At 44.0% G+C, this 222772-nt stretch overlaps 2 protein-coding genes across 2 annotated transcripts in view; both read left to right on the forward strand.

Annotated features, from left to right (window-relative positions):
• The first annotated feature begins 44975 nt into the window (after positions 1-44975).
• Positions 44976-181942, forward strand: SVEP1 (sushi, von Willebrand factor type A, EGF and pentraxin domain containing 1). The gene is made up of 50 exons (XM_068422904.1): positions 44976-45509; positions 64656-64911; positions 66108-66284; positions 92817-92975; positions 93217-93396; positions 98296-98475; positions 102775-102972; positions 105386-105504; positions 106883-107012; positions 107680-107787; positions 108024-108155; positions 109551-109745; positions 110827-110948; positions 112389-112497; positions 114446-114634; positions 114968-115201; positions 115717-115878; positions 116619-116780; positions 117615-117776; positions 118385-118479; positions 119669-119765; positions 120718-120831; positions 121693-121806; positions 122690-122891; positions 123910-124067; positions 125274-125475; positions 126111-126286; positions 127621-127745; positions 133304-133427; positions 133952-134122; positions 136247-136420; positions 139402-139521; positions 140373-140549; positions 141335-141419; positions 141723-141914; positions 143919-144086; positions 146010-146682; positions 148030-150809; positions 152091-152316; positions 153427-153582; positions 155538-155601; positions 156297-156470; positions 157946-158119; positions 160413-160586; positions 162065-162241; positions 163131-163301; positions 168401-168496; positions 171303-171398; positions 177204-177297; positions 179365-181942. The coding sequence occupies exons 1-50, from the start codon at positions 44976-44978 to the stop codon at positions 179393-179395; spliced, it is 11088 nt and encodes a 3695-aa protein (XP_068279005.1). The 3' UTR covers positions 179396-181942.
• Positions 181943-218808: 36866 nt separating this feature from the next.
• LOC137676475 (thioredoxin) overlaps positions 218809-222772 on the forward strand; it is a 7300-nt gene continuing 3336 nt past the window's right edge. The window contains exons 1-2 of the mRNA XM_068423319.1: positions 218809-218944; positions 222639-222743. Coding sequence (XP_068279420.1) covers positions 218921-218944; positions 222639-222743 — 129 coding nt within the window. The 5' untranslated portion in view covers positions 218809-218920. The remainder of the gene's footprint in view (positions 218945-222638; positions 222744-222772) is intronic.

The raw sequence follows: 222772 nt of genomic DNA on the forward strand, positions 1-222772 counted from the left end.
CATTTCTGCAATGAATGCACATAGCTCAGCAGTGCTTCCTCTGAGGAGCGAATGGAGTAAAGCTGGCCAGAGCTATGCATGTGTGAATCCCAATGGTTTGGCATGGCGTGATAATGGCAGTGTTACTTTGGGGATGTGCAACGGCTGATTAGAAGCAAAGATCCCTAGACAAGTGCTCCTCTGAAGATTAATAAAGGCAGAAGCACTCGCTGAACACGTGTTAAAGATCTTCCAGGAATTCTGAAGCTAGCAACAACAACAAAACAATGAGACAACAATGAAACAAGGATAATCATACCAGGGAACCAAGAAATCCTGATGGCTGAACATACAAATATTTATTTTGTTTTGTTTAAGTCCAATCACATCCATTGATCTGCTCCATAGAAGTGCAACTTGGTCTTTTAGGGTAAAATTCCCTCCATGAAGGGACTTGACCAAAGACCTCTACCTCACTGGATTCCTGGCTGGGCTTTGTTACAAGGACCTTGAAACTGCACCATCCCGTACAAGTCAAAAAATTAATCCTTTCCCTTTACTTACCAATCACAGCATTTAGAAACGACACTGACAACGATGGCTGTTAAATGTTAATAATGCCTTTGCATTTTTAGGATTACCAAATTACTCCTAACCTCTCATTCCCTCTGCTTTATAAATTTTTATTAAGGAGTGAGCTACGCTGCTCTAAACTGAAAGGATATAAATTTACATTATAAATGGGAGTAGAGAGGATACATGTGCACAAGGTGGAGTTATTTTGTTCTCCAGCTGCACAGGCCATACATCTAACAAAAAATATATACGGGAAGCTGGTGATCATCTGTGTCCATCATGGAAAGATGTTTCTGTATAGAGTGAAATCAGTGGAAATGAAATACTGGTGACATTAAATTTTGTCTGATTCCAAGTATTTTCCAGGCTTACCTTATAAAAGTAAAATACTCTTTTAATTCTTACTTCTAGTAGTTATGAGTTTGGTGTTTGTTGGTTGTTGGGGTTTTTTTTCTAACAAAGCTGAGATGCATACAGTTTACAGCTAATTATTATTTACAGCTGTTGTTATTTGTAGTCATGCCCCAAGGCCTCTGCCGAGATGAGGTCCCAGCAGCCCACACAACTAATAACAAGAAGCAGTTCCTGGCTTTCATGCATTGCAGGCAAAGCTTTGTTCCCACAAAGATTTGTGCAGCAGCTTAGCTCTCTGCACTGCAAACACCTCCACAGAAGTTGGTTCATGAAGTTCAGTGCAGAAAGACAAGGTGTGCTGGAGCATTCAATCATCTAGCTACCATTTTTTCCCTTTGCAAATTGTTTGCAGAGTGACTTTTAATAAATACAATATTTTTTTAATAAATGCATAAATACAAAGATAATCAGCATTTTTGAGAGTTTGCTGAATAGTTCAGATAACTGTCTTCCAGTTAATGAATTTCCTGGCATCTCCCCACCACGATGAGGGGAAATTTGCTCCTCACTGTTTGCAGGACAGGACCATGCTGCAGCTTTTCTCTGTACACCTCTTCTCTCCCTCCTTCTTTCAAGTGCTCTGCTGGAGGCTGACAGTTTTATACGCTAATGCAACATGATTTGATCACTGGATACTTTGAGAACTGTCTTTCGCCTCACATCACCATCTGGATTGTCTTTTCCCTAGATAGTTCCAGATGTTCATCCAAGTAGACAGGCTAGAGCAGGTATCTCCAGCAGAAAGTGCCCAGCTGGGGAACAAGCTCCTTCTGCAGATGGACCTGATGAAGTTGCTTTGGCAATGGCCCCAGTCACCCAGCATCTGGAGTTTCACAGAGAAATATCCAAGACAGCACTAACCCAGACTGACTAGTGTCCATTTTAATGCAGCGCCGTGAATGTCAGTGCTGGCAACCTACCTGATAAATACAGGGACCACCAGTCTCCAGCTTTAGTGCTGCCGGTCTTGCAGTCACCGTTTTGAATGCAACACAGATGTAGTCTTTGAAGCATGAGACCAGATCTGAGGGCTTATACAACAGGCCAGGCTATTTTTACTTGCTTCTCAGCAGCAACAAGAACCCCTAAAAATTACTAGGTTGCTAATATTCAGCTCAAGTCATGTATGTAACAATCAAGTCAGAAAAAGAGCAAGCCCTAACCTGCCAAGGTAACAAACGAGTACAGACACAAAAAACAAGTGGTCTTCAAACTCCAAGCTCACATGTCACGGCTCCAAGCCTCTTCCAGTCCACACAGAGCCCACAAGGATGTATACTGTGTGGTGGAGGGTAGGAAGGCCTTACAGACGGTTCTGGACAGGTTAGATAGACGGGCCGAGACCAACGGCATGAGGTTCAACAAGAACAAGTGCTGGGTCTTACACTTCGGCCACAACAACCCCATGCAGTGCTACAGGCTGAGGGAAGAGTGGTTAGAAAGCGGCCCAGTGGAAGGAGACCTGGGGGTGCTGATCGACAGCCGGCTAAACATGAGCCAGCAGTGTGCCCAGGTGGCCAAGAAGGCCAATGGCATCCTGGCCTCTATTAGGAATAGTGTTGCCAGCCACTCTAGGGAAGTGATCGTACCTCTGTACTCGGCACTGGTGAGGCCGCACCTTGAATACCGTGCCCAGTTCTGGGCCCCGCACTTCAAGAAAGATGTTGAGGTGTTGGAGCGAGTCCAGAGGAGGGAGACCAAGCTGGTGAAGGGTCTGGAGGGTCTGACCTACGAGGAATGGCTGAGGGAGCTGGGGTTGTTTAGCCTGGAGAAGAGGAGGCTCAGAGGTGACCTTATTGCAGTCTACAACTACCTGAAGGGAGGTTGTAGTGGAGTGGGAGTCGGCCTCTTCTCCCGGGCAACTAGTGATAGGACAAGAGGACACAGCCTCAAGCTTCGCCAGGGGAGGTTCAGGTTGGACATTAGGAAGAATTTCTTCTCAGAAAGGGTTATTAGACATTGGAATGGGCTGTCCAGGGAGGTGGTGGAGTCACCATCTCTGGATGTGTTTAAGAAAAGACTGGACATGGCACTTAGTGCCATGGTTTAGTTGACGTGGGGGTGTCAGGGCAATGGTTGGACTCAATGATCCCTGAGGTCTCTTCCAACCTGGTTGATTCTGTGATTCTATGATTCTGTCTTTCCCTGAGATGCATTCATGCACGTGTCCCTGTGTGCACTAACCCTGTGCCCTTGCTGCTTCCCTCCTCAGAGCTCCTGCCCTCTCAGATACAGGCGTCCTCAAAAAACATTTGATAGTGAAACCTATCTGGCCATGTGGGCCTGCACATGTGCCTTCCTACACAGAAATGAATCAAGGTCGCATTGCCAGAGGGTTATGGGCACACCCAGTCCTCCTGGTCCACCCTGCCCACGCTGCCAGCAGTACCTAAATGTGGCGCACGCTCCTGGGTGTATGGCATGGAAAGGGCATCTCTGACAATGCACGCCAGCATTTGGGGAGGAGGTAAACATCATTTTAGCTCTTTTATTACACACTGCAACTCACTTCTTTACAGTGATCCTGACTGGAAGCAGCTGTTACTGCCACTGGCTCCAAGGGATTTAACCCAACCTGCAACACACATATGTCCGGCACAGTACCATTGCTTGTGTCAGCAACAGCAAATGCTGTATTCAGTGTAGCATGTGAGGGAATAAGCTACGCTGACGCTGTTCTTTACCCTGCACTTGTGGTTTTTTTGTTTGAGGTTTCCTTCATGTCAAAATGAAGGACTTTCCTCTAAAGTCCTTTAGAAACACAGACCCAGCCCAAAGCCCCACTTACTGTGTTTAAGTTGCAGGGCTTCAGGCACGCTTGGCTGGCCTCTGCCCTCAGCCATCTGGACCAATCTCTAATCTCCTACTAATATTTCAACACCTACTGAGCTCTGATGCCTGAATCTAAAATGGTCCCCTTCTCTTCTCTTGAGATTTTGTGGGTATTGGAAAACCTAAGATTTGCATTAATTTCTTGCTATCATCTTATAGAGTCATAGAATCATAAAATCGTCTTGGTTGGAAAGAACCTTTAAAATCATCAAGTCCAACCGTTAACCCAGCACTGCCAAGTCCACCACTCAACCATGTCCCTAAGTACCACATCTACACATCTATAAACTTTCCTGTAATTTTTCAGCTCACAGTATCTGCCAGTACTGACTAAGGCTAATCTAATCTGCTGTCCTACATTTTGTGGTGGGGCAAAATTATGTGGTGTTATAAGGTGCAATTACTGTAGTGGAATAGTGTAAATACTGTAATGAAAGAGGAAGATTCCTTGTCGTGTAGCTAGCTAACTGTGCACTGGTGTATATAGCACAGAGGGTGAACTGAATGAAGGTTTTTCATAATATATGAAATTAATTTCCCTGCTGGGACACCTGCCCACTATTTCATCTCACTGCCCACATCGTAACACAGGGAAAGGTCCCACCCTTGATAACTCTCTCCTCTCTGTGAGGATAATGCTGTTGCTGTGCTGAGCTGAGGGGAGCTGGAGATGTCCATGTTTCCCCAAACACGGATGCCCCAGGCAGTCACACTCCTTGACCCCCAGCCTCTGCTTTCAGTCCTTCATCTTCTGGCTGCTATCATCAGAAGAGTGCAGTTGCAGGGCCATGTCTGCCAGTGCACAAAACCTGCTCTCCATCACGTGGTACTGCAACCCCGCAAGCAAGAAACAAGACCTGCATTTAGAAACAGTTATAGCAGAGCCCTGAGTGAAACCCCCAGGGAAGCAGTGGAAGGAGGGACGCGAGGTGGATTTCCAGGCCACGGGGACTGTGCAAAGAACATCTCTCTACAGAATCGCTTCTTCCAGAAATGAGTCAGTGCTTCAGGGCAGGAATGTGTCAGGGATATAACATATCACATTGCCTTTGATCCCAGAGTACTGCACCTTGTAAAATCTCACTCTCACCAAGAAGTAAATTCAACCTCAACTTCATCCGATGGTAATATTAGAAGTTACTGCATGAATACAGGCACTATGAAATAGAATGTGGCTATTTCATACCAGAAATCCTGTAAGTAATATTTTAATTATTGTCAACACCTCTTTAAAACAATCAAAACTAAAATGAAGGAAAAGAACCATGAAATAAATCTATGTACTGTGATGCCTTGTGTCAGATTGAAAAATGTTCAATTTTCAATTTTTGGCTGTCATTATTTGTTATTCTTGATTGCTGTTTTAGAGTGTAGAGGAGCAAGAGCCAAGAAGCAGGAGTTTATAGGTGTGCCACAAGGAAACAACCAGTTCAGTTTCAAATATACAGCCTCTGGTACAACTGGCTTCGAGTGGAAGATTGTGGCCCTGTACACGGTGTAGAAATTAGCTTTCCTATGTGATTTGTATTCCTAGGCCTGTAAATACCTCTCCACCCATCACGATGGCATCTCTGAAACACTGCAGCATCTCTCTGGAGCCAACGGGATCTGGGAGGTGTTACGACATTTGGGCGTGATATGAGGAAACTCTCAAGTTTCAAAAGTACCTGCACACATGCAATAGTGTGTCTGCCAGTGGAACAGGACACCTGAAACAGAGCTGCCACGTCCTGCCAGCCGATGGCAGGCTGCCATGACCGGTTGCAGGAGGTGTACAATATGCAAGTCCCAGGGGCATCCTATCCCCTTTCATTTCACTGAACTGTGCGCAGCATGCTGCAGCATGCGAACCAGCTCCACGAGCTTGTTCTGGATGAGATAGCTTTTTTCTGTTGCTCTGACAGGCAGAAGAACTTTGCAGCATCTGTAGCCCAGGAGTAACTGGTGACATTTTTAGACACTGTACCATATGCTGAAAAACTTTTTTGGGGGTTTCAGCTGTATGCATTAAAAACAGGGAACTAAATTCTGCTCTGAGTTAACCCCAGGCAACCCCACTGACGTCAATGGAGTGTAACTGAGAGCAGAAGGTTGCCTGTGATCTTTATTTCTTAGGAGTTCACCTGCTGCTCATTTGAAGCCATAATCCTTGGTGACATCCCAGTCATTTCTATGGGAGAGTGGCTTGCACTACAGAGAACAGGTCCCAGTGTGAACTCCACTCAATGCGGCATTCTTGGCTATAGTGTTTTGGACCATCCCAATATCTACCTGCTACAGCAGTCTCACTGGCTGCTATTTAAACACTGCTGCCTATTATTTGGAAGCACTACAGTTAGCATGGCAATATGCGTGGATATATCTCCCTAGTCAAATGGCGGGTCTTTAGCTGAAAGATGCATCCAATGCATTCAGCAATTTTAACAGCAAACACTGCGATAGCGAGGTGCACCCAGATGACTGACATGAGGCAAGAAATGAGAGCAGAACCAAAGACCCAAGCCGCAGGAAAATGTCCATAGCAATGCACATCTCCCCATGGATGATGGACCCCTGGCACCAGCTGTGCTGCCTGTCCCAGACATCGCACTTGGCAAGTGGCACCAGGCTCCAGTCCCCAAAGCAGCTTGCAATCAATCGGTTGTGAGTCAGCACATCTGAAGCAGGTGGGGTGTTTCCCATGGTGGGCTCCTTGTCTCTGTGCAGACCGGGTCCGCCGAACTGCAAACACATGCAGATGCACTCAGACAGGCCACGCAGATCCACAGGGTGCCCTCAGCTGCGCCCCAGGGCCTTCCCAAGGGATGGATCATCACATCCCAAATCCATGGCTCTTCCCTAGCCATTTGGGGAGGCAAGAGATGGCCCACGAGGGATGCGCAAAGACCTGCTCCTCTCCCGGCAGGGGTTGGAAATCCCACTTTCACTGACACCAGGGGCCCGATTCCAACCAGAGTCTATAAGACAGTTGAAGATGCAAGACAGAAAAAGCAGGATGGACTTGAATTTCCACAAAACGTCTGCAGACTTCCAGCTGGTGTAAATTGTTATCATTCCCTTGGCAATAGTAGACCTATGCCAGTTTGCCCTTGCTGGAGAACTGGGTCTGTACTTCATAGTTGATTAGCATCACTGAGACTTCAGCTATTTGTCTTATCTGCACATCAGAGGTTCCCTGTGCAGCTGCTGTGATCTGTAAACCATTCTGCCTTCCCGTGCCTTATGTCCAGCTGAAAAAGAAGTATTTTAGCCCATGGAGACATTTTAAATTAAGCACCTGTGAAGACTTGTGCCACAGAGGCTGCGTAACATCTAAATTACAACTTCAATGGATGTATCTTCCTACTTTAACCAAATCATACCAGGAGCCAGATTCTGCATTTTGAATGTGAAGTTTCTGTTAAAGGTCTGAATCTTTTACAACATGATAATCCCATGTGTGAGGTAAAATGCAGTTTCCCTTCACGAGGCCTAGAAGAAGAGAGAAGGCTCTGTCTAGAACAGCAGCCACCACACATCAGCCTACATCCATGCTGTTGAACCACATGAGGTGGACAACCTCCCAGCCACCTGCTGGCAAGGGCCCATCCTAAAATTCAAACCACCCCTGAGAATTGTTTTAACATGGCCCACAACTGTGGCAGAGAGTTCATAAACCACTGAATAGTATGGACTTTGAGCTTCCAGCACTGGGCGCGTTTCCCACTGCTGTGCAGTCTACAGGTATACCCAGGACTACATTTGGTCACAATGTGACGTATGGTAACAAACCAAGGTTGGGTGGATCCGAGGGGATGAATGAAAGGTCTGGCAGAGGATTATAGTTATATGTATAGATATATGTCCAGCTGAAGTCAGGGACTCCCTTTTAGGGCAGCAAGGAAAGCCTAGCATTCTAGTCCAGGCAAGAAAAAATGTCTTTGGAGTATCTGGGTGTTTGGCTCTTCCCTGGCATATGTGGACCCCAGAGCTGCTCTCCCCACTCATGCCAGTCTGCTGTTCACATCAGCAGAAGCAGTCTGGACAGGCTTTCACAAACAACAGTCACTTTCCTTTCTATGCCCAGCTGAGTTGGGCAGCTCTTAGGCAACTGTCTACAGCTCTCTGTAGAGAGCCTAGCCCTAGCTCTGGGGGCTGCTGCCATCAGTGCCAGCTGGCAATGCTTGTCCCATGCCATGCGCTTGTCCCAGTAAAACCCTCCCAAACACTGCTGCCTACCCACTTTAGCCCAGAGCTGTAGCACAGTAATTCATGGTGTCACACTTCAATGGAGGCATTGTCTTCTTCCCACCCAGTTCTCTTCTTTGGCTCCTAACAAGCAGGGGAAAAGCATTGGACAGTCCATCAGTGATTGCAAGTGGCAACACCACCCACCAGCGTTGCTATGGTTCAGACCACAGGGGATGCTTTTTCTTCCAGGAGCCACCTCAGGGTGAGGAGGACATGCTCCTGGGGCAATAGACAACTTCATCCCCCAGATTTTGGGCCGGCAAAAGGAGGAATCAATTACACCTGTAAAGTCACAAAAGCACATGGGATAGCTGCATGTAGATTCAAGGCGCACACACGGGTACTTCACAGCAGCTGTGTTTGTGCTTTCAGACACTGGAAAAAGAAAGATCGCTGCTACCCTTGATGGAATTTGCATCCTGAAGGAAGTTTCATCATGGAAATGGTGACAGAAGTGATATATCTAGCAATCCCTCTTTTTGCGGACAAGCATAATTTTGAAACTGTAAATGTGCTGTAGGACATTCGTTAAAGGCACCTCCAAGGACAGATGCATGACAGAGGCTCCTGGGGGCTTGTTTCTGGAATGTCAAAAATGCATACAGAGCTACAGCGCTCAAAACATTCAGAGAAAAAAAATCCCTGAATTAGGCAATGCTGTCAGACTGAGGAAACAAGAAATCAAGTTGAAAAGCTGAACAATAGTTGTATTTTTGAAAATACACTAGTGTCCCTCAGGCATTCAAAAATCATGAGTCAGGTCTTTAAAAAATCATAGTTGGCTTAAACATAATAGTTGGGGGGGTTAGTAACCGTGTGTTGTCTGCACTACTAAGGGTCACATTTCTAAGTTCTTCTGGAAAAACTAGAAAATTAACTTTATTTTGTAATAAAAGCAGAGATTCTTACATAATCTTATAGCCCTAGGGGCTGAGGCATTAAGCAGAACATCAGATAATGTGATAAAATCCCAATGGCTGGAAAAGCTGGAGCAAAACTAACTTGTGTAGCCCTGGCAATAGGTTTGGGACCTGGCTCAAGAACCCACATCCGCAGGAGTAGTGTGCTCTGGTGGAGTGATTCACAGCCATAATTTTTCCAGGCTGCGGTTTTCGGATGGTGGCTGTCAGAAATTACATGATAGCCCTGTTCCGGTCAATGGAAGAAGTCTCTCAGAATAGGAAAAAAGAAAAGCCCCTAAGGGACAGACTTCTGTAGAGACAAATTAACTAGCACAACAAAGTGTAGAGTTTCAAAGGACCTTCTGAGGTTTCAGGGGCTTTACTCGGGTAGAATGAGCCCCATTGTATTTCAATAGATGCACTGGTTCCCTCTGAAACTTGTCCCTTGTGTATCATTTTGTGGTGACATTCATGTGTAGCGTGAGGTTTGGCTAAAATACATTTATTTATTTGCTAACAACTTAGCTTTTAAGGGGACCTAAAGTTTGGTTCAAAAGCAAGAAAAAGTCTCAGCTTCTGACACTTCCACAAGCCCTTGCAGGTGCCCAGCCTCTGCTAGCACAGACCAGAGCTGTTCCCATCAACTAGCCCCTCATGCTGGAGATGGCCTGGGAGCTGGCCTGGGAGCCCTGGGTCTCCACTGTCACACTGAGGATGGACCTGGGATGAGTTCCCAGTCTTTAATGACGTCACCATGCACTTTGCACAGGGAGAAACAATTCCCATATTTGACTGGGGGCAGTTCCATATTTAGAAACAATTCCAGAAGCACAGATTTACCCCGAACAACACATCCTCCACAAGTTTTCTTTTTCTGGAACATAGGTAACTATAATCCTCTGCCAGACCTTTCATTCACCCCCTCAGATCCACCCTCGGTTTGTTACCATACGTCACCCAGTGACCAAATGTACAGCATGTTTTTCAGAAAGTGTGTATCAACATTTCCAGCAAGTGCATTTTGTTTCAATTTCTTTGCCAAGTGATGCTGCATCTTGCCATGGCTCTGTTACAAAAGACAGAGTACCATATTAATTTGCTAAGAAAAGGGATGCAGCTCTTCCTCATCAAATTTTGCCCTTAAAAGCAAAAGTGATGCCAGTATAGCAATCTGTGCTGAAGCCATCCCCATCTGCAGCTCCCTGCCTGTCAGAAGCACAAACTTACATAATCCTTTCTGTGCAGCGGGTATTTGAGCAACTGTGGTAATGTCTAGACTCTCTTCTTTCTTCTGAGAGCTCAGAGGCATCATGGACACAGGCTTTGTCCCAGTCCAAGCTCCTACAAAGCTTGATAAAAGATCTGCAGCCTTTCTTGTGTGCCAGCCAAGAATTCACATCCATCAATCCTGTCCCTCCAGCATAGCAGTATTTAGGCTGTCACATACAGTACCTCAAGTCCAGTTAGGTAAGAGAAGTTGGTGCGAGGGCTAATGAAGACCTGCTGTATTCTGGCAATGACCCTGCTGTTCTCTCTGAGGCTCTAGTACCTGTCTGTGACAATACACAGCCTTCACTGATGGCCAGGCGGGATATGAAACACTCATTTGCCTCCATCCTGCAACTACTTGACACCAGCATCAGTGTTGGGGGAAAGGAACAGGGACATGTAACCAGACATGAAGTTGGATATGACAGTAGTTACTGCTACTGCCTGTGGCATAGCACAAGTTACACGTGGCAAGGAAGGAGTTAGCACAGGCAGCAGTGAGGAAACCAAGTGAGAAACAAGCCCAGCCACAGCAGAGAGAGAAGGGGAAGTGATGGATCCGTTAGATACAGAGTTGGCCAGGGGTGTGGGGAGAAGCAGAGATTGGCCTTGAAAGATGAAGATACTTGGTGGGCTAGAAGTAGGTCTCACAGACCAAGGAAGATGTGCTAGTGGAAAGGATATGCACTTGGTGATGTCTGGTTGAATGAGGCTTGGTGTGGTTACCCTGACCTCACCAGTGCACGCAACCTGCCTGCTCTCTTCTGAAATGGCATCCCTGCAATACAAGCAGGCTCACCTAGACCTTCCCACCATGTGGCTGCATATGGCATGTTTCCAATGCTGCCTACACTAGGAGAGGTCAGAAACCCATGCTGATTACTTCTGCAAAAAGAGCATATTAATTTTTTCTTAGTAAAAGTTCAGAGGGAGATGGAGAGACTTCCCTTGTTTGCTGCACATGATCTAAAAAGCATATACCCTGGGGATCTCAAACTGAGAATCTAAGGATCAATCAAGGGCCCCTGAAGTCAGTAGAAAGTCTGTTAGGGCACAAACTACAGTACACCTTGTGCCTTTCTCACCATCCTTGTGCTGGCAGTGTGAGTCTGCTGCCATCCTGCTGGCTTAGTAATGCTCATTAAACCCTTGCTCCAGTATGGAGGCATTCATTTATAAGTATCCACATCAACCACTGGGCACCAGCAGCAGCCAAGTGACTGTGCAACCAGTCAAAGAGGCAGTGATTAAATCTTGCTAGAATAATAGCTTCTCCATTTATTGGCTGCTGTCCTGTAAGTTACCTTGTGAGCAGCCATTTTAGTACTAGACAGAGAGCGAGGAATAAGAAATCTAGCCAGAAAATCCGACTGCTGTGGCCGAAGGCGTGAGAGTGTTTCCCTAGTGGTGCCCAGCACTGTGAGAGCAGAATGAGACAGCACAGACAGTACCCGTCACAGAGGCTCAAGCAATGCTGGGTGGGAGGATAGAGCAGCAATGAACAGGTCCAGTAGATTTTAAGCCAACGGGTGACCTGGGAGCCAGCATGAGGGTCTTGTGCCTCTTGCAGGATGTTCCAGGGGACAACCTTCCCCCAGCAGTGTGACCATAAGGGTATGAAGCCCTGCAGTGCTACCCAGCATGGGAGGAGCTATATCACATACAAAGCACTCACAGTGAGCAAATCTTGACACCTGGACAAAAGGATAGTCCTAAAATGGCTACCAAGGTGCCAAAAATTTTATTCTAGTGATGCACCTTATTTTTGACGTCTTCATTTAATACAAGTGTATTAAAAAAGCTAAATCATAACTGTAATTAAAAAAAAGATAATTTATTGTTCAGAAGTGGATTACAAAGATCTGTTCCACTTCTTTTGCAGACATATGCATTACTTTCAAAAGGCTTTGAATTACAACTGGGAGTCATCTAGAGAAGATTTTCCTACACAAGTTTTTCTATGCATTGAATATTGGTCGTATAGATCCTCATATAAAGAACCGGCAATGAATGAAAATGTAAGGAAACTCTTCTGATTTTTAGTTGGATTCTCATCCAATCTTCAGACAATCGTTCTTTAATATGATGTGAATTGTCTGCTTTTATCTAAAAGCTATTACTTTTTTCAAGTCAGTTAATAGGGATCATTGAACATTGCCAAGTTAAACTCGCCCAAACACTAGGAAAAATAAGTGAGGCCTTAAAAAGAAAAATGCAGTCTGGGACTAATTCCCAGGAGATTTTTGACATACAAAGCCTCTATTAGATTCAAAGTACAGATAATTCATAGGAATAGGCCATGGGTAATATTTCTTTGATTTCATTACGGTCTGATTCATGGTGGTTCAAATCTAACTGAGTTTGGACTACTAAAACATCTGCAGGGGGCTTTCAGGTTTGAGGAAAGGCAACACAAATGGGATTCTTTGGTGCACTGTTCATTTGCTCATATGAATAATACCCTCACTTGGTACAAAATGCAACATCCCTTGTGGAAACTTAGTCTCTAGCAATGGCAAGTGCAAAGACCGAAGTGACTCACTCTGTGCCTCACAATGAGGCAGCACTTCAGGCACAAATCTGCAATTATGCACCTTATTTACCTCCAGTGAGTTTGGTCTTTCAGCAAGAAACTTCTGGGGTTCATGGTATCTGAATTTCCAGGGACAGAGGCTCATAAGAGCAGTATATTGGGCATGTGCAAGCTACTGAACCAAAGACCATTTTAAGAAACTTTGAGGACGAGCTTGGGACATTATCACCAAGTCAAAAGCAGGTGAGAAGTTCAATTGTGCAATAAGGTCATTTTGTAAGGAAAATTCTGTCTATATCCAAAAAGAGCCATTGCTGTGTGAGTTCCCTCCTGTGCCCCTGTGGTACTAAAGACACAGATGCAGAATAATCTGCTTCCTTTGCATACAACCTCCACCAAAAGGACAGGAATAGGCCTTGGATGTTATTTAATATTAATTAAACTCCCATAAAGCAAGACATCCATTTCCAAAAGAGTCAAGCTTCAGCTGATTGAAGACATTTCATGGGGAACACTCAGACTTTGTCATGTTTTTGTTCTGTATTGATGATCACAGCCCTTAAGAAATATTGTTCTGTGAGATGACATTATATACAGTCTACTGGGTGTTATAAGTCTCTGTTTTGAACATGCAGTCTGAAGACCCTCCAGTAGTCCTAGAAACCAGCATTTGGCAGCTGGATAATGTTGGGCGTCCACGATACAAGGATTAAATTGAAACCATTAAGATAACTGGTCTGGGGCCCTTTTGTCTCAGAATTGGTCATTATTATGAAATTTCATGAAGAAAGTCTGTATTCCTATGACAATTTCTTTGTTAGGGGATGCTCTGTTTAATTTCTGTATGATCCTGAATACTCTGGTATGAAACCATAAGGAAATCCATCTGCAGGCTGAGGCAGACAGTGCTGTTCCTCACGGCTGAAGAGCCAGGGCACCTATAGCACATAAAACTGTGAGAAATTAACACAACTTGACATGTCTAACAAGGGAAAGAAAATCTTGACTGCTGGGGCACCAGTTCCTCCCAGTCTGCCATTATAACAACACACAGGAAAAACTGCAGAGTTGACTTGGACTTTATTTGGGTCCTACTCCTGCAGTTTCCATCTGCAGTGTGGCTGACAAAAAAAAGACCATGGCTTTTCTGACACAATATAATGCTGCTGAAAACCTTGTGCAAGTCCTCACCACGATTTTTTCATGAGCTGCTTTCATGCCTCCATCTCTGATTTCCTTCACAAGGCATGATTCTGTCTTGGGCACAGATGGGGAAAAATCCATTCTTTCAAAAGCAGAGAATCTGGTTTGTTTCTATATTACTGTTTATTTTATGACAGTGTAACAAAGCCTGTAAATGTTGTTAAGCCAGAGTCAGTATTAGCAATGGAAATAATTACTACCGCTTTAACTGACGTTTTGTTAATGTTTCTGTAGCGCTGTCTCATGAGTCATGACAGGATGGAAATTAATTTGTCACTGCTGTAGGTCTCTCTCTTTACTATAAAGCCAGTTTCTCCTCTTACATTCATCTGCTTGAGTGTCTGTAATAGAACTAATAAACCAAAAACATGCTTGAACATCCTTGTACGTGCTGCCTTCTCCGTGGCCAAGGCATTTTAAATGTCATCTTGCTTAGGTAATGGAACAGTCATGTGAAAACTGAGGCCCTGGAGAAGGAACCTCTGAAATTCACGGAAAGGCTCTGCAATCCTTTAGCCTTTGAAAAGGTATATATTTACAGTCTTCCCAAAGAAATTTGCTTCTGAGGACTTTGTGGCATAAAAGCTGTACCTCCACAAAAGTGGAACTCATTTTCTAGCAATTCACAGCAAAGCCAGCTGTCCTCTGCCAAAACTCACCTGCCAGCATGGTGGTGCACAGAGCCCGTGTGGTCCCCTTGGCAGCCGGCAGCTGTTCTTCCTTCCTTCACATCCTTTCCAGGATGCTGCCTTCTTGTGATTCAAAGGCTTCTTGACAATAAGTTAGTTAAAATACAGTGAGACTATATAAAGAATAAGCAAGAAGCAAGAAGATGCTTATTCTGCCTGGTGACCACAGGAGGTCCTTGCAACGGTTGGGGCTGGAGCATAGTGTGTATGAGGGAATTCAGGGGGTGCTGCGCTGGTTCAGCCTGGAGAAGAGGAGGGAAAGGGCAGACCTTATGTCTGGCCATTCCGTGGTGCACAAGAGGCAAGAGGACACGATTTGCAAAAAAGGTTCATTCTGGTTTGCCTGTTAAGGAAAGTTCTTCATCATGAGGGTGGTCAGTCACTGGAAGAGGGGCTTGGAGATGTTGCAGGATCTCCAGCCTTGGAAATACTCAAATTTTGACTGCAAAAGGCACACAGCAACCTACTCTAACAGGGCCTGCTTCATGCAGGGGGTTGAACAGCCAGAGGCCCTTCCCACTTCAGTTATTCCATGAGTTAATGAAGTCTTTGGAAGGTTTGTTGATTTGTTTCTGAAGAACTGTCTTCTAATCCTGTTCAGCTTCTCTGCCTTGGATTTAGCAAATGCACAATGTTTCAAACAAAGTCTTTGACCAGCTTTCCACATAAGGGTTTTTTACTCTAAAAAATCCAACTGGAGAAAATAGATAGACTCGTGGACAAAAATATCTAAAGAGGCAATTCCTCTTCACTTTTCCTTTGCCTGTTGAAAGAGGAATTTGTTCTATTTGTGCATCCCTTTGATCATTATATGTGGATATGTTCAGCCCTTTCTGCAATACACTCAGACTTCAGCAGCCTGTTCAGTCTTTACCCAGTGGTATAACCTGCATTATGACTGAGCCAGCTGCAAACTTAGCTGCCTTCATCTGGCACTCTCCAGATCTGCTTCCAAACTCTTGCTGAAGAGTAAATAAGTAGGAGTAATAATGCTAAACTGTTTCTATTGAGGAGCGTTTTCTCATTTTCAGAGCTCAAAGAAGCCTTTCTGTGTTGTTAAGTGATTTGATTTTATATATTAAATTTAGCCTTTACTGAAACTTTAATTTTTTGTAAGTTAGAGGAGCGTACTTTAGGGGGGTTTGTGATGTTTTAATGTCTGAAAGTGACGCAGTCAGAAAAGCTGGAAGAAATTAGACTTATGATGGAAAACATTTTTGAAAACACACTCCAGCAGCGAGGTCTGAGGAAGCCTGAGGCTCTCATCCACATGTGCAGGAATCCAGCTTTGTGCCTGGGAAAGTATGTAGACTTTCTGTGACCGACAATGAATCACAGCCAATAGCTTTCCTGCCTTGTACTTCAAGGGTAAGACCTGAATCCACAGCACACTGCCATCTGCTCCCTTCACCCGGGCTGGTACACTGCTCCATGTCCCGAGCATCTTTGGGAAGATGATAGTTTACTTTCAGCACTATGCTATCCTCTCCCAGCAGCTTACACGTAGGGCATATGCATCCACCCATGAAAGGACCTGTGAAGATAGGAAATGTCAGACTTCTTTTCATTGCTTCAGACACGTAGTTTAACACTTAAATGTTTCATTATCCCAGGATGTGCTTTGACAATACACAGAGGAAATAACAGTGGGCTTTCCATCTGCAAACTCAATTTTTCAGGTGAAATTTCAGCTCTTGAAACCAGATCCTATTGTGAAACTCCTTCCAAAGGGCTTTCTGTGAGCCTGATGCATATTCCATAAGTTCTGAAACAATACAATACCCCCCTCATGACGTGAGTAAACTATACCATTTTCCTCATTTCACCATGGATGTCTGGTTTTTAGCTCTGCAGCAATAGAGATGCGTATTTAAGACTTGAGAAAAAGCAGAACATTGATAGTCAGCATGGTATATTGGTCAACAACACAAGGCTCTCTCTCGCATCAGTCTTATCAGAGAAGGACTTGAGGAGGGGAACACAGACTAGAACATGCCAAACATGTCTGCTTACCTTGGGGGTTAGGAGAGGTTGGCGTAACTTCTTTCTATCCCAGTAGCAGTTTCATTTAATTCAGTTCTACTGGAACATGTTTAGACCTGGGAGTTTGTTCACAAAACTGCACAAAGTTTCTCTAACCACTGCCTGAGAAAAGCATGACCACAATGTCAGTATGCTATCCACAGCTTTCACAGTGCCCACAAATTAAGACCTGAAGGGCATTTTCTCAGATTGACTGAACAAGATGCCAAACAGTTGGTAGCAAACTTGAAAAGGCGTCACATCCTAACTGTTTCCTATCTTTTTCTCCATCTCTCAGACCTTCATTCTCTTGACCCATGACTTTCACAGCATACACCCGCATATCTTTTCCTAAATAAATGGATCTCATCATTTGGCAAAACAACACATGGCAGAAAAAAAAAAAGTAAAGCTACACATTTATTTCAGTAGATGCTGCATTTTAGCATCTGGAGTCATCACAAGTCAAACACTATGCTGCAGTGCCGATGGAAGCCAACAGTGTGCCTCCATGAACACATAAATATTTTCTTAACTAAGTAAAATGAGAAAACCTGGATTCTTCTTGTAGATCACAGATGATTTCTGTTGACTTGGCATGGACTGCAACAAAGACCTTTAAAACATACAGGATTTGGCTCCTAATAGATTATTCAGGAATGCATCATCTTGCCTCCTTCAAATATAGAAATGTCTTATAGACATAAGCAGTAGAGCTGAGCACATTCAGCCTGAGATAGTTCCGAAACCTCTTGAGGTATCTGTTTTTCAGACGTGCTTTACTTTTTCATGGGTGTATAGATGCTATCACTGAATGACATATGGAAAACTGTCCAGTGCGTGATTCAAGTCAAGGAGAGCTCTCTTGCAAGTTTGGCTAGGCAAAGTCCTATTTGTTACCTTCAATCTTATCAACTTAGAAAATGTTCTCCTGGGTGAGAGAGAACAGGAGGACTGCCTAAGGCATAAATAAGGTCTGTAGTTGTCCCTGTTACTTCCTCAAGCTTCCTGTAAGCGAGCAGCTTGTTCTTTGTGACCATCACTCCTTGGTTTCTCTGACGCACTTGCTTTGGGTGTTGTTAGCAGTGCTGATTTATGAGATGGAGGATGGCTGTTCACGAGCAATTGCATGGAGGTCATTAAATCAAAGGCACAAATGTCAAATGTTAACAGTTTCCAACCAATAAAATCTGAGACAGGTATGAGCCAGCAACCTAGAGGTCATGAGCATTTTCAGTAAAGACCAGCTCTGATCTTCAGCTCTTCTGGTTTCTCTTTATTTGCAGCCCTTTCAGGGAGTATGAGCTATGGAGGGGGAGCAAGATGTTACATTTTAGAAATAGGGTGGCCGCTGCCTGACCTCATCCGTGAGTAAAACACAGGTGCAGGCATGCTAGTAGCTTTCCCGTGTGAATATTGAACAATTTTAATTCTCCAGGAAGAATCCTTATCCTAAGCCATGTCATATACAAAAGATAACATCCAAATATTAACGTCTCAAGGGAAACTAAGTATTTATTCCCTAGAGTGCCTTCTGCACCGCTCAAAACCACCTCCATCAGTTTGTTCTTTGTGAACATGCTGACATCTCCTGGTTGCATCTGAAACTGTGACCAGCTCTGTACAAAAGATTCGTATCTGCAAGGGAATCTCTGATTTTTTTTTAAATAAATTGCATTGTTTTGGCTGATTCCAGGAAGGTAGATCACTGAGAGGGATAAAAATTAGATATGAAACTTGAAAAGCAAAGGGTTTTTTTAAGCCAACTGTTTCCAAAGTGCCCAAACAGACTCTGAAGCCCGGAGCACTGCAGTCCAGGGATTCACAGTTCCTGGCAGAGCTACCAATGGCAAGACTCAGATCTGTTTCCACCATTCACTGCACTGTCTTCAGATGAATACAGGTCAAGTGGTTGTCTAGGGGCTGCTGACTTAGTGTGACCCAGCCTCGTCCTTCTCTCCAGACCCCTGCAGCTGCACTTACATGCCTCACTTGGTTGAATTCTCTGCGATTCTAGTCAATGAAATTCTGTTATGCAACAACTATACTGGAAGTGAGAAGAAAGTGAGAAATGTCATTTAAAAAAAAAAAAAAAAAACAAAACTCCCTGCATATAGGAGTAAGTCGCGTTCATGTAGCCAGTTCCCAGCCACTCTGTGAAAGATATAAAAAGCCCAGAGCGGAGGCTGAGTCTGAGCTCATCAAGGCATATTCACCACCTGCCTGGTGAAGGGCACCGTGGAATATCTTCTTGCATCTAACTTCAGTTAATTAATCTGTTTCAAGCAAATTTAATGCTGGGAGCTGGTCCTTGATCATCTCCTGTATGTCTGAGGGAGGAGCGTTTTCTCTCTTAGGGTCCCAGCGGTGCTGGAGGCTTGTGGAGAATGAGGGAAGACCGAGATGGCCATATCTGCTCCCTCCACAAAGCCAGAAATAAGCAGAGCTGGGACGCTGCAGAGGGCTGAGGAGGGTGGTGGAAGTGATTTTGAGGCTGTACTGTGGGCAGTTCAGTGGGGGATTTTACAGCAAAGACCTGAAAAGAAAGGTCTGGCCAAAAGGCTCTGCAAGAAGCAAGCCTGGAAGCCAACACACTCTGCGTTATTGCTGACCCTCTTCTAGACCTAGTGCTGACAGGGGCATTCCCACCGAGCAGTGACTCTGAGGGGGAGTCCATGGGGACGGCCAGGCTTCCCTTTCCTTATCCTTTGGGAGAAGATGGTCTCCCATGCCCATCAGAAGAGCCAACACAGCACTGACATCAGTGGAAACTGTCATAAAAGGGAATAGGCAGGGATGTGAAGAGGAAAGCCAGCAGATATGATGCTTGGTTGTGCAGACTGTTCACACGCTATTGATTTGTCATTGAGCTACTCCAACTCAGACATGCAAGTTGTCTTTTGCGGGCTTCATGGAAAAAGACCTTTTTGCCGCTGAGAGTGGTACCCACGGGGAGTGGGGGAAACAAGAAACAGGGATGTCCTCAACACAAGCAAAGATTATGTGACCAATTTCTAGCTCTGTCAAGCAGTGAAAAGTGGATCAGGTGCTCACAAAGCAGTCATATATTATGCATGCAAACATCATACAAAAACAGCTGCTGTGTCCACACACGGAGCTTGTGGCTGAACAGCAGCACTTGGCAAAGGCCAAGCCCGGGGACCCTACAGCCACTCATCGTGGGGCACAGTGCCGCCCTCGTGGGTCGGGGAGCCCCATGCACACCGCAGACTGCTGCTCAGGCAGCTGCCCTGCCCTTTCCCTGGCTGGCCTCCATCGCTGGCCCCAGTGAAGAAGCATCCAAAACACATAAGGTCAAAAAGTGCTCATCTAGGCACAGGCTGATGTTTCAAAACCCTCTCTCTGCTTGAGACAGGAGGAAGGTAGCCTAGAGGCACTGGGACTAGCTAGTATGCTGGGGAGCAGACCCAATATTCACCCTCTTTCATCAAAACATGGAGGAATTGCTTGCCTAAAGCCAAGCTAGCCTTTGTGGATAGCTAGGGGTGAAATTAAGTCTGAAGATCAGGCTGTAATTGTCATCCAGGTCCCTATAGTGATGCCTGTTACACTGCAACTTAAACTCCCTCACAGATGCCCTTGTTACTGCAGGACACATGGTGCAGGAGGCAAACTGCATGAGCCAGAGTGGTTGTACAGTGTGGTACAACAGGGGAAAAACTGTTGCCTCGTCACTTCAGTGCCTCCTGAAAATGAAAAAAAAAAAAAAAAGTAGAGATCTTGTGAGGGAGACTATTCCAGTTTTCACGTGAGCTCACAGATGATAGTGCATTGAATGGTTAGTTACATCTTCCATTAGCCAGAGGACATTGCTTGCCTCCCCAGAAAAGTGTATTCCAGCTGGGCAGAGTTAAAATTAATTATTCATGGCTGGAAAGCCCAAAGTATTTATCACAGAGGAAAAGGCTGGCAATTGCACCTCTGGTCATTCCTATTAATGCTTAGGGTGTATCGCTCTCAATTCCAGCCTTTCAGAAGTTGTGAACAGTGTTTTACTCCAAGGAAGGCCCATTGCTGCAGTCCTCAGGAAGATCCACGCAGTGCCTCGACTCACACTGGGTCTGCTGCATTTTAGTTATTTTGTGATGGGTTTTCCTAAGAGCACAAGAACTTGCAGGCTTGGAGAGATGTGAGCAGCCTTTAGAGGACGGGGAGGTTTCCCTCAAAAACATGTCAGACTTCACTGTTTACAATCTGCTTTTATAACGTGTCATAAAATCCACGCCAGCCCCTCCTCCTGGCTTTCCTTCCCAGCTTGGCTGAACCTTAGTGGTGCCCACACAGGAGAGCCTCTGTCAGGGTGCACGGCCACCCACAGCAAATGTTGCCATGTGTGGGCTCCTTTGATCTGGATGGTGGGCAGACTTTGTGACAGAGGGAGCAACAAGCAAATGTCGAGCTGTCAGTTCTGTCCAGAAATAAGCCTCGTGGGCAGTGGACTGCGTAGCTGGGTGGAGAGACTACCCTGCAGGTCTGGCCTCTCTCGGATCTCTGAGGTGCTCTCCCCAGCTCTGTAATGTAGTTTCTCATCCTTCCCCAGGTGATCTCAAAGGCCTGGGTGGGGGGAGGGAAGGGATCAAAGTAAAATTACTATAAAATATTGTTTCAACTCATAAAGTCCCTGACAAGGGGAAAAATAAGAGCAGCAAATACAAGTCACACAAAATCAGGACTGGGAAAAGATCTTATCTGCTTCAATGGATTTTGGATCAGCCCTTCAAAGCCCTTCATAACTAGATTTTGTCCTCATTGCTTTCCACACCATTCTCTGTTCCTTCACCTAAAATGTTGTAACACCAGCATTTCTGATGGATATCTCTGCCTATGCATCTACCAGGGCTTCAGCTGCAGGGCCACCTCCTGTGGCTCAGTTGTGATGCAAGTGATCACAGATGCTGCAACCAGGCAGACGGAAGAAGGGATGAGAAAAGAGAGGGACAAAATATTACTTTCCTGCTTCTTCAGCTGACAAGACTATTTATTCTTCTACCATCCTGAAATGGAGAGGAAAAGATCTCAAACTTCTGAAAAACAGCAATATTGGGCTGAAACGGAAAAAAAAAAAAATCTTATTGCTCTTGAAATTAAACTGAGTATTTATGGAGTCAGAGTCCCTTTGGATAAACGTAATTATTAAAGTGTTGAAATGGCACAGTTTGACATTTTAAACAACATGCATTTCTGGGGAAGTTTCTTTAAACTGTCTATTTTCTTGCAGTCTCAAAACAGACTAATCTTTGTGGAAGAGACTTCATCAGGAAACTGCAACTTAGTGTTGCCTACTCTGCAGTGCAGGGCTTTTCCCTGCCTCCCAAACCATAAGGAGACATGAAATTATGCCTGCAGTCAGAACTGACGGGCTGCTTGGTTTATTGACTTCCTTTTCTGCATTTGTGCTGCTTATTTCAAACCACTTTTTGGTGGAATAAAAATGCTTTAAAACCTCAGTAACTGGTGGGTGCTCAGATTCTGCTCAGAGCCCTTGGGTACTACAGCAGTTTCAAATGTCACTGTGTCTATAGTATGTAAATATTTGTAGCCTGCATAATTTTAAGCCTTTCTTGTATCCGTCTCCACACCTTGAGTCCTGGATATGCAAAAAGATCATACAGTATGCAGCAATATCTTAAAAACACCTTCCCCCTGCCCAGGTATACTGCAAAGCACAGCTCTGACTTACTCCTCAGTTTTAATCAATCTTCACCAGTAGTTTCAAGCATGCTCTGTTCAACAGAATCAGGTCGGCAGTCACAGAAATTGGTCTTTTTCAGGTTTGGATCACGTTTTAAGAGAGTAATTGTGTTTGTGACAGTCCAAGAAACTGCTGTTTCTTGTGAGCTGTCTGCAGTTTCACCAGAGCATCACCAGAGGGTAGCAGGACGCCTTGTTGCGGCCGGTTTTCCTGGGGTTTGATACAGCTTTCGAAGTGCTGAGCTTATACTGACCTCCCTTGCCTTGCATTTGTTCTCTTGATACACAAGAGACGCTAATTTCCTGAAACTGTCTTTATTCTTTTGAAAGACAGCACGGAAAATTGGGACTGAAGTCCCCAGCAGAAAAGCCTTAGTTGTCACTCCTGCATCGCAGTTGTGCAACACTGCTCAGATTTAGTGGGAAGCCTAGACTCACTCTTCCCACGAGATAGCAATAGCTGTTACTGTTCTCTGACCTTCTAGCTTTAAGAGTGAAATCACTGAAATAGGACCTGGACCACCAGAGGACTGGAGCACCTCTCCTATGAAGAGAGGCTGAGAGAGTTGGGGCTGTTCAGCCTGGAGAAGAGAAGGCTCTGGGGACACCTTCTAGCAGCCTTCCAGTACATGAAGGGGGCCTACAGGAAAGCGGGAGAGGGACTTTTTACAAGGGCAAGTAGTGATAGGATGAGGGGCAATGGTTTTAAACGGAAAGAGGAGAGATTTAGATTAGATATTAGGAAGAAACTCTTTACTGTGAGGGTGGTGAGACACTGGCAAAGGTTGCCCAGAGAAGTTGTGGATGCCCCCTCCCTGGCAGTCTTTAAGGTCAGATTGGATGAGGCTTTGAGCAACCTGTCTAGTGAAAGGTGTCACTGTCCACGGCAGGGGGCCTGGAAGTAGATGATCTTTAAGGTCCCTTCCAACACAAACCAGTCTGTGATTCTATGACCCTGTCTTCTACACATTTCAGTGTCACCTCTATGGAAAGGCAGTTGCTGAGATGCTAGTTTCCAGGATGCAGCTTGCCACAGCTTTGTATAGTTGCTGCTTAGTTGTGAGTTCTTGCAGGACCCAAGGTGCAAGCTTCTACACGACAGTGCAGACTTGTTTTCTTCTTGGCAGTGATGGTCTTTGGGGGCTTCCCAGCTAGGACTGAAGTGGTTCTTTTCAAGAGAGTAAGAAAGTGAGCAAAAAAGAAAGTCAGGTATGCACTTAAATGCACTCAAAACACTTTCCACTTATTGGCATGGAGGTAGAGAACTGCAGTGTTCATAGGTGCACTAGCATGGTTTTCTTTACTGCTGCCTTTGCAGGCTTAATTTGGGAGTGTCTAGGAACAGCTCTGCAGATGCAGAGGACCACCCTGTGTGGAGATACTCAGCTGACCTAGCAGCTGCTACACTAGGCTGTGTCTGGCATGGCTGGACCAAGTTGTTGGTCCTGCTGTTCTTCCTAGGTAGCCTTGTCTCCCTGTAGGAAAGGGGATAATATTTTCTGCCCCGTGTAAAAAATGGGGCATGAATTGATGTCTGACAGCTGGATCATACAAGCATGACGTGAATAGTTTTGTTCAGTTTCCACTAGATGATGCTGTAGCCACTCCAGGAAACAGAGGCTGTTGCTGTTAGAAGGGAAAAAAATACGTTCTTAATTTTAACTACAAATTTAGTCAAAGCACTGCTTCTGCTCATCAGTTCACACCCAAACCCTACTCTTTGATCTTATCTTCTGGGTACTCTAAGCGAGGTATTTGGCATACATGACAACAGAGGTTTCAGTCCAGATGACCACCCAGCTACTTAACACTGAGGATAATCAAACAGGGTGGCAGCAGATTTCCAGTGCTAGCCTGCAGTTCCAGCTCTCTTCTCCCTCTCTCCTCCTTTCTTCTGCATGGAACATTATCTAGGGTATCTTAACATCAGAGGTTGGTGGTCTGTTTCCAGCATAAGTCTGCAGCAGCCAAGCAGGACAGATGTCCAAAAGTCCTGCCTCATTTAGCTGGAAGCTGAAATTACTCTTCTGGTAAATCTGTGCTGTTGTAGCAATGGGGATCATAATTTTAGGAAAACAAACCCAAATTCTCATCTTTCATGTTGTAGTGGTTGGGAGAAAAATGAGAGGGAGGGAAGTTGTGTGCACGTCCTCTGTGGAGTGACTTTCTTAATGACACTCTCATTAAGAGTGACTTCTGCCAAATGCTGTTTACTTTTTGCTGTCAGATCTGTCTGAATTAATCACAAGCAACTCAACTTAAAAGTGAGACTTGTTCTCCTCTGCTTGCTGAGTGACACACAGACCAAGTGCGAGAAACGGCCTGCCAATGGCTCCATCAGGCAGCTTGCTTCAGTACAACATCTGAAAAATAAAAGATACCTAGCCAAGTCTGCATCTTAGCCCATGGCCTCTCTTAACTGCCCTCCCATGGATGCAGTTACATGGCCATGGCGTGGAGAAGGCTTTGCTCTACAGAATTCTCATCTGTGGAGCTGATCTTGCACTGCCAGCAGGTTCAAAAGAGAAATAAAGCAAGAGTCTTATTTCAGCCCAGACTGGCGATACACAGATTAGGACTGAGAGAAATCAAGCCTGGATGGCAATAGATATGAATTTCGGAAGGCACATGAAGCCAGACTGGTGGACTATAAAAATATGAGGGGGAGGTACAGCAGATTAAATTAATTGTGCTCATTTCCAGCATCACAAAAACTGTTACGGGCTTTAATGCAGTGTTTTCATTGGGTAGCTGGACTCTTGAAGAAGCAGTCCTCAGTCTCTCATCCTGTGATCCCCTCCTTTTTCTACAGTGATCTGTTCAGTAGATATTGGTGGTATTTATTCTGCCTTTGCAGATTAAGGAATTCTTACCACACTTACTTACATGTACATCACAAAATACAACTGTCCTCTAAAACACAGGCTATGGCTTTTGTTTCCTCTTCTTTTCTCAAGAAATCTGAGACTAAGTCAAATGTGTTTACGCTGAAGTTAAGGTGTCTGATTTGTCCTTTGCCTTCCAGGTACTTTGCAGGGAGTAATTAGATCGGTACTTGGTCAAGTCATGAAGTAGTACCGTAACTTTCAGGGTCTGGTTATAGTTGTGAAGATCTTGGCTGAAGATGCTTGACAGTGTACAAACTCTTCCTGATCTTGACCAAAATACATGACTTCTTGGTGGTTCAGTTCACGCAGCTGCAAAAAGTGAAGGACTCAAGTGAAAGTGAACCACCTTCTTTGAGCTACCCGCTCCTGGATAAACTGTTGATAAACAGGAAGGAGAAATAGTATTGTAGAACTGTAAGCATAACAGGAGAAGATTAGCATGTTCAAGTGATCTCACATCCTTCCACATGAACAGTCAAAGCAGTGCTCAGGAAGCCCCTGGTCTCCCCATGGGCTACATTTGTCCTAGTCAACCACCATCACTTTTTTATCCCTCCATGTGCTTTCTACAGCACAGGGATCTGTGGCTGAATGAAAGATAGGAGACAAAAGCTCTGTGCCAGCATCTCTCCACTTGATCCCCATGTCTCTGTGCTGCCCCTTCCCTATCTTCCTGACTCCTTTCTTTAAGAGAAAGGAAGAAGGAAACTTCATAAACCGACATACTAAGCCAGAAATATTGCCTCTCCATCAGGTTTGTCCTCACAGTCAGCAAGATCATGCACATCTATAAAAAAGGCTCCTGAGTATCTGGTCAAAAAGGAATTTGTACGAGACAGAAGGGAAATACCAGCATGTGTCTGCCTGCAACAAATTAAATCACACCCTTTATGCTACTGCTTTTACATATCAGTGATTTGGTGGTAGCAATACTGCAACAGTGCATGTAAGAAGTTGCTCCGTGAGCTGAAGACCAACTGTCCTCATGCACTGTGTCCTCTGCAAACACCGTGTGCTTTGTGTTGCTGGGGGGTCCCTCTGTGCAATTTGGCTTCCCTAATGTCTAGTAAAGGTTAAATTTGTATAGGTGTCTTTCCTTCTTAAGGTGTCTCTCTTCCTAATGTCTGTTTCCATGAAGCTTACAGGAACTCAGTATCTGTTAGTGTCTTTGAGACTCTCTAATACTCTGTCATGAAGGGTCATCCTCAGGTTCAAAGACTATGTGGGATGCATGCATTACATATTCACCTGCACATAGTTTACTGCACTACGTATTCACGCGCACTACATCTGAAGTTTCACTGTCTGAAGTTGATAAAAATGGGTGTGATGCAAGGAGAGGTTTGCAATAGATACTGGACCGTTTTTACAGCCAAAGAAAGCAACTGGCCCAAGAACTCCCCCACTTGGGTTGCAAATGAAGGGGGCTGAACAGATTGCAGTACGGTAACCCTTGGTTCTCATCACGAGGATTAACTATATCACAGTCTTAGAAATCTAGAGGATTTTGCACAGACATCCTCTGCCTTAGTGCTGCTAATACTTTGTCTAAAAAATCCTTGTCAGTTTGACAGAAAGAGCTAATTCTATGCAAAGATACTTCATGATTGAACTGACACTAGTATGGTGAAAATCTGTTTGTTCTCTGGCACCTCAAAATCTCTAAGCCAAGTATCATGGCTGTGATCCAGTCAAGCCTTTAGTACGAAAGTGCACTCTAAGCACGTGCATTGTCTCATCAGAGGCAAGCACTAGCATAACTAAGAGCCACCATAACAGAAATGTTCTCTGGATGGCATATACAAGAATTCCTCTCTTCAAAATGGATGTTGAATATCCTCTTTGCCTGTACTTGTCATTGTTCCTCATCTTGAACAGAATGCTTCTTTAAGAAATTCTTTGCAATCAAGGAAGTAGTAGCAAAGGGAAATAGATTAAGAAATGTCCCTGCAAACATGAACAATGGCAGTTTCAAGTTACCGTGAACTTGTATACAGTCCGTACAAACTTTTCATAAATTTGCATAGTGAGGCTCGTTCTGCATTATTTTCGGAAGCTGGGTGTGGTTCCTCCTCTGTCAGACATTTCCAAATCTCTTCTGCTCTCTGTACACCGCTCTCAGGCTATCCCATCTCTTGGGTGGTATCTCTAGGCCTGTCTGCTGTTCCAAGGCTCTGACCTAACAATTGTTATGTTTAAACAACGCCTCTGGGAGTGAGCTTTCTGTCTGTCTTTAAGATGGGTGGGAAACAGACTTTCAGCTCTCAGATATGCACTGGGCTCTGTTCTCGCTGACTCTGTCCAGGTTAGCAGGATGCACAAACACACTCAAGAACACAACTCCTGCGGTGACAAGCCAGATATGGCTTACAACAGAACATGTCCTGCTGCATTACTAAGTGGCTTGTTCTCTGATAAACTGTAAAGCTGCTCTATCACATGTTTGTTGCACTTTGAGGTACCTGAAGGAAACAAGATTTTCCATCTTGGCACTGTTGAACAGACATGATAAAAGTATTGACCTGCTTACAAGTGGGGAAACATTCCAGTTATGTAAACAGCAGAGAAATATTTTTTTTCTCTGCATTCCTAGAGAAAGCTGGCTTTAGTCTAGTCCATAACTTAACTTCTATGTGTGCTGTTTCCTTTGCCAACTCCACACACATAAACTGATTTCTTAAGAACCATGGGATGTTGGCCACTGAAACAAGAGGTTTCAGTGTGTTGTTGTAAAAGCCAGCAAAAGATTTTGAAAAGATGTTGAGTGACCAGCTCTAAAATGCATTTCCAAAACATGTAAAAACTGCCATGCTGGGTGAAGCCAAATGCTTTTTTCAGCAGCATTCATTTCGAACAGTGGCTGCTAATGACAGATTAAGAGAACCATACAACAGGACAAGTTTAAACCTCTTCTTTTTCTTCTTCTTGTCATAAGTCTCAGCTTCCAGTGTCTAACAGTGTAAGAAGTTTCTGGCATGGCAGCTACTGAGTTTAGACTTAAAGTACTGAGTTCAAGAGAGTTTAATAGCTATACATAGTTCTCTTCTGGAGTCTAACTTGTGTAGTGTGTATAGTGGAGAAGAGGTCAAAAAAGAGGGAAATAACTTATTTTTGTTGATTTAAATTGGCCGCCTCATATTTCAAGCCTGTTGCCTTTATCCCTTGAATTAGTAACAGCAGTAATTCTTAATCCTCTGTGCCTATGCTTTGTATAGTTACATTCTCAATCATCACGTTCCCAGGAGCAACAGTTATTTCACACATTTGGCAATGTTTCTCTTCTTTTGTTTAGTTTGACTTTGAGATGAGGCAAGAGAACAAGCATATAATAATATTGATGTGGCTACATGACAGGTTTACACAGGGATGCAACATTTTTTATTCTATTCTCTCTCTGTATCTCTAAGCGGAAGCTGAAAGGATTCCTTTTTTTTTTTTTTGCAACATATACGGGGTCTTGAAATTGATGAAGTGCAAAAATGCTCTCACAACATAATGCATAGCGGACTCTGTTTTTCCTTCATTTGTATTGGACCTCCATCTGGACCACAACAGCAGAAGGCAGACAGAAATCATGCTTGATGTCAAAATACAAATTTGGTAGTCATCTGGATTTTCATTTCTTCTGCAGCTCAGGCTCATTTCTTCACTCACCCATTCAGGAATGCTGTCTGTCATGTACGTTGCAGCCAGTCCGATTCTATATCCATCCTACTAAACTGACTGCACCTGTTAACAAAGATGTCATAAATTTACTGGTTCATTAGCTTTTGAAACTCAGCTTTAATGAATAACTGCTGGAATTCTAACCTGGAATGCAACTGCTTCACCTTGTCTTGATTATTTCAGATGTATTTCAGGCAGAGAGAGAGCAGAACAGATAGCTTAATTCACCTATTTGCTAACTAGCATCAGCACAGTCCTCAAAGTAAGGCTGCTCTGGAATGCCAGAGATAGATAGTCAAAGCCCCACATAACTAAACAAACGGCTCAGAATAATAAACTGATCCACGCAATTTCCTGCATTTTCTCTTTGGAGTCAGTGGGCTCATGAGGCTCCTAAGCGAGCAGGAAAAAGACAACCAGCTCAGGGAAAAAAAAGAGGTACTGCCATAAAACAAACACTCCACAAGAGCTGTGTCAGCTGCAGTGGGTGTTATTTCACCTTTTCAACCTGCGATCAAAATTGAGATTACCGAGAAAAAGCAGCAGTCCAGGAAGTTTGATGGATGTGGGTGTCAGATCATGCTCAGAAGCAGCAGATCTACTTTGGCCCCAGCATTAGCATTTCTTCTGTAAATAAATTGTGGACAATACATTATGAAAACCTACTCTTCAGGTACACACCAGAGTTTCATTTGACATAAACATACGGAAGTGGGGGCCACGCTCTCAAATGTTAATACTGCCCTCTTTCTACTGAAGACAGGGGGAGCTGCAGCGGTAGGTGCATTACTTTGTGTGATGGGGCTTATCTGAGTAGCATGTAGCCTTATATGTGCACCTGTTTGCACTAATTATTGCAAACTTTGCGGATTTGTGGAATGGCAATGAGATCCTTCCTCTTATGTCTCTTCTATTCCTGTTGGATTTTCTTTTCAAAACAATCACATGACAAAAAAAAGCTTTTTTAAATTACTAAATGCTTACTTACTACAGTGTGTTTGGCATTTGGGTACAAAGACAGTAAACCTGACATTCACCTTAAGCTGACTTTAAAGGACTCTGGACATCCACATAAGGCTGAATCTTCACTAAGAGTAAGTTATAAACAAAGTCAGAAGATCAGTATGATGTCAATAGACCTGCAAGCCCCTTGATCCTGTTTCTATCAATAGATACGCTTGTTAAGTGTTTGGTAAGCTGCTAAGAACAGCTGTTGGTCCATTTAAAGAACCCAGTAATATTTGCATGGACTAGCTGGCCACGTGAGAGGCACAGCCTTCATTCAGACTCATCTGGGTGTATGCACATATGGAGCAAGACTAATTTCATCAGCACTCTTTATTCATTACACTGCTGCCTTGATCAGTGCAAGCAGTTGTGTCCAAAGGGTCGAAAAGACAACCTAGCTGTGTTATTTCCCAGCCTCAGGGTAACTGCCTTTGCAACCTGAATGTATCCCTCAAATGTTTCAAATGGTCTTACATACCGGATTAAGGTAGCAGACGCAGACTGCATGTTTCCCGTGGCTCTCTGGAAAAATGGTGTGCTAGACACAATATAAATTCTAAAATATTTGGAAGGCAAAAGCAGCAGAGCTTGCCAAAGGATGACTGTTTCACAACAGTTCTCAAGGTTTCAAAACTTGTTTTCAATGTGTGCTACAGGAAAAACAAAGCTCTTCCAATGGTTTCAGGAAGAGGAATCATGACAAAATGGCTCTCCCCAGACACACACTTTCCACGGCACACACTTTCCACCTCTCAGCAGCAAATCTGTCAAGTTCGGTTCAAGAATCCTCCTGAATTGTATGTAAGACTTTATAAAAAAATGTCTTTTCAGTACTTTTCTTATTTTGAAAGCCTTTGGGTAAACTTTGTGGGTCTATCAATCAGCTCTAAAAGAAGTGTCACCTTGTGGATCTGACAGAAACTGAATGCTCCATCACACAAGACCTGACCCAAAGGCCAAGGTGACTGTGCAAACATGCTTAATAACATTTCTAGGCTATGAACTCTTTTTGTTATATTACTTTCTTAGTTCTACATTTATTGCCCAAATACCATTCTTGTTTCTCTTGCCAAAAAAAAAACCCAAATCCTGTGATGAGGAGAGCATGTAGAAAAACCATGTCAGAAGAGCAGCGCCGTAAAGCTTTCCAGAAAGACACATGCTTTCCATGCTGCTTTTATTTGGTCTCGAAGTGTAGGAGCACAGTGAATAACACATGATGTTTGTATGCTTTGTATGTTCAGCCAAGCTATGCCAGAACCTTTACTGGTGAACTAAGCATCTTGCCATTTAACCTTTTGCCACAACTATGCAGACTATTTAAAAACCCAGGCCCAGGAAGTTAAAGTTTCTAGGCAGTGATCTTAGAATTTTAATGTGTAAGTGGTCAAATCCTTCTATATTCAAAGCCCAGAAAAATAAATGAGCTTTCCCATTTTGCTTCATGTGACTGTTTAAGATTGTTTTATGAAACAATAACCAATGTGGCTTTCCAAGGTCATGTGCCTGTTAGTGACAGAATTCAAATATAAAATGTCAATGCACTCTTAATTAGGTCAAGATGTCTGAGCAAAATTCCTTCTGTCCAAAGCATCCTCCTTTTCCATGTGTAGGATAATTAAAATAAATGATGCCCATGAGAAAAGCCATGCTCTATCATCAAAATCCCATTTATCTAGATAAGCTTCAAATCCCTCCTTGTTTTGTTCAGATAAAGTTCATCTGTCTTTATTTGCAATTGATCTGGCTTTGCTTAAGCTTAGTGTAGTGGGTTGGGGGTTTTTGCCTCTATAGCTTCCATGATTAGGTTTACATCAATGAAAAAAAGGAATCCTTAGCCTCTTGTCTTTTCCAGCTGCCCTCACACTCTTTATCTCAACCTTTGTTAGTGACCTTATAGGCCTCCATATTTGGCCATCCTTAAGAAGCAACAATCCAAAGAGCCATCAACAGGTCCTTCTCCACCCTGAGGTTATAAGGTGAGGCAATGGTTAGATGGCAGAGAAACACCACACATTTCTTATAGGTATAGCAGTGGACAGTTCACTCCAGCTGTGCAGTGGGGAGATGGCTTGAGACAGGCAGTCATGCCAAAGACATAGGAAGAGGATGAAATGCTTCAGTGTTTATTTTTGTAATAGATACTTCAGTTCATGCTCTTCCTTTCCAGTATTTACATTAGAAAGTACCTCGAGCCCCACTGCTTTCTGTGGGATTGTTCATGAGTAGTAATCATATCCACACATAATGGTATAGTAAACATATCCACACATAATGGTATATCCAACACCGAAAAGGATGGTTGGCCCTAGCCTTTAAAACTAGAAAAGCACTCTCCCTTCTTCCCTATCATCCATAGTAAGAAGATCTAGCCTCCACACCTAAGGACAATTGTTTCCTTTACTGCTCACACCTTTCCAAGAGTTCATCATCCTCTACTCTGGATTATTCTGAGCTGTTCTCTCTGGGTTTTTTTTTCCCCCAAAGTTTCAACACTCCAGAAAGATGTTCCCTCACTGTAAACTTTTAAATGTGCTTGCAGGAGAAAGAAGCAGAAGTAAATAATGAAGGGGCAGGCACGAAACAAAGAAAAAAGGAGACACTGTTTTTCCTATTTAACGGAGCGGAAAAAAACCTAATGCTCAGCTAGGTCCTAGATACATTTCTTATTTTAAAAGGTTCTTGCTTGCTGGTCTGTAATGTATGCAGCTGGTAATAAATTAATAAAATTTAGTACTTGAAATTAGCAAGTTTTAAACTGCACACTACTATTTTGTGGAAAGGAACATTTTTGTATTCCTTTACCCTTTCATTAAGGACAAAAAGCAATTTCCATTATTACTTCCCTTTCACTTCTGCAAACTTTACTCTGGGAGTTGAAACTTTCCACTCTTTTTCTAAATCCAACTGTTTAATGACTTCAGCGTGCACTTGAGCTGCCACTGAACTTGGCTTTGATTTTGAGCTTTTTATCATGCATGTCTTGCCCGACCAGGGTTATACACCTGAACTGGAGCATTAAATGCGCATATGCCTATCAACTTCTTCATGACTTTCTGTAGGCATGCTGGCAACTCCTGCAGCTGCGAACTCAAGATTGCATAGGACAGAACAAAGGAAAGAAAATAAATTTATAATTTTGGTGTTCATAAATCTACGGGAGTTTAAGAAACACGTGCAGTACCATAACTACTTTTTTTTAAGGACACTACAGTAGTAAAACTCACTTTTAAAGTTCATGCAGCATTAGGCTTCCTCTTCCCTCTTGTCTATATTGCCTTTTTTTCAGTGTTTGACAAATTTAGGAAACTTTAAGAAAAGCACACGAATGTATACACTTCACTTTTTAAAATTAAAACGTTCTCATGCTGTAATAAACAATGCAGATTTGTGATATACTGCATTCCTTTTTTTTTATTTATTTAAATACAGTAATGGTACTCTGATTAGTTTATTTCTGCAAGTGGAATATGAAAACCTGCAAAAGTTCCTGGTCATGGAAACTGGAAAATTCTTAGAGGGAACAAGATACTTTGACTTTTTATAGTTCTTGAAGGGCTTATCACCTAATGAGAAGAAACCTCCATGGAAAGAAAGACTGGGGGGGGTGGGGATTGTGGTAAAAGGTCTGGAAATATGTTTGGCACCCAACTGCCATTTCTTTGTTCCTCTAATTTTAAGTAAGTGGGATTTGTTCTTAATTTTTTTATCCAAATCACCACGTGTCCTTGGAGGTTAAAATTCTTATCAAAATTTTCCTCAAGAGAGGAAAAGAGAAAGCAAACTTCTGCTAGTGTGGCTCTAGCACATAGAAGCTGAGGAAAAAGGCAATCTTATCCTCAGCAAAAAAGCACTATTTTATGGTTGGGTCCTAGTGAAGCCGGTGTGCTTTATGGTGATTAGTTTACATACATGGCTAGCTGCTATGGATACCAAGTCTGCCAATTATCTTTAAAGAGTTTACATATACTGTGTTAATCTGGAAGGGCAGGGACGGTCACTGCTGGGAGTCTGTCCATTCTTGAAGATAACGATACTGCAGATTGTGTGTGCCCTTATTAGTTTTATTAAGTAATAAAATAATTGTTTCTAAAAATCTCTTCCCTTTTGAAATGTTGTGATGTGTTAAAACCTGTAAACACCTTAGCCAGCTGCATCAAACAAGAGTGACCCATGGGCTGGCACTTGCACATGCACAAGCAAAACAACATAGCAACGAAAAGGGAAGCAAATCTTGTACCTCTGGAGAAAACAATGTGTTCCTGGTGGAATAATTTTGCAAGAACAAGCAATTAGTTGTAAACAAATAGGCAAACTTAGAGTTTATAAAAAAGCAGCTTCGAGTGTAAAAGATAGTTTAAGTTGGAGTCAAATAAGCTATTGCTTTCATTCACACGAGAGGTTTCAAACTAATTATGTTCTTTTACGATGGTTCTGCTGATGTGAAGAAAGACATTTCAGGGATCATATCTAACAAGGAATTCTGTCATTTTGTTGGCTCCTTCTGTGAACAATGGTGTCTTAAAGATATGAACAGAAATTGTCCCCATTTGTTTGGTGTATATACAAAAATAATCTGGGTCTACTCTGAGTAGAAGCCTGTATATGTGTCATCTGGTATCCGGAGACCTGAAGGAGCTTATGGAAGATCAGAATGCAATCTGGTTATTGAGTACTGGTATCAGGGTGTTGCAGTGATATGTTTAAAAGAAGGGACAAAATCAAGAACATATGTTTTGTGAAGAAACAAATGATGAGGGGGGGAAATGTAAACATTAAGTTTGGAAGGAGAACTGAAACCACCAATGAGCAGGAAAGGAAATAAAAAAAGAGAGCCAAAGTACTGCTTTAGACACAGTGCATGATCCAGGACCTTCAATTTCTACCTAATGGCTACTAACAAGCCCTGGCGTTTCCCTCCCAACATGTGAATAGGTATTTATAGAGGCTATTTATATCCTGTTGGATATAAACAACTTCTCCACACTGCCCTAGGTGATTCCATCCCACGTTTCTAGTAAAAACATGTGCTTGAAGCTTCACTCCTATGACTTTAAGAGACTTGATCTAAGCCAATTTGAAGTTGATATTGATTCTCTTAGAAGTGCATGAGCCATGAGATTTTTATCAGGATCCACCACGCTACTATAACTCATCTAGAAAACGGGGCTGTAACATCCCTGATGATGAAGACTGAAAAGCTGCAAACAGCAGTAGATTCCAGTTGAAGCCGAGCTTGGTCATGCAGTGGTATTTAGCGCATGGCCCTGATAACAGGGACTCTGTAACCTGGGAAGTCTGACAACAAGACACTGCTGAAGCAGAATGAAGGTTCAGTCTGCCGGCTACCCTCAGCCAAAGCTCTTCCCTCCCTAAGCCTCTCTTTCCTTCCCCACATCACTTGGTACAGAGAAGGCCCTTGTCTTCACCAATGACAAAGACTACATCACAGCAAGAGAATGGAGATCCTTAGATGAAACCTATCCGAAAACCTGCGTCTAATGCAAGGTAAATCAGTGGTTGAAGTCACATAAACTTCAGTGAACAGAGGAATGAAGGCCAAATGAAATAATAATTTCTTTAAAATATAGTTTCAGTAAAGCGTGCCAAGAACAAGAACAGAGCATCAAGGTACAGGTAAGTAGAACAGCTTTATAAAATGGAAGAGTACTAGTGAATTGACAAGACATGACTCTCCAACATGACTTAATTCTTGCACATCTCTAGTAATTTTAGTGGGAAAAAAATCATTTATTCCTGTTTATGACAAAAATGTGCTTTGTACAAGATACAGTAAAATATACCCACCAAATTTATTCTATTCTTTTTCCCAAGATTTGCCTATGAGTAGTGATAGCGCTGAAGTATACAGCAATTTATTCAAAGTAGTACCTGAGCTTTTAGTACAAGTTGTCCATTGACAAAAACTGCACAACTCGTCCTCTACCATACACTCCGCAAAGAAGTAGTAATTAATTTCATTGTTTGCTTTTCTGGTCATAATTATTCTTGCTTTATTCACCATAATGAGAAATGATGAAGTCTAGTCCTTGGATTAGGAAAAGTCGGGATCATGAAGAAAAATAAAGACTGGAATGTCCTTTAATTGAAATTATGAGAAGCAGAGGTACACAGGTTTATTAATCACAATATTCATTAACATACTTCTCTGAAGACTGGGAATATAGACAATGTGTGAGAAACGCACTGTGCAACCCTTTAGAAGACATTTTCCCCTTATATTTTTATTAAACTGTAAAAATAATAAAATCTTACAAATTAATTTCCAAGTTATACAAGAGTTCATGAAAAAGGAGTAGGTAATAAAATCTAAAAAAAACCAGGTATTTGTAATAGAATATAAAAACATGGAAACCAAATTTAAAAATGGTCAGTTTCTTCTTTTATTTCAGTTGAGGATCATGCTTTACTTCTTGAGAATGTTCATCTAATGGCAAACATCAAAAGCAACAGAAGTGAGAGCACCCATCGACTGAACTAGGTTCATCTAACTCCCTCTTCCTTTGTGGCCATGCAATACTGATCTGCTGGCATGTGCGCAAGCAAATCTTTGTGACAAGCAGACAAAATACAAGACCACAGAAAAGGTAAAAAGCAAGATATAGGGCCAGACGTGATTACTGTACAGAGCCCAGATGATGAGAGATGGGAGTACGCAAAGCATACAGTTTGTCATGGTGCTGATGTATCTTCATGCACCTGGTGAACAACCTTAGGGCCATCACTTTCATGGACATGCGTATGTGAAGATAGAAAGACATTTATTTCCTCTATACAAGAGAATAGAGGTATAACATTTAGATTATTTGCTTCAGACTCAAATCTGGGATTCTGAAATGGTGTCACCTGCCATGCCTCCATTGGTTTCACCGATTTCCAGAGTTAGTCCAAATTTTGGGGTGTTGTTTAGACCTTACTCTGGCAAAATTTCCATCAGTAATAAATGGTAATTATGCCTGAATATGCATGGAAAGATCAGGCCCAGAACATTCAGTCCCAGTTTGAATCCCCTGATGTTTATTTCTGTTTTGCTGAAATTTTAGTATTATCCAGCTTTTGTTAACCAGACAGGAAAGGAGATACTTTGGACCGTTAACAACAAGAGGATATAACCTGAATGTCACTTCAACCAGAAACAAAGTCACATCAACGAAACAGGTCAGACTGCTAAAAGAAGTACTAAGTTTACTCCATACACTTTTTGGGTTTAACTGCTGCAAACACATATACCTTTAGTGTGATTTCAAGTGGGTGAGGGAGCCAAACCCAAAAAACAGCACGTCCTCCTTTCTGTTTGCCTTAACTTCTGATAGGCTGCCAAAGGGGACATGGCAGGGTTGTGTGTATGACTTCAAACAAGGGTTTGTAAGCTCTTGAGGTGCTGAGTGTACCTGCTGTCAGGACAGGAACGATGCAGCAGATGTCTGGAAAAGGAGAGGATGGAGGTTCACACTCTTCCAGCTGTCCCAGTATGGTGACATGACTGTTGGCTGGGATGTCCCTATGCTGTCCTCATTAATGTGTAAAGGAAGAGGTAACTGGACCTTCCTACCACTCTAGCTCTCATTTCAGTTTCTTCCTGCTCTCATTTTAACATACTGAGCTCAGTGTTAATTATTCCTCCTGTCTCTGAAGTTACTGACAGAACTCATGCATTTTCTGTAGGAGAAAAAAAGAGCACATTCTCTCTCCAGCCTTGTATATTTTCCTTCTCTTGGCACTGTGTTTTTAAGAGCTCTTTGTCCTAGATGTGTATCACAGCAATTCTGAAAGCATTTCTATTTCTCATGTCTTCAGTCCTGAGTTGGCTTACTTTCAAAATAATATTTTGAGTAACGTGCATATGAACTCTCATACAGAGGGAGAGTGAGGTTATATGAATATATTATGAGCCACACCAGCCTAGACTAAGGATCTGTCTATGTTTGAGTCTTCTTCTTAACTCCCACATTTTAGGGAACAGTTTAAAGCTAGGCAAGCGTAGTTAATATTCTCTTAAAATCTGGGATATGCAACTCCAAGTGTTCAGAGATGGAACAGAAACCTTTGCACTGTGTTAAAAGCATTGGATGGATTTTTTATTCCACAGTTTTTCAGCACACACACTTTTAGTAGCCACTGAATTATTGTATGGCTTGGAGTTCAGTTGCTTAGGTACACACTGTTGTGTGAAGCATCTCCTTTTGAAAGAGGTCCCTGCCATTTTCAGTTAATGCCATGTAATCTTTGCATTAGAAACAACAGTGAAGTCACTCCCTATTCATCATCTCTGTTTTTCCTCATCTACTATCTATCATATTCTTCTGCCTATCACATCTTTTTTCAGTTATCTCTTTTCTAGGCTGAAGACAATTTCTTGTCTGAGAGCAGTATTTTCATCATAGCATCCGAAATACATCTCTAGCATATTTAATAATCATGGGCAACACTAAAAGTTGTGTGAATTTTGAGGAAGATATATCCCTGGAGACTGGAGTCCTTTCTTATCCAGAGAGAAAAGTCACACTTCTGCTTTTGAGTTTCAAGCAGGGAAGAACTGCTCCACATGCCCCAAACCTTCTCTCCTTGACTCCTTAAACTTTGGTACGTGTGAAAATGACAGAACTAAAGTCATTCTGTGGAAAAGCACTTTCCAAACCTGCTTTTCAAAACCATAGGTTCTTTGGGGGCTTTTTGATATAGGGAGAGAGGTTATAAATTAACTCTCATTCTTCCATAGCACCGTCCTACTTTGCTGGGTTAGTGCAGAACACCCTGTAAAGCAGATACTCACAACAGGCAGTACCTGTCCACTGTAAGCAACCAGAGTCAAAGACTGACAGTGCTTTTGTGTTTCAAGGCTACAATGCACAGCAAGTTTTGAAAAAGCAACCTGGAACAGCCTGTCTACCAAACCTGTTTTTCAATTGTGTCAGCCTACTCAGGAGCAAAAAATGCCCTGAACAGACTTCACCCTACAGACCTTGCCTGTATCTTCTGTCCCGCTACACCAGACCTTTCAGTCTCCAACTTTCCTGTATTTGAACCTGTTTTTTATGATCAAAGAAGCCTTTTACAGTTTTCTCACACTTAATATCTGACTAGACCTTTACAAAAATCGTAGAGCACATACTTTGGAGTGTAGAATATGGCAAAATATACTCACTTTAGCATGAATGTACTAGGCCAACAACAGACTGAGTTTGTGCTTATGGATGAAGTATGTTTCATGAACTCTCACGAGCTTAACTTAAAAGTATATTCAACATCTGCTGTGCAGACGGAGACAAGCAGATGTTTTGATTTTGCCTACCTTTTTTTTTATCTTGGAAGGTAGCCATATGATATTCTTAGTGTGTACTGGGCTTGTCCACAAGAGAAGATGAAATTCCTATGACTAAACTTTGTCATTGTCTGAATACTGCAGAGCAATATTAATCTTGTTTTTCTTTTTTATAGCTTGAACTAATAACCCATAGCTTGGATCATTCAAATGCTTGTTTGCTCTGCTGAAGACTAAAACACCCAGACCTCTGCCTGAAAGGAGAAACTTTTGGCAGGCTGACTCTTCTCCTCCTACATAATAATCTTTTTCCAAAGTCATGTGGACAGACATTTTGCCCTCATTTAAGGGCCATGTACTCTCTTCAGCCTGTGTCAGAACTCCCAGAGGTGTCAATGGGATTTGTATGTATAAATCAAAACTGACTGCCCTCAGTTTGTGTGTGTTTGAACAATTTATGTGGGAAGTCTGAGCTTCAAGTTTCTAGCCCTGAACAATTTATCTTAAAGCTGGTGAATTATTGCTATTTGAACGGATTGCACAGTATCTATCATAGCTTTTTAATGATAAAACAAGTTATAGATGGAGAGATGAATCTCTTCTTTTTCTCCTTTTTGAGAGTACTCTTATTTTTACAAAAAATTCTTCATTTCCTCCATGCATGTTGCTTCATGTTATGCTTTAGCCAAGGGCTGAGGCCTAAAATGTCCAAAAAATCCTACTCAGTTTTTGACTAAGATCTTGATTGCCTGGCTTTGGTACCTCAGTACTGAATGTAAAATACATCCTGATCTCTCCTCCATGCTCCTTTCACTACTGCCACTAATAAAATATTCAGTAGTCAGAAACAGCTGAGGCAGCATGCTCCAGCAACACATCCTACTGTGGGGCAGCCTCTGTTGTGCAGCAAGACTGCTGTCCTGCCTGGTCTTTGTCATGGTTGGGGGCAGTGACTGAAACACGTAGCTAGAGCTGTAGGCAGGTAAGGCACTGCCAACACTGGGAGATGAAGGTTCTCAGGGGTGAGGAGAGAACTCGCATCCCAGGACTGGAGAGCTGGACCTGTTCTCTCTGCCCTTCCTCCCAAAAGGTACAGGAGGAAAGAGGAAGAAGCAACTTCCCAAAGCCCCGTCTTCCTCTTCCTCTCCCTCTCCTATAATAGTTCTGCTGCTTTCATTTAAACCATGAAGACTCTGGATGTCACCTACCAAGGACTGGCACTTCTCCCCCAATACTGTATTAATGGCTTCCTGTGGCAGATTTCAGAGATAATTTTCTGAGAATGCAAGTATTTCTCCTCTTGCTCTATAAATACTATTCCTGCAAGCTTTGCTCCTCATATAGAGTCTTAAAACACCCCCGGCTGAAATACTGCCTGACATCTGCCAAGGGAAGTGGACAGCACAGAGCAATCCTGTACCCTGCCAATGGCTGAAATGGAAGAAAGAAGTCTGGCTCTGCTAGCTCCGTATTGCGTGAGGTTTCCCCAGATGGACACTGTGTGCTTGAGCACAACCAGAGGCTTAGAACAAGCTCAAGTAACATCAGGTTCTGATTTCTGTTTTTTAGTTGTCATTTTATCTCTAGTTTAGATAATATTTAGAATGCTGCAAGATTCCTGCAGAAGACTTAATGTTTCAGTTGCGGCTGTGTTTCCACTATGGCACAAAGTCGCTAACAGAACATCATCTTTACTGTAAAAACAAAAATGACCTGCATTCCTCCAAAAATTGTAGGGTATGTGATACTGCGGCGCTGTCTCTGCAGGCACAAATACTGTGTGGGTTGAGTACGAGGATGTATTCTGTCCAGCTGTATTTGGGGGAACACGAAGGGGGAGGAATATAATGCGTTTCTTCTCCATATTTGGAAAGATGCTTGGCCATGTTTCATTGAGTAATTCAACCAAAAAGCTATTTGGCTGAAGGACAGCAATCCTTAGACTGTTTGTTTGCAGAAGGGTTTTTAACCCAGTGTAAAGATTTCCCTTTTGTTTAGTAAGCAGGGTGCTATTAAATGACTATATGATCTTGTGGGGAGACAGTAAAGAATTACTGGAATTCATGAAGTCTGTGGATTTTAATAAGACAATTAAAGAGATACGGGAATGCGACTGTAAAAGCAGTTGTAGGGCTGCTCTTAAGCTTTCCTTTTCAGGACCAGTCAGCCCTCTTCTGTCACATGACAAAGGCAGTTTATTCACAAGATCTAGTGTTTTTTGTTACCTGCGTTTTTGTAATAGAATAGAGTCACAGTCCAGCACCACCTTCTTGTGCACGTTGTCATCAGAAGCCACATGAAACCCGCATTTTCTCTTCAAATATTGAAGCCCGGGGCAGATATTTTGACCTCCAGGGATGCTTAAAGTGGGAAAAACTCCTTCTGCTCTCCACTTCCCCATCTGCTACAGATCAGTATGAACCAAAGCACAAATAATATGCATGAATACAACAGGGAAAAGACCATCAAAAGCATAGGGCTTAAGCGCATCAACACGAAAAGGATTTGTAAAGAGCTGGCAGGCAGGCTTGGAGAAGGCAATTTCATTACAACAGAGATTTCTCCTGGAAATGGTGCTTTCAGAAAAGCTTAGTGAGCATATAGTGAACAGAATGCTTGCTGCTTACACACACGACCTCCTCCACCATCTGCAAGATGACTTTCTCTTGCAAGTACAACTCCATGGATAAAATACCTTCCTGAGGATTTCACAGGCTGAACCCAAGCTTTTTAAGTTTCAGTTTATTCCAGAAATTATTTTATAGTTTTCTCAAATCACATCGGGAACACACTGGAATACTTCAGACGCCCTCCCTCTTTCCCTTACACCATTAGATTGTGTTTATTACAGATGCTGATGCTAACTTCTCGCAGTATTTTGTAACACTTTACTTAGTGTCTCCTCTCTGCACAACTAGGTTGAATGTCAATTATTTTAAAGAGAGTTACCTGGGTTATACACAAGGGAGAATATATGAGGAGAGTTATTCACTACTTACAGGTCACCAATTCTTTCTTAAGTCTTTTGCATCCATGGCTTGAAAGGCAATTTCCCCTTACCACTTCAATTTGCCCGGATTTTGCTTCACAGCAGTACCATGCTATGGTGTCAGTCTTGCATCCACAGTCAGAGCTTAGCTATTTACTCCTTTTCTACCGTGAACTCCTTGTGTGACAAATATGTTTACATCTTGAATTCACGACTTCACTCTGCTGCCCTTACACATACAAATACAATGTTGAACCAGTGAGAGCTTCCGTGCAGCATGACTGCAGGGTCTGTGTGACCTAGGAGAGTATGTATTTTCACAAACTGTGCGTGTATCAAGGACTAATTTATAATTGCCCTATTATTTTTTGCATTCACAATTCTGATGAGATCACTAAGACTGAAACTAATTGCTGTGTTCTCACAGTTAGTCATAACCCGACTGCGGTCTCTCATGCTGGCAGTACTGGAGGTGTACATGAGAACTGGCCATTGACATTAATTGTTCTTCCTTTGCTAAAAATGTTTCCAATTCATCCTCCTTTCCTTTCCGAGTCCCAAAATGTGTAGCATTTATAAAGCTAAATCTGGTGTTACAAAAACATGGGGAAAACAAGGGAACTGACAGTTAGTTTTGCAACAAACTAAACCAGCCTAGAAGAAATCACTTGTTATGACCTGAACACTCAAGAGTAACAGTAGCACGTCGTACCTGCAATGATGCACTTCAGTTAGAGGCACCTTGCAGAAACCTGGCATTTCCTCCATTTCTGCCTCCTCTTCTTGGTTATACTTTCCCGTTCTTTCATTCTGGTCTGTGCAAAGACTGACATGATCTCTAGCCCAGCACAAAGTAGACGAAGAGCATTGTAAGGTGGTGTGACTCAGACTACAGTGAATGCAATTGCGGCATCATTTCTTTAATCCTCCAAAGATCAATGGTGCAAATCAACTTGCTGAGGATTTCGGGGGTTGTAGCAACTTTCAGCTCCGCCTTTCAAGACAAAAAGGCTGCCTGTTACTACAACAGAAAAGCAGAGTAGCCCAAGCGTGATGTTGCAGCCTTTATTTCGCTTTCACATGAGCAGAAACAGTTTAACCGATCCAGCCCATCAGCTGCACATCCTTCAGTACGAAAACTACTCCTCACTTATGCCTCTGTAAGAGTGTCTGATTGCTATCTTCTCTTCAAGTGCTAAGTGGCGAAAGTATACCTAAGAAACAATTTTTGTGAAGCACTTAGACTAGTACATAAATGTAAAAACATGATGGAACTGTGTATCAAATGCGTCATTTCCCTAAATAAATAATATCTTCTGTCAGTCTCTTTGTAATTTGCAGTGGAATTTGAGTATTGCTGGGAAGTCAAAGGGACAGTATTGGATCAATTTACCATCAGCTGACACCCCTGTGAAGAAAGAGTAAATAATTCAAATAAATGTAAATACAGGGTATGACTGGCAAATGCACCAATGTACCTGCATATTCCATGGCACTGTGAAATGTCAGCAAAAGTAGACTAAAGCAGAGAGGAGGACTAGAAAAGGAATAAAGGAAGTAAAAATATCAATGAAAGGCAAAGAGTTGCAATCAACAGGTTTACAAGGCTGGTCTGTCCCAAGGGAATTTTTCTGAGACACAGTTACTCCTAGAAACGGAGTTGATAAGCTAGAGAACTATTTAATACTAAACTAGGGGCTAAAATGACCCCAAGTTATTGCCTCATAATGGTCTAGAGAATTAAATCTGTACAGAGGTTGATAGAAAGGGGAGTGGGTTCTGAATTCCGGAAGGAGGTCTCTTGGGAGGGTTTCTCTCTCCCAAAGTGATTCACAGACAGCAAGACAGCATGGGAACCCTTCCAAGCAATGGCTTGTAATCTCACACTTGGCTACCGGGAATTTTTCGTCCCAAGAACAGAACATTATTATCACTGCACATCCATGCATATATATATATATTTACATACACACGTCGATGTACGTGTGCAGGTGCTGTCCCTGCCTTTCATACACGTGTCTCTGTGCACACTCACCCCATATATCCGGACACCTCGCCATCGCTTCGGTGGGACGCCCGTCAGTAAGGTACTGCTACACCTTCGAAGTTGGAAAACTGAGCCCGCGGGCGGAGGAAGCGTCCCCTGGAACAAGAGAGGGAGACTGTGACGGAGCGGGACCAGAGCATACCCCCGCCAACCCGCCCAGCCGCAAGCGCATCCTCCCCGCAAAACAAAGGGCTAAATTAACCACGATTAATTCAGCACGTGTCAGCCCAAGCCCTCGCTCCGTCCCTGCGAACAGCAGCTCCAGCTCCCGCGGCGGGGGAGCGGAAAAGGCGCTTCTCGCTTTCGGGGGGTGCGGGGGGGGGGGGGGGCATTCCGCCTTTCCTCCCCCCTCCGGAGCCCGGCACGGCGCCAGTGACCGCCGCCCCCTCGCCGCTGCCGGGCTGGACCCCGCCAGCCGTGTGGGACCCATCGGGGCGGGACGGGGCGGCGGGGGGCGGGGAGGGATCGGGGGAGGGGGGGGGCTCGTTACCGCAAGGCGAGAGGCCGCGGAGGGTGGGGGAGCAGCCGAGAGGGGGGCGTGCGAGGGGCAGCGCCTCAGCCGCGGGGGAGGCCCGCGGGGGGATTAAAGGGCGCGGATACCTGCGGGGGCCGGCGGGGAGGCAGGCGGGCAGGCCGGCCGCCCGTCCGAGGAGGGAGGAGGTGGGGCGTCAGGGGGCGACCAGCCGCTCTGCTCCCGCGGCTGCCGGCGTCTCCCCGCGCCCGCCGCCCCGCGATGTGGCCCCTGGTGGCTCTCTGCTGCTGGGGGGGGCTGTCGCTGTCCTTGTCGCTGTCGCCGTCGGCGCCGCAGGGCCGGGCGGGCGGCCCGCCGGTCGCCCTCTCCCGCTCCCCGACTTTCGCCTCGCCCGCCCTGGCGGCGCCGCCGCCGCCGCCGCTGCCCGACACGACGGAGAGCAAAGTGGAGAAGCTGGGCCGCGCCTTCAAGCGCCAGGTGCGGCGGCTGCGGGCGCGCAGCGGGCGGCTGGAGCTGGTGTTCCTGGTGGACGAGTCGTCGAGCGTGGGGCCGGCCAACTTCCTCAGCGAGCTGCGCTTCGTCAAGAAGCTGCTCTCCGACTTCCCCGTGGTGCCCGCGGCCACGCGTGTCGCCATCGTCACCTTCTCCTCGCGCAGCAACGTGGTGCCACGCGTGGACTACATCTCGCGGCGGCGGCCGCAGCAGCACAAGTGCGCGCTGCTGGGGCGCGAGATCCCCGCCATCGCCTACCGCGGCGGCGGCACCTACACCAAGGGCGCCTTCCAGCAGGCGGCGGTGAGCGGGGGTGGCGCCGGGCTGGGCGGCGGGCCGGGAGGTGAGGGGTGCGGGGGGGGTGTGGTGAGGGGCGTAGGGGCTCCGTGAGGTGTGTGGTGGGGGTGTGTGGTGAGAGGTGTAGGGGCTCCGTGAGGTACGTGGTTTGGGGTGTGTGGTGAGGGGCGTAGGGGCTCCGTGAGGTGTGTGAGGGGCTGTGTGATCAGGGGTGTAGGGGCTCCGTGAGGTGTGTGAGGGGCTGTGTGATCAGGGGTGTAGGGGCTCCGTGAGGTGTGTGAGGGGCTGTGTGATCAGGGGTGTAGGGGCTCCGTGAGGTGTGTGAGGGGGTGTGTGTTGAGGGGTGTAGGGGCTCCGTGAGGTGTGTGGTGGGGTGTGTGGTGAGGGGTGTAGGGGCTCCGTGAGGTACGTGGTTTGGGGTGTGTGGTGAGGGGCGTAGGGGCTCCGTGAGGTGTGTGAGGGGGTGTGTGGTGAGGGGTGTAGGGGTTCCATGAGGTACGTGGTTTGGGGTGTGTGGTGAGGGGTGTAGGGGCTCCGTGAGATGTGTGATGAGGGATGGAGTGGTTCCGTGAGGTATGATGGGGGCTGTGGTGAGGAATACCGTGTGCGTGTGGCTGTGAGGTCTGTGTGGTGCCATGAGGTATGTGTTGAGGGGCGCGGTGGTGCCGTGAGGTGCGTGTGGTGGTGAGGTGGGGTGCGGTGCGGCGAGGCACGGGGTGCACTGTGGCAGGCTCTCGACAGTGAGGAGAGGTGTGGCGAGGTGTGTGGCGCAGTAGTGCCTGGGGTGGTGAGGCGTGATGGCTTGGTGTGTGGTGTGCTGTGCAGCCTGTGGCGTGAGAGCGTGGTTCTGTGTGCCCTGCGAGGGTGTTTGGTGTCAAGGGATATAGGGCTGTATAGTGGGATGTGGAACAGTGTGGCGTGGGACACGGAATAGTCTGGTCAGGGCAACTAGTCACCGTCTTCCCGTGCTGTCTGCGCCTGCAGCTCCCATGTTTTCTGCTGCCCTTGCAAACAAATGTGTGAAATTCACTCTTTGAAGGAGCATGGAGCCCATGTCCCTATTTCAGAAGTGATATGTATGAGTCAAGTCTGGCATCTGAAACGTCTGCCTTGTTTCTTGGCAGCGCGACTTGGGTGCCCGATAGCTGTCAGCAGTCAGCGATATCTACATGCTGTCGCCAGGTGACTATTTTAATTGCTGATGACTGACAAAGGCGCCCTTAAGCTGTGTGTAGTATACCAATAAACAGAAATACGTCTAGGAACGTTTCCAGACACTGGAACACAATCATCTGTGGTGTTAAGTTGTTATACAGTCCCATGGCACAAATTTCGTCTAGGCGGCTCCTGGGCATGTGTTGGCACTTGAGCATGCTGGGGAGGTTTCCCAGTAGATGGCTCATGGACAGCCAGTCTAGTCTGTAAACTTTTTTACAAGGCTAGACTGGGCTGCTCCTTGCCATTTGGCTTCTGTGTGCTGGCACATTCCCAAAGCAAGTCCAGTTTTCTGCTGTTTTTTTTTTGTCTAATTTCTGGTAGTGTCCCATAGCTGAGCATTGGGTGTACTTCTCTTGAAACATCTTATGTGCTCTCATTTGGAGTCGATGAATGAGACTGCAAGAGGTGCATCAGTGCTGGGCATATGAAATTGGCAAAGGTTCTTCTCTTCTTCACATTTGGCAGGAGAAAGCAAGACCATGTGCTCAGAGTTGCACATGGAAAACCTGCTTTAGGAGAACACATCCGCATGTTAGGTCTTCCACTGTGAAGTCGTGTTTCAATATAGACCCGTCCCAGGGGTGCTGTATGAAAAAGTTAATGACGAGGAGTTAAAAATAACCATTACAAACAGAACATAAGCTTAAGAAATACCCTCTGTTTTCTTGATAGGGAGTCTTGATTAATCATAACTTTGAAATGGAATAAACAAAAAATCACTTCAGAAACCTGCAGTTTAGTTTTATGAGCCCAGCTAAACCTTGTGGCTACAACAGCATCACTGTCATTTTACACTGTGGTCTCATAAGGATGTGGGAAGAAAAAGATTCGCATGGTGGCAGGGAGAATTGCGATAGAACAAGGTTAAATTTCGGACTGCTTGCTGGCTCTTGGTTAAAGATACTGTACTGTGGTTTGGTTCAGTACGTCTTCTTCATGTGAGACAAATTATAGCTTCAGGGAAGACTCTCCTTTCTAGGGACTCTTCAGAAAATGTTCTAAGTTTAAAATACTACTACTGGAATAAATCTAGAGAAGTATAACAAAATTGTTGTTCCCTCTGGACTCTTACACTGCTGTCCTTTTGTTTTTAACTGTCTTTTGGTACAACCATAATTATTTCTTCTTTCACTTTCCTAAAATGTCTCTTTTTTTCTTCATACACTTTACTGTGGGGTTTCTTCTGTGTCTAACCAAAATTTTCTGCTGCTTTTCCAAAACCAAAAGTGTCCGCAAAGCATGACAAACCCCCAAAACAGTATCAGTTACGTGTCATAGTAACAGAAAATGAAAGAAAGTGCATTGTTAGAATAATCCTGGCACTTAAGTCGTTGTGCAGCACTCTTCATTCGCAGGTCTCAAAGTGATTAATTCAAGTCTGTGACAGTTCTACAGGAACTACGGAGGCAGAGAGATAAGTGAATTCTGCAAGGTCATCAGGCCAGTCAGTGGCTGACCTGGGAATGTCAGTGAACAGGAGCAAAATTTACTTAGCAGTTACTGTCTCAGAACCTGTGGCAGCAAAACCATTCATTTAACATCATCCTATAAGCAGAGCTACTCAGTTTGACAAGCTGTTGCCCATCCATGTATCGTCCATCTTCTTTGAAAAAATAAGGTTCTCCTTGGCACTGCAGTTTTGCATCCTCTCTAAAGGTGCTGTGCAGAGAGGTTTACTGTGGAGTTTCTGGGGTTTGTCAAAGCTGCCCATGCTTACCTTTGCCACATGGACCACACTTTGACATTCCTGCCCAGCAGATTAAAGATAAATTCTATGAGGTACACAGAAATATGGAGGATGCACATAGACATGTACATATGGAGGATATACAAAGACAGTGGCAAGAGCTAGCACCCTGATGAGGAAGGCTGAACTAAGCTCACTCATTCAAAACTCTCTGGCTTCAGTTTTTTACATAGTGAGGTGGTGGGACAGCACAAACTACGTGCACTTTGTTACTCTTGGTGCGTTATAGAAAGCTGCAGAGCTGTTGCGACAGCGAGGAAGAACTGAAGCAGAACTGAAGAAAGTACAAACACATCTGAGCAATCATTACTGCTGCTGATTAAGGAATGCATCTAAAGCCCAAAGAGCTCAGTAGTGTGAAGTCCTGAATTTCCCAGCCGTAGGCAACCTGGATTGGAGCTTCTAAGATCCTGGGAAAAAACCGCTGCTAACAGCACCCACTGCACCTCGTGGGAAGGATGTGCATTTGTTGCCAGATCCATCGTGAAATAGAAACGAGGGATCGTTGTACAGCGGTGGAAGTTCTGTGGTGTGTTCTTGTCATAGAGCCCAGGAGTCAGTTAGATGTGTGCCAGCACTGATGTGCCGTCTTTATTGATGGACAGTTTAAACATCCTGAAGCTGCATGGATTGTTGTGGCCTAAAAAAGATGAAAATACAAATTATTTAAACTACTCCATGTGGCAGCCTCTTGACAAAATAATAATAGCTGCTTCTAAGAAGACAGGCTTGTTTATGTCTTCCAATGGAAGTTAAATGGGAACTATTTCTCTTCAAAACTGGACTTGGAGGGTGTAGGTGTGCACTGCTTTTGAGCTGAAGTCAGAGGTAGTGCACAGCCAGCCTTAAACAAGGCAATTGTTCTAAACGACTTGGCAAAGCAGTAGTTGAGGGGGGCTTTGGGAGCCGCTCTGTGTTACTGTAATAATTGTTGCATTAAAAGGCCGGGCTTTTTGCTTTTGTAAATTCATCTTCACTCCATTGAAGTCAGTGGTGTATGTAAGTGGAAGGTCTGTCACAGCACCTACAAAAGCAGGTGACACATTATCTGAATATCTTGTCTTTAAAATCTGGCTTTTGTATCTAACCTGATCTTGAGGGAGCATGACAAATGGCCAACCAGCATGTCAAATTCAGTGTTCTGTTGTTGTCCAATTAACAAACATGAAAAAACTGGCCCTCAAAAGAATGTAAGCACATATCAATTTAGGATAAACAGTTCTAATGCTTATTTAATGCTTGTTTAAATAAGTAATGGTGGCTTTGTTTCTTCTGTATGTAAAAAGCATGAAAATACAAGATGCAGCATTGTTACCCTCTAGGATAATTGGCTTTTAATTTCAGTGCATTTTCAGATTCAGAATCTCATTTTGAAATTAAAACAAAAATACAGTTGAAGCAAAGGAAATTGAATATCTTTTCTTGCCATGTAAGTGGTTCAAATTTTTTTATTTGAAAAAAGTAGTACCCTCTCACTGAGAAGATGAGTGTTTAGAGTCATGTGTGTTGCCTTTCAAGAATGTGTTTATGGATTTTTATTCCTATAAGCTCTGCAAAGTACTGACAGAGCAGCAGATTCTAGCCTTTCTCTGGCATTGTGCTGTAAATACCTGATGATGTCTTAGGTCAGTTAGAGCTAACTGACTAGTTGACAGCAGTGGGCCTCTGTAAGTTCTCATATGACCTTGGAGTCTGTATTAAAGATAATGGTGAAAAAACTGAAGTCAGCCTTGTTTACCTCTGTGGTCACCTTTGAAATTGCGGAGTTGGTAGTTAGTGATGGCTGAGCAAATTGAGAGTGGAGTTCCTGTCATCCATCATTAGTGTCAGCTCTAAATCACCACTTTTAATCAGTGTAGCGTTTGTGAAAAGTACTTGTCCTGCATACTGCAGTCTTGCATGGGATTTGCTCACAAGATTAATACAGCAGGGTCAGAGGCAAGATACACATCTGCACATTGTTCATAGTCTTTAAACCTAGCCTCAAATGGGGCTACCTTAAGAAGTTATTAAGTAGTTCATTTTTTCTCTGGCTTTTTGGCCAGGACAGGCTAAAAGTGCTCTGTTTAGCATCATATATGGGGCTAAGCAGGGTTAAGATTTTCTTTGTTTGAAAACCTATTCTTTGGAAATTGGTCTGTTTGTGCTCCCAAAATTGTGTCCTGCATTTAGGTCTAAGCAGGAGTGTGTGATTTGGAAGTCCGGTATTTAGCAGATTAGCCATTTATTATCTTCCCTTTAAATCAAGTGTAATTTTTTTAAAAAATGCTAAAATAGGTGCATTACAAGAAGCACTGCAGGGTGCTGCTACGTGCCCTTTTGCCTCATCAGTTCAACAAGGAAAACTGAGTTCATCAGTGAGGTACAGAAGAGAGACAGCCTGGCTTCAGGCACAGACTGAACTGCCTCATTCTGCAAGTCGGTATCGCAGTAGAGGCCACTGGTAGGGGGGTCCCCGTGTGCAGCACCTCTGTATGGCAGTTCTGCGTTAGGTGTGCTGAAGCCCTTTGTTCCACTGTCTCCCTCTCCGTTGAGTATATGGGAAGCTGCAGATGCAGATACACCACCTGACTCTAGACCCTAAATTAAACACCTGCTGCTTCTCTCATATTCTTCATGTTCTTCCTTCTCCAGTATCCCTAGAAGCAATACACTTGATAGTTCATATCAAAAAAAGGCAAAAAATGCTAGTAAGTATTCTGTTCTTTGTTGCTTTTTAAAGAATTGTTTTTCATGGCTTGAAAAAGTCACGTCAGTTCTTTGTAACACTTTGGACTGTGGGTCCTCCCAAACCACAGTTTTTATGCCTGTGAATATATTCCAACAATTTATTCATACTAGTACTAGGGATAGGTAGCAGCAATGCAAAATGGTGTATATATCGGATGGAACGGTTTGCAATATTTTCGTGCAAAGTTTACAGCTTACTAAAACCTGCCTTGAAGGCATCCAAGTTACCATCTATGCTTATACTTTTGCACAACTCCTGGCCAAGTAGTTTGCTCATGCTGCTTGACGGCTCTGAGAATGGCAAATCAGCCCACAAAAGAACTTGAAGTTACAGTTCTCTTTTTGTTCTTCAGGTTTTGAGATGGTCTTTATGGCATACTGTTTATTGCTTGTTGCCCTGCTGTGAGTTTGATCAGCGGTACTCAGAGATGTTTGTGGTTTTATACAGCAGCAGGGAGAACTTTGAAGACATGCTAGATTTAATCTAAATCATTGTCTCCATGAAAATCCTGAAGTTCCGTGGAAAGTGTATCAGGTTTTATTAGTTTCCAGTTGACTGTCTCTGTTCTCTGAACATCCTTCATGAAGTTTTAAGGCTGAAATGATCATTGTGGGTATATTGTTTGCTGCCTTGCATAACTGCATAGAGTGCTTTATGACTTCCACCCATAAAGAATACCTGTTGGTGACGCCATGTGGGATATAGTTGATTGATAGTGTGATGAGCTGACATTTTCTGACTTTCCCATCTGCTTTGAATCGGAGATGCCACGTGTGCATTGGGGACCTTTCAGAAGCAGAGAAACTATTACAGTGTTTAAGAGAGATCCCAAGGAGCTGTACAAATGGCCAGTATATTTTAGTAATGGCATGGATTTTACTGAAGTTTTGGAAATTATTCTTCTGAAGTCTTCTTTCCATGTGTATGAAAGACACTTTCATTTGATCCATTCCACCACATTAATGTATTCTAGCTTTGCTGATGTTCTTGAGTTGTTGTTATGTGCTAAACATAAAAAGACAAAGGCAAAGAATTAGACTTTCTGGAAAAAGGGGGGCAACCATAGGAGAACATGCTCCTTTCGGCACAAAGACGGGTTTTCTATGTCTCTCATTGCCAAGTTGGGCACTACCAGCAAGGAAACTCATATTACTGGGTAGTTGTTCCTTGCCTTCCCATCATGTACCTATCTCAGCCTGTTTCCCTGGGCTACAGGAAGCTGGTCTAATCCTAAGCCTTACAAGGTCATATGATCAGAGCACATCGGACATTTTCATAACTTCTAACTCCAGGGGCTGAGATGGATGTTCCTTCCTGGAAGGATCCGCACTGCACAGTGTACAGCAGCCGTCCTGACTGTGTTCTGTCAACCAGCCATATATGAAGTAAGGAGTAGAGGAGGTTTGGGGATGCAAAGAGAGAGAGGTGTGCCAGCATCCGCTGTGTTGCATATCTGCCAAGACAGGCTTCCCTTAGAAGGCACACTCTTTATTTACAGCATAGCACCACAAAGCCTTTAGCCATTTCCCAGTGTAACACACGGAGGCAGAGAAAGGTGAGAAACACGAGACATTGATGCAGGAATTAACAGAAATCTCACTGATACAGTAGCAGAACTAACAGCACAGGGAATGAAACCTCTCATCACTATGGTATCTGGATGATGTTTTCATAAATGTGCCGGGAATAGAGATTACTTTTCCTGAGAAAACCATTTTTTGTCCTCCTGTCTGAGAGCCTTTGCTGGAGGGGTCTGACAGTAAGTACGCTCTGATCCCCAGTTCTTTAGAGTTAGCACCTTCACAGAGAAATCAGTCTTACCATGTGCTTTGCTCCAGAGATACAAAGACAAACCAGAAAAGCTACTGAGGGATTTGTTCCTAGAGTAGGAAATAAATTTCAGGCATTAAAATTTTGAAGAAGTCAGGAGAAAAGAAATTGTTCCTAGACTTACGAGTGGCCTTTCCAGCAAAATACATCATATTTAGCAGTATTTCCTGACATGAACCTCAGCATTAATGTTCTGCATGTAATATATTTTCCATGTTCTGTGACACATTTTTAGCCTTTGTCCTCCAGTTCCACTTGTTACTGGAATTTGAAAGTTAGATTTTGCAGGTGAGACAGAATGTTTGTGGTGCTCAGAATTTCTTGACTGTCCCAGGTGCAGAAATTACAAGCTCTATTGCCTTTAGCAACAGGTAGGCTCTTCGGGTGACCAGGACCTTGTTCAAATCTTTGAGCTACTTACTTCTTTATGATGTTAACACGATTCAAAAAAAAAGCTCCTGTTAAAATTACGATGTCCCCTCTGATTCAGGATCTCTCTGGTAACCTCAACCAGGAAGATGAAGAACCTCCTTGAATCTGACAGGCAGCCTGTAAAAAGCTTTAGCATTCAGAGCTGTGGTGCTCTGCTGAGCATGGCAGTATAAACAGTGAGGCAGGGACTCCAGTTGTCTGTCCTATTCTCTCCCAGACTCTCCCCCACACCCAGTTGGGCTGGGACAGCTCTTATCAGTGCGTTCATGTTGCTCAGTTCTAGCAGTCCTGGAGCAAAAGAAGATATTCAGAAGATAATTGAGCAGTGACAGCTGGCAGTAGATGGGCTAGGTCATAAATTGTGTTTGTCCTTTAGGTATTAATTATTCTGTTCAGCTTTTTTCCCTGCTTTTTTAAAGTAATGAATGTTTAAAACAAACACAAAAGAAACAAATATTTGGCAGATGCACTAGTCAATAGTGGTGTGAATGCTTGGTCTGAAAATACATGAAGATTAATTACGTATTCAGTAAAATATTTTTGAGTCTTTTTTTATTACTAGCAAAAGACTAGAGTAGTACTAGAGAAATCAAGTAACATCTTGGATATATTAATGATGGAAATTGCTCACACCCAAAGAAAACCAAGATTTTTTTATTTTTCAAGTTGAACTGAGATCTATCAGAGGGACAGAGATCTACTTGAGAGAGTCCAATGGAGGACTACGAGGATGATTAAGGGACTGGAACACCTGCCTTATGAGGAAAGGTTGAGAGACCTGGGGCTTTTTACTCAGGAGAAGAGAAGACTGAGAGGGGATCTGATTAATGTGTATAAATATATGAGGGCTGCATGTCAAGAGGAAAGGCGCAACCTCTTTTCACTTGTGCCCTGCGATAGGACAAGGGGCAGTGGATGCAAGCTAGAGCACAGGAAGTTCAACCTCAACATCAGGAAGAACTTCTTTACTGTAAGGGTTACAGAGCACTGGAACAGGCTCCCCAGAGAGGCTGTGGAGTCTCCTTCTCTGGAGACTTTCAAGACCCGTCTGGATGCGTTTCTGTGTAACCTGCCTTAGATTGGTCCTGCTCTGGCAGGAGGGTTGGACTCAATGATCTCCAGAGGTCCCTTCCAACCCCTAACGTTCTATGATTCTATGATTAGCAAGATGATACTTTGAATATAGCCCACAGCATAGCAGCATATAAGGCCTCCAGCAACTTTTCAAAGTCCTGATAAACTTGTTGTTTTAAACTTGTACAGCACCAAGAGCTAAGGAAATGGCTATGTACATAACGTGCCTTGTCTTTTAACAGCCACTTAGAAGACCTCAGAAAGATAGAAGATGAAGGATGTGTATATTAGTTGTTTCCTGGAAACGGAATGCATTCTGTTCGTTCTAATTCAGAGCTCAAAACTGCAAGCCACCTAATTTCAAGTCATTAGATCCAACAGTCCTAGCACTTGTTTGAAACAAGTGTGTAGGTCAAAATTCTATGTAGTAGCTCCTGTCGTTGCAAAGGCAGTGGTGGTTTTGGGGGGGCTGGTGAGGGGAAGAAGCAGTCTTTTTGCAATGTGGAGGTGATTGTCTTAGACTTGGAGTGCATAGCTTTGCTCTCTGAGGTAAGAATTGTTTACTCTTTTTTCAAACTGTACAAAATGCATGAAATAGCACTTTTTAACTGTGCAATGGTACTTAAAGAATTGAAAGTGTAACACAGGCATTACAGGCAGAATCCATGCTGTAGAAAGAGGAAAAACAGTCAAGCTAATAATAAAAGCTAAGAACTGGAAGTCAGGTATGTTCCTCCCTATACCACAAAACCACAGAATCACTGAATTGTTGTGGTTGGAAGGAACCTCTGGAGCCCATCTAGTCCAACCTCCCTGCTGAAAGTTTAATACCTCGAAGGATGGAGATCCCACAACCTCTCTGTGAAACCTGTTTCAATGGTTGATCACCCATTTAGTAAAAATGTTGTTTCTTCTGTTTGAGTGGGATTTCCTGTGTTTCAGTTTGTGCCTCTTGCCTTGTGCTACCAATTAGAAGAGTCTGGATCCATCTTCTTTGCTCCCCCGCTCATTAACTATTTATATACATGGATAACAGGACCTCAAGCCTTCTTTTCTCTAGGCTGAACAGTACTAGTTCTGTCAGTCTTTTCTCAGATGACATGTCCCTACATTTCCTGGCTGTGAGCATGCCTGGCTTTTTTACCTGTGTGCTTTGATCTGTAGAGTGAGGATGTCTGACTCAGTTGTGAGACTTAGTCAGGTCATACCTGCCAGTTACTTAGAGGTGCTTGGAAAGTAAGTGTTGTGGCTAAGCAAAAAAATAGTTTTGTTAGGATTCTTGCACTTAGTTATTGTCAAGAGATTGGAAAGTTTGTTCTCAATTATGCAAAAACCACATATGAGCTGGAAAATGATAAAAGAAGTGGAAGATGACTACATGTGGAGATGGTGACACTGTGGAAAGAAAAGATAAAAGTTTGAAGATAAAGGGGATGAGAAGGATAGGAAAGATGAAAAGACACATGCATAGATTAAGGACATGATTTTGATGACCTACCCATCGTTCCATAAATTAATCATGAGAAAATAATTGGTACAGCTAGTACATTATTTAACTGAAGTGAAAATCATTGTAATACAAGACTAGTCCAGTGAAATCAAAATCACAGTATTTTAAATAACCTTTTTTTTTACTTTTTTTGAACTGCTTTTCTGTTATCTTCCACAGCCTGTTACTTGAGGTACTGTTTAAATATCCAGTTTAATCCTATAGATACATCTTTTCCCTGAATTATGAGTGCAGTTCGCACTAGCGGAATATTCAAGGAAAGCTTTTATATTAGTTAATTTCTTCTATACAGGTAACTCATTCTCTAGAGCTTGTGTAGCAGTGGACAAGAAGGTCGTGAAAGGTAACGTCTGGAAACCAAAACCTCTAACTGTGGAATATCTTTTAGTTCCCCTCCTGAAAGGGTCAACAAAACCTAAAGAGGGGATAAGATTTATTTGAGTGGAGCAGTGAAGGTAGCAGTGTTCAGTGACCAAAAGAAAAGGTGGTAAAATCAGGCCTTTGCTGTTTTAGAGATGGGGCAGAGGAGGTACAGCCAGCTCTTTTATGTAGAGAAATAACATTTGTATTGTGGTTAAGGGGAATAATACTTGTCACCCCCTATCTTTGCATTACTCTTGTGAGATGACTGTCTTCCTTAGGATTGCTCAGGATTCACTGATAAGATGCCTCATCTCCACCAAAAGCTGTGGTTGATCCCAGCACTGATTTTTTTTTTCTTTCTAGAATATTTATTTACATAAAATTTCCTGCCAGATTTGGCCTTTTTTACCTGCAGGAAGGATGAAAGCAAAGGAGCCTTGAAACAAAGGGTGAGCTTCACAGAAGGATTTAGTATTGTCGTTTCCCTTTGTTAATGACATGCAGATCCCCTTCTGAAGCTATCCAAGAGAAATGAAGACATACTGTTTTAATATTCTGCTGAATATATAGGTCAAATCTATGCAATGTTTTCTGTAATAAAGTATAATTTATTCATTTTAATATAAATTTAATAGTGATTCTGTATTATATATAGTTATATTAATTCTGTAATATTATAAAATGGGAATTATTTATTTTATAGTGAATAAGTCATCCTCTGGGAAAAAGAATCGCCTCTTTCTATTCAGAACTCATGCCATGGTTTGTAGGTTTTATGTAATCCCAAGTGTGAAAACAAATCCAGGGTAGGTGGTCTACTGGTATACCAGAGCTGAATGGCTGTTCCGTGGAGGGCTTTCTGTTTTGCTGCTGAGGTGCAGTGATGGTTCTTGCCGACCTATAACAAATAGCATTCCCTTTGTAGCCTGTAGGTAGTGTATTCCCTACAAGGTATACAAGTAGCAGTGTAATTTTTGTGATGAATGCTTGGATAATGTTATTTTGAAAGCTAGGTTCCGGCTTAAACCTTTTAAGGCAAGCTTCTCCTGGCAAGGATCCTGGGGCTGTCTGATGTTATTTAAGGCTTAGTTTGTAAAGTGAGACAGATTAACCCATTTCAGTTTGTTTTGCTTTAGACAGATGTATTAATAGCCAATTCTGTATAGTCAAAATCTTCTTTAAAAGCAAAACACTGAGTAAGGACAGAGATTAGGCCCAAGATCAAATGTTCACGGATTGGATGCAGAACAGGTAATCGAGGCAATAGCAAAGAACCTTTGACGATGTCATTGCTGTTGCTGTCAAAGGGCTGAAGAAGTCTTTGGTCCTAGATGCTACTTATCCCCTGTTTTTGTGTTACACAGTCTATATTAATATTAAAAACATAAATTAGAGGTTTAGCTGTTTTTGTGACTGCTAATAGGATTTCATTTTGCTTTGCAGTAGTGAATTTCTAGAGGAGGATTTTGTACGACCAGTTTTTTGTTGCACAAGAGTTCATTTTTTAATTCTAAGGACTGTTATTGGCACAAAGGAAATAGCGAGTCTGCCAGATATTTGTACACACTAAACAGAGAATGAATACAATACAGATGGTAATAACTTCTTGCTAATGTGAAAAGAATGTTTTATTTAAGACCTGGGAGAATTACTGAAACGGACTGATCTATCACTCCTGCGAAAGAAGTGTAGACAAGAAAATAGGTACTAAAATGGTACTAAAATGGTCAAAAATGAGGTGTTTCTAGTGGCCCCATGCATTTCTTTGCAATCATCAAGAGTATTAGTTGTTTTGGTTTGTACTTATCCCTTATCCTTAATTTATAGTAGTGACCAAATGGGCTGTGTTCTTGATTAAACAGGTCATTCAGCACCTTATTTTGAGTTATGGCTGGTACTCAGTTTCATTTGATGGTAAAATCAGAAGCAGATGTGAATATTCATACCAAAGAAGCAGGTTCTCAGGATTCTTTTAACTTCTGAGTACTGTTTAGTGGGCTTTTAAGCTTTATTTATTGAAGAACTTGACAGTTTATGAAAGGACTGCAGAGTTTTGTCATGAAAAAAAGTCATCTTTATGTAGATACAGTCCATGAAGTTGATGGTTAAATACATGAAACCACCTCTGCGTGTGCTTGCCGGTTTAGGGGTTAAGTGAACAGACATTTTAAAATATATGAAATTTCTGTTGGGAAAAAAAAAAAACACACCTGCTTTCCAAAGACCTTTCTGGAGAGGGAAGGAGAGAGGTGCCTCAGAATAGAGGAATGTGCGTCAGGGTTAAAGGAAACAAAAATGATGTGAAATGCCACACAAATATTGGAGAGACGAGGCAGAGCAATGCAGACTGTTACTTGGATTGTCAGCAGCTCTGGATGGTGGCCTGTCCCTTATGTCACTGTGCTTTCACAGGAAGAAACAAAACACTAACTGGTCCACCAGACATATACAGATGATTCAAAAATAGACTTATGTCTCTTTTTTTTTTCCTTCCCCTCACATGTTGAATGTTTCTTTCTTTCCCTTGTTCTTTGCTGTTGTAAAGCAGGGATTCTGTGTCTAGAGTTACAGCTGCAAGACACGAGGGCCAAGCTGTTCACTGGCTTTGTTTTGTTTTGATTTCTAGGGGCAATATGTAGCAATCCTGTCTGTTCATCTGTCTGTTTCTCTGCTCAGATCCACTGGTGCCTGAATATTTGAGTCCGTCAGGTAGCAGGAAGATGGCTTTGTGCTCTCTTACCTGTTACCACACTTTGTGTCTGTGTGTGACAGAAGTCCTGCCCCAAAGGGGAGGTTGCCCTTTCAGAGGCAGAGGACACAAAAGCTGTTGGCTGCTTGCCTTATCTCAGGCTCATGTCGCTAAGGGATATTTGCCCCTCAAAAGTCGTCATTTCCTGACGCTTCCCACTTACTCTAACCGATGACCCATGTTTTTTAAGAGGGCTTGGTAAGTTATTGTTCATGGGACCTGCCGCCAGGGAACCTTTCTTGCTTGCACAAAAAGACATGGAGGGTTTGTGTAATCTGCACAGCACTTTCAGAGGGCATTGGTAGCAGTCCAATTTTGTAAAGCAGAGATCCCTGCTGATTTACTAATCAGAATTAAATAGTACTTTCTGAGATCCATGTGATCCATCCTGGCTAGAGTACTGGGGCTCAAGTTAGTTTGTTCATTGACCATGCAGACATATCCGTGTATTTAGGGAAAATATAGAAATTTTATTGCTACCTGTTGTGAGTTTCACTTGCTGAAAAACTAGGGCAATGTGTAATGCCATCCGCTACCTTCATCTGCAAAGTTTGTGCAGCTTTGTACTACACACAGAGGGAAACAGTGCTGCAAGGATATTACTGAAATTGCAAAGCCGTGTCCTGCCAAAATGAAGCTGTGTTCCCCCCTCTGTACATGTTATGACATAATCGTGAGTTGAAATTATATTCTGCTAGAGCAACCTGCACGCAGCTGGGATCTTCAGAGAGTTGCACTGGCAATCTCCATTATGTCTCTTAACCTTGTGCAAGTTGTGATTTCTTCCTCAGTTACACAAGTTCCACAACTTGATTATATTTGGGGCCTATTTTTCTACCTTTAATATAAAAGCGATTTGCAGATTGAAAGTTCCTTCTGCAAAGCTCAGAGATGCTACGGTTGCAAAAAAACAAGTATGGATAGAACATATGTTTTTCCTCATCTTGTTTTTCGAAATAAAAGACATTTTCACCTAAACAGCTTGAGACAAACATGCTGAGTGGAAAATTTCAGCCTCAATACTTCAGAAGTTGGATAGAAGTTTAAGTTGCTTACATTCTATTTTAAAATAGCATAGTTAGTGCTAAGTATGTTAATTAGATGTGTTAATCATAAATAGCACTGCCCCTCCTGCCTGCAATGCCATTTGTCTTAGAGCATCCTTTTCAGAATGCATTTTGAAATGGGGCATTTGTGGGTTTTTCCTAATATTTGTCTTCATATTGTCTTTTGCCTTGTCTTTATCTTCCTGATTCTTTTCATTCTAGTGTTCCACTTCATTCTGGTTTTTCACTTTATTCTGGTTTTCCATTTATGACTTAAGCAACATGAGGAACAATAGGTTTGGTTTGCGAAGGGTATTTAGGTCTGCAAGAGAATTTGGTTTTACTCCCTTTGGATTTTGCATACAAGTAGTAATAAAATCAAGCCCAACAGCAACACATTGCTTGGCAGACTTTCAGACCACGGTGCCAGTGGTCTGTGCTTTGATTTATGGTGTGCATGCATGGTTTTGTTTCATATCTACCTGAAATCAATGAATTGCCAGAAAAAAATCAAATTGCCATGAAATGTGGCCCAGCTTACTGAGGAAGGTTATAAACTCTCTGCAGGTTCTGTGGATTGGCCTAACTTGTAAGCTTTTGATTGAGCTGAAAGCCAGACAATTTTACCTTGTAAGTCTTACTTCAAGATTTTGTAATAAAACTACTCAACTCAGTTCATCTCTGTTTTTGGAATTTGTGTTTGTTAAGGGATACAGTGACATGATTTTTGGAGTATTGTTCAAAGGTCTGTCAAATGTGGTCTGTTGTATTGATTGTAGCATGGTACAATCTATTATAGAAATAAACATGATAGTAATTTGCATGCTACCAAGTTGAAAAACTGCATCTAAGTCCTTCTACGTAAGTGCGCAGAGGGAGAAGAAACTGCACCTTCGCAATCCCCTTTAGGGCTTTAGGGCTGCAGACAGTACCTGGCCACCAGAAGGTTGGTGGTGGTCCCATACTTACTTAACACTCTGATAGATTGTGGGTAATTACGAGAGTGGTGACTCCATAGCGTGGTTTCTAGTCCATAGCACATTAATATATCATTTTTTCAGGTGCTTTGCCTGTCGTCCAAGAACAAACTAATTACTTGGAGAGTAATTAGCACTAGTGCACTGCAGACTGGAAGGATGAAATGGGCAGGAATCTGTGGGGCATGTTGTCGCTCAGGCACTCCTGAGTATTGTCACAAATGTTTTGTGTGAAGTATTAGAAGGCATGATCCTTAAATTTGTAGATGGCAGCAGGGTGGAAGGGACTATGGACAGTGTTTGAGGCCATGACAGACAAGCTAAAATTATCTTGGTGAACTGTTTTAAGGGAGGAAAGCACGATTCAACAGGGACAAATGGGTAATGCTGTGCTGGGGTTAAAATACCCGACAATCTAAATGCTTGTTGGGAGAAGACTAACAATAAATCAGAAGTAGGCCTTATAATTTAGTGGATCAAAACATAAGATGACATTAAAATATGTTAGATCATGTTTGTTACCTCAGACTTGCAAGAAAAAAAGAGATGTGTCACCAACAGAAAAGCAGTCACCATGGTGAGAGATACAGATAGAAGGATTTTGGTCTCTTAGGAGCACGCAGTTTGCACACAACAAAGAAAACTGAGTGTTCGTTTAGTCACTTGTTTCTCTTTCCTCAGCTGGTTACCTGGTTAAACTTCATAACTATTGTCTCTGACTTGACATTCAATTCTTGAATGCATGATGCCATAGGAAACTCTAACGATTGTTGTCATGCCTTAGGTTTTGTTTTCTGTGCATAAAATTACAGTTTTGAGGACTGTTTATTTTTCCAGGTTCCAGTTTCCTAGTGCAGTTGTGCTGGTGGTGAAGATTCAGTAGCTGACTGTAGGAGGCATGCTGAGGGTGCCTTTAGGGAAGAAAGTCACCTCGTGCATGGTCACTCTTTCGAAGCTTGTTTAGCAGGAGATATACCCAAATTATTTGCTTTTTATTTATAATTTACTAGCCTGGCAATGAGCAGGAACTTGTTCCTAACTAATCCTACGTTCTCATCTGTTTCTAAAACCTTTTCAACTTTGCTTCATAGAGAGAGGCTTATGAAGCCTCGTCAGGCACAGCTGTATTTTTACATTGCACATCAGGTATCTGAGATGCCTTTTTTTTTTAAGTCTGACAAAATCCTGACAGAATCTCTTCTGCCTCACTACCTTTTCCTTCATACCCATGCACATGTACGTACATGCTCTGTGGCATGTTCTCCGTCTATGCTACTTAATTTCTTATGGGCTTGCTGGGTAAATAGCTCTTTTCCATCTGCCTTATATGAGAAGAGAATGACACAGCCACTGTTTTGTTTTCCAGAGGTTCAGTATATTTCACCTTTCAGACAAGGAAATGGTAGAGGGAAGATGGGAAGAAACATGTGAAAATAAAAAAATTCCCGTGCCTCTGGCCAGATAATCACAGTGGAAGCTTTAATCATTCATATATCACAGAATCACAGAATCACAGAATGTTAGGGTTTGGAAGGGACCTCGAAAGATCATCTAGTCCAATCCCCCTGCCGGAGCAGGATTGCCTAGACCATATCACACAGGAACGCGTCCAGGCGGGTTTTGAATGTCTCCAGAGAAGGAGACTCCACAACCTCTCTGGGCAGCCTGTTCCAGTGTTCCGTCACCCTCACCGTAAAGAAGTTCTTCCTCATATTTATGCGGAACCTCCTGTGTTCCAGCTTGCACCCATTGCCCCTTGTCCTGTCAAGGGATGTCACTGAGAAGAGCCTGGCTCCATCATCATGACACTTGCCCTTTACATATTTATAAACATTAATGAGGTCACCCCTCAGTCTCCTCTTCTCTAAGCTAAAGAGACCCAGCTCCCTCAGCCTCTCCTCATAAGGGAGATGTTCCACTCCCTTAATCATCTTTGTGGCTCTGCGCTGGACTCTCTCTAGCAGTTCCCTGTCCTTCTTGAAGTGAGGGGCCCAGAACTGGACACAATATTCCAGATGCGGCCTCACCAGGGCAGAGTAGAGGGGGAGGAGAACCTCTCTCGACCTGCTAACCACACCCCTTCTAATACACCCCAGGATGCCATTGGCCTTCTTGGCCACAAGGGCACACTGCTGGCTCATGGTCATCCTGCTGTCCACTAGGACCCCCAGGTCCCTTTCCCCTACACTGCTCTCCAACAGGTCTGTCCCCAACTTGTACTGGTACATGGGGTTGTTCTTGCCCAGATGTAGGACTCTACACTTGCCCTTATTATATTTCATTAAATTTCTCCCCACCCAACTCTCCAGCCTGTCTAGGTCTCTCTGAATGGCTGCGCAGCCTTCCGGTGTGTCAGCCACTCCTCCCAGTTTTGTGTCATCAGCGAACTTGCTGACAGTGCACTCTAATCCCTCATCCAAGTCATTAATGAATATATTGAATAGAACTGGTCCCAGTACCGACCCTTGAGGGACTCCGCTAGACACAGGCCTCCAAGTGGACTCAGTCCCATTGACCACCACTCTCTGGCTTCTTTCCTTCAGCCAGTTCACAATCCACCTCACTACCTGATCATCCAGACCACACTTCCTCAGTTTAGCTGCGAGGATGCTGTGGGAGACCGTGTGAAACGCTTTACTGAAATCGAGATATTCCTCATATAAAGTTGATACTGTGTGAGAGCTGTTTTCAACATTTGTATCGGTGGTTTTGACTGATTCTTCACCTTTTGTTGATCTGTCAGTCCCTACAATTTTTCCCATAGATCTGTGGATTTTTTTGAGCAAGATAATCCCTAATAAAATGCTTTTTGTTCTCTAGTTACGCTTACAAACTGTAGAGGATTTGTCCATAAATTACATACTGAAAGCCATGATAGAGTGGGTGCGCCAGCATTTGCAGCACATTTGCACGACATTTTCATGGTGAGGTTTGGTGAGTTTTCACCTACCTGAATGGTCAAGTAAGTTTGGAACTGAATGGCATTCATGTGCTGAATGGAAAAGCAACACAGACCAAACTGGCAGCCTGATATGCATCCACATCGCTCCCATGGCACTGAGACAGCTGGCAGCATCTGAACTTTGGTCCCATGGGTCTTGCACTAGATTTTCAATTGTTGTATTACCTATTCAAACTGCAGTTAGAATGAAGTTGCTAAACACCGGTCAGGATTGTTGCTGTCTGATGCATGGGTGACTTTATCAGTCAGTGTGAAAAGTGTCTCATTTCAGATCGTATCATGATTTCTGTGATTGTGCAGGCTGTGACCATCTGAAGTGTGACTACTGTTTGGCCTTGTCTAACCACAGGCTCCACTTGCAGGTGGTCGATTTTCATTACAGTGAGTGTTCTTGCAAGGACTTAATCTAGCTGTATAATTCAAATAAAAGGAGCCACATCATGGAGGAAGTAGTGTACAGATCAACTGCTTCTAACCCTTTGCTGAGGTGTGCAATTTCATTTTCCTTTCCAGCAAATATTACGGCATGCCCGTGGAAATGCCACGAAGGTCATATTTCTCATTACTGATGGATATTCCAATGGGGGAGACCCAAGACCCATTGCAGCATCCTTGCGGGAATTTGGAGTGGAGATCTTCACCTTTGGGATATGGCAGGGGAATATCCGAGAACTGAATGACATGGCATCCCATCCGAAAGAAGATCACTGTTACCTTCTTCACAGTTTTACTGAGTTTGAAGCTCTGGCACGCAGGGCTCTTCATGAAGGTATTAATATACTAATCTCAGAAGTCTAGAGAGAGCAGAAAGGTCTGAATAGAAAGATCTCCAGTACTGTCTTGTAATTACATTTCATGTAGTGTTGATTCCTTTTTTATTTTTCTTTCTTAATTTTTCCTCTTACTTTCTAACAGGGTTGTTCTTTCCTCAGGTAAAAGGATAAACTGTTTGTTTGACTAACTCATCATCAACAATACATGAGCGAAATTCTCCTCCTTGGTGTATACATACTTACCTCCATTCTGGTCTTCGTTTTGTCCACAAAGAGCAGACTATGGTCTTGGGCCACTGTAACTTCTGCTTGAATAGATGAACCTTGTAGTCAGATACATGGTTGTCCAAAAGAGGCACCTGGTACACACCTTAGGACTAGCCTTAATACCTGTTGGTATTTTACACAGCAACAAAAGCTAGCCTGTTCAGAACTGATTTGGATCTCTGTGTATAAGGGTAAATACGATTTATGTTTATGACCTCATGCGTTCAGTAAAACTGGAAAGAGCAAGGGGTGGAAAGAGAGTTTGGACTGGGTTTTTATCCTTTTTTAATCTACCATATTCTACAAAAAAAAGTTCTTCCTGAAAAATAGATTAAGTTTAGACTAGCAAGTGAGAACACATGACTAGACCTTAGTTTGTAAGCCAGTGCTGCTTGATTGAGGCTTGAAACATGCATCAGACTAGCCATTAGCATTTATTTGCTAAATTTAATTTTTAAAAGCATGCTACTTTTACGTAAGTACTGTGCTTTACTGCCATTCTGTTTGTTCCAGGTAAAGTTTAATTGGTCTGTGTGAATGCTCAAAGAAAAGATATTTTTTTTGATGACCAACTGGTTATACATGCCATAACCAAATGCTCTCCTGATGCCAAAGACGGCATCCACCAAAGCCAGGAAAAGCTGTCTCAGCAGTTTCTGTTGGGAGTGAGACTGCGTTCTGGCAGTGTTAGGCTTAAATGAAGCTGAGTGAGAAAATTTGAGGATCTTTGCACCATGGATTTCAGTGAACCTTTTTCCATTTTTTGTTTCAGTTTGAGTGTAGCAAGGCTCTGCTTCATGCTGCCGTTGCTACTGCTTAGAACTAGAACCTAGGGGTTTTAAGAAACATTTCACTAATGACGTAATGTGAGGCTGTGGGGCGACTTTTGTTTAGATTTTTTGTTAATAAATTGATACTGTTTCAGACCTGCCCTCTGGCAGCTATATCCAAGAAGATATATCGCATTGTTCATATCTCTGTGAGGCAAATGAAAACTGCTGCGACATCATGGCAAGCTGTAAATGCGGCACTCACACGGGCCAGTTTGAGTGCATCTGTGAAAAAGGATACTATGGGAAAGGACTACAACATGAATGCACAGGTGAGTCTCGTGTGTCCGTGCTTGCGTTTCTCTGTATGCCCTGAATACAGGGCTAATCTAGTTGAGGGCAAAAAGCTCTGTTTGGGATTATGGCTATGAACCTGGATCATAATGCGTTTGAGGCTGTTGGAAAATGCTCTCTGGCTGAAGACCTAGAATAGCTCTAGCAGTCAAAGTCACCTCACACCTTGTCTCCATCAACAGTCCCAAGAGATGCACAGGAAAGAGGTAAGAATAGGCCAAATGTTCTGACACAATAAAACTTCCCTAAAATGCAGCTCACCAACGATTTGTGACTAGAGCTTACCGAGTCTGAGGTAATGTCTTTTGCACTCAAGTGCTCTTAGTAAATTTTTCCTTCATGAATTTTGCTGATCACTTTTTGAACTTCCATAAACTTTCTTGTTTGGAGAGGGGCTGTATATGTGGATCTTTGCTGGATAAATCTTTGGTGAAACTTACAGTCAATTAACTGTTCTTTAATTCTCTCATGTTGACTTTCAGTTACTAAAGAGGAGGAAGACATTTGGGTCACCAAACGGAAACTTGTCACATTTTGCTAAGATTGTTGTTGTTACTGCTTTGTGGACAGTTCTTTTACTAGCATGCATTCAAAGTCTACAGTTGAAATAACAACAATTTACAGTTCTTTATTGTCAAAGAAGATATGCAGGTTTTATTCAACTCCACTGATTTTTCTAGGACAAAAGTTTCAAAATTGTCAGAGCATATCTGAACTCCGTTGTATTTGTTTTGTGAGCTGGACAAAAGGAGTACTTAAAATCAAAAATTTCTCAACTAGAAACAAAATGCAGTATTTATATTGATCTTGTTTGTATTCTCATATTCTCACTTATATTCTGCATATGTAATCACAGTTCTCATGAGATGCGAACAAAGTGTAGTGGATATATGGATCATGGTTGTATAGCTGTTTATGAGGGCCGTGCTGCTTTCTTAAATATGATTTTTATTACATATAGACAATCTCTTGATATGACTTGTAGGAGTTGGTATTTATATTTAAAGAATAGACGCAGGCAGGTTTGTGGCTAGAAGCTGAAGAATTCCTGCACGGGAAGGTTTAATGGAGACTATGATGGCTTTATTCCTGTATGAGGAGGATCATAAGGATACACTGAGGGATCCAGACTATACACAGAAGCACATAATAGGGGAAAGGTGTTGTCTATCACCAGTGCAAGAAAGGACTGAGATACTCTAGTGTTTGTGTTGGAAAGTTCATCAGTTATGTTATACTGTCTGTCAGAAATGTCCTTGTAATTCACCTTGTTCCTCTGGAGCATCTTGGCTTTGATCTGTATTAAAAGAGAAGTAGGTAAGCAGGAATTCATTGGGTTTTTGAGTGCAACATGAATAGAGGAATGTAGCTAGAGTGAATGTCAGCACTGGCACATTGGGTCAGAATCCAATTTTATGTAAATGGGTGCAGCTTCCTTGTGTGCTCAATTAACTCTAAATGAAGATACACTATTCAATTTTGCTTATTTTCAGTTGTTTTAGACAAAATCAAATTTTCATCTTAATTTTTTCTTTTGTAACTGAAGTAAATTTCCTCCATCTCAAGTGCCCTAGTAACGTATTAACAAAATAAACACAGCAGTTCTGCCTGTGTCAATAGCTTGTATCATTAAATATTGTTTAGAGCTGTTCCTAAAGATAGTGGACGTATTCATTTTAGAGTTACAGTTTCTACATGAAAGTATGTTTTGATGGGGTGGGCATACCTTTCGAGTGCCACCAAAAATGATAAAAGTCTGATTTCTTTAAATGGGTGCTTCGCAGCTGCAAAGGAAAATTTCATTTTGACATCATCACCAGGTGCTTGTGAAGTAAGTTTTTAGAAGGGGTTGGTATTAGATATACTGCAAATAAACTGATGATTGCAGCCATCTGCTATATATGTGAAGATAATTGAAGATGCATACATGTATTTTAGGGACAATTTGACCTGAGTAACTCAAGCGTGTTCTTTAAAATATGTCTGCTCTGCTGAACTATTGTATTCTTCTGTAAGACCAACAGAAACAAAAGGCAACATGTGTTCTTTAAAGGAAAAACGGCATATTTTGAAATCTTTTATTCTGAAACAGATTCCAATCTTTTTCTTTTTTTAAATGTTTCCCAGCTGAGCATAGCTGTGGATTTGTAAAGCATAAGGAATCTTAAGAATGCATCTTAACTTTTCTTCACTGTATAATGTGCAGGAGGACTTCTGGCAACTTTACAGTGACAGGACTTACACTTTAATTGGACTATTTTTAGCTTTTGATTGGTTAAACCTGCAGATACTTTGCTAGCCCATGTTTACTTAATGCAGTAAGGCTTTTTTAAAAGAGTTTTCATTAAGATGGGAGGTTGTGCTTCTGCGACATATCTGTTCTTTTAATAACTATTCTTATTTTCTGTATGCTCTTGTGCTTATGCATTATACTGCCTTACTGTTTTTTATGGTTTTAAATGTGAGGCATCAGAATAATTATGTAAAAATCGTAACAGTTCTTTACTTTCCTAATTACCTGAAAACACCCTCTAGAAAGCTTCCATAAAATAAAATAGGAGCCACATGCTTTGTGCCGAAGAGCAGAAATTGGCTTCAATGTTCCCCTCCTGTTCTTTGTAATATTGTTGATGATGTGCCACAGAAAGAACAGACTGACTGTTCTCTGCTTTAAAAAGCAAACCAAACAAAAGCTTCTTGGCCCACACTGGGAACCTTGTGCAGCCAGAGACATCTGTGACAATTGTGGCAAAGGAAGGGAGAAAGAGGAAGAACAGAGGCAGTATCATAATCAGTCCCAAGTATTGTAGAGTACATAAACACTTCCTCTTCAATAACACTTCACATTTTTTTCTCCTTCCTTTCCTTGATTACAAACATTGAGTTTCAGACTAGAGACAACCAAACAAAAATACAGAGGTCAACAAAAATAAATCCCTGATTTCCACTGTCTAAGACTGTGTCATCTATTCCATCAATACAAAGGTGGGCTGTTCAAGTCAACTGCTTGTTCCACCGAAAAGTAAAACAAATGTCCAGATCTCCGTTTGTATCTTCTTCTCTGTCTTAGGAAGTTAGGGAATATGTCTTTAATGCAGCCTTTTCACACAGTTTTTTCAGCAAGACTCTCCAGAGAAGGTTATTTTCTAAGTGGGCTCTTGGGTTGGGTGGCCTTTTAGATTCATGATGATGCAACTAAAGGATGATACCCACCACGTTCATCTCTTCAGTTACCTCACAAGCAGAACCAGAGTTATTGGGGAGGACAGGAACTGTTGTCTTACAACCAGTAGTTTCTTTTATCTAACGTGTGGACCCCATTTTTTGCAGCACAGTGTATCCATGAAGATGATGTGCAGTTCGCAGAGCAGAACTAGTAAATGAAATACTTGTAGTCTGTGCTAGTTGTTCCTTCTTCTGTTTAGTTTTGGTCCACTACTTGGGTATAATTATTGAAGTGTAGAATTTCACCATGTGTACGAATATTTAATAGGTTGCCTAGGCTTTGATTTAGGAGTATGCAGCATATCAGTTATCATCTGCACAGCCACCAGGGCAACAGTTTTGCCTACAAAACAGCACATGGATTAGATCTGTAAAGACCCTTTCCAATGAAACCTGAAATCATGTGAAAACTTTGACTTTTGTTTACAAATTTTAATTTAGAACACATTCACTGAAAAGACTTTAAACTTTGAGGAAATGTAGGTCCAGCAAGGCAGGGGAGATTCGCATTTTGTGGTTTCTTGGATTTTGGACCAAATTTTCAGCTGAGCAGTTTTTTCCGTAGGATTTTCAGGACTGTTCCTGTTGAGAATACAAAACAAAACCTGATGTTCATGAGTTGGATAGCTTTGTAGTTAGAAAAAAAAATATTTGTGTTTAATATATTACTAGCAGTTCTTTTCTTAGTCAGACAGGAAGAACTTCAATTCCAGTGGTGATTCCAATGGCCTAGTCAGAGAAAGCTAAACATCTCTTCTGCCATGCTGTGTCCTTCCTTGCTTCCTTTTGATAGGAGCTTCTACCCCCCTGGAAGTTGGGTCACCCTTTTTCTATATTCCTTTTTGGGAGGTGTTTCTTCAGCTACCCTGTAGGAGTTACTGGCTTAATGAAGCTTTGCCAACCATCTTGAACTTACACATGGAAATTTTCACTAACTTTACAAGATCCCTCCAAGCCCTATGACACATGTCACACATCACGTAACAGCACATACCATAACATACACTACACTATACTCTTCAGCAGGTGCCTGTCATGGATCTGGAGGAGAACCACCACTCTGAGCTTCCACTAGTAATTGACAGACAAGGAGGAAAAAGAGTGGGAAAAAGAAAGTGTACAAAATGTCTCCAGCCACAGTAAAATCTCAGTCTGAAGGTTTGAGTTAGTTCACAGAACTGCAGTTTTTGCAGCTCTTAGGACTTAGTTTCTTGCTGTCTCACAAGGCATGCTTTCATCTGTTGAATCTGCATCTTAAAACTGGACAGGAGTTTGGTTCCTCATCTCTACTTTGCTTTCAATTTCTAAAACAGAAAAATACTCTTCAGTTCTAGCTTAGCTCTCACTAAAAGAAGGCTTCTCCTGAGACCTGCAACCATTGAGAAGTGGCAGATTGAAAAAGGAGCATCTCCTTGAGGAAAATGTCAAATGGCTGCTAGTGTGTTGTCTTGTGCCACATAAACCTGCAGATCTTGATAACCAAAAAGAAGAAAGCAAATAAAAATTTTAAACAAGATGAGTTGGAAAAACTTGGATTACAGCTGGGCAAGGAAGTTGGGATATACATGCTTAATGAAGCATTAAAGAATCACAGAATCATTTTGGTTGGAAAGGACCTTTAAGATCATCAAGTCCAACTGTTAACCCAGCACTGCCAAGTCAACAACTAAACCACGTCCCTAAGCACCACATCTGCTTGTCTTTTAAATACCTCCAGGGATGGTGATTCTACCACTTCCCTGGGCAGCCTGTTCCACTGCTTGATAACACTTTCCGTGAAGAAATTTTTCCTGATATCCAATCTAAACCTCCCTGGCACAATTTGAGGCTGTTTCCTCTCGTCCTGTTGCTTGTTACCTGGGAGAAGAGACTAGCACCCTCCTCGCTACAACCTGCTTTCAGGTACCTGCAGACAGCGATAAGGTCTCCTCTCAGCCTCCTTTTCTCCAGGCTATACACCCCCAGTTTCCTCAGCCATTCCTCATCAGACTTGTGCTCCAGACCCTTCACCAGCTTTGTTGCTCTCCAGCTCCTCCATGTCTTTCTTGTAGTAAGGGGCCCAAATTAATTAATGCTTACAAAACCTGAGCAGTTTGGAGAGACTTGGAGTTTGACTCGTCTACTGTAGAAACAGAAAACCTTGACTGGAGAGTCCTTGCTCTGTGTACAACACCTGTCAGTCAGTGATTCTCTCCTTTTGCTTAACAGATCTCTTATCATGGACCCCTTTCTTTTGAAGGGTGAGATACCTTTGTGTACTTTACTCTTTTATTTGTAATTTATTCATTTTAAAAATGCTTCTCCACAGGGGAGCCGCCTTCTGTTACAGCCTGTCTTCAGTGGCTTTTTGTCTGTGACAATACGCAGAGGTTCTATTGTGAATATACTGTGTTAAAATGACTGGCTGTCATGTAAAGGAGAAGAGAAAACAAGAAAGCAGGGATCTAAACTAAGAGGAAGAATGCAAAATACCCATGACTAAGCAACGGTGAATAGATGCCTAATTAATACTGGCAAAAACATTCCTTGCTGTCATTCTGTGTATTTTTTTTTTTCTTGTAAATCTTGTTTGGCTCATTATGGGTAACAATTTGAGCATAACATCATGATGGTTAAATACAGAAGGAATGTAAATGAGTGTGTTTTTCTAGTGAGGGTATCATAACATCATGATGGGTAAGTACAGGAGAAATGTAAATTGATCTGGTTTTCCACTGAGGGTACTGGAAGACAAGTGAATAAGTAAGGTGGATATAGGAAGCAAGTGCTATAGACAAGGCTATGGAAGTTTAGTTGGTTAATTATCTTTAAAAAAATCTTTTTAAGACTTCAAAAAATAATGCAAAAAAAAATCGTAATTATTGTTTGCATAGAGAGTGAAGAAAATGGCTTTTACAGATATTTTATGTGGAAAATAAATACATCTGGAAGCATGCTGACATGCTCTTCCATATTTTTTACACTAAAATCTGCTTTCTCAAAAATTTACCCCCTGAAGCCCAGTGTTTCCTGCTTTGCTTTTGGCAATTCGGGCAGAGATTCTCCTGCTTGTTGCTATAGGAAGCAAAGCAAAGACTGAGCAAAAAAAAGATTCAGATGCTGCAAAATTTTTCAAAGTAGAGCACACAATACAGATAAATTCCTTTGGCTTGATAATTTAAAAGCATAATGTCAGTAAATTCTTCATGTCAGGAGGGGTTTTTTTTGGTAGGAATGGCTCTAACAGAGGTGAACGTTAGCTTGCATGATACTACAGTAGGTTTGCTTGCATTTTAAGTGGCTTCTGGCACCAAAGTAGTTTGTTTCCCACCTGTACCACCTGCCTTATGAAGATAGGGCATTTCTGGCAGTGGAAGCTTATTTTGCTGAGTTTACTTCTTGAAGCCTTATGACCTTGTACCCACAGAGTGATGCCAAAAAGGTTCCTAAGGCACAGTGTGTATGAAGTGATAACAGGTTTTGTCAATTACTGAAGCATTTCTTATGGTACTGTAAAACCTTTATGATCTGTTTTCCCTATATGAAGCCTTTGAAGTAGCAAAACATTTTTTTTAAGTGTACATCTTATAAATGTAAGTAGAGGAAAAACCTGATGAGGTTGGGATTTTATTTTCTTTCTTTTGGGATCTAAGTATTCACAACTCAGGTGGCGCCGATCATGCAGATTTGCTTGGGGCTTTTCCTTTGTTTTGGTGGAGGATTGTTATTTTGTTTAAGATTATGTGAACCTCATAATTTCAAAAGTGAAATTTTAACCCAGATTGAGTCCATCAGAAAAACTTTTCAACAAAGTCAAGTCAGGCAGAGAGCTTTCAAGACCACCATAGAAATGTGGAAGTTTTATCATCTAGCCAATGGCTTGGCTTGCAAAATTGTAAAAGAGGAGCTTTTCTTGATCAGTTTGGTACAAGTTTTTTCACCTAAAGAAATGACATGTGCAGCTACTACTGTTTTTTAACCATATCCATAGTTTTGATAAGCCTGTTCAAGTGAATAAGAGTTTTTCCAGTAGTGTTAGTGAGTTTTGGATCAAGTCCTTGGAACTGAGTGACTCGTTTTTCCCTCTTCTCCGGGCCTTGTATATCAACCTATATATATCTTCTGTTGCAAAAGTAAAAATATTAAGTAACGTAGTAGCTAATATGGATAGTGATGTTTCATTGTTTCCTAATTTTCCTAATTCTGGACCATGTAGCTTGTTTCCTTTGCATTTAAAACTGAGCTGTAGCGGAGAAAGAAAACCATAAAACGAACCAAAAACCACCAACAGAAAAGTTTTCTGTGTATAGCGGCACCACTTCTGAGGAAATTCTTTAAAAATGAAGTTGTAGGGTGAAGGTGAAAACCCAGATTCAGTTTTGACATGTGCAGACCAGAAAAGCAGAGGTGTAATTTTATGTTTTTGCGCAGTATTGAAAAACATCTCAACCTTTCCAACTAGATGTCATCTGAGGCTTTAGAAAATAAGTTTCTGTGCCAAAACGGACTCTTTCCTTTGTATTAAGTACAGAGCTATTTCTGAAATAAATTTCATGGAAAGTTGGAAAGTGTTGCACAAGTTACCCTTTTTTCCTTATCTCGGAAGTGACTTGTCCTGGTCACCTCAGAATATCATGAAAATAAAGCCTCTGGCCAAAGTTCATGTGTGCAATTAGAGGAGAAAAATCAACCATCTGGAGGGCTTGAGAGGAGCCGAAACTGTGCTCTGAATAGAAATAGACATAGAAATAGTCTCCAGCTTTCTGTGCCGATCAGACTTAGACTCTCCCTGGAGTGCCCAAGCTGTCCTTTGGCCACAGCATAGCCGTCGCAGGTGGCCGTCACAATGAAGAATGCTCCAACTGTAAATACAGCACCAGCTAGGTTTAGCCGCCAGTTAAATGACTGTAAAACCTTTATTGTTAAGCCCGGGCTTTGCCTTGACTCAGAATAAAAAGCAGGCTGTCTTACCTTCATTGAGATTTTACATGGTTTGAAAACATCCTTTTCCAACTGTGCAATCCCAGGCGAAGTGGTAGTTTACAAACTTTATGCTGAACATGTCTTCCTTAACTGCCTGAAACATTCATCAGCCAGTTGTCACTGATTTTTAAACAGTTTAGGCTCATACCGTTTTAGCATAGGCCTTTAATAAATCTTTGACTGGACTTGCAGATGGGAGAATCATTTTCAGGATTGGGCCTTGCATCATACCAGGCACTTATTGGAATAATTGTATGTCCGTTGAATCCCTTAATGAAAAGGTTTTTACTGCAACATTCTTTGGTTACCCCTATGGATTACGCAGTGTCATCTTGCTTTCACTACCTTTACAGAAACACATAGCCAGGACGTTCTCATAGACACGCAAGCACTCATATTATTCCTGAACGTGTGCCAGTCTCACAAATTAAAAGCAGACATCTTAGCATTCTGTGAGCCTTTAAGTAGCTTTTGTCTTTTTAATTTAAAAATATTAAATTATTGAAAGAGTGCATCAGGGATGAAGGAAGATGGCAGTATACAGCAAAGGGTGTTAATTATTGAAATGAGGAGAGAGGTTAAGAGACTTAGAGCTTGTTTTAATTAACTGTTTTGTCCCTAGTAGCTCTGTAAGGCTCCAAAGCATCACCTTTAAGTACTTAGGTCATTCCCAGGATGTAATTTGTGCTACAATTAACTCGTAAAGTTTAGCCTTGGTGCCTGTGCCTGTGAGGTTGTGAATAGGTATTGGGATTCCTAGCATCATTAAGATGCTCCCAAAGTCTTGTCAAAGCTGATTCATTTAACCAGACCGGAGCATAGTGCTCTTAATGTGACAAAATCAGGCAGTCACTGTGTCTCTGCATTTGGAGTTTGATGGATTGTACATGGTGTGTTTGTCACTTGGTCAAACAAATTTGACTCTTAGCTTTCAGAATCGATTTCCTGTTGAACACAGAGTGTAGGAATATTTACGTTTTATTTTTAAATCCTTGTCTTGACTTACGCTGTGATATTCACTCTGCCCAGGCCAGTGAATATTGCGAAGTGTGTTCTCTGTAAGAATGAGTACTATTGCTTTCAATATTTTAAACAACATTGTCTACTTCTCTTCCAATATGAAGCAAGTATTTCGTATGAAATGCAGTTTGCATCATTTTGCAGGTGTTCAGAGATGGTCATCTGTTAATGGCCCTGTGTTTGCTGTGAGGGAGAAGAAAATGTGGAAGCAAATGTGCACAAAGCTCATCAGGTCATAACCCACAGCTAAATAAGTCATTTGTTTGCAGATTTTGACCTAAACAAAGTCTTCCAAGGTATATTTACCCAAAAGGCAATATAGCTGTTCCTTCCGCTACCTTCTGTCCATTTGGCTACCACCTTCATAAGAGAGGAAAGATGGTAGTGAGAAGGGGTGAGATGGCTTTTCTATTGCCTCTCCTGTTCAGTCCTGTCCAGCTGACTTCTCTGTACTCTCTGTGGAAAATTGTCTGGAAGGTTCCTCAGCTCATTTCACATTCACTTCCAGGGAAGAAGCCCTCTCTCTCTGTCCTCTGCAGCTATGCTTCTCGCTTCCTCCCGCTGTGCACATTCTCTGTTTCTTCAGCCACAGGGGTTCAGTCTCTGGTACCACTCCAGAAAAGGCAGTGGGCAGCAATAAGAGTATGCTGGAAAAAAAAACAACATGATGAAAAGGGCAGAATTAGGAGCAGAATTCTCAAAACTTGGAGCAGAATTAGGGTAAATAGGTTGCAGACGTTTTATGATAAGCTTAATCTATCTGCCAGGCACTCAACAGCTAGAATGGATGGGAGCAGTTGGCTCTGCTGTCTTGTGAGCAGCCTTGTTTTCTTCTGTCATTCTAAAATCTACTGCAGATGGCCCAACCTTCTCACTCAGAAAGAGTGCTGACTGCATGGTGGAGTGTGACCGGGTCCCTTGAGAATGAGAAAGCAGCAGCACAGATCAGTTTCATCAAACAGGAAATTGGTTTCTCCTGGTTTTGTTGGTGTTTTGATGAAAACAGGAATCAGGACTCTGCACAGAAATGGGAACCTCTTCAGGCCAAAACCCTGGGGTTTAATTTGTTACCATGCAAAACAAAGCCAGGGCAGCAACTCACACTTCCAATGCAGATGTTTTAGTAGGGCTGACATCTGAGGGTAGTTTGAGGAGTTTATCTTTTTCTCCCTAGTCTGAAATTTATTAAATATGAAGTGTTTTCCTACACAAGAATGGGAAGAATGAATGGACCTTTGCTGGGGACGGAGTTGAGAAAGGTTAATTTTACAGAAGTTGGTATAATATAGTTAATCATATAGTTTACTTGTAGTCATGTTGTAGTTTGGACCTGACAGATTTGAAACAAAACCCAATGCAATTAAGCACTAAGTTGCAGTTTTTCATTAGTCTAAAGCATAGAGGAATGGCAAAATCTCCATCTGTGTAGGTGTGTGCAGCTGTACTGATTTTACGCAGAGCTGCACCCTATTGTAACAACCCAGGATCTGGCTCCTTCTCGTGGCCATTAGGCAGATCTGCTGGGGTTTTTTTCCATGAGAGCAACAGAAACATTCTGAGGATAGCTAAAAAAATAAGTGGATTTTTGGCCCAAAATGTTCATACAAAGGGTGTTCCCTTATAAATGCCATAGTAAATACCCATACAAAGTTTCCGTCTCCTTGTGGTGTGTAGTTTATTTCTCAAACATGAATGCCAGAAGATAAAGTACAAGAACTTTCCTACATTGCGGCTGCTAATGCTGCATGGGTTTTTTTCACAGATTATTGCTATTAATTCCAGCCTGTGTGTTGGTTAGGGCTTCACAGAATAGTCCAGAGTGTAGCATTTCTATTACTACTGTCAGGCTTCCCTTCAGCTCCAGTTTTTATGGTTTTATGACAGAAAAGTGCTACATTCTGACTGTGTTCCCCTAGAAAAACTCTTATCTGGAAATATGCATAGGTGGTATTAAAAACTGTATAGAAATAGAGGCAGGAAACATCAGTGTTCTGGTGGAAACTGACAGGCTGGGAGTACTCTTAAGTCACATTAATTTAAGGGCATGTATTTATATTCTGAGTTTAATGTCTGTGTAAAAATGCCTGGAGCTTTGGGGGAAAATGTTGGCCTGTTACTATGTTTTCTCTTCCTCTCCCATATTTCACACTTTCCCCATCTGCTGCCCTCAGAGCATCCCGTGAAGCCTACGTAGGCCTGGGAACAGCAGTCTGTTAGAGCCTGCTGCAATAATTTTAGCATCATAGGAGGCAAGCCCACAGAAGCAACAGTGTGTGCTCACTCTGGGGAGTCCAGGCCAGTGTAAAGGTGCTCTAGTACCTCTAAATGCAGCAGCCAGCTGGTTTAAATCTTCTGCATCTTTTTTACCTCAGTGGCACAGAGGTGCCATAGGTCTCAAGACAGAGGGTATGGAAGAGGTGTTTGCCTGCAGCAATATGAAGTGCTGCAGAAGTTACACTTTCAGGTAACTCAGTTCACAAGACTAGGTTCTTCTAAGTGCAAGAAGGAGAGTGGGAGGCTGAGTAGCCTTATTCTGAGGAGTCTTGGTGTCTACACAGAACATAAGGAATGCTTGCCAAACCTCATGCTTATACACCAGAAGAGCTATGTGTAGTTAAGCTGGCGTTTCTTTTGGACTTCCATTATTATCTATCTCACAGAGCCATTAGATTGTATACCTAAATATACTTTGGTCCTCTAGCCCTGTTTCTGTTGTCAGCTTGGGAAAGAATATCACCTGAAATGCAAATCATCAATTTCACTCTTTTCAGAGTCTAAGCCTTTGCCTCAACATCGTGAGGATCGAAATATGCACTCACTTGCAAATCCCTTCACTTCAATTTTTGTGTCATTGTGAACTGTAGAGGAGTAAAACACATAGATTTTGCTCTTTTTTATTTCTGAATGGAAATTCAAAATACAGTGCCTTACAAAATACAACACCATTGTTAAAACATGGCACTTCTGTATTCTTCGCAGTTGGCCAAAAACAATTCACAAAACTGTCCCAGTGGCAGCGCAGGGGTGGTGGTTAGGTCACGGCACAGAAGTACACAAAGGCAAGGTCACTTGGTCTTCATTAGTGACTTGATTTCAGCAATGGGAGTAGCCAAGCACATATGCCTTTTTTAGGCAGACTAGTAGCCCATCTTGTGCCCACAGTCCAAACCCATGAGAACAAAAGTAATGTGACCACAAAAAAATGGACTGAGAAGGAGCATACCAGACTCAGACACTGAGGCACCGTCTGCGTGTATCTCTTTAACGTAACAGTAGCTGAGGGTTACCTTCATTCCTACCTTTTCCACTCCTCAGCAGTGATGCTTCTTTTTGGTGCTCATCTATGATAATGGCACACCTAGCTGAGGTGCCAGAGGAGTTTGGTCTAGAAGCAGCACTAAGCTCTACTGTGGCTCCAAGAGCACAGCTTCCATGGCCCTCAGTTCCAGTTGACAAATGAGGTCTCACGCTCTGCCAGCCTCCAGGATTCTGCTGTCTTAACTCTCCTGATAGCTCTTCACCATCACCAGCAGTTCTTCAGCAGCTGCCTGGGCACCTTCCACTATGTCATAGGCAGGAAGGCCTTGTACTCTGAGAACATGTGGGAAGACCCTCACTGTCATCTTGTTCCCCCATTTCTTTTTAGCTACCTGTCCCTCAAGATGCAGGTAATGGATTACAGCTGTTACTTGCCTGGTTTTTGCCTCAAGGCTGAAGCACAGACCAGTATTAAAGGTGACAAGTTCAAGGTCTGTGAATCTGATGCTTCACAAAGTTGTCTGTAATGTCTTCAATTTCACTCCCAGTGATGTTAGAGATTGATATATTCTCACTACTTTTAAGATCATCTTTGGGAGGCCTCCTGTGTTGAAATAGAAAGTGCGGTGCCTCATACATTCCTACGTCAAAGAGGTAGTTTATCATCTGTCGCTTGTATTCCTCACTGGTTCACAGTCTGCAACAGAGCAAGAAATTAGCCAAGAACTTGGCTTCAACTCAGGAAAAACTGGGATATTTTTAGACAGTATTAATTATCTTGTGAACCTAACTAATTGGAATCAAGTGCTGTTTAGGAATAGATTTTCTAGCTAAAAATCAGTGATTTAGTAATTGTAAGTCTTAGGTCCATTAAGCAGTGATTTAATTGTTATTGCTGCTTGCCTTTTTTTTTTTTTTTTGCTGCAGGTTGCAGTTAAGGATGTTCCCTCCTTGTTATTCTCTGTCTCTACAGGTGTAGATGGCCTTGTTTCTGGCAAAAGAGCTCAGAAAAAGGGCACGCATTTAGAGAAGAAAGTAGGACCAAAGTGTGGCAGACCTTTTTTCTCCCAAAACATAAAAAGGATCTTGCTGGCCTTCAGGAAGAGAACAATTCTCTTCTTCAAGGTGGAAAAAATACCCTTGAAGCTGAGAAGAGGATGGAGAAGTGGGACACGAAGCCCAGTTTCACTTTGATGTCCAAAGAGGCTGAGCACCTGACATTTCTTGAAAGACTCTCTGTCTGCTGTTTCTCTGCTCCCTTCCTGGCAGCAGCAGTAGGCTATTCTGTTTAGTTTAAACAACTGCACTTCAGTAAAGCCTTTGGATGTTACAGGTTGCTACTTTAGCACATGTTTGGTCAATACCGATAGCAAGAAGGGGCCTTAGGAACACATGGCTCACTATCCAGGGATTCCTGCTTTATGGAAGAACTCCTGCTTTATGGGAGAACTCCTGCATTGCGGAAGGTTAGGTCTTTGCAGAGTGGCTAAGGGATGGAGACCAGGTCTAGTGGGGAATGCAAAGGTGTTCAGAAATACTTTAATGGAGGTCCTTCACAGAAGGAAGCTTTGTTAGACTGAGGACTAAGGCTGTGTTTGGTTTTGGTACTGCAACATAATCTTTTTTATCTTTAAGTTTTTTTACCATAACTTTTGTGGTAGTAAAGTTCATTTTGTTGGCAGGCACAGGTCTTAGTGCTTAAAACACATTCCTTCAGTTCAAATCTGAGATGACCCTTTGGCTTGCAGCTGACATTGCTTTAGCAAGAGTCAGATCCATCCTTAAGGACTTCCTTTATGTCTTGCAAAGTAATGAAAGGGGACAAGGACAGGGTAAAATGGGGGAAATGAAGTGAGAAGCAGTCACTTCTCCAAACGTTTCTTGAGCAAGCAGCAGTTAATAGTGAACACAGTGATCTAGTTGTTCTCTCAGTGCTCTTGCTTTCCATAAATGAGACTCTACTTTGATCTGCATATTTAGATCATCTTAAAAGAATTCAGGAGATCCTGTCAGTTTCCGTAAGAGTTTTGCATGAGGGATGGAGAATGGGATTTATGGCATTTTTCACAGTAAATCATGGGTATCAGTAGTGATTCCAGGAATTAAGTAGAAACTGTAACATCGAGATTACAACAGTTTACTGAACTCTACACAGGGATCTCTGGGCTAGTTTCACAACATGTAAAAAAATAATTGGCAAACGCACCACTTTTTATTGTCTGATTGCTGGCCTGAGCCATTGCATGTGCTTCAGCTCTCTTAAGTTAACCAAAAACTGTCTGACTCTCACCCTGGGCTGCTAAGTAAATAAACATGGAAATAGTGACATATGTTCTCCATCTGCACAGTCATGTGCTTATATCTTCAGTGCTCAGAAATGTTACTTAATAGGGGTATAATCACTGTTGTTGAAAAGTATATTTAATGATAAAAATAGGGGATGTGGAAAAGAGGCCAAGTTTGGCACCTAATGCAGTAGTGACAGTTTATTGAGGATCTGGCAGAAATGGCTTCACTTTCCTGTTTATAATAGCTTTTACTTGCTGCATTCCCCATCTGTGATTCAGCAACTGGAACTACTCTGATCTGCAGAGAAAGGAGGCAGAAATAGCTTGGGTTTTTTTTTTTCCCTTCATTATCATATGCACCAACAGCTGCTGGGAGTAGGTGTTGGAGGCAACAGCAGAAAGGGAGCGTTTCACATTAGGCCAGTAAAATAATTCAGGACCATACAGGGTTATGTTAATATTTTGCCAGAGAGCAAATTCACAATTTTTGCCTGAATGAGAAGGAGAAAATCTGAGGATGTGGAGTCTCTGGCTCCTCCTGGATTCCTCATGCCACTTACTGCCCTCAGGAAACCCACTTTGCTCATTCAGTTTGACCGGTGAGTCATTTTTAATTACACTCCTGAGTCCGAAGAATCATTGAACACAAAACTGTTCAGGTTGCTGAGTAGGTGAACACAATGGAGATGGATCTTGAACCATGGATCTTGAACCACCATCCATGTTCTTCACTGCAGAAACCTATTAGTGCTGTGAAGCTTGGGGTGGGTGCTTTGTCGACTTCTAAACCCCAATCTCTTATTTTGGTTAAAATTACCTTTGAGGAATCCCAGGAGAAGGTGATCTGTTGAGTTAGCTGTGTATCATGAGACTCTTGCTCCCTGCTTCTGGAAGAAAGCGTAGGCTTTACTGAACCAGTGCTGGCTGAGTTGTGGTGATTTCAGAATGTCCTAAGAGGCGCAGACAGTAGATTCTCACTTCTGTCCAGCTTCCTCTGGGTGTAGCACATCAGGAGTTTTTAAGGAACCAATTTTTTTTCCCCACCCCCAGCTCAGAATTCTCCTTCTTCTTCTTTCCAAGTAGTCCCTCCTTCCAGTTGTGGACAAAGGAGGACTATTTCTTGCTTTCCAGTGTGTGCCTCTAGCGCAAGTGGAAGTTAACCAAGCGGCATATAGTGCAGCCCAGATGGACTCTTCTGATGTATCTAACTGCCATCACTTGGGATTTGGTCTAGTGATAATTTTGGCCCTTTGGACTGGTAGTAGCTGCTTATTAGTCCATCCTGTTAGGGAGCTGGTGGATTGGTGGATTTGTTGGTACAATCAGGAGTAAAGAAAAAGTATGGAGTGACTGTGCTCCCTGCATCTGATTTGAATCCCCCTCTGCAAATGTGTCCTTTCCTTAGCCTTCCCTTTTTGTTCTTGACCCAGAACCCTTTCTGTCAGCTGAAGGGAAGAGTAGAGTTACTTGATACATGGTATGATGGTTGGACCAGGCTGAGAGAAAACTGGACTTCCAGTGCCTTCAGACAAGACAGATACTACATCTCTGAAGCAGATATTTGCTCATCTGTGTGTAGCACAAACTAAACAAAATGTTAGGAGCTTTTTAAATGGGCTTTACTTCAGCCTGTCTATATTTTCTTACAGTTTTGTAAAAGCAAAAATACAACTTCACAGCAAGTATACTAAAATGGCAAATAAGTGCACCTAGGACAGGACTGTGATGTTCCTTTTCAGTGTTTATGTATTTAAATAGCAGGAAGCTATCCAGAGATCCAGGGCACTTAGAACAGTACTATTTAGAGTAGCATGTGCTATCACATCAGCAGTGATCAGGGTTTACTGAGGAATGTGTGTCTGTGGTTATGGTGAAGGCAATGTTCAGAGAAGCCTACTATATAGTAATTCTGCTCTGAGAAAAGCATTTTCAGAATTGGTTTTATTTCCCCTTTTAGGTAAGGGTCTGATTGATTATATAAATAAATTAATAAATAATCTCTCTTTGCATGGCAAACTTTACACAATCAACGAAATTAATTTCCCAGAAAGACCTTTTTGTAGTTTTGGAATTTGTTGTACACTTTTAGCATGATAGATTTTAGAAATATGCAGGGGCATGGGGACATAAATCAGTATCCAAGCTCTAAAAACCAAAAGTGCTGGCATGAGCTGATATCCGTAGTTAATAAGCATGTTTATGTTTGCTTTGGGTATGCCCTCCAAATCTATCACCAAGACTAGATTTGATGTCTATGCAAACAGCAAACCTGTAAACACTGTCCAAAATGCCACTGAGATTGAAAACAAAAGACCTTTGTTTCAATACATGAATGTCATTTCTGTGTATGCAAATTGCACAAGTTGTCAGGATATATCTTGTGAACTTGTAGCTTGAATGAAGCATGGGTAAGCTTTTTAAGGTACAATACAGTGCATGGAGTCAGGATTTTCTTTTTTTATTCCTGAGTAAGCCACAAGCTTTGAGACAAAGACAGAAGTTACCCTCTGTAAAAGTGTATATAGTAGTCTTTATTTTTATGATTGTAAAACATGGAAAATACTTTTAAAAGCTCTGTGTCCTTGAAATGCACATGTGGTTCAAGTATGAATCTGTTTGAAGCATTCACCATGTTTTTAACATCTAATAGTTGGTCTGCTTTTTAAGCAAGTTTTAAAACTGGGCATGAATAGATTTTCTGTATATTATCAGTACTGCAGCTATTACCAAGGAGGATATTTTGCAGTCAGAATCATTGATTTGCAGTAATCCTACCTAAATATGCTGGCCCCAAGCCTATCCAGGGATGCTCAACACAGTTGTGGCTCACAGCCAGACCTCCCCATGGAAGAAGGTCCTTGTAGACATTCTAACTGTGATGTTCCTAACAAGAGCTGTGATAGTTCTTGGGCTTGTATTCTTTAGCAGGCAGATTGTTCCCCGTGCTGTGAATGCTTGGGGTACTGAGATAGAATGTTCACCCAAGGGACTGCATCTCTCTCCAGGCAACTTTCCAGTTCTTCTGCCCCATGGGAGAGGATCCAAGATTCTTATTTTTATCGTGAACAAGTTATTTCTGCTGGAAGTTTGTTATGACTGTTTGAAGTGCTTAAAGATCTAGACCTAGATGATCTCAAAGTGTCATGCCAAATGCTGCAGGCTACTTGGTAGTGGAGTATTGCAGTTTTGGTGTCTGTAAACTCAATAAAAAGGTTTGAGTGAACTCCTCCATATATATCATGTATAGAAGTAGCTAAACTTCTGACTTGTTTCAGTCTGCTCTCCCCAGTGAGAGGAAATTTGTAAATCCAATAAAGAGATGGAGCAAAATACATCAAATAGGAGCAGAGAAGACATCTAGCTTGTTAAATTGCTTATCATGTTGCTGTGAGAAGGATGCTTAAGGAATACTGACAAAGAGCAGATGGATGAGCAGGTTCAGTGCTGCCTGAAATTAATGTAGAGCACATGCTGGGGATAACACAAGATGATAGTAAAGAGTTAGAGAACACGCTGAGTCTTAGCAGAAATCCTTCCCCGATCGCTACGCTTAAAGGCAAGCTCAAGGTTTTCTTTTACAGTCTTTGTACAAGTCATACATGTCAAATGTTTAACTAAAGCCCCTTCCTGGCATATTTCTTGTAATCCTAGCATGCTCCTGGCTCATGTTTTTTTATGGCACTATACATGTTGCAAACTGCAGAAAGGTGGATTACAGTATCTGCCAAAGGTTTAGATTTTTTTCTCCTTAGCGTTCCAAAGGCATTTCATGGGCACAAAGTGCCCGTTCTGACAAACCTACCATACAGGAGATTTAAAATACCAAACATCTTCCCAGATAACTTAAATGTGGCAACAAAAGCTATAACTTCGGAGACAGCCTCTACAGTCGAGACACAGGGTGTGGCAAGTCTTTGAGAAGCAGGCTTAAAGATCTTCATGTGCAGGTCCAGTGAGGTACATTTCAGAGGCCAGGGTAGTCTTTTTTTTCTGCTGGCCCAAGCGACGCATTTTTTCTCTTGTAAACACCAGGAAAGAAACCCACAACCGTGGTTCATTGTTTGGTTTTGTAGAACAGACTTGAAAATTACAGAATCCTGGAACACATTGGTGCCCCACATTTGCAGAATACAATAGTTACAGGAACTGCCAAGAGATATCACTGCAAAACACATGGAGAGGGCAGGGGACTGGGGAGTTTCATGGAATCATGGGTTCCATCAGTATGCCTCCCATGTTACTGACATTCTTCTGTTGCAGAGGCCACTCACAAATGAACTGTACAGCAGCAGCAGAGCGGTTTTTGGAGGCAGGAGGGAGGGTTGGGCAGCACTGCATGCCAGTACTGCAAGATATCCCAAACTCTTCCTCTGCTGCAGCAGTAGGTGGGAAAGCATCAGGAAGTCTTTGGCTGCTTGGTGTGGAATGAGGATCTGTTTCCTGTGTGACACCATGCATTATCCTTGTAAAGCGTATTTTATTTGGCAGGCCACGGTCACAGGGAATACGTAACATGTATCCAGTGGTCACTGTTTAGAGATTCTGTGACCTACAGATTGCATCATTTTTAGTACATACCAGCAAACCAAAATAAGAATAGGTATTCATGGTATACTCTGATTCTGGGACAGATTCAGCACTTCATTATGTTAATGCATATCCGTGTAATCAGTGTCATAAAAGTAATTACAGTAGCATAAAACCAGTTTGATTAAATGGAAAACTAGGCTTTCCTTTCTCATTTAAGAAGTTTGGAGTTTGAGTTATAAAGACTATTTATGTCTTTGTGATTTGCATCAAGATTTCCTTTCATTTAGGCTTTACACATATGGGGAGAAGTGAGAATTAGACTACAATCATCACAGTAGCAGTGTACAAATAGAGCTCAGGTTGATGCAGGGGAGAGCAGGATATTGCCTAGCTAATTCCTGCCATATCCCGCAAAAGATAAACCCTTAATTGGATCCTTCATTAGCATTAAGTGTGGAAAAAACAGCTCATGCCAGGGATTACTTAGTAGATGTAGTTAGTGGGAGAAATTATGCATTGAAGAAAGTACAAAATCCCTCAAATTAATCTTTGAAATACATGGAGTTTGACTCTCTGCTCTCTTACACTGGGATAAATGAAGAATAATTCCATTTCTGTGACTTAGATACACTAGTGTAGTTGGAGAGGAAATTGAGCTTGCTTACTCTCCTAAGATTTTAAAACATTTACATTTTTAAGGCAGAATTGTTTATCCTTAAAATCTGTATTCGTACATTCGGAGGAAGAATCGTGACCCTGTGTCACAGAGTAGAACCCTTTGACACATGATCTCTACCTGTTTAAATCCAGACTGGAGTCTTTATGCCATCATGTGGGTTCAATTTTTGGCTTAACTTTGCCACTGGCTTTAGTATTTGCTGTTTAAAAAAAGCCAAACTGGATGGTATGTGTTAAGTGGTGAATCTCTGAAATATACCTTGGTTTATGTTGTCACTTTTACAATGTTAAATTCTTCTTATTTGAAGATTAAAATATCAAATTTGTCATTATCGTAGGCAGGCAGAACAGAAGAATTCCTACTGAAATTGAAAGTCTGTCCTTTGATTTTTTGGTGGACTTCCCTAACTTTCCATGCCTGTTGTTCAGCTTCAGGCAATGTCTTGACATAATAGTTACACCGTCAATACATATGTGTTGACTGAAATGTTTTTATGCCTACCCTGTGGGTCTTTGTTTCTAGCAAACCTATGTCATATTTCCTTTCTAGTGATTTCTTTTCTATGCGCAACTTAATTTTTTTGATAGATAAAGGAGTAAGAAAGTGTATTCCATTGGTGGCTTAAGAAGCCATCAAGCCCTGTAGTGTTCAAAAACAGAAGAGACATGCTGGATTTTCTTACATTTTTGTGGTTAGTTGTATACCTTAGGAGAGCATAATTGAGGAGGAAAATGCAGGAGGCATGCTGAAGTAAGCATGCATTATTTCGTTCCCATTTCTGATCAGAAGGTTGTTGCACTATTGTTACCACAGACAATAGAATCTGAATGTGAATTGTTAGTGAATATATACCATTTTATGAAAGCAGGTGGTTGTTGATGACAACTTCCATGTGAGCGATCTTTGTGTGCTTGGGGAGTTTGGGGCCTGTGCTTGTTTGAGTTAGCACACTAATCCCTGCTTCCACATGTCCTTTCATTCCTGTAACAAAGAGGTAATCCTCTGGTGTAACTCACTGTTCACTATTCTGGTCTCAAGAGGAGAATTACATTAAACAAAAAGCATTTCCTTGCTTCCAGGCAAAGAACAACATGGTTCACATATGCACAGCAGTTAAATCTTTTGTTGAGAAGATCATACATGCAGATGTGCACATAAGTGTCCTCTCTTTTTAAAACCTGTACTGTTAAAATTGTTTCCCCATTTTAAAACTCTTGCCTTTTTTGTCACTCTTGACAGTGCCAGATTGATGCTTATTTATATTGGGGTTCATTCACACGCTGTTTTGAGCCTTTTTGTACCATCACATTGTTGGCAAGGGGAAGCAAGCCTTGAAAAAAAATGTAAATTGTTTTTATAGATTAGCACTGGAGCAGATGATCTCTCCCTGCAGTCAGTTTTTGCGGGTATAAAGGGGATGTCAGTGAGTGCAGACTGGTGATTCGAATGCAATGAAAATTTGGCACTGCTTGATTCTTGGAAGAGACCCCAGAGAAACACCTGTATGATCAGTCATGGATGGGGCCACGTGTGCCCTTCCAATATGCTTGTCCCTCAGGTTCTCTCTTGCCTCTGGATGCATCTCTGTGTATAGGCTTAGGCCATGCTGTAGTGCAGGACGGGATGGGTCTGCAGTCTAGCTGGACAAGTCCAATCTGCAGCATATGGCCAAAGCTCTGCTCTGCCACAGCTGATTTTGGATGGTTTTAACCTAAGCTGTGGCCAGGCTAACCTCTATGGTTGTGATGGAAACACACAGAGGTCAGCGTGCTTATGCTCTGTTCTTAAACCATCTCTTGGCATCACAGGATAGACTGTGTGAGCTCACACGCTTGGAAATAGCTCTGTAACCAAGTGTTATCTTGTGGAAATTTTGAATGTATCTTGCATGGAGTTCGTAGCTGAATACATCTAGGGGAGAACTGAGGTCAATGAGCAGTTCAGGGACTCAGGGTTGGAGAAAATTCTACATAAAAAGCCAAGATAGGATGTAGTTCAACGTTTTAGAAAGGTGGTGGGAAGCATTTGAAGCATACAAAAAGAACCAGGACATTTGGGAAAACTTGTCTTTCCTAGTAGACACATTAATAACCATTTTAACAGTATTATTTACCTCCTTCTGCTTCACTGGAAAGAGCAAATTGTGAGTGTAATTTCAGAATGAACCATTTTTGTCAAAGCCAGACTGATTCAAAGCCCTAAGCAAATTACTGGGTTTGTTGTTAAAAATTTCCACATCCTAGAATGGGTGATTATTTTTATCCCATGGTTCTCAAAACAGAAACAGAAAAGAGCTTCTGCTTCTTCATCTAAGGTGATGTTGCAAAGAAAGAGAGAAGTTAGGTTGGATTTTTGTTGTTCTGTTGGTTTTTTTAATGAAACACTTCTTTTAGATGTCATTTCGTATGCCACACATAGAACAGAAGAGACTTAATTTACTTTCGCTGGCACACGGGGGGCAGCTTTGTCATACAGCAGGTCCCCTGTGATGCTTAACTTGCACTCTTTCCTGTATCCTTTTGGATGCACTTCATCACTTTGTGCTGGATACTGATTAGTTTTAACAAATTGCCAGAGGGAGGCGTTTCAGAGTAATACCTCTGATACTTAGCCAATTTGGAGGTGATCATCTGAAGCATGAGAGAATTTTTTCAGAGAGACCTGATGTCCAAGGAGAGGATTTTTGCACAGAAGAGAGGGAAGAAGCAGTAACAGTCCAAGAGGAATGTCTTGGATGGGAAGAGCAGGAGAGCTATAGGAAAGGGATTTTTTTGCAAATGGTTTTGTGAAAGTCCCGAAACAAAAATGAAAAATTCCCAGCTCTGATTCTGTTTGGATTTTTCTGCCCTTTTTCCTTCCTGAGATGCTTTGATTTGTACTTACATCCTCTGCTTAGGCATTTTCATTGTCTTTTTAAAGAGAGACATGCAGGAGACCTGCATGGTTAAACAGGGAACTGCTGGGCAAACTCCAGTGGAAGAAGAAGGTGTACAGATCATGGAAGGAGGGGCTGGCCACTTGGGAGGAATATAAGTCTGTTGTCAGAGGATGTAGGGAGGCAACTAGGAAAGCTAAGGCCTCCTTGGAATTAAACCTTGCAAGAGAGGTCAAGGACAACAGAAAGGGCTTCTTCAAATACATTGCAGGTAAAGCCAACACTAGAGGCAATGTAGGCCCACTGATGAATGAGGTGGGGGCCCTGGAGACAGAGGATAAAAAGAAGGCGGAGTTACTGAATGCCTTCTTTGCCTCTGTCTATACTGCTGGAGGCTGTCCTGAGGAGCCCCGGACCCCTGAGGCCCCAGAAGAAGTCAGGATAGAGGAGGAATCTGTCTTGGTAGATGAGGGCTGGGTCAGGGACCAGTTAAGCAATCTGGACGTCCATAAATCCATGGGCCCTGACGGGATGCACCCATGGGTGCTGAGGGAGCTGGCGGAAGTCATTGCTAGGCCACTCTCCATCATCTTTGCTAAGTCGTGGGCAACGGGAGAGGTGCCTGAGGACTGGAGGAAAGCGAATGTCACTCCAGTCTTCAAAAAGGGCAAGAAGGAGGACCCGGGTAACTATAGACCGGTCAGCCTCACCTCCATCCCCGGAAAGGTGATGGAACAACTTGTCCTTGGTGCTGTCTCTAGGCACATCAAGGACAGGGGGATCATTAGGGGCACTCAACATGGCTTCACCAAGGGGAAGTCATGCTTAACCAACTTGATAGCCTTTTATGAGGACATAACCCGGTGGACAGATGATGGTAAAGCTGTGGATGTGGTCTATCTCGATTTCAGTAAAGCGTTTGACATGGTCTCCCACGGCATCCTCGCAGCTAAACTGAGGAAGTGTGGTCTGGATGATCAGGTAGTGAGGTGGATTGTGAACTGGCTGAAGGAAAGAAGCCAGAGAGTGGTGGTCAATGGGACAGAGTCCACTTGGAGGCCTGTGTCTAGCGGAGTCCCTCAAGGGTCGGTACTGGGACCAGTACTATTCAATATATTCATTAATGACTTGGATGAGGGAATAGAGTGCACTGTCAGCAAGTTCGCTGATGACACAAAACTGGGAGGAGTGGCTGACACACCCGAAGGCTGCACAGCCATTCAGAGAGACCTGGACAGGCTGGAGAGTTGGGCGGGGAGAAATTTAATGAAATATAACAAGGGCAAGTGTAGAGTCCTGCATCTGGGCAAGAACAACCCCATGTATGAGTACAAGTTGGGGACAGACCTGTTGGAGAGCAGCGTAGGGGAAAGGGACCTGGGGATCCTAGTGGACAACAGGATGACCATGAGCCAGCAGTGTGCCCTTGTGGCCAAGAAGGCCAATGGCATCCTGGGGTGTATTAGGAGGGGTGTGGTTAGCAGGTCGAGAGAGGTTCTCCTCCCCCTCTACTCTGCCCTGGTGAGGCTGCATGTGGAATATTGTGTCCAGTTCTGGGCCCCTCAGTTCAAGAAGGACAGGGAACTGCTAGAGAGAGTCCAGCGCAGAGCCACGAAGATGATTAAGGGAGTGGAACATCTCCCTTATGAGGAGAGGCTGAGGGAGCTGGGTCTCTTTAGCTTAGAGAAGAGGAGACTGAGGGGTGACCTCATTAATGTTTTTAAATATGTAAAGGGCAAGTGTCATGAGGATGGAACCAGGCTCTTCTCAGTGACATCCCTTGACAGGACAAGGGGCAACAGGTGCAAACTGGAGCACAGGAGGTTCCACATAAATATGAGGAAAAACTTCTTTACGGTGAGGGTGACCGAACACTGAAACAGGCTGCCCAGAGAGGTTGTGGAGTCTCCTTCTCTGGAGACATTCAAAACCCGCCTGGACGCGTTCCTGTGTGATATGGTCTAGGTAATCCTGCCCCGGCAGGGGGATTGGACTAGATGATCTTTCGAGGTCCCTTCCAATCCCTAACATTCTGTGATTCTGTGATTCTGTGATTCTGTGAAAAGTGTGTTTAAAATACAGATTTATAAAGCCATTTTACAGCATCCAAAATCACCTCTTAACTGCTAGGCACTTGGTTGCTTTCTTCAAAATAAAACTGCAATTTTTTTCTGAAAAGGAAACAAAAATATTATCTCTGGAAGCTATTCAAAAGACCGTGCTCTTTTTTAAGGTATAATCCATAAAATTTGGCATATGAAAGTCAATTCTCCCATGACAGGTGAGGAAAAAGGAGGCTGGGGTTTCTTCTGGTTTTGTTTTTTGGGTTTGTTTTTTTTCCCCAGTTGCCTAGAAAGCAGGAAGCTGTTTCCATTAATAAGACAAGAGTCAGAGTATCTTAACACCTAATTCACAGAACAGAGCTGGTCCAATATCTAACAAAGAAAAGACTGATACTGCCAGAATCTCTGAACTTGAGGAAGTAGACCTCAAAAGGAGAGATTTGTTCCAGAAGCAGACCATACCTGACTGTCTAAGGAGGAAGGCACTTGAGGGTGTTGATGGTTGTACAGTTCTACAGAGCTACGTCAAATGGTACGAAGTGACTGTACTGAGGTGAGGAAATGAGAGACAGTACTTGCAGTCCTCAAGAGAAGGTGTGGCCATTAAGAAAATTTGTTAACAGTGAAAATAATGAGAGCTTTTTTGGCTGGGTTTCAGTGTTAATATTATATAACCTTCTTAAAATATTCCATGAAGTTTACATCAGGAGGTATATTTTTCAACATAAGTGTCTTTGAGTTCTCTTTCAAGTGGTAATCTGATTAATCAATACTTCACTTATCAGCAACTGTTGATTAGTCACTCCCCTGTTTCTCACATCATCCTTGTGAAATAAATAAAGATAATTATGGTGGTTTCCTGAAGAATAACATTCAAGGCAGAGAGAGATGAGACTCAGACTTATCTAACCAATCTTCAGTTCTCAGGTGAGAGGTGCCTTTTCCCTATGTGTTTTCCGTGCCCCTGAAGACATCTCCTAAATCTCTTTAAGGCTTGTGCATGTTGATACACAGCGTTAAAAAATATTAAGTGGTATATAAATGAGTGCAAAAGCTTCGTGGAGCAGTTGCTTTGATTAATTGTTTTGTTGTTTGTGGTTCATACATTTTAGAAAGTATAGTGTGTAGATCATATATAATCATAATGTGTAAATCAAGGGCAGGTTTTTTTGCTAGCTTGTGTTAGCTTGTTACTAAGAATTTGTGTGCATTAAACTTTGATGTGGTTTTGAATGGCAAGGATTTTGTCTGAACCAATTTTTTACGCCTCTAAATCAAGATTGCCTTCGTGAGGTCAGCACAGGTTTTATCAGGGAAAATCTCGTGTGTCTTCTAGGACAGGGTTCTTTTCAAGAAGATTAATCATCAACTTAGTATCAGTCCCCAGGCAGTCACTGTAGTGACCTCCACCAAGTTCAATGTGCTTTAATTCACCCCTGTAAGAACTCTACAGCACTTTAAGTGGAGAATGCTTCTGCCCTAAGTGACACCGGTTGTATGAGGTACAAAAAAATAACGTAAAAGAATAAAGCAACACACCTCAAAAATCATGCTCACTGTGAAAGGTGGATATCTTGCCCTCCTCTGTCATGTTTTCTTTGGCTCAACAGCTTGTCCACCAGGAACATACAAGCCTGAAGGTTCACCAGGTGGAATCAGCACTTGCACCTCATGTCCTGATGAGAATCATACTTCTCCACCAGCAAGTACCTCCATTGAGGATTGTACATGCCGGGAGGGATATCGTGCTGTAGGACAAACCTGTGAAGGTCAGTGTTTCCATCCAGGAACAGTACACCCCTGCAATGCACAATGCTGAGACAATTTTGTTAGTTGTGTTTGCACTGTGTAGGACATGTCAAATTGCATGCAAGATTTTCTGTGGCATTCCAAAACAACAAAAGTACCAAGATGCAAGTTGAGTTGGAAATGAAAAAAATTGTTTTCCTTCAGTAGCCTATTGCACTCCAGTTAGCATCATAACTCTGTTGTGGTTGTTTAATTATTTAGTTGTTCACTGCCCTGAACTGAAGCCCCCTGAAAATGGTTACTTTGTCCAGAATGTCTGCAACAATTACTTTAATGCTGCCTGTGGGGTCCGATGCAAAGCAGGATTTGATCTTGTGGGAAGCAGCATCCGGCTTTGTCAGCCAAATGGACAGTGGTCTGGATCAGAGGCTACTTGCAGAGGTATGGACATCCTGTATCTGAAAAGTCTTTTTCTGTTGGATTAGTTTGTTCTTAATAGTGGTTTTCTCTGCTCACTACCTAGTTGGATGTGCAAATCTGATCCTGTTAGCTTTTGGGTGAAAGAATTTTCCAAAGGTAAATTCCCACTCCAATCACTCTATTTCTCTCCTTCCTAAACTGGAAGGAGGGCATCTACAGTAGAAAATGCAGAGCAATATTTACTAGACAGACAGTCTTTTGCAAGTGAATGCACTGTCCTTCCTTAAACCTCTCTCCACCTAATTTCTATGAATTTTATATCTACATTATGTAAATCCAGCAAACCTACAAAGTAGTCAAATATATAACAAGACCTTGCCAAATGGGTGTTTTAGAATATCCACCAGACTCCTGGCATAGATGGGCATTGGTGTTGGGAGACATTAACCATGGAAGAATTCCATTTTGATTTCTTACAGTTCCTTCTTATGAAAAATAGGAAAGATTGGACCTTGAGCATAGTCTTCAGAAGAATTTTCAGTGGACTTTCACTAGGGAACAACTGGCAGTATCCTAGAAGTTCACTGTAAGAGAATGTCAGCTGGAAAAGAAAGAAACAAAAGGTGTGAAAGGGAGGAGACATGGGAAAGACCGTCCTGAAAAAACATTATTTCTGGAGCTCTTACAAGGACATAGGAATACAGTTTTGCTTTGTTATCACTTGCCTCTGCCTGAGGTTGGGTTCTTCATGATTTAGAAGGGGAGCTGCATCCCCGTGTACTCCTGTCTGGTATGTCTTCCAAGGAGGGCCTGAAAAAACAGATGGCAGCCCTCATCTCCTCAACAGCCACAGGTTGTAGTTCAACACGTTTAACTTGAGTTGGATGCATTTGACATTAGTATGCTGCACTGGAAGCTAGTAAATAAGAAGTCATCAGCTCCTTCCATAACTCTTGCCCTGGCCTTGAGTCCAGGGGAAGAGGCAGGATAGATCCTTGGAGGCATTAGCACTTCATGCCACTACAGCAAACACTGCAACCCTTAAAGAAACAGCAAGTCATGATTCTGAAAGGAGGGATCTGAGTTAGACATCAGTTCCTCAGTAGATTCTTGTATAGCAGTTTACTTCTGCTTACATTGCAGGACTCTTCTTCAGATAATCCTGGAAAACTTAGTCTTCCTTTATAGCTTCTGTTGACAGAAGGCAGCAAGGAGAAGCTTCCAATAGAAAATAAATTGCTGACTAGTACCATGAGGGTATCTTGAGAAGCTAGACTTATAGATGTTGACCTTCCAGCAGTCAAAACATAGACTGAAGATGTATGCCACTTCAGGTAAACTGGGATACTGGCACCTGCCTCTCAAAGTTTCTGTCACACAGTAGCCTCCAGTGCAAAAAATCTGGGGAAAGGTACAGTCAGCCACAAAGAAGGGATGCTTCATCTTCACTGTCTATAGAGAAGTGGAAGATTCTAGTACTTGGAAAACTTTCTGGAGCATTTAAAAATATCCACCTCTTGGGTGTTGATGCATGAACTCCCTTTAAGAGGGAATTTGTCTGGAAGGCAAGGGAAGAGAAAAGTCTGCCTTGAGATATTGTCTTGATGTTAATATCCTTTGAGGCATTGAAAGGACATTTTTTTGCTTTTCTTGTGCCATTCTCCATCATACTGAAGACTTCCAATTAAAAAAAAATATATTAAAAATTCCTACCGTTACATGTGCTGGATCTGCTAGTCACAATTCACTCAGACTAGGAAAGGGAGCAAGATCAAAGGCACAGTTTATAGCTGTCTTGTTAATCCCAGGAATATTTTATCACATGAATTAAGAAGGGAGAGCGAAGGAAAATCCCTTTGCACTGCTTTGGATTTTGACATTAAACACTCCTCAGTTGCTCTGCTAGCTAAAATCTGCTGTGCTGCTGGGAAGTGATTAAAGCAGTCGTGTCATGCAATTAACAGCGACCCATGAAAAAAACAACTACAAAGCATGTATTTAATCCAGAAAAAATGTATTACGGGAAAGCCCAGAGCAAGCAGAATATACTGTTGTTGTTGTTGTTGTTTTCATGGGCTTTATGGAAATATTTCTTGGTCATAGACAATACCTTACTGACATGAGGATGGTTTTGTGTTTAATACACGGAACCATAACCAGGATAACACGAGCTCAGTTACAGGTTTCTGCCAGAGCCACGCTGAGACGCTGAGTAAGTGTGAACATCGAAACACTGAGGAGGCAGGAGTGCTACAGCTATGCAGTCCTTCCAGAAGAGGTGGCTAGACTTACCAGGTAGTGGAAGGGAGTGCCTTCTTTGTAGGCACATTAACATTGCTGAGAGCATCCTCGGTGCTCTTAATTCACTCAGACTTCCTCAGTAATGCTGTAGAGTTTGGTAGCATTTGCTTCCTTTTACCACAGATTAAGTACTAAAGGCTTCCATAGAAACCATAAAAGAGAAAGCCTATTCTCTTCTTTATAAAGCATGTGTGATTCAGCTGTAAAAATTTCTTACTCACGCTACTACAGTTAAGATAGAGCGTATTAGGAAGCTGCTCTGAAGCTCAGAATGCCTCTCGCAAGATGGAAATTTCAAGATCTTTTTTATACTCCTAAAAGCACTTCCTAGAGGATGCCTGTGCATAACCACGCACAAGAGAAATAGTACTTTCAGAGAGTAAACTTGAAACAGTGGTAGTACAAAGATATACTGGGTGCATCTGAATGGCCTCCCTTTCTTTTTCTTTCCCTTTCCCACTTTTTCCTTTCTCTTTTCCTTTCTCTTTTGTGTTCTCTGTTTGCTTTCTCTTTTTGCTTTCTCATGCTTTCTCTCTCTCTCTTTTTTCCTCCTCCTCTGTCTTTCTTCCTCTCCCCCCACCCCTTCCTTCTCCAATATACATAGGTTTTGCTGCAGACTTTTTTTCCCACTCAGGTGCCACTATAGCTGTTTTCAAAAAAGACGTTATTTAACATGTGTTTTTTATAGCTTTGAAGGCTTTTAGTTATTGGCATTTATACAGCTGGCTTTCGTTTGAAGGAGCGCTCAGGGTATCTGCCCATTTATAAGTCTGAGAGCGTATAGTGATCTGTTTAGTCCGTGTGTCCACTTGAAGGCGTGTTCTGTCTCATCAGTATGCAGAGTAAACAGCTACTGGGAAAAGGAGAGAAAGTTGCCAGGTTGGCTTACTTTCAAGTGCATTTGGAGAGGAGCTTGTGGTTTGTCTCCTACCTGGCAGCACCAAGGATGGGTTAGTTGGTAAAATTGGCATCCCAAACCACACTGGAGAAGTTGTCCAGATCTCATCACCAGAGCTTGCCCTCCTGCCAGTGAGGTCAACAGAAGCTGTGGAAAACAATCCAGGGAGACCAGAGTTTAGGGAACGGCAGTCATCTTTATTATATTTTTGAGCAGTCACACTGTTTGCCCTTGTGTGTTTTTCTCCTCCTAAAAACTATTGAACATACTGAGCAGTATGCCAGCTTTAGCTGAGAGCAGGGTTTTCAACCATGTGAATTTTCCACTGGTTTTGGAAAATCAGTAATTGATTATTGAAGAGAGGCATGAATTTTTGAAGGAAAAGGTGCACTAGGACCCCAGCAGGCGTCTACACATTTGGGCTTGGTATCACCCAGTTGTCATATATGTATCATCATCGCATAGTCATGGCCAGAGGGTTAGTGTGTACAGCTTAGCTGTTTGAGGGACTCAAAGGCCAGGCGGTGAGTATGTAGCTCAGAGCATTGTCCAGAGGAGAGCAAGGGGACAAATGCAGAAGTGTAAGATACTGGCTGAAGAGAAGAAGAGCTGGAGGCAGTGAAAAGGAAGGAAGTCCTAATAGAAGAGCTTGAGGTTATGACACTGAAACAAAGAACATAAATCCAGGCCGTACCAGTGCTACTACTTTTTTCTTCTTACTATCATTCAGCTGTTTTGGGATCAGTCTTAATTACAGTATAGCTTTGTGTTAAATTGCACCATCAGGATTCAGTAACAAAATCATAAGACAATCTGAGAATCACCCTCCATGCCCCACTTCCCTTTCCGCACATGCATCCTTCACAGGACTGCGTTCTCCTTGGCATCACACTGCTTGCAGTGTTTGTGAGACATGGCAGGGGAAAGGCCTCTGTGCTGAGCAGCAGCCAGGACTGCCTCCACAGGGAGCCCTACACCTGAAAGGGTCTCTCTTTGTGTCAGCAACAGCCTAATTTGTTCCTTTTCATCTCTTGTGGTCATGTTGTCTATGAATGCCTTGTATTCCTTCTTCTTCTTTCTCTCTCTTTCTCCTGCACCATGATGAATGTCCTGATTTGTGGAGGCTGACATGGGTCTGTGTCTGCATCAATACATTCTAGAGTGCCTGAGAATTTTCCTGAGCAGTGGGACACTGTCATCTGCCCAGTTAATAAGCTTTTAGCCACTTCCCTGGCTTGCACGCAGCCCGTACCAGACTGCCAGTTGGAAAACCCCCATGAGCTCTCAGGCATGGCTGGGGGATTAGAAGTTCCAAAGACACACACTTTTCCACAGGATTCCATTTGCCTGCAGCTGTCTCGTTTTGAAGGCTGATAGACATTACTAGCACAGGCCACACACTGTGTGCCGGATGCCTTCAATGGCTAGGAGCATTTCTGAGCAGTTAGTTAGCTAGCCTGGACTTACATCACAATTTAGATGAGCTTGGAGGTGTGTGCCCAACCTCGTACATGCTGTGTAAGACACTGTTTCAGGAAGAGAAAGGCATCAAGCCTTTGAAAAAAATTAGTCCTGTTCCAGCTCTATTCCCTAAATGTATACAAACTACTGTAACTGGTGTACAAGCCAGTACCTGTGGCACCCCTGAAAACCTGGGCAAACTGGTGTAACTCCACTGATTCTCAGTGCTGCAGTTAATGGGTGTTTTTTTCCCTTTGCAGTTCGAACATGTCCCAAACTTGAGGCTCCTGAAAATGGACACATTAATTGTTCAACGACTGATATCTCCTATAAGACAGTATGTTTTGTGACCTGCAATGAGGGCTATGAAATAGAAGGAAACGCCAAACTGACCTGCCAGGGAACCTCACAGTGGGATTCAAAGGAGCCAAAGTGCATGGGTAGGTATCTGATCACGCTCTGTTTATGTCAGGTGCAGCCTTTTCTGACATGATTTCACGAGTGAGAAACCCTCCCTATTTTAATATCTGGTGAAGCTAAGACAGGAATGAGGATTTCTCTATGGATGTTTTGTACAAGTCTTAGAAGGTGAGGATGGGCAAAGGAATTTGTAGATGGAGAAACTGGACAGATTATCATTGAAATCCAGCACAGACAGACGGTAACTAAAAGGTTGTTGCATCTGGTGAATGTTAAGACACTGTCACACAATGTGTTGTAGGAAACATGCAAGTTGTAGGTCTATACTACAGATTCAATGTGAACAACCAGGCGTTTGAGTTACCATCTTAAAGCTAACGATGACCTCCAGACAAGGACTAAGATATGTTAGCCAGGCACTGTGAGTGCCAAGTAGAGATGTGGCAGTTGCCACTTTTGCTGAACTCCCAGCAGGAAATAAGAGTTTAGGCAAGTTAGGGACCAAGCACCTCTAAGGCAGGATTCAGAGGTCACACCAGCTACGCAGGGATAGGTAAGTATATATTGCTGTTCTAGAAATAAAGGACTGTGGATTTCAGAAGTACCCATTTAGGACTAGTGACAGGTACTAAATTAACTTAGAAAGGTAAGAGGAAGAAATACAGTTGAAACACTTCTAAGGGTAGACTGCAAAAAAAAAAAAGCACAAGCTTAAAGTCCATCAATTCAGAAGCTTATCCAGTGCTGATGGAAGTCAGGGTGAAGTACATGTTACCTGGGTCTAGTAAATGTGATGCCAGTAGGATGACTTGGCTTGAACCTGTGGCTATTTTTTACTGGTTTACTGCAAGCTTAAAATTTAGGACTTAGTCTGAGACAACAATAAATGTCTAACTGTAGGTATGTTCTCTAAAATGATGAAAATAATCCACAAGTATTAATTTGTCAAGAGAGTTCGTTAAGAGATCCTAATCTTTCTTCTGTTGAAGTCAGTGGAAAAACTTCAATTAACTTCAAAAGGAAGGGACCTTGAAATCCTGTTGGAAGATTATAATTGGAAGATTAACTGTATTCATCAGCTGAATTCATCCTTCCTAGCTTAGCATTTTGATTATGAAAATCCAGCTCTACTCCGTATCAGAAGATTTCTTCACACTATGCAATATTGCCTCCATTCCTGGATTATCCATGGCAATGGCTTACTTTTGCTGAGTCTAAAAATCTAGTGTAAAAGTTACCTTTGATTGTCACAGAGGGAAGAGTGTTAGCTGGAAAACGTCTGCTGCTTCTTGTTGTAATTAGTGTCTACAGTGAGCTTGCTGAGATTCGTGTTCGATATGGATGTGTGGAGTTTTATTCAGGGAAGGATGCAAATCAGAAGACACTAATATCACGTCCTCCTCCAAAACTACCCTTTATACTCATTTTCTGAATGTCCATCGTTATTATGGAGGTATTCCCCGTTTATTTTTAATCTGAACAGCTCCTATTATTTATCATCTGCTACGTAAAAGACAGCAGAAATCCTGCCGTATTTAGGCATTTGTAATTGATGATTTATTCATTTTCTGCCCTTCTGGTAGAAAAATGAAGTGGGATTCGGTTCGGTCTCTTACCTTGAAACAGATTTCTTGGACCTTAGGGTACTCTCCCAGCTCTTTTTCTGCTTGCTTTTCAGTTTGAGTGTGCATCAGTGCAAAGTTCACCATATTTAAAAGTTAGCTCACTGAGACTGTACTACAACCATCTGTAACCATAACTGACACTGTACCATAACATAGCCTGGATTGTTTACAGTCACTTCTGTGAGGTGTATGGTCATTTATGTATTTTTCCAAGAGACTGGAAGTTAACGCAGGTTTGGCTATTACATGTGTTTTAGATTTTTATACTTTACATGAAAGATGCTGTTAGCAATGAGTACTTTTGAGTAGGTTACATATATTATAGATGGCTTACAAACAAAATATCTGCTGAAAAGGGAAGCCTTGTCATTTGTCCAATTTGAAAAAAAAAAATCCACAGTCGTGTTCGTGTGTTTCCTTCCCCGTTGGCACAGGATTAATATCCAGCATGTTAAAACTGATGAATTTTGCCATACACTATTCTCCTTGCTTTGTTCAAGGTTTAGTGAAGAAAGGTAAAAATACAGATGGCACCCAGGGTGTTGATGCCACCTAGTGTTAAAAGAATTACTATGCCACACTTGTAATTGCAGTTGGCTCATTCTTTCCCTGAAACGTTGTGTTTGCAAAGGAGTTGAAATAGAGTCACGATTTGCTTGATAATCTTTTCCTTTGTTACAATATTGAAGTTCCTCTTGATGTTATGAGTTGTGATACAGTGTTGTGGTTCATCACAGGCAGTTGCAGACGAAAGCAGATTCTTGTCTCTCCTTAGAAGTACTTTTTTCTTCTCTCACTATTACTTCCCTACCATATGACTAATATCATGGATATCACTCTGCTCCTCATAAAGTCCAGATTTTCTGGGTCAGTTTGGTCAAATTCTGGACTTGAGCACGGATAAAAAAGCCAAACAACACTATTTTTTTTCAGGTAAAAACTTGTCACACTTAGAAGAGAGTCGTCGGGCTAGATATAGCAAAGGTTATCCTGAATGATTGTCAGATGTTTCAGATTGTGCTCTATTAGGATTTTGCTAGTGTAGTTGGAGGCATCTCAACCAGGAGGGTTATTACTGCTTCCCCAAAAGCTGCAGTTTTCTCTGGTTTTCATGCTTACACGTTTCGCAGCCTTTCTTCTGCTTGTTCCCTGAGTAGTATACATTCTAATGCTTTTAGCTTGTCTTTTCAAACATTGTTTTTTCCTATTTCTGATCTTTCTGTTATTTGTCAGTTACCTTCCTGTGGTGAGCAATCAAAAGTCAGGGTTTGGGGTTTTTTTTTCTGACGGAGTTGTTTTACACTGCATAGCCAACAGAGTCTGCCTGATGTGAACAAATGTGTTAACATTAGTGATCTTTGCATCCTGTTGAAATGAAGTGCAGTTTTTAATTGCTTGGACTTGAAATGTGATTTCAATATTGAAAGTTTAAAGGGCAGGAAATACTTAGAACACTTAGACTCTTTAAATTTTGTTTCATGCAGAAGAAACAGTTTTCAGTTACTCGCTGCATATTTTAGGAGAGGAGAGAAAAAGGGTATGAAGCATTCTGAATGTGAATCACTTCTATGTCATTAAACCATTGCTAAACCACCAAGAGGTGAACTGAGCTTTCCCTTCTGTAGCTGGGTTGGGTTGTTTTTTGTGTGCCCTTTGTGTGAAGACCTGTCTACTTTCTTCGCTGACCAGCTGAAGAGTTACAAGCCTTCTCATTGGCTATGAATAATGAAGCATTTTTCTTGTGTGTTTGTCTTTTATGTGTTGTAAGAAACACCACTGGAAGTCTACAAACTGCGTTCATGGGATACCCCTTTTTGCCCTCTTTGTTAATGCCTCCATGTTTGAAGTAAAAATAACATTCCTTGCCTAATATGGTAAAAAAAACAGCTCAAAAATAAAACGAAGCTTTTGTGACAATTGAACCTGTTTACACACATTACGGTTTTTGGAAGTTTACACTTTGATGCAAATGGTCTTTGTAATTTGTAGTGAGTTCTTGTAATAAAATATTTCAAAACTTCAATTTTAAGCCTTTGAGCAACCATCTGCCCTTTGTGACTTTACAGAGAAGGTCAGCTGCCACTTACGGTCACCCTGAGTCTTTGCATCTGGGTTTGAACACAGTTCAGACCAAGCCCAGTTTCATTCAGTTTGGAATGCAGTAGGCAAAATGGCATGCCATGTCCTTAACCTACACTGAGCTCATGGCACGGTGTCCTTTTTCTTCTCTCATTCTTATTTCAAGAGACAGTGTAAAAGCTGTAGAAGGCAACAGATACAAAACTATTACCTCTCTCCTGCTATGAAGGTCTAGTTTCCATAGAAGGCAAGGGAATGCAGCTAGAAAGCAACCATGAAAGGTGGAGTTGTAAAGGAAAAAAAAAAACAAAAAACAAAAAAACAGAGAGAGAGTAAGATATAGTGGAGCCCCATGAAAATACCATGTTTCTGTCCCAGTGAAAAGCATGAGCAAGAAAACAGAAGATCTGATACCCTGGGTGCTGCTTCCTTCAGTCAGCACTGGAATACAAAGCTCCAGCAGGTCTTACTGTTTTGATGCATACATGCAGACTCTTAAAAAGTCTGTGTACTTTGTGTTGCCTCTGAGTTGCCATATGACTTTATTTGCAAATTTTTTTGAATGTATACTTCATGTATGTCAGTTAAAAGACATGTCCTACTGGTCTCTCGTAGAAATGCGTTGCCCCGTCCTCCAGAAACCAGCAGGTGTAACAGTTCTCCCTCCCAGATGTGGACTGGAGCCTGCCATTTCTGGGACTGTGTGCCAGCTGAGCTGTCCCCAAGGATTCATCTTGTCTGGAGCTAGAGAAGAGCTAAGGTGCATTTCATTTGGGAGATGGAGTGCAAACATCCAGGAGGCTCTGTGTAAAGGTAGAGACCAGCGCAAAATCATTTCTGTGTACGCATGTGTGCAGGATTGAAGGGAAGCACACAGCAAATAACTGAGTGAGGACAGGTTTGAACTGGGGAAAGCATGATTTAAACAGTCTGTAAGAAGTGTTACCTGTACCATTGTAGCTTGGGTGTCAGACTCATTTGTACTTTGTGATAAAAATGTGGAGTTCAGAGGTTGCTTGAGTGCCATCTTACAGTGCTCATCATCAGCTGTCTCTCCTGGGATCCATCTCATAAGTCTGTTGTTGGGAAGCTGCCTGCTAAAAGGCCTGATGTGCAGGTAAATTCAAAATTTCAAAGTAGAAATGAAAGTTCTTAGCTTAAAGACAGTCAAAGTGGAACACACACTCCTAGTAAAACAGCGATCGTAATACTGTTACTGGTTTAGCCCAGGTTTAGGTAAGCCCTGTAGTCAGAGCAAATCTATAAACGCTGTGTAAACCCTGGCTGATAGACAGACTATGAACTGACTATGGGTGTTGACATGACCCAAGTGACAGTGCACAAGAGTTAAGGCCAAAATTGTCTGACAAAAGTGCATGAAGTATAAAGATGGTCAGAAGATGGTTACATGCCATGAATATGGTTCTGCCATGTTTACCCACCTCTTCTAGAAATGTTAGGTTGTTTATTCCCTGACAGACATGCGCACTGAGTTGGAAGGAGTTTGGCTTTGGATTATAGGAAGATAGAAGCAAAAGTGCAGTTTGTCTGGGAATATGTTATTCACCTCTTCATGAACTATTTTGCTGCTAGAACTAATGCTTCCACCCCAAACCGGGGCCCTTGCCAGCCACTGGTGAAAGAACAGTACAGAAAACAGTTATGGCAGTCATCATGCCAGGTCACTGCAGAAACTGAGGTGGGAACTTTTTTCTCTATAATGGCCAGGAAGATTTTATCCCTGTCTTTAAACATGTTATTTCCCACTCTGTGATGTACCATATTGTTTTTCTGAATCTTTTGTGTAAACCTGTGACAAACCACAGTTTTTAATATTTGATGGGATCCTAGCACAAGGCTAAAAGTTGAAGTGTTTGGATCAAGATAAAGCAGCATGACTTGGGTTCAAGCTTTTAGATATTACCAGTGCATAAAACCCCAAAATAAGAGGCACCAAGAAACTCTGAAGATTATTCTTCTCTAGTAAAAATGAACAGTTGTATTTCAATTACTTTCATTCTTGTTACTGTCTCTATTTTGCTGCCAACATATTGGGCCAGTTCAAAATAGCCATTTTCTTTCTGACTTATTTGTTAGTCTTTTTACAGAATTTCACTTTTAAACGGAATTTGCCCCAGCCTGAAGGCTGTAGCAAGAGGACTGTGAACCATAACTGGTAGTTGTTTAAAAGAGTGCATTTCTAATGAAATTTTCATCAGAATGAGTTCAGAGGAAGGCAAAATCACTTGTATTTATTGCTTTGCACTCTTAATTACAGAGGTTTAATTGCCTGAGTTATGTCTTTACTGGAACTATTTAGTAATAAAAATATAAGTGATATCAGTTCTGAGTTGTTTTAGAGCCTCCTGGGCATAGATGAGTTCAGAGCTGAATGCGTCCTTGTCTCATGAGTCTAGAGACCATTTATCAAACAACACTGCAGCAATAAAATAACCTGACCACAAATGTTTTGGGAGGCCCTGTGCCAGGGAAATGAAGAAGTACTTTAAGTTTGTCAGAGAAACTTGAGGCTTAAATGTTGGTGGTGATGTTACCTGTGTTGTACCACCAGTCCCTTGAAACCATCCAGCATTCACATATGTCACAAGAAGACTCCATTTGTCCTATGTAATACCTTGCAGCAGGGGGTTATTAAGGAATATCTCCAGCAACTGTGGCCAGAAATCTTGACATTATTTCTTTCAAGTCGGTTCCACACCATACTCCAGGAATTCGAGAGTCGCTACTGTCTTGTTTGTAGTACATATATCATGTCACAAATACTTTTTTTTTTAAGTCACTGATTATCAGAAGCAAGTGTTTGCATCTGTATGTGTCATGTGTGTGGGCAGTGAAAGGATAGAGAAGCCATTCCTTCTTAATGAGTATATGCATGTAACAAATGGATGAATAAGAAGAGAAACAAATTCTGTCTTACTCATTCCGTGTTTTGTGGTTGCATGTAGAAACCAGAGTCTCATTACGCTAAGTGATGTACAAAAATACAGCAAAAAATAGTCCCTTCCCCAGGAGAATTTACTTTTTATGTATGAGCCTGTAGGCAAGAATTAAAAAGGGGCAGAGATGGGAAGTTCGCAGAAATATGTCCATTTATTTTCCAGGCAGCACAAAAAATAGTGGTTATAACAAGTTGCCGTCTAAGCATTATAGAGGTTTTATTTCTATAATCCCACATATAAAACTAGTTTGTCTTTTTCTGGATCAGATATTGAAGCTCCTCGAATCCGCTGTCCAGAAAATATAGAGACTGAGACTCTGGAACATCATAACACTGCTAATATCAGCTGGCAGGTACCAACAGCTGAGGATAACTCTGGAGATGAGGCAAGTTAAAATATGTACATTTGACTGGAGGCAGTCTTTCTATAGCTAGCTATTTCAGATTTTTTGAACCACTAGAATATCTTTCTTCTGATAAGCAGGGGTAGAAGGAAAATCTGCTGAAAAGTTTGTATCTTGAGAGTTCAGCGTTTTCTGCCTTGGTTAGGGTTATGCAGTCACAGGACACTGCATGGTGTTTAAGTGCATAAAGTCTTATATGGTTAATTTATGTGGTCAAAAGAAAGAATGTGCCCTTGTTTATAAGATGGAGACAGCTGCTTCAAAAATGAGCTCTTAGAATGTGAAGAAGTTTAATAAACCCTTCTCAGAAGGAGTAATCCAGTTCATTAATCTAAAAGACTAACAAGAACACACTGTGATAAGTAAAAACTTGTTTCAGCTTCCCAAGTGAGAAAGAAAAGTCCCATTTTCCTATCCGATTCAAGGTTCAGACGTGGGCCTTTGGCTACTATAGGTATCAGAGGTCTGGAAATGGAGTTACAAGGAAAACTTGCTCCAGAGCTGTTTCATAAAGAGTAACATTCCCTACAGGCTCAGATATGATCAAGTTACAGCAGCTGAATGCTTTATCATGAGTCAGCAGAGGAACACTGACTCTGTGCGTGCTTTTAATTTGCTGCAAACACAGGAGTTTTTTGCATTTGGAAACTGTGAGCTATCCCGGTGAAAGAGGTTTAAGTTCACACATTTTTTTGCTGTAGCGTAGCCATGGTCAGGTACTGTAGCTCTGCTGACACAGGGTCATTCATTGAACTGTAGAAACCAAGTTCCTTAGCAGTTCTTTAAAGAGAAGTTCCTTAAGACAGTTCTAACCCACATGAAAGAGCCGTAGACAGGATATAAGTGTCATGTACTCCAAATGTAGGGTTCCTTTGCTGTGCCAGAATGTTTTGAAGCATCTGTGGGCTATTGACTCATAGACATCTGTAGATTAAAACTGGATATTTAAGTACTTATAGCCCACAACTGTCTGCCCTGCTCATCTCCCAGGTCTGCTGCCCTTGCAACTGGAGAGATGAACTGCAGACAAAGCAGGTTCTGAGCTGACGTAGTGTGTGTTCAGTGCAATGAGGCAGACGAGTCAGTCTTGAGTTTTAACACACAGCGCTGTAAACTACAGCAGGTCAGGGTCCAAATCCTGACTGAGTAAATCCCAGTTGCTATAAAGAAGGCAGTGTTGAGAAGGGGAGCAGAACACTCTGTTGAGAAGTCTGCCCTCATTACTTGAAGAGTCTATTTGCATTAAGAATGAGTAGGCTTGACGTTGAAGAATAGTGTTTTATGGCCATTTCTTGAAACATGAGTGTCATGATTACTAACCAGCTTTGTTTTTTAAATAACAAGTGTTCTCCTGTAAAAGGTCTCAGTTCACGTTACCCCGGCTTTCATACCACCGTTTCTTCTCCCAGTTGGCGAAGTTGCCATTACTTACACAGCGGCTGATAAGTCAGGCAATGAGGCAAGCTGCACGTTCAGTGTCAAGGTGATTGGTAAGTGCTGGTAAAAATAACTGGGGAAGAACCTGTCATGGTTGAAACCTTCTAATTTTGTGCAAAAAAAGACTGTGAGTCACTGTGGCCTTTATGTGTGCAGGTATAAGCCCAGGAGTAATATCATCTCCATAAATCCTTTGCTGATCTTGGGTCACAGTTTGCGTAGTGTGCAGTCATTGCTCCCAGATGTTCAGTTTGGGTTGTGTTTTGTTCTGTTGTTCGTTCCAAATGTTAAGATTCCTTCTCATACTGGTAGATTAAATGCTTTATTGTGTTGTCACTTACTGCCTTCATCATATATATCTTTTTTTTTTCTTCTTGAAACACTCACAACAAAATTTCCAGGGTTCTGACACATTGCTGCTGCAAATCATTGTTCAGGTATTTCTGTCAGTTGTGTTATTCACCAGTCCTGTTAAACAAGGCTTGCTCTGTAGAAAGCAAACAGAACGCAGAAACCATGAGTTCAGCAGAAGAATTAGTCTTGTCCATTCCCTCAGCATCTACCAGTTGCAGCAGCTTACAGCTGTGTACTTAATTTTGTTCTGTCTTCTGGTGTGAACTTAAAATTGCTGTTCACCTGACTACTTCTGATTATAGATTTCATTTGAGTGTGGGGGCAGTTCAGTAAGCTAATGTCATGCCATCCCCTCAAATTCTGCAGATGCGGAACCTCCTGTAATTGACAGATGCAGATCTCCACCACCCATACAAACAGTAGAGAATGACTACCCAGCAACGTGGGAAGAACCGCAATTTTCAGACAATTCAGGTGAGACAATGCACCCCAAAACATGCACACAACAGTGAAAGGCCAGGGAACTCCAACCTGTTCACCCTTGATCTCTTGAAGTTTAGGAATTTTTTTGAGGGTTTTTTTGCTTATTTATTTTTAAGAACACATAATTTGGAAGACATGCTGCCATTTCCTTCTCCATTTGTCAAGGTTGGGTGTGAGCAACCCTCTTTCACTTCCTGATATTTTAGGTTGTCTTTTGATTCTTCTAGGTGCTCCACTGACTGTCACTAGGAGTCATGCACCTGGAAATCTCTTTCCCAAAGGAGAGACAACAGTTCAATACATGGCCATGGATCCCTCTGGCAATAACAGGACATGTGAGATCCGCATTGTCATCAAAGGTTTGTTGTCTTAATCTTCTGGTCAAGAGTGTATGGCATTGTTTTAACTGAATGTCATAAAGGATGCAATGCCGCTCCACTTTTGCATTTAGTCTCCAATTTTTCTTTTAGTTATTCCCATTTTATATTGGAGTAACTTGAAGGCAGTCAGGATATTTGTTAGTACCAATGAATAAATTGTGTAAGACTGAAGCAGCACAGCAGTGAATTTGGTCCTATAAATTCAAATTAGGTGTAAAAGCGCTGAAATTATGATTCATTAAGCAGTAAAACTTACGGTAATGGATCCATTTTTTTCTCAGTGACAGATACCATGTGAAATGAATTAATAGGTTTTACTGAAGTCTTACTTCAAATCTGTAATTAAAAAGGAAAACTTTACAGAAATATTTTTCTAATCATCTAGAAATATTGTAGCAGGTACTAGGACACTTCAGATTTTAGAAGCTGTGTGGACCTATAGATATACTGGTGCATTTGTGTTTATTGCATAGACACCTTTTCCTCACAGTTCACTTTCTTCTTTAAAGGTCAAACAATAATTTGACAGAGCAAGTATGAAGCATGAAAATTCTGCTTCATCTCCGCTCTCTAGTGCTTATGTCCCAGTTGGACATCTGTATAAAAAAAATCTGTTAGTGAAGAGAGAATTTAAAATCACCCAGACTGGAATTTTGGTTATAGCTTTTAGAAAAGGTAAGTTGCCAACGGATGTGCTAATATCTGATTTTCTGTAGATCTTAGCAAAAACAAGCCAGTGCTTAGAATTGGCATTATTTCAAGTTCTACACTGCCTCAGCCTTTTTGTGGTTCAGTGTTTGTGACATATTTATAGGCGTTCATGATCTCCTTCACAATTGGCCTGTAAAATAAATCATAACTGAGATTTTACAGTCAGTCCCTCCTAAGATGATTCTTGAAAAGTCCATTTGTTGTTGCAGTAGTGCAGAACGGATAATGTTTAGTTTCAGAATCCAAGAAGTAATACAGTTTACTAGAATTCATTGTATGAAAGTTCATGTAAAAATTAAGATTAATGTTTTGTATTATTTTAGTAAGTACATGCTTGAGCATGCACCTTTGCAGAAGAAGTACAGAAGAATTTGAGTCTTGCATTTCTTGAGTTTTTTTAATTTCTAAATTAAATATGTATCACAATTTTTTTTAAGTCTTCACATTTCTGGATTTCAAATTCCAGTGGCAGAGTGTGAGAATAATTTAGCAGTAGCCTGATCCTACCTTTATGGAAGTAACAAGTAGTACTTCCACAGACTTCAACAGAGACAAGGTCAGGTTGATACTAGGTACTTCTGGACATTTTATCAGTGCTGTTTTCCTGTGTGCTTACTTACTTCACCACATACATCAGTATATAGATCTTTGTATTTTTCATAGGTTCTCCCTGTGAAATCTCCTTTGAGCCTGCGAATGGTGATTTTACGTGCACATCAGATGCAGTGGGAGTTAATTGCACATTGCACTGTGCAGAGGGTTACAGCTTTTCAGAAGGATCAAGTGAAAACTACTATTGTGCATATGAGGATGGTGTCTGGAAGCCACCTTATTCTCCAGAGTGGCCTGGCTGCTCTTGTAAGTGTTTTTGTTACTGAAACGAATCTGCAACTCATCAAACACTATTTTTAATGCGGAAGTAAATGAAAATATTTTAGAAATTATTACTTCTATTTAATGATAACAAATCTTCTCTGTCCTCTGCCTCCAAATTGTTACAAATACTGTGAAAGAATGCCTGGAAGTCCCTAAATGTGTTATTTCACAAGCTAAAACACAAAAATAGCAGTGAATTTGAATCCTGGGAATCACAAAATAGCGAAGATGGCAAAGTAGTCAAGGTCTGTCATTATTTTGAATTGGTATTTGAAACAGTTCGTTTACAAACACTAACAGTGTCTTTTTAGTAGGGATTTCGACAGTATTTGCAGCTTATTGATCCAAATGCACAGTGCATGCTGTACTTACATACCTAGTTGTCACCAAATCAGAAGCATTAATGTATTTTCTTTGAGATGGACACATGCAAAACTTCAGCTGTGGAATTTCCCAGCTTTGGTGACATTTTAATTATAAATGTATTAGAGCTACACATGAAGCCAGGCGTGGCACCATGTTGCATCCACTTCCGCCAGAGTGGATTTCTTGGTTTCAGCAAACAAGAGCAGTGTTCCATCTATGAGCAAATGAGAGTTATGTTTCAGAGCTATCAATTCAAAATCCCTAACTTGGACACTTAGGAACTTTGATTTGCTTAAATTCTGGATGAGAATTTTTCATATTTAGCCTGGCAGCACTGGTAATAGGACTTTTAATACTTATTGCTTCTCTCTCAGTAAAAAGTAAGTACAGAGTTTAGTTGACAGCTCACAGGTTTCTTCCATTAAGAAAATGCTGAAATAGATAAATGACAGACCTTTTTTTTAGTTTCCCTTAGCTTTCCCAATAAATTTGATGCCTGCCAAAGGGTCATATTCAGCTGCATTTGCTGACATATGCATGATCCATTTTCATGTATACAACACTGGGAATTCAGGTTGCTTATCTAAAGACATGCTTCTTAGCTTAGTGTATTCCAGTTTTAGCCTGAGTGGTCTTGCTTTTAACTCTGAAACTCTTGCACTGACCAGTAAAAATTTATTTCTCCAACATTTTTCAGTAAATCGCTTTGCAAACCATGGGTTCAAGTCCTTTGAGATGCTCTACAAAGCAACACGGTGCGATGATAACACTCTTCTAAATAGCTTTACTGATGCGTTCCAGAGTGCGCTTGGTAAAATGGTAGGTTAGTAAATACTCCTTCCTTTTCTGTACTTTTTAAAAAATGTGCCTCATTGTTACTTTTCCCAGCTAACTAATTTCATGCGAGGAAAATACAACAGAAACCCTTAAATTAAATTTGTGTTTTTCCAGAAGATGGCAAGTGTCCTTTAAAAATAAAGATGATTCACTGGCGTTTTAGTGTAATTCAGTTCAGTCTTCAATGTGGAGTTATATAGGACAGAATTCATAGAAGTGTCCAAGTAGCTTAGGAACCTGGCACTCGCAGATTTTCAGTAGGCTTCCAAAGAGAACCTGTACAGTTTTGAAAACCCCAGTCAATTGTCCCCAAACCTTGGTGCTGTTCTTAGAAGTTGGATGTGGTTATAAAATATATGTATTTTATATGGAATATGTATAACATATATCCACATAATACAAATGAATATACATGTTCCAGTTGGCTGGTTTTATTTCTGTTCCTTTCCCCTAATAGACAGCTGCAACCAGGTTCCAGTGCCTAGACTGTTACTATCAGCAAGGAAAAGATAATAAGGAAAAAATGCTTAGTGACCCACCCAAGCAATTACATCAAAATGCAACAATCTGGAAAAACAGTCAAAAAGGCTGTTTTGAATATGCCTATTCCTATTCCAAAGAATTTGGAATTCCAGCAGAGATCTGAAAAGGCAGGAGGAATCAGCAGGAGCCATCTTTCCAATGAAAATTGATACAGAAAAAGCAAACCAATTCCAAAACATGACCTAGAGCCCAACTTGCTTGAAAACTTCCTGCTTTCTGGAAAAAGCAAGAAATAGATTTTATCAAAAATCATGCATTCATCTATTCTTACTGCACTGCTTTTTTTGAGAGAAGAAATCAACAATACTGGAAAGGTTTTTGTCGAGTTTTCTGTTCTGTGGTTTTTGTCCTTCTCGGATGATTTTCACTGTCCTCTGAGGTCTCTTGGTGGAATTCATGAGTCCCTTTCCATGGGTAGGGAGAGTTGGATATGAAGAAATAAGGTTTGAAAGCTAGAAAAAAAGTGACAGCGTTGTTGTAAACCTGACAATTACAAGTTACATGGCTGGGAAAACCACAGATGTTTTTCGAATCTGTGAGCTGTCTTGTCATCTTCAGCAGGGAGAAACAAGCCTGAACTTATTTCTGTATTTTGGGATTTCACACGCAAGAGTGGTTAACTGAATGGACATCTTCTCTTATAAAACAGATCTTCTGTAACAAAGAGGTGGTGTGCCTACAAGTTGCCCTCGTATTTCCCAGCTGTATCAATAGAACATACTTCTTTGAGCAGACCTTGCCAGGGTCATAAGAGACATGAAAGGGGAAATCTCGTGTCACTGGCAGGACCAGTGCTTTACATTGAAATTAGTTTTTATAAGTTGGGGGAGGGGGCTATGTGGTTTTATTTTTTAATGTTGTTCTTCTTTGTGTTGGAAGGTCCCATCATTCTGTAATGATGTTGATGATATTGACTGCAGACTGGAAGATCAGACACAGAAACATTGCTTGGAATATAATTACGATTATGAAAATGGATTTGCCATTGGTAATTATTGATTGCATAGATTCTTAGCCATCCAGGTTTAACGCAGCATAATTCCTTTTGTTCTGAAGTACGCGGTGTGTTGTGTGAGATAGTTTTTAAAAATAACTGTAGAATTCTTAAGATAGTAAGCGGTTACATAATAGGTTTTATAACAATATTATGGAACTGCTTGCTGTCTGGTTTTGATACTGCTTCCTATATAGTGCAGAGGAAAAGTTTACTGAGGTGCCTCATGATGGGGAGGGGAAAGAAAGCACGCACACACGGAGTCCTACAAATCTGCTTGGCTAGCCTGGAAGAACACAACTTTTCAAAAACATAAAATTTCAAACCAAAGTGCTGAAAAAGTACAATAAATCGTTCTGGAGATTGTTAAGAAAATGAGTGTCCTTGATGATGGTTCAGATCAGCACAGAACCCTCACAGTGTAAAGCTATACAAGCTTGAGTTTGCCCATTAACTGTAAAATGACTTCCTGCATGCAAGGGCAGATTTTGCAGGACAATTGTAGCTATATCAGAGTGAAAGCTGTGACAGTCCTAGTGATTGCTCCCACTTTGCTTTATGCCAAGTTGTCATTTGCAGTCCATTTTCAAACAGGTTAGGGTCCATGTCCTACTGCTGTTGTCCTTGGCATTTCTGAGTCCCATGGGGACGCTCAGAGCAGAAAGGCTAAAAACATATAACTTACATTACCTATCTTAGCAGGAGACATTTTGGCAGATCGACGTCAGAGTACGTACTCTGTCATAGGACTGTGGCTCTTTTATAGGTTTATAGTGGAGTTACTTGATTGATAGAGCATCCTGCTTCCTCTCACCTTTTAGACGTGCTTCACTGAGTTTGAGAGCACATTTGTTTGTCATCAGATGTGTGTGGGGCTGGGTGTTCAGTTTGCAGTTGTCATCAGGGTAAGGATGAATATTGATGACAGCTGGAGCTAACTTGTAGAGGCACTTGGAGGAAACAGTGTTGAGGACATGGGATGTAGGGTCCTATTCTCTTCTGGTTCAGATCAACCTTTTATCAGAATAACCTTGTTGCTATTTTTCTGGAGTTTCTCATGTTTTTACACTGGGGAGGTAGGAGAGGAGAACTCTCCTCAGGTCATAAAAGACAGCAGTTTGGAAAATTAGTTGTGGAATACTCACACAGTATTAACTGCAAAGCTGTTGGGGTTAACTTATCCTAGTTTCCACTGTAAATTAAGCATAATCTAGGTGACTACTAACAAGTAATTGGCAGAATTTTTTTATATCTTTTTTTTTTAAAAAAAGGAGCTAGATCAATGAAATAGACTGTGCATCCTTAGATTTAGTCATTATGAAAAGGCAGATTATGTACAGAAACAATTGTGTAATTGTTTCTGGTTCAAAGCATGTTATAGGTGAAGGACGTTATACAGGGGATGAATTTGACTCACTATGTGTAACAGCAAATGCCTGTCTGGGGGGAATAAACACATATGGTAATGCTACCAGACTTTTCTGAGAGGGCCAGCGATGGTAGAACTATTCAGGAGTTGTGAGAAGAAGATGCAAGGGAGACATGTGGCATAGGCCGTGCTGTCTGTAATTGAGCAGGAAAAGGAAGAGAGAGCAATATGGAATTGTTTAAGAAGATGTCGCTATCAGTGAGGATCCTTGCAAGGCAGGGGAAGAGAAGTATTGCAACCTGTAATTTTTATAGCAGTATTTCTTTAAGGCTTTGGCTAACTGCACGAGAGTCAGGATCGCTCGGATACCAGTTAGGAGTGAGACTGATTTTTCCTCTTTCTTTAGTCATCGTGCTGGTACAATAGGCAGTTGTGCAGAGGCAAAGCCAGCACGCGTCATCTGGAGCTTCAAACAGACCCCGTTCTGTTGGGGATGTATTTTAGAAGTAAGTGCAGACACTTATTTTCCATATGATGTTGCGTCTCTTTTTGTTCTTTCTTAATGCCTCACAGGACCTGCTGGCTGGGGGGCAGCAAACCAGCTGGATTATTCCTATGATGATTTTGTTGATGCAGCGCAAGAAGAAGACTTATCCAAGCATCTCTCTGCCTCTGTGAAGGCAGCACCTGCTCGAGTCAAAAGGCATAAGCTGAATGTCCCAATGACTGACCACAAAATCAAGTTAATATTTAACATCACGGGTGAGAGAAGTCAAAATATCGTCCTTCTCGTCTTCCTTCTTCTTAAAAAATGTGTTTCTAATACGTTCAGTAAAACTTAGCCTTCATTTCACAAAGCCTGCTGGAGATGCAGATGACAGTTTTCTGGAGACATTCATAGCCCCATTTCATCACAGACTTTCTACTTGGGGGAAAGATCACCACCTCATGTTCATGGAGAGCATTGTGCACATGACCTGCTTTCCACTTTCCACTGGCAAGCTTGAATGTTGCACTCTTGATATACTCCAGAGTAGACTGGAAGTGCTGACTGTAAAATCTGTATGCTTTTTGTGTTTTCTGTTTATATCCCAGCTAGCGTGCCACTGCCTGATGAAAGGAATGATACATTGGAACTGGAAAACCAGCGACGGCTCCTTAAAACCCTGGAGACAATCACAAACAGGCTGAATAGGACTCTCAATAAGGAACCCATGTATTCTTTTCAATTTGCATCCGAACTCATTGTAGCTGACAGCAACTCACTGGAGACCGAGAAGGCCTTTCTTTTCTGCAGGCCTGGTTCTGTGCTGAGGGAGAGAATGTGTGGTAAGCCAGATGACTTGCTCCTTACATGTGTGTAGAATCCTTTTGAAAAGCAAGGTTTTAGAGGATGTTTGCAGAGGGTCATGGTTTGACACAGTCCAGTGCTTGTGGTCTCCCAGAACAATAAACTGCAAAAATGCTTTGCACAGTTTGACTTCCAGAGGATGTTTATGTTCCTAACTAAGGCCTGTGGAAAAAGGACGCTTTTGTACCCAGGATTACACTCCCATGGGGAAATCAGGCATATCTACACTTGGTGATACACAGCAAAACAGTGCTTGGTATGCAATATTTTAACCCTGTTAGTCTTGTGGGTGATGTGTATCTAAGATAGGGAATTGGATTCCATTTCATGTGCGTAGTGAGATCCTCGCAGTGTTCCAGAGAGACACCCTGTTTGCTGAAGAACAGAGTCACATTTCACATAAACAGGGTTTGACTAAATGGCAAGTCCAAAGGCAAGACAAGTATGTATGATTGTGCATTCTGAGGGGAACCTTCTGTTTCCAACGTTACAGTCAACTGCCCTTTGGGTACCTATTACTCCTTGGAGCATCATACCTGTGAAAGCTGCTGGACTGGATCCTACCAAGATGAGGAAGGCCAGCTGGAATGCAAAAGTTGTCCATCTGGTAGCTATACTGAGTATCTACACTCTAGGAGCATCTCTGAATGCAGAGGTGAGAACTTTGTCTTCTTCAAGACAGCCACTTCTGAATGCCTGGTGGCATCCTTCTGGTCCCTATTGTGGGAATATTGGAATGAAGTTAGCCTGTGAAATGAGGAGCAGACCTAACTGCCCCTTGCTGTATACGTAAAGAGAAAAATCCAGGTTTTCGCCCCTGCTGTGGCATGCAGGATACCTGGGCAGATGTTTTAAGAAGAGCTATCCTTTGAAGCTTTTTTTCATTTCTGTCTTCATTCTGTGAGATTGTGAGCCCATTTTGCAGGGACTAATACTCTTAAAATAATGCCATTCTTGTCCTTGCCAGCCCGTCTCCCTCCTACCATGCTCAAAGGCGAAGTGTCTGCATCCTACACTACAGTGCTCTGTCACTGAGCACCTCAGAACCACTCTCTGTGGCTTGTTCAGAAAAAGGAGTTGCTAGTCTTGTTTCCTGTTTATTGTCTTTATCATTAATTTTGTTGATTAAAAATTAGTAACTGAGTTGCAATAAATCATCTGTGAAGCTGATTGGAAGAGAATTAACTGGTTAATAATTCACAAATGCACTATCAGTAACTTACCACAATTCCTTTTTTTTGATCTTTGTACCCGTTAAGTCCTTCACAGTAGAGTAAACTCTAGAAATAAAAGTCCCTGTGACATGTATTATGATTTCAGCATTATTTCCAGAGGTTAGGAGCCGTGTTTCCTGTTGGATATTGCTTAATCTTTATGAATTCTTCTGCCTTATAGCTCAGTGCAAGCAGGGAACATACTCATCTAATGGTCTTGAGACCTGTGAAACGTGTCCATTTGGCACGTATCAGCCAGCATTTGGATCCAGGAATTGCATCTCTTGCCCGGAAAATACATCAACGGTAAAAAGAGGTGCAGTGGATGTCTCAGCTTGTGGAGGTTTGTAACAAAAGGGGCTATGAAATTTTTTAAATTACATTCTAAAAATTTCTAAATGTTGTTTAAACATCAGCTAGTGTAATCCAATTCATCTCCCCTGAGAATGAGTTCTGCGTCTGGTTAATCGTAGATGAAGCAGCATCTCCGAGCAAAATGACAGGTCATTTCCTGATATCCTGATGATTTCAAATGCCCTCCTTCTGATTTCCAAGATGGATTCTTATCTAAAGATTAATGAAATGAGATATGTGATGGGTACCAACATGAAAATAAAACCCTTTTCATTACAGAAGAGAAAGGGAATGACAGGATGTTTGTCGCTCTTATTTCCGGAACAGCTTCCACATCTTCCATACAAAAATACTGAATTTTAACACAGCTTGTTCCATGACTTTTTTCAAGAAATTGTCCTCAACTATCTTTGGGAAGCTTTGCCAGAAGGATTCCCAGCGGAAATAGTCTGCAGGGATTAGTGGTACGAAAAAGACTTGTCTTTTGTCCTTACTCCTTCTTGAAGGAAAAAAACAAAACAACAGGTGTGAAAGATAAAAGGAAAAGGAAGTGGTATTTGAAAGCTGTCCCCAGAGCAGGAAAAGGAATAGATAGAAATATTTCCCAAATACTTCCATAGTCCTTTGAGAACCACATATCACCTAACAGCACAACTTAAATAAGCATCTCCCAGAGTTGTGAATTCCTGGCAGGTTCCACCCTATTCCTTCAAGTCTGAGGAGGAGCTGTGAGGGGAGGAGAAAAAATGACCGGGAAGAGGTGGGGGGAGGTAGAGTGGGGGTGCAAGTGATCACTCAAAAAAATGTCCTTTTGTTCTTGCAGTACCATGTCTTGCAGGCGAGTTCTCTCGTACAGGTTTGACACCTTGCCACCCTTGTCCCAGAGACTACTATCAACCAGACCCGGGAAAGTCCTACTGTTTGTCTTGTCCCTTTTATGGAACAACAACTGTCACTGGTGCCAGATCCATCACAGATTGTTCAAGTAAGTCTGCTGGAGAAAGTGAATAAAGGGAACGTCTAAAGGATGGCCAGCAGTAGTCTTAACAGAAAACATTCCACTTACTCTTCTAACAGATGTAGACCTCCATTTCAACCAGTGTCGTTCACAGCTGGTTTTGCATACTGGTGTTGCCTCTGTGTTATGTAGAAGGAGTGACTGTGTGACACATACCGAGGCTTAATAACAGAGTATACATATACAGAGTGCGTATACATATATATACACACACACACATTGTGTATGTATGCTGGGTATATACACTATAGAAAGAGTTATATATGTACACAAATATATATACAAATATGTATATGCATGTATGTGTGTGTGTTTTAAAACACATAAAATATATTTTATATGTACACACACATATCTGTGTTTTAGAAATGTATCTGCTTACAAATACTTATATGTGTAAAATACATGTAAAACACTATGTGGTTACTCTAAAGCTTGGGGTTTATTCCTACAAATTCGCTCTTTTCAGCATATCTTTGGATACATTACTAACATGCAATTATTTTGCCCTCATGGAATAGGGAGGGACCTTGCCATACAGTATTATTAACAGCACTTTCATCTTTCCTCTTTAGGTTTTGGTTCTACTTTTTCAGCAGCTGAGGAAAGTGTAATGATGGTACCAGCTTCTCCAGAAAATATCAGCAAGCAGTACAAAGTCAGCAGTCAGGCAAGGACAAGATATATTTTCCAATGTTATCTCAAATGAAAGAAAGCCATTTACTGCTGCATAAGGCACTCTAAGGCCTTTTTAAATGTAATTGTTATGCTGACTGTATTTCCTGAAGAGATGAGAGCGATGGTCGTGACAGGAACACTCAAACTCTCGTCGTAATCGTAGAAGCACTTTCGCTGAACAAAGGAGGCTGCATCAGCTATTGGCAATCTTAAATTCTGGACTTGAAGCCTTCACCAGATGTATGAAATATTTATCACAATTATAAAAGAAATATAAACTCCATGGAGGAGGTTCAGCCAATCTATAAAAAAGTAGATTGACCACACTCAGTCATCTGATGTCTTCCATATGCTGAATTCCAGAAAATGCTACCAGGCATCTAAGTCCCAGTTGTAAAATCTTTATTTTACTTATTGCAACATAGATACACTTGAGAGGAGGCAAGCAGAGCTCCCTTCTGCTCTGAATACCCCCTTTGAGATACAGGCAAGTCCTCATGTGATAGAAACTACTCCAGTGACAATGTTTGCCAGAGATGGCCCCTTACCCCCACCATCTCCCTCTGAGTCTGTAACTCTGACAAGACTGCTTTGTTTGAGTCTAAAGTTAGGATATTGTGTAAACTGGAGCAACGTTGACTGATGATAAATTTGTCCTGAACCGTTCTATAACATACAGACAAGTGACAAACTGATCTCCAATGGTTTTCGTTGATCATTTACTCAAGGGCTTTGCTGAATTCAGTTTCCTGTGTTAGAAGCAATAACACCACACAGTGAAGTTCCCCACCAGTTCATCTGGTGAACAGTAGCAGGAAGTGATTAGCCAGTGTAAAAGGATGCAAAGTGGAGAACTCTCATATAAAAGATAGCATAATATAAAATGTCACCTGTGAATCACCACTAAGAAAGTTCTGACGAAACAACTGCAAAGATCACATTTTGCTTAGTAAAAGGTCATTTAAAAATAATAATTCAGATTTCTGGTATTTTTCTCTAGAAAAAAAGAATGGTTGATATGCTGAGGAGACAAAGAGGGAGAGCTAGAAGTGAATACCAGTGACTTTTTTTTTCCAGCTTTCCAAAGTGACTATAGGGTGTGCAGTTTAAAATTAGAATATTTTGTTCCACCTGTATTTCCACCTTTACTACTGTAATTGTATCATTCTTGCCTCTGGCAGGTCTTTCATGAGTGTTTCCTCAAACCATGCCACAACAATGGGACATGCAAACAATTGGGAAGTGGATATATTTGCATATGCCCACTTGGATATACAGGTAAAAAATTGAGAAGCAGGTGGAGGAGCTAACATGTTTCCATGCCCTTAACGTGAGCAAGCGTAAAGGAGCAAGACATTTCAGTGCAAGAGTATAGCCTAACTAATTGGAATATCCATCACAGATTTACCATACATAAGTATTAGGAAAAAAAGTAGTTCCTCATGTTCTTGCTGAATTATGTTGTGTTTGGGAGAAAAGGATTTTGCATGGGGTTTCTTTTAGTGAAGTTAGTGGATTTGAAAATCCTGTCACTTGGCAATATTATGATTAGCAAAAGCTGGAAATTTGCACTCTAATTCCACAAGATCTGCCTGTATTCTGCTTCACTGTTAGCTTCCTGGTTGCTTCAAAACAAACAGATGACTTATTGTTCAGCTATTATCAAGGAGTAGTCTCTGTTACTTGTGGTGGGTATTAAGTGCCACTATCTAGAACTGATCAGTCCGTTGCCCGGTGTGCATCATACTTTTCTAATAGTGTTTTGTCTCAGGTCTATGTTAAAACACAATCTAAAGAAACAATAATACACCTGAATGCCTGGTAATGTACGCAATTAATCAGTCATGTTTTCCTACACTGAGTAGTCGTGACTTCGAATCGTAGAATCACAGAATGGTTTGGGTTGGAAGGGACCTTAAAGGTCATCTAGTTCCAACCCCCCTGCCATGGGCAGGGACACCTTTCCACTAGACCAGGTTGCTCAAAGCCTCATCCAACCTGGCCTTGAACACTGCCAGGGAGGTGGCAGCCACAGCTTGTCTGGGCAACCTGTGCCAGTGTCTCACCACCCTCACGGTAAAGAATTTCTTCCTAATATCTAATCTAAATCTACCCAATATCTAATCTAAATCTACCCTAGAAACCTACCTGTAGCAATTTATGAATTCTATGTTTCTGAACAATTTCAAATTTTGTCTCCCTGTTCTCAGTCCTTTATTTTGCATTCTAGGCTTGAAATGTGAAACAGAAGTTGATGAATGTAAATCATCTCCTTGTCACAACAATGGCATGTGTAAAGATGGCATTGGGACCTTTGTTTGCCATTGTCAACCAGGCTATTCAGGTAATTTGTTTCACTTCATAGCTCTTCTTCAGACAGGCATTGTTTCTGTGCCAAGTAGATAACACAAAACACAAGGGCTATATCCGTGGAATTATAACAAGAAAGCATTCTGATCTACAGGTTAGAGTAAGGTTCAACTGTATGCGAATAGGTTTTGAAATAAAAGGATGAGCATTCAAGGACAGTCTGTGTGTGTGTGTGTGTGTACATGTATGCTTCTGTTTTGTGACATTTCTGGTCTGAAAAAAATGGAATGAAGTTTAGGGAATGAGTAAATACTCACAGGGAAAATGTTTGTGAGACTGAATATGGCCTGACCAGACAAAGCATTTATGCAGTTGCTTTACTGCCACCCTATGAGTAAGTGAGTGGGCTTTTTCATATCTTTTTTCTCAGTCTTTCTAACTTCCACCTGTGTGCATGTTGAAGGTATTGAAATCTTTGGGAAAACTGACATGCTTGAGTACTTTGCCAAAACAGCGCCTAATTTCTAAATATTGAGGAGATAATTTTTTGTGATGAAAAAAACAGGCCTGGTATTTTGCACCAGAAATGGTCTCCCTCATTTTTCTTGTTTATGGCTATACGTTTATCGACAGCAACACTTGCTGGATATTTTTTAAACTTTATAAAGACAAACCATGGACTTTGCATCTTTTCCATCCTGGCATCTAAGTAACACAGATGATCTCTGTAGATGTTTGCAGTAGTGCAGTCAAACATGAAATTTTATCACCTGATCTCAGTAGCCTTTTGCTATGCAAGCAGTACAGTGCTGTTCTCTCTTCCACATTCAGTCACTGCAGCATGCAGACCTTGACTATGTCTTGAATCATGCCTTGTAACTCTTGCTGTTTGAAGGTCTCTTGTGTGAGGAAGACATAAATGAATGTAGCTCCAGTCCGTGTTTGAATGGAGCCCACTGCGTTGATGGCAAGAACGGTTACCGCTGCACTTGTCCAAAAGGGTTCGCAGGTACATCTTTTTCTATTTTAGTCAGACTTCACTCCTTCTGACCAAAAAAGATGTCTTCCTACCCTGTCCAAAGTATTTCAATCTCATTGCTATATATTACATATATTATATGTTGATATACTAGATTCCCTAGGTCCGTGTAATCTCTCTGAGTCCTTGTAGTGTAAGTGTGGCTTCAGAAGGATTTAATAAGTGATCAGTCTTCTATTCCTAATTTTGCCATGAACTTACTGTGTCATGTTGAGGAGAAAATAAGGACATTCATATGGGTGTGAATTGTTTTTTTTTATTTTATTTAAAAAGGAAAAATATTATAACAGTAGACAACAGGGTCTATTTTAAAACTACTCCCCATCCCCATACTCAGCTTTCTACTGCTTTCACAGATTTCTGTAACAACTAGACGTATCTGCTGATTATCATGTTGCCAAAGACCTCCACTATAAAATCAGATGCAGTTTCTTTGTTCTTGGGAACTTGTAACATAGAGCCTCTTTCACAGCATCATGTGTTTCTGGCTTTCATGTTTCTCTTTAGAGTTAAGGTTCTGGCTAAGTGCCTTTTGTAACAGCTTTTAGTTGCTCAGAACAGTTTCTTGAGTGATTTCCTGATTCAGCCCAAATTACTCACATAATGGTCAATACCCATTTAAATTCCCCACAGTTTTCTACAACTGCAAAGATTGTAACAATCTGTACAACTGTAATTCTTCTAAGACCACTTAACCTTAGTTAATGGAGTAAATCCCAAACTTGCATGGCTACTCTGGTGTTTGCTGTTTCCCAGAATAAGGCAACAATCCTTAAAAAACAGAGATGGGTTGGTAATGTTCTTTCTTAGGTTAATTTAAAGCGGAGCTGTGACTTTGTTCTTTTCTTCTCAGGTGCCCACTGTGAAACGGAGGTCAATGAATGCCTTTCAAACCCGTGTCTTAATAGGGCTGTTTGTGAAGATCGAGTTGGCAGTTTCTCCTGCAAGTGCCTCCCAGGTTTTACTGGTGTCTTGTGTGAAAAAAACATCGATGAGTGTCTCAGCAGACCCTGTAGGAATGGAGCTATGTGCAGAGATGGTATCAACAGCTTCAGGTGAAAAACAGATGATTGATGTAACACAATGTGCAAAGTCAGATATGTTGTGGTGCTTCAGCTTGCGTAGATTTCGGCAAGGCATTTGGCATGCTGATGAAATATAAATGGGCCCCTTATGCACACTAAAGGAGATTTTAAAAGGCAAGAAAATAAATCCTAGTGTCCTCACTCTTAAAAAATTCCAAGGTAGACAGCAAAGAAAATATGCAGAGTTTGAAGTGTGAGCATGGTAGGACTGCATGGTTTTAACACTGGTTTTCCAAAAGAAATCCACTTTCCCAAACTTCAGGGGCTTGCTTTCCAATAGAAGAACAGGTGATAATCAGTTATGGACCTGATAATACTACATTTTTATAGCCTTGAAGACGGGGATAGCTGTACATATTGAGAATATAGATATTAAAATACAAACACTGATGTAATCTTCCAAATGTTTATTTTTGTGCTTTAGAGCATCTGAACTCAGATCAGAAGTTACAAATACCAATAGCAGTGTCATATCAGAGATCACTGTAGAGAGATGGACCAGCTGTTACTGTCTGGGTTTAATAACTCTTTTCCTCCCCAAAGCCCCAGAAGTTTTGGTGCCTTTCGAACACCTTGGTTTTCCAAGTACCAGATGTTTTGATGCCTTCCTGCTTCCTTGGGTTTCCTTCTGTGCAAGCATATCTGCCTGAAAAGTCAAGTACCTCTTGTCTGTAATTCTGTGGACTCTAGAAGGCATGCTTCACTCACAGGAATGCAATGGTTGCCTCTCCCAGTTTCATATGAAGAAACTCAGACCCTGTGTTTAAATATTGTATTGTTCCTATCGAGAAGAAATATTATGCAGCTAATAGAATTCAAGCATACATAAAGGAACAACTGAAATAAAACTCCATTCATTCTGTAGTATCTCTTCTGTTGATTTTTTTTTCAATATATGCAATTCCCATTGGCAGACCTGGCCTCCTGGCCAGGATTCTTTGTTGTGACAGTGGCCACCTTTGAAGTGTGCTTCTCTTTTCCTCCATAGGTGTCTGTGTGTGACAGGGTACACAGGACTAAACTGTGAAGTGAACATCAATGAATGTGCCTCCAGTCCCTGCTTAAACCAAGCCACCTGTGTGGATGCTTTGAACTCGTACGTTTGTAAATGTCCCCCTGGCTTTACAGGCAGCAGGTGTGAAACAGGTACACAGGACCAAGTGTCAGAAAAAGGTGGCTTGACTAAGTCTCTGGGCAAGATTTGCACTGGGTGGGCTGATTTCATATAGCTTCCCCAGAAAGCAGCTAGGGTGGTGGGACTCTGAGAGGCTGAGTGGAGCCTGTGTGACTGCAATGTTAATAAGTGCAATTGCAGACAAGTAACAACATGTGTGCTATGTCATATTTGTATTCATTTCTCTTTTCTAAGGCACAGTTCTATCTTTTTAATACCTAATACGTCTATCGAGTTTAGTTCATACTTGCTCTCTGTATCTGAGTTAATTAGATCTTTCTGTTTCTTTTATTTCATGTAGGGCTTTGCATCACAGAGTTAGAGGTTAGTATGTGGTAGTCTCAGCTTTAGAAGTCCTAAAGGAATCAAGTTCCTTATGGCAAAAGGGCTTCTAGTTCCCTATGGCTGGGCGAAATGGGTCACACCTAGTGCAACCTCTTGGATGATGCCAGAGTTAGGCCACACAACCACGAGGCTCAAATCCATTTGTCTTTTAGCCACTCCATGAAAATTATAAAGTGTCATACTAGTAGCTGGTGAATCTGTAAACAGAAGCTGAAGAACCCATGTTGACTTTACAGGGGCAATAGAGGACATACAGGTCATTCAGACCTGCCTTCCAGTGTTGGAGTTTAATAATACCTAGCTTTCAGAAGAGTTCCAGTTCATACATTTACATGTAGTATCCTTGTAAAGCATGTCACTCTGCATTGAAGCGCAGCACAGAAGTGCTGTTCCTTGCCAGTGTAGTGTATTTCAGTAAGTCCAGAACAGAAAAAACCTCTCTCTCTTTTTTTTTTTTTTTTTTTAAATCTTGACTTTTGTGAGTAAAACGGAACCAGCTGATGACACCTCTTCAAGTCATTGGATGGCAGATGGATATGTCGTTTTGTTGAGAGAGGAGTGAAAAGCAAGGTTCATGTTCATTGTTTGTTAGATAATCAGCTTCTTTTCCAATCATTTTTCTTCAAACTCTGTGTGTTTTCTAGCCTTGGAAAGCTCTATATGCTGGCTGATATTAGACTGCTATACATTCTTTCTACCTCTGATCAATTTTAAAGTGAATAATTTTTGTAGACGGGTTGCATTCCATTTTATTGCATTTGCCTTGATTCCATTTGATTGTCTTGCTGGGTTTTCAGGAATGTAGTTCTGAAAACTCTTTGTCTTTGTTGCAGAACAGTCCTCTGGTTTCAATCTTGATTTTGAAGTCTCTGGTATCTATGGATACGTCATGCTTGATGGTGTCTTCCCATCTCTTGGTGACATCACCTGTACATTCTGGATGAAATCCACTGACACCACGAACTATGGGACTCCCATTTCTTATGCAGTGGAGAATGGAAGTGATAATGCATTTCTTCTGACTGATTACAATGGGTAAATCACAGTTGTGCTTTTCTGTAGCTTACAGATGTCTTGAATTGATAAAGCAAGCATAGACCAGAAGTCTGAATACCAGCTTTGCCTACTTCGGGGTAGAAAAATCTTCATCCAAACTCCGTAGCTGCAGTTGCCTCTTTGTTTTGTTTTTCTCCTTGCTTTGTTTCCTTTACTTTCTGCCAAATAGAAGAGTAATGGCAAGAAAGCAGTGAAGTTTAGAAAGTGGGATATTTTTGTCTGAACTATGTTTACATTGTATTTAAATGACTCATTGAGACAATGAATGGCTGAAATGGAGCTCGGCACCAAAGTACTTGCAGTGTGACTTCAAAAGTAGGGATGGACTCGAGGGGCAAGTTTAAGAATCCACTATGCAGACATGACTTGAGCCTTCATGTTTTGGTACAAAAGCACATTACTTATTTCACCATGATTTGCATATGATAACTGTAACTTCCAGGTTCTCTGAGAGAGAGGTATCTTGAGGGATGATCTTTCAAAAGAGATTTCTTATATGATGTAGACATAGTTACCTTGTTTGGTAAATAACATCTCTTTGAGTCATGTGGGACAGGTCATGCTTTGAAGTTGCAACATGCAACTGAGTATGCCTTCATCTTCCTTCCATGCAGCTGGGTTCTTTATGTAAATGGAAAAGAGAGGATCACGGACTGTCCTTCAGTGAACGATGGTAACTGGCATCACATTGCGGTCACATGGACATGCACAGATGGGGCATGGAAAGTGTACATTGATGGAAAACTGTCTGATGGAGGCAGTGGGCTCTCTGTTGGCTCAAAAATCCCTGGTATGCTTCATTTATTTTACACCAGATCTGTTGGCTTCATTCTGGTTTTATGGCAGGACTTGCTATGCCTGCAAGGAAATGTTTATTTTGGTATTTTTAGTATGTTTTCACATTTTCAACATTTATGCAGGGCTCGTGTTTGCTATTCTTGTTCATGAGGACAGTTCCCTCACTCAGCCTTGCTCAAGACAAAGTGCACATTTCTAGGGTAAACTAGGAGGTAACTTGTTTTGGAGGTGACAGAGTTAAGTCCACAAAGGAGCCTGTGCTGAGCTGATTTTGGAATGGCTTTGTGGAAATAGGTTTCTCACACAAAAAAACTTAAGTTGAACTGGCATTTCCCTTACAAATGTGTGCTCAGAGTTGATTGAATTAGCCTTCTCCTATTACTTTCAGACATCTTTTTAAAATTATGTTTGTATTTTTTCCTAACAAGGTGGGTTTTGCTATTTCATTGTTTCCTGTGATCAGCGGTCTTTCCAGAAATATCAGAAGACATGAAAAGGAATACCTTTAGCACTGAAGAGCTGTGAAAGGCCTGATATTAGATTGCTGCAAAGAGATTTTGTTTTGATAGTGTTTTCCTACTACCACCATCTGAATTTACATAGAGTTTCAAAAGACTATCCATATTGAAAAAGAATAGTGAAGGATTTTAGTCTCTGTACCTTATGCTTGCCCTGGTCTTTTCCGATTACATTGGAGTTATCTCCAGAGACAAGACCTAAGGAAGTGTGCAGTCTGCATTACTTTCTGCCCTTGTCCACACACCCTGTGACGTACAAAATGCATGTCTATATCATCTGTGCTATTGGTCGAGGAGAGGAAATTTAACTTATGGCATGTCAGAACGTTGACTGTCTCATCACCGGTGTGCTTCTGAGAGTTTGGAATCAAATTTGTTCCATCTGACTTTCTAAGCTTTTGTTTAAAGCAGGAAGTGCAAGCAAGCACTGTAAAATATACCCCACATGCTCAAAACTGCATTTTGCATTGCTCTGCAGTATGCTTCAAATACTGAGGTAGAAGTGGTCTCTTAGAGCCAATACCATTCCTGAAGCAGCCATGTAAAGTTTCTGCTCTCATCAGCATGAGTTTAGCATTAATGCGTATTTCAGAGTCACTTCCAAATTGTTATACTCACTTACCTCAGTCTAGCATAAGGCTTCCCAGAGGTTTGCTGTAAAAATCTGTTGAAGGTGGCTGGTCTCCTGCACTACAAAGTCTTAGTGACATGGGGCAGCAAAAGTTTTGCTTAGTTTTTAATCTTCCTATGGGGATCCCTGCTGTAAGGCTTTGTTTCCTATCCCTGTTCTAATTATCTCTGAGTTTAGGTGGTGGTGCACTTGTACTGGGTCAAGAGCAAGATCTGAAAGGAGAAGGATTCAACCCAGCTGAATCGTTTGTGGGCTCTATCAGCCAGCTCAACATTTGGGACCATGTGCTGTCTCCACAGCAGGTAAGTCCTTACTGCAGTGTTTGAGCACAGGGCTCTGAGCATAAGATGAACATTTGAAAAGGCATTCAAAGTTAGCATATTGAATAGACCTCTGTTCCCACAGAATTCAGTGGGGACCAGATGAAGCTCTGTTTTAGGGTAATAACCTTAGCATAGTAAGTAGGGTAGCTTTAGCAGAGCTAGATATGGTAAAAACAACACTGAAGTCATCTTCTATTTTGACTAAGCCTTTCTGTATTGTGTAGAATCATAGAATGGTTTGGGTTGGAAGGGACCTCAAAAATCATCTAGTTCCTACCCCCCTGCCATGGGCAGGGACACCTTCCACTAGACCAGGTTGCTCAAAGCCTCATTCAACCTGGCCTTAAACATTGCCAGGGAAGGGACATCCACAGCTTCTCTGGGCAACCTGTTCCAGTGTCTCACCACCCTCGCAAGAAAGAATTTCTTCCTAATATCTAATCTAAATCTACGCTCTTTCAGTTTAAAACCGTTCTGCCTCGTCCTGTTACTACACATCCTTGTAAAAAGTCCCTCTCCAGCTTTGCTGTAGGCCCCCTTCAGGTACTGGAAGGCTGCTAGAAGGTGTCCCCAGAGCCTTCTCTTCTTCAGCCTGAACAACCCCAACTCTCTCAGCGTGTCTTCATAGGAGAGGTGCTCCAACCCTCTGATCATCTTCATGGCTCTCCTCTGGACTCGCTCCAACAGCTCCATGTCCTCCTTATGTTGGGGGCCCCAGAGCTGGACGCAGTACTGGAGGTGGGGTCTCATGAGAGCAGAGTAGAGGGCAGAATCACTTCCCTAGACCTGCTGGCCACGCTTCTTTTGATGCAGCCCAGGATGCAGTTGGCCTTCTGGGCTGCAACCGCACGTTGCCGGCTCATGTTGAGCTTCTCACCAAGCATCACCCCCAAGTCCTTCTCCTCAGGCTGCTCTCAATCCATTCTCCACCCAGCCTGTATTTGTGCTTGGGATTGCCCCGACCCACGTGCAGGACCTTGCACTTGGCCTTGTTGAATTTCATGAGGTTTGCACAGGCCCACCTCTCAAGCCTGTCAAGGTCCCTCTGGATGGCATCACTTCCCTCCAGTGTGTTGACCACACCACACAGCGTGGTGTCGTCTGCAGACTTGCTGAGAGCGTCCTCAATCCCACTGTCCATGTCGCCAACAAAGATGTTAAACAGGACTGGTCCCAATACCAACCCCTGAGGAACGCCACTCGTCAGTGGTCTCCACTTGAACATCGAGCCGTTGACCATAACTCTCCTTGTTGGCTCCTCTGTCACTTGGAGGAGGAAGTTATCACCCACACATTCCAGGAACCTCCTGGATTGCTTATGCCCTGCTGTGTTGTCTCTCCAACAGATATCAGGGTGGTTGAAGTCCCCCATGAGGACCAGGGCCTGTGAACATGAGGCTACTCCTGTCTCTCTATAGAGGGCCTCATCCACTCGGTCTTCCTGGTCAGGTGGCCTGTAGCAGACGCCCACTATAATGTAGTTATATAATGTAGTCCCAGGCAGGGACTGGTCCCTGCCCTCTCTTTAATCCTGACCCATAAGCTCTCTGTCGGCTCCTCCTCCATCGCCAGGCAGAGCTTCATGCACTCCAGCTGGTCATTGATGTAGAGGGTGGCACCCCCACCTCGTCTCCCCTGCCTGTCCTTCCTAAAGAGTCTGTATCCCTCCATTCCAATGCTTCAGTCCTTGGAGCAGTCCCACCAGGGATGCCAATAAGATCGTAGACCTGCAGGCATGCGCTCATCTCTACTCCTCTTGTTTATTCCCCGTGCTACATGAATTTGCAGAGAGGCGTGTCAATTGGGCCCCCCGATGAAGCTGACTTGATGGCTGCAAAGATTTAGCTTTGAAAGAGATACGAAGGCATACACAAAAGCTATCAGTCCTGTCAGAAGAGGGAGGAAAACCCAGTGAAACGATCTCGGGGCTTGTTTTACAGGTTACAGTTCCCTCATCCTGCTGTGTAAAGGCACTGATAAAACTTCAGAGGGGAGGCATCAGAATTTCTGTCAATGCATTAGACGCTATGAAAAATCTGAGCTATATAGTCCCAGGAAAAGTCGGAATGGGCAGCATAACTGAATAGTAAGCTACTTTTATTCAGGTACCAAAAATAAAGGTTTGGCACTGAACTTTCAGAAAGTTAAAAATTAGTGTAGATCAAAAGATGTCTCCAAGGACAGTGATCCCACAACTTCTCTGGGAGACAAGCTTCAGTGCCCAGTTCTACTTAGTGTGAAAATTTTTTCTTTATATCTACTTGGGACCTCCCATTTCAGTTTATGACTACTGTTCCTGTCTGCCAGCATGCACTGCTGTGAAGAGCCTGACTCTGTACTTGATTACCTCCTCATAGCTACTGGGGGCTGCTGTTAGGTGTCCACAGACCTGTCTCTGCTCCAGGCTGAACCAGCCTTGGTCCCACAGCCCCTTCTCACAGGGCAAATGCTCCAGCCTGTCACCTTTTTGATGCCCTCCCCTGAACTTTCTCCAGCTTGTCAATGTCTTTCTTGTACTGAGAAGCCCGAAATGGAATGCAATACTCCAGATGTGGTCTAATAAGTATTGAGAAGAGGGAATAATCCCTTCCTTGGTTTCCTGGTTGTGACCGTATTCACACAGCCAAGGATGCTGTTGTTCCTCGTTATTGCCAGTGTGCACAGCTGGCCAATACTCAGCTCACCGCCTGACAGAGCTCCTAGATCCTTTTCCACAGAGCTGCTCCCTCTCCAGGCTTTCCCTAGCCTGTATCATGCAGAGGTTTTTCCTTCCCATTTGTTCTTGTTGAATTTCATGAAGTCTCTGTTGGCCCATTCCTCCAGCCTGTCAAGGTCCCTATGGATGCCGCTCTGTCCTTAGGCATGCTGACTGGGCCTCCCAGTTTGATATGATCTGCAAACCTGTGCTCCATCACCACTTCCTGGTCGTTAGTATTTCAATCCTGAAGGTCAGAAATGGTGAAATTGTTGGTAACACTTGAACAGCAAGGAGTGATGTTCAAAGTTATAGGCATTTCTTGTGGGAAGAGTATTTGGTTTAAAAGATTATGCTCTTCTCCTGTTTGGTTTTTTTTTTTAAGGTTTTACCACTACTTGGTGGTTTATCACTGTTTGTTATTCATGATCCAAATAAGAAATAATAAAATGAACAGAAAATAGAAGTAAAGCAGAATCTTTGCTTCCAACAGCCAAATGCCTCCTGTGCTTCTTTCTCTTTTTCTTTGCTACTTTGGCTTTCTGCTATATTCAGAACTGACCAGCAATCTGCTGCTGTTCTTGGCTTTTGGGGTCACCAGTTGTTGAGTTGCCAAGTCAAATCTTGAAGTTTTTGTTCACTAGCAGTTCTGAAGCTGGTAAGTATGCATGTGATTTTACAGGACACGCTGGTGAAGAGGTTAAGTGCGATTTTCTGAGTCTTCCTCAGTAGTCACCTGTCTTTAATGACAGGCTTGATTAAATTCTCATTTTAAAGCTCGGACAAGTAAGCGTCCTGTAAAATTTTTACCTCATTAGTTTCAGAGCTTAGGATGGTAAATCACTATCGTTATCTGTTATTACCAGTTTTGTTGTGGCCAGCTGGAACTATTCAGTAAGTCTTATCTTAGGAAATTCTCAGACATAAAGGAAAGTAGGGTAACAGAATATGTTGCCCAGTGAATGATGTAAAGGCGAAGTCCCCTCTTTAGGATTTTTCTTTGTGTACTTTAGTTGCTCATCTACTTGCACATTGATTTTGTGTAGGTAAACCAACAGTCTGGTTGTTTTGTTGCTGAGTAGACAGCAGTAGAAATATGAGTTGTCTGTATGGGACTGTGACGTCCTTTCCAGCCCTCCATTCTCCATCATATGGCTTGGAAGGGCTGATTCTCAAACGTGCCTTTCCCATACTGGAAATTTTTCCCTGCAGATTCCTTGCAGTTTGTTTGCAGCCCTTGGCCTAAGCAGTTTCCATCAGCACGTACCATTGAATTGAGATCTTTGAAATGGCCTCAGAATAAGCAGAGCAGGTTGCTCTCTTCTCCAGCTAAGCTGGCTCTAGAAGAGTCTGATCCTCCTCACTGGAGTTCAGGGTAGGGGGAGTGTGAGAATAATTCAGTCTGAGGTTCATGGTGTACCTTCCTTTCTCACAAAGTCAGACAGTGTAGCACATTATTCTTAGTAGTTGATTTCATCCACTGGGGACTTGACAGAAGCCAGTCACCCTTCTGAGAAAGGCAGTATCCCAGCTAACTGGGCACGCCTGTTCTTTCTAACAAGCTAGCTGTGCCCTGAAGCCATGCAGCCTGTATTGTATGGGTAGGCTGGCTGTGCTGAGATGTACACAGCCCACTGGGCTGCTCATCTTTGCTCTTCGTAATTCATTTTTTCATGCTGCTGAAGGAAACATTCCTTTCTCCCTGCCAGGGAATTACTGGAATGACCCTCCAGCACGGAAGAGCCAAAGAGTAGGAAGTAGTCTCAGTATCCTAATTACTAACATGTTCTCTTAATTGAATAACCATCTTTTCTCCATAGACCACTTCCCTCTCTGATATCTTCAAAGAAGAGGAAATCCTTAATTATCCCTTTACTGTGCATTTATCCTCCTCAGGGCACATATGTTTTTTTCAGCAGTTCCATGGCTGAGATATGATTGCATCTGCCCTGAGTGGGAGAAATGTAATGGGGAGTACTGTGCCAATAATGCACCTCAGTCCCAGTCACCCTCTGGGACTATGTTTCCTTTCTGTTCCTGGAGTTACAGTGAATAAAGGCAATGCAGAGTGAATTCAAAGCCCTGGTCTTTCGTCTGCAGTTTTAAAACACTTTAATGTAGCAGAAATCTCCTTGAGCATCCAATCGAACTAGACGGCTTTCTTTTTTACAAGTGTTGGGGTCGGGACATCTGAGCTCCTTACAGGCAACCACTATGGAATATTTATGTGACATGCCACCATTAAGGGTGTTTCTGCATATTCTTACTATTGCACATAACTTACACTGAGGTCTGAATAGCTTAAAAGTGCCTAGTGCATTGAATTCACAGAACTCTTGTCCTGGAAACAACAAATTGCTTTATTAAACTGCTCCTTTTTGGGTTTCTATTCCTTAAACATGGTGCAGTGTTAGCAGAGTTTGAGGAATGCAGATCTTCAACATTACGTTCCTTTTGGCTACTATCTGACATTTTTCTGCAAATTCATCTGTTTTTCTCTTCAGTTTGCATTCCCATATCTGCCTTTTTCTGTGACATAAATACATTTTTCTTTCACAGTAACAAATGCAATTGTGTGTCAAGAACTGTGTTTTATACTTTGCTTGTATTACAAGTATTCCTTCAGGTATTGCCTCAGTACATGCCTGTCCACAGCTAACTGGCTTATAAGTACAGAATAACAAGTAGTTCCCCCAGAAGCCTCTTGTACTAGAAAGCATGAACATCTCTTATTCAATTATCTGTTCTAGTGTTGCATGCAGACTTGAAAAGAATATTTTTTTTACATTCTTTTCCTACATGGTCCTTAAACAGCACCTAATCAACTGTTTTAAATCCATAGGTAAAATCTCTGGCTACATCCTGTCCAGAAGAACTCCAAAAAGGAAATGTACTAGCCTGGCCAGATTTCCTGCCAGGAGTTGTTGGAAGAGTGAAGATAGATTACAAGAGTATATTTTGTGCTGGTTAGAACTTTATTTCCTAGAACCCCTTTTTTCTGAACAATATTATAAGACTCTTTTATGAGGTCAAATATGCTCGCTTGCAGCCTTTGCCCTACTAACCTTGAATTTATTTTGATAATTTGACAGTTAGAACATTCAGTCCTTCATTCTCCGAATTCCGGGGTTTTGTAACAAAAGTTCATTGGAATCTCTGACAGAGTTTTATTGCTTCCGGAATTGAGATGGGGAAAGACTGAAGATGGTGTTGGGTCAGAAAGAAATTTTGCTTGTCTTTTATTCTGAAAACAATTGGATGGTATTAAAATACCTGCTGCCTCCTCACCTCTTCTCCTACACATTTCTTTTTTGATGTTATATGTGGATGATTCTTAAAACCCTTTGAACCCAAGCAGAATGTAGCATACATAACACTTCCAAAGCTTTCTCCTGGTTGAACTTATACAGGATCAAGCAATCAGATAACAAATTTACTTGTTTCAGCACATAGCTGTATCTCTTACTGTATGCATATATTTTGTCCACAGACTGTCCGTCTTTGCAAGGATCCATACCACATCTGCGGGCCTCTTCTGCTGATTTAAAGCCAGGGTCAAAAGTGAGCCTTTCCTGTGACCCAGGCTTCCAGATAGTGGGAAACTCTGTTCAACACTGCCTTAACTTGGGACAGTGGACACGGCCTTTTCCCCGCTGTGAAAGTGAGTTTTCTCAGTGAGCTGGCAGTATTAGGAAACCCTAGCTTTTGTTTGGACCCTATCACTATTCATGGCCTGTTTATCCCTGCAGCTATGATGCACTTGAATCCATCCATGTTACAACATATACATATATGCCTAAAACTAAACTCATGTTTTACGGAGCAGGAACTACACCACAAATGGATTCTGCCACCTTTTTCAGTCAGCTTTCTAATGCCCATGGCAGAAATGAGTCTATTTGGATCAGCAATCTGATACTCCAGACTTTCCTCCCAAGGGGCACCAGGAGTGTGGAAGATGCACAGGAAAAGCTAGAATATCTCTGTGATTTTTAAGTGTCACTGAGAACGTCTGGCTTGAAGTAAAAGCCTTGACATTACTATGTTATAGAGTAATTTCTTTAAAGGCAGCAGATATTTCTGTCCAGACTTAGAAGTGCTCCAAGACTTACAGGATTTCTTCTAAGAAACTGGGCTGTATATTTACAGGTTGCCAAGGTTCTTTGATTCCTGCTTTCCTGCTCCTGCCTTCTCCTTTCGTTTGATTCTTCTCTGCTGTGACAGCACATGTGACTGCAGTTGCGTGTGTTGGAGCTGACTGTATTTTTCATTTCAGCAGAATAGTAAATCAGCTCCAGAAGTATGATTCCAAAATTGATCAATAGTTTGGGGAAAATCATGAAATTTGTTAAAAATACCTTAAAAATAGTTTGATCTAGATTTGATGCAATTTTTATGTCTTCCTCTTTATTCAGTTGTTCATAGCACAAATCCAGGATCTGTCTCTTCTGCCTAAAGAATAGTATGCATGGGAGGATTTACCCAAAAGCAAGTTGTGCTGGGCAGAGTGTAAGTTTTCTGGCAGAGATAGCTTTGGTCTTTCTTGGTGTGTTATCAGTGACAAGCCACCAGAATCCTGTTAGGGTTGTCATCTGATTTCTCTGTATTGGGCCAGGCCGTTTTACCTGTTGAGCACAGAGCTCAGACAGAACAGGGTTGACCTGCCACAAACATGCTGAGTGAACGAGGGCCAGACTCACCCACTGGCCTTTCTCAGCCTATTCCACAATACCCAATGAATGAAAATGGGTTGAAGATAGGTATTTCCTGCATAAAGACCTACAGGGTTTACAGTGGAAGGTGTGGTACAGAGAAGGTTCTTCTACTGAGTCTGGCTCATTGTAATCACTGCCTTCACCCACCAGGATCTTTTTCCTCTTCCTGCTACCAAAGACCCTCAAAATCACAAGTCCCCATCCCCTGACAGCCTGTCTTTGTTACAGGCTCTTCAGTTCTATCCCTCTACAGCAAGTACTTGGCTTCCATTACCATGGGCTCTAAACACGTCACCGTGTCTTACTGTATGATCTTTGCAACCAGCTGGGGAGAAAGGAGTTGCTACAATCCGTGTAGTTACAAAGATGAACTGTGTAGCTGTTGGAATAAGTTCATGTCATCTTGATTGAAATGAAATGTACAGAAGCAGGTCTGCTCAAATAAATAGCAGCCTCCAGCAGGCAGGTACAGTGTTGCCTTCTGCTGGCACTGCTGGGATCAGAAGGGCTTATTTACTGTAGTCAAAGTCAAAGTGATGCCCAAGGTTGTATGTGAGGTCAGTTCCAATCTCTCCATCGTTAATGCACTCCCTGGCCTCAGACCAGTACTGTAACCTCTTAGCAGTTATCTGTTAGCCATTTTGCAATGTTCAAACACAGTAACATTGAGCTTGTTTTTCAGTGAAGGGAAATAACAGGAACCTCCATGGAGGCAAACTTACTTTTCTATTTTCCTTAAAACTCACCAAGCTTTGATTATCAGGGGAAGTGTCCTATGACTCAAGGGCATCTGCTCAAATCTTAGTCACAAATGTCCCCTCCAGAGCTAGCAGAATAGCAGGAGCTAGAGACTCCTGCTCAGTCTCTGGTTGAAAGTGTCCACAAAACAAGACCCTCCAACAGACCTGGCATCAGTTAGCTACCTCAGAAAACATCTTGGCCCTCTTGCGGACGGGATTCCACAGTTGGAGAGAAAAAAACTCCAGTGGTGGCTCTCATGTGGAATTATTCTGAAGTTGATCTGTGTTTGCGCTGCTAATGTCCATGCCCTTTTTTTACTCATGTTGCAGGAATCAGCTGTGGAGTGCCTCCACCTTTAGAAAATGGATTTTATTCAGCTGAGGACTTTTTTGCTGGCAGTACCATTACGTACCACTGCAACAACGGCTACTATTTGTTGGGCGACTCCAGGATGTTGTGCCTGGACAGCGGGAGCTGGAACAGCATTTCACCATCTTGCCTTGGTGAGATGTGCCATACATGTGGCTGAGTGGGCTGGTGATCTTGCACTTCTCCTGTGCCTTTGAGTTTGGGTGGGATTTCATTCTGAAATTGTGAAGGCTGAGCAGAGACTCGGAATCACACTCCGAAATATTCACATTTCTGAAATACCGTGCTCAGCATTATGTGAAACCAAAACTACATTCTGGTGCCTTTCTCTGTGAGTGCTCTTGTATGCCCTACACCCTATACTTCGTAAGCCTGCATTGCACGCCCAGCCTCTCTCCTTCCAGGTTCATTTAGCCCTGGAGTCCTTGCATTCTCTGCTTCTAACCTGTGCATTTCCCTCTGCTTCAGCACGGTGTCAGTGTCCCATACTCGCTGACCAAGTTCTTTTAGATGTTCCACGCACAGAGGTTGTCATGTTTAATATCAAATTTACTTATTTGAAGATAGTTGATGCTGTCCAGGATTTCTGATTTAGCAGAGTGATACAAAATACACTGCATAACACGATACAAATAAATGTAAGTAACACTTAGCAAAATATCGCAATTGCAATACACAGTTCAATCACAATATCAATGTGTTTCCCGTTACCAGTCTCTATAATACGCTCACCATCATGACCCCAGGCATCCCCAGTAGCCAGCAATGAATGTGGGTTGAATCCAGCTCAAGCCCATTGCTAGTTGTCTGGTTTCTATATGCTATGTTGGCCTGAGCCACGTATTCAGTTCCCCCCCATGCTGGTCTGGCTAACTCTTGTAATGAACTCAGGGAGAAGCATTTACATCACTAGTTGATCCACTCAACTAGTGATAGCTGTTTACCTAAAACAAAGGGCACCTTCCTGTGCCCTTGTGTTGAATCAGCTTCTTTGTAACAGCAGTGGTCAGTCACATCTTGCGTTATTCCCTGAGCTTCATGGGCAGATCACCTTTGCTCATCTCCTCTGAGCCTTCTTCCATTGTGAGGGTTTATTGGTCAGTCACACACGCCTGTCAGCAAGCAGCTGCAGCATTGAGAGGGCTGGGAATGCACTTATGGACACAGTTCACATAGTTGCCACACCATAACTTACTTCCTGGTCAGCTGGGTCTGATGTACCAGGTGCAGCTGCAGGAGCTGAAAGGTGAGACAGACCAGCATTGTCCTGTGTACGGAGGACTGAGTGTGACTGTTCTTGTAGGGCCATGTCTCCAGCAGATCCCTGCTGGGAATCCACTAGCTAGCTGTACTTGGATTGCTGCTGTCTTAGTCATGCCTACCATGGGAGTTGTGCGGTAAATACCTGGTAAGATTTGTGTGTGATTTGACTCTTAATTTTATGTAGGTATAACACATAATTTTTTTAGTCAAGATGAGCAAAAGAAAAGCCAACAGTATTTTAGTTCTGCCAAAATTCACTTTGGAGTAGGATCTGTCTAGTTTCATAGCATCCTACCTACTGGGACTCCTTCAGAACCTCCAAACAGACCGTCTAGTCTGATGTTCCTCTCTTCTCTTTTCTCCTTTGTACTTTATACTAAGGCCTAAAGATAAGCAGACTCAGCAGATGCTTCAAGCCTGTCCAGATAGTTAGACGTCCGTGCAGTATGAAGCATGATGTTGAGAAGGAAAAGCCCTGTGCCCCACCTTCCAGCTTGCCTTGTCTCTCATAAAGCAAAGCAGACTAGGGGGAAAATGAAAACAAGAGTGGCTTTGGCACCCTGATGCACCCTTCACCTTTCTGATTCACACTCCAGGCAGGTGCTAACAAAGCCTGGTACACCTATGCCCTGGGGCATTCCTTTTGCTCTGATATGGATCTGATTCATAGTGTGCTTCCAGTCTTCCTTGCCTTACAAGACATTACAGGAGGAGCAGTCATTCCAGTTGCTGTGGTAGCACTTTGCATTCTCCTGATGCTTGTGTAATTGGCAGCTGTTTTGATTTTAATGTGCAGTTTTCATCCTGCATGTCAGAAAGAAACTCCTTTTCAGAACATTGTTGGGTTCTTTACATGCTGGCCAGACTCATTCAGCAGTGAAGAATAAACACAACAATTCAGTAAATTTTATTGCTTTTTTAACCAAGTTGCTTCTTTGCCTGGAAATGGGCAAAGAACTCCAGCTATATATCTGCATGGTATACCTAGTTCAGCAGCTGTCCTGTAGCAAGGCTTTTAAACGAAGAATTGTTCTGTGTATCTCTAACAGTTTGGTTTATATAAGGAATAATCCCTGATGCCAGCATTTTTCAATTAGATACTTTGAAATTGACCCTTTTCAATTTTTGAGTCATTGTTTACATACCAAGAACACTTCTGTACAGTCAGGATTTGAAAGCTGATATGAAGTATCCTGGAGTGAGGATTTTTTTTGCTGTACAGTACCAAGCCACATGGAGCATAAATCATCATTTGGTATTTCTAGGCACTACTCTCATATAAATAGTTAATTATAATAAGTAATATATTTTGAACTCATTTTAACTTTTCTGGCAACTGCAGGCATTTTTCATTCCTAGTCTAATATAATTCTCTCCAGCAAAGATGGGTCTCTAATCATATTTTATGTTCAGAGTGTTCCCCCTCTCGGCTAAGCTTTCCTGTCTTACAGGTGGGAAGTTTGAGATATAGAGGATTTCCCAAGCAAGTGTTTAATGCAGAAGTCCTCCCTCATAACGTCTGTCCAAACTAGTAGTAACAGCACATGAGTTACGATGTCTGTTCTTCTAGGAAAGTAGATACTTTTTGTGGAAGTATTGACAGAAATTTAATGGGATTTGTCTCTGGTTTTCTCAGTGTTTCACATTATTGGATAGTAAGTTATATAGAAAGCATAAATATTACTTTAAATATTTTTACTAGTGTATCAAAAATGTGATTGAAGTAAGAGTGATTTTTAACTATAATAATTAAAGCAATTCCTTTTGACAGGTAGTGGGATGGAAATTTAAAGCAGATACTTATTACAAGTACAACCATAGAGACATCTTTTTTTGTGCTTCTTTTTTGTAGATGTTGATGAATGCGCTGTTGGATCAGACTGTGATGAGCATGCATCTTGTCTCAACACAAATGGATCCTATGTTTGCACTTGCATCCCTCCTTACACAGGAGATGGTAAAAAATGTGCAGGTATGGGAAAGAAAAACATCAGGCTAGCCTTTCCAAGGTTCTGTATAGGCCAGTATCCTGCCTGCCACTCTGGAAGACAGTTGCTAGTAATTGATATCTGGGGACGGACAGGGCAGGCATGCTCTTTGCTAGTAATTGATATCTGGGGACGGACAGGGCAGGCATGCTCTCATCTCCAGGTCACTTTGGCCTGAATGGGGCTGTGATGAAGTGTATCCTTTTGTTTCCTGAGAACTCACCTCTCCCCATGGAGACAGCTGTCATTGGGATTCTGCTCCGAGACATACACACATGCAAAATCCTCTTGCACATGGAGCACCTGTGCTGAAGACCTGGGAAGGCCAAATGCCACAATGTGACACTTCTCAGAGCAGAGCTGTGCAGTGAAGAAGTATTTGAATACAGGCATCTGGGTAGGGCTTGAGCTGCCTGTGGAAACCTTAAGCAAGGTAACTTTGCATGAAGATGACAAGACAGTGGCATAGGTTGGGATAAAAGGTAGCTGAGCTGATTTCATATTCAGGGCTGGACATGCTGGAATGGGCTTTCCCTCCCAGAGGGAAAAATGACTGCGAGATGTGTTTGCTTCTGACAATGAATGCAAACTCAGTTACAGAGGGCTCTTCCATATCGAGATTAGCTTGCATGAGTCTTCAGTGCCTGTCACTTACGTAGAGAAGAGAGAAAAGCTGGTAAGGCTGTAAACTGCTTATGAGTGTTTTCCGCATGCTCTGCCTTCCTACTTTCAGAAAATTCCCAAGGATATCTTCTGCATATCCCAAGGATATCTATCTTGTTTATAAAACCTGGTACTTAGTTATGTTATTGATAGTTTCTCTCTTCCTCCTCAGAACCAGTGAAGTGCCGTAATCCAGGAAATCCAGAGCACGGCCATTTGTATGGGGACACTTACAGTGTTGGCAGTGATGTAACATTTTCCTGTGAAGAAGGGTTTCAGCTGACAGGAGTCACTAAACTTACATGCACGGAGTCTGGAGAGTGGAGCCACCCCATACCATATTGTGAAGGTGTGGTTCCTGGGGAGAATGCATATTGTAATGTGTGTAGTTAGAGAGACGGAAGGAGGAAGGTAGTGGTGTAGAGCCTTTAGAGACCAGAGCAGCTAATGAAACCCTGTCCGAGCAGACCTGGGTCTCAGTGTTGAAGTGTCGGTTGTCTTAAGAGATGTAAGCACCAGTTGAAGCTTTTCCAACAGTTGTCATATTCATAGTGGTACTCTCTTATGTGGATTCTCCGAAGTGTCAAAGGTATAGACTCATCGCATTTTAATGCAAGCATTAAAAGTGTCTTTCTTCTCCACCCAGCCTCCTGTTTTTAAGGAACTTGTGGGAACTTAATGTCTTAAAGATCATTAACTGTGTTTCAGTGGATAAAAAGCAACCAGAGAGGACAGGCTGGTGCATGTACATATACATAGTATAATTGCAGAAATTATTTCTTCAGAAAACCAGAACTATTGGAGTGAAGCAACAGGGTAAAATGAAGGGGTGACAAAGACAATGTCAAAAAAACAACTACTTTGTCCATAGGAAGGGGTGGATATAGAGTCCTCTTGACAGTCAAGCGTGTGGTTTGTGGAACAGTTCCAACTACCTATTTCCACGTAGTCCAATTTAAGGTGAAGTCAGATAAAGAGCTCTAAATGTCTGTTATAGCTTAGTCAAGAACCCAGTGTTACCTAGGGCTTTACAGGTCTTCAAACCTATTTAGAGAAAACAAAGCAAATCATGATTTTCTGTTCTTTTTTTATTTGTGTTGTATCAACCTCTCTTGTGATCCTGTCTTTTTAAAGCTATATCCTGTGGTGGTCCAGTTATTCCAGAGAACAGTGCCATTTTGGGCTCAAATTTTACATACCACAGTAAAGTGGTGTACAGGTAGGAATGCAGTATGTTTGAAGTGCTATATTAATAACTTTGAGAATCTGGCAACAAATGAGAGTATGGCTGAACTGAGAGAGTGGTTGAAACGAAGGAGAGGAGCAAGATGGGATTAAAGTAATGGAAAAACATTTATAGCTGTGGCTGTTAACTAGCAGAGCTGAGTACTCCAGTACTACCTCTGTGCCCTGCAGAGAAAGATGGTGTATGCAGGTGTGGATGAAGAGAGAAAAGGGATGGCTGATTACATTGTGAATAAAAGGCTCTGGATTTGACGGCACTTCTTTTCTTCTAACTCAGATGCAATGATGGATACAACTTAGTGGGTGAAAAGGAAATTCTGTGCCTTGCTAGTGGCGTTTGGAATTATCCTCCCCCCTCCTGTGAAATGGTGACTTGTCCTAGCCCACAGAATATCAGCAATGGAAAATACACACTCACTGGCACAACCTACCTTTCCTCTGCATCATACACCTGTGACAATGGATACAGGTAAATGCAGGAATGTTCCTGAGCCAAATGAAGGCACCATGCTTGCTAGAAGGTCTAACTTACGTCTGAAAGAGACAAAGCTGGGATCATTGCTCAGAAAGATAAAATACTAAAACAGAATTTGAAAAGACTGCTTTATATATTCAAGGAACTTTCTGTGTTTCATTCTAAACTGGAGCAGTTCAAGAAGGTCATTCAGGATTTGCTGTATATATATATATATGCAGTCATTTAATTGTACCATCAAGCTCAAAGATATATTTTGAATAGTCAGAAAAATAGTTGTCATTATTTTTAAAAGTTCTCATTTGTCTTCAAAGATGAACATATCCCTACAGCTTTAGTGCATACCCAATATTATTTTTGCTATTGTTTTACAATGCCTCTGGTGAAAGAACCTTCTAGAAGTTACAAATTTACTCCTTGAACTCTTTGTAGTAGTTATTTATTCTAGGCTTTTATTCTGGTTTACATTTGTAAGCAGTTATATTGGAAACACATTTTTTAATGTGCTGCAATTAAAAATTAATACAATAATGCTATATCCAAGGATGTGGCTTTAAGTGCAGGTTTCTGCCTGTCCTGATATCTTCTTGTACCTCTAGCAGTTTTACTCTGACATAAGCAGTCTCATATGCACTTGTTTAGGTCTGAATTTTTTTTCTGTATTTTCCTGCTGCAAGCATTCCCTTGTCCAGATGCAGACAGGTAGGTGAGGTGTGCTCATTTGGTGAATGTTTTAATTGTATTGATACAAATGGATACCTCAGCTGCAGTCCAATGTAGTGTTAAGTTGCAGATCCACAGTGTGGGCTTATCTGTACCCCACTAAACCAGGCAGTGCTTTTACCACTGTCAGTGAGTTTTTTGACCATGGACTTACTTAGGACATACCGGCAGCAAATACCAGAGCAGTTGTGATTCTTTTCCTTTACCTCTCTAGCACAGCTTGGTGAGAGAAGTCCTCTCTCCTGTGGTCACCATTCCAGGGGAAGGCCTCCTAAACAGTGTCCCTCTTATGCATTATTTCTGGAACTAAGTGTGAACCCAGTCTCTTCCTTCAAGCACCTCTTATGTGCTTTTTGTCTTAAACATAACGCCACAGGTAGGCAGAGTCCACTACCCTGACAAGGGCCTGTGCCATATCTGTAAGGGCTTTGCAGGTCAGTTGTATTCTCTTCCATTAACCCCTGAGCTCATTTCAGTCAACTAAACATGGGGTTTTAATACTATTTGAGACTAAATTGTAGGAAATCAGACACACCTCTGCAGGGTTCTCAGCTATGACATGGGACCTACTGGGAATCCATAGGCAGGTGTGTTAGCAAATGGAGGCCAGGGGTTCACCCAGGGCACCTCAGGGTGGTGTTGAATACCTCTGTTGAGTAACACCTTTTGTACCAATGCATTGCTGTTTCTTCAGCTAAGGAAACCAAAAAATGCCATCAACTTGCAATGTATGTGGCCATTCACTCAAGCAAAATCCTTTATCTCCTGAAGGAACTGAATGCCTTTTTGTAAACAAACCTGAACTGGAACATTTCCTTCAGTTTTCTGAGTGAAGATAGTGTTTAAGTCCTTGAGTGAATCAGGTCTCAGACTGAGGCCTCATTGCAAGTCTCAAGACTGGTGTGGTGTTGATGGCATACAAGTAAATCTTTAAGCTTAAATAAACATTTAAGCACACCATGACTTTCTTTTGGGGCTCAAAGATACAGCAAAGTTACAGCTGAAGTTATGTGTGAGTCTGCACAGTGCATTGAGGCCCCACATGATGTCCATCAGCTTTCTCTTCAAAATAATCTGAAGAGCAGCTTTTTTGACAGCATCAGCAGTGCTTTTTCATGAACAGAGGGTGAGATTCTAGCCTCTTCTGAAGTCAGTGAGAGACTCCCCTTGGTTTCACTGGGGCCAGGAAGTCAGTGAGAAGCAAAGCACCTCTTTCCCTCTCTGTTCCTCACCTGGACTGAAATGGCAGCCTTAATAATGATCTTTGTGTCTCAGCCTTCAGGGACCTTCTGTACTTGTCTGTGCATCTTCAGGGAACTGGAACAGCACACCTCCAGCTTGCAACGTTGTCTCTTGTGGATCCCCTCCTGCCATCAAAGATGCGGTCATCGATGGAGATAACTTTACTTTTGGAAACACAGTCTCTTACACGTGTAAGGAAGGGTACGTAGATTAGCACTACTGGACCAATAGTCAGGATGAGTAAAACTGGTGAACTGCTTCACAAGTCCTTTATGACTAAAAATGACTAATCCATTTTTAATGTTTCTGTCTTAACTCTCTGGAAATTAAATGTGATGGAGATATTTTTGTGGGCTGTCAAGTTAGTAAGGGACACATAGGCATTTCTTAAAGTAGTTTCATGGCAGATAAATACACTCTGGAAGAGGAGAATGGAGAGGAGTCATGGGGAATGACAGACCAATTCAACAGGAAGCCCTCTCCCTTGGAGCTACTACAGAACTAGTACTTCTGTGGTAAACTCAAGGCCCTGATCATAAAGAATTCCCTATGTCCCTTCAGGCTATAAGCAAGCTGTTTGGTGTGTTTTGAGAACTGTCTGTTCTAGTGTTCTAAATTCTGCTTCCTTAAAACTCTGACTCCTCAATAATTGAGGTGCATTATTTTTCTTTGATTTTTGTCTACTCAGTGCAGTGACCTTTTCAGACCATATTTCATCAAAGATGAGGCTCCATTTTTACGACGTTGAGCATGAATGTAATGCTGGACTCTAATCCTGCAAGAACCTTTGCACGTGCTTATCTTTACAGCCCGTGAGCAGTCCCATTGCATTTCTTGAGACTGTTCTGTCTGGAAGGCAGAGCAGGTATGCAGAGATTTTGCCAGGTCAGGCACTAAGTGGCTGGAGGATTTTCTGCTCCTTCTTGGTGTAAAAAGGTAGATTGATAAGCCAGCATTTTTCTTGTAAACTGGCTTTGCAATATTATTTGAAACTTAATTGAAGCAAAGCATCCTTATTCTGTTTTCTTGGCTGTATTATGATTTTAAAAGCTGCTTCTCCTTCCTGTGCAAGCATTTTAAATGGGATAGTATAGCAGCATTTAAAGAGGGTCAGAGCTGTCTGTGACAATGAATAGAGTGGATCATACTAAACATTGGCACATAATAGGCTCTCTTTCTGGAGTCGAGTCATGAGGCTTTGAAAACAAATCCTGCAAACAAGGCAAAGCACTTTTACAGATGTTGCCATCAAACCCTGAACAACCAGTTTCCAGCCTGCAACTGGAAGGAGTCACTGGGAACTTTGCAGTAGTTATTGTTTCTTTGCTTTCTGTGAGAGCACACCACAGAGACTTCAAAACTGAGCTAGAAGATAGTCACAGGTACTGTGACTATAACGTTGCGTGTTTAACCAGCCGGATTTTAAGTGAGGTGATGAGCAGCATGGAGTATTGCCTGTCACTTCATCCTAGAGATAGGTTAAAAAAATACAACTACATTCATAGTAATAATGTGGTAGAATTTCATTGTAAAAGGTGATTTTTTTTTCTACTCAACATTAATTTTATTGGCTTTTTATAACAATCTTTACAGTGGTTTTTCAGGAAGAATTTGTTACAAAATTGCCATGTGCATTACTGGCAAGAGCCTCTCTGGGCAACTCACTAAGGAGTTTCTCATTGCTTGCAAGTGTGAAAATAGATTGATAGGGCTGATACAGGCACCCAAAAGGCCTTTTGGGCTTTTCATCTTTCTCCTCTATTCAGTTCTGCTAAAGGGGAAGAATTTCTCTGTGGGATAGTTTCTTTGAGGATTGTATGGACTGTCGCAGCACGATACGAGGTTTGCTGTAGTGGTTTCAACCAACATGGAAGCTCAGGAATGGTCATCAAAGGGACAGATGAGAGAGAAGCAATATACACAAGGTGTGCTAGAATATCCCCTCACCTATCGACATGGAGGCTTTAAGATTTTCCTTTTGAAGTTGATCATAGCTCTTGTAAAGGATCCTATTCTTCCAGGGTGCTAGCAAGCAAACTTGTACTGCAGGGACTTCAGGAAACTGTAGGTAGCGTTTGACAATGCTTGTCTTTTTGACTTCCTATGTGGTTTCCTTATCCACAGTTACACGTTAGTTGGCCCTGCAGCCATAGAGTGCTTAGCCAGCGGCGAGTGGAGTGTGAGCCACCAGCAGTGCCTGGCAGTATCCTGTGATGAACCACCCCATGTGGAAAATGCATCACCAGAGAGTGGCCACCGCCTCTTTGGCGATATAGCTTATTACTTCTGCTTGGATGGCTACAGCCTGGCTGATAACTCTCAGCTGCTTTGCAATGCAGAAGGGAAGTGGGTGCCTCCAGAGGGCAGGGAGATGCCCCACTGCATAGCTGATTTCTGTGAAAAGCCATCCACCGTCTCATACAGCATTCTGGAGTCCATTAGTAAAGCCAGGTTTGCAGCTGGCTCCGTTGTGAGCTTCAAGTGCATGGAAGGCTTTGTTCTGAACACTTCAGCCAAGATCGAGTGCCTTCGAGGGGGCCAGTGGAATCCTTCTCCTTTGAGCATCCAGTGCATCCCTGTTCGCTGCGGAGAGCCTCCCCACATTAGCAATGGCTACGCCAGTGGGGCCAACTACAGCTTCGGAGCAGTGGTGGCTTACAGCTGCAACAAGGGGTTCTACATCAAGGGAGAGAAGAAGCGGACCTGTGAGGCCACTGGCAACTGGAGTGGCAGTTTGCCCACATGCCACCCAGTGTCCTGTGGAGAACCACCGCAGCTTGAGAATGGCTTTATTAAGGTACAGAATGAGTTTTCTCATCTGCCTGGTACCATAGCAAACTGAATATGTCTTCACAATTGCCACTGTTGGGGTTTTCTTCTGTTTTGCAATGCTGTTAAAATTGAGGAAGGACCTGACTGGATGGAATAAGCAAAGGGATGAACAGGTGGATTTGCAGCAGAATCGTGTCTGAAAAACATGGGCACTTCCATGGGATTTCCTATCTTAAAGTGGGTTTTCAGTTAGGTGACTCAAGATGGCATATGACAATCAGTTGGTTTCCTTAATGTTTTACTCTTCATTTGTTTGGTCCATGGCTGGCTTTCCAGTGCCATCTGGAGACATTTGAAGTAGTGTTGCGAGTTCACAAGCCTTGCTCTTTTCACTGCTATGAAAAAAATCTGATTTGCAATAGATAAATCACCTTGGGATAATTTCTCTTCTTTCAATGCAAGCACACTTCTTTACTGAAGTCAGAACTTTCCTTATCAAATTACATGGTAACAATGCCTGAAGTTAAAAATCTCCTTGCAGCAACCCAAACCTGTAGCAACTACTTAACCTGTGTTGTGCTTTGACGCAGTGGTAAGGAAGATCAAAAACACTATTGTAAAGATTTAACTTTGAATTTTTAAGACATTTTTCTTCTGAACATCGCCCCTCCTTCCTTAAATCTAGCCAAATCCTTAAATCTAGCTAAAAACTGGTGGGGAGGGTTGCATCCAAGTTCCTACATGGGCTTCCAGCAGTAATAGCAACAATTTCTGTTCAGACTCCCACACAGATACATCCTCTAACTAATGCATATCACTCTGTGTTGCCTTCCTTAGGTAGGATCACTCCTCCAGATATTCCTTCCATTCAGAGACATTTTTTAATACCTCAGTCAGAGATCAGCCTGCAGCTTTGAGGGGCTCCTCAGCTGCCTGCTCAAGACCCTGCAGCTGCTTATCTGGCACATTTAAACATCTCCTAGTAGTAGTACATCTGAAGGCTCCAGCCTTGAATACACCTGTAAGCTAAAAAACCATACCAACAATAGGACATTTCATGGCAGCTTCTCCTGACCCATTTCTTTTCTGTCTTCCTATCTGCACATCTTTTGGCCTCATGGGTCAGGAAGGAGGAAAGCAGAGGAAATGTTTTCTAGCTTTTACCTTTTAAGCCTTGAATTTTCTCTCTTATTTTGATGGTGCTTTCAGATTTCCTGACAGCTGAGTGAATCATTTGAGGCAAGACATTCTGTGTCAGGTGTTTGCATTCATTCCTTTGCAGACAGCCTTTACTGCTGTTTGGGTTCAGCTACAAGCTAGACCAAGAGAACGCAAGAAATTAAATTAGCTTTCCATCTTATCTGTTTTGCAGGAAACAACTGGACGCTTCTTTGAGAACCAGGCAAATTACCAGTGTGAGGCTGGCTACCAGTTGGTTGGGAGCTCAGTGTTTATCTGCCAAGCCAATCGGCAATGGTACAGTGAATCCCCTCCTTACTGTGTTCCCCTCAGCTGTGGAAAACCCCCACCCATCCAACATGGCTACTCCAAGGGAGAAACTTTTGATATGGGCTCCAAAGTTGAGTTTTTCTGTGATGAAGGCTATGAGCTGACTGGAGATGTTTATTGGACATGTCAGAAGTCTGGGAAATGGAGCAAAAAGCAAAGCCCGAAGTGTGTGCCAACAAAATGTCCAGAACCACCCTTGGCGGAAAACCAGCTGGTCTTGAGGGAAGTGACTTACCAAGTTGGTGTTGTACAGTTCTCCTGCAAGGAGGGTTATGTTTTGCATGGCTCCTCTGTACTGAAATGCTTGCCCTCACAACAGTGGAATGATTCCTTTCCCTTCTGCAAGGTTGTACAGTGTCCTGCACCTCCATACATCCCCTTTGGTGACCCCTTGACTTCATCCCTTCATTTTGGTAGCACTGTGAAATACATTTGCGTGGATGGATTTTTACTGAAGGGTGAGTCTACCATCAGATGCCAGGCTGATGGCTCATGGAGCTTGCCTTTGCCAGAATGTATTCCTGTGGAGTGCCCCCAACCAGAAGAAATTCAGAATGGCATTGTTGATGTGCAGGGCCTCACCTTTCTTAGCACGGCCCTCTATACATGTAAACCAGGCTTCGAACTGGTAGGGAACACAACTGTCCTCTGTGGAGAAGATGGACAGTGGCTTGGAGGAAGACCAGCTTGCAAACCTATTCAATGCTCAAGACCTAAGAAGATCCTCAATGGCAAATACTCATTCACAAACTTCCATTATGGGCAGACTGTTAGGTATTTCTGTGACAGAGGTTTCCAGCTCCAAGGGGAAGAAACACTGAGATGCCTAGAGACAGGGGAGTGGAGTACAGCGGTTCCCTCCTGCAAAGCCATAAACTGCCAGCCCCCTCAGCCCATCGAGAATGGCTTTGTGGAGGGTGCAGATTATAGCTATGGGGCCATGGTCATTTACAGCTGTGTGCCAGGCTTCCAGCTGTCTGGACTTGCCATGCAGATCTGTGAAGAATCAGGCTGGTCTAGCTCCACACCAACCTGCCTCCCAACAGACTGTGGCCTGCCTCCTCACATTGACTTTGGGGAGTACGTGCAGGTGAGACACGGGGAAAGACGTTCTGACCAGGAGAGCGTTACGGAGAGTCCCTCCCTTTCGCATATGTTACTGGCTGATAATTTGAAAGATTTCAAAAGTTCCTTGAAGGAGGACAGTGCAATGCAGCTCACCACTTTCTTATTTGGAACTATCATTTTATACACATGTTACTCTGGCTACGAGCTAGTGGGAAACCCTGTTCTAGCTTGCCAAGAAGATGGGGCTTGGAATGGCACTGCCCCCACCTGTGTTTCAATAGAGTGTACCTTGCTGTCACCCCCAGAGAACGGTTTTTTACATTTCACTGAGAACACACTTGGTAGCACAGTGCAGTACACGTGTAAGCCAGGGTTCACACTTGTTGGCTCCAACACACGACTATGTTTGCCAAGTCGGCAGTGGAGTAACACTGCTCCATACTGCAAAGTGATAACATGCAACTCACCTACCCAGCTTATGAATGGGAACATAAGAGGGGAAAACTACACATATGGGAGTGTTGTCTACTATGAGTGTGATCCTGGATACCAGTTAAATGGCCCCACAGAGAGGAGATGCCAAGAGAACCAGAAATGGGATGGCAGTGAACCGATTTGCATTCCTGTTTCCTGCAGCCCACCACCAGTTTTGGAGAACGGTCAGGTGACTGGAGAGGAGTACACGTTCCGGAGATCTACAGAGTACAGCTGCAACGAAGGTTTCCTGTTAGATGGGGACAAGAGTAGAGTCTGCCTTGCAAACGGGAGCTGGAGTGGAATCGCTCCAGTTTGCAAAGCTGTGACCTGCCCTGTGCCACTGTCTCTTCCCAATGGGAGAATTAGTGGCTCAGATTTTGGCTTTAAGAAAGAAGTGCACTATCACTGCAATGAAGGATATAGCCTGCAAGGAGTGTCTACTGTTACCTGTCAGAGTGATGGTACCTGGGATGCAGAAGCTCCACATTGTGAGCCAGTCATTTGTGGACCACCTGAAGACATCTCCCATGGCTTTCTGAACGGCTCAGGCTTTACCTATGGTGAATTTGCCCAGTATGTGTGCTTCCCTGGTTATGAGCTGTATGGCAATCCTTTACGGCGATGTTTGTCCAATGGCTCCTGGAGTGGAAGCCTTCCATCTTGCCTACCCTGCCTGTGTCCTACACCACAGGTTCAGAATGGGGTCGTTCTTGGTACAGATTTCAGCTGTGGGAATAGTGCTCAGTTTCAATGCCTGGAGGGCTTCAAACTGCTAGGGCCTTCTGAAGTCACCTGTGAGGCAGCTGGCAAGTGGAGTTCTGGGTTTCCTCGCTGCGGGCACATTTCGTGTGGCTCTCCACCCATCATTCCCAACACATTCATCAATGGGAGCAGCTCTGCAGATGAGAACACCATCATCTATACCTGCTTGACAGGCTTTGTCATGCGGGGGAGTCCGGAACTGATTTGTGTGGAGACTGGTGTCTGGAAGAAGCCATACCCAAGCTGTGAGCTGTTAAGCTGTGGCCCACCACCTTCTGTCCCAAATGCAGAGGTTCTTGGGAACATTTACACCTACGGGAGCAAGGTCCAGTACAGGTAAGAATGCTGCTGTCATGCTGTTTCCATAAAATCTCTGAAGGAATGAAGATGGAAGGTTTATACACCGTCGGTTAGTGCAAGTTTTTAAAAGACCTTGAAGAAAAGTTAAGCCCTACCACATGCTCAGATTGACAAAGCCCATGTTCTCATTACATACAAAATATTATTTAGACCACTTGAAAACTCCAGCAAGGTGTTTCAGCCTGTTGGGCTGCGCTCCTCCACCACCTTTAGTTTCCCATATCCTTTTGCGTTCCTCTTCTCCTCTGAAACACTGGTCTGAACATTCAGGTTTTCTTAGGGAGTGGCAGCAACGGTCAGCAGGGTGTGCAATTTTTCTCCCCTTTTGGCACTATTCTAGCTACTAAGAAGAAAAATTAGCTTTATCCCAGCTGAAACCAGGACACCCATTTACATCTTCCTTGTGCTTCAGGTGCCTGTTTTAATACAGAAGGACTGATCTCCCTCTTGTCCCATTTTCTGTACTGCAACACTGCACTGTGACCAAGTGTTCTCTATGCGAAGTTACTCCTTTGTCAGATGTGAGAGAAAGGGGTTTTTGTTAATTTCCTGAACTGTGCACACTGCGGATCTCTTTTCTCCAAGGTGAGGAATTCCTTGGCACAAGGGGAGATGGTTTTTTGGCAATAAAAGCAAATAATAGTATGGGACAGAACTGGGAGATGACATGTGGATGAATTTAACAGTATCCGTCATTTCCATGCATCTTCAGCAAGGTGAAGGGGGTGGTTGTGTCTGCCTTTCTACAAGTGAACCCACTTGTGCAAGCCAATTGAGTTGCTCTTCATGAAGCACTGTGTGAAACAGAACAAATCAGCCTTAAATGTCTAGGCAAATGGCCTGTGGTCAGCCTAAGTCTTGGTTTGCTCTTGGAAGAAAGTGAGATCATCTTTAGAATTGCTTGGCACTCACACACTGTTTACCTGACGAAAAGCCCTCCTTGCAAATGGAAGGACAGTGCAGGAACTGCATTAAAGCATTCAGTACCCTCCAAGCAGTAAAGCCACCAACTCACTTTCCATGTGGTGTGGCAGCAGCATGAAGCAGCTGGAGATGAGGTCTCAAGCTGCCAGCTCTTGCAACAGAATAAACTAAGTCCAGGCATGCTTCTTGCAGGGTTACCTTGAAATAACAGAGAAATCCAAAGGTGTGCTTATGAACAACTAATGCTGAAAAATTACTGTCTGACTTTGTACTTTATGGGTTAGCTTATCCCTAGCTGTGTCTCTGTGGTCAGGCCTTCATGCTGTGTTGCAGATGCCTGGAAGGCTACACAATGGTGACAGAGGTGGATGTATGCATTTGCCAGGAAGATGGACAGTGGTCTCCTCAAAGTATTTCCTGTTGCCCCAGAAAGTGTCCCCTCCCAGGAAATATCACCCATGTAATTGTACCTGAGGACAACTTCACTGTGAACACAAACATCACTTTGTCATGTGTAGAAGGCTATACTCTGGTGGGAGCAAACACATCTACATGCAAGGTATAGTGTTATTTGCACTGTTTTATTTTGCTGGCTTTGTTGAATTCCAGAGTCCTCCTCATGCCCTCGTTAGCTTTTGGCCCCTAATTGCACACAACAAGAAGATTTAAAGCATGTCCTGCAAAATATAATATGCTTCTTTGTTGCCCAGTAAGAGCAATTATTAGTTTTCCATGTATAGACTTTCAGAACTAGAAATTATTGATTTCTTTCTCCATCAAATACTAACGCTGTCCTTTAGAAAAGCATTCCTTTTATCACATTTCAGGGAATAAATCATGTCCAAGATTTTTAAAAATTATGTCCAAGATTTCTAATATATTTTGAGGATTGTGTGCAGAGATCTTTTTCTCCGGAATAACAGGCAGCATGCATTTTAATGCACTGTGCAGCTGTAAAAACTTGAATCCTCTGTATGTTAAAGAGCAAACGCCCTCATCAGTTCTGCTAGTAACCTCTTGTCGCGTTAGCTGTGGACAACCTTGACTTAAGCTTGTAAATAGACTCTTTAAAGTCAGTAAGTCTGTTCATATGAGAAAAGCTGAGCGTGCATGTTTTTGCAGAATCAGCACTTCATAGAGAAAGGTTTTCACCTTATTTTGCTGTTTCAAAGATCTGTGGAAGTAGGAGTAGGTGTGTTTGCTGAGTGTCTCTTCAGGTATCAGACTTGCCTTAGACAGTCTGTTAAGGCAGCTGAAGCACTTAGTCATGGTGTTAGACATTCATCCAGGAGAGAAGTACAGAACACGGAATCAGGCAGCTGTAGTTTTCATTCTTCTCCTGATGTCCCTGAGCTATTAGGTAATCTTGTACAAGTGAACTTTCTTTTCCAAGCTTCTATTTCCCCATTTACTTTTTGTTCCTTCAGTCTTGTAAGTCTAAGCTGAATGTTCCTGCCAAAGCTGAGCTCCAGTCTATGTTGACATCTTAAAAGTGTCACTTAAATTACTGGGTTTTATTAAGGATTACACAGATAGTATTACATTAACCACATCTGTACACCCGCAGCCATTGGATGATTCTACTATGATTTTCCTATCTTTTTCATTTTGGTATGAATTAAGCACATAAAGTGGTGCCTTTATACTTTTAATTATATTTCTTTTTCAGGAGAGTGGCATTTGGGTGCCACTGTTTTCTGATGACATCTGCATTCCTGTGTCCTGTGGGACCCCAGAGTCTCCAGAGCATGGATTTGTGGTTGGCACTAAATACAATTACAAAGACGTGGTTCTTTATAAATGTGATTCTGGCTATGAATTACAAGTAAGCAAGCTCAAATCTCCAGCACTCTAAACCTTTAGTTGTCATTTTCAGTTCTTATGTGATGACTATGAGAATGTATTATGTCTGGTCCGTATTGATATATTCCCTAACTGCCACAGATGCTGGATATCTGCTGTTGTTGTTATTGTCTGTAGAATGCTCCTGCTATGTCTGGGATAGTCCTTGAATGACTTCAGGGTGTAACTGAAGCAAATTAAAGCATCCTGTTTAGAGATAAATGTTCAGTAGATACCTTTCAGTGTTGGTTGGGTTTTTTTTAACTGAAGTTGTTTCAGCCCTCTACAAACAGAGCATTATATATATGCTTGTGACCATAAATCATGGAAGAGTTAATTTCTCATGTATTGCTCTCTTGAACTGGTTCTCTGGCCAGAGTTAGATTGCATTCTTCCCTCAACTTCATAATGTCCCAAGCATTATGTGTGCTGCATTGTGCCTTTCAGACTCAAAGCTCCTGATAAACTCCACTGCCCTCAGTTCGATGACATTGCTAGATGGTATGAAAGTGGTATCGCTTGTTTTAGTAAGGCAAAGAGATTCCAGTTTGTTCAATGGCACCTTTTTTACCTGGTGGAGAAGGGAACCAAGTTCTTTCCTGTCCATTGCTTTTATTATGAGCTTTGGGCTCTTATCCCCACCTGAGCTCTGGAGCAGCACTGCTGTCCTGTTATCAGGACTCAGGCTAGCCAGTTCAGAGCTGCCTCAGGTGTGTTTTCAAAAGCTGCAGTGAATTCAGAAATGAAAGTATGTTGCTGAGGCACAGCATGGCCCCTGCCATCCCCAGGTGATGGCAGAGTAGGGCACAGTCATGTCCAGAGGCACAGGGTGGTGAGGTGTCTCCAGGACAGAGGCTGGCTCTCCACTTTGTGTTTTGTGAAGTAGCAAGCAGAATGCAGGATTGTGCTTCCTTTGTACTGTCGTAACACCAATAATATATTAAGAACTTCATGCATGTGAATTCACCCAGTCAGGAGTGAATTCACTCAGTCACTCAGTATGAAAATAAGGAGAGTTTAGAGAATGCTTAGGTAACAATAAATTTAATTTGCATTATGTTGCCACATATGTGGTATCACTGGGGATGGAAGGATGCGCTGGTATTTAGACAGATAGGTAGAACTGCTGTTTCAAGTAACTTTTGGAGGTAATAAGCCAGTGCTTTCATACAGTAAAAAGTCCTTCCAAGCTTTGTATTCCAGCTTCGCCAGCTAGTGTCAGTCTGTCTCCCTGCTGTTGAAGAGAAGTCCGTTTTTTTTTCCCTTTGGGAAGCAAAGTCCGTTGGGTGTGATGCCATGCAACATGTCAAACAGCTGCCCTTGTCAGTGGGTTTGCTTTGTAATGAAAGTACATTACTTCAAGGGATAAATTTAGATGTTGTTCTCCATGTCTTGTAATAAAATAAGAAATAAATTCTGGGCTATTAGACTGGCTATAAAGCCCACACATAAGAAAGAAATAACATTATTTATAAGCAGATTTAAAGAATGAGTGTTTGGGATGTGGTCAAAATCAGTATATTACATTTATAAAACACAGGCTTGTACTGTTGTTGAAAAAAAATGCTAGTTAGATTTTCTGTGAGTCCTGGAGGGAGAAGATTTTCTGTGAGTCCTGGAGGGAGAAGATTTATCATCATAACACATTTCTGGGAACAAGAATGGTAAATGACAAGATGGTTATACTCCAGGGAGAAGGACAAGAGAACTGACTAACTGGCCCCACAAACTTTTGGTTTATGAACAATACCCATCACTTTGCAGGAAGGAGTTTTACCCTAAACTCTTCTAGTAGCCTTGATCTGTAGCATTTAACTCTCTCTTACATGGGTTGCACATGGAGGGAAAATGTCCTGGCCTTGCTGGATACTAGAGTTGATGGGAGAAAAGAGTTTACTAAGTAAAGTTCTTCTTTAAGCATTTTCCTTTGTTTCACAGGGTGATATAGAACGGACTTGCCAAGAAGACAGGCTTTGGAGTGGCACAGTGCCGGTGTGCAGAAGTACGTTCCACCTGAGTTTATCACTTAATGTTGGTCAAGTGCGATTTTACACAACAGAAAACACTAATGCTTATTTTGCTTTATAACTCATACTGTCTGTATTTGCCTAACAATTTTTGGTAGGTACCACTGATAAGAGCCTGGAAGAGTTGCAGAATTGCTAGTGTGTGAAGGAAATAACCACACCTTTCTGCCTTGCTCCTGTATCCCTAAGAAGCTGTGCAGACAACTTCCAAGTTTAAATAGTTCTGACACTTGAGGTCATGATTTCTGGGGTTACTGATGACATCTGGACACATCAGTTGCCAGGAGTCACGGGTACTTAGCATCCTCAAATGTAACTCTATGTATACTCATTCTCAAAGGTACTTCACTTCTGTGAGATGTCTGGTGCCCACTGACTGCAGTGCCAAAACAGGAGTTGTCAACATACTTACATGGACTTCAGCTGTTGGCTGTAAGTGGCAACAGTGGAATTTCCCGAGGCTTCCTGCCAGCACATAGATTTTGTCCTTTAGCAGGAACTGGAAGCACCAAGCACGATACTGTTTTACCACTCAGGGGCAAATATCTGGAAATGTCCAGACAAACGCTGCGTTCTTTCCCTGTTTCTCAGAATAAAACCTGTGGAGGAGCTGTGAATGGGACAGACCATATGGATTATGTCTGATTGGAACATATTCCTTATGTTATAGGAGTATCATGTGGACCCCCAGACATGATAGAAAATGGATCTGTTCAGGGAGAGGAGTTCCTGTTTGGCAGTGAGGTTTTTTACAGCTGTGACCCTGGCTTTGAGCTGCAGGGACCCAGCCGAAGGATTTGCCACGTTGACAAGAAGTGGAGCCCCTCCGCCCCTTCGTGCACGCGTAAGTATCAAGCAGAGCAACATGGTGGCAGTTTTCCAGGAGAACCGGGGAACAAACTGAGAGAGTGCTTTTGCTGGCTTCCTCCCAGTTTCCTCCTCCAGCTGGAGGGCTGTAACAGGAGGAGCCAGAGGAAAAGCCAGCAGAGACGTTCTCCTTGGCAGTTTCTCCCTGATCTGAAGGGAGCTGCTTTTGGCACATTAAGTGGCACAATCACAGAGTCGTGCTCAGGTCAGTAAGACAGGATTGTGGCCTGCTGTATTTGATTTGCCTTGCATTGGTGTGCAGGGCCTTGGACATCATGTGCTGGGATGGTTCGTCTCTGCCATGCCAAGGCTAATGTATCCTGGCCACTCTGTATGTCTGGAGATCAAGAGTCTGCTCCCTAGGATCAAATCTTGGCTCTCTGTGCAGGAGAAGGTGGTTAATTGTGGGAGCATGAAAAGAAGGATTTATTACTTATTTCATACAGTTTATAAATCAAATGCCAAGTTTTTATGGTCTTTACCAGTAAATCATTTCCCATCTTCTCATGGTGATGTCATAGTCCTACCCCTTGCATTCCTGTCTCTCACCTTTGACCAATTTGCCTGGTCTCCACAGTAAGTGTGGGACAGGGAGCAAGATCCTTCTTAACCACTTTAATTTTTCTTGGGGACATCTTGAGATCACGTTCCACTATATAGGGAGCAAAGGAAACTGCAAATGCAGCCTCTGGCCTGCTCAGAAGAAATATTCTTGGAATCATAGAATCATAGAATGGTTTGGGTTGGAAGGGACCTTAAAGATCATCTAGTTCCAACCCCCCTGCCATGGGCAGGGACACCTTCCACTAGACCAGGTTGCTCAAAGACCCATCCAACCTGCCATTAAAGACTACCAGGGAAGGGGCATCCACAGCTTCTCTGGGCAGCCTGTTCCAGTGTCTCACCACCCTCGCAGGAAAGAATTTCTTCCTAATATCTAATCTAAATCTCCCCTCTTTCAGTTTAAAACCGTTCTGCCTCGTCCTGTCACTACATATCCTTGTAAAAAGCCCCTCTCCAGTTTTCCTGTAGGCCCTCTTCAGGTACTGGAAGGCTGCTAGAAGGTCTCCCCCGAGCCTTCTCTTCTCCAGGCTGAACAGCCCCAACTCTCTCAGCCTGTCTTCATAGGAGAGGTGCTCCAGCCCTCTGATCATCTTCGTGGCCCTCCTCTGGACTCAGAGGAGATTCTGGACCACTCTGTTTGATTGAAGACACTTCATAGTTTACAACATCATCAGATACATTTGGGCACATTCTCTCTCAGGTGTCTGCAGCCTGAACCCCACGAGAGAGGGCAGGCAAGGCATTGTATAACCCTTCTCCATGTAATACTTCAGCTTCTTTCTTCTCATCTTTCCCTTAGTTCAGTGTGTGAACAGAGCTGTCAGTGTGTAACAGACAGAATGGCCTTCGTTGTCTGTATAAAACCAAAAATATTTTCTCCTCTCCTAGGAATTACTTGTGGGCTGCATCCCTCAGTAGAAAAAGCAGAGGCCATTTCTACAGGAAGCACATACAGAAGTAATGTAACCTTTGTGTGTAACTCTGGGTACCATCTTGTTGGGCCCCAGAATATCACGTGTCTTGCCAACGGGAGCTGGAGTAAACCCTTGCCATTGTGTGAAGGTAACTGTTCAATTCCATGGCCTGGCACATTCCAATCTGGGATAAGCAATAGCTCCTCCCTTATGCACGCATATCATATGGTCCAGGGATTGAACTGCCTTCAGGAAATGATTTTGTAATGTGCATTAAAAATGGTGCCTGAAAAATGTAATGTGTCACAAGGAGCACTGCCTGTTACCAAGCCAGAAAGAGCTTAGATGTCATTTTTCCTAAGGTTTTAATCTGCAGTTTAATAAGCTTAATGAGATATGAGGTTACTTACTGTCTCAGAAAATCAAACCCCTAGCAAAAGGTGATGGACTGCAAGGACAAGTGACTTTTCTCCCAGCGGCCTTCCATAGTCAATTATTAAGTTGATATTCTGTTTCTGAACTTTGGGCCCCAAGGACAGTCTCAACAGCTCAGCCTTTAACCTCCACACTCCTCACATGAACAAACACCATGAATGTGTGATGTGTACCATTTTGCAAATCACTGCTTTCAGGTGCTCCCTCAGTAGGTCCTGTTGCTCATGCCACAAACCAGAAAGAGTGCCCAGCAAGAACTGTCTGCGTCATATGGATTGGGCAGTAGTGGGTGGAAACAAGGCTGTCAACACAAAAAAGAGAACAAAAACTTAAGATCCCAAGTTTGAACAGATAGCCAGTATTGCCGGATGACTCTGTTCAAAATATAAAGCTTACTAAATTCCAGTATCATTAACTTCTAAGTATGAGTGTTCTCCATTCCTGGCCTCTTTGCCATGACAATACAGGCTCTGGGCTTCACACTTTTCCTTTCCTCTCAGGAACACACTAGTTCATTTCTTGCCCATCGCCCTTCCTTTCAGGCTGTTATTGTCCCTGCTGCACATACCTCAGATCACAGAATCACAGAATCACAGAATCAACCAGGTTGGAAGAGACCTCAGGGATCATCGAGTCCAACCGTTGCCCTTACACCACCCTGTCAACTAGACCATCGCACTAAGTGCCATGTCCAGTCTTTTCTTAAACACATCCAGAGATGGTGACTCCACCACCTCCCTGGGCAGCCCATTCCAATGTCTAATAACCCTTTCTGTAAAGAAATTCTTCCTGATGTCCAACCTGAACCTCCCCTGGCGAAGCTTGAGGCTGTGTCCTCTTGTCCTATCGCTAGTTGCCTGGGAGAAGAGGCCGACTCCCACTTCACTACAACCTCCCTTCAGGTAGTTGTAGACTGCAATAAGATCTTGCAAGCTAGACTCTAGACCCAGTGTCCTGCTTGCTTTTCATAATTCCTCCTGGCATTCTTACATGGAGGTGACACGTTGATGTTTCCACCACCCAGCTGCACACCCAGATTCAGAGGGGACCAGCATGCTGTGACAGCTTCACTGATGTAAGACAGATAATGATCTTCCACTTAAGACAGGTGTTACATTACTGTCACCAGAGCCGTGAAAACTGCATGAGGGCTAGGGACCATCAGATGCATTGTTGGGCAACCACACAATGCACAGATCACTGCACTACAGTGCCCTAATTCTTTGCAGACATAATAGCAACCTGGAAAGTTGATAGGGGACATCCATATTGGAGAGGAGGTCTCTAGTACCTAGCCAGGCACGTAAGAAAAGACACACACTAGTGGTGCTGAACAGATGTCAAGAAGACAGTCTTGAACATGATTGAGTGCAGCCACTTCACCAGCCTCTCTCTTCCTCTTGCCTGGGGGCCTTGTGTCTGTCTGATAGTTTAATCTTCAGTCATCCCATTATACAGACCACCTAGGAAAATCAAATGGAAAATGGGACACTGAACAGTCTCCTGTGTAGCAATGGTAACCCAGCTTGGACTGTCTGCCTGCTGGCTTCAGAAACACAGCTGAGAATCTTGAATTAGTAATACAAGTGTCAGCACCTTGCACCAAACCCATTCTGCATCTCATCTGGTATTTCTTGTCAGGTGAAAAGGAACGTGCAAAGGGCCGCAAGTTTCCGGGGTATCTCTCAGTGGCAAGAAAGAACCATTTCCATGTTCTGCCCCACTGACCCCAGTATGAAGTCATAAATGTGTCCTCTCCTCTCCAGCACTGCCACATTTCACTGACCTGAAAAACACGTGGCTGTGGCTTTTCTCCATCACTGGGGGGAGCTCCTTCTCTAGCTTGGCTACATTTCCTTCCCCAGGCTACTAAACTTCCTCTCAATGCTCTTCATGATATATTAGCCTGTGGCTGCTACTTTAAACATATTGTGTGAGTAATTCAGGAATTGTTGGAAGTCCAGGTCTAATATCAAGCTGAATTAATGAGAGCTCTTCTTTTGCAGAGACCAGATGCAAAGTTCCAATTTCCTTGCTGAATGGGAAGGCAGTTTATGAAAACAATACAGTTGGCAGTACAATAGCATATTTCTGCGAGAGGGGATACAGTTTGGAAGGGGAACCTGAAGCAGAGTGCACAAGAGATGGAAGATGGAGTAATCCCTTGCCTCTCTGTAAACGTGTGTGTTTGATTTGTAATGAAAAAGCGGTCTCAATTTGTAAGCACTAAAGGCTAGGCTGCTCTTCATTTAAGCTGACAGTGAACAAGAGCAACTTCTGTACGTCTTTGTGGAAATGTACTGTAATTTTCTTCTGCAGTGACCATGAGCAGGATTTGTCACTTGTAGTTTAAAAAATTGGTTTGGCCTACATTGGGAGATTTGTTGGTGTGCATCCCGTTTTTACAGGGGAACAAAGGGAGCAGTTACTGAGACATGTTAAAGCATTGACTTGTCTGAGTGTATTTTTGTGATAGTATAGAACGCGCTGTGTTCTGCGTAGCTCCCTTTAGTTGGAAAGCTGACAGAAAATGGAGTCAATTGTAGTCAACCACTTGATATATGAGGAGCAATTGAGAGAAAAGTTTGGAGGAGAAGGCAAAAGGGAGATTTTATTGTTGTCTACAACTGGCTATTGGGAGGGTGTAAAGAAAAAAGAGCCAGACTCTACTCAGAGGTGCACAGTGGTAGGATGAGAGGCAATGGACACAAGTTGCAATAAAGGAAATTCCAATTAAGTATTTGAATAAACTTTTCACCATCATAGCAGTCAAACACAAGAACAGGGGCCCGGAGAAGACATGAAAACTCCATCCTTGGAGATACTCAAATTTCAGCTGGTCAGGTCCCAGAGCAACCTCTGAACTAGTTGGCCCTGCTTTGAGAAGGAGGTTGGACTTAACGGCTGTATAAATTACTCTGTGATTCTGTGAAATAGCGTCTTACACACATGTGTGCTGTGCATACACACCCACAATAATCTTCCTTGTTGCTGTGTCTGTAACTAATTTTAATATCTACTGTAGTCTTAGGGTGGTTAATTTGAGACATTTACAAATGACTCATAGCATTTTAGTTTCAGGAAACTGTCATGAGTCTCTGCTGTATAGAGTCCAACCTTTTCCACATTCACAATGAGATCAATAGACCCCACAAAAATAGCTCAGCAAGCTTACAGCCAGCGATAAATAAGGATATCAGAGAAATTCTAAACTCTAATGAATGTTATTGTGTCTGCTCAAACATCTGGATTTTTGCTGCTCTTTATTGGTCCAGCCCATCAGAACAAGAAGTAGGATAAGTCTGGCTCTTTTTTATAGTAAGGTTAGGGTAAACAGGAAGGACAAGAGAGAATGGTTTGATAGTAACAAGTAGGATATTCCTCACTTAAATCCTTGGTATGTCTGCTGCTGGCATCGGTATAGTATGGTAGCAAGCCATGTGACAGCAGAGAATCAGACCTTTTATTAGTATTTTATGATCCAAATCTCAGAACTTTATATCAAATTACAAATTGGACTTGTGTGCAGCATCCATTTCTATTGTTTTTCATATGATTGTTTTTGAAGCTTGCAGAAACTATTCTAAAGTATTCTCTTCCTTTCTTCCATCCCTTTTTCCTCCCTTTTCCTTTTCCCTCACTCCCTTTCTTTGAACAGCAAACCCTTGTCCTGTGCCTTTCATAATCCCAGAGAATGCCCTTCTGTCCGAGGTGGATTTTTATGTTGGTCAGAACATATCCATCAGGTGCAGGGAAGGCTACCAGCTGAAAGGGCAGTCTGTGATCACCTGTAATGCTGATGAGACCTGGACTCCAGCAACAGCTAAGTGTGAAAGTAAGTACATAAGGTGCAGTTCTGCAGGGGCTTGGTACTTCCCAGAGGGCTGGTGACCACACCTGTATCACACAAGAGAGTGACAGCACAGACATGTCAACAGAGCTCTCTGCCTAGATGCAGGTGTTATGAAAGAAGAGAGCTTTTGTCTGCTATTGCCCTTTGGAGAGGTAGGTCACTCCGAGAGATCTAGGCACACAAAGGCAACCTAAGAAGCTCTACAGAAGAGCTATTTCTTCTTTCTTTGTAACAGAGTTGTTTCTTTAAAAGGATCAGAATATGTCTTATGTGGGTTGATGCCCCAAGAGCATTCGTCATACTATCTACTAGGCCCTACTGTAATTTTCTTCTCGATTTACCTTTTGCAAGCACTGCAGCTGGGGTCGGTTGTTGGATACCGTAAATATCCTGAGAATGATTCCTGTGAGATTATGGATGATGGGATGAGGGTTGTAGGTAGAGGTGCTGTCTTTTATTGTATTTATTGACACTGATAGAGGCACAGTGTCCTTTTGCAGGCATGTCTGAAAGCTTTTTGGCTTCTTGCAAGCAATATTGTTTAGTTCAGACAATGACATCACCTCACTCTACAAACCCAGTCTCGTGTATATCTTGGGACCATCTGAAAGTTTCTGGTCTATATGGTGGATACAGCCATTGTTGCATGACCTAAAACTGCTGTTCCTGCCATCTCTGTGCTCACTGGGTGTACGTACAGGTTCTCCCCGTGTGTGACTGCACCATGAAGAAGTCCTATTTACTGATTTCCCATCAGAAGTATCTCTCTGGCACCGCCCAGATCTTTTGTGAATAGCACTGTGTCCAGGGTTAGAAACTTATCCTGTAGGCATTGCAGCTCACCAGCCTCTGGGTGATTTCTTTCATTTAGAGATATCTTGCGGGCCCCCAGCTCACACAGAGAATGCTCTGATTCGTGGTAGCTTCTATCAGTATGGAGACATGATCACCTATTCATGCTACAGTGGGTACATGCTGGAGGGGCCCCTGAGGAGCGTTTGCTTAGAAAATGGAACATGGACAACACCACCTACCTGCAAAGGTAAGCCTTTTTTATGAAAAGAAGCATATCTTAACTTGCCATAAGCATGAGTTGTCATCCTAGCTGCAATAAAAATGAAAGTGAAATTTTTGCTAGTTTCAGTGCAGTCATGGTTTCACCCAGGGCATTTAAAGTGCAGGGTGTTGCTTCATTTCCAAGTGAAGGAGAGGGCTTCCACAATTTTTCTCTTTAGTCCTTGCTGATCTTACAGTTTCTTTTTTTACAATGTTGTATCCCACACCTAAGATCCTCTCTCCTCACTTCTTCTGTGAAAGTGACAGAACCAGTCACCTTTCTGACATGCTGAGCTGTTTCAGATAAGCACTGCCAGTCAGTTTTTCGCAGTCAAAGATTACGCACTTCAGAAAACAAAAGTAAGAGACCCAATGGGTGCTCAGTCTCTCACTGTGTTTAGAGCTTGGCAGCTCCTCAGAATTGTTTTGCAATGAAATACTTACGGATAGGTTGGTACAGCTCACTAAATAATACACACCAAGTACTGCAGAAAATTCATGGTTTTAACAGAATACCAAAGACGAAGTCCAGCCCTTCCACCCTTGGCCTACCAGCAGGAAAATGTCACTTTTGGGTTTGTTGAGCCAAAAAATTCACTTGTTTAAATTACAGAATTAACTCTTCCACACAGAAGATTGAAACAAATAAAAAGTTTTGAGCGGAAAGTGGGGAAAAGCAACAGAAAACATAGAAAAGATTATAAAATAAACAGTTAAAACCAGATATAAGCATCTTCAAACACGGGCTTAAAACCAAGGATGAGGCATAGCAAAAGGGTTTTAGGGTCACAGGCTTTGATGGAAGAGGGTTTGCCGTCTGCCATTTCCATATCAGAAGCTTGACGAGCTTTCTGCTGCTGGGTAGCTATAGAGCAGTGAGTTAGCTGCACCCTGAAGTCTTATCTCAGATGGTGTAAGAGCATCCATACTACAAACTGAGCCTTAGGTATTTTGTTTAGAAATGTGAGTATTGAAAGTAAAAAACGCTAGGGCACTTCAGTGGCCAGTCACAAGCAGCCCCATTCCCTAAGCTCAAGAATTCCCATGGAAGAGGGAAGGTGCCAGAACGCTGATCTGGGCACATTAGAGCCATCATCAAAGTTGTCAGGTCTGCCTCTCCTCCTGCAAGTCTCAGCTCCCCATATCGAAAATAGAAGCAACAATACTTCCTACCTCCTTGGCCATTTTCTCTTTAGGCTGGAAGCCCTTTGGAGATGGAGGATTCTGTACTGTGCTAAGTCTGACTGATCAGGGTCCTTTCGTCAGTTTTTTTATATGAATTCTGACAGCAAAATATTATGAACATTAAGACAACAAGCTGACTTGCCCTAGTCTGTGAAAGCAGGCACTCTGTTAAAATTCTGTATCTGATAGTTATAATTGCCTGGCCTAAAAAATCATGGATCAGTAGATCATTTACAGAGACCCAAAGCCAAAGAACTGGACTTGTAACTTCTGAACATTTCAGGAATAGACAAGCTGCTCCTGAAAAACAGGTTTCTCCTGGTTATGTGACCATGGCTTGGCATTGCCATGAAGAGTCACCTGTTGAGGAGCCAAGTAGAGAAGATTTACAGTAAAAGCACGTGAGTTACCTCAGATGTCAAGAGGTATCCAGAAGTCCTGTTAAAAATTTATACTCCCAAAGCACTGAGCCCTTTCTGAAAAGTTTGCAAGTATCTTGTCATTTCTTTCTAAACTGTGGTGGCTACAGAATTCAAGGGTTCTCTGCACAATAGCTACTCTACCTAAGCTAGAATTCATTAGCAAGGTCATTTGGATATTATCTCCTCAGATTGTAACACTTTCGATTCTTAACTGCCCCTTTAATATCACCAGCTTTACTTTTTATTCTTATTTAATATTTATTAGTTACACAGAACCATACTTTATGCCAAGGGCTGTAGTTTTCTGCTAAGAAAGGTTCTTGCTACTGGTTACTAGCAACCTGGAAGGGCTGATTTGCAAAGCACTGTCAAATATGTGTCCTGTTTACAACACCATGGAGTCCACTGGGGCTGTTCAGAGGAATAAGTATCAGGGAAAATTATTTCAAAAAACGAAGTGATGAGGTAGACAGATGATCAGGGTGTAGTGCAGGAAAATAAAGCAGAATAACCTGTCTTTTGGTGTATTAAGAGAGAGGAATAACAATTTCCCCACCTCTTTTCACCTAAAAAGGGAACTAAAAAGGACCAAAGATGTTCCCGAGGACCAACCTGTGTTTTCATGACACATGTCAAAATAATCTTTCAAAACTGCTTTATAATTCATTTGAGGGGTTTGCCTAACAAAAGGCCTACAGGACCCAAGCCTTTGTGGTCTACATCAGAAGCGACATGAAAGCACTCTCTGCATTTCTTGCTTTTAGCTCTGTGAGTTGATTATTAATGTGTCCTAGGCCTGCTTGAAACATTCTGGCCCAGTTGAACAGGTTAGTTAACATAAATATTGTAATTAAAAAGCAGACTTCGTTAACCTCTTTGGGAGAGCTCTCACCACAGCTGCACTTGCCTGAATCATTGCTGGTTGGAAGTTACAGGCCAGATTCTGATCTGAGTTTCAGGGGTGAGAAGTATTAGCCTGGATCTGCCGATCATAAACACCTTCAGGACTCAGCAGGCTGCACAGATGCACACAGCTTGTCTGACTCCAGCTTTTTCTCTCTGAAATGCTTTAAAATCTGTGTTGTTTGGTTGCCCTCTGCCCACATCTTGCGGACTGGGAGTGGTCCATGTGGAGCTGCTGACCAAAATGTTCGTATCCCATCAGCAAACAAGAGCATTATGAGAGGGCAGCCAAGGTATGGAGGAAATCGTTCGCTTGCAACCACAGGAAAGCTTTTTGGCAAAGATGAGAACAGATATCAGAGAGGGGGTTTTCCCCTTCTTACCCGTGTTTGTCTTGCAGCAGTGTAAAGCTTTTATGTCCTGTGGAGATAACTCTCAGGCATGGATTTACAAGGAGATCTCAAAGATTAAAAATGATACTGTGGATGTGAGATCTGCTACCACTAACTGAAGTCACAGTTAATGGTTCCCATTCTCTCCTCAGCACATCAGGACTGCATTTGCCCTGCTTGCTTTTACAGTAGCAAAAAAAAAGAGAATGAGATCTCAGCTTAACTTCCCGCCCCAAGCCTTTCTCTAGTCTTGTCTGTCAAGTGAAGAATAACCCCCACAGATACAGACACAGAGTCTCTGCCTGCCTAAATTGGTGTGTAACAAGTGCACACCTAGGGATGATACTGTCTTAATCATTCAGTTTCATAACTGAGACCTGGGCAAAAATCCAGGAAAAGCCTATCTCTGCCTGAGATCCTGGATGGCTGAGCGGGATGGAGTTGCATCCAAAGCGACTTCTGTAACTCATTAAATATCTGCATCTTCTCCATTGTCAGAGAGAGAGAACATACGTTTCAGAGACCATTTTTCAGGGGCTTTGAATTTAACATGGGATATCAATTGTACACAAACTTTTTCCCCCCCATCTCATTACACATTTATGGGATGTCATTTAAGTGGTGTGGAGCACACAAAGCTTTAAATGGTTTTTTATTCAGCTTTCTTAGATTTTCATTGCACAAAGGAAATCTGGTTGGCAGACTATTCTGCTTTAGTCAACACCCAGAGACAAGCTGTCTGCATAGTCATAGATATCTTGACAGCAAAAATTGTTTAAAATACCTGTTAAAATATTGCAACTTCTGTGAACCTGCTAGGGCCTAAGGTCTCTTCCCATTCTCATTATCAGCTGACATTTGATGGGCAGGCTCTTGAGATTGAAAAATAAAATGGCAAAAGCTTTGGCCTCATTTCAACAGACTCCAAGCTGTAGCTTGCAGCTTGGCATGGCTTAGCTGCAAGAGTGACTCAAGTTTGGCTCTGTCAGGGGAAGATTTGCATTCTTTCCATTGTGGAGCTCAGGTTTGAGCAGTATTTCAGTGTGCTAAACCAGTGTTTGTATTTAATACTAACATTGAACAAGATCTAAAACAATTTTCAAAGCCTAAACTCATATTTTGCTCACCTAGTAACTAATTAAAGATAGGATGCAATTAACAGTTCAGACTGAGTTTCCTGAGGTTAGTCTGTGTTCATAACTACCACTAATTAGAAGTTAGTCTGATTACTTATTTGTTCTGTAGTATCATCTTGAAGCCACAATTTTTGATCTTCTGTATATAGTATGTACACCAACATGACAAGGATTGTACTTCCTCCGATGATCTTTAGGTCTAGCATGTTTGTATTTAGCTGGCCGCCTGGTTTTGTAAAGTAGTCCTGGCTTCCCTGGGTGTACAGCCAAGATATAGTGCAGTGTTGTAGAAACAACGATGAAGTCCAAAGCCTGTCCACTCCAGGCAACATATTGGGCTAGCATGGATACAGTCCTCTTCAAATTCCTCACTTTTATGATCGGGTGCTTATTAACAGCTGTGCGAGCCAAGGAGCACCAGTCAGTGTGAATGCTAAGTGAGGTTTATAATCGCACTTTGGGTTCCACAGGTAGATACTTCACTGTGCCACTGCTGCACCCTTGTCAGTCACTCCTCATTACACTGAATGATAGTGCAATAAAAATTGCTTGTTCTACCACGGTGTTTAATCTTACTTGCAACAAACCTTGTATTTTGCAAGACAGCATCATGTTGGTGTTTCATACCAAGGTTAGAAGAAAGTTTGATTTTATTTTAGAGTTGGTTTAGAAGAGGGGAAAAATATTTGGCGTGGGGTTTCTTTGTTTTGTTTTACAAAAATGAGTGGAGAAAAGCAGATAAAAGCATAGCATCAGCCGTGAAACAATGTCCAAATACTTTACCCAACTACGCTAAAAACTTCTAAGTTTTCATTCTTGCCATGGACAATTTTCGATTGTCTTAACAGTTCCCACGCTCTTGCTCACAGTACCTAGTCGGAGAGACAGAAAACGATGTAGCCCTTGAAATCAAAGTCATGTTTCTGAACTTCACTACATTTGTTTGTTCTACTCTAAACTTTACAACTGCAAAGATCTGTGCAAGATGCTAAATTACTAAGCTTCTAATTAACCGTCATGTTTGTCATGAAATTGTACTGTTTTCAGCTGTTTGTCGGTTCCCGTGTCAGAATGGTGGTGTCTGTGAGCGACCAAATGCCTGCTCATGTCCAGATGGCTGGATGGGTCGTCTCTGTGAAGAGCGTATGTATATTATTCCTAAGTGTAATTTTAAGGATGTTGTAGGTAAGACAAGTGAATTTGCTGCAGTGAACCAGGTCGAAAAATTAACGGCATAAGAGCTAAAAACATAAAAATCATTACTTTATTCTGCTTGACAAATTAGAGAGAACAGGAAGGACTAAGTGATTGCTTGTTTCTAGACAAATGACCATGCCCTGACATCTCCAAACCAAAACAAGCCCTTTTTTAATTGTTTATGGGTGCTCTTTCGCTATGATTGAAGAACAGCCTGCTTCAGTTCTCCAAAGTCTGTTTCTAATAGCAATACGTAATAGTTTTGGGGAAAGAACAGATGTTAGAACAGAAGAGATGTGAGTGTTCTGCTGGTGGCTGCATTTGTTTCTTGGCTTCCTTCTTTATCAGTCTTTGATTATGAACCTGACCAATTCATGTTCAAATAATACAACTTTGTCACCTTTTTCATACTGTCCTTCCTGACCTGTGTACTTGTACCCTACAAATTCTGAGCTGGCTTTTCCCAGCCTGGATCTCTGAATAGTTAGATAACTGGATCTGTTCTGGTGGAAAAGAGTCAAATCTGACTCTTGGGTCTGTCAGAGATTTTGTGGGTGGCATTGGGGATGTCAGTTTCTGCCATGTTTCCCATTTCCTTCGTGGTGATCTTAGCACAAGGAATTTGGGAGGGCTAACCCTTTCATGCTGGCGTAGCTGCTGCACGAGAAGCCTTATTACTGCACACGTAGTTAGGCATGGGTCTGTGTGGATAGAGAAGGAAGGTACCCTTACTGTATTTAGCACTCAATATGGCCCTGATGTAAAGCGTTAGCATGTCCAAGAACACCTGCAGCTGAGGTGGTGCCACTATCCCTGGCTCTGAGTATACATGGAGACCTATAAAAAGATGTGGCACCTCCTCCTGTAGTTCGTGGAGAGGAATGTGGTTCAAGCATTTTGCTAAGTAGATGTGTCACATCTTAAAATGGTCCTCTGAATCTACCTCTGCAGCTTTCAGGTCTTCTCTGTGGCAGTGGCAGTTCCACATGGCACAAATTAGCTGTAGGTATAGAATGAGGAGAAGAGCAAGTTTTGTCCTTCTGCATTTATGGAAGTTTCAGTTACGTTGTGTATTCACTCAGCCTCTCCTTTGCTGTCCCTTTGTCTGTCAGTACCACCATAGCCAGAGGTGCAGACTCAGTCCCGTATCTGTCACAGCTTCAGCAGAAGAGGACTGAGCCCTGTGTCTGGCAGAACTGTGTTTAGTATGCCACAACTGATTTCCTTACCTTAGTAATGATATTTAATGCATTCTTCAGGATCAGAGGATAAATTTTATGCCCCCAGTCGTTTTGATCTGTCATTCCAATTCAGATCCTGTTTTCCTGTATGAGGAAAATGAACAGGCAGCTCACTAGCCAGATCACACTTCATGCAGATACAGGCAGTAGCTCTCTTTTTTTTTTTTTTTTTCCTTTACTTTGGCATAGGTAGTGAGGAGAGGGGGAAAGGAATCCCACAATTTTTTAGTGCCACCTCAGTTTTACAGTGTTGCTTGTCAAGCAAGGTGCACTGGTGAACAGAAAAGATAGGTTTAGTCTTTGGAGTTGACGGCCTGTTCTGGACGTCAAAGGGATTTTTTAGTGCTAGCATTGTGAACTGATCTGTCAGGATCAGGCCACAGGCGAGGCCACAGAGCTCTGACGGAATTCAGTCACCTTGTAGTTCACAGTACATTTCACAGGTAACAAGATAGATTCATCTTCCTGAGAGAGGCCTGACCACTCTAAGAAAAAGTAGTAGTAGTGCAGAGCACTGCTAGTTTAATGATACAGACAAGTAATTCTTGGTGATATGGGTTAGTCCTGTGAGCTCCATGGAACTTCACTGTTCTTTCCTTATCCAGGCTGACTGCGCCTGCTCAGCTTGACCCCTGCTGTGCAGTGGAAGAGGAAGAACCTCTGCATGAGTCCTCTGCAGCTCCCATCCACCCTCCCAGTATAAAACTCCACTGGAAGTGCCACTCAAGGGTCCAAATTTGAGACCCAGCTCAACTCATGCTCTTACTAGAGCATGTTCACACAAGTACTTCATTCAGTTAGGGTAGTGGAGGTGGTAGTTCTGTGAAGGTATTTAAGTCACAAACAGTGCGCACATTAGACAGTTTTGTAGATCTGCTGACAGGAGCAATATAGCTTGATTGATGCTCAGTCCAGAGGCCATGAGCTGCTTGGTGTCTGCTTTGTTTCTTCCCCAAAGCTTCCAGCCATAGTCAGCCTGTTGCACCCAAAATGCCTCATATCAAAGCTGTCTTTCCATGGGGGGCTTGTGGTGTCACCTGTCTCAGCATGTTTTCACTGGCCTAGACCAAGTGCTTTTCTATGGGCAGTGCATAGATTACTTGTTTTGATGTTACATTATGGGACCCCAGGGAATCCACAAGCAATCCAGTTGTTTGTTATTAAAGCATAAACTGATTTTGTTAGCCACCATCACAGAAGTGGGCAATGTCTGTGGATATTACACGTGAGAAACAAGCAAACAGCCCTGCTCGTTTCCAGTGAGCACAGAGCCTACAGGCATCTGAAGGACTCTAGCAATTGCTCCATTCTGTCCATTTGTTTGCCATCATTCCTTCTCATTTCTGGCCACCATGCCAGTCGTATTTGCTGCTGGTGCCTTGTGGGTAGATCCCGCTCAACTCTGCCGATACTGCATGCAAATACTTTAAGGGGTAAGAGTTTCTAATTAAACATAAGTTCTTTTTTCACACACTTTATTCTTTGCTTTCATGGTTCTCTTCTCTCCTTAGCAATATGTGTTCTGCCATGTCTCAATGGAGGTCGCTGTGTGGCCCCTTACCAGTGTGACTGCCCCCCTGGATGGACTGGAGAGCGCTGCCATATGGGTAAAACTCCTTTCAGCTACATTTTTTTCTCACTTTTTGTGACTTTACTGTGAATACCTAGCACAGTTCACTAAAGACTCTGTGGAACTACTAATCTTCTCACAGGAAAAGCCAGACCTGCAATATTCCTGGAGGATTTGCTATCCCCAGCTGCAAACTATTTTCAGAATAGTCCCTGATGAGTCTTTAAAATCCTCACAAAAGTTTGCTCCCAGAAAGGACAGACAGCATTCACAAGAGTGCTCTCTGCAAAAAGCAGTGCAGAGGAGAGAGGATTTCCAAAGAGAAGAGTAAAACTAGACTGTCCATTCCAAGAAGAGTTAGAATTTCATTTTCAGCTTCAGCACATGCAGTTCACCATTAAACTCACAAACAAGCTGCAGTACTACAGAGGTTTTTCGCCACATAGCTGTCTGGTTTGAGGGATTCCCACTTACTGCCTGAGTGCTCAGCTAGGCAAGAGGGCAGAGCAAAGAAAGGATTTGTTTAAGGATGGTTGAGTTTAACGGGTACGTGGTACCCATGTAAGGTACCATGTACATGGTACTTGGGTGCCTTACATTAGGTATCATCTAAGTTCTCTGAGCAAATTTAACATGCTCTGCATTTTATTAGGTCTCTTACTTGCACCTAACCAAGGCTGAAAGGCATGTAGCACACCAAAATAGTGAGGGGTAGTGAGGAGAGTGATTCTAGGCTCCAGACCTGTGTCCTAGCAAGTCAGCTTGTGTCAGACAAGGCTGATTTGCAATTAGGGACAATATTTTAACCCAAGTTTGGGATGTATGGTTCCACATCAAGACTAAACGTCAGTGTTTGAAAGGCTTGTCCCTGTGGAAATAGCCAATAAAACTCATAGCAATTGAGAAATCATTGAAATATCTTTATTTAGTGATTTATTAGTGATTAAATCTCAATCACTAATAAATGTTAACTGTTTTTAAAAATTATTTTACAGTTTGTTCACTGTATTTTTATTGTCCATGTGTACCTTAATTGATTGTTAACAGGGCCTGAACAGGAAAGCCCAGTTTTGCCTTCCTGCAAGACTTTGGAGTGGCTGATTGGGTGAATCACAGAATCACAGAAAGTTAGGGATTGGAAGGGACCTCGAAAGATCATCTAGTCCAATCCCCCTGCCGGAGCAGGATTGCCTAGACCATATCACACAGGAACACGTCCAGGCGGGTTTTGAGTGTCTCCAGAGAAGGAGACTCCACAACCTCTCTGCGCAGCCTGTTCCAGTGTTCGGTCACCCTCACCGTAAAGAAGTTTTTCCTCATATTTATGCGGAACCTCCTGTGTTCCAGCTTGCACCCATTGCCCCTTGTCCTGTCAAGGGATGTCACTGAGAAGAGCCTGGCTCCATCCTCATGACACTTGCCCGTTACATATTTAAAAACATTAATGAGGTCACCCCTCAGTCTCCTCTTCTCTAAGCTAAAGAGACCCAGCTCCCTCAGCCTCTCCTCATAAGGGAGATGTTCCACTCCCTTAATCATCTTCGTGGCTCTGCGCTGGACTCTCTCTAGCAGCTCCCTGTCCTTCTTGAACTGAGGGGCCCAGAACTGGACACAATATTCCAGATGCGGCCTCACCAGGGCAGAGTAGAGGGGGAGGAGAACCTCTCTCGACCTGCTAACCACACCCCTCCTAATACACCCCAGGATGCCATTGGCCTTCTTGGCCACAAGGGCACACTGCTGGCTCATGGTCATCCTGCTGTCCACTAGGACCCCCAGGTCCCTTTCCCCTACGCTGCTCTCCAACAGGTCTGCCCCCAACTTGTACTGGTACATGGGGTTGTTCTTGCCCAGATGCAGGACTCTACACTTGCCCTTGTTATATTTCATTAAGTTTCTCCCCGCCCAACTCTCCAGCCTGTCCAGGTCTCTCTGAATGGCTGCGCAGCCTTCCATTGTGTCAGCCACTCCTCCCAGTTTTGTGTCATCAGCGAACTTGCTGACAGTGCACTCTATTCCCTCATCCAAGTCATTAATGAATATATTGGATAGAACTGGTCCCAGTACCGACCCTTGAGGGACTCCGCTAGACACAGGCCTCCAAGTGGACTCTGTCCCATTGACCACCACTCTCTGGCTTCTTTCCTTCAGCCAGTTCACAATCCACCTCACTACCCGATCATCCAGACCACACTTCCTCAGTTTAGCTGCGAGGATGCTGTGGGAGACCGTGTCAAACGCTTTACTAAAAGCAAGATAGACCACATCCACAGCTTTACCACCATCTATCCTCCGGGTTACGTCCTCATAAAAGGCTATCAAGTTGGTTAAGCATGACTTCCCGTTGGTGAAGCCATGCTGAGTGCCCCTAATGATCCCCCTATCCTTGATGTGCCTAGAGACAGCACCAAGGACATCACCTTTCCGGGGATGGAGGTGAGGCTGACCGGTCTATAGTTACCCGGGTCCTCCTTCTTGCCCTTTTTGAAGACTGGAGTGACATTCGCTTTCCTCCAGTCCTCAGACACCTCTCCCGTTGCCCACGACTTAGCAAAGATGATGGAGAGTGGCCTAGCAATGACTTCCGCCAGCTCCCTCAGCACCCGCGGGTGCATCCCATCAGGGCCCATGGATTTATGGACGTCCAGGTTGCTTAATTGGTCCCTGACCCAGCCCTCATCTACCAAGACAGATTCCTCCTCTATCCTGACTTCTTCTGGGGCCTCAGGGGTCCGGGGCTCCTCAGGACAGCCTCCAGCAGTATAGACAGAGGCAAAGAAGGCATTCAGTAACTCCGCCTTCTTTTTATCCTCTGTCTCCAGGGCCCCCACCTCATTCATCAGTGGGCCTACATTGCCTCTAGTGTTGGCTTTACCTGCAATGTATTTGAAGAAGCCCTTTCTGTTGTCCTTGACCTCTCTTGCAAGGTTTAACTCCAAGGAGGCCTTAGCTTTCCTAGTTGCCTCCCTACATCCTCTGACAACAGACTTATATTCCTCCCAAGTGGCCAGCCCCTCCTTCCATGATCTGTACACCCTCTTCTTCCACTGGAGTTTGCCCAGCAGTTCCCTGTTTAACCATGCAGGTCTCCTGGTACCCTTCCTTGACTTCCTACCTGTTGGGATGCTCTGATCTTGAGCTCGGAAGAAGCAGTCCTTGAATGCTAACCAACTATCTTGGGCCCCCTTACCTTCTAGTACCCTGTCCCATGGGATTTCCCCTAGCAATTGCTTGAAAAGGCCAAAGTTGGCCCTCCTGAAGTCCAGGGTTGTAATTCTGCTAGCTATTCTGTTCCTGCCACATGAGATCCTGAACTCTACCATCTCATGGTCACTACAACCAAGGCTGCCCTCAACCTTCACCGCTTCAACCAGACCTTCCTTGTTAGTGAGGATAAGATCCAGCAGCGCTCCTCTCCTAGTTGGCTCATCCACCATTTGCATCAGAAAGTTATCATCAATGCATTGGAGGAACCTCCTGGACTGAGGATGGCTGGCTGAGTAGGCCTCCCAGCAAATATCAGGGTAGTTGAAATCCCCCATGACAGCCAGGCCCTGCAATTGAGAGACTGCTCTCAGCTGCCTGTAGAAGGCCTCATCACCCTCCTCATCCAGATCCGGTGGCCTGTAATAGACACCCACAACAGTATCACCCCCGCCAGCCTGCCCCTTAATTCGCACCCACAAACTCTCAACTCGCTCCTGATCCGCCCCTGGACAGAACTCAATACATTCTAGCTGCTCACTCACATAAAGAACAACTCCACCACCTCTCCTTAGTGGCCTGTCTTTCCTGAACAGGACATAGCCATCCATGACCACATTCCAGTCATGCGAGGTGTCCCACCAAGTCTCTGTAATTGCCACTAGATCATAGCCCCCCGACCGAACACGGATTTCCAACTCCTCCTGTTTATTCCCCATGCTGCGTGCATTGGTGTACAGGCATTTCAGGGAGCGAGCTGGGCACACCGATTTCACCCCAGGGGGATGGTCTACCTCAACACTAGAGCGTTGCCCCAGTGGTGCAAGCCCAGCTACTACCCCATCCCCCTTCGAATCTAGTTTAAAGCTGAACTGGAGGAAAAATTCATGCTTTTGTTAATGAATATTCATATTATTTGTCAACTGATAAGAATAGTGAGTCTGGGGGATAAGCTGTGTGATACACTGCAAACCCAACCATCCTTCAGCAAACTGAAATGCCAGAGTGAACATTTTAACTCAGAGCTACTGTCTTTTGAAGGGACATTTGCCTAGCACGTAATGCATCATTTCCTCTCATTTCACAGATTTTGCAGCTGTAACAGCGTAAGTGGTTGAGGAGGATAGATGGCTTTTTCGCTTTTGGGCCAGCAATTAAATCAGTTCAGACTTGACTTTCTTTTCAGTAGCTAGAGAAAAAATTCTAGTGGTCAGCTGCACCTGTGCCAAAGTCCATTCATAAAAGCTCATAACCACTGCTTACGAAGGTGTTAAACCACTTCTCATTTTACTGGTCTTGACCTTTTGCCATGCCAGAGCAAGGTGAAATGAGAAGTATTTGGGTTAACTGCTGGTCTCACAGGAATAATTATGTGCATAAAGTGAGAGCTAAAGATGTTTCATTCATATGCTTCATTCCAGAATCAGAAGTTATTTTCAACATGACAAACTTGGTGCACTTAATTGCACAGGATGGTCCACCTCTATAACCTCCTGCCGTTGTTATTTGTGTTTGGCCCAGAGGAGTCAGAGTAGTGTATTTCCATCTCCTTTCACATTCCTGTGATTACTCATTTCTGTTTCCTCTAATTCCATTTTAATCAGTGTTTCCTGATGCATATTGCTTGCAAAAATATTACCCAGCATTTGGCCTTCACTGGTCTCTTTAGATGTGTCCTCTAGATATGGCATTATCGGCTTAAAAGACTCCATGTATTTCAGCTTTCCTGTGATATAAGTGTCTGCCTTTGAAGGACTTTGTTAAGTGAGTCTCTAAATCTGTTCTGTAAATTGTATGGTGCTTTGTCTTCCAGTCTCAAAATTGATAGGAAGTCTTGAAGCTCTGACTTCTGTTTGGTTACGTGATATCTCTGGGTTAGGCTGTCACACACAAGCAGATGCAGCCATGGCACGACCCTGTCAGGTGGGCTAGAGTTTGTTCTCTAATTCAAATGCCCTGTACCACCTAGTCACACCTCTTATGGCTATCCAGTGTCTTTCGGGAACTTACTGTCATTCTCTGCTTCCTTTCCTTGTCTCCATACAGGTGCCATTGTGTAAAATCTTACTCCGTGCCTGCTGTTGATCTGTAAATGCCTTTCTAACCTTTAACTTTCTCTGTTTGTGCTGCCTTTTTCTATACTTTTTTACCACATCTGGTATCTGCTTGTCCTGGTTACTGTTTAGCTGTCACATTCCTTTAAAATAAACATCCACATTTTCTTCCTAGAATAAGGCCTATTCTCCTGTTGATCTTCTGATTCTTCTCTTCTAGTTCCTCCTCCTGCTTCCACTTCCATTCCTTTTTTTTGCCTCAACTTGGGGCAAAAAGAACAGAATTTTTAAGGCAACATAAAATATTACACTGTCTGTTTCATGCAGCTCATACACTTCAGAAGATAGCAGAAGTAGTAGAGAGGGTCAAAGTACATTCCGCAGAGATGTGCTTCTAAGGCTGCCCTTTCCAGAGCAAACCATCTTTTATAACAGACTCACAGATGATGTTTAATGTTGTAGTTTTGAGAGCAGTCCATTCTTGACAGAATAATGCAGGCTGGATTTTCAGTGCCCTGTTCCTTAATCAGCTTGTTGTGGGTGTGCTCATTAATGCAACTGTGTGTGTGTGTATTTGTATGCAGCTGTTTGCCAGTTGCCTTGCTTAAATGGTGGGAAGTGCATACGACCAAATCGGTGCTATTGCCCCTCATCATGGACTGGACATGACTGCTCTAGGTAAGTGTTGCTGAGCACTGTTCCATAGCTAGGCTGAATCACACCCTACTGAATTCTAAATCTGAAGAAAGTGCAATTAATTTTGCACATTCTGAGCATCTCTAGATCCTGTAAATCAGTGGTCATTGGATGGCTCATGATTTATGGACAATCTGGAAAGACCTTAGAGAGTACTCCACAAAATGACTGCCAACCTTCTAGAAAACTCAGGAAATGGTACATTTACATGTAAGCAGACAGGCAAACCTGCAAGGTTTAGCCTTATTTTTAATGGGGTAAATGGAAATGTTTGTTGTGATGTAATATAGAATGTTCTTCAGGAAATTTGGGTGGCCTACAGTGTACAAGTGGTTCATTTTGAACTATATGCCCCTCGGCTGGGTCCAGGTTCAAGACTGGGGGTCATGCAACAGATGTTATAAATAATAGCTCTTCTTACACCTAGTGCTGAGTGGTGTAATCATTTACAGGGCATAACACAGTGCCTCTGAGCCAAGTCCCAGTTCAAATCACCTGGCAGTGCAGTCCCTGTATCAAAAGCCCCAAGGACTGGGCTTAGATCTGGTTCACATGTGCCCTCTTTTGGAGTTTTACCAGCGTTCATGATTTGGTTTGCTGATTCATGTCTAACGGGGCCAGCAGCAGACTAGGTTTTCAAATCAGTGAGCCCCATCACCAATGGAGGCAGCATTTACAAATCTTAATTGTAGCTTTGTTTTTTAAACTTAACTTGTGAAGTTTCAGTGTTTGGCTTTGAGGGCAGTCTGGACAGGACTCAGTTTTTCTTTGGAAAGCTGTTTTATTTCATGCTGCCATTAAGAGCCGTTTACAACCCTGAAGAGGGAAGGCAGGTGGAACAGTAATGATGATGATGTGGTCCCGAATCAGATATAATAACAAAACATGCAGCATGAGTTCTCCTGCTCCCTGCATGGAATATTAATGAGGGCCATGAAACATATGCTAGCAAAAATAGTTATACCTCAACTCACACAAGCTCCTACTGAACACATTGGCCATTATCCTGGAGAGCTAAATAAATAACAGCTGAATATTATTAGTTTTCTCCAGGATACAGACAAAGCCGGTGACATAGTACATTTTTCTATTCCTGTTTCTGGACAGGTAGTGACAGACATTCCTCCCTGTCTCTCTGGTACACTGTTAATCTTAAAGCTACAGAAAAGATGCTTGTTTGAGAAATTACATAGTCCAAAATGAATAGTTTTCCTCTGTCAGCTGTGATTATATATGCCTAAGTGAAGCAATTTAAATGTACTGCTAACAAACAGTATCCAGGTTTAGACTGAAAGCTACACATCTAAAGTCTGATAGTATTTCCACTTAGGACATGAAGCAGAGAAGCCCAAACCCAGTGGATTTAGCAGACAAAAATTAGAGAGTTTATCTCTGAGGCAAAGCAAAGTTCCAGGCTATTACCAAACTGGACTCTTCTTGGGTTTTTGGGTTTTTGTCCAAGTCCACAGCTCTGTGCAGCATTGTGAAGTCTGAGAGGAGGTGGATCGTTAGCCCTGCAGGTTTGCGGTCTATCAGCTTGTCCCTTCAAGAGCTGTTTGAGAGGAGGTTTCCCACACAGGACTGAGGGGCGTGGAGGGGAGAAGACAGAAGCAAGCATTGAGATATGTTTTGTATTTTGTTAATCTTAGGCCACAGCCACTGGTGGCTCTTTACGAGGTACAATACTGTGCTGAGGACTCAAAAACAATACAGGCAGAACAGGAGTAGATGCCACGATAGCAAAGATTTGCTGTTGCAGGTTAACTAGGTGTGATTTATAAGGGGCAGCTGAAAAGGCCAAAAGGTTTTGTCAGCATCCAGGACAAGATTAGCTCCAAACCACTCTGTGATGAATCATGACTTACATTAAATGCTGGGTATCTCTATTCCCCACACCCACACTCTTCCCCTCTCAATATGCCATCTTGAGCTGTGGCACTCTAATCCCTGGTAGACTTTCAGACACCGTCCTCTTGTGCCTCACTGTTAATCTTGTTTGGTATGTTCAGTGCAGCACTGATGTTATTTTTTTTGGGTTTTTTGACACAGGAAACGGAAGGCTGGATTCTATCCCTTTTAACATCAGAGCAGCAGTTCTACATTCAGATATCTTTCTTCAGCCTAGGCACCAGGTCTTGGAATCTAATGCATTGTAAATCAAATCCATTGCTTCCCTTCTCCCCCAGCTCCCTTGTTTTGTATTTTATTTTGAGATACATTTTTACTCTACCTTTCCATTTTTAAAGAAATCCTCTGTATTTTTCATTTACAAAAGTATTATCAAATATATGCTGCTACACACACACCATAAACACATACACATACAAATGTAAAGGTTCCTACTGCCCACTGAGAAAGTGGTTGTGTACAGTAAAGTCCCTCCAATTTCTTACATACCGTAAGCTAATTAAACCATACTATACTGCCAACCATGATTAAACAGAATGTGGCAATTCTGCTTGCCATCTGCCAAAGCGTACTGCTGTCCAGCAACTCAACAGTAAAGAATAGTTACGCAAGGCTAACTGAGCCGCTAAACTTTGCATTGGGCCTGTTTCTGAACTAATGTTGATGTAAATTAGAAGTACATGTGATAAAGTCCATATTGTAACCACAGTTTCTGGTGGGCATAAGAAGAAGATTCTGTAATGTATATTATGGGATATTAACATCATTGGAGAGTGACTTAATGGAAGGCATCAGCATGAATTTTACCTGAGATTTATTGGTAAAATAGTCAAAAATGTAAAAGAAATCAGAGAACATCATGTCATTCAGAGAAAGATGGACCAAGTCTAGCCAGCTAGAGCCTTTGAGGCTTTTTGGCCTATGGGCAGTTTAGGTGAAGCTCTAAAGCTGGATAATCCAGGATCCAGCAGTGAGAAGCAGACGGACCTCTGAAACTTGCGCTTCTCACTTGCTGTGGGACTCACCGCCTGCTTGTAACCACCATCCCTTTCCTGTGTAAATGACGAAATACATGTCTAGCAGCTGTCTGCCAGTTGAATGCTTTCAATACATGAGGCTTGGGTCCCACAGTTTGCCTCTAAGAGAGAGAGAGAAGGCACTGGTTATGTTTACAGGTAAAACTGTGCTATTTGCTTACAGAAAGGTTGTATTTATGTTATGCAGTACCCTAAGAGAACTTGAAAAGGCCTCTCTCGAGTACACACACAGGCAGAAATGCTTGGCTGAGTGACAAATACCGAGAGCACTCATGCTGCCAGATTTCCCTTTCTCACGCTGTTGATCCCGTTGCACCTGAGGACAACACACACCTGAGTGCTGTCGTTAAGTCTGCTCTAATGAATTGAGATGCTAAGATTTACCTACAGTTAAGCAGAGTGGTGGAATTACGAGGTGGAAATCAGATGCATTTTTTGAGGTCTGAAGTTTGGTAATTATCATCAGCTAGCAAAAAGCCTGATCCATGAAAGAAGACGTTAGAGTGAGAACCTGAGAGTCATTGATCAGAAGCTCCATTTTCCCCAGTAATAACAGAAAAGCGTGACTTGCAGTCAGCACTGGGAAAGAAGAAGGAGAAATAAATTTTACCTTCTGTAGCATTCCTGCTTAGTTACCCTCCAGATTAAAGTGTGCACACCCGGCCCCACCCCTCCCCCAGTTATAGATTTACCTTCCTTTTATGAATGCATGAACTCGGACACCGGAAAGTGATATGACACCAAAATGAGCTCACAGTTAACAGTAACAGGGCACTAGTAAATACTAGACACATAACCGATGGCTGTTAGCCCAAGACCAGAAATGGGGAAGAAAGAAACAAGAGAAGTTGTGAGCCAATAAGAGCTTTCAGCCAATTAAAATAAAAACAGGTAGGTAAAGGAGTCATTAGGGGATCAGATTAATGTGAATGTAGATTCCTTCCCAGTGGGAGCTGCAACCAGCTGAAGAGTTGTCGTTTCAGCTCCCACAACCTTCTTTTTCTAATGGACTCTGCTAGCACGTAGCAACAATCTTCTGTCTCCCAGCTCCACAGCCATCGATGTTTACAGCTTTGACTGAAGTTAGTGTTCAGTAAGTAATACCTGCATTTCAACCCATAGTCACCACCATTTGTAGCCACTTTGTTCCTTGACCTCCTTGCTGCCTTAACAGCACATGAATGGAAGCTGTAGTGAGCAACACAGGACTTCTCAAGGGAAAGCGTGCATGGGTGAGAAAAGCAGGTCTTTATTTATACATCACTCTCATGTTTTGGCCCCTTTTCCGGTGTGCTTCTCCGGTGTGTGCCCTGGCTGCCCTGGTGATCTCCAGAGAAGAACAGCAGTGGTGAGGACAGCTTAGAGCTGGCAGGACATTGTTGGAGTCTTCAGGGCTGCAGGATTGCTTTCAGCACTCCAGCTCCACACCACTGACTAGTACACGGAGTCCCAGGATCAACGCAGTCAACACATTTCATAAGGAGATGTGGTAGGTCAGAGTAGCTGAAACTAGAGGCTGTTATATTAGTGCTGTTGATGATGTTTTGATACTTGCTGGAACACTTTCCCCTCCTTACCCAGTACTGTGTTGTCATTTATGTCACTGCTTGTTGTGTGTTTTAAACGACTTCTGTGTGATGCACTTTACACTGTAAATAAAGTTGCACCCTGTTTAGTACCCATATAGAGGCTACATTGAACTCTTTTCTTAATGCCTCACAACAAAAAAATCGACCTACCCCTTAGGAGCTGCTGGCAAAGCCTGAGTATTAGGGAAATGGAACTCCACTCAAGGGAAAAGACAAAATAATTGCCCATAATCTTAAAAGGATGTGCTGGATTAGTCCAGGTTTGGTCTTCAGGTAAAAATGCAGTTAGCACCTAATTTTTCAGATCGTTTCTGCTGCTAGAGCGCATTTTAAAACCTACAAGGGCCAAATTTTCCACTGGCATAAACAGATGCATTAAAACCTGCTTCACTCACTGCTCACACCAGATGGAGATACAGCTTGTTTTACTCTGCACCAGTACTGGAATTTTTAAAGCTATGGAGACACCCATATCCAAAGGCAGTTGAGGTAAAAAATGTACTATAGCAGAAAGAAAACTTTGTGACTCAAACAGCACGCCTCCAAACAAGGAGCATATATGACATAGCAATAAAAGGGTCTAGGGTGTGGGGTTTTTGAAGGTAATGTTAGTAAGCCTTTCAATGTTTTGATACATAGGCGTAAGCGGAGACTTGGAAGTGCAAAAGATGGTCAGTGTTTCAAAGCCTCCCCCTAAGCCACCAGCCCAAAAGGTGGTGTGAGGTTACAGACAGCGCTGTTCATGAAGCCCTGAAATTTGATGTGCATCTGATAGAAAAGGTGCAAATTTACATCTCAAATTTACAATCCTCCAAATACTGGTAATAATCCTGAGTGGGAACAGCTGGGCTACCTTCGCTCATGGACTCAGATCTTGTGCATGCTGTAGAAATACGGAGCACTGCCTTATTTAAAAGGAGGTGTGGTAAGTAATGGGGCTCTTAGCCTGGCCCTGTCCCCTTTGCCATGAAAATCGAACAAGCTAAAATACTGGAGGGAGTCTGCTGACATACGTGTCTTTCTGCTCGTGGAAGTACAGTGGGAAAAGTATGGGTGTCAGCTCTGATCTCAGGGGGGCACTGGACAGGGTTAGTGTGTGCCAGTGGTCCTTACCGTGAGGAGTTACCTTTTTACGCTGAGGACAGTTTGAGCTGTGATGTCTTTTGCATCTCAGTGCGGGAACAGTTGGTGCATCTCGGACTTGTCTTAGAGCAGTTGGGATCCTCACTGCGAAAAGGATCCCTGATGCTTTTACCGCACTGCAGATGCTTTTCTGGGAGAACGTACCCTGACCAAGCATTTCCAGCAGTGAGAGAGGCATTGCAGTACCCAGAGGCAGGCCAGGTGGACTGTGCAGCACCATTATTGATCTCTCTAAGGTTATTTCCTCTCATGCACATGAGGCAGAGCGCTTCTTTACATAACCATCCCATTTACGATGAGCTCCTCTCCCAGGACCAGGGCTTCGTTTCCATTACCCTTGCTTTCTAGGCTGACGTGTTGCTAGTGCCTGCCAATATCAAGGTCTGCATGCTTGCCACCTCTCCCAGCAGAGCTCGAAGCACTATAAAAGCTGATGCCCTTCACAAGCTGATTGACGTGGTTCTTTGGTGCAGGCTGGTGCATCCTGCCAGACGTCGATCATGTGGATGGACCAGTGTGACCGCCTTGCGCTACAAGAGGCACTATGCAGGGCCTAGTGGGTAGGACACTGAGTTTCTCCCAGCCAGTGGCAGGCTCTGTCACCACAAGAAAGTCACTTCAAGTCTTCCCATTTTACAGGACAGATGAGCCCTTCTTTCTCCACCAAGGTGCTGCAGATGAAAGCAGACAGATGAGATTTAAGCATGATTATCATCATTATTGATGGTAGCCCTCCTGCAGATGTCATCCATACGCCTCATTGCTAGCCCAGGGGACCAGCACTAACCTTCATCTTCCCAGCGTAGTCTCTTTGCTGAATGTAAATCTTCCTCCTTCAGATTCTTGTTTGCAGCCAACAGCTGCTGAGCACATCATCCTGGAAACTCAAGTCCCTTCTTTATCTCCAGAAACTTTGAGGCCATGATAACGTCAGCCAGCCCCTACCAGCACCAGTTCTGATTGCACCCAGAGCCTGCATACATGGCAGAGCCCAGAAAAGGAGGCTGCTGGGGAAGGACAGGCTGGCACTGTTATGCTCCTGGCCTGCACCTTCTAGCAGGCCAGGAGCATGGTGAGGACTGATCCTGCGCCTCCACCCAGCACTCTTCTCTCCTCGATGACGATTGTGCTGTGCTTTATCCCAGCAGCTTCCAGAAATCAGTCTGCCCTTGTGCAAACAGGTGGCAAAGAACAATCACTGCAGTTGCCACTCCCTGCTTGTCCATGCCCTGCAAACAAATACAGGGCTTTCGCCGTCAGCTCTTAGTCATGCCTTCCCCTCCTTTCCCCTCCTACCTGCTTCCTCAGCATCGTCCGTTTATTTTGCCTTGATTTCAGTATCCTGGCTGTAGTATTTCCAGCGCTGTAGGAAGAGGAACGTCATGATTTTTGCAGCTAACTCAGAAGTGACGGGGATTCATTGGACGTGAAACCAGCAGCCTCACTGGCTGGGGCTGACGCGCAGTGGGAAGGGTGATGATGCCGTGCAACTGCAGGCAGGGCTGGCAGCCTCCGCAGCACGCTGCAGCAGCCCTGCGGAACCCAGCACTCCTCCAGCTGCGGCTGCCTTGCCTTGCCTTCCCTTCCTCTTGCGCCCCTGGCCGTGCTCCTCCTCCTACAGATGGAGTGGGCACAGGAGTGCAGTGATGTGCAGAGAACCCGTCTGCATGTCCCAAATATTGCTCAGTGCCAAGGGAATTATAAAGGGGACTACTGTTCTTGGCTGTTTCTGCAGGGCTGCAATGTCAGCTGGGAGCCTCCAAGCCACACAGAGCACCGAAGCCAGGCTGCGTGGCCATCCCCACCTGATCCAGGGAGGCAGCCGATTCCCCAAGCAAAGGGCAGGTTCACAGCACCCTCTGCAAAAACCAGAACCTCACAGTGAGACCCCGTCCTGGCTCTGCCGCTGCCTGTCCACCCTGGAAGAAGAGGAATGCAGCCTGGCACTAACAGCAGGCGTGGGAGCCCAGGAGGGGCCGTCTCCCACCCCCAGGAGAGGGGTAGGGGCAAAAATGCCTGCAGTTGTTACCAACAGTGTCAAACAGCTCTGCCCAGGGAAAGCCTGGGCACGTCTCCACACCCATCTCACCCAGCACAGGGCATTTGGGGGATTCTGGTAAGCGGAGCACCCTGCAAATGGCCTTTTTCCATGCTGGAAAAAAAAAAGGGATGGCAAAATGAGAGGCTGTGTAGTATGACAAGAACGGAAACCTCCATAAAGCTGCAGTTCAGAAAGCACTTAAGTATATGGTCATGTCATACAACCATTAAGGGTACTTAGCTGCACCTACGCAGTTAAAAACAAGCTTAAGCATTTTTCTGGACTGCAGCCTTAGTCATTACGGGATTATAATAAATATGAAAAGCTGTGCGTGCCCTGCAGACACCAGCGAGATGGCTGCTAAGTGCCTGGCACTGGATATTTGCCGTCAGCTGAATGCAGAAGGTTGACAGAAGAGGCAGCTGCCCAGTCAGGTATGGCTAGGCCAGATGTCTGGTTTGATTTTATTAAATAGCTTGGTTAACAATCTGGGGTAAGGGATAAACAGCTCACTAATTAATCCTGCTGCTAATAAGCAGGGAGGTGCTGTAAGCACCTGTGGGAATAAATTACCTAAAGGAAGGATGATCATGTTAAGGGGAAATGACGTGAAATTAAAGTTAGAAATGGCAAGTCAGTGCTTCCTGAGCAAAGAACCCAAAACAAATGTGCCCCTGGGGAGGGAGGGAAGTGTGAAGGCATGCTGGTGTCCTGGCCATTCCCACCCACACCAGGTGTGGGTTTCCTGCTTGGGAAGAAGCAACACTGGCAGAGTTCGAGGCATGAGATAGGAGAGCACAGTAAAGACCAGTCTGCAGTGCAGCGGTGATGAAGCAACAGAGCCTGTGTGATTTTTGGTTCCTCTCTGTTTTGGTGCCAGCAAGGTTACGATTTCTCTCTGGCCGGCCCCAGTGAGGTAATATTGCTGCCGTTCCTGTGTGTGCTGGCACGGGAAGTGAGTGGCTTCTGTCAGCTTGTGTCTACATGGGAGGAGGAGGAATGTCTCAAGGGCTGGAGGCACAAGGCTCTGAAATGGCAGATAAATAAGGGAAGATAACACAGGCAGGCAAGGGGGGAACAGAACCTGGTCGTGCCACCAAGGTCGCACTGCACAGCACAACTGGGAGAGCCAGCTCCTGCTGGGAGCCTTGGCTCTAGCATTTCCCTCCTGCTCAGAGGGTGATTGTGCAACCTAAATGTTCTGGAAGTATGGGGTGCTCCTGATTTCACCCCTGGCAGGATTACATAAGCCAGACACAAGTGGCTTCCGTGTACAAATACCATGTCTGAGGACACTTCGAAGAGGAGTTGCGGAGTGTGAGTCTGGGGATATATAAAAAACAAGGACTGAAGATAAGTAGACCGGATATCCCATTGCACCAAAAAACATATGGGCTTTTCAGGATACCTGTGGGCTGGGCTCACTCTGAGAAAATTCTGGACTTCATCAGTTCAGTTAGTGTAAAACTAGACGTGATACAGCATGATAAACACTCTGTACAGTACAGAGAGCTCATTCCACCAGGTTTCTTATATTTCTGCTTTCACAAAGCTACTGGGTTCTTTTGAGTCTGTCAGGGTATTCATGAAAAGGTGCAAAAGTAGTGAAGAATGCAGACAGTCTGCCTGGCTACACTGACCCTGGCACTTTGGAAACCATCAAATGCTTAAGCACTGAGGATTAGAAGAAGGAGCCATGTCCCTCCACCTACATTTCCAAGAAAATCCATAATTGGTCCTTAGGGCAATAGAGATAAAAGCTGAGCAGCAAAAGTGAAGGTGCAGGCTTGCACAAGAGCTCTCCTGCAGTGGTGCCAGACTCAGGCTCCCAGTCCGAGGACCCCTTCACGTTTGAGACGTGGTCAGGCACACCGTCTCCCTTGGCCCTCTTCTCATCACTGGTGGGTGCCTTTGCATCCAAAAGCAGCTGCAGATATCCCCAGCGACTGGTGTTCGGAGCTGGGCAAAAGCCCTTCTGTGGAGTTTAATGAAATCCCATCCAAAACGAGGATCAGGATCTACCTGAGGCATCAGTGGGCTAGAGCAGGAAATAACAGCCTGGGTGAATATCCAGACCAGCTGCCCATGCTTATAGTGACTTTTCTCCTCATTTACAAACAGCAAAAGCCTGTTGGTGGGAGGTTTAGCCGTGCCCTGCCCTTGCAGGCACGGTGAGGCAGGCAGGCACCTTCAGGGCTGCAAAGCACCGAGTCAGACCCACAGCAGCAAGTGCCCTGCAGCCTTGCCCTGCTCTGTCCCACGGGAAGACCCCTTCCAGGGGCAGCGCTGCTCTGCCCGGCAGCTGCACGAAGCAATGCCCAGCGTGTTGTCTTGGCTGCCTCAGAGGATCTGTATACGGGGTGCACATCCTCATGGTGCTCATGTGCAACCAGCCTCCCAGAGAGAGGTTTTTGGGCCAAAAGTGAGTGCAGCCTGCAGGCATGCACCCGGCGGGGAGCAGGGCAGGCGGCACTCCGAGCAGACAACCTGATGGGTCTAGTGGGGAAAGTCAAGGGACTCCCCTGGGCAACAAAGCTGCTGTCCCTCTGCAGGCTGATGGGGAGCCACGCTGGCCCCTCTCTCTCTCAAACTAGCATGCAGCTGTCATGTCAAAACCCAGGGCTGGCCTCCAAGAGCAACGCCACGTCCTGTGTGGCATCCTGTTGGCCCATGCTGGGACTACAGAACTCCTCGGTCGCCCCGCACTCAAAGGCAGAGCTGGCTGCCGGGGCAGTGATGCATTGCTGCATCTGGGTTGGTTTGACATTCTGCTGCTGCCAACACCGCACGTGGATGTCACTCGTTGCGATGTCAGGCTGCTGCCCCGAGCCTTACAGGTCAGATCCTTTGTAGACGGGCTTGAGCTAGGCCTGTTTGCAGACCACGGCCACGTGTAATTAATTTCCATAGCAAGGCTTGCAGGCACTGATGTCATCGACAAAGATGGGGAAACTAAAGCACAGACACTGAGTAATCTGTCCGGCTATGCACTGGAGATGGAGAGATACAGTCTGGGCTCGAGCTGGGACTTTCCAGCTCCTCTCCCAGGCTGTACTGCTGCCAGTCCGTGACTGCCAAGCAGAGGTTGCATGCAAGGGCTGCTGGGGCTCTCAGAGGTGTGGTGGGGTGTCTGAGGATGAGAAATGTTGCATGTGTCATCACTACCAGGGTACTCTCTGCCTCAAAGGAAGAGGGAGGTATGTGAGAAACCCTGGGAGAGCCACATGTCTGATCACGTAGGGGACCACCAGCACCATAAAAGCAGCAAATAACTGAAAGCAGGGAGAAATAAAACAGATCTGCAATGGGTAAAAAAAAATGAGTGTTGGGAGGCAGTGGGTTTGGGCTTTCAGGCTTACCATTCCCTTTTGGCTAGTGCATGCAGAGCCTCCCCTGGCACTCCTCTGCAGTGACAGCCAGGGCAGGCTCTCCACCGCTTGGTCTTCTCAAATATTCTAGAAAGCGGCAGGATTTCAGGTTCCCTCCTGCTCGTTAGTCACTGCATCAGCAGCACAGCCCACCAGATCGGTTTGCAGACTGACGCAACCAGATGGGAAGTACTGCAACTGCGTATCCGCTGCTTAAGAAGGTACCTAGTAGAATAGAGGAAAAACAAAAAAAAAAAAAAACAAAAAAAACATCAAACCAATTTTAAAACCCTCAAAGGAAGCCAGATGCATCAGAAGTTTGTTTCACGATGTTCTGTTTGTCTGGAAAGATCCAGGTCAGACCTGAGGTATTCCCGCTGGCTGGGAGGAGGCACCCGGGCAGCAGCCGCCCTCGCCACCACCTGCCCGCCCCGGGATGGAAACGGTGGCAGGCGTGAGAGAAGGCTTTCAGCTCTGCTGTCATTTCCCACAGCCACACAACCCCGTATCCATCTACTGGCAGTCCCAGTAGCTGTGTTTTGGCTGCTGGCACAGCTCCTGACTCAGACCAGCCTGGCAGCCCTACAACAGAGGACCACTCACCCTGCTCATGGAGATTTTCGGTGGGGGATTGGACCCTGCATCCCCGCTGAGCAATGCCCTGCTCCCACACCAGTGCAGAGAAGAGAGGCGTACAAGGGGAGGCTCCTCTGCCTTCCCCCCAAAAGCGGTGCTTGCACCTAGGCACCGTTTGCAAACAGGCTCCCCCAGGGAGCTGCCTAGGCTGCAGTGACAGCAGGTTGCATAAGCCCTCAGATGTGAGCCTGTTGGTCGCAGTTCTGGGGTGGGTACCAGCAAAGCAGCATCCCAAGGGCAGATGGCAAACCACCCTGTGCCTGCAGCCCCAGCAGCTGACCCCAGAGAGGCCAAAGAGGGACACCAGGGCTGGGCTGGGTCCTCCTGGGCCAAAAGGGGACCCTGAGGAGCTTTGGCACCCTGGGTAAAAGAGTCCTTTGAGGGTCTTTTTCTGAGGGATTTTTGCTCTGGCCTTGCTGAAAACAGTCTGACATTCAGCTGCTGTTTTTTCCTAGAACAGGCTATTCTCAATGCTCTTCCTTTAAAGCATCCTCTGGGAAGAAGGAGTGCTTTTACCGTATGAGCAAAGCGATTGCACACTGCTCCAGCTTGGCCAAAGAGTCAGATGAAGATGACTCCATTTCCCTGCCAACCCTGTGATGTTTCGGTCAGGATTTGATGCGGTCTGATTGATATGTCCAACTAAAATGCTCCTGTGAGCTGGTCACATTCCTGGACTCTGCCTTCAATCTCATAGCAGGGCAGTGACTCTCCTGGGACCCCAAAACTGCTGCCTGTGCCCTGCCGCTCTCTGCAGCATCCCCTTCCTACCCTCCTGCCTCGGTCTGCCCGTGCCAGAGCTGAACTGCCCTTGCAGCTACGGAGCGGGGTGCCCAAGACATGGTTTGGGTTTCTCTGTGCTGTGTGTAGCTGCAGCTGCACATTTCTCCTCACCTCTGCAACACCTCATACAGCTTTTTTGTCTTTTTTTTTTTCCCCTGCCTTTATCCTGCTTCTGCTTTTCTTTCCCCGTGAGACCCAGCAACTGTGTCCAGCCAGAGCTTTTTTACATGTGGTATCAGCAGCTGCGCATCCCCGCTAAATGCTTCAGCAGATGCTGTTCGGGACAGTAACGCAGCCCTGTGAGCTGGACCAGGGCTCACGAGGCTCCTGCCAGCCCCGCTGTGGGCTCACGGCGTGCACCTGGGCAAACCCCTCGTCCCCCCATCACTTTCCATGCGGACTTTGGACACGAGCTGCCTTTGCTGGGTGGGCACGGACAGACTCACACCAAAGCGTGGGTTGCACAGGGGCATGCACTGGGGCAAAAGACTTTTCACTGCCGGCAGCAGGGCCTCAGCTGAAGGCCAAAGCCTAACGCATGCTGCCGGTTCGCAGCTCTATCCCTCCCGCCGCCCCGGCAGTGCCTGCAGAGCTGGCATCCCTCCATGGCTGCCATGCCCAGAGCACATGAGCCCTGGTTTGGAAATGCCATCCTGTCCTTAAAAGCAGCTGTAAACACACTTTTCCACTTACTACTATTTTTTTCTACAGCACCCAAAAGCCTTTCATCCTTAAAACACCTCCATGCCCCTGCGCAGCACAGTGGGAAGAGCTCCCTGATCCCACAGTCTGCTGGGGCATGCTGGTCTCTGCGGGAAGGAGGATGGCAGAGGTCCCATGCCTTCCAAAATAATCTACCATGTTTGCTACCTTCCTCCTCTTTATCACATCTGCTCACAGTCCCCCAGGGTGTTTTTGTTCCTTTTTGTCTTAATTGCACAGAAAGAAGGGGAGGGGAAAGGAAGGAGGCAGGGAGAAGGGAAACATTGCTGCTCTTCCCATCCCCAGTGCTTGTCTCCAAGTCCAAGCATCTCCAAGGCCACCTCTCCAGGGTGAGATGGTCTCAGGGCCACCCAGCACCCAAGGACTCGACATCCAAAGGCATTCTTGTGGTTTCCCATTTCACGGCTGAGCACACCCAACGGGCACCCTCATGCCCCCAGCCCCCTGCCCCAGACCACCTCTGGGTCATCGCCAGCCAGCACATACAAGCAGTACGAGACACCATTTTTTCATGTCTTATGCTGATAAGGGTGTTTTTTTATCTTTCTCCTTTTCTACTCTGTGTGCCCAGGAGCAGCTTGTCAGCCATCAGAAGGGAAAGAATTTTCCCAGACATGCTGCAGGGATGCAAAGGAATTGTTTGCACAAATAAGTGTTTGCGCCTGTCCTTTTTCCGAGTAATACCTTTTATTTTCCAAACCACTTTTCCAGTTTGCCAAGATCATTTTCAGCCCCACTCCTGTGCTCCAGGACAGTGCCTCCCAGTTTAACGTCATCTGCAGAGGTCAGAAGCACATGCCACGATGCAGCATCCAGGTCAATAATAAAAATACCAAGAGGGACCAGACTGACAAAAAAAAACCCAACCCACAAACAATCCTAAACCTTGCTTGAAGTATCTCTGCAATGTGGCCACAAACCATTGGCACTGGATGCAGTAAGCCAACAAAGTCTGCACCAACCTTCTAGTAACCTCATTTAAACCATGCTGTGGAGAACCACGCAGGAGAAGGTGTAAAAAGCCTTGGCAGTGCCAAGCCATGTGCCAAGTGTCCTGCTCCTGTGTGCCAGCGTCACCTCTTACCTCATCGCAGGAGAAAATCAGGCTGGTGTAGTACGATCTGTCATGACTGCTGTGCAGGTGCCACGATGCTCTTTTTGAGTCTTCTGGTATGTTACCTTTCCTCTGCGAATTTTCCATGGTAATTAAAAATAGTTCTGGGATTGAGCCAACTCTTGCGCTGTTTGAAGATTACTTTTGTCAGGCCGTGACAGCCTATGAATGTCTAACAGCTGCGGGTTCTTCCTGTCCTTTTCTTGGCTGGGATCTCGTTGCTTGCTATTGGTGTTTAACACCTAGCTCAAAAATGCAGCCTGCACCTCAAAATGAAGACTGATGCAAATACAGCATTAACCAGTTTGGCCCTTCCAGTGCCAACAGTTGCTGCCTTTTTTTTCCCAGTTCGAGTCTCGCAGGAGGCTACCACTATACTGACTGGGACTGGCAGCGGATCTGCTTGGGCTGTGGTAATGAAACAAAGCACGCATTAAAGATGAAAAAAGACAGAAAAGAATCAGAAAGAGCTTCCACTCTTTTCTTAAAAATTGCTTTTCTCTATGGAAAATGAACTTTTAATGAGTAGCAACAAACTGGTCTTTTGTTGGCATGCACGTGAACCCCATAAATAGCACAGAAAGCACAAATTTAAGTTTTGGGTCTGCCCGAGGCATTCCGCAATGTAACAGCCTCAAAAGGGGAATGCCACCCGCCTGATCATGTCCTTTGAACATGCATGTTGCCATAAACATGTGGTACCACCAAAGTACTCGAGTGGGATGGGTAAGATGTTTGCAGAATGGCCTTTTTGGCAGGTCAGCACAATTGCCACAGTCAGCAAACTCCTCCTTAGCCAGAGTGGAAGGAAAGGTTCACACACCCTTCACTCTTTTGACTGTCTCTATTGGGTTTGTGTGGCAAGGTTTTGGTAGTGGCGGGGCTGCAGGGGTGGCTTCTGTGAGAAGATGTCAGAAGCTTCCCCCATGTCCAACAGAGCTAATGCCAGCTGGCTCCAAGATGGACCCACCACTAGCCAAGGCCGAGCCCATCAGCAATGTTGGTAGCCCCTCTGTCATAATGTATTTAAGAAGGGATAAGAAGTGCTGCGCAACAGCAGACAGAGACAGGACTGAGAACGTGTGAGAGGAACAGCCCTGCAGACACCAAGGTCAGTGAAGGAAGCGGAGGTCCTCCAGGCACCGGAGCAGAGATTCCCCTGCAGCCCATGGGGAAGACCGTGGTGAGGCAGGCTGTGCCCCTGCAGCCCATGGAGGTTAACAGTGAAGCAGATATCCACCTGCAGCCTGTGGAGGACCCCACACCAGAGAAGGTAGATGTGGCCAAAGGAGGCTGTGACCCTGTGGGAAGCCCATGCTGGAGCAGGCTCCTGGCAGGACCTGTGGCCCTGTGGAGAGAGGAGCTCTCACTGGAGCAGGCTCCTGGTAGGACTTGTGGCCCCGTGGGGGACCCATGATGGAGCAGTCTGTTCCTGAAGGACTGCATCCCATGGAAATGTCCCACACTGGAGCAGCTGGTGAAGAACGGCAGCCTGTGGGAAGGACTCACGTTGGAGAAGTTTGTGGAGGACTCTGTCCCGTGGGAGGGACCCCACACTGGAGCAGGGGAAGGGCGTGAGGAGTCCTCCTCCTGAGGAGGAAAGAGCAGCAGAGACAGCATGTGATGAACTGGCTGCAACCCCCATTCCCTGTCCCCCTGTGCTGCTGGAGGGGAGGAGTTAGAGAAATGGGGAGTGAAATTGAGCCTGGGAGAGAAGGGAGGGGTGGGGGGAAGGTGCTTTAAGGTTTGTTCCTATTTCTCATTATCCTATTATGACTTTTAACTGGCAATAAATTAAATTAATTTGCCCAAGTTGAAGCTGTCTTGCCTGTGATGGTAACTGGTGAGTGATCTCTCTGTCCTTACCTCAGCCCACGAGCCTTTTGTCATATTTTCTGTCCCCTCCCCAGTTGAGTGGAAGAGCAGCTTTGGTGGGCACCTGGCAGCCAGCCAAGGTCACCCCACCGCACTGGTGCAGCACCTTCCTATTTTTCCCCTAACATCCTCCAATTCATTAAAGAACAAGCACTGGCCCCAGCCAAGTGTGCTGTCCCCAGCTGACAGTGATCTTTACTTCCCATGTTGAACCTCGTTGGGTGAAAATGCTTTTCACCCAAAGCACTGTGTCCTCAGTGCCCTCTCGCCCTGGCTACTGTCAGCACCCTGTCCATGAGCACGCCAGACCAGGATGCGGTTTAAGATCCCCCCAGTCAGGACAGGGCTGACCTCCCTCCAGCATACTCTCCATGTGACAGGGCTGGCCAAGCATCAGGCTGGACTCAGTATAGACATATTTTCAAGGCCCTTCACCCTGAAGCAATAATTACCAGGTGAAAACTGATAGTGGTAGCAGAGACCTATCAGGCTCTGTTTTTTCTTTTACTGACAAAGAGCAGCACTGGCATGGAAAGGTTCTGGGACCCTAAATGCCTGTCATCTGCCCTTCAGAGGATGCTTTTCCCCCAGACACCCCACCGCTGGAGGCAGGGAGGTCCATCCTCAAAGCTCAGTCCGCAGGTGAGGGCTGGGATGCACCTTGATGAACCCAGCACCTGCCTGTTTCGAGGGGCTTTGGCGCAGTTCCTCCTGCAAGTGACAAGTTTGTCTGTGCTCCTTACAAACACGAGTGACACGTCGAAGCAACAGAGAAGCTGTGGGCTGTCAAACAGCTCCACGTTTTTCCTGATAAAGCTCTTCCTGAAGCTTTTAACTGAGCTTTGGGACCTGTTGTTAGTAACAAAGCAGTGGAGGCGATGCATTTAAAAAAATAACTTGGTGCCTCATTTAAAAAGCCTTTGTCCCCATCAAGCTGCATTTTTTGAGCCACTCATCCTTCAAAGGAAATGGTTTTAAAATGCAAGGCAATTTCACCTCCTGTGCTGCCTGCAGCTCTGGTCTAAGCTGGCTGTTTGGGCTGATCGTGAAGTCTGCTGAGGTCTGCCTAAAACACCCCCTGCATTTGGAGAGATGCTGCACAACCAGGGCCACCCACCTGTGAAGCAGCAGCTTGCTTTATTTTAAGACATGCAGAGCATCATCCCCAGCCTGCCTGGCTGCTCACCTCCCATTGGAGTGGTAAGCAGCTCCTGGGAAGGCAGCACTGAACCCCAAAGCCCCCCGGGGTGCACCCCATGTTTTTCTTCCCCGTAGCACACTTCTCATGTGGTGAGTTCCCACCTCCCTGCATCATTACTCCTCTCCTGCTGCAAAAGTCCCCAGTGGGACTGGCTCTGCGCCCCGAAAGGCAGCCCCCCATGGGGACCACAGGGCAGCCCCGGGGAGAAGCGGGAGCTAGTGGGGTCCCAGATGGTTTTGCTTTTGGCCCCAAAACCAGCTCAGGCCATGCAGCATACACAGAGCTGACAAATTTAATTGAGAGCCGCAAGTTTCAACCCCCTAATGCCCAGCACCTCTCAGCAGAGGACTCCAAATATTAAGAGATGCATTCAAAACCAGTGATGGGCACAAGCCAGCCAGTGTTTTCTGAGATGCCGGCCAGCAATCGCTTCCTACAAGCCAGATCAACTGCACAGTCTTGTTTAAATCCAGCGACAAGGATTCAACCCAAGCGGCTGCACAGCGCGGGTGGGATGTGCTCTCAGCTGGCCGCTTTCCTGAAAACTCATCCCTGGGACGTCCAGTTTTGTGAACCGCTCTGCCAGAAAAAAGGTTTGCTCAGGAGCACGCACAGCAGAAGCACATGTCCAAAACCCATTTGGCTGCAAAATAACAGAGATTCGCAGAACTTGGTTTACTCAGACAAAGGCACGGCCTCGTTATCTTGTGCCTGTACAAGTAGGGCAAGGCGACCCAGTTTTACAAGGAATTTGTCATTGAAGGATAAAGATGTGTTACTACATTGGGCAGACATATTCAGATAACTACACGAAAACATAGTGATGGTGTAATTGTGGGTGATGGTGACCCTTTCTTGCAACATCAAGTATCTTTAAAGTCAGCACAAAGTGAGGTTTGTGCAAGAGAAGAGGAAGGGTCTTGCCTTTTTTTTTTGGTAGCAAAACAGCAAGAACTGCATGTGAATATGGATGATAGGAGGGAGATGACAAATGCTCACCATCTTGGCTTCAACTTCATGAGATTCTACCTAGAAAAAGGGGAGGATGTTGAAAAGCATCCCAAATGTGGAGTTTCACCTTTCCTTTCAGTCGCATGCCCTGTTTGCTCAATGCCCAGTTTGCTCACCTGCACAATGCTCTGGGTTTGTGCCTGTATCAAGAAACGCAATTATTTTGCTTGCCGATTTTCCTAATTTGTGGCACTCTCCCTCCTCCTTGCACAGGTGGGCTGGCCCCGCCTCCCCCCCCGGCATCCCAGCCAGCACACCTTAAACATAAAATGCCAGTAAGGGTATTTAATTTCTACCAAAAGCAAAGGTGCTGGGCACCTCCACTCAGACACCAATAGGCCCAGTGCTACGGGGAGCTCCAGCATCTCCACCCATCTCTGCTGGACCACTACTCCCCTGCTGAAAGTGGATGGGATCATCTGCAAGGGTCAATCCTGGCACCGCTCTACTGAAGACCCCTCTGATGCATATGGCCACCAGGACCCTGGCCTGAAGGCAGTGAAAAGTGCTGCCCTTTGCTGGCATCATCTGCCTTTGGCAGATGCAAAAATGGCAAGCGGAGTTCAACAAGAAGCGAGCAGTGGACCTCAGGTGTCATCGGCTGCTGAGATGCTGCTCCCAAGCAAGGGGGTATTCACCAGTCAAAACCCCACGCGGAAGAGCTCCTGCAGAAGAGAGGGCTTCTCTCCACAGGGCAGGGCAGCTAGTTCTTTCCTAACATGAAGCCACGGCTCGAGCTGCACCTTTGGGTTGACTTAACCTCCTCCGTCCTGGGCAGTGGGAGCACCGATGGGAGGAGAGCGGCGTGCAGCCACACCAGCAGCACAAGGCTTAGGGCCTCCACTTTTGCAGCCAAAGTCACAGGGGCTCAGCTTCTCCAACAGCCAGATGGACTCCTTCTTAGGGCTTGCTAATTTCTCCTGTTTTCTTGCTTTTTTTTGTTCTTTCCCTCAAGCTTCGCCAGGGGAGGTTCACGTTGGACATTAGGAAGAATTTCTTCTCAGAAAGGGTTATTAGACATTGGAATGGGCTGCCCAGGGAGGTGGTGGAGTCACCATCTCTGGATGTGTTTAAGAAAAGACTGGACATGGCACTTAGTGCCATGGTCTAGTTGACATGGTGGTGTCAGGGCAATGGTTGGACTCGATGATCCCAGAGGTCTCTTCCAACCTGGCTGATTCTGTGATTCTGTGATTTTTTTATCTCTCTGCTATAGAGCTTTCAAGTCTCCACTGTGACTTGAATTTCAGCTGGGTGGTCACCAAGGGGTTTGCTGCCTGCAGATCCAGGTGGACCATCCTGTATCAGACCCTGCATCTGTTGGATCTTGAACACTTGGGTTTTTAAATTAGCTTTCTCCCAAAACCTTTGGTGCTGAAGCCTTGTAGTGAGGGGAGAGCTGGCCAGGCTGCAGCCACCAGACATGGCTGCTGCAGGTAAACTCCTCTCACACTGTGCTTGGAGGAGCTTACTGAGGCTGATTTTCCATCTGCCTCTGCACCTCAGCGACAAGGAGAGGGCCCTGTGCGTGATTCACCCTGCAGCTGGCTGGGCTGTACCAGGAATCCAGCCTTTTCTTGGATGAAGGCTGAAGCGGCAGGAGTTAATCCAGCTGAGTAATGAAAAGATCATTTCCACAGCTGCCACTTGATTGCAAGAGCAGCCCCAAGGATCTACAGAAACCCACAGAAATACCTGTAACTGCAAGGCTGGTCCTGCCCCCAGCTCCTAGCACAAACATGGTCCCATCCTGACCTGCTGAGGCACCATTGCACGTTCCTGTCTGCAACCACCCCCAGCCACCGCTGGCAATAAGACCTTGAGGTAGCTGGATCTCAGGTCTGGCTCAGCATGGCCATTTCTGTGCTCCTACCTCAGACAAAGGACTGCTGCAGACATCAAGTCACTCTCACGGCTTGCTTTGAAACCTCCTCGTTTTTCAGCATCCTTCTAGGAACTGTGGAGATGGAGAAGCCAGAAACAGTTTTCTAGAAAAGATAATCTTGTGCCCGTTCCCTGTTTGCCTTTAGTGTTCCCCTATTTAATAGCCCTAGCACGTGATGGCATGGAAAACACCTGTTCCTTGCTGAAGAACACATCAAAGAGCCAAGCATAGACAAAAACATTGACTGAGCACCTCTGCCTTCTGAGTCAGTTAGCAACTTTCCATTCTTTAGCTCTTTTCCACTCACAACTCCCCCACCACTGTGTGACTCTGCATTTAAGGATACCTCCTCATTGTTCTTATCCTGCTCGCCAGAGATTTTGCTCATGCGTTCAGCAGCCTTAATCAAAGAGCAGGCTTTGCTAACTCCAGCTCTGCACTTGTTGTTCCTAGTGATCCCAGCCTTTCATTTGACTTGTACTGGATTCAGTCTATAAATGCCATTTTCTTTCCCTTTTGCAATCAAATTGGATTTCCAGGTGAGGAAGCCCCCTTACATCGATATAGCTCTAGAGGAGATGCTGGAGTCTAAACAGCTCTTCCTGGCCTCTCTCCGGCCAGCACCATGCTTAGTTTTACATTCTCTCTCAAGTAAATTTATCTCATGATTACACACATACACCCATATATACATACACATATACATACACACACACATATACATATGCAAGGTCAAATGAGGACGTAGAAAAATCACCAGCTGAAGGAGCCCAGCCCTCCTGAGCTATTAATCTGCCCACATGCCTGTAATTCGGCAGAAAGTGGCACCCCAGACCCGGAGACCTCGCAGCCCCGCGTCCCATGCCTGACGGGGGTTATCAGGAGCACATCCTGCTGTGGTGTGAAACAGAGCTCGCGACCCAGGAAGGCTGGTGCCAAAACCCCGGAGGCTTTGGCACGTCCCTCTTGCCATTGCAGGAACTCTAGGAAAAAAAAAAACATCCAAGAAAAGGGGAGTTTTGCCTGCCAAACCCCGGGTGCAGCCAGCTCCCAGTTGTCTCCTGGTCTGAGCCCTGGCAGGGTGCACCTTGTCCCCAAAACCAGAGCGACTGCAGGATGAACTATGGGTGGCTGTGTCAGCACTGCAAACGTTTTACCATGACTTCCTCAGAAAAGGGCTTCTTTAACACCTGAGCTGACTTCTCCAGCTGTCAGTCACAAGAGGTTTCAGTGGTGTTAAAGCAACTAAAACCAGAAGAAAAATCAACCTCATTTTTCCCTGCGGGTCTGTACTTTCTTGTGGTTGATGCAAGCTCCTCTGGTATCTCATCACGTCCTACTTTACTGACCAACCTACATGTTGGGTGGGGCACGACATAAAAAAGGTCTGGGCAATTTATTATTGACCCAGCAGTGGAAGAAGTAAATAACGAACAGATTGTTATCGAGAAGCCTTTAAAGTAAAGGAAGAAGAAATGTCGCACGGCGCATGAGAAATTATTTCTGCTGGTAAATGACGGCCAGCTGTGACCACTGAAAAAACCCTTGTTCAGCCCAATGTCCCAGCTCCGGGGTTTTCCTGCCGTGATGGTACAGCGGTATTAGTGGCACACACCACCACGCAGTGGATAACCCGTGTGCAGGGACTGACACACGTGGAGGCACAGCTATGCATAGGGCATGCACCATCGGCGCGAGGAGGCTCCGTCCCCAAAAACCCTGTGCCAAGTCCTGTTGTAAAACTGGGACTTGTTTTGTGGTGTCGACACCTGGACAAAGTGCCTCACCTGCAGCAGGAGCTTTCCTGAGCATGAGCATCAGGATTTGGAGCATGGGGCTCTCATTGAAACAAACATCCCCAGGAAACTTGCTAAACAAGAGAAAAAAAAAAAAACAAAACGTTGAACTGGACTTGTTTTGCTGAGTCAGGATGATGTAAAGGTGCTCGTAAAGGAATAAACACTCCCACTTCTGAGTCATCCGATAAAATCACATACCTTGTCTATCTCTTAACTCTGCTGATACCGAACGACTTAAACGGAAAATACTCAGTAGCTTTGTGGACTGCCAGGCTCGAGAAGGCTGTTGGGAATACACTGACTGCCTGGTCGGTGGGAGCGTGCTGCACACTTCCCCTGCGGATTTACACAAGCCCTCCTGATCCCGCTCAGTGACAAAGGAGGAGTGCCATTGCACTGACAGTAAAGCTGAGCTGCTACAAAAGTGGGGTGTGATCACCTGGGATTTTGCAAAGCCCAGATAGCACAGAAGATTTTGTACCAAGGCACCTTTTTTAGATCTGGGGCACTACCCTAGGATTATGCTACTGCTTGGTAAAAGCAAACTAAGCCTGCAAATACAGCAAGCTCCTGAAAAGCTGTTGGTATAGACTAGCAAAACCCTTGGGTTGGTGGTGTGGAAAGCGGGTAGAGGCTGGGGAGCCGTCATGCACACCCTCGCCCGGCGCCCGGGAGTCTCCTTCACCCCTCGGGGGCAGGTGGACAACATAGTACTCATTGCATGTCCTGAACATCTGTGAATGAGCAGCATAGATTTTCCTAAGCGAACTTTTATGAGCCTACCCCCCCATCATATACTGTCATATGATGTTTTCTCATAATGCATTTCATTTGCGTCTTCCTTGCTTTGCCGTTTCCCTCGATGCAGCAAGAAGGCATGGGGCGAACACATGCGCTCGTCCCTACAGCCACAGGCATGTTGCTGCCGGGGGTGGAGTCTTTTTATTCAGGCTACGGGATGGTTTTGAGACGGTATCACATGGCAGGTGATAATGTTTCACCAAGGCTTACAGAAAGTAAAGCAATGGCTGCGGGGCCTGTATCTGCGCTGGCGGGGCTTGTGGGTTTGTGTGGTTTTGTGTGGGTTTGAGTGTAGAAAGGGAGATGGATGTGGGAGGAAGTCTGCATCCCTAACTACCTACTATTCAGTTCTTCCCAGACTGGTATTTTGTTTTTCTAGTGTGCATTTGCCAGCCGTCTTTAGCCAAGCAGCTACATCGGCTTTTAGCATCCTTTTTGCCCCTCATGGGGGGTGCTAATTTCCCAGTGAACATGAAGGTTGCTGACTCCAGATTCAGCAAAAATGGCTCAGAATGACCTGCTGTCTTGTGCCCCAGGAGCAGAGAGCTGAACTGCAGCAGGGAGGCACCCAGCAGAGCCCCACCGCGGGCACCAGCCTGCAGGAGCAGAGACCCCAACCCATCACTCTCAGGGCATTAGCCAGACACAACTCTTGCTGCTTAGGATGAAAGCCAAGCAGAGTCCCAGTTCTGCAGAGTTAATAATCAGCTGTAATAAAGACAACTAATGCTACAAAATAGTAAAACTACCATTAGTTAGGCTAAGAATGTCACTAATGGATATTTTTCCAGCCTTGCTTCAAAGCACAATGATGGGCTTTCAGCAGAACAATTAAAGCAATGCCCAGAGTGGAAACATCTCACGTGAACCAAGTCCCTCTGGGAGGTTTAGCTGCAAATTGTGCTCATGCTTAAGGTTTAAAGGATGTAAAAAGGGTTTAAAAAATTGGGGGAGGGGGATGAGGGGAAAGCATGCACATTTTCAAAAAATACCCTCTGGCTCTTCTTAGGAGGGACAGCTCAGGGCACATGGTGCTACGGCATGCTGGAGAGGTGAAGTTACCTAAAATCAGTCCTGCAGAGGGAACAGATAAAACTGCTTCATCCTTGTCTCTCTGTCCCTGGATGTGTTACACCTCCGTGAAGAAGGAGGCTCTCCTCTGAGCACCCCGTAGCTGGGGGGAGGTTTGGGGTCTGCTCACCTTACAGGAGGTCGAGGGCACTGGGTGGACAACCCAGACCCCTGGGAGCACCTTGGGATGCTGGGATGCTGTGCTGCACCACCTTCATCTGTTGCTGCGGGATCAGGCAGAGATCTGCTGATGCACAGTAAGCAACAGACAAAAGGTGGGATCAGGTGGAGAGAGCGCCATTTTCTGGGGAAATCCCTGATTTCTTGGGAGCTACGGGGACTTTCCTCTTGCAGCTGCTCTTTTGCTGCCAGGCCGGTCAGATAAGAGCTGAGGGCTCCTGTGCAGTATTTAAAGCAGCAGCAGAGGAAGCTGACAGGGCAAATGCTTTTTTTCTCTTGCTGTCCATCAACTTGCATTGAGCTGGGAAGGCCATGGGTGGTCACCCCGCTCCAGGAAGAGGGCAGGAGAGGGGTGTCCACCTTCATAATCATCTTTGGCCCCAGAGAGCAGCTCTGGCTGCCCACACTGCTCTGGGGGGTGAAAGGGGAGGGCACTGTGCTGCAGTGCTCATCCCAGCAGCAGCGGGAACCCTGATGTGGTGTCCCTGGTCCAGGCAGAGGCAGACAGGGTTACTGCTCATTGCACCGGCTGCGCAAGACACCCCGGTCCAGGTCAGCCCTCAGCGCCGCATGGGTCTTGCTCACAGGCAGCTTCTCCAATCCCGGAGCAAACCTCAAACCCTGAGCACTCAGGCCAGACAAGGCCATTTCTCGGGCTACGGGGTCAGATGAAGGGAAATGCATTGTGAAATGAAGCATCTGGATTCAGGAGCAAACTCTGAAGTTCCCCAAAGCTTGGGGGGTTTTGCTCCAAGAGTTTTGGCTGGGGCTTTCTTCTCTTCTTCACCAGTAATCCCCCCCAGCCAAAAGCAGGACAAACATTTTTATGGACCCAGGTGTACTGCTCACAGAGAAAACCATTACTGGCAGTGCCAGAGACCTAGCAAGCAGAGCGCAAGCGGTGTCTAAACAAGCTTCCTGACTCCATCTCACTAGCTAGCTTTAGCAATAACCCACCACAATCATCTCTCTCCTGGGGAGCAAATACAGTTCAGCTCTCAGCTCAGAGCAAATCAAGAAAATTCGCTTCGGAGGAGTGGCTGGTTTGTAAGTGCTGTGATTTAATTGCAGCAGAGCAGCCTGTCCAAATGCACCACATTCAAGGAGATCCCGCAGCTCTTCTCTGCCTACAAGTCTATGGACTGAGGGCAGCGTGCTCAGGTAAAATAGCACAGCTTCTCTGCTGCAGAGTGCTGACAAGTGCTGGGCTGATTACTTGTCATTGTGGCAAATCCATTCATTCCACTTGCTCCGACAGGAGTGAGCGACATGATGTTCTGTAACTTTGAAATAAATTTGGTGGTGGTTAAGCAATGGAAAACAGAGACTGAGTCGTCTTTATTTATAAAGTCCAACAACATTAGATCTCGAGCATAAAAAATGAACTACTAAGCCCCTCTCCCCAGACTGCAAGAATTTAAACCATCGCCAACTCAAGCAAGTAAAGCCGTCCCGCTGACTGCAAGAGGCTGCCTTTTCAAGGGTCAGACCAATAAGCAAACTAATTTCTGCAGGTAACATTTAGCAACTCGGGCATCACGGAGATGTGAAGAAAGAGGCGTTTCCATGGGCTGCTTCCCCTGCCTAAAGTCACTGTCTGTCCTCCAGCAACTGAGCCTTGTAATAAAGTGAAACAGCAGTTAAACTGCTCCTGGTTTTGATTTTTGCAAGACCAAAACCTCAGATATGGATGCAAGTCCAGCACTAAACACCCTGAAATATTCACTGATTCAGTTTTGTTGGGAATATATACTGGGCATCTAACGCAGTTTTTGGTTTACATCCCTGGAAGTTACAGCAAAGTTAGATCCTACCCGGTAGAGATCATTCCTGGTACAGACATGCATAACAAAGGGGGATTTCAATGTGCACTTGCAATATTTTGCCAATCTTGGTCTGCTTTTGATTAGTGGCAACAGAGTATACAGTGACTAAACAGGTAATATTAACATACCAAATATAAAACATACCTTTTCCTTTGGTTTTCTGTTAAGGATCCCTAGTTTCTGGAAAACAACCCTGTTCTACTCAAGTCACCAGATCCACACCAGCTAATAAAGAGGGCCGAGCAAATCCAAATCAAATACAGACCATCATGTTTTATTATTGAAAACAGGAGAGGATTTATGGCCAGCTGCAAGGAAATTAATGTAGGATTAGGAAACATTTCTTGTTTCAAAGCCCTGACCTTTTATCGCTGTTTGAATTTCCACCTTGGTATACACCTAGGAGAGGTGGTTGATTCTCATAATGGGTAAATCTCTTAATTGTGCCAAACAAGTAAAACAGGAAAGAAATCAGGAAACAGCAAGTCTCTTCCTGGGACTGGGGACGCAGACTCTGTAAGACTGGATGCAGACACTCCTTGTACTGGGGGAAGGTGTGGTGTTTTCTCCAAAATACGCTTCATAGCAACCTCTCATGGTCTCTGGATTTAGTGAGCCCTTATTTCTACCTGTGTCAATGAGCAATTGGAGCCTCAACTTCTCCAGGCCAGGACCTGGCTCTCGTGACAGAAAACCACATGCAGCTCAAAGACATGTCTTTTGCTAATATTTCAGTCCTGAGGGGCCAAAAAATACAGACCATGGGTGAAAAGGAAGGCTACCTTTTGGGTGGATGTGAGCCAGAAACTCAAAGTTTACACTCAGGGTCATGCACAGTCTTGGGGTGTCCTGCTCCAAGGCTGGTTGGTGTTTAATTCCAGGACCAAATAGACAAAGCCATTAGATTAGGAATTTTCTTATCCACCTTTCAATGAGACCACATCCCAACAAATACCATTTTGCTACTGAAGGCTTGAGTTATGGTGTTGAGGCATCACTAGTGTTTTGGGTTATGTTAAATCTATGTTAAAAAAAAACAAAACAAAACAAAACAAAACAATGAGGACTGAGTTGTTTTTACAGGGTCCTGAATGGCTTTATATTGTCTGAGGGCTGCAGAAATAAGAGCCCTGAGCAGGTGTAGGAGACTGCCCAGCACTTCTCAGCCCAGGGTAATGTACATCAGCTGGTTTCCAACCTATAAGGCAGCCACAAGCAACGTGAGCCAGCCATGATAAAAGAAGAGGTACGTACAAAGAAAAGCAGGGTGCAGTTCAGTAGCCTTTGCCTCCTGCCCTGTTCAAAAAAAACAAAAGGCCAGTGACCAGTCAATGTAAATTAAGGCCAGAGGTCCTCTTGGAAACACCAGCTTTGTTCTGAGTCAACACACACCAGGCAATTCGTGCTGACTGCCCTTGAATGGCCAGGGCTGGTCTGGAGATTGCCAAAGGCTGGAAATATTCCCAGATATTGCAGACAGACTTGTTTTTTACACTGCATATGCAACAGCCCAGACCTGGGTGCCCTCACGGTCTTGTTCTCTCCATGTCAGCTGCTTTAGCAAACTTCCTTTGACACCCCCCCTCAGCCAGATGCCCACTGGCCTCGCACTTAGGAGAAGCAAGCTAAGCCTGGGTCCAGAGATCCAAAACCCAACAGCAAACCACAGCCTTGCCCCTCCATCTGCCAAATGAAGCCTGTTTGCAACGACCCACCAGTTTCAGCACTTTGCTGAACTGCAGCCTAAAACAGAATCACAGAATCACAGAATCACAGAATCACAGAATGTTAGGGATTGGAAGGGACCTCGAAAGATCATCTAGTCCAATCCCCCTGCCGGAGCAGGATTGCCTAGACCATATCACACAGGAACGCGTCCAGGCAGGTTTTGAATGTCTCCAGAGAAGGAGACTCCACAACCTCTCTGGGCAGCCTGTTCCAGTGTTCAGTCACCCTCACCGTAAAGAAGTTTTTCCTCATATTTATGCGGAACCTCCTGTGTTCCAGCTTGCACCCATTGCCCCTTGTCCTGTCAAGGGATGTCACTGAGAAGAGCCTGGCTCCATCCTCTTGACACTTGCCCTTTACATATTTATAAACATTAATGAGGTCACCCCTCAGTCTCCTCTTCTCTAAGCTAAAGAGACCCAGCTCCCTCAGCCTCTCCTCATAAGGGAGATGTTCCACTCCCTTAATCATCTTCGTGGCTCTGCGCTGGACTCTCTCTAGCAGTTCCCTGTCCTTCTTGAACTGAGGGGCCCAGAACTGGACACAATATTCCAGATGCGGCCTCACCAGGGCAGAGTAGAGGGGGAGGAGAACCTCTCTCGACCTGCTAACCACACCCCTTCTAATACACCCCAGGATGCCATTGGCCTTCTTGGCCACAAGGCCACACTGCTGGCTCGTGGTCATCCTGCTGTCCACTAGGATCCCCAGGTCCCTTTCCCCTACGCTGCTCTCCAACAGGTCTGCCCCCAACTTGTACTGGTACATGGGGTTGTTCTTGCCCAGATACAGGACTCTACACTTGCCCTTGTTATATTTCATTAAATTTCTCCCCACCCAACTCTCCAGCCTGTCTAGGTCTCTCTGAATGGCTGCGCAGCCTTCCGGTGCGTCAGACACTCCTCCCAGTTTTGTGTCATCAGTGAACTTGCTGACAGTGCACTCTATTCCCTCATCCAAGTCATTAATGAATATATTGAATAGAACCGGTCCCAGTACCGACCCTTGAGGGACTCCGCTAGACACAGGCCTCCAAGTGGACTCTGTCCCATTGACCACCACTCTCTGGCTTCTTTCCTTCAGCCAGTTCACAATCCACCTCACTACCTGATCATCCAGACCACACTTCCTCAGTTTAGCTGCGAGGATGCTGTGGGAGACCGTGTCAAACGCTTTACTGAAATCGAGATAGACCACATCCACAGCTTTACCATCATCTGTCCACCGGGTTATGTTCTCATAAAAGGCTATCAAGTTGGTTAAGCGTGACTTCCCCTTGGTGAAGCCATGCTGAGTGCCCCTAATGATCCCCCTATCCTTGATGTGCCTAGAGACAGCACCAAGCACGTTGTTCCATCACGTTTCCGGGGATGGAGGTGAGGCTGACCGGTCTATAGTTACCCGGGTCCTCCTTCTTGCCCTTTTTGAAGACTGGAGTGACATTCGCTTTCCCCCAGTCCTCAGGCACCTCTCCCGTTACCCACAACTTAGCAAAGATGATGAAGAGTGGCCTGGCAATGACTTCCGCCAGCTCCCTCAGCACCCGCGGGTGCATCCCATCAGGGCCCATGGATTTATGGACGTCCAGGTTGCTTAATTGGTCCCTGACACAGCCCTCATCAACCAAGACAGATTCCTCCTCTATCCTGACTCCTTCTGAGGCCTCAGGGGTCCGGGGCTCCTCAGGACAGCCTCCAGCAGTATAGACAGAGGCAAAGAAGGCATTCAGTAACTCTGCCGCCTTTTTATCCTCTGTCTCCAGGGCCCCCACCTTATTCATCAGTGGGCCTACATTGCCTCTAGTGTTGGCTTTACCTGCAATGTATTTGAAGAAGCCCTTTCTGTTGTCCTTGACCTCTCTTGCAAGGTTTAACTCCAAGGAGGCCTTAGCTTTCCTAGTTGCCTCCCTACATCCTCTGACAACAGACTTATATTCCTCCCAAGTGGCCAGCCCCTCCTTCCATGATCTGTACACCCTCTTCTTCCACTGGAGTTTGCCCAGCAGTTCCCTGTTTAACCATGCAGGTCTCCTGGTACCCTTCCTTGACTTCCTACCTGCTGGGATGCTCTGATCTTGAGCTCGGAAGAAGCAGTCCTTGAATGCTAACCAACTATCTTGGGCCCCCTTACCTTCTAGTACCCTGTCCCATGGGATTTCCCCTAGCAATTGCTTGAAAAGGCCAAAGTTGGCCCTCCTGAAGTCCAGGGTTGTAATTCTGCTAGCTATTCTGTTCCTGCCACATGAGATCCTGAACTCTACCATCTCATGGTCACTACAACCAAGGCTGCCCTCAACCTTCACCGCTTCAACCAGACCCTCCTTGTTAGTGAGGATAAGATCCAGCAGCGCTCCTCTCCTAGTTGGCTCATCCACCATTTGCATCAGAAAGTTATCATCAATGCACTGGAGGAACCTCCTGGACTGAGGATGGCTGGCTGAGTAGGCCTCCCAGCAAATATCAGGGTAGTTGAAATCCCCCACGACAACCAGGCCCTGTAATTGCGAGACTGCTCTCAGCTGCCTGTAGAAGGCCTCATCACCCTCCTCATCCTGATCCGGTGGCCTGTAATAGACACCCACAACAGTATCACCCCTGCCAGCCTGCCCCTTAATTCGCACCCACAAACTCTCAACTCGCTCCTGATCCGCCCCTGGACAGAACTCAATACATTCTAGCTGCTCACTCACATAAAGAGCAACTCCACCACCTCTCCTTAGTGGCCTGTCTTTCCTGAACAGGACATAGCCATCCATGACCACATTCCAGTCATGCTCGTCGTGCAAGCCTGGCACCCGCAGAGGTGCAAAGCTGGAGGAGCCCGGTTCCTCCCTCTCGGTGACTTGATTTTCAGCAGGAGATCAGGAGCAAAGCCGCCAAGTAACAGCACTTGAGAATGGGGCCAGGCTTCCCATGACCTGGGAGTCCTCACTGGAGCAGTTTATTTTCGCACACAACCCTCCCCTCAAAATAAAAGAGTTTGCTGCAACAACAGCATTGCTCTCTGTAAGAGGCTGTTGACAAACACCAGGCCTTTATTCCAATACTGAAAGGAGAAATGAGTCAAGAGAGCCCTTAATCTTTTTAAGAGCTCGGAGGACTCCGAAACATTAATTGGCCTGTCTAGACCAACTCCTTGTCTGGACACTCTTATTGCAGCCTCTCTCGCAAATGTTGAAATTAGAGCGTGAGACCACACAAAAAACTTTGGATTTCCTTTCTTTACATTGCATCACCCTATTTCCTGCCTGCAGCCTTTTTTCTTTCAGTTCTTAACAAACAAGAACAAACTTTTGCATTTCTATCAGCTTCTGTATTGCTAAGTTTCTGGGCTTTGTGGCTCCTGCGAAAAAGCCAGGGCTGCATTACAAGGAGAATACATAAATATGATGCTAAAGGGTAAGCCTAGGGCAGAGGGTGCCTGGCTGGCACGGCAGCCACACCGGCGTTGTGCAACTCAAGCGCAGGTGAAGGGCCCCTGCTGAGCTCCACAGCAAGGTTCAAGTTTACAACTTGAATTTCGGTTAAATCTGAAGACAATCTCCAAATCTTAAAGCAGATATGACTGAGACAGGATGTCCCCCAGGCCACAGTCAAGGGCGACTCTTTTTGGAGCAGAGGATGCCTCCTCTATCCCTGAGGACTGGTGCTTGCCAGGTGAAGTGCTGCAACACTGACAAGAAAAGTCAGGGTTTAACAGAAGGCAGAAGACCACACTGAATCCCACCAGCCCACGTGGACTCCCCAGGCACCGCCCCTGCAGAAACCCCCGCTGCACAAACACCATCCACCAACACCAAACATGGGATCACCATGGAAGAAATCGATGCCTATACTTGCAGCAGGGCACCTGAGCCCAGGTAGGGGTGTGCAGCCCATTTGTTTCTGGTGGTAGTAGCCTTGCCCTCATCCAGAAACATCTCTCATGAGGCCAGGGGTGCCTGAAGGCTGTTAATCAGTGTCACACTTCTCAGAAACATCTCACAAGTCATTCCGGTGTTGCCAGGAGAAGAAATTGCATGGCAATAAACCAGAATTGTTTGGTTCCTGTTAATTAGCCAGAAAGGTGGTAAACATTAACTACCCATGGGAATCATGTGATGCATACAGATGTTCAGGTCCTCCTCTCAGCTGAATGCTTTTTTTTCTTTCCATTCAGAGGTTTCTGGAGTTGGGCTGTCTCATGCATATTCTAGGATAAGACAGCATGCACGAGGTTAAACAGGATTAAATGGCAGCATGGGAAGGAAAGGCAGCAGCTATGCCTCCCTGCATCATTAATCACTGTCACATCCTTTGCCCTCCAGCAGGTCAGGAAGTTGGTAGGACAGCAGCGTTCACCTTTCCAACAGAGCAGAAAATGAAAGGAAGGTCCACACGTTCCCTTGCACCTTCTCTAGGCGCATGACCGCAGCTTGAGTGGGAGGTGCGTGGTCCATAGGCAGCATGGCCAAGTAACTTGAAAGCATCCGCTGGTCAGAGGCTGAGGTTCAGCCTGGTTATAGAGAGGGTGGAGAGTGTCCCAGTGCTCCTCTCTCCATGAGGCAGTGCCATAGCTATTGAAGGTCCCAGCAGAGAATGATGGCCTGGGCTACATGGCTCCACACCTGGTAGGGAAAGCCAAGGCTTTGTCTTCTTCTCACGCCCTGCAGAATTCCTGGGAGGAGGCTCCTTGTCCTTCTCTGCACCAATAGACAAGACGCCCAGTGCCAACAGATGCCTGAAACGCGTCGCTGGCATTTGTGTGACCTCTGGCCCGGTGTACATTTGGGTACCATCTGCCAGTGGTCATGCTGGCCATATGGATGGACCCATGAGCCCCACATACGTGTTGGCCTAGCAGCTGTGAAAGCCTTATCAAACAGATGACACCTGCCACCAGTGTGGATGTGACAGCATTTACAGCATCTCTTCTGCCCAGATTAACAATGGCTTGAAATGGCTGATGGCTAAGTCAGACTAGTGGGGATGCTCCTCCGTCCTGGGGCTCTGGCTGTGTGGTTGTCCAAGCCTTCCTGTCATTGCATGAATCACAGACACCTCCAGGTGCATGGAAGAGGCAGGTGAGCAGATGCATGTCTCACGAGGCCACCAGCTAGTGTTGTTTCTTCCTGTCTGCTTTAGGGCATCTCAGTACAAGACAAGTCCTCAATTTGTTTTGATCTGTCTAGTGAATTTGGTTGCCCTGGTTTTCAAATGCTTACTACAGGTACCTTCAAGGAGCTGAAGTTTTTCCAGGATGTGGTAACCATCTTCCCACCCATCCCTGCACTCTAAAACTGGTTGCATTTGGACACTGCATAATTTGCACATTCAAAAATACAATTGCTTTGAAAACTGTCAGCTGGAGCCCTTCTGCAGTGTAAACACAGGCTCTTCAGCATCACGTGTTCAGGCACAGAAATGCAATTGCATGTGTACTTTTGGAAACTGGAGCTTGTGCACATCTCCCTTTAGTGAGGATTACATTTCTGTTTATGTTAACTTCCTCCAGGAAATCACAAACTGCATGTTTTTTAAACTTAGCTCCGTTCCCACACACTACCATCCCCTGACCTGAGTCAGTGTCAAGAGATGGAGCACTCTTGGTTTTGGGCAAGTAAATGAGACACTGATGTTCTATGGACGACAGAGGCAACCATACACCTGCATTTTTGAGAGTCTCATCAACCTCGCAGCCTAGGGACAGCCACAGATGCAAGGGCAGAAAGCAATGCTGGGACAATACCGTAGTGCCCTGAGGTCCACCTTGCAGGAGGGATGTGATGCCACTCCAGGGATAAGGTGATGTGGAGGCCCCGAGACATCCTGAAATTGAGGCCCAAAGCCGGCTTGCCCCTCTCTTTCTTAGGATCTCCATACAGCTCTTATTTCATGCTGCATTCGGGCCCTTCTGAAGCTAGTGAAGATGACCCAATGCCCAGAATCTGTTCTGGTTTTTTGGGGGCTGCTATTTCCCACAGAGAGCACTTTAGCAGCCCTGGGGACCGAATTCATCTCTGCGGTGGCCCAGGGAGTGTGCAGTACTGGAGGGACAGGAGGTATGTGAGCCCCACACCCTCCTGATAAGGCCCTGGACAACCCTCTGGCCTCAGCATACAAACCACATCACATATTTTTGAATCAGCCCTGGCAAATGCATGCCTGCTGAAGGTCAAAGTCTCCGGTTATCTCTGAGGGAAGTGCCCAGAGGCCCAACATCTGGGTCCCCCACCTGCAGGTTGTGCGGGTAGGCGGAGGTGTGTGAAGCAGATTCAGAATTACACAGAAAATGCAGTATTTTACTTCCAGACAAAGAGAAACAGAGCACGGTGAGGAGAAGGGAAAAAATCCCAGAAGAGGTCAGGAATGAACAAAAAGCAAGGCGGGAGCGGGCAAGGGGGAAGCTTGAATAGATAAAAGGAGAAACAAAGCAAACCAGCTTTGGGCATCAGGTACTCAAAAGCAAAGTTTGTCATTGGTACCAGTTTGTAATTTGAATGTGATGCAAAGCGAAATGCAGAACTGAAGCTCCGTTTTCCCCACACCACTTCTCACAGAGCGCTTCCCGCAAGCGGCACAGTGTGCTCTGCTGCTGCAGGCTGCCAAAAGGCATTAGACCGGTAAGTGTTCACCCAGGAGATCAGACTCGGGCTCGATGTGAGGACAACTGAACGGTTGCAGTCAGAGCAAACACTTAACGAAACCACAGGAGCCTGCCTCTGGTGTGTATGGATTTTTTTGTGTCTGTTACTGGGCTTTTAGAAGGCAGCTAAGCATCTCTACATGCCTTTACAAAGCACCCGGGCATGACATTGATCCTGCATGCTGCTTTTAACACAGATGTGAGTGTTACTTCACTGATAACACACCAACCCAGCATATTTCATTCACAGAACTTGCATTTCAGATGAAGAAAATCAAGAGGACTCAACAGACTGTGCTGGCAGATGCTGAGCAGGACCTGCCAGTCCTTGGGTGGGCCCTGTTGATTCTCTGGGAACTCTCTGATGAACAGGCTCCTACCCACAAGACAACGAGCAGCCTCATCTCAGGTGAAATACACACATTAGTCATTTCCAGGTACTCATTTCATTAAAACTCTGACCAAAAAGCACCAGACTGATTCCCTGGTGTATTGGGTTTTGTGTGACAAGGTTCTGGTAGTGGGGGGGCTGCAGGGGTGGCTTCTGTGAGAAGATGCCAGAAGTTTCCCCCATGTCAAATAGAGCCAGTTCCAGGTGGCTCCAAGATGGACCCATCACTAGCCAAGGCCGAGCCCATCAGCGATGTTGGTAGCACCTCAGTCACAACATGTTTAAGAAAGGGTAAAAAGTGCTGTGCAACAGCAGACAGAGAGAGGAGTGAGAATGTGTGAAAGGAACAACTCTGCAGACACCAAAGTCAGTGAAGGAGGGGGAGAAGGTCCTCCAGGCGCCGGAGCAGAGATTCCCCTGTAGCCTGTGGTGAAGATCACAGTGAGGCAGGCTGTGTCCCTGCAGCCTGTGGAGGACCCCATGCCAGAGAAGGTGGATGTGCCCAAAGGAGGCTGTGACCCCGTGGGAAGCCCACGCTGGAGCAGGCTCCTGGCAGGACCTGTGACCCCATGGGGGTCCCACGCTGGAGCAGTCTGTTCCTGAAGGACTGCATCCCATGGAAATGTCCCACGCTGGAGCAGTTCATGAAGAACTACAGCCTGTAGGAAGGACTCAGGTTGGAGAAGTTTGTGGAGGACTCTCTCCCATGGGAGGGACCCCACACTGGAGCAGGGGAAGGGTGTGAGGAGTCCTCCCCCTGAGGAGGAAGGAGTGGCAGAGACAACGTGTGATGAACTGGCTGCAACCCCCATTCCCCATCCCCTTGTGTCACTTGGGGGGAGGAGGTAGAGAAATGGGGAGTGAAGTTGAGCCTGGGAAGAAGGAAGGGGTGAAGGGAAGGTGTTTTAAGGTTTGTCCCTATTTCTCATTATTCTCGTCTGACTTTTAACTGGAAATAAATCAAATTAATTTCCTCAAGTTGAGGCTGTTTTGCCTGTGACAGTAATTGCTGAGTGATCATCCTGTCTTCATCTTGACCCAAAAGCCTTTCGTCATATTTTGTCTCCCCTGTCCAGTTGAGGAGGAGAGTGACAGAGCAGCTTGCTGGGCACCTGGTGTCCAGCCAGGGTCACCCCACCGCACCTGGAAGCAAAACGCATGCTCAACCTGCCTTCGTCCTCCATGCAGACGCCACACACAGGCTTATTGCTTTGGACTTGCTTCCTCAAAGACATCTCCACGTATGCACCAACAGCTTGTCCTGACACACCACCGTTTGCCTTTGATCAGGCAAAACCAGCACATATTCTCCCCCAGACAAAAAGCTGTGACAGTGCAAAAATATCTCATCGTCTCCTCTCCAGGAGTCTCCCAGTGCAGCGCTGACGTCCCACTCTGCAGACACCCAGCACAAGCACAGCAACTGCAAAGTGTAACATTTCAGGTTCATGCTTTGGCCAGCCCTTGAACTTCTCCTTTTTGGCCACTGCTGCCCTCCAGCACGAGCACCTTGAAATACTGTTGGGCGTTTACCCTCCTGCCCCCCAAAGGGTCTTGTTCCCGTGTTGCAGCGGGGGATGTGGGGCACAGACAGATCCAGCAGCATCTCCTAGGAAAAATGCAGGGTCCCTGAGGAAAAACACAGGGTCCTCTAGAAACAAAATGGGGTCCCCTAGGAAAAATGCAGATCTGCTTGCTCTGGCCCACCCTGCTCCCTGAGGAAGAACACAGGCTGTGAGCATGGAGGAGGTGACTGAAAATCTCAGGCTGAGTTTGAGATATTTAAGGCAATTGCACAACAAGTGTAAGTCTCTCAGCTCGAGACCTGAAGTGCCTTGACACCGAAGAGCGAAGAAGAGCATTCCCGTGTTTTGCAAACATCACGCTAGCGGTACCTTCCTTTCTGGAGACCCAGAGCATGCCATAGACCAAGGTGAGCTCCCAGAAGGTTTCTTTAAAAAGAAATGAACAGGTTCCTTCTAATACAAGGCCCAAAAGTACCAGCTTCATCAGCTCTGGGATGTTTTGAGAGCCCTTTCTCCAAAGAACTTACTGAAAATGGAGCGATAATGGCGTGGGAGGGTGGTAGCGAACAGTTTTTCTTGGCTCTCAGGAGGAAGTGCTTGGTTAACCAAATATCCCCCTTTGGTAAGGAGAGATGAACTGTGGCCAAGATCCGTGTTCTCCTTTTTTCTTTCCTCAGCTTCTTCTCTCACCTTTTAACCAGATGTGCTACACCAAGCGTTCAAAAGACTCTAGGTAATTACATCGGTAGTACATCATCTTGGGAGAGAGAAGCATGTTTGCTCTGTGACTCATGCCGGCACAACACCAAGCACACCTATCTAATTATTAAATATTTATTGCATCTTTAATAGGTCAGTTACAAAAGCAAAATCTTCCAGAAGAGCAGGCTGGAAGGAAAGGGAAAGTACAATTAAAGGCTGCTGTTTGTTGCAGTGTCAGGGCCAAGTGCAACACTCCTCATTTCCATTGCAAGGCACTGGCAAATAACCTGGCCTTCCTATGACAAAATCTGATGCAGCTGTGCCTGGAGTTGTTGCCTCTAGCAGCTTCCTCATTTCTGCAACTCTCTGCACCATTGCTTAACGCTGGACATGACTGATCATCTGTGCCATGGCTGTAGTAGTGTCTTCCCTGTAGCTGTCCCTTTTACTGCATCACACATTTGAGTGGTCGGGTGACTTAATAGTATTTTCGGGAGGCAGAAGTTTATGCTCACAGGCGCTTGGAGTGGTTAACTTGTGAGAAGTTAGCACAAGCTGCTGGATCTGGGTCCCTGCTCTCTTTTCTTTTCCTTTGCTCTTTTTCTTTTGTTCTCCCTCATTTTCAGGTTCCCTCACCTTCCATCACATGCCTATGGGGAAATGGAACATGAGGGACTACTGTGCAGCAGAGTCCGAAGCCTGCAAGGGCTGGCTTTCCGTTGGTGAACGCTTTGCATTGCTGCCCTTGGGATGTCCAGCTGCAGACCCCCAGCCCACCTCAGGTCTCACCACTTGATGATGTTTCCTCTAGCCAACAGCACACGGGCTCACAAAGCAGAAAAGACAAAAGCGAGAGCTGGAAAGATCCATGTCTCCAGAGGCCAGCAGGTTTGCTTTGCCCTCGGCTGCCAGCAGGGACATGCAGATGGAAAGCCACTGGCAGAGGCACATATGGAGCTGCAGGAGCATCACACTGGGACCACGGGCCACAGTTCCAGCTCATTCATCCAGATGGACACCATGATTTAAGCCATACCTAACTGGTCATCCTGCCAGGGATCACTGCTGCCCACCTCTCCCACCCTGTTTCCCACCTTTCCCGGCAGCTCAGAAAGAACTGAAAACGTAATTTGTTCAGCTTCCCAAACCTCCTGCAGGCCTGACCCTGAGCACTCTGAGGTTCACCACCAGCTCCGGGTGAAGCCCTTCCCCACTGCTTGGTGCATGTTCCTCTCGCCTAACAGGTGACAGAAATCAGCATAAGCAGAGTTTAGAAAAACAGATGACTTCTTCACAGGAGCTTTAAAGATGATTAGAAGAGGTCAAATTTTCACTGAATTCCCACCTGGATGTTTGTGAGGGTCGTGGTGTGCATGGGCTCTCCAAAAAATACAGACCTTTTTACTGGCCTACATCTAAGTGGTACTGATTAATTCACTTGAGGGTACCTAAATTTAGACCTGCCAACTTTCTCTCCCACAGTCTTTCCACACATCAGAGTGTAGCAATTCATCCTTATCGTGCATGGGTGGCATAAGGCTTCACCAGTGCCTCCAGAGCTTTTGCAAAAGAAACTGTCTAAGAACCGATTTTTGAAGCCTTCACTGCATTTCTACTCTGTCCTTCCTTGAGCCATGTTCTCTGACTTTAAGGAGCAAGCAAAACCACGTTCCTGAAGGGCAAACACATGTCTTTAAAAGTGCTTCCTGGTTCCCCCCTGCATTTGCCAAGAGACGTCTATTGGCTCGCCGTCTTATCAAGTGACTCCTGGGTATGACACAGCATATACCAATCTGCTGAAGGACAAAATTTGTTTAATTTCCAACTTCCCCACAGTCGACTTGCGTATTTTTAACAGCCACGTTCCCTCTCCGGCAGCTTGGGGGAGGGAAATGCGTTGCATTTATGGCCATGAGGAAGGCGGGTGGGAGTGAGGGCACATGAGAAGCAAAGGCCCCCACAGTCAAGTGACTGTGTGCGTGGGACAGCTACAGCACTGTTGAGCTACACAATGAGACACTCCATAGTTTAAAAAAAAAAAAGACAAAAATAATAAGAAAACAGGGTGTGTTTTCTGGGTGTGTGAGGTTCTTTTTCCCAGCCACAGGACCCAAATTCCTCTGTATGCTTTTAATTATGTGCTGTCATGATAGTAACTAGTACATTCTAAGAATCAAGCACAGATCACATAAATTACATTACTGCACAGTTATTTTAGGCATTCATACAGCAAACCCACAGAAACATTTTGGTCTTCAAACTGCTGTATGCCTAAGCTTGTACTTGACTGTAAGCACACCAGAAGGCAAATGGCCACAGATGGGATCTGAGGACAGGGGTCATGTAGGCACCTCTCCTCATAGTTCACAGAGGGTTTACCCATCCACGCTTGCCTATAGAAAGCAGCACTAAGGAATTTATTATCTGGGTGGGTTGTTTCCTTCCTTTGCTTGCACCAGCTTCTGTGAAAGCTGTGCGACGTTGAGCTGAGGCGTTCGGGAGCTGGGTTTTGAAGGTAGTCCGGGTTTCTCTGTCGTTTTGTCCTGCCTGGTGGCAGGTTTCAAAGCAAGGTGCCTTGGCTGATAAGGCTTTCCTGCTTTCCCTCTCCTGAGCCAGCCGCGGCAGCTGCACCTCCCGAGAGCAGCACAGGGCACATGCACCAGCTGCCTCTGTCTGCCACAGGGGCACATGGACACAAGGGCAGCAGGGACCAGCTGGAAGAAAAAGCAAAAGGCAGCAGGATCTACCAAGCCCTCGTGGCACTGCTTCTCACGCACAGACATCCTAGCTCCTCTGGTGTTGCTACCAAAGTAAAGAGGCGATGCTCATGGCATGGGACAGGCAGGGGAAGGAGCCTGGAGAGCAGCACCCGAAGTGCTTCGGGTAGGCAAAACCAGGTTTGGAAAGGGTCAGGTGGGAGGCAACCCACCGCAGTGCACACAGAAGTTGCACCCACAACCACGGAGAAGAGCAAAGGGGATGGCACCGCTGGGTCAGAGAGCCTAGAGGTTGTTGTGGTTCTGCTGCTGTAGTAAGCCACACATTTAATAACTTCCAGAATAAAACCTGACTTATTCTCAGCGCAAACATCCAACCTAAGATATCTCCAACACAAACATCATGGGGCAAACTTTGAGGCTGTGAGGGGTGTTACCAGCTTTTGCACGTCCACCACAAAGCAAAGCAACGTATCAGGGTACATCCTGTTGGGATGGGTTGGTACCTGTATCCAAGCCAAACTGTCTCTTGTTTTTTCTTTTTTTTTTTTTTTTTTTTTTTTAAAATGAAGAAGCATCTTTTTATCCAGGACCTCCACTAATTCTTCCTGTCCTCTGCTCAGTTGCACCCCAGAGCAAACCTTCCACAGGCTGGTAACCTGGCTGCTAAAGCCCGCAGAGATACTTCACTCATGACTCGCTCAGCACCAAGTATCTCAAAACCTAACATCACTTTTCCTGTGTTCCGTATAGTGGGCGCTGGAGACAGTAACCCAATACTCCAACATGAAATCCTACCAGCCCAACAGAGAGGAAGGAGGGCCGCAACAGCCCCATTTTGCACTCTCACGCTCTGGGATGGGCAGTAGTGCAGCAGCGTGCAGTAGTACAGAGGACCTCTCCAAAACACAGAGAAATAAATGAGATAAATGGAAATTTACGTTTCCATGAGAGAGTCCCCTTGGCTGGGAAAGTGAAAGGAACTGTTTCTCTGAGGGCTTTCAGGTCCTGGCTGGCTCCCTCCGAGAGAGGAACTACTAAAGACGCTCACAGCGTCTCTAGTCACCTACATCAACTGTAGCGTTCACCACCGGCCAAGCACCGCTCATGCCAGCGAGCGCTTCTGTGCTGCAGGAAGCCTGGGGCCTACGGCAAAACAGCTGCTCTGCTGCCCTACACTGGGCTTTTGGTGGGCGGGGGGAGAAAAAGAAATTTAAAAAAGAAAAGGAAAAAGCTCTCTCGTGGTTCATTCCTCCGACCTGGCCCTTTCCTGCCCTCCAGCTTCCCAACAGCCGTGCCCCCCCGCACCACGGGCAGCACCAGCCCTCCTCGGCGTGACACGCGCCAGGGCGCCGCGTCACGGCCCGGCTCCGCGGAAGGGCAGGGGGAGGAGGGAAGGCGCGCAGGCCGGGCGAGGCTCGGCGCCGCCGGAACACTTCCTGCTCATCGTTACACAGCACTTTTTCCAGGGCCGATCGGCTTCTCGCTGTCAACGCTTCTCGCCGGCAGCCGGCTGGGATGCCCGGCCCGCCCTCCCCCACGTACGCCGCCGGGCCGGGCGGGGGTCAGGCCGCCGCCGAGCCGCCGGCTCCCCGCCCCCCCAGCTCCCCCGCCGCTGCCCGGCCCGGTGCCGCGGTGATGGGCGCTGGGCGGGCGCGCGCGGGCCCCGCTCGTGCCAGCCGCCCCCCGCCCCTCCCCCCGCTCAGCCTCGCCTTCCCGCGCCCCGCAGGATCCGAGCCCAGCCCATGGGGGCGGGGAAAGGGGAGGGGGCGGCGCATGCGCGGCCCGGCGGGGCGACGGGCATATAAGGGGGGGACGGGTGGGACGTCGGTGGGATATCGCTGAGCCGGCGGAGCGGAGCGGGCAGAGCGGAGCCTGACGAGGCACTTGGCCGCCTTCTTGCCGTGTAGCCCCCGAGCCGCCGCCATGGTGAAGAGCGTGGGCAGCTTGGTGAGTCCGTTAGGCGTGTGGCGGCCGGGGCCGGCCTCATCCCACCCTCCCGGCCTGGCCCCGCAGGTGGCTCCGGCCGGCGGGCGCCCTCCTCCGCCGGGGAGCCCGCGGAGGGCAGCGTATTTCTTCCTTCTCCTTGGGCGTGCCGGGCGGCACCGGCCCCGTCCTTTGGCCGTGAGAGGGGAGGGGAGGGCGGCGAGGGAGCATCGCCTGCCTGGCGGGAGGGGAGGGAGCGGGCGGGCCTGCTGGGCCGCCGCGGGGAGAAGCTGAGGCGGGCAGGTGCCCCTCCTCGGGCCGCCGTGCAGCCCGGTGAGGCCTTGGCCCGCGGGGGCTGGCGGGTGGGAGCCCGGGGACGCCGTCTGGGTCCCGGGGCTGCCCGGGCAGGAGGAGCCTACTGCAGCGGGGAAAGGGGGAAACTGAAGGGAGGACTCGTTCAGACCGGAGGGAGGGAACAAATAACTGTACGAGCTAAGGCTGCTTCAGATAGCCGGAGTGAGAAGGGAGATGATGTAATTCCATGTTATGACAGATTATTGCTCATCTCCCTTTAGAATCTTAAGGAAATGTGTTTCATTTCTCAAGCTGATAACAGAGTACTTGGTACCCTAACTTAGGAGTCCTGGCTTTGCTTTATGTATTGCCAGTGTGAGGGGACCAGGTGGCTTTGTTAGAGATTGGCCCAAGTTCTGGTGTGCTTCTGAATAAGTCTTCATGGAAAACATGAATTCAGCTTTCTTGACTTGAAAGGAATTACTAGAGCCCATTCCTGTACTTAAATAACAGGAGGTGCTGGCATAAGAAGTATTTCCCTTGTTACGGTGCTGTCCAGCTTGTTTGGTACACTTATGCAGTACCTCATTGTTTGGATGGTTCTGTGAATGCAAACATGTCTGTGGCTTTGTAATATGGAATAGTAATAAAGCCTAGACCAGCACATGGAGAATACTCTTCTGGGGATGAAATAGTATGTGGTCTTGTGCACAGCAGCTGTCATGGTTGATAGACAACAACAGGGTATTTGTTAGCTGTAACTTATGAACCCAAATCTCCAAAAATATCCTCTGTGCAAACTTAATGAGCTCTTAATTTCAGGGAAAATCCTGTTGGGCTAGTCTTACATTTTGAACTTGAAATTTGCTTGAAGTGTCAGTTTGATCTGATTGTGAGGGGTCTGTGAGTGATGCTGTGTGGTATCCAACTTTGTCTTCTAGGCTATGCTCTGCTATAGTCAGTTCACTGTATAAATGAAAAGCGTGGCAGGCTTCCCTTGTTGAACCTCCAAGGTGTTAACATCTGACACATGAGCATTCTCATCCTTGTGACCACAACTTCAATACCTGTGAATGCAGAAAGCTCCTTAAAGTTGGGATGAACAAAATGCCTTGTCATTCAGGTCCTGGAGATGAAACAGTGTGTGAGTTCAACCTGAATTTCTCATTCTGGTTTGCATCTCTCCTGCTCCTCTGTTTATGGAGGGCCAGAAGGGGTGAACTTTTTGATTAAGATTTGAGGTTTTTGGTATAGGCTGGAACAGCTTAAAAATTGAGTCAATAAACCTGGCTTTGGAGGAAGAGTGTGCTCTAACTTAGTGAACTAGGCTTCTGCTATCCTCCCAGCTATGAGCATTGACTAATAGTCTGCTGTAGTTAAAGCATGGTTTTGCTACTTATCCGTGGAGAGCATGGACTGAACAGTTATGCTGACAGCAAGATTTTAACATTGCAACACCCAGAGTATTCAAGTACAGTGCAACTGGGATTTCTGGATTAATACTGCTATTCAGTAGAGATTTATATTCTTCTCTGATACAGAGGAAAACTCCTACCTGCGAAAGCTTCTGTGAGTGACTGTAAAGCAATGTTACATGACAGCTAGCTAGATACAGCCCCTTTCCTAATGCACCTCTTCAGAAACTGACTAGCTCCTGAAGAATGGCTACTTTCAGGGTGCTTTACTGGTCCCTCACCAGTCACTGCTACTGGACAGAAGGAGCAGTACTTCAGCTGGCTTAAGTACGTGGCCTTGAGATAGGTGATTCATGTAACTTGTAACACGGTTTGACTATGGGACATAATGCCTTTTATAGCAGAAGCTAATGGGGTATATAAACTGTTAAAAAGCTGATGTTGTCCAAGCTGTCCTCTTCACACTAGCTGCCTCTCTATTATTTGAGTCAAAGCAAATATTGAAAACTTGCAGCTTCGGATGCAGATGAGAGTTTTAGAAGTGGTGTCTGCTAGGGAGTTCAGGAAGTTGAACCTTCAGTCTGTTTATGCTAGCTTCTGTATTAAAAAAAAAAACAAACCACTAAATTATGTAGTAACCATTGGCAGTCAGCTGGTGACTGGGTTAATCCAAGTTCAAGGGTGACTTGATATGTGTTGGAAATCATGTTTACAGGTAAGGTCCACACACAGTCTGGCAGATTTGATTAAATCGGTCTTATCTATTGCTGAGAGCAGTGGACTCCATTCAGCACTGTCCATGGTCAGTAGCCTCCATTTTGAGGTATTACCTGGTGCTGGGAGTCCCTGCTGCACTAGAGGCTTTCATTAGTAGAGCCTTTTCTCTTGCTTGGACCGTGGAAATAGAGGCCTGCTACCAATGTATTTGTTGAATGCAGCATGCACTTTTCTGCTGGAGGACAATACCAGTAAAATGAGGTCTTATGTGCGCTTAGGGAGGTTGTAGTTAAATGTTTGGAAAACAAACCAACAACCAGCTAGTTAGAGGTTTCCCCCAGTATGGTGCTACCTGAAAAAAATACTGGTTAACAAAGATCTAAGATCCTCTAATAGTGTGAACAAGTGGTCTTGTGGTGGGAGGTTCCCCTTCTGCTAAGGATTATTTGGTTCTCATATGAAAGCTTGTCAGGTCACAGTTAACATGAAAGGCAATTGTGGAAGTCAATCGGACAGGTTGAGTAGCTTGTTCTGCCCCAACTGTTGTCTTCCTTCCTCCAGGGAAGTTAAGCTGTCTGGGAAAACTTTGGACTTCTCCCTAGTGCAATATTTTTTAACTTGCAAGAGTAGCACCTTTGGACCCTGCACCTCTTTCACTCTTCCATGGCACTTTTAACTGATACTAGAGACTTGCAGGGTAACACTGGATTGTAGTCAGGACCAGGTCTCCAATGGTGTGTGACCAACTGTAGGTATCATGCCTTCCCACTTTCCCCTTGTTCTGTGCAGTAGCAAACCTGAAGTGTGTGACCATATGACAAACATCTCCTGGGGCTGGGCTTCCTTTTGCAGGGTACAGTAATTATGCAGCTGGACAGAAGACTTAAGGGTAGGAAGAGGATGGTCTAACTGGCAGGTGCAGGAAGTGGAATTGGTAAAGAGCTGGTGATGTTACACGTTCAGGGGGTAATGCTAAACAGAGCAGCCAGAGTTGAGGATTGTAGGCTAGATGAATTTCTAGCTTATGTTTCCACAGTTCAGTGAGCTGGGGTGACTGAGCACTGTGGTCTTTTCTAATTGAAGAGTTGTAGGACACTGCCTGATGCTAGCACTGATGAAAGCAATTCATACTGATGCACTTACATGATGGTACAAATATGCCAGTTAAGTGTTCAAAGAGCTACCAAAATGATTAGTGTGTTAAGGCTGAGAGCAAGCTAGCTTTGGGATTAGTCAAAATAGTTTTGGAAAGGAGGGGGAAATCATTAATGTGTCCAATTCTTTTTTTATAGATTGAATTTGAGGCAGAACTGAAATCTGCTGGTGAGAAGCTTATAGTAGTTGATTTCTCTGCCACCTGGTGTGGACCATGCAAAATGATCAAGCCCTTTTTCCATGTAAGTAGCCTTTCTGTTTTCATTGGCAA

The sequence above is a fragment of the Nyctibius grandis genome, chromosome Z (genome assembly GCF_013368605.1).
Source record: "Nyctibius grandis isolate bNycGra1 chromosome Z, bNycGra1.pri, whole genome shotgun sequence".
NCBI lineage: Eukaryota > Metazoa > Chordata > Aves > Nyctibiiformes > Nyctibiidae > Nyctibius > Nyctibius grandis.

Excerpts from the sequence above, each read along its gene's own strand:
- SVEP1 (XM_068422904.1), top strand. The coding sequence starts at position 44,976 with ATGTGGCCCCTGGTGGCTCTCTGCTGCTGGGGGGGGCTGTCGCTGTCC. Across the intron at positions 107,788-108,023 it reads GCAATTTTCAGACAATTCAG|GTGCTCCACTGACTGTCACT; the intron begins GTGAGACAATGC and ends TGATTCTTCTAG. Across the intron at positions 140,550-141,334 it reads CCCCATACCATATTGTGAAG|CTATATCCTGTGGTGGTCCA; the intron begins GTGTGGTTCCTG and ends GTCTTTTTAAAG.